We start from the raw sequence: 212160 nt of genomic DNA, 5'->3' as shown, positions 1-212160 counted from the left end.
GTTTCTCTCCCTTCATCTTGCAGCACATATGTGTTCACAACTACAACCCATATATTCACATGCATAAACATTACATTTTTGATTACCAATTTTAATATGTCCATCTTCCTGAAATAGCTTCAGCAGGTGATAGCTCAGGCTGACCTTCTTTGGGCCTGGAAATTAAACAGGTTCAGGCCTGGGTAAAACTTGGGTGAGAAACTACCAAGAAATACTAGGCTGTCCTTTTGCCAGGAAAATGGCATAGACATGTCAGTGGAGTCACCAGCAGCTGGGCTCAATGCAACAGATTTTACCTTTATCTTCCCTTGTTTCCAGTCAAATGTCTCAATTCCTCTGAGATTTGGTTTCTACCATGAAATACCTCATGGATCCAGACTGCTCTCTTCACAAAGTGGTTTGGGAATTGTAGCCAATCTGAAGATGTATTGATCCAAGAATTAAATATTGACCCAGACAAATTTACAATCAATTCTCATTACAGTAGTCAAGTTAAGGATGAGATTTTCAAAGGCAAAAGGACAAAAAGAAACCGAATCACAGAAAAATTGGATAAAATCTATAGCTTGATTGAATTGCAAGATTAGTTGAAGCTGTCCTCAGAGGAAGGTTGCCAAATTTAACTTTGACTGGATTGATGCCATAGGAACAGCTTCAGTTGGCAAACTCAGAATGTTTTATAATCATGAACTGAGGCAAATGTTAAATTTAGATTTTCAAGCCTGCATGCTTAAAGCTGAGCTAAATTGCAATTTTGAAATTTGCACTTTTCATAAAACTTGCATTTCAATAGGGAAGGAAAGAACACTGTTTGTATACATTTGCAACGTTGTATCCCTTTAAGAATAAACCATATAATCTGGTATTATTTAATGTGAGAAACTGTCAACAGATTTTAAATCTTTACCAGAGACATCTATTAGGACCCGATTTATATTTGTTATAAGTCCTTGTTTAATCTAAGCTTTCTCCCAAATGAGAGTGGCTGATCAGGAAAAAGCCCTCTCATAGGCAATATCCCAAGGATGAATTGCCTTCCACAGAGAAGCTGCCTTGTTGTAAATATCTGGACCTTCACAGGCTGAATCCAGATTTAGGCAAAACTGGAGTTGCCCAGCTGAAATCAATTAGACTTCAGTTAGCCTGGAAGGCTTTTTACTTCCAGTGACCTTATTTGTTTAAATTCATACTCCATCCTTCTACTTAAATGAATTCTCAAGATGACTAATAATAATTTAAATAATAGATTACAAAATGGCATAGAATATACATTAAAATTAATAGTGAACTAATGAACAGCTGAGAGCCTAGCAAACAAGATGTATCTCTCCAGATTTCCTAAAACAGAGAGAGTGGCAGACAAAGTCTGAGAAGGTCCCATCCCATGTCACCAGATCAGTTGGTGGCAGCCAAAGACAGAACCTTAAGGAGTGATGGGGTTCATGCAAAGAAAGACGTTCTGTCAAGTAGACTAGCCACAGCTACGGGGCTTTAATAACAGCACTTTGCATTTCACTCAGAAGCCTTTGGGCAGCCAATATTTAAGAGCAGGCCCTTTCAAAATAGCCTTTTCAAGGATCTACATCAACCAAACCAGTGGCTACATTCTTAACGCACAGTCTGAACATAAAGACAGTCCTTAATTAAAAAAAATAAAGGAGATTATCTTGTGAGTTTTCAGCATTTTAAAAAATTGTATGTTGGTACCCATCCCATACACTACCTGCAGTCCTCTCATGGGCCATCAGTAGCCTTTGGGCCAAAGGTTGGAAATGACTGGTTTAGATTTTATGCCATTTGGCAGTTATAGTCCTAGTTCTAATTATGCCAAGATCCTATCTTGATCATCTGACCAAATAATAATATCACTTGTACAATAAGTACTAATGGTCTTCCCTTAGAAAGGCAGACAGAATCTTTCTCCCTAATGTTCTTCAGTGGATGACAGAAAAACATTTTGCAGAGCTGTTTTTCTTTATCCGTCCTTCCACATTTTTTTATGCATGATGTCCTGTGCCTTAGACAAAAAAGAGGGTTTAATTTCTATTTTGTGTACCTTTAAAATATTTGAAAATGACTGCTTCACTTTTCTATTTTTTTTCATGCACACTAGACTATTTCTTTCAATCTTTCCTTGTATGTCATTTACTCTAAATCCTTTGATCATATTCACAACTCATATTGAAAGCTTTCTGTTCTTTTGTTCTTATTAGAACTAAATTCTGGGTATTCAGCAGTTCAAATAAGATTGGTCTCTTGATACTGCACAGAACATACCTGTAAAAATGCATATGACTGGCTTTACACATTTCAATAAGCTATGTTTTACTTTTGACTTAGCGTATTGAGTGAACCCATACATTAGGGTGGTAAGCTATGATTTACAGTTTAGTATATTGTATGAATTCAGTCTGTAATGCAACAGATCAGTTAAGCAAACTATGGTTAATATGTGTGAACCCAATAGCAGAATATATCTAGTTTGAAACAATGTCCTTACCCATATACACAAACCAAGGCATCATTTAGGAATGAAGATTATATGCACATCCTGGTTAATGTGCATGTGATCTTTGAGAGTTTGTATTCACAAAACACATTCTTTTAAACTGCTTTTGATACTGGAGGAGGCTTGAATTAAAAATGAAAGAACAAAACTAATAGTATCACAGAATCTAAGATGATGGCTATACAGAATCTACTGTGATCAGAGGCAGTATTCCATTAAGTACAACTTGCTTGAAAAGACCTACTAGCTTTGGGTCCTAACTATGAGCTTCCCAGAGGGATCTGTTTAGCTACTCTGGAAAACAGGATGTTGGATTAAAAAAAGCTTTTGGCCTATCCTTATACATTTAAGGGAAACTATCCAAAGGAACCATTTACCATTAATACAATTCAGAAATTTATTTGCTGAAGCCTAGGACTGAATAATTGGTAGTTATCCATATAATCGTAAAAATATCCATGCACAATAAATTAAGCTAAGGCATAGTAAGTTGCCTAAGGCCAGCAAGGGATTGCAGGGTTGAGCAATTATTTCAATCAAGATGTGCTTGATAACCTTAATCCAACTCTTTCTGTTACGTCATGCTGAATCTCAATTTACAAAATAATTTTGAAGGGCTTCACCAGTTTGATCCAATGCTGCTCATTTTAATCAATGATCGTACATTTGGGGGATTGTGGAAACAAAGGATATATTTAGTCGAAACCTTGGACATTCAAAGAAATGGAAGTAAAATGTATACTTTTAAAAAAATGATAGATAGGTCCATAGGTAGACCAACAGGAGCAGCAGCAATAGTGGCAAGAAAAAATAATCACAGTGATGTTTGCTAGAGGGTCTGTGGATGAATGGCAGACTTTGTGAACTTATGCGAAGCAGTTGCAAGTGCTCTGAGGAAAGACTGGTCAGATTCAGATCCTGACATATCCAGGTAGGGCTAAGAAAATTCCTTCTTGGTATCACAGATAGCGCTCTAGTCAATATTGACAACACTGAGCTATTATAAGGCACTCCTTATTAAGCAACTTCCTATGATCCTATAGTGGCTGTCTTTAAACTAGTCTCTTCCAGATAAGTTGGGATTAAAATGGTCAGAATTCCTAGCCATCATGGTCAATTCCCATTTTGAGAGTGCAGTTTTACTGTATCTGGATGGTGAGGTGAAGCTATTTTAGAGTTCATAAACAAAACTGCATAATAGAAATTGGTAGGCATTTCCAACTACTGTAATATTGCTGAAAGGCTGCCATAAACAGAGGGCTCCCTATAACAAGGGAACATAGTTGCCTGGTCCATAATTTTGCATTTATTCACTCTCTGAGTTAATTACAAACCCCATGGGGAGCACTGCTCAGCATCAGAGCCCATGATGTTCAGTCTGATGCAGCATAAGCAGCATGTGTTTTGTACATAAGTTAATCATTCCACACTGATATTGTTGAAGACACTACACAGTAACAACATCCTGTCAGAACACTTTTTAATGAGAAAAAAAAAATCAAAACATTTTCACTGGTGCCTTTTATTAAGTAATGCAAAATACAGTACTAGTTATGACACTCCATGCAGTTGAGACGATATAAATGCAAGCTTACAGAAAAATAAGTGACCAAAGAACCCCTCAATTAATTTTGAGGTAGCGTACAGTGTGGGGAAATTGAAACACAATGGGACAGACAAACCAAAATATCTGTATCACTTTGTGCATTCATTATTCCCCAGGTTTTTTTTTTTACTCCTAAATACATTTGTATTAAATAACTTTGTGGGTTGTTTTGATTCCATTTCATCTAAAAAATAGATTTCTTTATAATATCACATTCTTGTATATCTTGCACTGCACACAATCCACATTTTAAAATAATCTTATAGGGTCTGATTTGTCCTTGCAAAAAGGTTTTTCCCTTCTCTTTCTTGCTCCTGCTTTCTCTTTTAACCTTTTCCTCCAAGAGTTTAGGCACGTGTGGCCTCATGCACAAAAAATAAATAAGAAACCTACTTGAAGGGGACAAAAAATGTCACTCAAAGTGCTTGAGAGTACTAAGGATAATCTAATAAATACCATTTTGTTTATAAAAATATATTAGGTTATAAAAGTGGGCAAAGGGTTAGTATCCAAGATGGAAAAGTCATTATGTGAAAAGTGTCTTGTAATATTTTTCTTTTCTTTTATCAGGCTTCTATTTTTTTCTGTTTAAAACAGTACCATTGTGACTGTGTGTATGTGTATCTCTCTCTTTCTCTGTGTGTGTGTGTATGTGTGTGTGTGTATACACACACACAGTATACACACACACACACACACACACACACACACAGAGTTTCTCAGAAACCTACAAGATGCTGGAAGTGTCAAATGTCATCGTAGTTGCTGTTGTTCTATCTCCTTATTGCAGCTTTGGAAGATGTTTCAATTAAGGAGGGTTCCATACAATTGTGCTTTTGTGAGGCTGTCCTTTCGACTCAAGCCTGTACTTCCAGTCCGTTGAAATTGCTGCTGCTTGCTATGGAGGCTTGAATGGCTTCCTTGCTCAATGGAAGACTGATGGATCTCTGAAGCCTCCATAGAACTCTGGTTGAGAGATTCAGCTGAGCTGTTTGGACTAACGTCAACATATTCTCTTTTCAACACAGGACTCCCATCAATGCTTTTGCTACTGCACACTTGGACTGTGATTCTTTCACCTTTTTTGTCCCTCAGTTCTTTCGTTTTATAAGAGGACAATTTGTCCTGCTTACAACTGGTACTTATGTCAATATTCAGACCACTGTCTGTCCTCAGGAAGCAAGAGTCCACAAGTCCACTTTGACAAATATCATCTCCCTCTGAGAAGCTATCACCTTTGTAACTAGCATAAATGGGACTTGACCGACTGTCTCCTTTTTTTATAGGACTTCTGTAATACTGCTCTGAAAAGCTGCAGGGTGAGAGCCTGCCACTGTTCCTGTAAGAATATGCACCAATATCTTCCACACTAAGTTGTCTCCACTGTCCAGGTAGGTCGTCTTCTGACAAATGGGTGTTCCTGCATTCACTGCGCATCTTCTGTGATGCTAAAGCTTGTTGAGTTGTTATGGCAGAGAAATGATAAGGCTCGCTTGCATAAGGTGACATAGTCCTAGTGAAAGTAGGGGAGTTCTCATTGTCATCTGCCAGCTCCATGTGCTGAATAGATTTAGCCTTGGCAAACCTTGGACTCCCCTGGTCATAACCTGAAGATGGCTTTCTTTCAAACATCTCATCACGGCTGCTCAGGTAAATGGCTTGCTGGGAGGCTGTCAAAGTGCTAGCTTGGGCATTCTCCTTCTCCTCAGAAGTTACACTAAAGCTGGAGTAGGAGCTAGAAGTAGGTAGAGAGGTAACATATTCTGGGAAAGCTTCATGAGAGAAGCTAGAATGGAAGCCATCTTCTTCAACTGTGCTGTCAGTGGAATTCTGGGACCTCAAGAACCCAACACCCTTTACTTGCATGTCTACACTCTGCCTTCTCTCCCGCCTTCTTTCCTCAGGGCAGTAAAGAGCTGTATCACTGCAATAAATGTCAGACTTGTACTGAGGTCTTTGGCCAAGTTTTCCAACAGATTCCTGAAAGGCAAGATCTCTGCTTGATGGTCTTGACATGTGGGGAGAAAGGCTATTTGGGTCAGGCTTTTCCAGAACTTTTGCAATGACGCAAGTTGGTATGTTATCAGCAAATGATGTATGACACAGGGGTACCGAGAGGCTGCATCCATGCTTTTCTAGATGGATGCTGACACGTTCCTGAAATTCAGCTGGCAGCTGTAATAAATGTGGGGAAGGAGAAGAAAAATATATGAAAGGGTTGTCAACAGTATAGCTTATGATCTAGAAATCCCAGTTATTGAAGCCTACAAATGTGACTCTTAAAGTGAAAGCAAGCAAATAATAAATAAAAAAGCTCCTATCATGAATGAAGTATTAACTCAGACGTGCAAACATGGCAGATTGCCCTAGCTGACTAAAAGAGTTAGCTATTTGTTATGTGCTGTCCTGCTTCATAGAGGTAGAATGTTCAACATTCAGATATTGAAATATATGAACATCCTCCCCTTCTTTGTCCTTTTTTGATTCATGTCCATTAACCAATATATTAACACATCAATTACTGTTAAATAAGGAAAACACATTTGCAAATTAACAATCAATATTAATCTTGAGGACTGCAGGTTGTATTTTCACTTACTTCCACTGTCAAAATAAGCTTGTAGCTCCCATGATATAAAGCTATTTCCCACTGACATGATTGTACACAGTAGTTTCAAGCCAGGCTGAAGTAGCTACTTAAGGGCAAAAACAGCCCTTCTTATTCCACTGGCAGAAGCTGACTGGGCTCACAACGGAACCTTGTTTTTAGTACCAGTGAAGTAGCAGACAAGCTCTGGGCACATAGGAAAGGCTGTGTGGTGGCCTGGGCAGTTCTGTCCTCAATTGGATACTTAAAAGAAGCAGCCAGGAGGCTCCTACTGCAACCTGAAGTGTCCCTTTCCCTAACAATGAGGCAAGCCCAGACTGTTGGACTCAGCAGTGGCTCTGAACACAAAGTCCAAGTGGCAAGAATAAGTCTTTGGTACAGCTGTACTACAATAAGGCCACATGTAACTTTCAAGAAAAAGTCTTCATTCCAGAACAACTATAAATCAACAGGGCAGAGGTCTATGGTAGCTGGATCTTCTTGTAAAGAAGCTTTTTGCGAGTGGGATGTGCTAATGGAATTGAGTTCTAGAGAAATGCATTCATCTTGATAATCAGTCACTGTCAACATAAAGACAAGTTACAACACTCAGCAAAGAAAGTAAATTTTAAAAAAAAATGTTGATATGGCCATGCTTTGTTATAAAATAACTCAATGTCCCTGATCTCCCCCAAAGCTCAATCTTGTGGTATACGAACATCTGCAACATAGCAGAATGCACTTCACATGCACTGCAACCATATCCTTCTTAGGCTATGAAGCCATGAAAGCAGCTGTTCTCATTTTCTCAGCTGTAATGAAGAAAGGGATAGTACCCAGGGACACAAATATGCAACCTGAAAGCTGATTTATGGCCCAGAAGGGCCCCCAAAGACTCCCATATTTATTTTTTGTGAGTCCACAAAACTAAGTCTGCAGTCCTACAAATAGTTTTGCTTGGAGAAAGCACCACTGGTCCCAGTGAGACTTCCTGCCTGGCACACAGACATAAAACGGTGTGGCTTTTGGATTGTTTTCAGGATTAATTTGTGCAGGAGGTCTATCCAGGGGATTATGCTAGCAGTTAGACAGCAAATAATATTGACTTGGGATGCATAGCTTTATTGATGTGAGTTTTTTTTTTCTTTGATTAGATTCCACGGCTGTACTAGATCTCACTAGTGATGCCCTGACTTCAGCAGTGGGGTAAAAAGCCTCCCTTGGGCAAGTTTAACTCCTGGCAGCTTCATGAATAGGTACATATAGTTTCCTTGGCAACAATAATGGGTGTGGTTTGCCACTGCCTTTCCCCTGGGATGATTTTTCCAATTCCCAGGTTGGCCCATAGCTTTGGGATTTTTCCTGTGGTGTGCCATCCAGGTACTAATCAAGTCTTTTTCTTTTTCTTTCTTTCTTTTTTGAGATCAGTCAAGATTGACATTTTTGTACCCATCCCCTCTTTTGTATTTGTGGAAACTATCAGTGCAAAACTGCCTGAAGCTTTAGATTTGGAAGGATTTTAGGATTATAAAAGAGTTGCAATAAGCCACAAAACTGAAATTTAAGATACTGATTTAGCAACTTAAAACTTCCCCTACCTACCCAAAAGGGTTGAAAACCTTGATTCTGTCTAATTAGAAGGTGCTTTGGGTGCCAGAAGAGGGCACGAAGTGGTCATATGTGGCCTGTGACCAAATGTGTGTCCTAGGCCATGACTTCACAAAACACTGGAGCTCTACAAAAATTGGTAGCTGTGCATATACATAGTTTCTTCTAGTACACAACATAGCAGTTATTAACATAATCCATAGGAACCTGTTATTACAGTCCTTTAACTAAAAATGGAAGGCATTAAAAAAGCACCATTATAGTTTTATATCAGTTCTATCTGGAACTTTAGTAGCCAGATTTCCTTTATATAAGAAAAGGAGAGGTGCTATTAGAAGGCCTTCCTCTTATTAAAAACAACTGATTTGTGATTTAATAGCTATTTAGAATCATTCACATCTTTGTTAAACTTCTTGCTATCTATACCCAGAGATAGTACATTGTGAAACAGCAGGAAGAGATCAGGCTGGCATCAAAGCAAGTCAATTTTCCAGTATTGCGGTGACATCAAATACTTAATACTTAACACATGCTCTTGTGTTATTTGCTATTTTCTATATTGAATCTTACATTAAAAATACACTTAGGGGCTGAGGCTGGTAGTGTAATAGGGGAGTACAGCTCTACTATTTTTTCAGAGTGAGAGAGTCAGGGTTACTGATGAATCTGCTTTGGTAGGTGAATAAGATGAAAATAAAGCTTTCAATATTTATTCATCTTTGCAGAGTAGAAGTCAGACTGAGGAAAAGATTGAAGCAGAGGCTGGATTCTTCTTTCTTTTTTTATGATGTTACCGTATCACTTTAACATTTGAAATAGAACTACTTCTTTGTAACATTGTTAGCTTTTCATTAGCTGAAGGATTTTTGGTGAAACTAAATATGTTTGTGACTCCTGATGAAGTGGACAGGGTCTTCCAGACTGTGAAGTTGGCCGCTCGTTTATTAGATCCAGGCCCCACCTGGGTGTTTAAAGCTGCTTGGGACAGTTGGGTCCATGCAATGGTATTGACTTCTTTGAAAGAGGAGGTGGTCCCTTTGGCTCTGAAGGAGGTGGTGGCATGCCCCCTCCTTAAGAAGCCATCACTGGACCCAACAATCCTGGAGAACTTTTGTCCCAACCCCAACCTTCCCATTTTAGGAAAGGCTGTTGGAAAAGTGATTGGGCAATGGCTCCAGAAATCCTGGAGGCAATGGATTATCTGGATCTGTTTCAGTCAGGTTTCAGGCTGGGATACAGTACTGAGACAACATTTGTCACGCTTCTTGATGACTTTTGACAGAGCTGGGATGTGGGTGATGCATCTTGCATTCTGCTCCATGATCTCTCAGCAGCTATCCTTCTGGACTGGCTGCAGGAACTGGGAGAGTTATGGTGGTTCTCTTCCTTTTTCTGTGGTCAGTTCCCATTAGTCTTGATGGAGGAGGGAGAGATCGAGTCTGTTGCCCCTCACTTGTGGGATGCTGCAGCGCTCAAAACTTTCCCACTACCATTCAACATCTACATTAAGCCATTGTGCATCTTCTCCCTGGACCATCCATGTTGCTGCTGTGTTCTGTCCCAGTATTTGGAGGCTGTCCAGATCTGGATGGGGAGGAACAGACTTAGGCTCAATTCTGACAAGACCAAGTGACTGTGGATATTCAGGCCCTCTGGTCCTGGGAAGCTTCCTCTCTCGTCTTGGATAGGGCAGCCTATCCCCATCTGAGAATGGTATACAATCTGGTGCTTTCACAACTTCTGGTCAAGGAGCAGGTGGCAGCTGTGCCAAGTGCGCCTTCACACAGATCCATTTAGTACACTGATTGCACCTGTCCTCAGTCAGGAGGCCCTTCAGATGATCACTCATGACCTTGTCATCTCATGACTGCACTATTGCAATACACTCGACATGGGACTGCCCTTGAAAACCATTTAGAAGTACAACTGATCCAGTATATGGCAGTGTGGGCAGTAATGGGCATGCCATGATATGCCCATGGGATACCACTGTTACATGAGCTGCACTGTTTGCCAGTTGGGTTTCAGGTACAATTCAAACTATTGGTTACCACCTATAAAGCCCTCCAGGGCATAGGGCCTGGTTATCTGAGAGACTGCTGATGGCTGATCACCAATTGTTTCTGCCTGTCCTGTAAAATATGGCAGAGTGGGTATGCTTCATGTTCCCTCAGTTAAATAATGTCATCCAGTGTGCTTTCTCTGTTGCAGTGCTGCCCTGAGGAACAGCATACTCCCAGAGATCCATACAGCTCCCACCCTGATGAAGTTCTATAAGGCATTGAAAACATGGCTATTTTCTCTGGCTTTGCGACAAGGTGGTGAGTGAGCCCCTGTAAGTGTTTATTTGGTATGATTTTGTTTTGTTGTATTTAGTCTTTCCAGATACATATCATCTTTCTTTCTTTCTTTCTTTCTTTCTCTTTCTTTCTTTCTTTCTTTCTTTCTTTCTTTCTTTCTTTCTTTCTTTCTTTCTTTCTTTCTTTCTTTCTTTCTTTCTTTCTTTCTTTCCTTCCTTCCTTCCTTCCTTCCTTCCTTCCTTCCTTCCTTCCTTCCTTCCTTCCTTCCTTCCTTCCTTCCTTCCTTCCTTCCTTCCTCTTCCTTTCTTTCCTTTCTTTCTATTTCTCTTTTAATTATGTAAAATGCCCAGGGTAATCTGGAGTCGGGCATTCTTTAAATTGATGCAAATAAATAAATAAATAAATAAATAAATAAATTCTATGATTTTGGAACTAAACATGAAATAAACATGACTGAGTCCAATAGTAATAATGCATAGTGTTTTTATCATACCATGAAAGCTTAATTGTGAGGTTTTTATTCATTATTTATTTATTTTTCTTTTCAACTTTAATTAGAATTTTTAAAATTGAGATTTAAATTTAAAGTTAGCACACTGTGCAAATGTAATTGCTAGGTCTTTAACTGACCTGGTTAAGTGGGTTAGGCAAGCACAGCAATGAGATGTCTGCAGGACCCTCAAAAGGCATCCTGGTTGCTCCATAGCAAAACAAAAGAAAACAAAACAAAACACTGAAATCTCATGAGGTTGCAAGATCTTGCACAAGAATGCCAAAATCAGAATTATATATAAGTATATGTATATGCATATGCCTATGCCTATGCCTATGCAGATACACACATACAGACATGCCTAGGCATTTCATAAGATACTTTGATAGCTCTCATTCAAAGACAATTGCTAATCCCTAGGAACTGCTTAACTATACTGGACTGATGCCGTCCAGATATGGTAGGGCTCCAACTTCCAGAATCCAAAGTTGCCATAATCATCTGGAGGGGTACAGTTGGGCAAAGCTGGATTAAAGCTTCATTTAGGTAAGTACTTCATGTCTCCAAAAGTTGTGAATTAGATACCTTTGGGAAGCTTACAAGAATAGCAAGATGGATATGCCAATATATGTCAGAACACTGGGTAGAATGTCCTTAAATATTTTGTCGCTGCAGACAAAATACTGAATTTCCCATCCATTACACTGATACAGCTTGGCACTTGAGGCTGGAATAGTCCCTACTCCATTAATACTCAGGATATGCTTTTCTGCAGAGCTTGTGGTGAGAAAAACCCCATTTAGCCATATAACACTATTACGGGGGTCAGCTGAATGATTGGATTGTTTTTATGATTTTAAGCAGCCTAGAATCCATGGAAGTTTGTTTATGCTGTCTTACCAATGACAATATAAACAAACAAACAAACAAAAATAATGCACCAAGTACAAGAGATATGGGGCTTGTTGGGCTTCTTGAACCTTCTTTACCTTTCCAGCTTGGCCTTGCAGCTACTGGGCTCAAACATGGTTTCATTAATCTTCACCCCCATCCCCATTATTTTGTCATCCAGTTGTCTCCATTTATGATCCCACCCAGACTTTCTCCATTCCAATAAGTGAATGCTATCTCATATCTTAGTGACCTTCTTATGATAGTTACTGACCATGGTCTTGCCCTTGGGCTCCTTGATTACTTTTCCCTCTGCTACCTATTTCTTGCCTAGGCACAGCATCGGAGCCTCCATCCTGCCCTCTCCCTCTCATGGTTCTTGCAAAGAAGAATCAGGCCTCGATAGCAAGCACATTGATGAATTTCAGTGATATATTTATGTTACCTCAGAAAGCTTATGCGCTCTGTCATAATTCTTGCTACACTGGAGCAGCTGAGCAGCTAAATTGCAATCCTTTCTATACAGCTCCTGCAAAATAACATAAAATGACATTTAAAAGTCTTAGTTCTACAACCAACAACCAAAAAGCTGCCATCAGTGATCTGAGAAAGTACAGAATATATTTAAGGTTTAATCCCAATGATGATGTGGTAACAAAAAGTTTATTGTATTATAATCCAGACTCCAGATGCTCTCACATGCGATTATAGTCTGGGAGGCTATATTGGACAATGTATATGCTTTTAAATGTCTCATTTTAAATGGATAAGTGATCTCAATGAATTTATTGTCATTATCCCAAATATAACAATGATAGATAAAAGACTGAAGTAAGCCATTGACCATGGCAATCATGGCTATATTACATATAGTTATGCAGTGCAATAAAACACACAGTTGAATGTCATCATAAGCTTGTTATTATTCTATCCAGCAACTTCAATTTTCAAAATGAGTATAACAAACAAGTTCCCACAAATCCAATTTCATTCTTTTTCTTTTTAAAGTTTAGGATTTTTGCTGTCTCTATAAATACTAATTTTGGAAAACTGAAAGAAACACTGATTAAAGGCCATTTGGATACATGATTGCATCACAGAAAATATGGGCAAACTTTAATTCAAAGTGTTTCCCCCCCCCCCTACTTATGTATGGTACTCATAAAACTGAATGGGCAACAATCTGGAAAGAAATGGGAATACATAATATTGACTCCCAAAGGTATAAGAAGTATAATATTTCTGCCCTGCCCTGCATCTTCAATCATGCATTTAACATCTATATAGCTCTAATACCTATGAACTTTCTACCTCTAATTTCACCTAAAATTAAGAAAATTGCCTAAAGACAACTGGAATACTAATTCAACTGAATGGCACATTCCAGACATTGCATCCAGACCTTCAAAAATGTCTTATGCACTATTGGTATAAGTTAAGATTATCATGCTTGAAGATATATTCACTCACATGAGTTCCTAGTTAAGCCTGCTCCAGAACAGGCTATTACCCATGCGGCCAGCTCATTTATAGTAATAGGAATAAAAACATATTGAAACACTCAAAATTTGACCAATCTGGACTTAAATGGATACATGCTATGCAAAATATTCTACATTTACTTTTTGACACTATGGGGGAAAATCAGTTTAGCCTGATCAAGAATAATAGCTACGTTAGTGGCTTTAGTGCCTGGTATATTATCTGGTGTAGGAGAACTACTTCAACCATGATAGATTCAGCCATTGTTTGTCAGAATTGGCAGGTATGTTTATTAGAGTAATTACCATTCATTTCACCCCTGAAGACTAGTTCCATGAAAATGAGATTTTTTTTATCTTGACAATTTGGTTAAAGGGGTGATAATAACACCCTAGTTCCTTAATTGCAACATATTTTCAATTTAATCTGCTCAGCTATTGATCTATTCAAATGCCATTTATATGGTTCTTTTTCATATGAAAACTGAATTGGTTGAAAAATAACCATGCACATGCAGTAAACACATTTATGTTTTTTTCCCCTTCCTTTAGATACAATCTAAAATGCCCATATTTACTTAGAAGATCTCAGCTTGGTCCAAGAACGCAGTGGCTTGGAGCCTAAATTAAATTAAGGAAATACACAAAAGGAACATTTCTGCAGGGAGTTGTACTGAATGGCTGAAAAGGCTCCTTCCAACTCTATGACTTCCAGATCCTTCCTTCTATAGTCACTTGTGGCTCCTGAAAAGTTTTTCTGAAAAGTCAGTAACTCTCCTGAGCAGCACGGGATCATAGGTCCAGGGGAAGAAATGGACAAGAAAATCCCTTCTGTGAATGTATGAATTTATCAACATCCCAGCTTGATATTGAGCAAATCTCCCTCTCTCCAGCAGTTCTCCCATGTTCCTCCTGCTTGGTTTAAAGTGGAGTCTGAGAAGGTTCTTTAGGAGTACAGGTGACCGTAGGGAGATGGTAGGATGAAAAATGTTTCTTTTGTGAACTTCCTGATAGCAACTATTATGCATTTACTGCATAGTAAACCTCATCCAATTCAATGGGTTTTACTGACCAGATAGGTACAATTGTGCTGTTCAAATGATCTTACCTAATGTGCACCAAGTATGACAAGCAAAAATACAAAGAAATCTTGAGCTAAGTTTTGAACCAAAAGCCAAATTTCTGTGTTCCCCTCAAAGGACAGATTGATGCTGTTTTGTTTAATCAGCACGGTTCCCAGAAATCTTTCCATTCAAAACCATTCAAAAGACTTGTTTTTGCTCTGATTTATCATTATCACCAAAAATGCTTTCAAGGGTTGGTTTACACATACAATGGGCTGGATGATAACTCCATGAAAATGAAACCTGGAGACAATTTACCTGATTTTTTGATAAAATCCATATCTTGTAGAATGATTAATATAGCTATAAATAGTACTCTATCATTTAAACGTCATTTTTTGCTTGTTCTGTATAGCTATGGATGCAGCTAATAACTGTAATGTGAATTCCTGACATGATGACACTGATGCTTGTAGCAGGATCATGTAGATGTCCCAGCTGGGTAAATATCAATAGCACCAAAAACAGTTATTGGGTAGAGGACACATTTGAATCATCTTCTCTGAAGCATATTCTTTCAATTCTGATAGAACTAGCACAATTATAGGAAGTTTGGCAGTTTTTGGCAGAATGTTAGGAAGAATGTCCTAAAGATAAGAGCATTTTGACGATGGAAACAATTACATAAGTGGTTGGTCTCTCCTTTGCTGGATATTTTCAAACAGGCTGGACAACCATACATAAAAATGGTTTCATTTGGACTCCTTCAATAAGTAGGGGGTTGGGCGCAATCATGTAAATTACTCCTTGCAACTCAGCAGGTTTATGTTTACAGATACCCTCTTATTTCAATTTTACAGGTTAGGTTTAGATTGTCATTTGTTTATGAAAATGGCTTTCCCTCAAGGAAACAAAGTGGTTTGGAAGCAAGGAATAATGAGCTACCTGAGTATATGAAGAGTTTCTGCTTGCCTCCAGCTATGTATACCTATGTCCATAGAATATCTACACAAATAACTTTGTGTGGATATCTAAATGAGTTCTGCATGAAGGCTATATAAATAGCTCTTGTGGTTTTTGCCAAAGCATCCCACTCTACAAATAAATGGATTCATGATAATGTACAGAAGTCTAAACCTGGCACCTTTTATTGGGTTTATTGAGACTACAGTTCCTGGAAGTTGCACCTATCATGACATTTGGAAGATATTATGAGAAATAAATTGAGAGCCAGCAGCTCTCTGCACAGAGATATCAGTTATGTCAACAGCCAGCAATTGCTGGGCTCCAAGAAGCATAGGGCAAAGTCTCCACTGAAATGTGGGGGAGATATGGAGAAAAAGCAATGGATTTTAATTGCCATGATTATAAGAGGGGAACTACAACTTCACATTGACTAAGGGCAAACAATTGTTCAATACGGAAATGGTTGAAGCTGGTGAAACAAGGACTCCTGATTCTCATGCCAAGGAAAGACATTGGTAAACAAGGGACGGATGACATGGCAGAGAACTTCAAGACTGAGAAAGAGCAGCCAAAAGATAGGAAGAAGAAGTTCAGAATTTAAATCTAGGGACTCCTTCTCTTTCTCTCTCACATACACTTGGCACATCTAAGAGATTTCAGGCAAGTCTTAGCTTAGTGGCCAAGCTAAGCCATGTGAAGTTGGGAAACTCAGATTTACTGATGAATTTTGGTCCAAGGAGCTTGAGAAGTGCAATCCACACTCACCTGGGGTTGTCAGGCTAGGGAGCCATTTCACATAAAATTCTTACTATACAGAATGGTGTCTGCATGTCTGTATCTACTGTTTGATTATTGATCAAATTGTTAATCAGATCTTTGTGATTTTGTTATTAATCTCTTGGTGGACTATTTTCTTTAAGCAGAAAAGGACTTTGAGGAAAAGTCTCTATAAATATAATTCTCCAAGGATGAAAAGCTTCTTCTGGCATGATTTGTTTTTTCAGAGAAAGGATGAAGAAAAGATTACAGTATTCGATGTGAGTATAATGAGTTGGTGGGGATGCACCATGCAAAGAGTTGAACTATATATTACACTAAAAAATGTAATGGGTCATTGGAACTAAAGAAATAGGTCTGAGTCTTGAAGGGAAGAAAGGGATATTGCTGACCAGGAAACAGGATGGTAGATCCCAGAAGAGCAGAGGTGACTCACAATTATGAGAAACTAAAATAAATGTGTATTGCCTAGACCTTTTGATTTCTTTGGAGCAAGAGCATGGATCAGGATATAACAGAATAACTTCCATGGCTTAACAAATCTGCTAACATTATCACTTCCTCCTAATCAACATGGAGACAAATGAGCTTGCTAAAAGCTGCTACAATCCATATCATCATGGGCTTTGAACAGGAAGGAAGGTGGTCAGATGATCTCATCCATTCTTTCATTTCATGGAAAAGGACTGATGGACAGGAAGGAAGGTGGTCAGATGATCTCATCCATTCTTTCATTTCATGGAAAAGATTATGTTGATGGGAGATACCTGATTTCTTAGATCATAACCTCAGTTATCAGGATTAGATTCTTGGGACAAGATGAGTTATACCTTGCAAGGCCTGAAAAAACTGTGTTTGCCTAAAACTTGATGAGCTTGATCAGGAGGGCTTAAATTGAATCCTGTAGGAACCAGAGAAGAAAAATATAAAGTATGGATATCAGATAATGACTTGAAGGCTATAAAAATAAGGAAGAATGTTGAAACATGTCCTATTGAACCATTACAAAAATCAGAAAGATTGGCTCATAATATTCATGCATTTCATTATCTAAACTTTTATGTCAAGATTGTGGGAAATAAACATGATAAGCTTGAACTGTTAATACAGGAAGGCAAATATTACTTAATATGTATAGCAGAGAGATGATGGGATGACTCCCATGACTGGAATATAGCAATGAAGGATGCAATTTGTTCAAAGCAACAAAAGCAGTAGAAAAGGGAAGAAGTTGCATGGTAAATTAAGTGCATCCATGCCTATATAGAAACCCAAGTGCATGAATTAATTTGGTGATACTGTAAAGAGCATCTGGGTTAAAATAAGTGGAGGAATGAATAAAAGCAGTATATTACTACTGGCCTAATCAAGGAGAAGATGGAGATGATGCTTTCCAAGAGCAAACTGCTTATCTTTCAAGGACACAGGGAATGGTAGTGATGGGGACTTTAATTTTCCTAGCATTTGTTGGATAACAAACCCTGCCAAGCATTGTCTTCCCAAGAAATTACTGATTTGTCTTGTTAATGACTTTTTCCTTCAGAGGGTAGAGGAAGGCACAAATCATTGACTTGATACTAACCAATAGGGAAGACTTCATTGATAAAGTGAAAATCATAATAACGCTGGGGAAAACATTTAATTAAATTAATGATCACCAATTAAAATTGTCTATAAAATAAGATAGCTGATTGGTACAATTAATTGATCCCTTAAAATGATTTTAAGGGAAAGTAAAGCTGATTATAGTCAAACAGAGGCTATGGTAGTTGTGAATTGGAGGCTGGAGGCTGTGAGCTGCTGGAAGCTGCTTCTACAGTCAAAGAGGGTCTAATAAACTGAGAATGAATTCTTACAAGATGAAGAGTTTATGGATGGCTCATTCCTGGTGACTGGAATGGCAAGTTTTGTTCTCAGTAAGGCTGCATACCCTCAGACATAACAGTTTGGAGATGGTCCTCCAATCATAATTGCCATGATACCTCTGTAGCCAGAAGGGCCAGTTGTCAGGTTTTGTTGGGTGCCAACTATGTCTTCTTCTAGACAGAAAAAGTAATGCTTGGAATAGTAAACCAGCATATAACATATAATTAGAACTTAATGATGTTGTCTGTAGTTGCTGGCTCCATTTGAGATTTAGATGATTCTCCCATTTGTTTTAAAAAAAAATAAGCCTGTTTTGATAAATCTTTAGCAAGTGAAATTACTGTTCTGTACATTCTTACTAAGTGGAATATAAGTAGTCCTCTTTAGTGACCACTTAGTTGTTAAGCAAAGCAGTCATTAAGTGAAACTACAACTGTGCTTATTTATTTCAGCTTATTGCAGCTTTCCTTTGCTTTATAGACCTGCAAAGGCCATAAATGCAAGCCTTGGTTGTAAAGTTGTTTTTTCATCACTGTCATAACTGCAAATGGCCACTAAAAGAAGCAGTCGCTAAAAGACGACTACCTGTAGTTAAAAGCTGAGTAATTAATACAAAAGAGTACTGAAATTACTTGTAACATAATATTTCTATTCTATAATTCATAATTTTTACCTTTATCTTTCCATATATCATAGCAGAAAAAATACTCACATTATCTTCCGATAATTTATCGATTGTCACCTTGGCTTCTATCAAATGGTTATTGAGGGCTATTATTTCATGGCTTAATGCTCTTTTTTCTTCTTCATAGTGTTGACCCTGGGTACAAAACAGTTCAATCAATATTTTTGCCTTCCAAAACAAGCTACAGAGCTGCTGTTTCACCAGCCAAAGAGTAATTGTATGAAACATCTTTTCTCCAATATTTCTTTTTTTCTGTTACATTTCTTCCCAAGAATTATATAGTAGAGAGTTGAAAGCTGACATTTCAAAACATTCAACTTTCATATGAAATATTTTCACAGATTGTTTTTGTGTTCCAGTGTCAGGCATGTACAATTGGACTGTAATATTTATAGTCAGAAAAATATAGTGTGCTTTTCCTTATTGCATTATCCGATCTTAGCATTGATTCATGGCCCATATATAGCAAGCCATGTTTAAGCCTCTAATCTGACAGCACTTTTACATTCTTATGGTCAATGGATCTGCTTTGCAAAACAGAGATGTAATTTAAGGGTAATTGGTTATGTTTGTGATGGATCTATAAAAAGCAGTAAGCCCAGTAGTATTATCATTACAAAGATAGGTCTGCCCCATTTTGCTGAAGCTATGCTGTTACTGCAACTTAATCAACCATGTCTGCTAAATAGCATATCGATATTACAAATATATAAATATTATTGATTTGGAAGTATAATTAATTTTGGCCATGAAATACCATTGGAACAGGAGCTTCATTTTATCCTATCTATTTTTAACTCCCTGCTTGATCTCAAAATCTGGCCCTGAAGGTCTCCCAATCCTCTACAGCAGATTTTGAAAAAATGTATAGGAGTTGCAGGACGGAAAAAAATTAGGAGAAATCCCAATAGAAGAATGGATGTTTGTAGCATAATGCTGATTTCTACCTTCCTTCCTCAGAAACCTCTGCTGTGCCACATTTTGGCCAGTTCTTCTCAGTGTCCTGAACTGTTTCTTTATTTCTAAGGTTCAAATGCTGTCATTTAGGGCAATGTCTTTCCAAAAATGTTTCTATTTGAAGAACACCAAATATTCTCTCAACAATCATTTAAAACCCACAGTTCTTGAACTGTGCATTGCCGCTTCCAGGGCACCATAGGATATTTTAAATTTTTGAGGAAAATACAGTGGTAGTTCAGTTTTGGCCTACAGGTGCCATGAAAAAATTACTGAAACCCTAATGGTGCTAAGAACTGAGAAAGTTTGGGAACCTCTGATTTAAACTTTTTTTTTTTAAACCCTATAAAATTCAAGCTGCAGTAGGTAATGTGATATCTTCATATATCTCCTTTGGTTCCAAACTCACTTGTCTAATCAACAATCTAAGAAATAAATGAGAAGCAAGCAGGCTGCAAAACAGTGCTGGCCTCCAGCATCATCTTTACTGAGAAAGGATGTCCTGAACTATAAATAGGTAGGCCTCATAAACTTCCTTAGAAAGTCAAAATGGTCAGTAGCTGCAGCCCAGTGTTTTGTGACTATGCCCCCAAAAGGACAAAGTTAAACCAGGATAGACAGGAGAATCTTGGGGAACTAGAAGGGCTAGTGGGGAATAACTTCACTTCTTTATTGTCTTGTAAATGGATTCTTTTGTGGTTGACCATAGCACCACGGCACCCATTACGTGAAGCGACAAACTTCCATGATAATCATTTTGTGAGAATCCATACATTATGTCCTTAACATTCCATATATGCTCACTGGCCTTAAAAGTCCATCTAAGCCTCTATTAAATTAAAACACTGCAAGACATAATATATCAAAACTGACTGAAATAACTTCTATAAGCATGAGGCAGAAAGATTTTGTGTCTCATGCCTATCAGTTATTGGGGGGCCCATAGCCAGCCCTATTTTCTTTAAATTCAAGTCAACATGCAATTATTTGCTGGCAGAAGAACTTCTTCAATGAGGACATCTGTACTATTTCATCTGCCAATCAATTGGGGTAGTGCCTTAAGGCATTTTTCTTTCAGTACAGCTGGAGAAACAGATGGGAGCACCAGATGCATCCTAAGGGTTCTGACAAAAGTGTCCACAAATTGCATCAAGACACAATAGTGTTAGAATAATTTTGTATTTATTCCATAATTTGTAAAGTGTACCTAAGGATACCACTCAGTGTAACCTGAATATTGCAAATGTGTATCATAGAAGGGTTGCAAACAAGACTCTTTGGATTGTTTGCTCTACTCCAGCAAACAACCTACCTTACCTTTTATCTGCTTTTCCTTGCAGGTTTGCACCTGCTTAAAGGTGTAAACAAGCCAGGAGTAAACTATGCATGTCTATTGGCATATCATGCTATGTCACCCTTATAATCAATTACCTAACAATAAATCATGGTTTCAAATTATGCTTTATTCATAGAACAGGTATCCCTACTTCCACATTAAATTAAGTCAAAAGTAAACCAACCATTTATGGTTTAGCATAATGTGGGAACCTAGTTGCTTATTTCCAAAATCATCACCACCATCACCACCCCCACCACCCCCATAATAATGGCTGCTATCATTGTTTCCTCTCCTTTTTTTTTATGTATGTCATTTCTGCAGCCTTTTATTTCCCTTTAAGAAGGAAGGAGAGAAGATAGGAAGAAACAATTCCACACACATTGGCTGGTGTGGGTCTCCCGGGCTGCGTGGCCGTGTTCTGGAAGTTTTGTTTCCTAACGTTTTGCCAGCATCTGTGACCGGCATCTTCAGAGAGCAGGAGCACAGACAGGAGCAGTTCTCTCTCCTGCTCCTGCTCTCTGAAGATGCCTGTCACAGATGCTGGCGAAACGTTAGGAAACAAAACTTCCAGAACAGGGCCACACAGCCTGGAAGACCCACACCAGCCATCGTATTCCGGCTGTGAAAGCCTTCGACAATACATCCACACACATTCCTTTTAAGAACTTCCCTCTCTGCAGAAAAGGGCTCCCCAAACTTACACTTATCTTTCCTTTTTATTGTAGCACACGCACTTCTCCACTGCATTTGATCCCCAGGGAACAAGACTGCCCACCCCATTAATCAAGCTCCATGGTGAGGTCTCCTCTGATACCCTAAGCGCTGCCCCACATTTACTCTCATTTACATGAAATAGCACAGGAAGCAATTTCTTATTTATCTATTTATCATATTTTATATTGTCTCTTAATACAAAAATACTACAGCATTTTATAAAATCCTAAAAACATTTCAGAGTAACAACCAAGCAAAAACTAAGGAAAACACCAGAAGAAAAACTAGAAGAAAAACAAAGTAAAAGACAATCTTTTAAAAGACAACTGTTATGGGGAGGTAATAAGCTGGACAGGATCCGTCCAACCATCATTACTTTTATAACTTGCCCTTCTAATTTAGGCATTTATGGTTTCTTACCTCCCACTTTATTGTATCTTGAAAGAAGAGAGGGACACTGCTTTTTGGGGAGGGTGGAGGAGAAAACCACATGCTTACAGAGATGCTGTAATGTTTGTCCATTCCATGTCTTTTTCTTTTTTTTGGAGAAAGGCTTCTTGCTTTGAGAAGTTCTTTGTATGCTATTCCTTATTTTGATGTTTATCATAAGTAGCTGAGTAGGAAGAGTTTATTTGTATCTTTGGAACACAAGGCAAAGGTAAAAAGAATTATAGAAATCAAAATATGACAAACTGCTTACATGAAGCAACACTTAATGTGATTTCAAGACTTTACTTTTGGGTGGGTGGGAAATTATGCACCCCCAAATTTAATTGGTGGCAAAGAAACAATTATTATTATCTCAGGGCAGGTCTCTACTGTTTCCAAATGAACTGTGCAATGTCTAAGTTGAAAATGGCAGGAAATTTAGTTGGCTAACTTATTTCAAGTAAGATAATTCCAATGGAAAAAGAAAAAAGAATGGGAAACTAATGGGCAAATAATCACATGTCCAAACTCTCTCAGAACATATTTTGTCTATAAAGAAGTAAGTACATCTAACAGGTCAAGCCCAGGACAATAGATCGGCATGAGTGAACAGTGTCTCTAATATCCTCTGGAAATTATTTTGAAATGTTTGAAGAAACTGATGCCACAAGTGAATCTCGTTAACAGGCACAAAATGGAAATGAGTATGTTAATAAATGCAAAGCAATAGACCCAGATAACAACAATAGCTGGGTTTTGTGGCTTGACCTTAAAACAGGGTTTGCTTGGATGGACTTCAAAGATGTAGATGGGGAGTAAATTTAATAATACACAGTTTCCTTATGTGGTCTACATACAATGTTTCTTATGTACTCTTTTGAATACTATTCTAAAATATACATTTTTCTATACAATTTACCTTAGTTTGCTGAGGATGAAATTCTATATTCAATTCCTGCACTTGGAGCTCTCATTGAATGTGGATTGGAAAAGCATTAACTGATCCAGTTTCTTTCTGATGTATAGATTTCTATCTTCACATTGTTTTTTCTTCTATATGCCATCTTTCTACTTCCATTTATACATAGCACAAATATTATGTTTAAAGATGGAGGACGGTTTCATTTGTCCCTCTTTTAAGGAAACTAAGATAATTTGCATTTGTGGACTGATTTACAGAGAATCTTGTGGACTGTGTACTTCCGCAACATTTTGTACCATCTCAAAAATTGCATAGAAAAATCTATGGTTGCAAATGCCTCCACTGATTTTCCCATGGGAGGTCAGGAGTTTTTTGTTTTAATTTTAATGCTAATTTTTTGTGTATTTCTTCCTTCAAAATGACAGGCAATTGTACTATCAATTTTCAGCAACTTCAGTCAAGGCAATGCAAAAAGGAGGCTCAAAGGCCACCTGTGGCATTGGGACCACTGTTGTCACCAAAAGGGGACTGAAAAAGAGCCAAAGTTCAGATACAATTTCTTAAATAAGCTGTTTGCTTAGAGATCCATACCCAAAGAACTGGCTATGGAAAGTTCTTATTCAAGAGCTTCACTGAGTGTCTTCTAATTATTTTTAATAAGTAGACCTTAAATGGTATATCATCTGCCATTTGAAGCTTGTGTAATTGTAGTTCTCAAACCATCTAAATCTCTTCCATGCTATTACGATGAAAGGAGTCATGTGGCACAGGCCTTTTTTTAGTTAAATCTATTAGCAAGTCTTCGTGAAAAACATGGGAATGGTTGCAAATTGAAATATTTAAAAATACTTAAGAAAAAACTTCCAATTCAGCTATCTTATTGGAGACAGCTCTACTGTGACCTCTAGAAGTTTGAAGAGTATTGCATTGCATTGCATTTTGTTATGTTATTAATATTAATCTAAGCAATCATGATAGAGGGAGATCTGAGGGCTTAAAAAGGTATTCATCACTGAATGTGACTCAGGATCTCCAGGTTGCACATCTCTGCTCTATAGGAAGTGAGAAACAAGATTAGGAACTGTCACATTCCTAAGTTAGTACTCCAAATATGTATGAAAATACACATATTCTACTGCTCTTAAACCTAGTAGGGGATAGCAGCTATTAGTGGTGAGTGAATCACTCAAGTTCTGATTCAATGCATCAATTCTTTTTTAAGAGTCAGGTCAACTGAATCATATTTGAAATGTCAGATTGATTTGATAGAAAAGTAGGGGATGCATCAAACTGCCAAATCAATTCAAGGGCATCCAATTTGTTATGAAGGAGTCATTTGATCATACCACCACTAGATCAGATCTTTGAATTAAAGCTTCACAAAGTCTTAAACTAAGCAAAACTTCTGTGATTCCATCTACATTGTTAGATTGGCAACACCATGAATGGTGTGCCCTTGCCATCTTCTGGAATTTCAGAATGGTCTTGTCCAAATACTACCTAGGGCCAACTTTATTTAACTTGTGAGATCAGCCAAAAGTAACTAGATGCTACAATCTATTGAGGCTTATGTAGCTAATAATTTCTGGATATTTCAGGGTGGAACTTATCCCAGAGATAAAGCTAGAACAACCAGTCACCCAGGATATATGGCATCCTTCATAATGCTTGGCATGTAAAGACAAATATAAGAATTCTGAGAACCTAGGGCCAGCATAATGCCTTACTTAAAGCTCTTTGACATCTTCAGGTAAAACCAAGTCAAACCTGGGGCTATATCATTCCAGAATGCAGAAGTATGGAATCATATGTTTCTTTAACATTTTTTTTCATTAAAAATCCTCTCCCTATGTATAGAAAACTAGATAATCGGGGAACATTCATTGATCTATTCCCTATTGACATGCTGAAGTGGTACAGTCCTAAAATGCTTTATTGAAAATTTATATTTTGAATGGTAGTGATTATTTCTTAATATATTATTCATTCACTGCAACACTTAAAACTATTTGCAGCCCAAATTTATGCATGTTTGCTTAAAAGGAATTCTTACTGGAATAAATAGGACTTCTATACCTTAACTAGGGAATTATGAAGTCCCCCTATGCAAGATCAAGCACCACATAACTTGCAAATTAACTCTTATACATACATCAAAAGCAGCAGTGCTTTTACATTTGAATCCTTTGAGCTTCCTCTCCAATCTTTTGTAGTCTACTTGATTACAGCAGCTAAAATAACCTCTTCTGTAAATGGTGACTATTTTTGTATTTGTAATTCTATAGAAAGAACTCTATTTTCAGTTAGACAAAATGGAGAATGCTATATTTGCTTCATGGCTGTCTTGCCTATTGCGACAACATTTGTAGGTTTTAGCAATCTCAGCTTTAATGGTAATGGATTAATAGAAATCTGAAGGTTCACAGGAATACTGTAACAGCAAAGTAAAAACAATTTGATATAATAGAAAAAAAAATGTTTTTTTCCATCATCCCAAAGCAAAGATGTTGATTTTCCAATTTAAAAACCACCCTTGATTTCAGAACTTTACACATGTCCCACAATTCTTTTAATTTACTTTTACTTTCATCTCCATCAAACATATTCCTAGCCTTTCATTAGCATCCTCTGACAATGTGAACAGTCTCAAGCGTATATATCTCTGAAGCAAGGAAAAGAGAGCAGTGGCTCTCCAGAAATTAGAAAATGACAAGTACTAGCAGCCTCAAATAGGTGAAGGATAAAAGACATTATTGTTCAGTAAGATCTGGTGAGCCACATGTTTCTGCCGTTGTTTTAAAGTCCATGACCCAATAGTTACACTAAGCAGTACAGATGCCATAGCAACCTGTTCATTGCACAACAATCTTTCACAGCCAATGTAATCATGACTTAGTAATGTGGTTGACTGGTTCTAACTGCTGAAGAATGTATGCCAAGCTGGCCAGAGACAAGATGCCACCCTTCCCCATTCTCTTTTCAAAAGCTGACTGAGCTGTCAGTTGACTCCTAGGTCAACACCAATGATGGGCTCTCCTTGATGACCAAAATTGTGGGGAAGATTTTGATTACACATTAGGAGAAACTTCCTAGTAGTAAGAGCTATTTGGTAATGGAACAAATTATCTGGGGAGGTGATGGGCTTTCTTTTGCAGGACAGTTAAGCAGAGGCTGGATATTTATTTATCAGGTATGATGTTGGTCACATCCTGCACTGCAGATCCTGCATTTAGCAGAGGGTTTGATTAGATGATTTCCAAAGCATTTCCAGCTATATGATTCTGTACAGACAATACTGTGTTAAATGGGCCGATGATATGGCTAAGTAACAGGCAGCTTCCAGTGCTTTTAATCACAGCATGATCATCAGCCAGAAACTTCAAAATGACAGACCTTTCAAGCTAAACATTATTTCTTGAGACAGAAAAAATAAATAAATAATCACATTCACTTTCACAATAGGAAAAAGACCAAAGGTCAGCTGAAGATTCCAGCTAATTTGTGTCTGTCTTTGCAAATACTGATCTTAGGTGATTGGCAGATATCAGCATCCCTATACTTTGTATTTTTTTAGCATAAGGAAGCCCACTTTTAAAATATGACATTGGTGCCCAGATCCCACAATAAAACTTTACAATGATATGCATTTCTTCTGATTTTTAAAATGGCTTTATCTTCTGATGTAATAATATTTCTAAGCCTAAGGAAGCTCTGACATTATTTTTACAGATGGGAATCAGACTCACATAGAATTATTGGGTCAGAAGGATTCTAAAGGCAATTTGACATGGATTCCCTTAGGAGACAGCTTAAGAGATTTTGGACTTTCCTTGACCCAGAATGGTAAAAAAGAACAATAACGCTAAATACTAGATGAATTTAGTTGGCTGCTCTTTGATAGTCCTATTAAAAAAACTGGCCTGATAGGCAGGTATTTTCCCTTTGGATTCAATCTATGAAAACCAGAGAATCATCAGTCTAGAAGGGGCTTGGAGGTCAGCTAATACAGCCCCTACTCAGTGCAGGAAATACAGAGCAAGGCTATTCTCAACTGATGGCTATCTTGTCTCTGCTTGAAGGTCTTCAGTAAGAAAGTCCCCAGTCAACCATTCCAAACTGCTTCCATGGTAAATTGTTTTTCCTGGTAGAAAGTTTGTCCTAATACTCCTCATGCCTAAGACTTTCAGGAATTATCAAGTCTCCCTCTGCCTTCTCCTCACCAAGCTAAGTATACCTACTGTAGTTTTCTTCAACCACAGGATGCCTAACCAGCTTCACTTCTCTCTTTTTCACTTGCCCCAATTTGTCTACACCTTCTAAATGTGCATGGCCTGGACCTAATTCAGTATCCCATGCTGTGCTAACTAGGCACACACAAATTATCGACTATATATCACCATTCCTCAGATTAGCATGTGTAATATAGTGCATCCTTTTAGATTAACTATTCTTAATTTGGGGAGTAGTTACCTGAAGTTGCTGGGAAGTTTCATTTGCAATTTAGAGCTAACTGTTCGCAATATTCTGATGATACACAAACAAACTGAATTCAGACAAATGGAATTGTTACTGTACTTCCAAGATTTGGAGATTTATCTTTTGAGAATGGTGGTGTACTTTCCCTTAAAGTTCAGGTTTGCACTACTGGATCCAATAGTGATGCTGGATGCTAATAACATCAGTGGCATGGAGGGCTTCTTATCAGCTTCAGTTATTAATTCAAGTAGGTGCACCCCTATCTGGAAGAAAGTGATCTGGTTTTAGGGACTTATGCTCGAGTAACATCAAGGCAGGACTACTGCAATGTGCTCTTTGTCAAGTGGACTGGGAAGACAATTCAGAATTGTAGCTGGCCCAGAATGAGGTCCTAAGAATGGTCAGCAGGACCTTCTGGAGTTCCCACATTGTCTACATGTTGAAACAGCTTCACTGGCCCAACCTACTTTCAGGGCTACCTGAAGTCAGCATTGATTCCTGGCGACTGCTGGACTAATCCCTGCAGTTTTCTTGGCAAAGATTTTCAGAAGTGGTTTGCCATTGCTTCCTTCCTAGGGCTGAGAGTGTGTGTGACTGGCCCAAGGTCACCCAGCTGGCTTTGTGCCTAAGGCGGGACTGGAACTCATGGTCTCTTGGTTTCTAGCCTGATTACACTAGACTGGCTTTTCAGGGCTGCCTACTCTTATACAATCCATACTGTACTCTTAGGTCATCAGAGGAACACTTTTTAGAGGTCCTGCCATGAATGAGTTCCCATCAATGACTCATTTAGCCTTCTTTGTGGCTTCATGGCCAATGAGACATGTCTTTCTTATATCAGCAAAGGACAAATACTGTAGAAGAATCATTTGCTTTAGATCCTGAGAAGCCACCCAAGGGATATAACGTGACCCTGGCAATCCAAATTCCAGTATTCAGGACTCAGACCACTGAGTCCCTGAGAACATCAGTGCCTGAGAATGCCAGACTGAGGCTTTGCAAAATAAGGCCTTTGTAATCAAGGCCAGCTAATATCAGCTATGTTTGAGTGGAAGCTGAAAGAATCTGAATTTAAAACCTGACTGGACACACTAAGATGCTGGAACAATTTATCAGTGATTGCCTCCTATAAATGTGTTATGCTGTGGCTGTGGTTGTTATATGGATTCTGCCTCCCATTTATCTTGATATGTGACTTGGTATTCTATCCCCTGTATGAATTTGGGCTGGATGTGTTTATATTTTACTGTGTATTTCCTAACAAAAGCTAGTACAGTATTGCTTATGCACAATGGATCAAGCTGAGTATGGCTGGACAATAGTATGGCCTTTTTAATGAAACAGATTGCAATTAGAATTAAAGCAAGGCACTTTGTTATTACAGTTTAGTATTATATTTGTTTTCCTAGACTTTTTTATGTCATTGTTTTAGTTTCTCTCTGTTTCTTGTATATTATTATAATTATTATCTATTCATGCAACAATACCAGTTTTGCCATGGCGTTCCTGAAAAAGAGAATATGCGCAACATTCTTTTAGATATTTTCAGTGAATTACTTTCCCCACAGAAAATCCAATAAACAATCTCCCTGGTCCCAATTGGATGTCAATGAATAAGGGAAAAGCTGAATTCTTCTAGTGAGAATTCTTTATGTGTTTAACACTGAAATATAGAGGAGCTATATAACAGCATTTAGAGGAAAGTATTAAATAAAATAAAAGCAGTATAAAACTTAAAAGAATAAAAATGGGAAATAAAACATATAAAACAAATAATACCTAGAATGTCAGACATAAATATTTAATGTAAGGGAAAAAAAAGAGGATTAAATATCTTCTGAAACGATCTCAAGACATACAGTGTCCATGGTAGGTAGGCCTCCCTGAGATGGAAATTTCACAAAACTTCCATCACTTTGAAAAGGCTCCGCTCCTGATAGACGCCTTCTCAACGACATCATACCTCAGGTTGATAAGCAGAGCATCTAAAAAACTTGTAATAGTAGTGGGAATGACTGGGAGATATGACGAAGACCTGCAGACTAAACCATGGTCTGATAAGAGGCAGATGTAATGGGGCAAGTGGCCCAGAAGGGACTCTAATTTTGTACTTTCAAACTTGCAAGTTTGATGTCAACCTTGCGAGGCAGACCAGACAGGAAACGGGCAGATGAGCCAATTCTACTTTATTGTAAGGTTACATTAACAGTCTGATAGTACACTTCTTCCCCCGGTCCCCTTTACAGCCCAAGAAACTAGGGAGGGTCCCATTTGAGCCCTTGCCCTGCCCACATTCCTGCTGTGGACTAAGTTGCCTTTTATCTGACTGTTCCCTTGGCTGCGTTTCTTTGTTCTGTCTCCCAAGGTCATTCCCACATACCGTTACAGAACCATACCCAGGAGAGGACAGTCTCTCAAGTGCCCACGATCTCCCAGTATAGGACTTTATAGATAAGAACCAGCACCTTGAATTAAACCTGGAAACAGATATACCAAAGAACATAGGAAGGCTCCTGTTGGATCAGACTGAAGGCCCTTTAGTTCTAGCATTTTGTGCCACTCTAGCATTCTTATTATTGTTCCTAGGAAATTGATATTACAAGATTGATTCTCTTTTTATATATAACATGTTATTTTATAATTTTGTGTTATTCCTCAAGATCTACTTCCTCCTCCTCCATTGTCTGAGACTTGTGGTCAACTTCTAAGGCCCTAAATTCAGAAACTCCCATCCAAAGTATTTTCAGCTAGAACCATTCCTCCAGCTGACACTTTGGCAGAACATGCAGTTTCCACTAAACCACAGCTAAGATGGTACAGATTTGTTCAGTAAATGAATGTGAGAGCTACCGAGAATCCATGTAGGCTTTCTTGCATTCAGTGATAGGAGAAAGGTGAGATATACATCAACAACATTTACTTACTTACTTATTTATTAAATTAATATGCCTCTGATCTCCCCCAGAGGATGACTCTGGGTGGCTCACAATTAAAATCAAACATCAAAACCAGTTAAAAATATAAATATCCACATTAAATTAGGTAAAAAAATCATGCTATATAAAAAGACTATATATATAAAAAGACTATAAAATTCAAGATGATGGGCGGGTGGAATCAAATACCCGAGTCAATTCCAACGATGCGAGCTCCCATCAGGCCCCCAGGCCATCTCGCATAGCCAAGATTTCGCACTCTTCCTGAAGGCCATGAGAGCAGGGGGCGCACCACATCTCAGATGGTAAGTTGTTCCACAGAGTGGGGGCCATGGCAGAAAAGGCCCTCTTCCTAGAGCCTGCTAGTCGAAATTCCTTGACTGGTATGGTCTGCAACATGCCCCTTCTGCTGGACTGAGTGGGGTAGGCTGATATAATTCTAATACAGTTAGAATTGAATTATGATGGTCTACCAGATTTTAAAGCTGCAGGTCTATATTGCCTGGAAGGTAATCAGATTTGAAAGTGATTATAAAGGGGGAAGTGAATCAGAACCCACCCCCAGCCTATACACATCCTGATAGCTTTTGAGTTTGGCTGTTTCAGACATTAGGAAAGTCCAACTTTGGAAATAAGCAAAAAGTGATAGGTGACTAGGATTATTATATCTGAGCTTTTGAAAAAAGAGGATACTGTACAGAGGACTTGTTTTCACTAATATGTCATAATCAGTATAGCATGCAACAAATTAATTCTCTCCCCCCTCCATCCCCCAAGTACAACATTAATAACTGGAGCTAAAACAGCCTTTGGCACTGTGGGAGGAGAATGGTACATTGAGCTAATACATATATTGCCATGGCAAATGAAAATGCTATAGATTTATAGTCTCATGGGATACTGATAAGCACATACACACAAAATAGTTTAAAGAGAATACTCATCAGCCGAATTGATGGATTATTTTGTAACACTAGACAGAAGGTTTTTTGTACTTCACACTGTTAAGTACCACAACAATTTCAAATCTTCTTGAAGAAAATATTCTAATTCTGATATAGCCTGAACATTTTCAAATGCTTGAACCAAAACAGAAATGATTCTTAATGCTATATTTGCATCAAATAATAATAATGATAATGATAATGATGATGATGATCAAAATCAAAATCAAAATCACCATCAGTCAACTGCAAAAGGCAGCTTTACTTGAAACAGCTTATATCCTGCGATGATACCTTTAACACCATCAAACCATCAAGCAACAACATCTGCCTATCCTAGGTCCTTGGGAAGGACTTGATATGTGGATAAAAATGCCAAACAGAGTCTAAACATCTGGCTGACTGTGTGACCAACCATAATAATTATAATTATTATTCACCTTCACTCTCAAGAAATATGGGGCATAAATTAAATCAATAAATAATAATCTTTCCTGGACTTCCAGGGAAGAAATGGTGAACTGAAGACAGCTCCACAAAAAGCAGATCTGACAACTACGGCAAAATGAAGAGCCGGCGAGAAGATTGGATCTTTGTAATTCCTCTCCAGACAAGAAGAGGACTTGACATCATGAGGAGACTGCAAGACAGCAGTCTCCAGTGGGTTTAGAGCTCTGGGAGACAACGGAATAGCCACCTTTGCTCATACCATGATCGATGCCTTTAAGGATGCTGGGTTCACATATTTCCTTTTCTAATCACTTTTGGAAATTGCTTGTTAACTGCTTTTCAGATTTTGGAACCTTTGGATCGACAAGTTTTATAGTACCGGATGAGTTTTCTTCAATCCTTAGCAAAAGTAGTTTTAAATACAAATTTAAGGAATTAAAAAAAAAATCCCCTCTCACCCCTATGGGTGGTGTGTGTCTTCCTCAATCTCGGGTCCTCTACCAGAGGCCTGGGAGTTTGAGGGTTCTGCGCAGTATCTTAGCTGTCCCTAGCACTGTATTCTTCTGGACAGAGAACTCTGATGTTGTTCCTGGGATCTCTTGGAGCCACTCTCCCAGCTTAGGAGTCACAACCCCAAGCGCTCCTACCACCACTGGAACCACATTGGCCACATTGGAACATACTTTGCACATCCTCTCTAGTTCTTCCTTCAGGCCCAGGTACTTCTCCAGCTTCTCATATTCCTTCTTCCTGATATTGCTGTCACTTGGCACTGATACAACTATCACCACTGCTGTCTTCTGGTCTTTGTCTACTACCACAATGTCTGGTTGATTGGCCAGTACCTGCCTGTCTGGATCTGGAAGTCCCACAGGATCTTAGCCCTGTTATTCTCCATCACCTTCTGTGGAATCTCCCATCTGGACATGGGAGGGTCTAGCCCATACACTGTTCAGATGTTCCTGTACACAATGTCAGCTACTTGGTTGTGCTGTTCAGTATATGCTGTTCCTGCCTGCATCTTACACCCTGCCACTATGTGTTGGACTGTCTCTGAGGCCTCTTTGCACAATCTGCACCTTGGGTCCTGTCTAGTGTGGTAGGCCCCTGCTTCTATGGATCTGGTGCTTAGTGCCGGTTCTTGTGCAGCTATGATCAGTGTCTCAGTGCTGCCTTTTAGTTCAGCCTTTTCCAGCCACTGATAGGATTTCCTAATGTCAGCCACCTCAGCTATCTGTCGATGGTACATCCCATGCAGGGGCTTGTCTTGCCATGGTACTTCCTCCATTTGAACTTCGTCCCATGTCTGCTGCTGCCTCAGGCATTCTCTCAGCAGCTCATCTTTGGGTGGCATCTTACTGATGTACTCTTGGATGCTCCAGCTTTCATCGAGGAACAGTGGCTTGACGCTCACCAGACCCCACCCGCCCTCTTTGTGGCTGGTGTACAATCTCTGGGTGTTGGACTTGGGGTGGAAACCTTCATACATTGTGAGGAGCTTCCGGGTCTTCACATTGGCAGCCTCCATATCGTCCTTTGGCCAGCTCACTATACCGGCAGGGTATCTGATGACTGGCAGGGCGTATGTGTTGATGGTGTGGATCTTGTTCTTCCCATTGAGCTGGCTCTTCAGGACCTGTCCTATCCTTTGGTGGTACCTGGATGTTGCTGTCTTCCTTGCCTCCTCATTGTGGTTCCCATGTGACTGTGGGATACCAAGGTATTTGTAGCTGGTCTCTATGTCTGCTATGTGGCCCACTGGTAGTTCCAACCCATCGGTCTTAACTACCTTCCCTCTCTTTACTTTCATCCTGCCATACTTCTCCAGTCCGAATGACATCCCTAAGTTGTCACTGTAGATCTGTGTAAGGTGGATCAGTGAGTCGATGTTTCGTTCACTCTTAGCATACAGCTTGATGTCATCCATGTAGAGGAGGTGGCTGATGGTGGTTCCACTCTTGAACTTGTACCTGTATTCAGTCCTTGTGATTATCTGGCTGAAGGGGTTCAAGCCTATGCAGAACAGCAGTGGGGACAGTGCATCATCTTGATATATGCCTCACTTGATGGCCACTTGTGCGAGCTGTCTTGAGTTGACTCCCAGTGTTGTCTTCCACAGTCCCACTGAGTTCTTGAGGAAGGTCCTTAGTGTCCTGTTGACTTTGTATAGCGCCAAGCATTCACAGATCCATGTGTGTGGCATTGAGTCGTAGGCTTTCCTGTAGTCAATCCAGGCTGTGCTCACCTTGAGTCTTTGGCGACTGCTCTATCTATGAGCAAGTGGTGTTTTGAGCCTCTGGCGGTGTTCCCAATGCCCTTCTGAGCTGTGCTATGTACTGGCCCATAATACAAATCAAGTTCTAGGGCATTATTTGAAAAGATTAAAGATCAAGATTATTAAAAGTAAAAGGAAGGAATATAAAGATTTATTTGATCAAGGTTAAAATAGATATGTTATTATCTCTGGTAACTCTTAATGGACTTTTGCTGATCAGGGCTGAATGACAAAGCTTTAAAGATTTTATAGATAAGAGATGGGTTATGGGAAGAACAGATCATTTGTTGTATTTTAAGAGATGGTAATAAGTTACTAAAATGGTTTATACTTGTGGTGAAGGGGGAAATCATTTCTTTGTAAATTTCTTTTCTTTTTCTTTACTATATTATTTTTTTCTTTTCTATTTTTTTTTGCACTTTCTATTTTTTATTTTTTTATTTTGTATTAGTTTTTATCTTTTTAATTGTAATGTTTAATAAAAATTACTATAAAAATAATAAACTTTCCTTTATGAATCATGAGTGTTTACCTTAAAGCAAAGCAAAGCAAAGCAAAGCAAAAATGAAATCTCTACAGTATAGTGATAGTGATCACTCGAACCACAGAGTGTGACTTTGGGAGCCTAGTGGCCCACAGCATCTATTGCCATTCCCTCTCTCTGTAATTTACCAATCAGGAAGCAGAAGGGCAAGGCAACTTCCTTAGGGTGACTTTAATGGAGAAGCCCTCCTCCTGATTGCTGTAACATACCCACATTTTTCCTGGCTATTGCAACTTATGCAGCAGCCCTTTAAAACCCAGATGTTTTGCCAGGTTTTGGACTCCCAGCCAGAATGAGCATTCAAGATTTAAAAAGAAGAGTATGTCTGGGAAAAATTAGACATATGCAAATGCTGCTCCTGATACAGTCCTAAACATGAAACCTACAGCAGCTTTGAGTTGGTGTAGAATTACATTCTCCACTTGCCTTAAGAGAAAGCCTTAAAATTAAAAAAAGAAGAAGAAGAAAGGAGAGAGGGCACAGATGCTTCCCTCCTTCTCTTTCTCCTTGTCCATCAGTTCTGGAGGGCTTTGAAAATATTGGAACTGCTAATGTTGGAATGCTGTTACTTTAAAGTGCAATTAACCTGTCTATGAATGACTGATGTATAAATAATAAATCTTAGTGGATTTTTAAATCTTACTATATGATTCCTTACCACTAATATCAACCTCCTCCTATTGGGTAAAAAAAAAATCAATGGATTGCACAACTCTAGAGCAATCATACTAAGAGGAGGACAATTATGGAGAACTACTATGGAGAAATCCAGTTCAGATTTTGTCATATTGAAATCATTCCTAAATTCTGAAGGAGGGCGGAGCTGGCGTCGCGGCGATACGGCGGGCGATCCTGGGCTCCCAGGATGGCAGCCGATATCTCCTCTCCCGGACGGTCCCAATGGACCTAAGCCGTCCCGTAGAGATGGCGAATGCAAAGGGCGCATCCCGCGGATCTCAGGGACGCCGCAAGTCCCAGATCGATCCGGGGAGAAGCTCTTGAAGCCGGCGGAGGAGAGGCAGCCAAAAATGGCTGCGAAAGCCGGGACAGCTCCAAAGGAAGATGGAAGAGAAGGGTGTCAACTGGGTGAGATGGACTTTTACTATTCAACTATTCTTAGAGAACACCTTAAGTAACTTAAAGAGATTTTTAAAAGTGAAGAAAAGTGGATTAAGCGGCGAGATTGAACCCTATTAAAAAAAAGAAGGGGGAGAAAATTTTTCTTTTCAACTTTCCCTTTTTAGTGGAATTGACAAGATGTTTTTCTTTTAAAAAAAATATATTTTTAACTGGATTGGCTTTCTCTTTTTAATACTCAATAACTCTTTATTTTAAGCCTTTTTTTTTTTTACTAAGATTTCTTTATTGTTATAAGAAATTTATATCTTTTTGACTTTGAAATGGGGAAAGTGGAGTTAAGAGAAAGTAAATGAAAGAAAGTTGCACTGCCATTTAGAGGCGCGACTTAGTGCTTTTTTTTTTTTCATTGTGACGCACGCTCAAAGACCCTGTGCTTTCTAAAAAGATAGTGGGATGTGCATGTTTATACAGGTGCCATCCGTAACTATAAACAAGAAAGTGGAGTTGAAAGCGACTTTGAAAACATTAAGATGGAAAGTTTGAGCCAGTCACAAGAGCCTTGATTAGTGGCAGTAGCTCTTTTTTCTGCTAGAAGCTCTGCTTTGCTCTCTATTCCCCCCCCCAGATGGATTTTTTTTTTTTAAGAGGCTTAGCCTTTCCCTTCTTTTCCTTTTCTTTTTATTTTTCCTTCTTTTTTTTTTCTCTCCTTTTGCTTCTTTTTTTCTCTTATTTTTGGCAAGAACAAAGATAAAGAATCCTTTGACTCAATGAAGGTTTACCAAGATAATAGACTATACGAGAAACACAATGCAGAAAAAGATCTTTAAACTATTGAGGATGACTATAAAAAATTGGAAGAAGAGCTGCAGAAATTCTCAAAAAAAAAAAAAAAAGATATTAAAGCTAAAATGGACTTAATTAAACATAAAACGGGATCATTGGAAAAGGAAGAAATAGTACAAGAAATCAGAAACATTAAATGGAATTATTGTGAGGCCTATAAACTGAGAATTAAAAGGGTTAATCAACTGATAAATGAAGAGAGACAGATTTGTTCTTGGCACTGAGGGTGAGAAAAAGATTATACAAGATTATAATGGAAAATCGTACTAAGAGAATGTACAAAAAGAAGAAGTAAAACAATATTGAAAGAAACTATTGCAGATGTTTAAAGAGAAAATCAGGGGAATACAACAATGATGGAACTGACAGAAGCTTCCAAAAGCAGAATGTTCAAAAGGACACTTATTATTGCTTTCTCTTATCCAATAATATAGAAAAAAGGAATGAACAGCCAGATATTTTGGGATATTGAATGAAAAGGGTGAACTCAAAATTATGCAAGCGCTGGAATAAAGTATAAATCTGAGATATATAGTTAAAAATTGTATAACATGTAGTGAAATCTGGTTAGAACTGTAACTTGGTTAGAATTGTAATTGATACTGTAACTGATATTGGTTAGAATTGTAACTCTTAAGAATTGGAAAAATTAAAAAGTACTTATGCAGGAGGAAGTTATTCAAAATTATGGAATGTGCAGAGATGAGTTAAATTGAGATTTGAAATTAGAGTAAGAAGATAAGCAATTTTATATGACACGGGATTTGTTTTTATTAATGATTAGATGAGAAAATATAGTAATGTAATAGATTAGGAAATTTTATAATAGAAATTTGATATTAATTATTATATATATACACATATAATAGATAGATGGAGATGTATTACTAATCCTATTGAAAGTTAAAATTTTTTGTAATATATGATTTTATAGATTAGCTATGAATGATTAATAATTGTTAATTGATAAGTATACAAGTATATTTTTGAATAGATGATATGAGAAGTTAAGATTATGAAAGGGGCACCAACGAGTTTAACTGGTTGACACACGGTATAAAATGGAAGATGCTTTTTTATGCCTTTTTATGTTTTTGTTTGTTCATGTTTGTTTTGTGTTTGTTGTAAAAATAAAAAAAACATTAAAAAAAAAAAAAGAAATAATTCCTAAATTCCACTGATTTCAGTGAATCTATACAGATCAAATTAAACCTGAATTTTGATTTATTTCTTTGCTATTGCCATTCCCATCCTCTACGAGATATTGAAGAGTTCAGGACCCAGAGTTCAAGATTCTGCCCTATTCCACTTGACATTTATTTATTTATCATAGTTATATAACACCCATCTCACAGAAACATGACTCTGAGTGGTGTACAATAAATGTGTTCCACTATGATGAAGAACTGTTGACGAGAACTCTGAGTATTGATTTCAAGCAATCTAGGGATCCAATTAACAGAGATGACATCCAGGCCATACTTAATAAGTCTACTAATCAGAATATGATAGGTTACTTTGTCAAAATGTAGAATCAATTCTGGTTATGCTACCACATAAAGAGTATTGCACCATCCTGTTAGGGTTTTTCTTAATATGGTACTGAACAGACACAAAACATGTATTTGTTTTTCCCACACAGAACTGTTCTATTGTACAAAATTAAACTATTTTATTCTACTATCTTCCTATTACTATAAGTTTACAACTATTTCTATTCTTATTTAATCTAATAATTTCTATATTCTATCTCTATGTTCCTGTTCCTATGTTTGTAGCACTGTTTTCTTATCTTACTGTTTCTTAGCTCCTTAAATCTCCTTTTCTCCCAGGTCTTCAGCTCTTGTAGCCAATCTCAGTCCATTTGCATGCAAAAACCCTTTCCACTCCTTTATAGACTTGCCAATGGGCTTTTCTCCCCCCCACCAGCACTCACAATCCTCTCTTGCTGGGGCTGGTTTCTAGAGCTCTGCACCCGAGCTGCTGCACACAGTGGGCTTAGTTTGGTTTGCAGACTCTGGTCAGGCAATTTTCCTCCCTTGTTTCCCAGCGCTGCCTCTAAGCCATCATTCACTTCCAAGAACTGAAATTTTCTTTTGCTGTCCTGACGACTGCTGCTGAGATACTTGCCTTTGGGTTGGAGGTTTTTCTTTCCTGAGACTCTGCTGTCTTCCTGGCGTAACTCCTTTCTTGACACACCTGCACACATGCTTGCTTTCAGTTCCCTTTTTATAAAACAAACTCTCCAATTAAGGACGGGGTGGGGATGTTTTCACCCTACTTCCCAGGTAGCATCAAAACTCTGCATCCCAGGAGGGAAAAAATGCCTGCTCACCCCGGGTGGTGAGTTCACTCTTCCACAATCCATTTTTATATCCACCACCACAATCTTTAAAATTTACAGGAGTTGGGGGAGGGGTGTCTTCAACACAACCAATGCTCTGGACCAATTTTTCACATTAGAATCTTCTCTGTTGTGGCACCTTTGCTATGGATTTCAGACCTCTGAAGGTGCCTCCTACATCCTGTAAGAGTACTGTAATTTCTTCAATATGCAACTCTTCACCCAGGCCTTGATTCTCTTATATACAGTATGTCAGCCAATCTAATTATACATTTTATTGTATCTGCTTTATTTATTATACATTTATCTTAACTGTAAGCCACCTTGCTATTTCTCCATGAAGGATAATGTTAGAAGGATAAGACTCCTTCCTTTTCTCTGTTCATTCCCAAGCTGGGAATTTAATAGAAATCACCAGACAATCAGCAAAGATTAAAAATTCATTTATTCGCCCAAAGTTGTCAAGTTGCTTTGAGTGGACAGCTGTGCCCACTTTTCTGTGTTTCCCTTTTTCTAGGGGTCTGAAGTTTAGAAATTTAGCCAATCATTGTCAATCGAATGGAATGGAATGCGTTAGCTTATTACAAACGATCTTAGAGATAGAGCAGATGCCTCCTTATTTATGGTTAAACAAGTGTCTCTTTATCTAGAGCTAAAGTAGAAATGTTTTAAATGGGCATTTCATCTAGACTTGTGCTTTTCTACACATAAGATATATGTCTTCTTTTACATAGGTATGCGTGGATTTTGCTTTGTGATGTCTCTGTTGTTTCTAATGGAGAAGCCAGCTTTTATACAATGGCATTACTACTGCCTATTTATTACTGTCTATACAATCTTTAAACATATTAGAAAAAATATTCTAACAATAGTATATAAATCATCATCATCATTATCAAAATTCTTAGAATGTTCCAGGATCTGGACAACATGGATAGCAAGATTTGCCCCCTGCCTTATAATATCAGCATAAACTCATCTGCTGAAATTGATTGATTTGGCACAAATAAAAGAAAGTACTTCTTTACACAACACAAATTAATTTATGGACTTCACTGTTGGGAGAAGTGGTGATAGCCATTTGCTCACACAGCCTTAAAAGATGAGACTGATCTGTGGAAGATTAGGCTTCTCTGAATTAAAGGAAGGATGAAAATATTTAGAGAAGCCTTTCTCAATCTTCTGTATTCTAGATGTTTGGGATTACAATTCCTACTATCCCTAGTCAATGACTATAAATAAGAGAATATTAGGAACTGAAATCTCACAACAGTTTTGGGAAGGCTGATTTAATTTAAATGCACAAACAAGTAAACAAATGGCATAATTATAAATGTATAACTCTTTTAATGCTTTCTAGAGAGCAAAAAAGGAATGGTATTGGAGAGTTGAATGAATGGAGAGTTCCGTTTTAAGATATCAATATGATCATCTTATGATGGAGGCAATTCTAAAACTATTTTCTTGATATATCAGTTTATTACACACACAAAGTGTTCAAATTTTGATTAATGTGGTGGAATATTGACAAGAAACCCTCCTGGAGGGCTGGGGGTAAGAGATAAGTCCTCTGCGTAGATCCAAAACACATGATGTTATCTCCATCTCAAGTTTTGTTTCTTTAGAGTTTTAAAAAATGAACTACTGTATCTTCTTTCATGCCTATTACCATCCCAAGTGGCTTTTATTTTAAGCAATAGCCAGAGTTCCTCTATGTCCCCTTCATATGTAAATTAACCTTGGTAGCCTTCTAAAATAACAACAAGAAATCTTCATTTCTGTTTTTTGAAGATCTTCAATATGGATAACATTATTTAAGATTCCCCATTCCCCATCATCTGAAGCTCCCTAAGGAAATGAGCAAAACAAAAAAACCCTACAAGCATTCTGTCCCAACTGAGTTAGAAAGAAATTCATTAATATAAATTGTTCTGTTTCAGCTTCCCCTTCTTAATTCAAATAGCCTTTTAAATGTGTCAGTTTAAAAATCTACAGTCACATAACTATATTAGCTAACTTATAGAGCAAGCAGACATATTTAAAAAAAGGGAATGGGCCATTGTGCAAATTACTGGCCAAAGTATGTATCTGTGGGGAGATTTGGCTTCCAAGTGTACTTAATATGCTTCTCAAATCTATTCTGGTTCTATTTCCCCAGAACAACCAATAATTCAAATTGCCTTTTATATTTTTTATATTGAAGGTTAGTTAATAAATGGGGGTGGGGGGACCCAGATGCATGACTTAAGTTTGATCCTTATGCATCTTAGATATAGATGTGGTGATCTGTATTATAGGAGCTATTCCCTTGGCCCTGGAAGGCTGTCTTAGGATGGTGTCTGATCTACACAGTACATGCAGTATATAGAACCTCTAGCCCAGTGTTTCTCAACCTTGGCAGCTTGAAGATGTATGGACTTCAAGCTGCCAAGGTTGAGAAACGCTGCTCTAGCCCATGGGTTTAATCACAAGGCTAACTGGGCTTCAAACAGAGCTTTCTCACCAATGTTATGATCTACCCCTATAAATGACAGAAATGCATTGCTACTAAATTAAATCTCTCCTTTGGGACATCATGTGACCAACTTAGGCATGACTTAAAATACTGTCATACACATATCCCATCTTTTTCAAATTATGGCGAGGAATTCTAAAATGAGCTCTGTAAAATAGTACATCTTTTATTTGTCCTCTATTAAATGCCAAACAATTTCATCAGCATAACCTTGAGGTCAATCTTAACCCTTTCAAACCTTCTACATGTACATCAGTCGTACAGATTGAGCAGGGAGTGAAAATGTGCTCTGGTAGCTACCAACTTGGTCTTCATAAATGCTCATCCTGCAGGTTCCTCAACATTTTAGGTGATATAGATGGCAACTATACAAATGGTAGCACCCTGCTGGTGGGGCAACCTCCCTTAAAAAGCTTACCTGGAACTTACTTTATTATCATTCCAAGCATTTTAATGATCTGTGCACTATTTCACTGCTGATTATGATTTTTTTCTCTGTTACTGTGCTGTATTTATTTTTAGTTTTTATCATTAGTTGATTTAACTGATTGGTTCAACCCCAGAGAACTATGGTTATTGAGCACTTTAGAAATATAATAAATAACTAGACCTTTTTGTATGCTCATAAGCAAGACACATAGGTAGCAGCCATCACTTCCTGCTCATCCCTAGCAGCTCTTATTCAGAGATGCATTGTCCCTTAATATGGTGGTATTGATCTATGTACTTTATCTCCTTATTCCCCAAATGGATGTTTGGTATCCTCCTCCTCTTCCATCACAGCTAAGTGACAGGCACATGGAAACAGTGAAATGGGTATTATGAATTGCTCTCACTAATGAGTCGCAAACATGACCCGCTGTTGAGTAGTATCGAAACAAAGATGAAAACCGAAAAGCTCGTTTCCTTCAGCTTTTGAGCAAAAGGTCCTTTGTTCTTTCAGAAACAAACCCAAGCGACTACCTTCATGCCAGCTTACAAATAAACACAAACAATTCTACTTTGCAGGGCCTGAGGCAGACTGAAGAACACATGTGGCTTATTAATTATTCTGTATCTCAATTGTGGGTGAACACAGCGATGAAGAGTGAAACTATTAAGAGCACTTGGGAAGAGACAAGGTAGAACCCATGATCCCAGCCAGGGATAAATTATATATAGCATAGGATTTCTTTGGGTAGTACAGAGTGGAGAGCTACCAAAGTGGGCAAACATTCTTTGGCATTTTGTTTGTTTGTTTGTTTTGTATTTTTTTTTTTGAACCAATAAGGACTACAAGGTTAAAAACAGTCATGCAATGGCATCATTGGTGGCATTTCCCCAGAATTGCTTTGTATGACTTTGAGATTTACTCCAAACCTGACAGATCTTATGACAATGTCTGTTTCTGGGAGCTGCTGATTTATTTTGGATTCTGCCTTAAGCTCTTGCAAAGTATTTTCTTGAACATGGATGAGACTTCGCAAACATTGTGAGAGTCTGCTTTCTTATTGGTGGGAACTCATGCCTTGCCCTGCCTCTTGGCCTCAAACCAGCCATTACTCACTCAGTTTCTTCATCCCTATCAAGATTCAGTGTCCTGTTCCTGGAGCTTGTCTCTTCTTGTGTGCAATGTTTAGAACCTCTTTTCTTCCAGCCACCATAGCAACATGTAGTTTTAGTCACAGATTTGGGAAAATCACCTCTCTACAAAATCACCACCATACTAACATTTACCTTCAGATTTAGAGAGGTTTTAAATGCAATGGGTGAATAATGGTCACTTGACAGGAAAACTTTGAGAGATTTCAAGGTTTCTGTTTACATTTACATTTTTATATAATAGAGTTTTCTTCATGTCCCTTTCCATCACAGCAACCTCTCACTTTTTTTTATAGCCACTAAACAAGGGCACACAAAATATATGCATGAAAAAGATGGTTGTGAGAAAGGCACTAGCAATTTACTTTTCTGATTGGATTCCAATCTTCGCATTCTTCATTTTTCAGCCAAGAAAGAGTGACTGAGAATGGACTGGGTAGTAGTTTTCTCTACAGTTGTGGATCAGCTGTTCTGTGAAGGTCTGGAGCATGGAAACACTGGTGGTATGGAAGTGCCCTCGAACTGATGGGGTATGAATAATTGCCCCTTCTACTTTCTAAGGTTTTTTAAAAAAATTCTTTAAAACCAATTTTACTCTTTTGTTTTATTCAGACAAGTACGCTACCCAATTCTGGTGTTTTGCTGCTGCATTTCAATGACCCAATTTTGAGAAATTCCAGGTAGAGATGCAAAAAAAAAAAAAAAAAGAGGTTGGGGGCCACAGGCAGTCTATGTACTAGTGTTAATTCTTTTTGGGGGTGGGTGGGACAGGGCTTTTTGAATATCACAGATATGGGAGAAATAGATGGAAGAAATATTAGAGAAGTAAGAAATTTACAGACTGAAACAATACCATCTAGAATTAAATTTGAATCTAAAATGGTTCCAGGCTGTACTATATTAATTTCACTCTTGGGGATCTTCTGCTTTGTGGAAAAGCCACTTCACTTTCACTTAAGTTCTGAATTTATTCTAAGAGTACAGCAACTTAGCAGTTATACCTAAAAGTAATGCATATTGCTTCTATGCTGACTTCTGCCTCTTCTCTTCCTTTTAAATGAAGTGATAAGCATAGAACATGGAACAACTCTCTTGTACTCTATACAGCACTACTGTATGCATATTGATAGCACATACAGAAGATAACTAAAAACAATAATGATACAATCTTATGAATATTAACTGAATACAATGGGGTTAGTTCTCAGACAAGAATGCTAATGCTTATACCTTAAGAATGCTATAAATATCTGCTCAGCCCATTTGAGATCAGTGATCTTAATCTCAAGTAGAACAGGGGAAAATGTTGAATTCTCATATCCAGTTTTTGGTTAAGAGTTTTCCTAAATTTCAAACTCAGCTTGAATTTTTTTTTAAAAAGAACAAAAGATTGTATGCATTTATCTTTATTTCTTCTAATATATACATTTTTGTTCACTGAAGAGGTAGTCCTTGACTTACGACCACAGTTGGACCAGAACATGCATCGCTAAGCGATGTGGTCATTAAGTGAGTCACGCCCAATTTTACGACCCTTTTTTGCCGTGGTCATTAAGCGAATCTGGCTTCCTCCACTGACTTTGCTTGTCAGAAGTCCCGTGGGAAGGTGGCAAATAGTGATCACATGACCCCAGGAAGCTGCAACCATCATAAATACATGCTGGTTGCCAAGCACCTGAATTTTGATCACATAACCATGGGGACGCTGTGACGATTGTAAGTGCGAGGACTGGTTGCAAGTCACTTTTTTCAGTGCCTTCATAAATGAATGGCCGTAAGTTGAGGACTACCTGTATAACATACTAATACATGTTATACACATGTTTATAAGTATAATATATTGCATTGAATTGATTAAAATAGATAATTTTATATGTAATATTAGTTACAGAAATTTTTCCCAAATGCATTTTAACAATAGAAAACACAACATTTAGAAAAGTGTGAATCTGAATAATATCTACATTTTAGATTGTATACAGGAGAAAAGTACTTCATCCTTTTTTTGCCCATCTCTATTTTCACATAAATATGCATAGGACAGAAATTTAAATGTTACTAAAATACCCTAGAATTTCTCACAGCACAGGGAAGCAGTAAGCATATAACTATGTTATCTATCCCTTATGAGTATTTGCTGAAAATGTCTCCTCTTTTCTAACCCTTCATTCCAAAGCTCTTTGCCTTCCTTTTAGATGTGCTGGGCCATATCACTTTATTATTAACACTTCAGCATGTATACAATGACATCAAAACGCTGAGTACCATAGTATCCAAATTGTGAGCAGTGTGCTATTATTTTCTTGATCTAAGATTAGCGATTTCCATTACCACACAAAAATAAAAATAATGACAATAACTTAGATAAACATTTTCCCCCAACTGTCATGTTATCATGTTAACAAGGCCACATTGTTAACAATAACCATATCAGGGTCTGCTCCAAAATCAAGAGAGCAATTGTAATACAATATAGCTTGAAAATGCAGGTTAAAGTGGAAAAGAGCTTGTCCAGTGACTTGATGTTTTATTGAAATAAAAATTTTGGACTAGTCTTAAGGGACTTTGAAGAAAACTTTAATATACTCTTCCCCAACCTGGCATCCTTTAAATTTGATCACCAACATCAGTGATATATGAAACTCTAATTGGCTTGGAGTCAAGTTACATGAAGGAGGATCTTCTCACATCAGGACACTAAAATGATCACCTGCAGCTCTTCTTCCAATCTTGAATAATTGCTCCAAAGGGCACATTTACCCATCAATGCCTGAAAAATGCTGACCTTTTTAATCCAAGTCTGTTAACCATAGCAATGAGCTACTCTCAAGCAGAGAGATTTATACTAGAAGCTGTATCTACCCCACTTTCTCATCAAGGCATACTGTAGTGGCAGCTTAACTCAGCTGATTGTCATTAGGCCTGATCTATGTACAAGATCATCCAGGAACACTTTCCCTTGTATGCAGTCTTCTGATATTAAAACAGTGTGAGTACTGATCATGTGGGCTGGGTGGTTGCAATGGTGAGTCCAGGTGAAAATCCTCAGCAGAAAGTCCCAGGCTGGTGGGACTAATTCTGACCTGCAGTAAAGCTTGCTTCATCTATTGCAGATACTCAGTGAAATTTATTGACTTAGTACCAGACCTGGACTGCAAACATTCAGAAGACCAGTAGATGGCAGTAAAGATGGCCACCCAGATATGATAGCCCTAGCCTGACCTATCCTCATTCTCCAAGGAATCTTCCTCAGATGAGCTCAGGACAGCTGAGGATAGATACAATTGGCCTAGCATATTTATAGATAAAAGGATCTAGGGCTCCAAGGGCTTGATGATCAAATTGGAACAAAGATGTCAGTGATATAGTGGCTAATGTGTTGAACTTAGACCTGGGAGACTCAGGTTTAAGTCTACCGTCAGCCATGGAAGCTCACTGAGTAACTTCAGGCCAGACATTCTCTCTTAGCCCAATCTACCCCAGAGAGCTGTTGTTGTAGCAGACAGAAGAACAGCACGTTACCTTGAATTCCTGGAGAAAAGTAGAAATTGTATACATATATTCAAAGATAGTGGTGACAATCTCTAAAGAGGAAATGCTTACAAATACTTTCCACTGTTGTTTGCTTTTTTGTTTTACATAAGTTCATAAGTTTTAAAATACAGTTGTTCTCTCCTCCCTTTAGAGTGAAAAAGAAAGACTCTGTATAACTGTGCAATAATTAATCACTAATACCGATATCATTCAGAACATAATTCAGGTGATCAGTTCTGCCTCAAATTCCTATTTGCTTTTTGTATTTTGTGCAAATACAAATGCAAGATTTTTTTTAAAACACAAAGCTTCTTGGCACTCACCCAGAGAGGATAAGGTGGGTTTATAGCAGGTGGCTTATTGATAATTATATACTGAATCTCAGAACAAATGTGCATATTTAACCCTTCTTAATGAGAAGCGCTGATTATTTCTTTTTGCTCTTCATGAACTTCTGCATGTGCGTTTCCTTTGTGTGTGCATAAGATCCTCACCCTATTTGTGGACTGCTACGTTAAAATGATAACCTGAGGGGGCCAAGTTGAAAAGAACATTTATGTTAATGAGCATAAGCAAAGACAAACCACTTACTGACATGTTCTCTGTTTCCGTTTGATATAATTTCCTCATAGAAACCTGATTTATATAAGGTCAAACTATTTATTCATCAACCCCATACTTGGCTTGGGAGCAGTTTGCCAAATTCACAGGCATGGAAAAGTATCTTCTGATGGATTCTTTTAGGTAGTGATGTCAAGGATGGAACCTGGGCCCTTTAGCACACAAAGTATACACTACCTCAAGAAAAACTACCTGATCCCCACCAGGTTCAGTGCTTGTCATGGCTTTATTATTCTTTAAACAGTACGAGCTGAGTCATAAATATACCTAATGCAACAAAACAAAAAGGGCAAGGCTCTACCATCATTTTAAAGACCAAAAATTTTATTTATTTTATTTTTATTTATTTTCAAATTTGTATGCCACCCATCTCCCCCAATGGGTGACTCTGGGTGGCTCACAATAATTCTCCAGACATGGACATAATCTATAAATAGTTAAAAAACATATATTAAAAATGGCCTAAAAACCTCCTATAATTTGGCCCTAAAAAACCTGTAAGATGCTGGGGGGGGGGGGGGGACAACACCTCACCCCACCAGCCATCTCCACAGGTGCGGGCCCCCCTCTGGCCCAAAATGCCTCTAAACCCAACAGTCCTAGAAAATCAAGTAATGGCAGCAGCCACCCAATACTTTGGAAGGATTTCCACCTGCCCAGAAAGTAAGAGAAGGAACTGGGGGATGAGAGGAAGTGTCCTTGATGGCTCAAGGTGATAGCTGGCAGCATCTTCACCAGTTTGACTCCTGGAAAAGGCCACTCCTATAGCAACCATTTCATAAATGTGCAAGCACCATGGTATTCATGTTGCGAAAGTGTCCATGCTATTCTTAAAATGCCAAATCTTCCAACTATCCAAAGTAGGTTACTTATTCCTTTTCTATATTGCTGAGCTATGGCTTCTGCAAGATTTTCTACGTTAAAAATGCAAGAATATGAAGACTTAAAAATAGATGGTATTTCTGGTCCATGGCAGTTCCACACATAATTATTATTAAGTCTTTTTCCATCTTCTTTTTTTTGTAGCAATAAGTATACACCTAATGCAATTATTGTGCATTGTAGCATATCCATCCATCCACCCATCCTTGATGAGAGCCAGCGTGGTACAGAAGTAGGGGAGACCCACAGAATCCAGCTGGATGACTTTGGGCCAGTCATTCCCCCACAGCACAAATCAGTATCAAGCTCTGCCACAAGCCAGCTGAAAAACAAATGCCCTTGTGGCATCATCCATTGATAACTTTGCTATGTGAACTGAAGTGAGCACAGTGTAAAACAAGTGGCCCCTCCAAACAAACAGGGCAAAAGCTTGGGAAAATAGCATGTATTTAGACCTTGGTGTGCTCTCGTTGATGTCCTGCTGCATTTCCAACAAAACCAGCATTCTATCTTGCCATCATTAATCTAACAGTTTCAATCAGCCCAGCAACTATTATGAATGAATGGGAAATTAAAAGAGGCCTAATTCCAAAGCAGAATCGTCAGATCTGTATCTTCCATACCAATGCGTGTATTGGACAAGTGGTCATTCCTCCAAAGGTGGCCCAAAGGCTGATTATTATTATATAGATACAAGGCCAAATGTACAACGCTCCTGAGGCTGACTGGAAATCTTATCTCTTTGCTCCTAGTAGGTTTTGAACACCTCCAATTTCTACTCAAGTGGGAACAATATAGTGAAGAAATATAGTACCAGAATTCCTATATTTAAGACTGACAGTGGCTTCCTAATGGATTTAAACTAAATGGCCTAGTAAGCAAGCCAGTATTGGAAGCAATCTTTCTAGCTATGCTGTTAAAAATGTCAAAGCAAGTAAGTTTACAGTAAAACAAGAAACAGAAATGGAGAGTGAGTCTCTCTCATCAGAAATGAAGACAAGAAAAGGTAAACTGGCTTGTGGAACACCCAAAGGCCACATTGTACTTCTGTTTGTAATGCAAGGCAGAAAACTGCTGCTACCACTGAGCTCAGACTATTTTTAGCTAAGTCCATCTTTTACCAGGGGGAATGGCAAGGGAAACAAAAAGAGTAGCTACTTGGCATGCTCGCAGTTCTGGCCTGATAACTTGTGTTTATTCCCTCTCCTGAATATCTCTTGCAATGATGGACCATAACTCCAAGAGCCTGTTTAAGGGTTATAGGGTGATAAACTAGTGGGGTTGAGGCAGAACAGTCTTTCTTAACCAAGCGTCCTAGATATGCTGGAATTATAATCCCCAGCCAATAAGACCAATAACCATTTCAGCAGGAGACTCAAAGGTGGCAAACTGGGACTGTGGGGTTGTATGCTGGGAGTATCGGGAGAGCCAAACTGCTTTCCAAGCTACAATTTGAATGGAAAACATAATCCAAGTGAGGCCAATAGTTCAGGCAACCCAAGCAATTAAAGTCTGAAATCCAGCTGTAACAGCAAAGCCAATCACAAACTGAGCAAGAGTCCAACGATTTAGAACAGGGTTTCAGATATTTGGCCCAAGAACACACAAGCAAAAACAATGTTTCTAGGACTGCTGCTTTGTAGTGCCTCTTTCAATCCAATGCAAATTCCTCGAATCCTTAATCATAACCATGACAACCTACAGTGTTGCTCTTTCACAAGGTCTCCAACATGGTACCTCTGAATGCCAATACCTGCCAGTGTCCTTGGATCCTCTCCCTTCCTGGTTTTGTAATTGATTTTATTATTTTAAATTTCTTAAAAAAAAAGAAAAGCAATCTGTTGGGTTGTGTAAGCAAAGTGTCAACCTCAGGCACAATATTTTCAAGAATGCTTTTGTGCCTTGTGTATGCCTCGGAGGCATTCTTAAAAAAAAATAGTGAGGCTAGAAAGTGTATAACCTCAATAGAAAGAGTAATCTCAACAGCTACAAAATGAAATTTTCAATGAACTTTTCCCAACTTAAGCTAAATTCCCACCAACAGCTTTTACACTGAAGTAGCAGAATATAATGGACTAAATAAAATTAATGACCTGGAGTATAGGGAATGTAGAATTTTGAAGCTTAGACTCAACTGCTTTTCAAAACTTAACAAATTTGGAAGACCTGTTGAAATGATCTTTCTGTGAGGCAGACAAGCCTAAATAGATCCTTGCAATCTCCCCAGCCCATAGCCCAGCCAGAACTTTGACAAAAACAACAGTTTAAATCAGGGACTTTCCACCTAACATGACCAACCATTACCTATAGAAACTTCACAAATAAGAACTAAGACAAAACTAACATCCTGGTGTCTGTGACGGTTAATAATCAAAAGTTTCTTCTTTTTCACTTCCTAAATATTGTTCAACTCCAAATCTCATCATTCCCTGCCAATATGGCCAGTGATTAGGAAAGATGGGAAATAACTATTCAATAAAAACTGTTCAATAAAACCTAGCATTCAGTTTTGGGAAAGGATACTTACACTGCTTCTGATCATGGCTGTTTGAATTAGCACTCAGATCTCATAGTCATTGATAGGTCTATCTCCTTGTAGCAGGGGCTGGTAACCCATGCAATTCCTAGACTACATATATTATCATTCCAAGTACTTAATATGGAATCAAAGATTATTCTCCACCCTGTTGAAGGCTGAACTGCTACCATGTTGTTGTTGTTCAGTCATTAAGTCGTGTCCAACTCTTCGTGACCCCATGAACCATATTGCGCCAGGCCTTCCTGTCCTTCATTGCCTCCATGAGTTGGCTCAGTTTCATGCTCAAAACTGCTACCATGGGATAATCTAAATTTATGGACGAGGAGAGGGAAAATCCAGAGCTGCGTTTCCCAAGCCCAAGATTGTTTTTTTTTTGTTATGTAGAAAACCTTTGCATAACAATGAGCCACAGCTTGGGGAAAAACTGTGAAAAGAATCAGGCTGTTATCATTGAACATCATTATGATTCTGCATAGACTCAAACATAATTTATACAACTGTGCCTTCTATATAAAAAACATCCTTTCTTCTTAGTTTGGATAACAAGCTAATACTTTTCATTTAACCAAGTAAACTACATCTATTGACATAGGGCTTGGGATTTATCTCAAATCGTTTATTTCTTGTTTGTTTGTTTTCTTCCTTTCACAAACAGATCCTTCTGCCCTTTTCACAATCCTACAAGCTGAGATTGTTAAGAATTTGAATGAAAAATCTTTGCATTTGCAAGGCATTTTGGAGAGCACTCTGCTCTCAGATCAAAGAAACATGCTGACTCAATGTGCAGCATTAGGATGCATATTTGCTTGAACATCTGGAAGATCATAAAGCTGAGAACCCTGAAATATTTATTTATTGATTTAAACAAATATGTTGTGCTGCCGCCATCACAGGACTCTCGGCAGCTAACAAGATACAAAAATACAGTAAAGTAAAAGAGGATAAATGACTTATAATGCTGGACACGTGACAGCTTAGAATGAGGTGCATTTTTAATCTGCCAAGACAAGCCAAAGATACACTTCCTTGTACTACAGGACCAACAATAATGTTCTCCTGAGGCTAGCAATGTTATTGCAGCATTGGGTCAGACCCCATATTGCCCAAAGCATGAAGCCAAGACAAGTTCCAAGATCCAACTGGTGGAGGAAGAAACCTAACAAAAACAATCCTATAAATTGAGTGTGATATTTCCCAGTGATGGAAAGGGGTCAGGCCCTTCCATTTCAGCCAAACCTTTTGAACAGAACCAATAATTATGTTAGTTGCTGTTTTCAGCGAGGTATTATTTAAATTCAGCTATATTAGGACAAGGAGGTGGGTTCTATTTGCCTTGCACATCCTTGGGATGGAAAAATGGAGAATAAATCAAATTGATCACAATAATAAAGACACTTAAAGAGTCCTAGTTTCTGAAGTGAGCTGAACACTCAATTCCAGAGTGTCAAATTAATTTCAGGAGCTTCATACTAGAATTTTTCCTTGAAATGTTTTTGGTTGGAATATCACAGAATCATAAAATTGGAGGAGTTGGAAAAGACCAACTTGACAAAGCTCATATGCAGTGCAGGAATCCATTACTATAATATCCTTGAGAGATGACCATCCAGCCTCTATTTAAACACTTCCATTGAAAGGAAGTCCACCATTTCCTGTGGCAATCTATTCTATTGTTGAACAGCTCTTGAAAACCATTATGATTTTTTTCTGATCTTCAGCTAAGATCTAGTTCTTTTTAACTGAAACCCATTATTTCTTGTCCTGTCTTCTGGAACAACTCTGAACAATTCTGCCTCATCCTCTACACAACAATCCTCAAAGTTTCCAGCTTACCCAAAAAAGTCCCTCTGGAAATTCTGAGGCTTTCTTCATTTAAAGCTGGTGTTCAGCCTATAACCTACTGTAGGACTTCCTCTTATAGAAGCAAATAGTATGAAACAATCACTACTTTTCCCATTTATTTATTTTCTGATAATGCCAATCACACCTTCCCCTCCACTGTATGGTACCTCTGAAATCCTACTCTTACAACAAATACAGGAAAAGACAGAAGGGAGACTGGATAAACTATAAATTAATAATAAAAATATGCTTTTATTTTCGCTTGAGTTTCCAGGATTTCTAATTCAGGTGGCAGAAAGGTCTTTGCATGGGCTTATGTTAGTAAAAATTAGCACAGGAAAGAATATGCTCAATGTGCAATGTGCAATGGAGTCAAGAAAGTAATACCTAATGTATACCTAATCACAACCCAAAGGCTTTTTGCATGTTCCAGGATACAAGCAGGAAACTCCAGCTACTTGTGGCACCATCTCCCTCCCCAGTGTGAAATCTATATTTCTACAACATGCATATTTAGATCTAGTCTGCTTTTCACATTTCCTTTTTTCTCAACTTACCTTATTGTTCATACTATATAAAAAGCCAATTAGCTTTTTAGGAATTATTTAATTTAAAATACTTCTAGCAAGTACCACTAGTAGTACATTTTTATAGATAATTCTGTCAAATAAAGTTTCCTTTTGTCCTATTGGCAAGAAGAAAATGTTTCTACTATGGTGATTTCACACATCTCTTAATTAGGCTGCCCAGTTAGAAAGCATTTGATTTGAACATATTTCCTTATTGGAATCTATGGGGGATTCATTGGGATAAGATTAAACCTACAGAAATCCAGCCGTGTTTACTCTAAGGCTCATAAAAGAGAATTATCTTTTCAAAACAAAGACTTATCTGGAAAATACACTTGGATTTACTGTCTTGCAACTAGGCCAGACTGCATATTTCAGGTCTATTTAAGTCTAACACTTTCTTTTCCAAAAATGGAATGAATATTTATATATATACACACACAGATATCTATATCTATGTGTGTGTGTGTGTGTATAGATATATATATATATACACACCTAGTCTTTTCTACCCTTCCACTTCTGGCCACTGATTCTACAGGAGCCAGTGGAGGGGCAGAGAAATGTAATGATGCTCCTTAGTACATGCATGGGGAAGGAAATAGGGTACACACAATCTAGATATAGACACACACACACATTCTTTAAGTTATTTTTACTGTATGTTTTCAGGATGGAACTATATGTTTCTGAATACAGTAGAGGCAGTGCTACCAAAATATTCTACCCTATTTCCTTCCCCATGCATGTACTAAGGAGCATCATTACATTTCTCTGCCTTCCACTGGCTCCTGTAGAATCAGTGGCCAGAAGTGGAAGGGTAGAAAGGACTAGGTGATGGTAAGACAGCCATACATTTCAACTATGACATATCTGAGGGGAGAGGCACTAAGAAAACATGAGACTGTCATTGTGAGGTAATATCTATGCAACATTTCCCAAGCCATCATCTGAGGCACAATATAACTTGCAAAATTAAGCCACCATCTTGGATGCATTTATAAATCCATGTGTATCAAAGCATGAGTGCTCTGAGAAGCCTTGATTCTCTTCTGTGGAGTAAGGGTAGGCTATGCATCATCTCTCTCTCTTAATCTTTTAAAGGGGGTTGTGGGGATAATGGTAGGTTACAGTGAAATAATAATGTGAACAAGTTCATTCATCATCCTAATACCTTTACAGCTTGTCTCATAAAGAAAGACACACTTTTTATTGCTCACTAGATAATCCTTGCTACTCTTAATGAAAAACATTTTAGCTATTTTTCTAACAACTTCTAAAGAAAATAAACCCTTGTCTTTGATTTATCACCTTCATGGCAAGTAGTGGTTGCATTATTTAAGACTGATCATCTTCATAACTCATACTGGAGACATCTCATTGAGTAAGTAAACCAACTAATGAATATAGACTGCTGCGTTCCACCAAGTGAAAAATCAAGGAATAGTCTTATAATTTAAGATGGAGCCTTAAGAACAGCATCCTGCTCTTATGGTAGCCAAACAAAGGCTACTGGACATACTCTATGGCAGTGTTGTCCAAACTTGGCCACTTTAAGATGAGTGGACTTCAACTTCCAGAATTTGGAGTTTGTCCAGAGTTTGGACAACACTGCTCTATGGGAAGTCCAGAAGCAAGACAGACTGTATTAGTTCTCTTCCACAGCAACTGTGCATGAGAGACCTCTGATACTGGAAATTATATACATACGTACATACTTACATACATATACTGAACATCTTGTTTTTCATGACTTGGCTTAATGCTATGCCAGAATCTGCATCAAATTTCTCAGAACTTTTCTTCTCTTGAGAAACAGATAACTGTTTTTCTACCTTTCTGCATGCTTGAGAATTTATTCTGAATTTCTTTGGGTGGTGTTTTGAGTGTACTTTATGATTGGAGGTGGTGGCGAGTGCAACTGAGGATGCTGCTGTTTTTATTACACAATTTTCCATCATGTGGAAGCTTCCCTGTTTGCCTGCATTTCCCAACCTGAAGAAAGCCCAAATGGGAAGAGGAATTCTCCCTTAATGTTCATTGGGATTTAACTGGGCAAGTCTGGAATGCTGCAAACTTCAGGAGAGATGATTGCACAATGAAAGAGAGGATTTTCACACACAACCCTTGGTCACCTTGTAACTAATGAATCAACACCATAGTCCACGCATTTTTCAAATCAAAGTGCAGTTGAAAGAAAAAATACAGGATAATTTTTCTGGATAGCATTAGACATTAATCCCCTATTAAAGAGGTGTGCTGTATGAAGTGGCATTTATTTTGATCCTTCCTGAAACTCTCATTCAGAATAATTTGATGATGCAGAGTTTTCTATACTAAGTGTCATGTTATCGATGTCTCTCCTATGTCCATTTGCTTACCTTTCTCAAAACAAAAAGGACCCAAATGTCATTCCATGTTAGAAATTAGTAGATCGGGGAAAAGACTAAATCATGAAAGAAAAGATGTGCATAGCAATTATTCATCTCAATGGAATACAACATTCATATTATAATATTATGCATATTATGGAGAATGTGGATGCAGAGAAATATTCTCCTCCTCTCTCTCCTAATTCTAGAATCCAGAGTCATTCAATGAAACTAAAGGAGGGGACAGGCAAAAAGAAAATATTATTTATTAGTACACTATTTCCCTGTTGAATTTGCTTCCCCAAGATGTGGTGATGGCCAACCAATTCATGTGGCTTCTAAAAGGAATGAAACAAAGTCATGAAAGACTATTAAGGACTCCTAACAATTACATTTTGGGAATCAGAGGGAGCATAAGTTGGAGAACGCTATTACGTTCACGTCCTGCATTTGGGTGTCCGAGAGAGAGTGGGAAGAAAGTGCATAACTAGATCATTCTTGGTTTGATCCAATACAGCTCTTCTTGGGTTTTCTTGCTTTTAAAGCAAGTATGCCTTGGAATACAAGTTACTAGGAAGCAAGCAATAGTGGGAGGGTTATTGGTAGACTTCCCAGAAAACAAGATGAAATGGTCTGTTAAGGAACAAGAATGAAAATGAGAGAAAGAATTCTGAAATAACACCCAAATTATATTTATCCTCATTGTATGTCAGGAACTCCCCCCCCCCCCCAAAAAAAACCCTTTGTCCAAGGACTAATAAATCCTGAGAGTTCAGACTTAAGTATTGGCCTGTTGACACTGAGACCTCCTGAGATAGATTTAGAGTTCAGCTCAGTCTTCCACTCTCCAAGAAAAGCAAAACAGGAACAGCAAAGCTTCATGGACACCTTTCCAGCAGTTCCCATGGAGAACAGTGTTAAATTCAGCTTTCACCGTCCAAAGTCATAAAGCCATTTGAGGAAGGCTGCATTAGATAGGTCTTTGACCTGATCTGTAAGGTTTGCATTACTCATGAACAAGGCATTTGTTACGTTCTACTTAAGAAGCAAGTTCTTTCATGCCATTTCAAAAGATATGCTTTGTCCCAATCTTTGTTAGGTGTGTGGACAATGTGTGTGGACAATGAAGGAAAAACTTTGAGGTGTATTTTAGGACCTCTCCTTCCATTTGGGGGCAACTTTACATTAAGATTGTTCAAGATAATGTGAGACAATGCAATTCAACACAGCAAAAATAAGACTGCCCAAGCTGTAGTCTCAGGAAATATAATCTTTTTCAACTCCTCAATCTAGCCTAAAGCCCTGGATTTCCTAGGGCTTCCCATCTAAATACTGAACAAGTCAAACCCAATTTAACTTTTTGAGATCAACTAAAGTTGGCTAGGTTCTATCCCCTATACACGGGGTGTTCTGCTGGTTCAAGGGGAAAATCATTTCCCCTGATCTGTCATCCTGGTTACAGCAAAATTAATGCAGTGGTTACTTTGCCAGTGGATATCTCCTCCTCAGTACAAAATTCAAGGCATAAAATATCAGGCCTCTATAAATACAAGATATAAAACATAAATCTTTGGTTAGTATGGTAGGTTTCTTAAGGCCTGCAGAAAAACTCTCTTATTTTAATGTAAAGAATGAAATAAAATTAAATGAGCTCCCAGTGTACTCTGAAATAAGCAGGTGTTTGACCTAAGTAAATCACAGGGGAATATCTCAATACTATTATGCAAGTTTCATGTTTTCCCCCTCTGCACGTTAAAAGGGTCAGTACATTGATGCACTTAGACACTGCTGTGTTGCAGTGAATTCTACCTATTAATCTTCTAGTCACCTACATAAAATTTCCCTTTGGAACACCATCCCAGAACATAATCTGAAAACTATCATACTCAAATTAACTGAAATAAGTTTAATTAGGATCATTGCTTTATTGAAAAATCTCCCAGGGTGAACTTGACTAATGAGAAGGGATGCTGGTTGACCACTAGAAGAAAGTTAGCATGTGCTCAGCATAATGAGGGTGGACTGGTCAGCAAATCAGTTCAAATGTGTGTCTCACTAATTACTGAAACTGATTCTTGTTTAGCAATCTTGTCACACATTGTCACAGCTTAGCAGAAAATAAGCAGATTTCAGGCTTGCAAGATTGACTTATTTTCAACAGGACTCTGAAATTTACACCAGAACCTGGTGCAGATAATATAAGCTGGCTAGATTCACCAATCATGTTAACCCAGTTTGTTTAGCTATGGTTTATTGAATAAATCACAATTAGCTGAGTTCATACACTCTAAGCAATAACCATGGTTTATAAACCATAATGGCTGGATTCTCACATCATGTCAACCCCCTCCCATTGTAGCTTAGCACAATGGATAAACCTAACTATACTTCAGAAGTAAAAGATATTTGCTTGATTCAAATATTGATCTTAGTCATAATGGATTTATTTGATTTTGGTTTACATATTGTTTGAATCCAAAACCCAGACTTATTATACAAGCCATTTTCACTTACTTAACAAGCATAATTAAAATCTGGCTTAACACAATGCGTGTAACTACATATTATGCCTAAGAACATTTTTTTCTAGAATGGAAGAGTTCATTGTTCTTCTGCAATGAATTCCAGTCTTGGAACTTCCAGGTAGAAACATGACAGACTAGCATGTCTTAGTGAAACAGCGGGGATGATGCAAAGGCAAAGACCGACAGCTGGGTGGTATGCCTGGGCTAACGGAGCTTCTCCAGACAAGGAGAAGCCATGAGATCATCCATATGAGCTCCGAGGGGAGGGGAGGGGAGGGGGAAAGGGCAGCTCCTCACAAGGAAGCCTGCAGGTGACCTGTGAGTAGAGCAGCACCAGGAGCTGCAGAAGAAGACACCATGCTCACAGCATCGTGGGAAGCCTATTTAAAGGACACTGGGTCTGCCTGATCCACTTTCTAAAGCACATTTAAATGGAGCAAATTTAGAGTGTATAGAGATCTTCAGAGCGGCAGAGCACTTAAAGCTACCTGGGTGAATGTATCTTCAATCCAGGAAAGATTAAAGTGAAAAGGAAGGAACCAGTTACAAAGATTTAAGAGAATTAAATGTAAAAAGCTTACCAGGATTTTGGAATGAAAAGGTTAAAAAACAGATTAAAGGTACAGTTAAATGGGGAATTTTGCCTCATTTATTTCTGAAATAAATAAGCAGGTAATATGTATTTCTGTGGAAAAGAAGAATGTTTAAATTTGTTAAGGAAGCTTAAGAGACTGGCCGACTATGTTAAACAAAGAGATAAGTAGAGAAAGAAGAGAAACATGAAGTTCTGAGAAGATCACGTGATCACAGAAGTATGGAGTGCTGAAAGGGACTAAAGTTTATGGACATGGGGAAAAAAAGCCTCTCTTTTATTTTTTACTTCCCTTTTATGGATTACAAATCTGAAATAAAGAAAAACGGTTATCACTAAAGGGAGTGAAAGTTATAGAAGGGAGGAAGGATTACTACTGGATCACTCCAGAAGAATATATTTGTTTACGACATAAATTTATAGAAAAAGATACTATTTTGTTGGCTAGTAAGATTATTATACATACGAAATGGAGATATATTGAAATAAACACAAGGGAAGATAAAATAACAAGTACTTTTGCAGAATACTGAACCTTTTTGGATTTTTGGCTGAAAATGGAAAGAGCTAAAATGATGATTTTTAGACTGGATGATTGAAAAAGTGGGATGAAGGGATTATGGTTATGTTAAAGAGGGAGGAGGTATAATAATTTTGACTGTAATTGCTGTAATGAAGGTCAGAAGTCAGTTCTTTAATTAACTTTTCTTTCTTTTCCTTTTAACTGTATTGTTTCTAGCACTTTTTCTTTTTTTCTTCTTTACTTCTTTTCTTCTTATATATTTCTTTTATTTTATTCAAGTAAAAATTCTCAATAAAAATTATTAAAAAATACAATGAATTCCAGTCTTGAATATCCCAACTTTCATTTATTTCTGTATCAATTTATTGTTACCGTATCAATAACTGAAAGTCAGAACTCGTCTACAGAAAATCAACCGGAAGTCTATGATTATCTCAAATCTGTTTTCCTGGCACCCCCCTCTAAGCTCTAGCAGACATGCAAACCATGTGATAGAAGTCAGGAAAGATGTGATTCAGTACAAGTATGGCACGTGAGAGGATAATATTGCTTCCAATTATAGGTTTGGAGTGCCATTTTTGAATAGTCACGTGTACAAAAATATTTATTTATTTTATAAGATTTACAGCCTGCCCCAATCCTGGCAAACTCTGAGCAGGGTCCAACAAGGTCAATGACAAAAATATACAACCCAGTACAAACATGTGAAAAATAGTATCATTAATAAACAATCAAGAATTCTCTATAAACAAGCAACAACAAACAAAAACACAAAGAAAAACGCTGATCGAGTTTTCTTCTTGCTGTTCTCTGCTAACTTTCCAGTGAGGCTGTCCAAAATCTGATTCCCTCTCTCCTTCCTCCATCTGGTGTAGAATGAGCTAAGCAGCATTCCAGCACTCATGACTCAGTACAGAATACCCTCTTGGTAGTGTGGAAGAAATCTGGATTATGCATTTCATACATAAAATGAAGTACACCTTAGCGCTGTCTTATTTCTGTCTTGTCATAACAGTATCCCTCAAAACAGCGTTCTTCAAGCTGGTTCCCTCCAGATATGAAACCTCAACACATCTGGAGGATATTTCAGCTTTTTAAAGGCAGTCCCAGAATTTCCCATGACCTTGGCTTTAGAAGTCCTTACATATAAATCAGATTTCTGAAAAGGTTAATTAATGAGGTAGATATAATAAGATCATTATAGGTTTAGTATATTTCTCACCTCAACTATGAAGTCAAGTCACAACATTGCTTCTATTTAAATCCTCTCTTTTCAATTGTGCTCCTATTTAATGGTCAGGGGTACTGAATTGCATACGCAACTGACAATCCCTTGTGTGACAGCATAATAACAGCATAATGTGAATGGGGAATGTGCACGTTAAACAACTGTCAAATGTTACTGTTTGAAATTTCAAATAACATTCCCTATAAAAGGTGTCTGACATGTCTGTCTATGATCAATCCATATTTGGATACTGCAATTATATACTGAAAGGACTGACTATGACAGCCTTCCTTAAATTGGTCCAATCAAGTTGTTTTTGAACTGAAGCTCCCAGAATCCCCATCCCACATTGCCAAAACATTCCCAACGCAACTGGAGGATGCCAGTTTGTACAAACAGTGAATTATGGTTATGAAATAAACATCACTGCCTTGCTTTTGGGCACAGAGCATTGAGACCCTTTGCTGGACCCCTTTTGATATCTGTGGCAATCTAGCAAACATTACTGTTATCTCTAAGAGCCACCCTCCATTGCACTTCAACAATATCCTGATAAAATATCCTTTCAGTGCACTGTAGGCAGTTTATAATGATAGCTTCCTGACTACTTGATACTGATGCTCAGTATAACTAAACTCTGGATAGGGGGCAAGTGTTTGCACCTGTAGCAGTGATGATCTCAACTGTTGAACCTGAGTTTGCCTGTAGTCCAGTTTCATTATTTCCAAAGTTCCTTTGGAATCCTACAGCAGTCATGGACATTAATTCCCATGATTGCTAGAGAGTAGTAGCCCTAATACATTTAGAAGCCCACAGGTTGGGAAAGAACACGTTAGAAAATTATTTAAGCAAGAACTGGTTTGAGTATTGCATTTATAAAAATAAGCCAGTATGAATTTGACCAGTAAATGGCATTAAAATGAAATATTGGCATACATTATTAGGAGGGGATAGATTTCCAATAATCCCTGTGTCTATGGCATAGCTAAGAACAGATTTTCCTTGCAGTACTCTGTTCAGTAGCATTGATCAGAGCTTTTCATTACTGCAATGTCAAAAGAATATTTTCCATCCAGTCTGATAGAAAACAATTCAATTTTTCAAGGAACACTCATACTTGAACTTACTTAGGTACAAATTGACTGTTGTTTTGTGTAGGTGTTCTATCCTTCACTATACAATAATCTCTCTAGCCATCTGCAGCCAGCATGCCTGCTCAGATTTCAATTAAATCCCACAGGAAGACATCATGCAGGAACTCTTTCCATGGGCTTTTTTCAGATAGTAAGACAAAAAAATCATAGAAATGAGATAGAAATAAGGGGCTATTTAAGCCATTAGCATCTCTGATAGACTGCTGTTGAACTTCCAGCCAAACACATCCAGTGAAGGAGACTTCACAATTATCTCTGGGCACCAAGTTCCACTGTCAAAGTGAACTTACTTTTAGGAGGCTTTTCCTATCATTAAATCAGAATCTTCCTTCTTGTAACTTAAATTCATTATTTATGTCCTGCAGTCTGAAATGTTACAGAGCAGATCTTGACTTTATTCTAGTGTGACATCCTATCAAGTATTTGAAGACTATTTTATTCCCCTTTGTCTTCTCTTCTCATTCCTAGTTCCTTCAGTCTGTCTTCATCGAACATAAAACCTAGTCCCCTGATCACTTTTGTTGCCCTTCATTGAATCTGATTTAGTTTCTTTGAATCCTTGTTAAAGTGTGGTAACCATAAACTGGCCATTATATTCCAAGCAGGTCCACTCAAGACCAAATAAAGTGGAATGATTATTTCTTGTGACTTGGAAATAAGAAGCAAGACCAACCTGAAGGCTGCAGCAGCATGATGGACTCATACATACCAAACCAACAGCACCCCCACTGTCACCTTGCAGCAATAAATTTGGTTTTAAAACAGTTAAAAGAGATTTCAAATTGATGAGGTAGAAAACAGAAGATATTTTCTTCAGAGAGAAAAATTTTGGGGGGGGAAGATAGATTTTAGCATATTGTTACTTCCAATAATACAGACCTGTTCCAATGAGCCTTCCCTGGCATATTAAAAATGGTCCATGGAGCTCCAGGATTTAACTATTGTTCTAACAATAGTATTCCAGTAAGAGATTAAATATTTTATCTTACCAAAGGTTAGAGCCACATACATATATCCAACTAAACCAGTGTTTTTCAAACTTGGCAACAGTAAGATGGGTGGACTTCAACTCCAAAAATTCCCCAGCCAGCATGCTGGGGAATTCTGGGAGTTGAAGTCCACACATTTTAACGTTGCCAAGTTTGAAAACACTGAACTATGTCATGCTTTATTTATCAATTGTCTACGGAATGAACCATAAGTGGCTGGGTTCACACAACACACTAAACCATAAATCAGACTATAATGACTGAGTGTCCATATCTCACTAAGTTCAATTTAAACAAACAGCATTCTTGCTTTGTTATTGTGGCTACTAGAGCTGGTGGTTTGTGGCAGAAACCTCTATATAAGCAGGAAATGAGCATTTGTGGAGGAGGGGGGAAAATGACAAAATGGGCCCCATGACATTATGGCACAAGTACAAAAGGCAGAACTCACATCATGATGAAAGGATGCATCATTACACTTTTTGTCATTTTGATGTCATCCCAGCTAGCTGTCTATGAAGCAGGACTAAGCCATAATTAGTTTAATCACTAAGCCATAATCCTATATGTAGAAATTATAGAAATGCATGTAAAAAGATTTTGTCAAATAAACAGATGGACAGATCATGATAATCTCGCATTTACAATGCCACAACTATGCAAACATAAGGATAGTAGTATCCTATCCAGATAGTTTCACCATAAAATTGGAACTTCAAAACTATTGGGATGTAAGAGTTTGGGGCAGGATGCCATTTATTTCAATCCATCATCTCAGGGTTCATGCGACATATGGATTCAGCTCTGCTAGAAATATTGATTCCTATTTGAAATGATCATCCTAAAGTTCTATCAAAGCTTTATGCAGCTGCAGTTACAGCTATTCCACATAAAGCAATCTTTCTATTATATCACAGCCAGCTAAAGGACAGTTTTAATAAACATTCCAGATATTATCTGAAAATGTTAAAATTGGAGGTGGGGTGGGAGAGAGGCACATACAGGATTTTGTAGCATGCTGTGCTTAAAAACCACTTTGATTTCTGTCACATTTTACAACATGGGGTATTATATTCCCGCAATGGCTACAACTTCTTATTACTGAATTGTACTAAGTACAGTTATTTATTACTGAAGAGCCAAGGTTGCAGCACATAAGGATAACTTAGGAACACAGCAAAGTCAGAAGCTGGTGGTGACATTCTGGCCTATACCCACAACATAGTATGTTGATGTGGGCAACGTTTACCTACTTGAATTGACATGAGCATTATATTTAGCTCCAAACCAACCCAGTCTTGCACTCAATTTTGATCCAGTTACTCTAGGTGCTGCCAGAACTACACATAAGGAGATTTGAGACTGCTGGAACAATCCCTAGGACAGGGATAGCAAATTTGTGGCCCCAGCCAACAGTCGATAATGATGGGAAGTGTTGTCTTAACAGTCTTTAGATCAGACTGTTGGCAGTTTTAAGATAAGTGGACTTCAACTCAGTTAGCCACGTCATGGGGACACTGAAACCCAGCTGGTTAATCTGTTTTGCTTAATTAGTCTTCCAAGAAGAAGAGCAAGGGAAAAAATGCTGAAAAAGCAAAGCTTTCCACAGGAGAACTTCCTGCCCAAGTCATGGCAGCACAAAAGACACTTTGCAAAGACGGATTGCCTGCCATGAGCTAAGCCATGCCCATTACTGCCTAAGAAAAGGGCTAACAAAGCCTTGTCAACACATCCCTGCTACAAGAGCACCAAAGAAGCGTGGAGGGACTTTATATTCCCCAAATGGCAATGATTTATTTAACAAATTTATATAGTCATTTGGGAGCATAGTCAAACTACAGAAATCCAATGCAAAAGAAAACTGAGTTGAGACCCCTACAAATCACAATTATCAACTTTGGATCCAGTTACTCTAGGTGCTGCCAGAACTACTCATAAGGAGATTTGTGACCACTGGAACAATCCCTAGGACAGGGATGGTAAATCTGTAGCCCCAGCCAACAGTCGATAATGATGGGAAGTGTAGTCTTAGCTGTCTCTAGATCAGTGTTTCTCAACCTTGGCAACTTTAGGATATGTGGACTTCAATTCAGAATTCCCCAGCCAGCCATGCTGGCTGCGCAGTTCTGGTAATTGAAGTCCACATATCTTAAAGTTGCCAAGGTTGAGAAACACTGATCTAGAGATCCACATTTTCCCCTCCTTCCTTCAGAGCATGCTTCTGTCTTGCTAACATCTGGGTTTATAGCATACCAGCTGAGCTTAAAGAGTGGAAGGTTGAAGGCTCAAACGTCCTTTCTCAGAAACCTGTGGACCTTCATGCCCAGGCCCCAATCCTATTTTCTGGTAGTGGCTTGGTATTTTGCCCTGCCACCATCTATCTTCCATCTACCCCCTAACCCTGGTGTGTGTGTGAGACAGGACTCTCACATGCAGTGCTGTCTTAAAATATAAAAATGCAAAAAGCAAAATAATTTCAACATTGCAGCCTTCTGGCTGTGTAAAGATAGAGATGAGTGATTTGATGATTCAACCCTTCCTTCCATTCTTGGGAGAAAATGAAGGTTTAGCACTGAAAACCAAAAATCAACCAATCTAGTACATATTCCTGACTAGAATGTTCTTATCTATTTCTCTAGAAAACAGAAGACTCATTGAAGCATATCTGCTTCCCTTTGCTTCAATTTTCTGAGCTTTCCCTTATTTTTTGGGTATTCCAACTTTTTATCAGAGTCTTCAGGGACCCCACTCCTTTCTGTTAAGCTATTTCTGGTTTTGTATTAAATGGAAAAATACCCCCTTTTTCTCTCTCAGCAGAGGGAGGGACTGGGGTATCTTACTCTCTGTGTATGTAACAAAGAGCATTTCTCCCTCATGGGGATGTATATTGCTTGTCTGGGCAGCAACAATAGGCACAACCCAACAGAGGGTCCAGATTAAGCCCTCCCCCGCCCCCCAACAAGATGCTTGATAGATTGAGGATAGTTACATGCAAAAGTTTAGGCTGTTATTTCTGCCAAAGTACAGAATGAAAGAGTATCCAAACTTCTGTTCCTGCCATACAGATGTCATGTTTAAGTTAGTACTATGTAGAGATCATGTCAGCTTCTGTTCACTTAGAGATTAATTGAAATGTCCAATTTGACCAGGGGTGCCTAATGGTTTGCATTCATATGCACAGCTCTTGCAGCTGAATTGCCTATTCAGAGCTTCCTGTAGGGAGAACACCTGGAACTCGTGCTCCATTCATTAATATTACGTCTGGTTTGTATCCAGCTCCCCTTCCATAGACTTGCAGTTGTCAATGGAGCTTAACCAGAAGAACCAGAATCATTGGTTTCAGAGTTCTGAATATACAGGGACATGAGTTTGTGCAACCTTATTGATAAAGAAGTTTAAAGATCATGATTTCCCCTTTTCTTTTTTGGAGACATTAAAGCCGTGAGTAATCTAGCTTGAGACACTTCACTGAAGAGGTTGGCAATGGATCAAATACTCTTTGTTTCTGTTATAATGGTACTAAATCAGCACTAAACAGAGTTAATTATAGAAAATGTCTATGAGGATAAATGTCACCAGCGGAAACAGCTGGTAGATCTACCTCCCATTCCAGTTTCCCTTCTAATAAAACTCCACAGCAATTCTCTTCCTTTCTTTTTTATGTCATTCATTTTCTCAATTTTTGTTCTTCATCAATGGTTTATGGTTCAGTGGTTTATGGCGACATAGGAAAAGCTTTCTTCCTTTTGGAAAGAAATTCAGGAGCGTAGACAAGTTGAAGAAGATGTACCAAGATTTTTGTGAAAATGTAATTCAAAGAGAGTTTTTCTCATTGTACAATAAAAAGGTCTCTGTAATATTCATTTTCTTAAAATTTAACTGACAGGACTGGAAAGAATAATATGTTTAAAAGTAAATTATCTAGTACCAAGTAGATGGAAATTGAAATAACAAGCAAATAAAATAAAATCTTACAAATACTCTTTCCCCTTGTTAAACCCTTAAGCAACATTAAATATAGTAACAAATTAAAATGTCTAGGAAAACAAAAACGTTTTTATATAGCTCTCAAGCATTCCATAATGAAAAGCAAAACATGCAAGAAAGAACTAGACATTATTTTAATTTTGAAAAGCTACTGCCGTTCAGAATCATGAGAATTAAGAGCACTTGATATTTGCTGAAATGGCAGGTTGATTGGCTTTTAAACACATGTAAGTATGCAAATCAAGAGAAACAGCATGGATATATTTCAAAATGTAATAGAATATTTAGATGCCATTAATGATCCTAATCAGTCAGAATTTTGTATCTGCTGTTAAGCAGATGAGGAGATCGTGTACTTCATTTGTGAGTGGGGGAAGAGAGTAGAGCCATGGGTCAAAGAGGAGGAAAAAAGAAGAAGAAAGAAAAGAAAAGAATTAAGCCAAGGTGCCCCACAGAATAATAATAAAAAATCAGAATCATTAGCCAGGGTCACATATAAGGCTAAATCATAATTTGTTTATCCATAGATTGTGGAGGAAAACACACAACTGTCAGTTCTTCTAATAGGAAGTGGAAATTATAGGGCAAGTGGAAACACTGACCATTCATGGGAAAAAGAAGGAAGAACCAAATTCCAAGAGTGTGGAAGTTACTTAGGCCTCACAACTATAGCACAGGAAGAAGAAACTAATGCCATCGCACACTTTCCCATTATATACTAATTAATTAATTAATTAATTAATTAAATTCCAATTTCCTATAACTGGAAGCCCTGAAGAAACAGGAAGTTTCTCCCAAAGACTCCCATACTGAAATGGTGCTTGATGGGAGTTGTGGGGATCATGTGGGCCAGTTCTGTTCCCCTACCACCATCACAGCCATACCCTAGCTGTGTCACCCATGGCAAAAACACTTTTTTGCCATTTTTGCATTCAGAAGCCACAAGAAAGGACTTCACATAATTGCTAATGAATATGTGCAGCTGCATTCCTCTATGAGTAGGCAGATTTTGCTCAATCAGTGTCACTTCTTGGCTGTCAGGGGAAGAAACATAGTATGATATATTATGCATGTATATATCATGTCCCCATGGGAGCAAGTCCTTGTCTGAAGTCCAGTCTTACCCATTAGACATGGAGCTGGCTCCTCATAGCTTGGAATTAGAGTTTAGAATCTGTGAAGAAGGGAAGCCAACTTCAGGTTACAGTGAGACACAAAACTCTGCATCTGACCTAGGGGGTGTGGGGAAGGCTCAAGCTCTCTGAAAGCCCAGAGAGGACAGAGGCTAATCAATAGATGTAGCAGGCAATTAAGGAACAGGTAACTTGGGAGTAAAGGCTTCCTCAGAATGCCCAGTCCCACAGACAACAATACTTAAGGTATTGTACCTTCTGAAGGTTACAATGTTGGACAAGGATTGAGGAGATCCATGTTCATTACTCTAAGCTATGGGAGCTCATAGGATTTAGTCTAGCTATTATCTCTCAGCACAATCTGCATCACAGGTGAGAAAGAACTGAGGACAGACTATTATGTACAGATGATATGATAGGGGCAGGCATCTAATGATCTTCTACATATTCTTGAATTACAACTCCCATAATGCTTCCCCATTGCCCATAATGGTTGGGGCTGTTATAAAATTATGAATGATTTTGAGATCTGCAATATATCCTCAGCCATATTCCCTCCATGCACTCTTTTTCCTAATGACTGAATGGGATAAGGGTGAAGTGTCTTTCTGAAAGTTCTTAACATGAAGGCAGGCTTATAAATGAGAAGCAATTCTATCAGGTAATGTCACTCTCAGCCATTTAGAACTTCATGCATCCTAACTGCTGAATTCTGCTCTGAAATACACTGGCAGCTACAATAGTCTTTGCCCATGTTCTCTATAGCAGGTTTCCAATCAACAGCCTGACTTCCCCATCCTGAATCAGCTGAAGTTTCTAAACAAAAGGTAATCCCAGATACAATGGATTGCAGTTATCAGCAGGAAATATAACAAAGTCATATTAAATATAGACTAGACATACAGTATTTCCCACTTCTAAGAATGGGCAATGGCATTTGATAAGGCACTATGAGCTGAAATCTTCCTTTATTGAGAAAAACACTTTAAGTATGAGCATGAGCTCATAAGAATAATATACATCTACTCTAGGAAGGTAGGATCCTGCCATAAAATTATACATAAAAAATATTTCAGAGATTTGTCATTGCAATAAATTTGTCACACCCCTGGACAAGGTAATTCAAAAAGCTGTGATTATGTGTCAAATATAGATACTGTAAATTATATAAAATTGCTGATGGCAGGTGGCATGTTCAGCATTAATCTACAGGAGAGACCAATCCAGTAAGAAATGAAATCAGAAACTAAGAATGTAACTAACCAAGAAATTAAAAATACCAAAGCAACATTATAGTATTTTAAAATTGTAATAAAACTGGCTCAGAAATACCTTTTCAAATCATAATAATCACTGTATGCATAATACATGTCAAATGTCTAAAAATACGCACTTTCATAAAAGCTACACCTGCAGTATTCATTCACTTTTAGATTAATAGTTTTAAAAGGCAGTCTTTCATGCTTATTAGTAGTAATGTAGGTCTCTTTACAATTCCGCAAACCATTTAATAATAGATATTCTCTCAATGGGGTGATTGTAATTGCCTCCCTGGTTTCTCCCACACAATTCAGAGAATATCTAAAAGAACTTCCTACCTTGAATTACTGTTAGTTGTGGTTAGCAACCCATGGATGATTTCTCTGGCAAGGGACAAATCATCTCTACAAGTTCCTGGAAGTATTCCATGTCAGTGAAAGACTTGAGACATCTACTAATAACTACAGAAGCAACTGGCTTCCTCAACCCCAGTGCAAGAACACCTAAAAATGTAGAAATTACACCAATTTCTGCATAATACAGTTGTTATATACAACTAAATCTGACACATTTTCTGACTTATTTTATGTTGCCAAAGTAAGCTATGGGGCACAGATAGTGATTTGTGTTACATTGCTGGGGGAGAAGAATTTAATTGTTTTCCTTTAGATGATTCCATACAGCAAATTACTAAGATCTGCTATTAATAATGGAGAGAGAAACATATAGATGCAATATAAGTCCTTCATGTTTTCTCTGAATATATTAATAATAATAAAGTTCTTAATAATCAGCAAGGAGAAGGGGAAGGTTGAGTCTTTCCCTGCCAGTATCACATCTCTAATCAATATTCCCAAAGCTAATGTGCATGCCTGCAGTATTGGAAGCATACCTTATTGAATTCAGTGGACTAGGCTCTAAACCTTCATAGGGCTGCTCCATTAGTTATGAAAAGCATGAGACGACCAACTTTATACAGAGCTATAGGTCTTCCATATCAAATCAACAGAACAAGGCAGAAACATTGCACTACGCAAGGAAGCCAGCCAAAAATGTGTGAACCTTTCTTAGGTGGTCTAGTGGCAAGTTACATTTAACACCCATTGCAGTATAAACATTTTCCTACTATTCAGGAAATGCATATGTAAGCATGCACTCATGCACATACATGTCTATAGACCTCATTTCTAAAGTATGATCAATTTCAGAATTTTAAATATAGCAGCCTCCCTAACCTGATGCTGTCTAGGCATTTTGGAGCTGCACTCTGATGGGATGTCATGTTGGAGAGGCTTATTACTTGCCCAAGTTGGGGATACAGTTGTCAAGCAATATAATCCAATATAATAAGATACAGTTATAGATGATATAGATAGATATAGATATAGTTATAAATATATTCACCTCCTGGCTGATGACACACGCAATGAATGAGTCTCTGTACCACTTCCAATTAATTAGTCCTATCATATTTGGACTGCAGAAATTGAGGGGATTTTTAGAGAAAATTCTAATAGCCATCTGGTGGTCATCCAGGTTTTTGCAGGCCAGGTATGATACACCTAACTTAATATCAAAAAGTTGCACGATAGGAACCTTAGAGGGTACTAATTAGATTTACTCCATTAAAAATGATAGGGTTTCTCCTCCTCACCAACTGGAGACTCTGAAGAAGGGTCTCCAATTTTGAATGATCTTTTTTAATGGAGCAAGGCTGCATGATACATCTACTTTTCCTAGCACCTTATGCTAAATAAAAGAGAATAAATTTTAGGAGAAATAGTTTGTAGCAAAGAACCCCTTTCTTTCTAGTCTTCTGAACTCCTTGAAAAGTATATGGTGATTTGTAATATTCATTTGTTTTTTAATGCACCAAAACAATAGAGAAGATCACTGTCACATCTATTTCATAGATAGGGAACTATGAGAGAAAAATAGCTGGTCGCTCACTTAAGAATATGAGAGAACTTTATGACTAAATTAGGCATTGGGAGCTTGACTTCCAAGGGATGCATTCTATATTCTAATTCAGCTTTTGCCAACCTGGCACTCTCAAGATATTTTTGGATGCAACTCCTAGAATTGCCTGTTCAGCTGGGAATCCTGGCAGTTGTAATTCTAACACACTATGAATGTGGCACTCTGGAAAAGGCAACTCTATAAAGCCTTATATAAGTGCAATAGGAATAATCACATATCCTCTCCCCATTTAGCCCTTGCTTTGGTTTGCTTTCATCTTTTAGCTTTGTGTAAGATTTTAGACAGTGAGATCCTTGGGTCACAGTATCCTCTTGTATTCTGTAAAGCATCAGAAAATAAATATTTGCATTGTCCACTACTCTGTGCTTTGAGAAGCAGCCTCCTTCAAGATCATTAAAAGGAAGTATTTCCCCAATCCTGCTGATCAAAATTGTTTCACAAGAGACTTGCAAGGACTAAAGATGGGATTATCTGATTGTAAAATAAGCGACAGCCTGAGCACGCAAAATTCTATGTAATGTAGCTAAGACACATCTTCATGAGATTTAATCTACAGCTTCCCTGCCCTGAAGCAGCAAGAGTTTACTCTTGTATATGAATTCCTTTCTATCCACCTCCCTACTGAAACATTAATTCTGTAATTGGAACAAATAAATATGGACTTTATTTGTAAATATGGAACAAAACACTGCGGTGAATAGTAATCCCATTTAGTGTGGCCAGCTGGACGTGCCTATTCCCAGAAAACTCCATTCCATTTCAAACTTGAATTTCTATTTATTTTTCTCTCTTTCTCTCTCTCCCCACAACAGTCACTATATTCTGTGATTGCTCCATGCTCAGTTATCATTGGACTGTTTGGGGATATTGAGTTCTAATTTTCTCCTGTTCGGATTTCCCCCTGCAAAAAGGTTCTAAACAGCTGCAGCAGTTCCCTTGTAGGATGATGCCAGATGAGTTCATTATTAGAGGGCAAACAATTAGGACATCAAATGACTATATTAAAACATTCCTAAATTCATCCTGTTGCAGTGGATGAATTTTCATTATACAAGAAAATTTTATTTGTGCAGAATAGCAGAAAATTTTACCCAGTTAAGAAATCAGACCTTTAGACTGCAACTGTAAGCACACTTATTAGAGAAGATGTCATAATGCAGTACTGTAAGGCTTACTTCTGAGTTGCTTTGTCATAGTGTAAATATAAGATTCCTCAGTGTCATTTTACTCCAGCAACTTAGATGACTGAAGAATCGTACAGGTCTACTTAATAATCATATAACAGCCTCCTGTACTTACCATCCTGTATAATTTATCTTCTAGGTCTTGATTAATTCTTTGTAAGGCTAGGTAATTGTTTTGTATCCTAAAATAAAGAGGAAATTATGTAATTAACATATCTTTGCACTTTCAGTACTTTAGTTTTTAACTTCATTTTGCACCAGCAGTTGCAACTTAGTTCCTTTGTATGTGAGATAGGTACTTTATCTGTCATAAATTTGAAAAGTAGGATGATGTAATGGCCTAACTAACACCAGGAAGATACAGGAACAAATCTCCACTCAATTACAGAGCTTTCATTGTCCAATCTTGGGCTGAACAGTATCTCTGAGCTTAGCCCTTCTTCACAGGATAGCTGTGAGAGTAAAAGAGAAGGGAGGAGAGAAACATGTATATTATTCTTTATTATTGTTATATCCTGGGAGCAAAGTTAGGAAAAAAACTGGAAACAATAATAAGAACCTGTCAGAACGATTGGATTACTTATGCTTCCTTATTCCTCACTGTGTTGCAAATTCAAAGGCTGTTGTGAAACATCACACAGTCAATCTAAAAGAAGTTGAATTAGACGAACAATAGTGCCCTAGTGTATGGGCACTTTTCACATTCTTTAGCTTCATGGAAATAAAAGGGGGAGACAGTGTTTATCATTACTTTTGATTCCCTACAAGTAAGAGGGACAAAGCATTCTGAGAATGGCTCCTCTCTGATAGATTGTCAAGGATGGGGGCATTTTCTATTCTTATTCTGAGTTCTTTGTCCATCTGATGTTATCAAAAACCAACAGGAGAGACATGCTCTGGGTCCTGTCTGCTAGAGGGTCCCAACTGGTGGACCCAGGTAGGAGAGCCTTTTCTGCCATGGCACCCACCCTCTGGAATATTATCCTGCCTGAGATTAGGTTTGCCCCAACCCTGCGGGCCTTTCACAAGGCATTTTCCATCTAGCCTGGGGCCTTGTCAGTATGGGTGAGCCTGTTTTATGATGTGACGCTGAATGTTCTCAGCAGCTATTCTATGCTATTTATGCTGTTTTTTAAAATTTTGGTTGCTTTATCCTGTTTTATTTTGTTTTTGTTAGCCACCCAGAGTCATGCATTATGAGATAGGTGGCCATCTAAATTTACTAAACAGACAAATAATAAATCTGATTGGCTAAATGGTTTCATGGTATCATTATATATATTATATAATCCCTGAGGTGTGGTAAAGACGACAAGTATAAATTGTGGGGCGGGGGGGGGGGAATGGCATGGTAGCAGAACAGTAAGAAACTTCTATAAACAACTGGAAAGGATAGAAACATATAACAAGACACAATGAATGGATCAAGAGCAACACTGGGAGAACAAAATTCTAACTTCTGTTGATAAATGATAATTCAGCATAATTGTTTTTTTTTTTAAAAAAAGGAAAGAAACTCTTGGTAATTCTTCTTGGTATTAAAAGGCAATAATTCTGGATGGTGATTGGGAGAGGAAAACCATGCAAATATATTCCACAGAAATTGTTCCAAGCAAACTAATTTGAATTAAAGATGAGATACTGGGGATCTTACGGGATGAGATCCAGAATCAAATATAAACTCCACATCCAATCTGAAAAAATATAATATATATAAAAAATCTGATTAGTTCCAATTGCTTAGTGCTGTGAAATTTCTTTTTTGGTAACAAGGAAAAATAATTTTTGTAGAATATGATGGGAGATTACAAAATTGTAGACCCCTGGCAGGCACATGAAAGGGATTTCAAACTAAAATGGTAGAACAAAAATATTGCTTATGTTATTGTTATTTTGAGGAATAGTTTTTTTTAGGTGATAATCCCTAAAAGTATGAATTGGGACAGATGGTGCTTGCTGTTTGCTCAGAACCAACGTTCATTTCCCTCCCCACTCTAAACCAGAGAGAAAACATACTTATTGTTAATAACAGAGTGGATGCAAGGTAAGAGAGAAAAGATCAGATTTCTACCAGCTTTTAGCCTAAGCTCCATTTAGTACTGCAAAGAAAGCCTCACTGATGGCCTTCTCATTTGGTATTTTAGAATGCAACGGTAGTTTAGTGTAAAACACACTTTGAATATAAATGTTTTCAGGTTTAAACCATGACTCTTTTAAATAGGGATGGAGAATTTTGGCTTGCAAGTATTGGTGAAGGATGGTGCAAAATGTTAATGAGTTTATTATGAGAATTGCCACCATCATATATAAAGCTTACAATATAGGTAATTTTCAGGCTGCAGGCAATTCCACAGCATCCTTTTTGAGGCATCCACTGTGGACAGGTAGGATCACTTTGGGCCTTCTTTTTCTGAGGGAAGTGTATTTGAAAGACTGAAGTGGGTGCCTTAAGTCTTGCAGAGGCTTAAAGCACCCTTTGCTTAATTAACCCTTTTGATTTCCGATAGGAAGAAAAATTGGTCCATATAAGAAGGTCAAAAGGAAGCTTCTGTGGATAGTTAGTACAGGCTCAGATTAATATGAAATAAACTACTAAGAATTCCTGTGAGGGTCTCCTTCCACAAGCCCTTGCCAAATGGGCTGAAAACATTAGATACTTCATTCCTTTCAGCCCTCATTGGATTTTAAGTGTGGCCTCTGCTCCCAAGGAAGCAAGAAGGACATGGATTTTAGTTAGGTCTCTTTAATACTAGTCTGAGGTTAATACAGAATCTTAAAAACCCTAACAGGAATTTCCCTGCCACAATTATAGGGAGTTAATTTGACAGAGTTTCTCTGAAACACTTTTCCCCACCTATTTCAGTAGCTGGACTGAGCTTCTTTTTCTGAAATAAACATTCAACGGCCTCTCCCGCATTTCCCACAATCTCTTACAGGAAGCTGCATACCTTGATTTAGAGATTCAATATATAACGATAGCCATTCTAATAATGTGCCACAGAGATTCCTACGTGTATCGGTAATTTGCCGTAGGGACAATTTTTTTTCACCCTTTCTTGGCATTTACAGGTGAAAGACAGAGAAATATAATACAAATGCTTATTAAGGAAACATGGTGTTTCTTGTAAGGAACCAGCAAAGTTGCAACTGTATATCTATTTCTCTGGAAGTAAATTCCATTGAATTCAGTGAGTCTTATTCTTTTACATACATACATACAACTATATTGTTAATCTGAAACAAATAATTGGGACGTTAAACTTATTTCCTACTTTTGACATTCATTCATTCATTTTGGCAAATGGTTAAAAAAAGGACCACATTTAAATATTTATTGAAGGAGTAAGAAGAACAGGATCAGGTGAAAGATCTATTTAGTCCTGCATTTGGTTCCATTACTGGTCAACTAGTAACCCACAAACTAGAAAAGAAAATACTTCCTTTTTGTCTGTGTAATCTCTCTTATTAGCTTCATGCAGTGGCCCTAAGATCCAGCATTATGAGAGAGAAGAGAGAGAAGAAAATCCCTATTTTATTTCTCCAGCTCATGAATAATTTTGCATAACTTGATCATATCCCACTTTATATGTCCCCCCTCCTCCCAACAAACACTGTAACTTTTCCTCATAGGAGAGATGCTCCAATCCTTTGACCATTTTGTTAGTTCAGCTCTGAGATTTACAAATTAATGTCAACATTTTTCAATGAACTTCCTTTCTAATTTTTAATGGATATCAACATTCCCCACATTTCTGATATTTCAATAAAATAAACTGTGCAATTTATTTTTCTGTAATGTCAATGAATTCAAAAACAAACCGTCTCAGCTTTTCTGTCACTTTTTCAAGTTCTTCCTGAGCACGTCTCAGTTCTACTTCAAGATATTGGCGTGTAGAATCAAATTCGGTTTCAAGCATTTCCAGTTTGTGAGTTGTGTAGGAAAGACGCTTACAGAGTTCCCCCTTCTGTTCCTGTAGCGTGCTAGAAGGACAAAGAGTGCAACAGATTAACAACTCTGTACAGAGCCTTGTGACAGATATGGTCACATAAATTGTACAGCTTTACATAATGTAACAAATATTAGAACTTCATGATTATTCTTCAATATTGAATTATAGTTGTCATCCTCTGGAGCACTATTTCAGAAAGTGAAAGCCACTATCAATGTTTGTATTTGGAATTTGCTGGTAAACACATGAACACCTTTACTCCAAGTTAGAATATTGGTCCATTTCACTCAGTTCAGTCTACTCTGACTACCTATAACTCTCCAGTGCGTGGCCATTAGTCTTCTAGTGAATTAGCCTTTTATTTGAGAGCTATTAATTGGAGATACAAATACATGGAACTAAGATCTTTTGCACAAATCAAACAAAAACCATGGGGCCAAGTAAAAGTTCCTGCTATGGATTGAAAGTTTAAGATTTCAGAGTAGATCTCACTAACTGGATACCTACTGGATGTTTAGGACTGAAATTCTTATAGTCCACTGTTAGTTTTGGTTATTCTGTTTTGTTGCTTGGTCACTATTTTTTATTTTGTATTCTATATTTATATATAGTAGATGTTAAATGTTATATGGTTTGGGGGAGTTCATTGGTTTATTGTTTGTTTTTATTCTGTATGCTGCCCAGAGTCACACTGTTTGAGTTGGGTGGCCTTATAAATCTTGTAAATAAATAAATAACTAGTAGTCCCAAACTAGCTGAAATCCCTGAAATCCATGTCTTCTCAGATATACATACATACATACATACATACATACATACATACATACTCATTCCCCTCTCTTCTGGGTGGTATGTGTCTTCCTCAATCTTGAGTCCTCTACCAGAGGCCTGGGAGATTGAGGGATCTGGGCAGTATCTTGGCTGTTCCTAGCACCACACTCTTCTGGACAGAGAGCTCTGATGTTGTTCCTGGGATCGTTGGAGCTACTCTCCCAGCTTAGGAGTCACAACCCTGAGTGCTCCTACCACCACTGGGACCACTTTGGCCTTGACTTTCCACATTTTCTTTAGTTCCTCCTTCAGGCCTTGATACTTCTCCAGGTTCTCGTACTCCTTCTTCCTGATGCTGCTGTCACTTGGCACCGCTACTTCTGTCACCACCACTGTCTTCTGGTCTTTGTCTACTACCACAATGTCTGGTTGATTGGCCAGTACCTGCCAGTCCATTTGGATCTGGAAGTCCCACAGGATCTTAGCCCTGTTATTCTCCACAACATTTTATGTAATCTCCCATCTGAACGTGGGAAGGTCTAGCCCATACACTCTGCAGATGTCCCTGTACACAATGCCACCTGCTTGGTTGTGTCGTTCAGTGTATGCTGTTCCTGCCTGCATCTTACACCCTGCCACTATGTGTTGGACTGTCTCTGAGGCCTCTCTGCATAGTCTGCATCTTGGATCCTGTCTAGCGTGGTAGACCCCTGCTTCTATGATCTGGTGCTTAGTGTCTGTTCTTGTGCTACTATGATCAGTGCCTCAGTGCTGTCTTTTAGTCCAGCCCTTTCCAGCCACTGGTAGGATTTCTGTGATGGACTGGAATGGTGGGAGGGGAGTAAAGAGTGTGCTCTCATCTCCAGAGGAGCGAGGAAGAGATAAGCGGAGGAGACTGGCACCTCCCTGAGAAATACCATTGGTATGAACTGGCTGAGCCTGGGAACTGGGCTCCAGTCTGGGAAGATTGATGTCGGGCCTAGCCCAAGGAAATCCAGGAGACCATACAGAAATTATCCAGCAAGGTTTATTAGCTACAAGCGATTTACAGGAATCTTCCCAGACTGGAGCCCAGTTCCCAGGCTTAGCCAGTTCATACCGATGGTATTTCTCAGGGAGGTGCCAATCTCCTCCGCTTATCTCTTCCTCGCTCCTCTGGAGATGAGAGCACATTCTTTACTCCCCTCCCACCATTCCAGTCCATCACAATTTCCCAATGTCCGCCACCTCAGATATCTGTTGATGGTATATCCTATGCAGGATTTTCCCATGCCACTTCCTCTGCTTGAACTTTTCTCCATGTCTGCTGCTGCCTCAGGCATTCTTTCAGCAGCTCATCTTTGGGTGCCATCTTACTGATCTTATTTATCTTACTGGATGGGTTTCATCCAGGACAGACGCTCATCAGACCCTGCCCATTCTTTTCCCGGCTGGTTTATAGTCTTTGGGTGTTAGACTTGGGGTGGAAACCTCTGTACATTGTGAGCAGCTTCCAGGTCTTCACACTGGCAGCCTCCATGTCCTCCTTTGGCCAGCTCACTATACCGGCAGGGTATCTGATGACTGGCAGGGCATACTTGTTGATGGCATGGATCTTGTTCTTCCCATTTAGCTGGCTCTTCAGGACCTTTCTTATCCTTTGGTGGTACTTGGATGTTGCTGTCTTCCTTGCCTCCTCCTCATGGTTCCCATGTGACTGTGGGATACCAAGGTACTTGTTGCTGGTCTCTATGTCTGCTATGTGGCCTGCTGGTAGTTCCATCCCATCGGCCTTAACTACCTTCCCTCTCTATACTACCATCGAGCTACACCTCTCCAGTCTGAATGACTGCCCAATGTCTTCACTGTAGATCCATGTCAGGTGGATCAGCGAGTTGATGTTTCGTTCACTGTTAGCCTACAGCTTGATGTCATCCATGTAGAGGAGGTGGCTGATGGTAGTTCCAGTCTTGAACCTGTATCTGTATCCAGTCCTTGTAATTATCTGGCTGAGGGGGTTCAAGCCTATGCAGAATGGCAGCTGGGACAATGCATCACCTTGGTATATGCCACACCTGATGGCCACTCCTGCGAGCTGTCTTAAGTTGACTCCCAGTGTTGTCTTCCACAGTCCCATTGAGTTCTTGAGGAAGGTCCTTAGTGTCCTGTTGACTTAGTATAGTGCCCAGCATTCACAGATCCATGTGTGTGGCATTGAGTCGTATCCATGTATATGGCATTGACATGGACAAGACAAGACAACCTTGATGCATGCAGGGAAAGGAAAGGAAAGGAAGGGATTGGATTGGATTGGATTGGATTGGATTTCATTTAAGGACAAATTTCTAAGAGAATATGGTAACTCTTGATAAATTTTTTGTAAAATGTCTTACAAAAACTGAATGAATTAGCTCAGCTAGAGCTATTTAAAATAATATAGTTTATAAGATATGTTTAAACTAGAAATTATTATTTTAATAAAAATAATTGATATTATAATTACAAGAGATTATTTTTGGGGGAGAAAACTATTCCAAAGAAGGAAAAATTATTTAGAAACAGGATCTCATCTATATATCCTTTTTGTGGATTGAACTGCATGCACTGAAGTATGCTATGTGAATGCTGAGTGAAGCCTGTAGCCTGAATCTATGAATGCCTAATAACACTTTTTGAGAAAGTACACAAACAACTTAGAAATGTTAGGTGGCAAATTATATGTCTGAAGGTGGCGGGTTTACATATTCTAGGTGCTTGTTCATATAGCATCCCATAAATGGGAACAGTATTACAGCTATAAAGTTCATTACTAGGCTGTTTTGTAATAATAGTCATCAAATACAAGAACACTGGTGGATTAGTTTAGTGTCCAGGTGAGTGCTGTCTTTTCAGCAGTGGCCAACCAGAAACCTAAAAGAAGCCCACTAAGGAGGACAACAGCACAGTAGTTCTTTCTCACTGCCACTCCTCAGTGACTGGAATTCAAAGACAAACTGACTAGTAGCCATTGAGAGCTGAAACTTCAATTAATATGTCTAATCCTCTTTTGAATTTTCTGAGTGGGTGGCCATTACTCTTTCTTCTACAATCTTAATATGTGCACTGGGTGAAGAATTACTTTGGTTTTGCCTAACCCAAAACTCCTGTCATTCAGCTTCATTGGAGGGCATCCTTCTATTTTTATTTATTAATTTTTTAAAACCACCCAATAGCTGAAGGTCTCTGGACAGTTTACAATAAAACACATTAAATGATACAAATTGAATAAAAACAAATACAATAAAATCAAATAACACACAAAATGAAAACTCCATATGAATTAGGCAGCAGCAAGGTAGTAATTGTATAACTCCCATATGATCTTACATGCCAAACAGCTACACAACATTATTTTTGTAACAGTAGGCTTTTTTAATTGCACAGAATTCTGTGTACCTGAGTAATATTCTGTGATATTCTAAAGCTTGGTCTTTTATCAATGTAACGAACATTAAAAAAAAACAAAAAAAGTACCATCCACTGAACAATGTAGAACTTGTGCTATGCCAGCCTTAGCTGTTTTATCATTTGGAAAGCCAAATTTCATAAGAAACACTTATCCCAGTTTCCCTTCTCCGCCCTTCCTACAGAGAGAATTTCAAAGCTGCAAACAGCACCATCTTTGGGAAACAGTGACTGTTTCACTTCATTTCATTATAAATCCAGTTCTCATCGTAAGCTTATATTGGCAGAATGGTAAACAAAACGGTTTCCTAGCCAAAATCACATAATTCCTTAAAAATTAGAATCCAGTTGATGACACTGAAAAAAATACTTTCCTGCCCTCCATATACAGCTTTGCCACAGTAGGAAGAAGCAAGATCGGGAACAATTGTTTCCTAAACTCTTAAACTAAGTTTATACATTGCAATAAATCATGACTTACTTAACCTCGATCTGTTGACCAAGCCACAATTGGATGAATTCACAGAACACTCTATGCCATTAACCATGCTCTAGTTATATTGATTCATCAAATAAACTTAATCAAAACTAAAACCAACATTATAGCCTTAGAAAACAATTGCTAGTTAAAATAGACAATGTAGCAAATGCCAATGAACTTAAGATTTCCTTCTCAGTAAACATGTATGGGATTGTAATGCATAAAGACTGATTTCCCAATATGGCAGTTGATTGCTTCATGTGTACAAATGGGATTTATAACAAAATACTTTACTGTGGATTGGCTCCAATTTAGGTTTCCAACCATTCTGTTCAATCTTCCCTCGAGTCAAGCAGCATTTGACAGCTACTAAGTATAATCAGTCCTCAATGGTGTGCATTTGGGGGTGGGGGGAGGAGGGAGAGAAGGACCTGTAACATTTTCAAAGAATTGTACTTTTGCAGACATTGTTATGACAGAATGTAGCTATTGATTAAAAAATGTTGTCCACCACTGCCTTAAACAATCAGTTGATGGTTTGGAGAAGCTAACTTGTCTAGACAAATCAGAGAGGGAAATAAATCCTCTGCAGTTTATCTATCTGCCCAACCACCCATTTCTGTCTGGTTGTATTTAGAAGACAGACTGAATGACAGATTAACTAACCCCATTTTAGCCTAATATGTTTTCCCGACCCAGCCCATGGTATATGTGCATAATGTGAACCCAGATAATTGTTTTAATTGAGTAAACCAGAGTTCAATTCACCATAGGCAAAAAGTATAGTTTCTGGAGTACCTTTCATATATCCCTAGAATTACTCACTGGTTAATGTGACTGGACTGGAAATGAGTTTTACCTGTGCTCATAAGTAGCTTCACAGAGAAACTTCTGATGCACCTATTTAAGGGTGTGAAAATGTTCCATTATGGAAAATTATGATCCTGAAATGGGCTGAATTAACTGTTGGATTGCATTCAGAACTTTTGGAATAGCTCACTTCAAGGTCAAAATAGCCTGTTTCAAAATCAATCCAATTTCTGAACACTGGAGCAGCCCTTTTTGAGGGGAATGCTCCATGGTGAAATATTATGCTCATGCTAACATCCATTATCTCCAGTTTATCTTATGAGATTTATTTCTTGCATCAAGTTGTTGTACCTAATACCTGGCACTGGGGCATTTGGTGGGAGCTAGTTAAGAAATACATGAGAGCTTGTTCTCTCAAAGGAAGGTCTACTTTATGTGGCTGAGGGGCATAATCATCCCATCTCAGGTTCTAAAAATATTGGCATATCATTAGGTTTAATCCCTAGATGGGAATAGCTGAAGCTGCTAGTGGCTGTTGTTTTTCTCTTTTCCAAAGTCTCTGCAGTAAGTGGAACAAGCCAAGCACATTTGACTTGTGGTGCAGTGGACAGGAAACACCAGGGAACATAATACAGAGCAGCAGGAATGAAGTCATCATCTGCCTATTAGGAGATCCTTTTTTGCTTTGGCAAGTAAATGAGATGATATTGCTGTGCATGGCAGATGAGCATTAAGAGAGCCAAAGAATGAGAATAATTATTCAACTTAATCAAGGTTTTTCTTTCCCCCTTGTTTTTTGGATGGAATTACTATTTCATGCTAGCAGTTTAAACAGTAACACTATTTGTGAGATTGCTTGCACTTTTAATTTAAAGTGAACAGTTCTCAACTTAGCAGCTGAGGTCTTTTCAAAATCACAGTGTATTTTCCCAGCTGAACCTATGCAATCGAAATATGCTTCACTGAATTCAGTAAGTTTACTCCCAGGTATTTAAGAACAAAGTTGCAGACATGCCCACTTTAGATTTGATTTTATGACAATGATTAAGTTCTCAACCAGAATCTTAAATCCTTTGAGTATGAATAAAATGTAACTTGGGGTGTAACAAACATTGTAGTTTATCTATATTTAATAGTGGCTAGAACAGCAAAAGGGCGTAAGAACATCAGATAAACCTTAATGGATCAGTGGCCACATATATGCATCCAGATAACACACAACCAGAACAGGAGAGTGATAGCTTTCCTCCACTATTGCACCCCAAATAACAGCATTTAAGGCATGCTGCCAGTGATTCTGGAGCTAGTAAACAATCATCAAGTGTATTGGCCATGATAGATCTTAGTTCTCTTTTAAAGCCATATAAATAGTTGATCATCACTGTTTCTGATTTAGATGGGTTATATGAAGTTTTGGTCTATATTTTGACCTAACTGAACCTAATATATTTAAAGGACAATCTCTAAATATTTCATTTGGAATGTGTACATGTTATTCATTTGGAATGTATACATGTTTGCATTTTATAAACATTTGCAGAACTGTTCATTGCTATATTTTCTAATGTATTTATTGATACTTTCATAATAAAACAATTGACTCTTTGGAATTTGGGTCTGGATATATCAAAAATAAGAAAAAGCCAAGGAAAACAACAAAGCTATGAATTATGTCAATGATATTTTCCAGCAAAAAGAAATTTAGAAATTCAGATTCCATATATGCTTTTGTGGAAGCTAGAAACTATCTACATTTAAAATACTTTAAATTAGGGTCTACAATGGCCCTCACTGTTGAGTGTCAAAGGAAAAATTGTATAACTCCAAAAAGAAACCCATTCTCAACAGTTACTTTCAAGCTCTCAAATGTCTTGATTTTAGAATTTGTCATGTGCATGCATTCTGTTCAGTACCAGGGACAGCTCCATGCAGAATAACCCTTACCCAAATACAACCTTTACCGCACAAAATGTAGAAATCTTTAAAAGCTACTGAGCTTGGTGTACAAGCTCAATACCCAATGTTCACAAGGAAATATTAGACATGAATGAATGGAACTATATTGGAAACAATTATTTTCAGTACTGAGTTTGCAAGTTTCTGGATCTAATATACATTTAAATTTCAGGAAAATGTCCATGCCCAATCAGTTGAGGCAACCCAGTGGTCAGTTCTTTGAAATTATAGTACCTTATATCTGCTAAAGAGACTGAACTAGAAATCACTCATGGGTTCCCATAATTCTGGAGATAAGTTAATGTTTTGATGGCCTTTATAAAGAAAAATTCAGAACATTTGTATTATGTGTTGACAGTCATGATTCACTTACCACTTATTAAATGCTGCCAAGTACAAAGAACAAACTGCTGCCATTAAATTGCATTCCAGGTTTGTGGATTGGTTTTGGAAATGAATGAAATCATCATGAGTGGAATCTGTTGTGAAACAATTTGCTGCATTACATTCAGCAGGCTATTCCACTCACTGGGTCCACTTTCATTCATGAAGACTTAAGGCCAGATTATCCTTGAGAGCAACAGAGCAAGAAGAATACTCATACATAAATGGATTATTGCCTCATTCTGGAAGCAAAGAAACAGGATTTATATAGCCTTGAGAAAACACAACTGGGTGGGAGTAGATACAATAGTACTTTTCAAGTACCTGACGAGATGTTACACAGAAGGTCAAGACCCATTCTCTTTTGTACCAGAGTTTAGGATATGGAATAATAATCTTAAATTAAAGGAAAGTGGATTTGGACTGAATGTCAGGGAAAAGCAATTCAGCAGTAGAACTACTTATTGAGGTGGGTGGTATCTTTCCTTATTTGGTTGTGTTATCCAACCAAAAGCTAGATAGTTGTTGGGGATGTTGGATTCCTGCACTGAAAAGAGCTTTGGACTTGATGGCTATATGACCCCATCCAACTCTATGATTCTATGTCTATTCCTAAGCCATCAATTTTGGGATTTTTGCAGGATTGGTCAATTTTTAATGAAATAACCACTTGTGCCAGAATTCCAAGGGCACTTATCACTGCTATATAAATATCTTGTAGAAAGAACACACCTACATTTGGAGCTGGCACACACAGACAACAAAGCATTTCATTGGCTGTTTATTATCCCCTGCATTTCATGCATTACCAGTGCTGTGGCAGAGGATAGATGTCAAAACCCTGAAAGGTGAGCCAACAATGACCTCATTGCCCATGATGGAAAATGAGGTTATTGATGTCAAACCACATATCACATTGCCTTCTGTACTTTCCTTTAGGGCCAGGTAGAAATGCATTAGAAGCAGTAGTTTCTAACCACCCTCCCCTGCATGTTGCCATCTCCTCAGCCCTAAATGAGAAAGTGTAACTGTTTCCAGGGGACACTAATCTTCTGATTTCTACTGACCACCCAGGGAGACAGGCAGATGATAGATCTGAATGTAGTAATAAATATCTCTTAATTGTTTCACAATAGCAGTGAAGCAACTTTTTTCTGGGAAGTAACCAGAAGATTTTTGTATGAATGTAATTCAGTTCTGGTCTCAAACTACCTTTACATTTATGTGTGTCTTCTGAACAGGCTCAGGATTTTTTTTTAATTATGATGCACAGGTTTTAGTTAAAAAAAGCTTATATTTAACATTTAAGACACAGTATTTTTACCAGTACTTAATAAGTTCTAATTCTGCTGTGCTTCACATAAAAATTAATCATGGGTGGGGTGGGAGTGTTAATTTGTGAAAGATAACAAGCAACAAAAACCTTGGCTCAAGCTTGGGACTTGGGTCTTGTCTTGAAACTGGTATCCTCCATTTATGCTTAGAATAAAGAATATCCAAAATCTTTGGCTTTTATAAAAGGTACAGTAGATAAAAATGATCATATAATAGGAGATCAAGGTAATTCTGAATTGATGGAAAGGATAGAACACATTGGCCTAAGGAGTAAGGATTGCTTGGTGTGTGTAGGTGACCCTGCCCTTCCACCTGGTATTGCACTGTACCCCAGTGAGAAAGTGATCAGATGATCACTGTGGCTGTCCAGTATACTGTGAGTGCCTGCTGATGATGAACAATGTCCCTACTCTACTTTCTTATAGTTTTCTGTCTCTAAAACAGATTTAGACTGGACCAGCCTTGAAATCTTCAAAGACTTCTTCAGGAAGAGTACTGTGCTTTGTAAAGCAGGAAGTATGGTTAATCTATAGCAGTAGCAGCAGCGGTAGAGTAAAGCATAATAGAAAACCTTTATTAAAAGGCCAGGGACAGCTAAAGGAATTTTCAGTTGTGTGTTAAAGACTAAGTGAGCCACTTGGCAGAAGACATTCTCAGTTTGGGGAAATGCCTGAAAATAACTGCTGTTGTGGTGGATGCAAATCTTGCATATGTAAATATGGATACTTCAATCTTATAGCAGTACATGGTATCAAAAAAGAAAAAGTGGTCATTTAGTAAATTGTAATGCTATATGTATTAATGAGCATTAGATATTCATACATGATATTCTACCATACTTGATCTTTGCTAGTTGATTATCATGTACAGAATATAAACAGGGAATGCAGAAAAAAGAAATTCAGAAATAGCAGGACTTGCTGCCCAGAGGGAATTAGCTGTAAACAGGACTGGCCCAAGACATTTGCTGCCTGAAGCAGAGATATTAGCTCCTCCATTTTTCTGCATAGAGGAATCACAATATGGACCTGCCTCTTCCAGTTCAAATAAACATGGCAAAGCAGCTTAGGGGGAATGTCATAGTTCATAGGATATACCCAGCTCTAACCCCTCCCATCAACTGTTTGGGAGGGAAGCTACTGTTTCATTCAACCTAATTGCCTGACCTTATTCTTTATTATGCTACCTATAAAGATGGAAAATGGTTAGAGATATTTGCCAGTCTTCTGTTCAAATTACATTAATCTGATATCTCTGGAAAAGCCCTTTTTCATGGAAGGAAATGAAAAGTGTTTATACTGTATCTTGGTCATGTTCTACTCTCGCAATAGTTCACCATCAGATAGCCTTGGAGTTTGTATTAGGAAAAAAAATAATTAGGTCACCTTCTGTTTCTAGGCAGAATTTGTCAATTTCCATTGCCTCCAGTGGCAACGGAATGCACAGCTTTAATTCAGCCCCTTGATTGGTGAGAGGGAAGAGGGAGCAAAAAGAGAAGTATGCATGGAAATTACTATGAAGGTACCAAGAGTACTAAGTACTAAGATGCTTTCAGATCTTAGCCTGAATAACACTACACAGACTTGTGCACAGGCAACTTTCAGCTTTAGGCAGATAAAGCCTTTGAAATCCCAGTTGAATCAGAAGGCACACACCCTAACCTAATAGCTTTGCCTCTAGTAATGAAATCCAGGAAGGGCATTTGGGTAAATTCCTATGTAAACAAAATTCCCCTCCCCTTACGGAGCTTAAATAACCAGAGAGATTTTGTTTGAGGCCTTTGTCCTAAGAAACTTCCCCAAGAAAGGAGAAAAGAAGACTAGACCTACTTCAGATTATATGGCATGAGAATGTTCTAGGACTCAAGAAAGGATTAATCATGTGATCTGCAGTATTCTAGGGTAACTAAAGAATCAGTAAGTCAGTGCTAGAAGTCTGATTTTATTTTGGATGTGTTCAGAGCTTTCTATGAGGCTAAATCTCCAATTTGGATGAGTTTCCTGATTGTTCCTTTGGTTATACTTACACTGAATCCAACTTGTTTTCTCTAAAACTTACAGCCATCCATATTTCTTTTTGCCGTAGTATGTTTCCTAATAAATATATATTATTTTCAAACAGATATTTCTCTTCCCAGTAGCATTCGAGGTTGCTGTACTCTTGTACCTTGCTACAGATAGCCTAAGTCTATGTAAATGTTTACTAGCTGCCGGGCTTAAACTGTATTTGTCTTTTTGTTTTTTTAATTAGCGGAAGTGACATTTTCCTCCTTTTGGCCTTGCTCCTAAATCTTTTTGCCGTAGTATGTTTCCTAATAAATATATATTATTTTCAAACAGATATTTCTCTTCCCAGTAGCATTTGAGGAGGAAATGTTTGAAAGCAGGAAAAGGTGGTGGCAGCAGCAATGCCAGTGGCCAGAATCCTTGCCTCATTCACCCAGGACCCCAGAATATGACCTTGAACTCAAGAAATCCTCCAGAAATGGGAAAAGTAAACAGAATGAACATTCTTTGTGTGTGTAACTGTGTCACAATGAACTATCCATGGACCTGCACTTTTAATTTTGACAGTCATTCCCTCTTGTCTGAACTGGGAATACATCGGGAAATAGCCAAAAGAATAAACTGGACTGAAGGTTCCAGTCCAAATTGCAATTCAGCCATCAAACAATTGGGTGACCTTAGACAAATCAGTAGGCTTTCAGTTTTGTCATTTTATAAGGAAAAAAAAATTATAAGGTGGCAGTTCAGAATGTGGTGAAAACAAATATAAGAACTTTGGGTAGTCAGAAAAGTGATGTTTTGCAGTAGAAATGCAGCCAGTCTAACATAAACCAGCCAGTCTGACATCAATACCTGGAAAGATTCAAGAGGGATGCTCTTTTAAGAACCTTGAAAACAATGCAGTGATTACTAGAAGTATTTGACAGAGTAGCTTCTCATGACATTCTGATTAGCAAGTCAGTTATTTATAGGATGAATAGTATGCCTATTACATGGATCCACAGCTGGCTTGAAAACCACTTGGTGAGAGCTCATCAAATGGGAGTGAAGTATCAAGTGAGGTGCTACAGTTTCATACTTGGCCAAGTATCCTTCAACATTTTCATAATTAATGACTTTGATGAAGAAGTGGAAGAAATGCTTAACAAATTTACAGATGATGCAGAACTGGGTGAAGAGCTAATATTCTAAAAGGCAGACACAAAGTTAAAAATAATATTGACAGTTTAGGATAGTGATTTGAAAAATAACACAATGAAATTAATAGAGACAAATTCAAAGCTAATCACTTAGGGAGAAAATCAATTTGAAAGATACAGCACAGAGGATGCCAGGCTAAGTAACAGTATATGAGAAAAATATATTGGCACTGAAAGTGAGTATGTATCACTAGCAAGACATTGTTGCTGAAAAGGCAAATGTAATTTTAGGTTGCATAAATCATCATACCTAGGCTGCAAAAAGCCAGATGACCAGTTCGGCAGCAAACAGTTGGAGCAGTGTTTCTCAACCTTGGCCACTTTAAGAGGTGTGGACTTCAACTCCCAGAATTCCCTAGCCCGCATGACTGGCTGGAGAATTCTGGGAGTTGAAGTCCACACCTCTTAAAGTGGCCAAGGTTGAGAAACACTGAGTTAGAGTGTTCTGTACTTCTTTGCTGTCAATTAATAGTCATCCAGATTTTTTACAACTTAGTTATGGTAGAAAAATGAATAGAAGAATAGTTTCCAAATCATGGAGATGAGTTTCACTTTATTCTACCTTGTTCAGTACCTTGCATGAGTACTGCATCCAGTACTGGGCTCTAGATTTTAAGAAAGAGTCAAAGAAACCTGTACATATGCCAAGAAGGACAGCAGTAATAAGCAGGGGATTAAAAACCAAGTTTTACTGAGAGCACTGGGTATGTTTAGAAAATACGACAAAACAGGAATACAATAACACTTTTCAAATAAGTGAAGGGATGTCCCCCCAAAGAAGTTCAAGGCTTGTTCTCTATTGTACCAGAATGAAGGGCACAAAATTATGGTTTTAACTGATAGGAAGGATGATTTCAGTCCAATACTAGAAAAAAGTACCAACGAGTAAGAATAATTTGATGGTGAAATCAACTCCAAGGCAGATGGTGAGCTCCACTTTACTGAATGTGTTCAAACGGAGGTTGGACAACTATATGTTGGGGATGCTTTCATTTGGATTCCTACTTTGGGATTGGAGTTGGACTCAGTGGCCTATATGGTCCTTTTCAACCTTATGAAGCCAACACAGGAAACCACTGACACTGACTGGTGTCAATTCTCCAGGATTTCAGGAAGGGCTTTTCTCATTTGTACCTGCGGATACTGGATATTGAAATCTGGACATTCTGCATGCAAAGTGTATGTTCTTCCATTCAGCTTTGGCCACTCTCCTGAGATTGTGCTGAGAGGAGATGATCCACAACGCTGACTTCTCTTATCTGTTTTGAGATTTCCAATAATACTTTAGTGGTGTGTAAATGTGTCACTTATAAATGACTCCCAAGGCAAGAGAATGAAGTCAGAAAAAGAGCTTGAAGTACCAAGGCAGGCCTTTAATCAGAGAAAATTTCATTGCTAAGTTGATCTGGAGTCTTTCAAACACTCTGCTAGTTTTTATTAACAAGATATCTGGTTTTGCTGAAGAGACTTTCTTGAGGGTTATATATCTGAGAGAGGTGAAGCTGTAGGCCTGAGGAAGATAAATGACTCTGCTCAGACTAGAAAATGCAGGCGGATAGCTGCCAAATTCAGTGATGACTTAGGGAATCTAAAGTAGGCTGGACATTTAAGGAAGACTTGAACTGTCATATTTTAGCCTCTTGAGGTTCTGTAGCATGCATTTCAATTCAAATTATGTTTGACAGGCTACATAATCCTGGTTGACAGGAAGGGGAGGAGGGGTAACTACTTTAATGGACAAAGCCTTGTTAGAGAAGAAGTCTTCTACATTGACTCTGGGAAGCAAGTTGGCTCTGGTACACTGACAATGCCCAATTAGACATCTGTATGCTGACCAAGTGATGCTGTCAAGGTGCTCTTGCTATGTCTGAAACCTGTAGGGGCCTGGATGGGGAGGATCAGAGTCAGGTTCAACCCGAACAAGACTGAGTGGCTGAGGTTTGGGGGACTTCCTGGGTCTGAGGACTTAATAACCTTGCTTCTGAATGGGTTTCCCAGACAGAGTTGATGGGCAATTTCAGAGTCTTTCTAGATTCTTGAGTCCTGCTTGAAGAGCTGGCAGCACTTGTAGCTAAGAGATCCACCTTGTACACCAACTGCACCTGTTCCTAGACTGGAAGGCCCTATTCATTGTCACTCATGCTTTGGTCACCTATTGTTATCATTACTGCAATGAACTTTACATGGGACTGCCCTTAAAGACTACTTGGAAAACCCCATAATTTACTGAGATACATGGTGGCAAGGATAAACTTTGCATCGGAAGAAAGATACAATACTAACGATATCAGATAGGGAACTTAAACTTGGAGAATATACAGCAACGGCAAAACTAACAGCATATATCCACAACAGAAGTTTAACCAAATTCAAGCAAGATTGGTTTCCATATACACAACGTATCACGCAGCAAAGCAAATACAAACATTTATAGTATAGTTTTTAAGGGGGTCTAAATGTTTATAAACCCTGTAATTGGTCCGAGTATAAAGACTGTTACTGAATTACTCCATGCTATGCCCAAATTGTCTTCTTCTATTCTAAATTATGCCTCCAAAGAGCTGCTAGAAGCCTTGCAATAAAAATAAGGGATAAATTTACAGCTTTCAATAATACTAATAACTATTATGAAGATAAATGGAGAAGTCATCTGGGAAGGATTCAGTGCACAAAAGGGAAAGGCATTCTAGAATCAGTGATTTTAGAATCAACTGTGATTCTTATTTTTTTTAACAGAAGCATAGCTATTGAGATCAGAGATTCACAGTAAATATAATTTAAAAGTTAAAACAAACAAACAAACAACAAACAAACAAAATCAACTAGCTTCACACTATAATGGCCAAATTCCAGTAACAATGATATTAAGAGATTCTTATTCAGTGTTACAAATGTTCTGTCCAACCTGCTTCTGGGCACTCAGTGACAGCTTTATCTGCAGAAATCAGTAGGCTCGGCTTTTCATAGAATGGAAATAAGCATCATAAACTATTAATATCTACAAGTTCAGACATAGGAGTTGAGGCTAGCAAAAAGTTGGCAACCCAGTTCAGAAGTCATTACAGATCCTTAAGAAAAAAACAAAAAGAACTGTTTTGATTGCCATCATTTAGTGGTATGAATAGTTAGAATATATGGCCATGGACCTGATGGCGCAGGTAAACAAATTGAGCTTATTTTCAAAATACTGTCTCTTTTATCAGAGCATCAAGGAAATGACTGGGAAGGGAGGTAGGGAATGAAAACAAGCAATAGCAGAAAGTTATAAAAGAAACATCAACTTGACAAAATATCACTCTTTAATTACCTGTCCCAGAGGCTAGGTGAAGATTTTGCGAGCCTGCCCTGGAGTATTCTAGGCTGCCATAGGCAGGTAGGCACCCAGGAATTTCGTACCCTGCAGCATGAATAGAGGATAAACCATGGCTAGGAATGCGTCAAAACAGACATCTCTGTGATAACCTAACAAAAATCCTGCAAACAAGCAGGTAATATATATGAACATATATGTTGAGGGGATCAGTTAAAATTAGGTTCCTGAAAAATATTCAATGTACGATGGACACTTTAACAAAACTCTTCAAACAACTACCATATCATAGATCATCAAGCAGAGAGTTGGAAAGAAATTAAACTAAGCAAAAAACTGAGAACTAGTGGATCATCACCCTCTACCTGAAGATCCTTCCATGAAGTAGATTCTACCATCAATCTACACAATTAATTCTATTGTCAAAAAATGCCTCTGATGTTTTTCTTAATGTTTATCTGAAATTAGGGGCATCTGCTACAAGCCACGATCTCATCAAATGAGTCCTCAACAATACTCTTGCTGCATGGAGTGTGCCAAGTTTTCTGTGTTGCTTATTTGATAATTGTTGCTGTTTTATCAATTTTTAATGCTGCCCAGAGTCATTCTGATTTGAGTGGCCTTACAAGTTGAATAAATTAAATGAAATTAAACATGCATTATGATGTCATGATGCAAGCTTTATTCCTTTTATACATTTGTAGCATTTGGCCTTCTTCAGATGCTCATGGCTGAAATTAACAGCACTGTACCTCTAGGTTTGCCCCCTAGGCCAACCAAGTATTCTTCTATGTGACAGTCCTTTATGAACATGAAAAGCACTGTTAGGTTTCTCTTTTAACCTTTTCTTCAACCCTCCCCCTCAGACATGTTTTCCAGACTGTATATGTCTACATCATCCTTCCCCAGCTTTGCACCCTCAGGAAGTATTTAATTAAAATGCCCAGAATCTATAACCTTCTCCACTGCATCTGGAAAGGACCAGATTGTGGAAGAGTGGTGCACATCCTAGAGTACTGAACACATGATATGTGACTTTAAACATCAGCGCAGAGAAGGATGGATAAACAGGTAAGAAATTTAATTGTATGAATCCACTCTTAAACATGTTGCATGTGAAATGAGAATGTATCAATACATCAGTAAGAATATATCAATATATCAATTTGCATGCTCCTTGATAAGAGTTTGTCATTAAGATGACCAGGGAGGTCTTAAGGAAGCAAGGATGATCTTAAAGCTGCAACTTGGAAATTCTAAAACTATTATCATTTTTACACCTAGTGTTTTATGTTTTTTTTTTCCAGGCCATCGAGTAACTTAATTTGGACTCTGTACATCAATAGGTAAATGGTGGAATGTGGGAAAGGGAATGATGGTTAGATTCTGTTTTCCTCTCTTCCCAACTGTAACAGTCTGTAAGGAGAGGTTCAAGTCAGTGGTATGGCTGGATCAAACCTACTGCTCCAAAGGAATGATGAGGGTATCTTAGTCCAAACTGGATCTGGACTTAGATTCTGCATCTCATAAACTGAGCACATCTGGCAGCAGAAGCAGAAAGACAGCTGTGAATCATTAGAAGTTTATTGGGGGAGGAAGCACAACTGGGATTAAACTTGAAGAAGCAAATATACAGGCCACGATTAACACACAGATAAAGCAGATTGAGTGCCCGACAAAAGAGCAACAGGTAAGCATGCTAAGCAACAGAAACTGCCACAGGATAAGGCACAGCTGTGCAGCGCAGGTCTGCAGTTATTTTAACTATCTATTTTGTGCAACTTCTTGTATTTCTGCTAAAATAAACAGATGGCTTTTTAAAGAAAGAATATCTGCACAGCAACAGGGAAATGGAGCCCAGCATTTTTTAATGATTAACGTATCCATATATATATTTGACTTTTATATCTTTCCTCATGGCTCTGCAACCCTTTCCCCCAATACATTGTGCATGACGCATACAACAAATACCATTCTGTTACCGCATGCCAGAATAAACCTGCCAGCATTGTCCTACAACAGAGGCAAAGCCACTGGAATAATTCCCAGTCAGAGCACAATAGGGTCTGAATAATTACAAACCACCACCACCAGATGTTTACTGAAATAAAATATTTCCTCATGTTCATAACAAAGTAGGCCTTGTTATGATATTCTATAATCAGGTACTAGGCTGGCCTAAGACATTTTGTTGCATGAAGGGAAGGTCAAGATAGTGTCTTCCCTCATTCCATGTACAAAAGCTGATCAAACTAAAAGTTGAATCTCAGTAAGAATGTGAGTTTAGCTCTAACAATTGAAGAAACAGGTTAGGTGACTTGGATATGGCTCTTAAACGTCACTGCTGCTCCCATATTGTAGCATCTGCTGCATCTGAGATGACTAGTTCATGCTGTCAAAGGGTAAGGCTAGCACTGGTTCCTGCCCTTTTGAGCCAATCAACCTTACTTCAGGCAAGTACTTCAACCTTACAACTTCAACCTTACTTCTATTGACAAGTAAAGGATTCTACTTTCAGTCCAAAGTAGAATGGCCTTCCATACCAGGAAAGGGAAATCCATCCCAATGTGAACGAATGAGAATGTGCATGCTCTAATTAATATACAGATAAGTAGATCTGGAAAAAAATATTTTATATAGAATGACAATACATTTCCTTATAGTGGGACCAGACCAAGTGACCTGTGTGCCTTGTTGTCCAGGTGCTATTGATGATGTACATTATAAAGGATTATTGTGTAAGTACATGCCCACTCAGGCATTCTCTCTTTATGTTTCTATATCTTCAAATAATGGACATAATCAGAGAACTGTCCTCCAATAGCCACTGAAGCAGAATTGTGCTACTTGAGATCAAAGGCCCATGTATTCTATCAAGCCAGATATCCCTTTTGCAAAACAGGAAGGTAGGATTTCTCTTCATGAACTGGCTCTCTAACAACTGCTATCTTAGGACTCTATCTCTGAACATGCAGACCCATATAGAGAGAACTACAGTAGGCCTAAGAAAGCATGGTTGAACAGCAGGCTCTAATTTTTATTTCATAACCAACCCTACCTATCACTTCCTCTACCACTTGTAATATATCAAATCGCCTTTGGTACGCTAATAGACCAGCATAAGACACGGGGAAATAATATAGTCCTTGAAATATAACTGATAGTTGTTTCTCTTATTTCTATGCCACACAGTTAATCAGTAGACAAAAATCTGCTAGTCCACAGGCATTCCCTGCTTCTTAAATGCACATCATGCATCCACATTTTGCCCTTTTTGCATTTGGGTGTATTGGAGGGTTTCAAAGGACAAAATGGTTGCCTGAAGTCTTGCAGAGAATTCAGACACCCAAGTTTTGCCCATTCACTTCCATGGGAAACACTGGCTTGATTCTTTGGGGGCATGGGGATTTTTAAGTCTGCAATAGAAGCCTAAAATTTCTGCAGCCTTAAGACACTCAATTTGGTCCTGATGCCTGACCCACATCCCCGCAAAAGGGGACAAAAGTTATACAAATCATTGAAGGGATGCCAACTGTGCTACAAGGGTGGGAAGAATCAAAATCTGCAAGATGGCTGATGGACCATCCTGATGCAAGCCTTGTCCCTTTTGCTTCACAATGTGCTGTCTACCATCTTGCCAATTTTGAAACACACCCGCACAGGATACTGCTGCTGGAGATTTTCCTGTGCCCTACAAGTTGCTTGTAATAATAGGTTAATAATAATGCATCATATACTGCTGTCAGACCCAATGAAGTTCTTTAAACTCTTCAAAATCCCCAATTAAATGCATAGCATTATTATAAGTCCAGATTTTGATTGATAACCAGTATTTTTTTCCTCTGTGTTACTTCCTCATGTGCTTTATGGCATGCATTGCTAGCAAGACTCATATAACTTCTCCTAACTGAAGAAATGTTGAGAAACGCATTGAGATGTAATAAATGTGGCAAAACTCAGCTTAGAAAAAAGATGTTTAAAAAATCTCCCCAAAGGGATTTAATAACTTCCTGTCAGAGATAATCAGTGTTCACTGTGGCTACATTAATCCAATTCAGAAATGTAAGGTTGAGAGATAATGAGCAATTATATGACTTATTTATTTGCCTCATATATTAGAAATATGAAAATGAAGCTAGTGACATTCCAAAATTACAGTGGAAATCTTTTTATCTCTGATAAAGGGAGGAAAGATTCTGACACAGTCCAATGTTAATTCTTATCTGGAGAAAGTGTTTTCATTGAAAAACCAACAGGAAATGTAGCTATACTTTGATGAGCCCCATCTTTTGCCTTTATAAATGTGGACCTTGATTCAATATATGCACCTATTCCTTTAAAAAGATTATTTTTATTACTTTGTCTGGTATGCTTTCCTGCCAGGAACAACAACAACAAAAATGGTTTATTTTTATAGCTAGCTCTGCCAAATGCTGAATATACCATACTGCAGGAAAGAAATAAGGAAGCTCTTTATTGCATTGTGGCTGATAATGTAATTGATCTTGCTTTTTATTTTCATATTTCATTACAGATTCAGTATAATTTATATATATATATACATATATACACACACACACACACACACACACACACACACTGTAGTGCAGAATTAGAATTTTCCCAATGCACCTGTGATGGGCTTGGTAAAACCAAGGGAGCTTTGAGTGCTGCATGAAACCTTGGCAGTCCCTCTGTTGTGCTTGGAGATACAGACCTGGCCTTAGGCCATAATAGTCGTCGTCATCATCATCATCATCATCATCATCATCATCATCATCATCATCATCCCTCGCTATGGTTTATTCTGCCCCCTTTTAGATCAGACACCCAAGGCAGCCAGTGTTTGAAAATAAAACAAACAGAAGCAGTTAACATTATGATTACTTAATTTAAAAGGCCTGATTGAAAAGGAATAGCTTAATTCTTTCTTCCAAAGTACAGAATGGAAACAAAGTTTGGTGAGCTATAATGATGGTGATGTAGGGGAGCCTCTTTTCTATCAAGGGTAATGGTAGTGAAACCTTTTGAGGTCAAGGGCCAGAGAGGGACATGAGGAGGTTGACAGCTAAGCTGGGGCCTGCAGTGGAAAGCGTTATATCCTCCTCCTAAATTAGAGTTGTTCTAGTGTTGGATGGCACCCAAATCAAATCAGTTAAATAAATCCCATAAAGGCTAAATCCACATGCTAGTGGGCTTAAATGAGTTATAATATTGAAAAGCATGAACTAAAACTGAAAGCACACTTGAACACCACCACTGAATTTCAGCAGAGGTAGCAGGATTCCAAGTACTGAAAAAATGGACACTGAGGGTTACTGGGGTTTACCAGCCTATCTTGCCATGGTGATGATATAGCTGGGGCTAACACTGGCCACACCCAGAGATAAAAATTAGGGGTTCCTTCCCCCAATTCCCACTCTCTTTCTCGTTCCTTTCTCTCCTTGTCTTCCTTCCTGCCCATGGGACTATCAGAGGAAGAACAAACTTCTCTTGCTAGAGGCCAAAATCATCATTTGCAGAAATTTGGCTAGGAAGTCTGCAAGAGCTTGCAGAACCAAGGCTTCTATCTGGGCTGAAGGGGCTCCTGTTGCCAGTCCCTAAATATTAAAAAGCCAGAAACCTAATATCTGAATAGGATTGGGAACATGGTCCAGCAGTAAGAAGTTGTAACCTAACAATAATAAGTTGGAACTAGGATGTGAAGGTCCAAGAATGGGGAACAGATATTTGGGGGGTAGGATAGAGACAGATTGGACAGATTTTGTCAGCTGGTGCTTGAGGGAAGCAAATGAACAGTGCTACCAGTTCACCTTCCAAGGATCTACTGGCTAAGAGCTTTAGCTAGCAGGAGAGGATGAGATTCTACTCCCACAACAGTGCCTCATCTTCCTCTTCTGCACCCACATGCCAAAGATCTTCCAGACTAGCTGTTTTTGGCAAATGCTGTGGGGTTTCCAAAATGGGCGTGCACCAAAGCTGGCCAGCTTAGACCCTCCTCAGCTAATGCTGAAATCCTTCTGAGCTGGGCACCTTTAGTGATTGCTACCAACAATCCAGCAGTGCTCACTGAAGCCAGCCAACCAGGAAGATCTTTAGTGTATGCCTAGTGGGTTCCAGATTATTTATTATTTATTTATTTATTTATTTGTTTATTTTTTATTAAATTTGTATGCCGCCCATCTCCCCCAACGGGTGAGTAGTTAGCATTGACAGGTACAGTGGGACTGCCTGCAGCATATGCATGACAAAACCTCCCACTCCAGGGCTTCTGTCTTGCCCTGAAGGTCTTCCAGACTGGGGAGACAAAAGCTTTCTCTATACCTCGGTCCCAAAGTGGTTCAGGTTCACCCAAATTGCTTTGTTAAGGTGAACGGGATGGCCTCTTAACTTCAGCAAAGCAAATCGAGTTGCGTCCATGGCCTAAATTACTTCAACAACAGCAACAACAACAACAAGATGTAGTGGTTAAGGCATCAGGATAGACTGTGAATTCTAGTCCCATCTTAGGTGTGAAGCCAGCTGGGCCAGTCACTCTCTCTCAGCTCTAAGAAGCAGTCAGTGGCAAACCACTTCTGAAAAACCTTGCCAAGAAAACTGCAGATACTAGTCCAGGCAGTTGCCAGGAGTCAACATTGACTCAAAGACACACAAATAATAATAACAACAACATCAGCAGCAGCAGCAGCAGCAGCAGCAGCAGCAGCAGCAGCAGCAGCAGCAGCAGCACATGAACAACAATCTTCCTGCAGATCTGGAAGATGAGAAGAAGTTGACACAATACAAGGCATCATTAAACATGCTTTAATCTGACTGAAAAAAAATCCTAATTCATCTAATGTTTTATTAGTTTAAAATATTATTTTTACAAATCCAAACGGAGGAAAATATTCATCAACAGAAAAAAAGCTCATCAGTAATTAATGACATCCAAGTTTTATCACTTATACTAATAAGAATTATAACAGTGAAAGCATCAACAATTAATTAATATTGGAATGCTGCTTGCCCTGTTCAAAAGCTTTCACGTGTATTATCTATCAACTGTATAATCTTGCAAGAAAATCAGTAATCTTTCATCCCATAATGAAGCTGGCAATAGGTGGTGGGCCAGAGACTGAGATAGAGCAGGTTGATAATGAGAATCCATGGAATACTTTGTCAAAAGCATTGTTAAAATCAAGATATAATACATCTATAATAGTTCCATAATTTAATAATTAGGCTAATTCAATTAAAAAATGAGATGGGTTAGCTGGCAAGGTTGATTTTTACAAATCCATCCTGTTGTCTGGTAAACTAACATATTGTTTTCAAGGCACTTACAAATAGATAGCTTTTCAACCTGTTCTAGAATCTTCCAGGGTATTAATGATACATTAACCAGATCTGCAGCTCCCTGAATCCTTCTTTTTCCTGTTTTTGGAGATGGGGACATTTGCCCTCTTCCAGTCATCTGGCCTTCATTCATTCTCCAGGATTTCTAGAAGATAATGGATTGAGATTTGGCCAATCCATCAGCAATATCTTTCAGTACCCTAGGAGGCAATCCATCTGGCCTGGAGATTCAAACTCATTCAATTTCAACAGGTATTCCTTAATTATAGAATCCTACTCCAGCTTGGTCCTCACAATTGCTCAGAAGTTTTAGTGAAGACTGAGTCAAATTAGGTATAGAGTAGATATGACTTTCCTTTGTTACCTTTTAGCATTTTGTCATATTCTCTGAGCAACTCGCATACAAATTCCTTTTCTGCCCTTTTATATCTGAAAAAGACCTTTTCATTCACTAATCCCAACTCATTCTAAGCTTTATGTTTTCTGACATCATCTTTGCAGTTATGGGCTACTTGTGTGTACTCTTCCTTGGTCTTTTTGTCTTCTATTTGCAGCCTTTATTACTTTAACTATGCAGTTTGTGCAATCACATTGGCCACTTCTAGCTTTCTTTGCTTTCCTCATTGGGGTTCTTTATGACGGTGCTTTTAATGTCTCCTTTTTTCTGGAACTTCCAACCACTATAAGCTCCTTTTCCTGCCTGCTTCTCCTGCCATGGAGTTCTATTTATCATTACTCTATGTTTATTAAAATCCATTTTTGAAAATCCGAGATATGAATACCACTACACTCAGCTCTAGTTTCCCATCAAACCAAGAATTCCAAAATTACATGTTCAGTTTTCCACAATGGTCCTTCTACATCCATTCCTGCAAGGTAAAAATGAATTCAACAGAGAGTCTGAGCCAAATTAATGTGTCATAGTATATATGTGTGAAATTTGTACTGGGCCCCAAAACAATATCTGGCCCTTCCAGGGTCTGGTGGCTGCTCTTATTTTATGGAGGAAAATTCGTATTGCTGCCAGTGAAAATATTCCTTGCTAACCTAATAGCAGTTATGAAGGTGGGATCCTCCCTGACATCCTAATGAGGGAAAAATTATTAACCTCATAAAATATGTTGGAATTTTTTTTTTTTTAAAATATCCTGCTCTTTGTTCTTAAGCAGTTACAAACCATTTATAGATACTTTGATCCTAAGTTCCAAACATAGGAAAATCAGTATTTGCCTATTAGAGGATCAGGGTTACATCATTTTCAAGCAATTAACATCTCTGCCATTGTTAAGAGTTTTTGAAGATACTCTAGTTGTAAGAAATCTCTATAATTAATAATATTAGGGCTACCAGATCTGGACTGCAAAAATGCAGATGCAAATACAGAAATATATCTGCTACCATGCAGTAGACATTTGGAATTTTGTTGCTCAAATCTACTAGCCTAAATAATATGGTTAACATGCAACCCTTTTGTTTTTCTGAGACAGGCTGAATTTTTAGGAAGCATTCCCACCCTGATCCCCATTGTCATGTAAACATAAGAGACTTCACCTGCTTCACATTACTTTTCTAACAGCATCGCTAAGCCAATAAGCATTTTACTTGCCAAAATTAGGATTTTAATACATATAGGAAAGCTAGTGCAGAACACAAAGCATAGGTGTCACAACTTTCTGGTATATTTCTTCAGCACCCTGAATAGTGTCATGTCCTTACCAGTTGGAAATTCTGTTGAAGACTAGTTATGATGCCATGTTAAGTACAACTTCTGTAATGTAATGGCTGTAATATATTGTCAAGGAAATACATGACATAACATCATATCATGCACTTCCCTTTCTGGTTCTGCACTACAGACTAACCTGTGATGGAATGAAGGTGAGGGTGATGTGATGGATTACAGTAGAGAGCAAGGCAATCAGGAAGGAGGGGGTACATTCCAGGAAGGGCAGGGAGACAAAAGACAACACAGTCTGGAGCTGGAGCATGGGAAGCGAAAGAGGTTCAGGATAGCCATTCCCTAGAATCTCCCAGGGTATATCCACTAGTTGCAGTGGTATAGATTTAGTCTGGCAAGATTCTGTCTATATAGTGTAAGGAATAAAAGAGCTGAATTTGGATGAACTGTTTCCTTGCTGTTCTTGGACTGAGCCTGACATAACTTGAGAAGTTGGCTGAGAAAACACATTATGTAAGGACTGACAACCAATGTCTTCTTAAGTACATGGTACATCAACAAGCAAGAAGTCTGGCTACAGACAAATCAGCTGTGAGGGCCTTATCTTGCCCATTAGACAAACAATCAAAAGTGGGTGGGATTAGGCTAACAGCACATCAAGCTAACAGGAAGGAGTACTTGATGGATTTTATAAGCAAGTGCAGTGCCCAGGTATTATTGCAGCTCAGCCTCCATAACTTGGTATATTCCAGGTACATTGGACTTCTATATAAATATCATATATCATCACATTTCAACAGACCTCAGTAATATTTTAAAGGCATTAAGCACACTCTTTCCTATGTCAAATGCTTAATTTTAAATGTTAATAGACAGCTTATTCTATAATATCCTCTCCCAAACACACATGAGCTGAAATTATATGCACTGATTACTAATTACTCCTTTTGCAATTACTACACATGCAGCATTTTATGGAATGCAGGAAGATGACAAAACAAAGTGGATGGTTAGGATCCAATGTAAGTAATTTAGGAGCTGCCAAACATTCCTGAGAAATAATTCCATTTAAGCAGAAACTTTGCTTTTAATTCTTTTTCAGGATTAATTTCATGGCAACCTTATTTAGAAGCAGAAGAGATAATGCAAAAAAGGAAAGAAAGAAATTTTAACTAAACTAATTGACTGTATATAGGTTATTCAAACTACTTAAATCCAGATCATTTACTAATCTGTTCTAATATATAATCAGCATTAGGTATGTGCAAATTCAGTGAAATCTTGGTACTGAATAGTTTTTTTGAATTCTGAATGGATTCAAAGCATTGACTCAGGTTGTACAATTCAGAAAGATATGCACATAATTCAGGGATTTGACCATTTTTTGTAGTAGAAGAGAACATATGTGCTCAGGATTGAGCAGTTGGGTTCTTGGTGCTATCTGAGCTTGGTGATTTTCTGACAGACCTTTCATTACCAGCCTAGGCAACATCTTCAGTGCAAGGGAGAGTGGAGTTGATGGCTGTTTATATACTTTAATTTGCCATCGTTTTCTCTGCTGATGAGGATATCCAGGAAGAGTAGTGTGTTCTTGTTTTCTTCCCTTGTAAATGTTATTCCTTTAAATATGTTGTTGATTGTCTCATGTCTCTTTTATAAGGAAGGAAATAGCCTAGAACACACCCCCTGCAGCAGCCAACACCCAGGTAAGCAGGAAATAGCACCAGATAAGCAATTGTGGAAGGAACAATATCCTAATCAAGGGACCATCAGGGACAAAGCCACACTCAAACTATGACTAGCGGGGCAAGCAACTATACAGTATGTAAACAGCCAGCAAACTTCACTCTCCTTTGCACTGATGATGTCACCTAGCCTCGCAATGAAATGTCTGTAAGAAAACAGTCAAACTCAGAGAGCACCAATGACCCAACAGTAGTTTGCACATGCACAAAAATACTTTTTCCAAACTAATTCAGATTTTTCATAACAAACTGTAAACCTGAATATGATCCAGACTGATTCAGACACCATGTTATGTTACCTTATATATAACCTAATATAATGAAAACAGTTGATTTGCTAACTTTGAGCGTGTGAATTGCGTAAATATATGGTTCTCCTTTCTCTCTGTAAAAGAGAAAAATACAATCCGGTAGGACAGGGATAGGTAACTTTTTCTTAGCTAGGGATTGCATTTCTTGTCTGGCAATGAAAATATACTGTAGCTGTACTGTCACTATGGTCAGAATTCTCACCACCTTCTTTTCAACTTTATATGGTTTAGTAGGGTTTTTTAAGAACTCAGCAGACATGGAGTTTCAAAATTTGAGGTAAACAGATTGGGTGAAAAGGTTACCTGAATGTCTTCAGCAGAAAGAAAAACTCTCCATCAATTTCTCAAGGGCAGAACTCCCTGAAATAGACCAAAGGGACGATCTGCCTCACCACTACTTTTCCTTGGGATTTGATCGCATTGTGTGAAGCCATAGGTCTGCAGGCCAATGGAGAGGACTGTACAAGGACTATCTGGATATTCTCTCTCTCTTTCACACATACACACACACAGCTTTGTGGTAATTAAGTGCAAGAACACCACATTCCACCTATGAATATTCCTCTGAAATTCTCCTATTTCTGAAAGTAAATTCTAAAGCAAACTCTCTTTCATCCAACTGAATGCAAACAGGTAGGGAAAAAACGCAGAAGAATGTCATTCATTAAGCAGAAAAGTCACACAATAATTTTGGAGTTTGCTGCTGAATTTTGATGATGTGATTGTGGGACAAGCGGCCACAGAAATGAATCTGAGGACTGCATGATCATGGACTATCCACTCTCCTCTAGATAATACATTGCAAGAGAAAAAAAAAAATCTGAATTGGTTATGTCAAGGAAATTCTGATCAATTGCACCCAACGATTGAATACCCAAGCAAATGAATTAATCCAATGGTCTCAAATGGAAAGATTTTTTTGGTCAGAATGTATCATTGTCTCATTCCTGATAGCAATAATAGTTTATAAGGAAATTAATCAAGTGGAATATATCAGAAGTCCTCAAAACATGTTTTGCGTATACCAGGAGATCTGGTGAAGGCTTTAAAATGTAAATATTACTAGCAAATGTTCAAAGTTACTTGTTTTAGTTAGTAAAAATACATAAAATATTTTTAAAAACCTACCAGGTGTGAGCAATCACTGTATAATTATTCCATTCTGAGCTGCCTGAATTACCTTTGCTCTTATTCTTTAAGCTAAGTATTGTCAAACATGTCTCAGTTTCACAATTTTAAAAAGATCTGTATACCCAGGTGAGACTTAATGCCACCTGGATGGTTCTCATCATGTGCTCGTTTATTCTTTCTTTCCAAGCTTATAGAAAGCTCTGCAGTAAGAGGAGAAGTATCAATGCATTTAAAATCTGTAGGGCAGGGAAGCTTTGCTCTGCATTTAAAAAACTTAAAATGACTGCCTTAGAGTGATACTTACTTCTAAATATATGTAAATGTGATGCAAGGATGGACCATCTTTTCTCATGTGCTAGGAAGCCTCTTTGAAAGGTAGGGACAATGAAGAGATGGTTTGTTTACTGCAATCTGGGGAAAAGTTGACAGTTCTGAAGTCAGGATTACATGAGAAGGAAACAATGGCTTATCCCATCTACTGAAGGCAAGATATTTCAAACTGGCTTCTGAATGGGCTATTATCGCACTGAGATTGCCTTGGCTGGCATGATGGATGACCTTTACTTGGGTTCAATACAAGGAATGTGACAGTTCCTTTTTGGCCCCTCAGCAGCTTTCTGTATCATCAACTGTGCTCTCCTTCTGGACTGCATGAATGATGCAGTCATTCCTATGTCAGGTTGATTTCTGATGGTGCCAGCTGGAGACAACTGCTCCGGGAATTGGGAGCTATTACATGGTGTTATATAACGCCCCCCAAAGCTCCATTCTATCTCCTAGTTCTCAATATCTAAATGAAATGCTAGGGGATATCACTGAGAAATTTAAACCTATATGCTATCAATAGACTAATGACTTCCAGATCTGTAATACCTTCAGGTAATGGTGTGCCTGCCCACAGTTGGTAATGAATAAATTAAAACTGAATTGAGACAAGATGGATGTACCCCATGTTCAGGGTACAATTCCAGAGAGTGATAGATTTCCTTGTTCTGAATGAGATGATATTTTCTTAGAAAGAGCAGACATTGTGAGAGGACAGCTGTGTTAGTCTATAGTAGCCAAATATAGGAAGGAGTATGGTAGCACCTTTTCCAAGTAATCTGATGAAATGAGCTGTCACTCACAAAAACTACGTGCTTAAACAAAAGTTGTAAGTTGGAAAATGTGCTCCCTGACTTGTTTTGATTTTTAGAAAAAGCAGGTATGCAATTTGGGGTACTGCTGGTCTCAAATATTTCTCTGGTTTCAAAGACGGAGGCAAGGGCCAGGAAACATCTTTTATTAGTTTTGGTTGATGTGCCAACTGCATCCCTTTTTAAAACAAAATGACCTTAAAAGTGGTGTATATGCCGGTAACCTCTAGGCTTGACTACTGTAATGCACTGTATTTGTGGCTCCTTTGTGATTTGTTTCAAAACTTAATACAGAACTTAGTAGCCTGACTGATAGTTATCTACATAATACATTTAATAAATAAATAAATAAGAAATTAAAATGAGAACTAAAGCTGGCTTCAGAGGTTGTTGGAAAGTAGGAAATGCCAGAGCCAATCCCAGTGAAGGGTTACACGAACCCCAAAGCAAAAACAAACAAACAAAAAACCCTACCAACCCCCCCCCCCAATAAAACCTTTGACTAAGAAGTGGGGGATACTTTATCCTCCAGATTTTGCTGACCTTGGGTTAATAAAACACAACTGTTGTACTGTATTCACTTTGACAAGATTTGCTCCAAGACATACACCATATTATGGCTTAATGTGATGGCCTCATTCACACATTAGAATAATGGCTTGGTTTCCACAAACCGCAAACCACAAGCTACCATTCTCATTTTAGCCTAATTTTACAGTATGAGCGCAAAACCATTCAGTGAGTTCCAATGGAAAAACAGGATCCAAATTTCACTAGTAATTGTGAGTAGCGATTCATCTTGCTTCTTCTCTCCAAGTTCTCACTAAATGAGGAAATACACACAAATACATATATATTTTGTGGTGAAAAAAAAAAATAGAATGCATTGTCCCCTGTAGATTAACAACAGTGATGATGATGATTTCTTTCCAAGAGAACACATGATAGAACAGTGTTGTCCAAACTTGGCCACTTTAAGATGAGTGGACTTCAACTCCCAGAATTCCCCAGCCAGCCATGGGGTTGGGGAATTCTGGGAGTTGAAGTCCACTCATCTTAAAGTGGCCAAGTTTGGACAACACTGGGATAGAGCCTACTTGTCTCTCTGCTCAGAATAAATTCTGTATCTCAGAATTTCACAACAGGAAGAATTGTTAAGAATTATTTAATATTTTCCAATCTGCTGCTCTGCCTACCAGATCCTGCTCCACCTGCAAGATTCTGGAGGGGTGAGGGATCTTAAGAATGTAAGAAAAGTCCCATTAGCCAATCCAACTTTCTGTTATCACACAAGGCAGCAGGATACTTCTGAGAAGCCTATGGATGCACACATATTCCTCAAAACTGCCATTCAGAGGCATGCTGCCTCCAATACTGGAAGCCATGTATAGTCACCAAATAATATACAATATTGGTAATGCTCTCTTCAAACCACCCTTGGCAACATTTTGCAGGAGCCTTTATGTAATACGCCCTTTTCTTTGTCCTAAATCTCCCATCATTCAGCTTTACTCTGAGATAGTCCTGCCCTCCACTGTTTAAGTTGTGGGAGGGAGTAAATCTGCTTTCTCCATGCATACTCATTCTGAATATCATGAGTAATCAGATCTTTATTATAGGTAATTGCTAAGGGGAAGGAAAAATTGACAAAAATGGGGCTACTCCTTACATGAAAGGAGTTTGTTCTTCTAAATTTCCTCTGCTTCTTTTTTGACCACTTCCACACCAACTCCACCAATACAGCCTACTCTGTTCAGGATATTCCCCTGAACTCCAGAATGGACTTCAGCATAGTGCAAAGATTTTTTGGGGGGTGGGGTGGGGTGGGGTAGGGGAAAAGGATGAGACACATGACAAGGATCTTTGCCTAATTTCTATCTCTATTAGAATTTCTATTAGAGTGGCCACTTGCGTTACACCCACAAAAGAACACAAAAGAAAATATAGATCTGCGTAAGATTTGTATGTGCTCATTGATATGGGAGAACTCAAATTTGGAAATAATTACAATAATAGAAATTCCATACAGCTCACTAGAATGAGGAAGACTGGGACTGAGTGGTCACATGTCTGCTGTTTTCCAACTGCTAACTGCCACCTGGCAATTTCAAGGTCCCTCTTCTCCGTTCTTACTATTCTGTAGAACAGAGAACTTTCAGACCCAGAACACCTTCAAAGAGACGACTGTCCTCTAAAGTAGGTTTCATAGTGCATCCTTTGGATTTGATCATCTTCAATTACTGCCAAAACCATCTTGACACACAAAGTGGAGAATAAAAATGATACAAAAAACTATTTATTTTTTTTAATCTCTTTTAATGTTGGTTTATGGTTCTTTCTTACATATATTTTTAAAAAGGCAGCAAGCGTGCTGCAAAATTCTCCCTGATGTCAAATCGCCTTCTGTAATTTAGCATATGTTTTCTTCTCAGACAGCTTGATGGAAATGAAAGAAGTAAACCCATAGGATTCAGAGCAGACTGATGTATTGTTTCCATTTTGTAAACACTAAGCAGATTATTTTACTTCTTTGGTGGAAAAGTATGCAATTAAATTGCCTATCCCCTGTTCATTCAGATCTGACAAATTAAATAGGTGAACATTCAATTCCTAAATATACAAAGAAAGTACAAACTTCCAGCATTGCAGAGTGATGCTGATAGAGGTGGAATAAGACTGACATAAGAGTGTTCATGGTTCCAGCCATTCCATTCCATTCCAATCCCAAGACGCTCCCATTCTATTGCCCCTCCCTCTGCAATTTTTGGTTCCCTAAATAGGCACATGTTTGACATGCAGAAAAACTATTCCTGTCATCTCTAAACAGGGCTGGGAAAACTCCAGGGGGAATCTTGGAGAACTACTTCCAGCCAATATGGCCAATGCTGGGCTAGATGGATCAGTGGATTGACTCACTATCTGATGTTTTTTAAAGTTCCTGAGGTAGAATGGAAACAGAAAAGACCTTGTTATCTGGGGGGCAGAGGCATGGAATTAATGTAAGCAGTTATAATTCCCTCCACCTTTTAAATGGGAAGCATCATTAAGAAGGGTGTATCAATCAAATAAAATTAAAACATCAATAAAACACAGAATAGCAGAGGAGAGTATTATCTCTGTACTTCAATGATTCAACCAGCAGTTCCTGATTTTTTTGAATGAAAAGGAACTCAATGAACAAAAGGCGACAGGTGGTTCTCTTTGTCCAATGTCTCCACTGCACAGACCTTATCAGAGGTGTTCCAATTTGACCAGGCTCAAATTATTATATTTTTGGGTGCATTATATGAAGACCTAGCTCTTTGGATAAGTCTATAATGCTGGAAAGGTGGAACAAAAGAGATGAACAGAAGAATCAGTAGCAAGGTGGAGTGACTCAATTACAATGTCCTGTTGGAAGGCCTGAAGGGCCAAGTTGGGACAGATCATTCTGGGGAAGGTTTATCTGTGTGGCCTCTAAGAGCAGACGCTTATTTGATCGCACATCATCCATCCATCCATCCATCCATCCATCCATCCATCCATCCATCCATCCATCCCTTGGCAAATTTATCCAGATTGTATGAATATACTATAGAAAAGTTAGTGCCTTTTCAATGAATAAGAAGTATACTTAAATGCAACATTCATCAGGAAGAAGAAAAAAGGAAAGGAACAAATTTGTAGACTTTATAATTGCAGGTCCAATAGCATTCATGCCTATGTAACATCCTTGTGAAACATCATCAATAATATTTTGTTAGTAGACCATGATAAAGCTACATGCTGCTGTGCTAAGCCAAGGATGTCTGGTGTTCAGCTGATGAGCTTTTAGCTTTTTCATTGCTTCCTAATAGCTGGCAGACATATGTAGCACTTGAGGGAAATTGTCCTCTGCCTCTGACAAGACAGATATAATACCTATGCTCATCTAATGTGCCCCTTAAGTGCATTAGAAACATGTAAAAGCTAAAGAAAGTAAATGATCCAAGCTCAAATACCTATTGCAGAGAACAGGCTATGAATGCAGATGAATAACAGACATTGTATCATCTGCCATAGTCTTAGGCTGATGCAACACAATGCTGCAGTTATAAAACTGCAAGCTTGGTTTCTGTTATCAAGCCTACATAGAAGTAATACCCCCTTCTTTAAAACTGAAAGCATATATTTATAAGACAATTAAGACAGGCTTAGACATCTTGGTAACCTCCTGATAATTTGAACAACAGTGCTCTGCGATGGACCATACTAGCCAGAGTAGATGAAAGTTGAAGTTCAAACCATCTGAAATGTACTAGGTTGTCTCTCCCTGATATCAGGGAACTGAAAGAGATTCTTGTGGCTCCCCACAATATATAGTTCGTGTTCATACAGTGTGTGTGACCAGATCGGTTAAAGGGTTGGCAACTGTATTTGCATAAGATGCTAAAGTTTGGTTAGTGTTAATATGCTGATGCATTTTGATGCTTGACTTGTTAAAAAAAAAATAGTCCTTTGGTTAATTTGTGGTTCAAAGTATTGTATGAACCCAGAAAATATTTTCATTCAGTCACCAGGTTAATCATGTTGGGCAAGTGCTAGCATATCCTTTTAGGGACAATGTATTCTATTAACAATATAGTAAGTTCATTAAACGGAATTCCTAATGTTCCACTTCTACATATCTTAGTTCATGTCAGATTACTAGTCCTACTAGTCCTACTAGTAATCTGAGTAACTACTAGTTACTTGCACATGGTGCAAGCACAATTGAAATTCTGCATACATTCTGGTTGCTGGTTGCCACAGCTCAAAAGGATATTATATGTTGGAGGAAGCATAGAAGAGGGTGAATCAAAACAATAAATGATTAGAACATTTCCTTATGAGGAAAAATACAGCTTTTAAAGTGGTTTATTTTAGACAAGAAAACAAGCAAAACATTCAGCAAGGGAGGCCATAATAAAAGCTTATGGAACTACACTTGGGGCATACAAACTAAATAAGGAGAAAAGAAGAACAAAGAAAAGTCCTGTTGGATCAGGCCACAGATGGAGTGGCCAAACAGATGGATCTAGGAAGTTCACAAACAGGACCTGAAGGTGACAATCTTTTCTATTGTTGTTCTACAGAAATTTGTCATTACTGCATGCTGTTGAATTCTGGGAGAATATATGGCAATTAAGACTAGTAATTTATTCTCTATGAATTTGTTTAATGTGCTTTAAACAACATAAAAAAATAGTGGCAGGGAATTCCATAATGGTACGTATAATATAAAAAGGTGCTTCCTTTTATTGTACCTGAAACTCTTAGCATTTACTTTCAATGAATGATTCCAAATATATAGAGAGGGAGAAATAATTTTACCTACCCACGATTTCTAACCCTTAACTGTACATCCCACAGTCTGTAGACTCATGCATTTCTTCTGTGCCTCTCAGAGCATGCTCTCAAATGAGTGAGGCCAAATATCAACTTTTTTTTTTGTTTTAGTAAGGTAGATGTTTGGGGATTTTAAAAGTGAAATGGATGCTTTAAGATCAACAGATGTTAAAGCATTCATTTTACTTATTCTATTTTTTTTAAACCTTGAACCCCTTAATATTTCCCATGTTGCAAGGTTTAAGGCATCCAATCTGTCCCTATAATGCCATCACAATCTCCCAAAGTTGAATCCAAAATGGACTTCTTACTCTGATGACATCATGTCATTAGATGTGTCATTTGGAGCCCTCCCATTTTTAAAAGGTTGCCCAAGGGCCCAAGAATGTTACATACTCAGTTCTACAGTATCATGTAGGTATTTATAATTCATGTCTCCCATTATCCATCTTAATTTTAAGCTAAAAAGCTCTAAATCCCTTGGACTTTCCTCATATGGGAGGTTCTCTAGCCTCCTAATCATATGGGCTGTTCTTCTATGCATCTTTTCAAGGTTCAAGAAATAAGTTGGCAATTTCCACATGGGCAGGGTCAAAGATAGTCACTCCAATTCATAACATATTTCAGCACCACCCAGAGAATGTTTATACAATGGCTGCCACTTCTGAGTCTTAAATGCCACTGGTGTTTTTGTTACTAGAAGTCTGCAGAATTTGTTCCTACTCTCTTATTACTATTGAATCTGGTTCTTATTTGTCATACACAATTCAATTAATTGACCCTTAGACTCATTGACCAGATTAATCTTGGACTTTCAGTGGCATGGGGAAAATATTCTTGACATTGCATATAGCTCATGGCAGTTTTAAAACAGTAATTGGCAGTAAAATTCCTAGACAATGAGAACCATTCCATTTTGTCCTTCAAGGTGCTGGGCACAAAATATTTTACGTTGCTCAAGTAATATGAATTTTCTCTGAGAAATTAAAGACTGGGAATGTGAACAATTTTCTTTTAGGCCTTTAAACTTCTGAACCATTGAATTTTAGATTTGTTGTATATTTTTAATGAAATATTTGATTGTATTATTTGATGAATACTGGAATTTGATTTTTTATTGTTTTGCCCTTACTATGTTATTGTTAATGTTTCATTGCTGCAAGCCACCTAAACAATACAAACTTAGTAATTTATTATATTACAATAATGTTCATTATTTATGCCAAAACTTAAGAAGACACATTTGATTTTTTTTTCAATAGTACATAGGCAATTTCTACAAGAATGTCATATTTGATAGTTCATGTATTACTTAAGGTCCTATTTCCATCACTTACAGACATGTGGACTTTTAAATGTATTCCTCTTTTCCTCTCTTAGAACTTTCCTTGTGTTAAAAAAAAAAAAAACAAAGATAAGCAACCCTTCTAAACCAGTTTTCCATGCTTAAGTGGTTTTCTATTCAAATCATTGCTTGGCTTGACAGTGCTTTTCATAAATTCCTGTTCAAAGAACTCACTGAGGCTCCATTGTACAGAGCAATGGCTGTTGCTCAACAGGCCAAGTTTAATTTGGCAACACTTCGTACAACAAGGCATTGCTTGCTTCCCACCTGCTTTTTCTGAGTGTTGGTGGTGAATAAGTGACAAATAATTGCTCAGTATACTTTGCAAAGCTTTATACACAATACTTCGGGCATACGACTAATTATTTCTATAAGCCTATGTGCAGAAAATTAATGAGTTAGATTTAGGTTGGTGTACATCTGAAATATACAGATATATTCTTTTGGGAGCTGAATTTGAGTACAGTTCCTCTTTGAACATATATGGAATGCCATATTTTCTGTATTTGTGCAGTTTTCACTTCAAACCCAAAATTCACAGATAATCAATTCATCCATGCTTAAGAGACTCTATATTCAGAATTTCCAGGTACACCTGCACTGCTGAATTCACGAAAGAGACTGGAGATTTATCCCATAACCCAGTTGTACTGAACATCAACACTGAACAACTGCTAAAACATAGGTGAGCAATCTATGGACTATGAGTTACATTAGTCCTCCAGCTCTATATTTGGGGTGTTCAGAGCCTTTCAAAATCATATCACTCAACCATTTATATCTTGCCTTTCCTCCGGGAGCTCAGGGCAAGGTTTGGATTAAGATCTCTCTCTCTCCCTTTCTCTCTTTGGCAAGGATCACTTGTCAGCTACCATAGACAATGCTTGACCAGATAGATCAATGCTCCAAATCAATGAAAAGCAATTTAATCTGACAACAGGGGCTTTAGCTTTATTAAAATCAAAAAGAAGAGATATAGACATAAATATATGGTGCTGTGAATGAAAATGCATGGTTGCAATAAAAGAAGCTAAAAGGAATGACCTCCTGTAACAAATTATAAATGATCACAAAGTTGATCCATGTCCAAGGAAATTAAAAAGAAAAACTTTATAAAACAATAAATTGACCTAAAGCATATATCTCAATACTCTCCCCACAAGAGCTGTGCAGGAGGACATGAACTTGTTGTACAAGTTTTTGGGAGAGAGGAAAAGGGAAAGTGAGTAGATTAACTGGATACAGTTAATGAAATGAAGTACAGTAGATTATAAAATGCTGGAAAGAAATATGTGGCTGACTTCTGAATCTTTCCAGTGGTTACACGGCACATGATTTGCAAAGCTATATGTAGTTTTAAAACAACAGCATCAGCTTCTTACAATGGAATAATTAGCAAAGTCATTTTACTCTAGACGCACATTGCCAGATCCTTGCTTGTGTTCTTGCCCCTAAACCATGGAGCTTTATTAAATGGGCTGTGTGTGTTAAAGATAGATGGAGTTGTGCTGAGGAAACAGTAGGGACAAGCTTAGATAGTGTCATAAGGTTTAGCACGCAAGAAAAGTCTCAAGCAGTGCCAATTTCATATAGAGATACTAGAGTGAAGAACACACTGAAGTAACTGAACAGAACTGCAGGAAAACTATTACAATTTGAGGAATAGGGAGAGAAATTACACTTTTCAGGGCTTAATCAGAATTTGTGTCTATCACTCATGGATGACTGTAGTATTTCTGCCTCTTTCTTCCTCCTCTTGCTATCTCTCTTGCAGTTCATTGTCTTCTTACCCTGATTGTATGCATCTTTGAAACAACTGGCTACCCCATGTTAGAAAGATGGTACTCAACTAAATGGGCCTTTGGTTTGAGGTTGTTACGTTCACATTCACACTTAGATCATGGGCGCAATCTTTATGGGTAAGAGCAAAGACCATATATTAATCTTAAGGAATGTGCAGGGCAAGGAAAAAAGTGTGTATGGTTAAAGCTAATGGTGGACACAGCCAGAGTGAGAACCATTTTCCTTAAATCCAATTCATTATTTCTGTTGATGCTCACACTATCCTTCTCTCTCTCCTTAAACCCAATCACTTTAACATAATCTGAGGAGCTGGACAGAGGCAGGGGAGTTAAACAAAAAGTTTTCAGGGTGCAGGATTAGATTTTAAGTTCCTTGAGGTTGTTCCTATAATGCTGTTTAAGGTGCCACACACGCTTATGATACTAGAATACCTTAAACAAATAAGATGGACAAAAGTGTTGTGGAGTACTCCTGTCCAAGATTCCAACTGGTCAGCTTGTCAGGATGTCACCACTGCATTCCTCATCACACACCCAGGTTTCAACGTTATTCAGTTCCAACCATCATATCATGTTCACTGAACTTCATTAAGTTCTTAACAAGTGGTTTCACCCTACTGGTCCCTTTCCAGGATGTTTCTACTTCTGTATACTGTGAGATTCATCACACCTGTTGCTAACTCCCTCTCGTGCATAAAGTGTGCTGTTTGGTAAATAAGGATATACAAATGGAGAATAGGTTTGCCTTTACCACAAGCCACGCTACATCCATACTGCAGTTTATATTTTCCTGCTGCGAAGCTGGATTCCTTACAAAAGAAATCCTTAGTACAAGTCTACTGCCAAGATTATTACTTCAGATTGCTTCTGGGTATTATAGGCATGCTTCAGCCGAATGAGAAAAACACCTACATCTGCTGTTTTTAACTAAGTTAATCATGCACTTAGTTCTTGCACATTGGAATCAATGGGATTGCAGTATGCTGCTCTTTGGCTGCCTTTGTTCACATTGCTGCATTGCAAGTTGCACCAATGACCAACCAATGAGAATAAATGGTAAGAATGGGCTAATCATATAGTCCCCGGATCATCATGCTGTTTACTGTCCAAACAATTGCTGCAATGCAGCAGCAAACAGCATTACATGAGCAGAGCAGTGCATGGACAGGGCAATGCCTGCTGCCTCTCTGCTTGTTTGCTAGGACTGCTTGTGATGTATTCGGAGAAGGCTAGCTATAAGCCCTTGAGTATGAGGCTGACGTGGTTTGTTCGTTTGTTTGTTTTTCTACTACGGTTTGGGTAAGTATGGACACCAACATAGTGTAACTGGATTCAGACAACATGCCACAATATTGTTTACAAAACTAGGGCCTATTGAATATAATTGGCTGGCATTAAATAGCCTTTAAGTAATAAACTAGGCTTTATAAACCACAATGGCTAGGTTCATACAATATGCAAAGCTAAAATAAGCAAGCTCCCATATGGCTTAGTGTGATGTGTGAATTCAGCCAATAACATGACAATCAGGAAAAGAACCCAGAGGAGAAAATGAAAAGGCATGAGAAATTTAAGAACACAAGGTTGCCATGTTGGATAGGTTCACTGAGACTTGTATTCCAAGTGGCCAGTCTCATATTAATGGAAAGAGAACAAGCAAGTTATGTGGGCAGTGGTATGTTACTGCCCATGTGACCAAGGAAACAGTGTTTTTAAAGTATTCCATAGATCATAGCTACTTTTATTACAATGAGTTTATGGGCATGTATTTGCAAGGTACAAGATGGAAGGATATGAGGGTCATGAACTAGGGATTCTACTGGAAAATGCCTGGTCGTGCATTGGAACTAAACTAGAAAAAATACCAGCAAACTGCTATTACTACTGCTGACAGAACAGTCAGCACTGTTGGGCAGCAAAACAACCTTTCTGGCAATCAGGTTCAATTATATCTTCAAATCAAGAATTTCTTGACTCAGATTTGACCTATGATAGACCAACATGCCATAGCTGTTGCTTCTGCCACCCAGTGATCTGTCTATTTATCTAACTAGTTTTTCCCATTTCAAGTTAGATAGCATGTGTGCATGCAGCCAGACATTTTTTTTTAGCTGATAAGTAAAAGCTGAGAAGAGATAAACATAACATAGGTTCTCATAACTTTCCCATAGGCAAAGGGTGCTACTGCTGAGCTGGCAAGAAAGAGGAAGAAGAAGGAGCTTAAGGAGAAGTCCAGGAACAAGAAAGGAAGGGAGATGGAGGTATAATGACAAGCAAGATGGATCTAGACAATATTGGCTGTTGAAGAGTTGTTGTTTCTGAAGAGCCCGTTGCAAGACTCCAGAAGTTTGTGATTGGGAGAAGTCTGAGGACCCACTGAAGGAAGAGGATTGCAATGGGACAAATCTACTCCATGCAGATAGCTTTCATGGAAAACTGAAGATAGAGGAGAAACTACATCCTGCTAGCCAGAGAAAAGCACTTCACCCTTGAGAGAGAGAATGGCAGCAATGTAATTACTCCCTATGTATCTCTAAGTAAAATGTAGGGACAGAATACAGGAGTCGTAATATTTGTATTTAGCTAACACATAGCAGGTAGAGTTTGCCAGGAACAGAAAGCTTTACTTTGCCAGTTCAGAAAGAGTTCACTTTAAAAGGTCTGAGTAGCTGCTTCTACTGTAACTGAAGCTGCTACTGATTGCTTTATTGCTGCTCTTATCTGTGCCAGGAGGAAGGGGCAAGCTGTACAGAAATGCTGCCTGGAATGGAAACTAAAGGCTTATGTTGCTGTGCTTGCTGAATAAAAAGAGAAAAAAAACCCCATAAGCTGTGCCTCAGATCAAAATCCCAAGAATCCCCAAAAGCCTGGGACAAACTGATTAAAATGACACACTGAAATGTGAAACAAATAATAATTAAACAATTGCACAGTTAAAACATTGACATATTGGGTTAATGTTTTATCAATCCATTGGGTCCCAGTTTGTTTCCGGGTCCAATTCAAGGTGTTGGTTATCACCTTTAAAGCCCTACATGGCATGGGACCAGGTTACCTGAGGGACTGTCTCAGCCCCATTATATCCACCCGTCCCACCCAGTCAAGCAGAGAGGGTATGCTGCGGACTCCGTCAATGAAAGAATGTCAACTGGTGGGGTCCAGAAAGACAGCCTTCTCTGCCATGGCCCCTGCCCTATAGAATACTCTCCCCCCAGAGGTGAGGCAGGCCCCAACTCTCTTGTCCTTCCGGAAAGCAGTCAAGACCTGGCTCTGCCAACTGGCATGGGGCGAAAAAAGGGGCAACCACCCCAGGGGGTGGTTAGCACCTTGAAGATGCTCCGATATGTTAACATCTGATTGATCATTAACATCCTGGAAGATATTATTATTATTTGTGGGTGTGTTTGGTTTTATTCTATTTTTACTGTATTTTTATACTGTTTTTATTGTATTTTAATTAATACTTATTGTTGCTTTATTGTGAACCACTCAGAGTCACTTGTTCGTGAGATGGGCAGTATCTAAATTTGATAAATAAATAAATGAATAAATGAATAAATGAATAAATAAATAAATAAATAAATAAATAAATAAATATTTAAAGACAAAACACAAAAAGCAGGCCTGTATAAAGGCAGACAGTTTTAACAAGCACCTAAATATGCTGCAGTTGGTGCCTTTTGAATTCTGAGGAAGGAGGAAGCATTTGCTGGGTTGGCATGTCACTCAGCAAACTTCCCTGTTTCCAGGTGTGGCTGATCTGCAAGGGTTGTCTGCTTCAGCACAAAGTTCACCAGGACAATGAAAGGTAGTAGATAGTTGTTCACAGTGCTTCAGGGGCATGCTCTTGTGGCATGGAAAAAGAACGTATCACAAGTTGCACTGACATCTTCCCTCATAAATAATCATGGAATTGGAGGCAAACCAGGACTATCATTATTGCTCCATCATGGCACCTCAGGAAGAAACCTGGAGCTATGGCTGCCTATCTCTCCTAATTGGTGGTAACAGCAAGAGCTGTATCCCTCTAAGCCTGAGCCAAGGTGATGAGATGACCTTAGTCCAAAATCACTGGATTTATCAGGTGAACAAACTAGATGATCAACAGACTAATAAAAATAAATCCTTTTTTTACTGGACAGAACCAGTCACAAGACTGAGATGGGTAGCTGTATCAATTTGATAACAAACAATGCCCTTGCCAATCCCTGTTCTTGTTGGTGTGAAGATATTGAAGTGGCAGATAGTTTTTGCTTTTTAGGATAAACCATTAACAATAAAGGAAGAAGCAGTCAAGAAATACACTGCAGACTAGAGCCTGGTAGAGTAAGCATGAAGGCCTTGGAAAAGATATTCAGATGCTGTGATATACCTACAAAGATCAGAATTGTGCAAGCTGTGGTATTCCCTGTGACAGTCTATGGAAGTGAAAGTAGGATTTTGAAGAATCAGGATAGAAAGATGCTTTTGAACTTTGGTGTCGGAGAAAACTCTGGAGAATACCATGGACAGCCAAGAAAACAAACCGATGGATCATCGAATAAATCAACCCAGAGTTCTCATAAATGACCAGGCTCAAATTATCTTACTTCAGACACATTATGCGAAGACCTATTTCTCTGGAGAAGACTCTGATGCTGGGAAAGGAAGAAGAAAGGAGAAGAAGAGGAAGATCACTAGCAAGATGGACCGACTCAGTTACAATGGCAATGGGTGCATTGTTGGAAGATCTGAAAGATCAGGTTAGGGCAGATCGTCATGAAGAAAATCTAGCTATGTGATCACTAGGAGTCAACACTGACCTGGTGACACATAATCAACCATAGAATCTCGAAAGCCTGATAGACCTCTGCTTCTTCTTATACCATACAGAATCAAGGTGGGTTATTTTGAATTTTTTTTTTCATGGTCCATTCTTTCCCAGAACTATGCTGTCATTTACTTTCTCTTTTGCTTTCTCTTAATGGTTCTACTAACAATTCTTGCATTCCTTGATTAACTTTATCTCTGCATTCCTCTACACAAGTTTTGTCTTAAAAACAAACCTGCCCGTGTGTTTACAATGCTTGCTGGACATGCAAAAGCAGGCATGCCTTCCTCCTAGTAATTATATTTGGAAAGGGCTCTTTGTGCGTGCGAGGATGAGGACGAAGAAATCAAAATGATGTTGTATATTCCATTCTTCTACCCCTGATGAACGCAATCTTATTCCAATTTCACACACTCAATGAATGTGTAATGGGAGGTCTTCTGGGTAACTTTAGAACTCTTTTCTTCCAGGATTCTGAATACCCTCTGGGTCTAATTCACATAAATTATGTTTAGTTACCAACAAATATAAGGCAACCTCTGACAACATAAAGAAATGTTGGAGGTAGCTGCAACTATTTGTATAATTGCAAAGGTTAGAAAGCATGCAGTTGTGATTGCAAAAATAGTTTCTGGCTAGATGTGAATGGATTCAAAGTCTGAACATTTTTCTGGAATCCAAACAAGTGCTTTGTGCAGTGAGATTTTCCATTTTTAAAATATTGAAGTCTTTTGATCACAGTTTTGAAAATATTGTTGCTCACCCAAAGGAACAATTCATACTCATTATACTTGAAGCAATTATTTGGAACTATAAATGAAACATTAGAATGGTGGAGCTATAGGCAGAGCTTCCATCTCTCTTCATGTCAGTTCAGACCTAACATTCAGTTAAAGTTAAAACAACTCCTGACATGGGGCTGCCACCCCCACCCTACCCTCCAAATTTGGTCATATTATTATATTCCCCTCTCTCTAATAATTACGTCCTATTTATTCTTTGCTCAGCTATCCACCTAATTTGTAAAGGGAATCATGGTGACCAGCTATGCTTTGTCCTTAGAGCGCACATGGTGGTTGGCCACACTTAAAGCTCTTCCATGTGATGGAAGCCCATCCAGATTCTACCATGTGTGGAGGAATGGTCCTTTTTTTCCCTGAGACTGACACTACAACTGTTAGGTGAGTTGGTGCAACCATGTGGTTTATGTGGCAGGGTCATGGGCTACAAAAAACTTCCCAGGTTATCTTCATTTCTTGTGTAAACATTTCTATTATGATTTTCATGTCACCACTTGTCTGATATACAGTATGTTAATGCTCTGATGATAGACACTTATGCCCTTGTCATCTATCAATTTGATTACTATAGTTTGCTCTATATGGGGCTGCTCTTCAAGACTGCCTGGAAACTTAAGCTGGTCCAGAATGCAATGGACTGCATGCTCACTGGCTAATCTTGGTACTACCATGTTACACTTCTGCTGCAGGAGCTGTATTAGCTGCCAGTGTATTTATAAGTACAATACAAAGTGCTGGTCACTGCCTTTAAAACCCTTTATGGTCTGGGGTCTGGGTATTTAAGAAGCTGCCTTTCAAAATAGTCTCCACCCATCCAATCTGAATGGCCAGAGAGCACCTACTATGGGACTCCACCTATAGGAGGTGTGGTGGGAAGCAGTTCAACAACTGGCATTGTCAGCGGCAATTCCCCTTCTATATACACACATACATACACCTATGCACACACTGTTTGATAATAATTGTTATAATTTTGTTATTCAAGTTTTATTATGATTTTTATTGCTATTTTAATATGTGTAAACCACCTAGAGTCTGTGAAGATCGAGATGGTAGATATATCACAGTAACTAATCTAATCTAATCTAATCTAATCTAATCTAATCTAATCTAATCTAATCTAATCTAATCTAATTATTGTTAGTAGCAATACAGAAACTCATCTAATAATGATACCAGGAAATGAAGTCAATTGGTTCATGCCTTTTAAAAGGATACACTGAGAAGTACAAATCATTCTTTCTCTGGACAATGATAGTTTGCATGTGTTCAGTCATAAGTCCCTCCCAATTTGTTTCTGTATCAGCCTATAATTTTTTAAAACTTATGGAATCTTTCTTGGGGACACATTTTTGCTAAAATGTCAACACTTCCATGCATTTTTCCCTACTAAACATCCAAAAGTTTTGCTCAACTTTTAACATACAATTTCACAATCTGAAAGATACTTGAATTGTGATCTATATGTTAGACTCCATATAAAATGGACTAAATAAAAGTATCCTGCATTCTTATTTTTAATATATAGTTCTCAGAATCTAAAGGTCATGAGAAAAATCAAGCACTTAACCTCTCCAGTGCCCTCAAAATATTTTTAGATTGCAACTCAACATTTCAAAAGTGTATGATCAATTGCTGAAAATTAAATAACACATCTAGAAAGGCCCAGTTTGGGGAAGACTGTATGAATAATTGTTTTAGAACAAGAAGATGCTAAATGTTCAAATCCATAAAATCAATTAGACAGTCCCAAGAAGTCACTGATTGTCTGTCAATAGTATCTTAATCTTTATAAAACAGATGGGCTGAGAGAAGAGTAATTAGGATCTACTTGCTCCTTATCCATTTCCAAATTTAATGGGAGATGCCTTCAAGAGTATTTAAAACATGGCAACTGTCTGCCTCTAGCAGTACATGCCAGTTCTCCAATGACTTTCTCACTATCTCACTCGCTATTATGCTACATAGAATATGCAATGCAATGACTTCCTCTTCACAGTTTTAAGGCTGGCTCAGGGCAATTAGCTGTCTAGTCCTTCCAATCTTTAGACAAATACTATTCTCCCTGTTGTGCTAGTATATAAATGAAGTCCACTGAATACCTAAACTGTTCTCCCTTTCCATTCTGCTTTGGTCTGTGATCATTCAGAAAGTTAATGAAGAGAAGAAAAGGCATGTCTTTTAGACCCAAACTAGGAGAGACATTCAGACAATATAACGCTGTTCCCCAAAGCTACTGTATTTCACCTGATTGATGTTAAGATTACCATTTCCTTGCTAAAGACTTGTTATTTAATTATTTTAAGACACTCAGGCCTTGTGGCTAAATCATTTCGTATCCTGCTTAGAATTGCCAGGATACAAGCTAGCAATTTGCCTCACACTTTTAAGTATGGTGAGACAAAGGCCCAAGAACAGGAGGAACCGGCAGAAAAATCAGTGATTGCTTCTCTTTATTTTTTAAAAATTGTATTTATTTATTTATTTGGTCATTCATTCATTCATTCATTCATTCATTCATTCATTCATTCATTCATTCTTCTTTCTGTGATTTTTATTTTTTAAAAGTGAAGTCTGCTCTGAGCTTCCTTAAGGATAGAAAAGCACAATGCAGACCTTATTGCAGACAGGCAAAAGATCTAAAGTAACACTATGGATCTCCAAATTACAGGTATATTCATGTGGCCCAGTCTTGGATAATCAGATTCACTGATGCAGCTTTTATGAAGGAGAGTTCATATACAGTTGCTCAACATCCAGTGTTGTGGTTTTAAGGTACAAGGTGACTTAAAATAAACATGGTCTATCATGTAATAGCTTTTTAAAACATGGTTTACTACTAAAACATAATGGCTGGTTACACACAACTTGTAAACCATAAACCATGGTTTATAAATCACTATGGTACGTTCAGATACCAGGTAAAGCCAAAAGCACTAGGAATGCGGCCATATTGGAGAACTCAATGGAGATGTCGACTCAGTGTACAGCAGCTGCAAAAAAGGCAAATTGCATGTTAAGGATCACTAGGAAAGGAATAGAAAATAAAACTACCAGTACTATAATACCCTTATCCAAATCTATGATATGTTCACCTCTGGAATATGGTTTTATTTGAAAGTTATACTATCTGGGGGGAAAAGTGATCAGGAGGTTCAAACATGTTTCTTAAGAAAAAATCTAAATCTTTCTTGTGCTCTTACTGCTCGTGGTTTTTAAGCCAGCAATACTTAACACAAAGAAGCTATTTGGTTGTGGTATACAACTTGAGAGAAGGGCTGAAAACTGTGCATGGTTGCTGAACTAGTATAAAGAAAAGAAAATTGTCAGGAACATGATGTCTCACCAGGGTGGAGAAACTGAGGCTCTCCACAACTTACTGAACCAAACCTCCCATCAGCCCTGGCTAGTATACCAATGGTGATGGATGCTTGAAGCTGCACTGCAGAGGAGCATAGATTCCCCACTCTTGCATGTACATACTGAACTATTATGCAACCATAGTTCATAATGTTTTACACAGTTCTGGTCACCTGGCCACAAAAATAATATTTTACAACTGGAAGATGCAGAAAAGGGAAAGCAAAATAACCAAGGGGCTGGAATGATCCCCAGTGATGAAATATTCCAATATTTGTGCCATTTTAAGTTTAGAAAAAGGCAAGTTGTGAGGTTCGTGGAAGAAATATATAGAATTATGTATGATGATTGTAGAAAATAGATAAGGAGGAACTTTGGAACATCCAAGATAGCTGAATATGGCGAGATTTTGGAGCACTTCACATAGCACATCATTCAACTATGGTATTTGCTACCATAAGATATAGTGAAGGTGACTACAGTGACTGAGGCTACACAGGGAAAGAGATGGGGCTTAAGATGATCAATAAAATATGCCAGCCTCACGCCACTGAGGGTATTATATATACAGTTGGTAGAGCTTTGAAGTATACCCTTCAGGCCACAGGCAGCCAATAAAGCTCCTGAAGCACAATGGTGAGAGAACAGAGTTTTGACAGTTCCTGAAGCAACTGTACTGCTTTGTTTTCCATTGCCTGAATTTGCTGAATTTGCTTCAAGGATGTCCCAAACAGAGCTGATCACAGTAGTCCAACATGGAAATTACCCAAGCATGCGCTGCCATAGTAAGATGAGTGCCTGAGAAAAAAAGCAGATCTGACAAAACTTCCTTAGTTGAGAAAAGCAGCTCCAATCTGAGATGACAGAATAAGAGATTGGCCTAAGATGATACTCAGGTCTTGAGCCTTTGACATGACTTTTGGCTGGATTCTTGAGAATCATATACCACCTCCTGCATCCATTCTCCCAGATCCTTTCCCCTGTCTAACATAACAGTAGTTCAGTCTTATCAGTGTAAAGCTTTAGGCAACTCAGTGTTATCCATGTACAAATATAAACCAGGCCTAAACCTAGCCCCACCCAATGTGAACCCATCAATCTGAACCCATTAAGATACACACCTAAGCACGATACCTATCAACTGCATGTATATGATACTGCAACCCATGACATTTAAACAGTTCTCCCAATGGCTGCATATACACATTGAACATGAAAGGAGAGAGAATGAGCTTTTGTGGAGCACCAGAAAGACAGGGTTCCAGAATTATGGAAACAGTATCCATTGTTACTAAGTGGTCTGATCCTCCAAATTGGACTGGGATCAGGCTAGAGACCACAGCCTCTACACCAACACCAATGATCAACAGTATCAAATCCTGTTGATAGATCTAACACCAGCAGCAGGATGGATGGAAAAGACCAGTACTTATCACCAAAAGGAGATAATCACAGTGATGAGCGCGGCCTCCATATTGTACTCAGGCATAAACTCAGCTTGATATTGATTTCCAAATCTGCTCAAGCACCACTTTCTCAATTAACTTCTCTAAAAATAGGAAATTAGAAATTGTCCAGTAATTAGAAGGAACAGAGGAATAAAGAGAGCTGCCCCTAGCAACTTTTAAATCAGTGAGGCCATGTTTGCCTTAAAAGAGTGAACTAATCATCTAGAGAGGTTCAAGTAGACAAGATCAGTTAACATACAAGAGGTTAATTTGAGACATCCAGAACCCCCTCCAGTTCTGCCAATGAAACTTATTTGAAACAACCCAAGGAAAGCTCTCCTCCAGGATAAATCTATAAACCAAATTGAAGGGTTCTGATCTGACTGATTTTAGCAGAAAATAGTCAGACTTTTCACAGCATTAAAGATAGTTCTGCTTGGGAAATCAGACAGTTTTGATTTATTAGACCATGCAAAACTTCAGACAGGTCTACTGGATGATTCTTAGCCACATCTATATGGGAGGAAGGAAAAAACAATATCCTCACCACAGCCCTATGATATTCCAAGAAAAATGCATTAAAACATTCATGATGAGCCGAGGAATGAATATGCCTCCAGTAGCACTCAAGTCTCTGTTTTTCCCATTGCAGCACACCTCAATATCAGAATAAGACATGAAGGATAGATCTTATTGCCTGAATACTCCTTGTGAGGGAACATAAGTAGAAGGGTGCAATTGCATCTAGCTGAATGCTAGGGGAAGACAATGCCATCCTAGATCAAGCTTGGTCTAACCAGAATGGCTCTTATGCTTTTTTGAGGATAAAAAATATCCTCACTGTCATCTTGGCAAGTGGGTCACAGAATTATAGAATGAAATTAGCTCTGGATTATTAACATCTTTTAAAATGACATATGGAGACCCTATTATTTTCAGCAGTTGATGTGTAATTTCCCTGTGATGTATTTGATGTTTTATCATAATGATTCAACATGTTGAGTGGCAATAGAAGTTAGATCACCCATCTGCCTAGGCCTTTTACCACTAGGATTTTGCCAAACATGCATTCTTTTCAAGTCAATACTGAATTAATTATCCTGTTAATATTTTTCCCTTGTTATCAACTCCATATTGACCTGAAAGCTAGCTAAATTAGACCTGAAACAGAAAGATCATCCAAGTAGAAACTGGCATATTTCTCATTCCTTTACTTGGGACTATTATATAATGTAATCAAAACAGCTTTGCTAGGATGAGATATCACCATTTACTGGAATAGTGTTTGTATGCCCCAGGATCAATCCCTGGCATGACATCAAGTACCAGTATGATAAAGTGATCAGCATCATGCAAGAGGAGGACTGGGTCCACCAGGATATGAGTTTGCCAGTAAGTGGTACTGAACCTTAAGGTGATTTATTGGAATTTGACTTAGTGAATTATGTGAACCCTGGCCACTGCCTTTGTAAACTATAATTTATGGCTAGGCATATTATGTAAAGCCAGTCAATTGTACTTTATTTAATAAACCAAGTCCCAGCAAACTATGGAGTATTGTGATTTGGAAAAGTAGCCAAGATACTTCAGCCTAAGTTACTTTGGGTAATTCATGTGCCGTGTATGTAAAAGTTGAATGTGGTCAACAGTCTGGGTACACTGTATAGTATACATAGTGTCAGGCCTAACCTAAGGAACTCCAAGAGACAATGCTAATTCATTTCAGCTATGTTTATTAGCTACAATGTCTAGCAAGAATCTTCCCAGACTAAAACCCCAGTTCCCAAAGTCCTCCAGCCACAACAGTGTGAATTCCTCAGGGAGGTGCCAGTGTCATCCTCCTGATCCTCCCACCCGGTTCTGGTGAGCTAAAAAAATGTTTGTCTCCCTGAGCTCGGCCTTCATAATTCCATTCCATCACACATAGGAAGATAACTTTGTATATCAAATAATTGTTTGGTGTGAAAATTAGATGCTATAAGCAACAGTATTTATGCATATGAACAGATGAAGCTGAGTTAGACACTTAGCCCATCCAACACAATATTGCCTACATTGACTGGCAGTAGCTCTTCAGGCAGAGACAGCCTGCAGTTTTCTTTTGGTAGAGACAGTAAGAATTGAATCAAACATGGTTTGCATGTTATCTGAGCCTGTGTCAGGTTCAGCCCAAAGAACTCCAAGAGACAATGCAAATACAGTTCTGTTCCGTTTATTAGCTACAACCTCCAGACAGAAAATCTCCCCAGACTGAACCCAAGTTCCCAAGCCAGCCAGCCCAACACCGTGAATTCCTTAGGCAGGTGCCAGCCTCATTTTCTTGAACTTCCTACGCTCCTGCTGGGGGCTAAGAACACGCTTATCTCCCTGAGCCTGACCTTCATAAGTCCATTCCATCACAGCCTGCACAGCATTTATCAAAAAATAAGATAAATTAATTTTAATAGAATAGTTTTTAAAATTTATAAATATATATGCCCTAGGGAGCTTATGAGACTATGTACAAAACACACAAATTATAACACAGCATCAAAAGTAAATGCTAAAACCTCTAAAATCCTAACAAGGCCTGGGTAAAACAAAAATAAGGGTTAAGCCCCCACCTAAAATGTAATAAGGAAGAGGGAAATTATTTTTATTTATCCAATGGCAATTTATTCCATGGCATAGGTCACTCCAGAGGAAAAAACATAATTTATTGTTGATACCAAATGGTATCCATGGTACAACTTGCAAATGTGTCCCTGTGAGGACCTAGGAGTGCTGAGCAAATTAATGGAAAGGAGAATGCAGGGAATTTGGGTCTAAGCTGCATCAGTCTTTATACATCAAAACAAATTGGGCTCATAAAGCAACTGGAAACTAATGCAGCTGTTTCAACATGAGCGTGATCTGGCACTCCTAGAAGTGCCACTTGCTGCCGATTGTGCTATATTCAGGGCCAGGAACAATTTCCAGACAATCTTCAAGATCTTGAGGAGATATTATACCACTAGGTCCAACCTCATTCTCCTTGCAGGAATCCAAATTCCAATTCTATACCCTATACTTTAAAACAACAAATAATAGGTTTTGATCTTCTTCTGCATGACATTCCTTCAGCTACTTGTGTTGTATATCCTTCCTTAGTCATTTTTTCTCAAAACTAAACCAGACTAGTTCCCTTGTCTCTCCTCATATAAGATATAAATTTCCGATTCCTGGTTATCCACTATTTCTCTGAATCTTACTTAAAACGTGTGGCTGGAACTGGACATAGTACAGTAGACAGGATATGATCAGTGTAGAATATAGTGGTATCATTTTTTCCTCATGATTTGAAAATTATATCTCTGTGCTGCCTAAAATTGCATTTGTCTTTTTGGGAGCCACATTGCCCTGCTGATTCATACTCAGCTTGGGAACAAGTACAATTCAAAGATCATTTTCACATGTGCTATTACCAAGTGAGCTCTCCTCATTCTATCCCTGGTGTTTGGTTTCATTTACCTGATACTTGGTTTTAAGCCAAAAGGTTGAGAAACAATTGATTTCATTTTGTATTTATCTTTATTAAATTTTATTCTGTTATTTTCAATCCATTTCCCCAACCTATCAAGAGCAGTTTGAATTTTATTTCTGACTTCTATAGTACTTTCTATCCCACTTAGTTTGGTGTCATCTGCATATCTGATAAGATTTTTTGAAAAAATAATCCTTAAAAGGTTCCTCTACATCTGAACCAGGACTCTCCATTTTGGTTTTAGAACTGGCATCTACCACAAAAGTCATCTTGAGATAATTCATTCAGCTATATAGTAAACAGCCAAATTACTTTTAAGTCCTTTACAATTTGGATGGACTTCCAGGGAACAAGAACCACACTGTCTTTATTCTAACATCAAATCAAGTTTGTGTGTATAAACTGAAGCTAATCACTCCTGAAAAAAGAAGAAAGAAGTCTCAGTCGTTGAAAGAAAGCTTCTGAAATCCTGCTTATCTCTCTCTTGTTCCTAAAGGACCAAGGCCCGTTGGTAGAAGAATGCCAATATTATTGCTATTATTCAAAGTCTTTCCTAATCAACTGCAAATCATGTGAAGATGGACCAATAATGACCAATAAATATAAATACAAGCCCAGGCCTGATTTAAAAGACAGGCATAATTAAATCCCATATTTCCTAATAAGTCCATTAACTTGATAAGTCTGTTTTTTCTAACTCTTCTCAAAAAATCTGGTTACAATTTTCATTCTATTTTCCATCTACAAGTTAGTGGTCCAGGGAGACAGTTGGCAAATCTATTGTTTCCATTTTTCTTCCCCAAAGACAAAGAATCGTTTATCCATTCCAGAATTTGAAGCCTGTAGCTCATTTAATGTTCCACCTTCAGAAATTCCTTTCTGAGCCTCTAAATCTCCTCCACTCTTTCACACCTTGATCTTGGCTTGCTAAGCACACTTTGCTGATTCATCACCCCATGGAAATTCCACTTTCCCCTTACCATTGCAATAAAGAGTGAAAAATCAATGTGTATGATTGAATAGGAATCCCATAAATGCTGATAGTCATTTAACATTGCCAAAATGTTTTTTCCCCCCAGTGAGGCAGGTATTTCAACTTGTCTTAATGAAAAATCTGCTTTAAAGCTTCTGTCTATAACAGAGGTGAGGAATCTGCTACCCAGGGTTACATGTGGCCCATAAACACTTTTTTTTTTTTGGCTACTCTTAAGTCTCTGGTTGTACCATTCAATTTAGCAACAAGTGCAATTTCCAGTCGTTTTGAGGCAGGAAACACCCATACTGTAGTATAAGCTGCAATACAGCACAGTTATGAAGAGTGAAAGGAAAACCACATCCGCCTCCCAGGCAAAATGGAAAAAAATGGAAAACACCTGCCCTGTGAAAGTAGGAGCCTTGCACCAAGACAGCAAGGGCTTATCATTGGCCTCTTCTCCACTGGCCTGGGAGGTAACTGTAGACACAGCTTGACCAGCGCATCCAATCAAGTTTAGGAGGGGTATTCTGATTATTATTATTAGGTGCCTTTGAGTCATTGTTGACTCCTGGTGATTTTCTTCTTTTTCTTTTCCCACATTCTTTCTTTCCAGCTGTTTTTCTTGGAGGAGGAGCTTTGAAAATAGGTCAGTTGACTGAGTTTTTAACAACAAAGCTGGGTGGAGTTGAACCTTATGTGTGATTAGATCTATTTTGGATTAAATTTGACCTCCTACAGGTTCGATAATTGATTTCTTTTTCAGGTTCATACAATAGACTAGCCCTGTCATTGACCTAGTTAAACCTGCTGTGGGAACAGGGCCCCTGTGTATTAAGACTGGGCATCTAGATGTTTGACTTCTGGGTCAACCACAATACTTGATAATTCTCTTCGCCCTTGGGGAACACCAAACAACCCATTGTGCATCTCACTAATCCAATTTCCTTAATAGCCAGCCCTTTTTGAACATTCTCCGTGGTGTCCAGTGAACATGAAAAATATTCTTGTCTTGAACTGGTCTCACCTTAAGGTCATTAGAAATATATTTAATATTCTTTAATAGCCTTGATCTGTTAATATAGAATATTCCAATTTTTATTCCAGACTTCTTGCACATAGTTGATCAACCTTAGTGATAATCTTTCACTGTTTATTAAAATGTACTGAAAATTTAGAATAATCTAAAGTATGTTCAAATACTGATAATAAATTGGGTGTTTTAAACACTGCTAATCTATCTTGGCCAAACTGTGAAATTAAGAAGGGTTGCACCAGCCATGTCAACTACCCAGGGCTGGGATGCAATTCCAGCTGCATGTGGGCTGCTGGCCTTTGAAAGCAACACTAGATGATGTATAAATCAGTCTACAGTATGACATAATCAGGGAACAAATATGCCTCTGGCAGGATCACCCCTAGAGCATACTAATTTGAGAATACTTCTGCATGGGTTTGCCTAAGTATATGTCTTGTTCATTTTAGATAAGCCAAAAGGATGGATGCTGTCATTTGAAGAAAATGTTGGCAAAGTCATCTGGGGACGAGGGACAGTGTGGTGACTCATCCAGAATATATCTTGTGTATGCAGCAGGAAAACATAAGGAGAAAGATGACACTGGGACAGCCTGTGAAATCACAAAGAACTGAATCAGGGACCCCCTTTCCCACTTTAGTTGTTATGATCTCACAAATGCAGGGCAACACACAACCTGAGAAATGCTGACAGCCCTCCAGCATTTCACTGTGCTTTGAAATTTCTTGCAGAAGAACTGGCAGTATCTGTTGAGAAGATGATAATGCCTTACAAAGCAGATTACAGTCCATGGACTAAACCTATTAAATGGTTCTTCTTCAAGAAACTGCAACCATATCTATGGAGTTAAATGAATAACTGGATTTTTTTTATTAGGACTTGCATTGGCCTTTAATTGAGGCTTGTCAGCACAATTTGCTAGCTTCAAGTAATTGCTGAGCTATTTTCTTCCCAAGAGATTGTTTTTATATGCATATGTTCTAATTCTGGTTTATGAATAAGATGTTCTAAGAATGGAAATACTCATCTTTCCCAAAAATGGGTGATTCAAAAAAAAAAATGGGGGAGGGGGACTGAATGAACATAGCTTAAAGGAATACAGGTCTACACCAGTCCACGTGGAGCCAGTTCATATTAAGAGGAGAGATATTCAGCTTCAATAATAGTTACAGATTGCAAGCTTAAGAAAGGTGGTGCAGGGAAGAAGATAGTGTGAATGTCCTATGTGGGTGTGTAATCTTACTACATTCAGAGGTGGGCTGCCTTTAATTTTCTTTTCAGAATTTGGTTGCTTGCATTTTTAGAAAGCAAGAATGTATACTTAGAATTTAAGAGTACAGAGAATATTCAGACACAGGTACTGTAAGAGCTCTTGTTTAAGAATATGAGAACTAGTAAGGTGTCAGGACATTTACAATAGCTTTTTGACTATTCGCTTTCAGTTTGGTAGAAAAGAAAGTGTTTTTCAAAAGAAAAGAATATTTCAGGAAAACTCTCATGGGTGAGATTCCTATATTAATTACTAGGTGGTTGAAGTAAGTGCAAATGTGCGCATGTCTTCTTTTCATTGTGCAATAATTACTCCAAGGTATGGTGGTCTCTTTGGCTTCCCAGGCTTCAATTAAATTCCAATGGAAGACATCCTCTAGATTTTTTTTTTCGGGGAGAGGGAGAGTGTTGGGAGGCATGGACAGCCAAAGAGGCTTCAGACTAATGGAAAGATATATAACAGAAAGCATTACCCATAATGCCTTTTGCCATTTTTGACAATACAAAAAGCTCTAAAGTTGTCTCCAGGAGAAATTCAAAATTCCAGCACCCTAGGAATAGCATGGAAACACAGAAGCATCGTGTTTGGAAAAATGAGTGAGATGGGCAGTTACAAATTTGAAATATAAATAAAATAAATAAATAAAATGTTTTGAGGAATTGAAAGATAAATTATTTTATATAACAGAATTAGGACCAGTAGCGGCCTCTTTTGGAATAGGGGTCAGGAGAAAAAAAAATGTTAGAGATTTTCTCCAAGACTATCTTCTGAGAAGTTTTGGCTCGGGTCCACTTCCCAATGGGTGTTGAGTGTTGTTTCTCCCATAAATTAGTATGAAGAGGTCCTGATGGCATTTTAGTGCAAAGTGTGAATGTAGCCTTAAAGATACCACTGTAAGATAGGTTGGGGTCACATTCTCCTAAAGTGTCAGGTTTGCAACCTTGCACTAATTGACCTGCCTTTATCTTGAGAAGTTCTATGACCTTGTGGTTGAAGCCCACTTTAGCAAATTTACTGGCATGGAAACAATCTGATTATGATTTTCCACGTTCTAAATGCCCATTTAGAAGATTGAAATGTTTTGCATAAGGCTGCCTTTAAAAACAGTTTAGAAATTAAAATTTGTCCAGTATCTGGCCTGCAAGATACTTTGAGTCTGGGCATTTTGATAGTACTTTGTCAGCTGTACTGTCTCCTAATCCATTTACACACCCAATTTAACTGCTCATTTTCTATTAAAGGTACCGACCAAGCCATATGAAAGGTCCTTTTTCTCATATGTATCTATCTAAACTGTAGGATCTTCTTTAATGGCCAAGTGTCACTTCCAATTGGAATCTTTTAGGCTAGTCCTCTTAATTTAAAACTAACATTTTCAATTGTGTATTAGCATTAATATTTTTTGTTGTTTTATACTGAGTTCTAAGGTTGCTGTTATGAGTAAAGGAGTCAGATAGCGAGTATTATGGGCCTGCTAAATATAGCAGAATGAATTTGCCAAACATGTAGAACTGCTTTTCATTAATACAGACCAAGGGAGCACATAATCTGACAAGACTGTCTTGAGATACTGCCTATTACTCTAAGATATAAAATGGTTTGTTTAAGGATTAGATAGATCTGCCAGTGGGGAAGGGGTCAAGAATTAACTGTGGTTTTTTTAAGGCAGTAAACCATAGCTTGAAACTGTGGTTTTGTGTGATGTACCAATAGGAGTATATGGTTTGTTTATGGTTTATTTTGGTTTGTTTTTAAGCTCTTTCCAAGTTCTTAAGCAACCTGCAAAGGGACAATGCACAAACACCTAAAAAGAAGGGAAAACATATGATGAACTAGCAACACAATCCATGGTCGTCTTGCTAATCTGCAACACTGACTTTCACTTCTTTCTGTTTTGTTTCGCATATAGTGCTTTGGCATGACGTTTTAGCACAACCAGTCTGAGCCCCTGAAGATGGCATCCTCCACATCCACTGCATTCATGCAAACCAACTGGACTAACAGATGAAATTTATTTCAGTGCTCATGATGGGGCAATAACTTCTACCACATCTGAAAATAGCAAGCTAACTTTGAAAGCATAGAGCAAGCTGACTGGAACTCATGGTTCCGTCCCCTCCACAGCTTATTTGTCAGTATCTGCCACCTAAAGTAGCTAGTTAACTTTGCTTGTTGATAGGGCTGGCTTTGCAGCTTGTAGTTTCTATTCTGATAGCTAATCTTCTCCCAAATCTTTAAGCAGTGATCTTGCCCATTGTCTCAAACATAAATCTTTGAACTGCAGCTGAAAGTGTGGTTTGAAATAGCCTGCACTTCAAATTTAAGATGAGAAGACTGGTATTATGAAGGTTAATGATTGGATGGCCCAACACTACTTGCTTAACTTAGCCTTTCCCAACCAATTACTACGTTGATGAAATGGCTACTTTCAAGTCCCTAACTTCATCAGCCAGGTATCAGTTGTCATAAAAACAGCGCTGAGAAAATCCTCATTTGTAGTCACTCCTCTCTCCCTCCCTCCCTCGTGTATATGCTGTTGACTCCCATAACTGCTCTGGGAGACTTAAAAAAATACTTGTGGAGTTCTTTCCACCAGGAAACTCATTTAGTTCTATGTCTGTTTTATTTTATCTGTTTTATCTGTCCATTTTTTCTCTTTGGGAATGTTACTGCATTTTATGATTAAGCTAATCATTTTATCTGCTCTGAATGGTATGTAAGCAGAAAAGCATATTACACACACATCCTAGATGCTGAGGATTTAAACTATACATGCAGTGCCTTTGTTCCTACTGAACTATGTAGCTTAATTAGTATTTTCCCAAATGACCCTAACAACGATGTTTAGTCTAGAATTAAACATTTAGTATTCTTTATATGGAAAGCAAAAGGGAGCCTCTGTCGAATCAGATATACCATCTACCTGGTATTGCTTTTTGCAAATGAAATTCTGAACTTAAGGAATGCAAAAAGCAATTGCATGTTAGTATCTTAATAAATGGTAACTACAGTATATGTTAATAGTGGGTTGGTTAAAATAATCCATTCAAGCAAAAAAGCCAAAGAAAAATATCAAAGCAAAGAGATATGTATCTGATATAAACATTGTATTTTGGCAGTTTAAATGGGAAAAGAGTGATTTCTGATTCTGAAATCCACAAAAAAGTAATTGGCTTTCCTTGCTAGTTATCAGAGCTTTGATGATAGATACTTGGCTGAAATAAATGGAAGTCATGCACATTAAATGGTTTATGGATTCTAGCCTCTGCGGCTCAAATACAGAGTAAGTTTAACAAGCTAACAGAGATAGGAGAAACAAACTATAATGAAAGAGTTATCGATTGGAGAAAAAAGAAAATTCTGTTCAAAATGTACTTGTTAACTAAAGTTGCTGCCAAAAATCCTGAATGGGAGATGGAGGAAGATCAGTCTGCAAGTCTGGACTTGACTAAGATCATAATGCTGAGCAATCACAGAATTTGTAGTGGATACAGACTATATACTTTATTTTACTGAACTATGCTTGACCTAGTCAGACACTTTGAGGGACTGGTGAACCTGGGTGACTATCTGGGTTTGGTGTCAGCATATAACACTCTTGTGAAGATACCAAGTACTAGGATCCTGTTAATAGGTCCTGTTGTTAACAGATGTCAACAAAGGACATATGAGATCAGCACTCTATTTCTTACAGTGTCCACCATGTAGACTTCCTACAATGTCACAATACTTTTCTCCTGGGATATTGTGGGATATTAAAATCGCCCCACTGAGAAGGTGCCTTTTACAATTTCCACAAGGCCCAAATGAATACTATATCAAGGGAATAATGAAAGATTTGTTGAGTTTAAAAGTTAAAATTGTTTAAAAGTAAGGTTTTCTTAGTTAAAGGTTTTCTTAGAAAAGGTTTTCTTAGTTAAGACTTTGATTTTTATGTATAAATCATGTTTCCTATGTCAGTAAAAAATTGCGTAGAACTAAGAAAATTGTTGTGATTCAGGATGCCCTTTGATACTGTAATTCAGTTTCAAATGGCCCGAGTAATGAGGCAGAAGGCAGATAATAAGGTGTAGACATGCATTTTGAGGAGAAATATGGAAAATGGTCACTTAATCATAAAAAAGAAAGGAATGTTGATCAGGATTAACAACCAGAGGCATGAGAGTCAAGGCTGGGTCAGGCTGACTATCTTATTGCCAGTATAAAATTGGGGGCTTTTCCTGACTAAGTAAATGCAATTATTCATGACATCTGATGCATCTTTTGTATCTCTTATATAATCCAAAACGATGCCTCTATAAATGGACATCACCAGATGGAGTATATAGAAATCAAATTGACTATATTATCGCTAAAAGGAGGTGGAGGAGCTCAATTATAGCATCAAAGACAGGGTCAGGTGTTGACTGTGGAACAGATCATGAACTGCTCATGGGCAAGTTCCAAGTTAAGCTAAAGAAGAAAAAGAAAGCCAGTCAGTTTCCACAGTATGATCTTGAGCACATACCCACCATTTTTAAGAAGAACATCAAGAATAGCTTTGAAGTCTTCAACCTTATTGATAGAGAACCAAAGGAATTATGGAATTAATCTAAAGGGTTTCTTAAGGATGAATGTGAAAAGAGACTGCCAAGAATGAAGAAACAGAAGAAAGCAAACTGAATGTCAGAACAAACCATGGAAATTGCCAAGAAGAGAAGAGAAGCCAAAGCCAAGAAAGACAGCTGCTGGAAGAGAAAAGAAGCAGTATTACAACATCTTCAAAGGTATTGAAGATGGAAACAGACAAGGAAAAACAAGGAAAGTCTTTCAAAAGATCTATGAACTCAGAAGGAAGTTCCAACCTTGAATTGGTATGCTAAGCAGATCAAACTAAGATGGAAGGAGTATACTGAAACACTGTACAGTAAAGATGTCAACATCCAAGATACCTGAGAAGATATTCCCTACTTACAAGAACATCCAGTACTAGAAGATGATGTTAGAACAGCATTACAAAGGTTGAAGGCCATAGGAACTGATGGAATATCCATAGAAATATGGCAAGCAACAGAAGAAGAATTAGTAAAGGTCCTAATCAAGCTATGCCAGCAAATCTGGAGAATGACACAATGGCCAACTGATTGGTAAAGGTCAATCTACATTCCAATACCAAAACAAAGAGTAATTTAACAGAATGTATAAACTATTGTACTATATCCTTAATTTCACATGCTAGCAAAATAATGCTTAGGATCATCCAACACAAATTAGAGCCCTACTTGGAAAAGGAGATGCCAGATGTTCAAGCTGGCTTTAGAAAAGGCTGAGGAACATGAGACATTATTGCCAATGCACACTGGATAACTAAGAAAGAAAGTATCTTATCTTTTATATTCCAATGAATATAAAAAATAAGTCACTATGTGTTAGGCCTAGCCAAAGGAACTCCAAGAGACAATGCCAATTCAGTCCAGCTATGTTTATTAGCTACAACCTCTAGCAAGAATCTTCCCAGACTAAAACCCCAGTTCCCAAAGTCCTCCAGCCACAACAGTGTAAATTCCTCAGGGAGGTGGCAGTCTCATCCTCTTGTTCCTTCTGCGTGGTTCTGGTGAGCTAAGGAAATGTTTATCTCCCTGAGCTTGGCCTTCATAATTCCATTCCATCACACTATGTGCTTTATTGATTATATAAAGGCCTTTGATTGTCAATCACATCAACCTGTGGAATGTGCTCAGAAAAATGGGAATCCCAGAATATATTGTTGTCCTCATGAGAAACCTATATACAGGTCGGGAAGCCACAGTACAGACAGAACATGGCAAAACAGACTGACTCCAGGTTTGCAAAGGAGTGCAACAAGGCTGTATACTCTCCCTTTATCCATCCATCCATCCATCCATCCATCCATCCATCCATCCATCCATCCATCCATCCTATATGCTGAATATATATTAAGGGAAGCTGGATTGGGAGAAGATGTGCGTGGTTTTAAAATTGGAGGAAGAAACATTAATAACCTGCACTATGTTGATGATACCCTGATAACCAAAAATGCAAAGGATCTGCAAGCTCTAGTAAAAAAGTCAAGGAGCACAGTGAAAAATGTGGACTAAAATTAAATATAAAGAAGACCAAACTAATGACAACAGGTAGAACAACCAGTCTTAGAACTGATAATGAAGATATCAAAGTGGTGGATAGCTTCTGCCTTTTAGGGTCAACCATCAACAGTAAAGGAACAAACAGTCAAGAAATATGCCATAGACTAGCATTTGGAAGAGCAGCCATGAAGGCCTTGGAAAATATATTGAAATGCCGTGATGTGTCTATCTACAAATATCAGAATCCTGCAAGCAATGGTATTCCCTGTGACACCTTATGAAAGTGAAAGTTCTACTTTGAAGAAGCAGGAGAGGAAGAGTATTGACGCTTTTGAACTTTGGTGTTGGAGAAGTCTCCTGAGAATATCATGGACAGCCAAGAAACAAACAAATGGATCATCAAACAAATCAACCCAGAGTTCTCACTTGGGGCACAAATGACCAGTCTCAAATTATTCTACTTCAGACACATTATTTAAAGACCTAGCTCTCTGGAGAAGCTTCTAATGCTGGGAAAGGTGGAAAAAAAGAGAAGAGGACAACTAGCAGCAAGGTGGATGGATTCAATTACAGTGGTGATGAATGCACTGTTAGAAGGCCTGAAAGACCAGGTTAGGGACAGATTGTCATGGAGCAAATCTATCTATATGGTCACTAATAGTCCACGCCAACTTGATGGCACATAATCAACCCTTTCTTAATCTTCTGTTGGGGCTTTCAGTCAGTTTAGCTTGGACCCCAGTGATCTCTGCTTTAGGGTCATTCATATTACAGTGGATTGGTCTTTTGTACCCATGACAGATTAAAATGGTAGTTGGCTAGCACTAAGAGGACTTCTATCACTATAATCCATAGCTATGACAAAGTTCTCCCATATGGCAGAGGTTCCCTACAAGTAATTTGCCAAGGCCCTCTGCGATATTCAGCCTATAAACAAGCCAGGATGCAGACCAAGCCTACTCCAATAATTCTGATTTTCCTGCAAAATAACTTACTTCAGAGAGTAAATCAGGTTCACAAGGCTTTGTGAGATGCCCCAAGCCTGCTGACCTTGCATGGCAATTTACCATGTTCCCCCCCAGCATACAATTCACCAGGTCTTCTTGCTCTCTGCAGGGCAGTCACAATAGTTCCTGAAGAAGCACATGCTCATTTTGTGAGCAATGGATACTTCTCAGATTGGTGGCCTTTGCCTATTTTATTACTTTGATCAAGAAACATTTCAATAAAAGATAGCCTTGAGTCAAACTTGACTCCTGATAACTACAGGGACACAACTATGCATTTGTTTTTGGAAACCATATAGAAGTGGTTCGGCATTCCCATCTGCCGGGATAGTTTTCAACTTTTCAATCTATCCTGCATCTCTGGTATTTGCTATTGGTCTTTTATCCATCCCAATTCTCACTACACTTGACAAGGTTGGCATTCCTGCATTTCCTGTGTGTCTCTAATGATATTATGCTGATCTACATTTTATGAGTACTGTATTTATATTAATATGCATAACAGATTGTTCTGCAGTAAAGCCTCTGATACCAACTCATTGTGCTGGTATGTTGGCTGAGAATGTTTGATTGCCTAAAGAACAAAGCAGTATTCCAGCTTCTGTGAAGGAAGAGAAAGCTGTCATGTGAAATAGAATTGGTGTAATATAGCTCTGTAGACTGAGAAAAAAGGTCCAAAAGAAAGGAAGGGAAAGTGGGGGTGCTACTTGAGAAAAACAACAGAGGGAACATGATCTGAGCAAATTATTTCTGAGAAAATGGAATGCTAGAATTGATAAAGTCCTGACATGCCTACTACATTCCTATACTATCATTCAAAGACTTTTCATTGCTATTGTTAGCATGAATGTCAACTTCCCAAAAGTCAAATTACAGGGGAAGAGTATCAAAGGAATCAAGAGAATGATTCTTACTGCAATGCTTACTTACTGCAATTTGCTTGCAGGCTGCACAGTTCATGTATAGGGGTGAGTTTAGATAGGCGGCTTTGTATTCCAGCAGGAAGTTGCATGAGCAACTTTTTTATCACTCCCAGCAGTATGTTTCTGTCATGACAGATGGGTACATGAAGACCATGCCACAGAATTAATATGAACAACCACAGTCTGTATATATAATGGAGAGTTTGGTTTCGGTTTGATTATTTAATAAACACATTTACCAAAATATTACAGACAATGAATCAGAGACGCTCCTTTGCTTACCAATATCTGAAATGCCATATTTCATAACTTTCAATGACATTTTGAGCATCTTCTGCACACCAGGCCTTCTTGAACACAGCTAGTTGTGTCTATTGCTTGTACAAATCTTTGCACGGGGACATCCAGAATTACAAAAGAAGTTCCTTTCCTCTTCATCTGCTTGCAAACCAGCATTATTTCTATGCTCTTACACGTGACTTTAAAAGGGTATTGCATTGATGAAGGTGCCAACTGTCCAACTGTGCTTTATAAATGTGCCTTAAACTGACATTTGACCTATAGACATTAGCAGTTGATAATTAATTTCACTTGCTAATTTCTGGAGATCAGACAGATGTTAAAAGCACAAAATCAGGCTAGGCTATGTGGTCTGTTCTTGGTTAGTTGGCACTTTAATCAAACTGCAACCTTGACCGGTCAACAGAATATGCTAGTTTTGCAGTGTCACCATATAGCACCATGTCAATATACCAAAATCTTAGCGACTGACCATTTCTTTCCATCCTCAAATGCAGCTTTGTTTTGTAGCAGAACCAGGTAATTTAATTGCAACTGGTTTTTATTATAATGCCTTGACTTGGCTAGGAAAGAAAACTGTCAGTGCCTTTGAATTATCTGTCTATGGAGCTGCATTCTGCATCCTAAAATGGTTTATTATTGCAGATCTTAGTATGAAATATTTAGACCTTTAGGAGTTGCTGCTTCTTTTATATTCTAGCTGGATTTGACCAAGTGGAACAGGTGTGGTCTCCAGGTCATATAAAACATGGTCTGTGAAGATAATTATGCACAGACAGAAAGATAAGAGAAATGGCATTCACTTGGATCCGTGGCCCCAATCCATGCATTTTTATAGTTAATATCAGCATTTTGAATGGGCCATGAAATGATCTGGGAGCCAATGAAATTGTTATAATATTGCAGTAATTGGTGCAAAATGGTCATAATTCCAGTCAGTACTGTTGCTGCCATATTATGCACTAACAGACATTTTGAAACAATCCTCAGGGACAGTTCCAAGTATAACACATTGTGGTAAACAAAGTGAAACTACCAGCACAGGGATTGCTGAAAGAAATTGCACAAATCTAAAATGATGAGCCACTTCACATTATGAAAGCTCACTGATGGTTCTAAAGCTGATCTGTTAACAACCGCATTCTTCTCCCTCTTTCTCCATCAGTTTGCAGTACAGTACAAGGTAGGAAGTTTTTCAGGTTTACTGTGGGCCACTTTTGGTTTGGTGCACAGTACATGTTTGATTTTAACCATGCAAGGATCAAAATTAGCAATTAGATCAAAATTAGCAATTACAACTCTGTGAATAAGAATACACAAGAAATAAGCCAGGAAAATCTGGCAATCTTGCTACTTTAACCCTAAGGATTTCATTGCAGTGTAACATACTTCAAAGAAAGACTTTCAAATGTACTTAAAAGAATTAGAGTTTTTCTGCCTTTGCTTGCAGGCACAATATGGGTTGTATGCTTTCAAGTCAATGGTAATTAGTGTTTCTTAAATGTCTGGGTAAATGTTCTCAACCAACCTACATAAATATAGATTGGAGAAATATATTTATGATTAAAAAGTTTAGTCTCGTTTCTGGGCTCAAGAATGTGTACTTGTAAACATAACTCTATGGTACAACTTGCTTCTAAGAATTTTTCAGTAGGATGGGTTTAACTCAACAGGTAGCTGAAACTGGAGATAAAAATTATATGCTTCCAGTTCAAGTGGGTGTTTCCCTATGCTTGAGATGAAATTCTGAGATCTTCCCAATTTTCCATCCTGTTTTCCCATACCAAGCTCTGAACGATCTTTTAGGCAGCAATTGTATCCTTCAGCATAAAAGAACAGAATAAAATTCAGCAGGTCACTTCACTTCTTCCAACAACAAACAGAATTATTGCATCAAGCTCTGAGTACACTGATTTTTTTTCTCTGTCTGCAGGCAAAATCTGTTTCTGAATTTCATCAACTTTCTATTTTTCTCTTTCCTTCCTCTTCTCCTAACATCTATAGACAAAAACAAAGTGTGAGAATATCTGACATTAAAATAATGTTCAGTACACACACTGCTGAAACCGTGTTGCTTGTCTTCTCTGAGCTCAGCTACCTGATCTCAATCTCTTTGTGCTCTACATGATTACTTGCATTTTTATGGTTGTGATAGCCACAGCTAGAATTGTGATTACACATATGATGGGAAACATTGAGGGTTGGAACCATAGCCTGAGAAATCTTGGAAGTATAAAATATCAATATGTTCAATATTCCTGTAAGATAATAGTTCCAGGAGCCAGTGTCTTCAGCTCTGGAAATAATAAAGAAATAAAAGATGTGCTCTTCTTGAGATACTCAAACCATGATGCTTGTCCTCTCTGGATATATTATCCAGTCTCTACACTGTTTGTTTCACAAAGCCCAAAGTCTTATAGTTTTCATAAGATTTGGATTTTAATGATCCAAATAATAGGGAAGGCTGGGATCATGTGTCATGTCCTGAGAGACCATTGCAAGTATAAATAGTTCTAGAGATTCCGGTAAAGGAGTCTCAGAGGACCTAGCAATGTCAACATCTTTTTCATATAAGATGGCAACCTTGGCCTCCTCTAATACCTTCTTGGAGTTCTCCTCAATAAAGGAGAGCATTCTGCTAATGCCAGTCATAAACCAGGTACATGGATGTTGTCCAGCCCCACCAGAATCAGCTCTTAAAAATCCCTTTAAAAACAACAGAATCCTTAAAGGGGAAGATTCTAGAAGCAACCCCTTGGCCTCAGGACTGATGAAGATTACAGTCAGAAATTGCTGGGGCAATTCCTCTTGTTCTGATGGTCTTGCAACCAGTCAGCGATGCTAATCCACATGGATCTGATCTCCCATCTGCTCTGCTGCTGAAGCTTATGAGAATTCCAACAAAGCCTCTAACTGGAAGCTGTGATAGACTGAGAATAGTCTTCACAAATTTCTTCCAGACCAGGTTTAGGACTTAACAGTTTACAAATATTTCCAAATGAGAATTGTCTAAAAAAGGTTCCCAAGCAAAGGGATCTAACAGGCACATCCTCATTCAGCAAACATAATTGGACTTCAAATATCTTCTACTCTAGCTGCTAATTTTATCTAATCTGGGAATTCTAATATGTTATTATCTTGGAAATTAAATAAATATATAATTGCAGGATTTAGCCTGTTTACAATACATCTGTTACATCTTTAATAGCAAAGTCAAGACCAGGTGCTAGTACAAAATCTGCACCAACTAAACTTTATAGCACTGAATAATTCAGGGACAGGTAAACTGAAGGGCTTCCAAACAACCATATGATCTTGCATTGGTTTTAAGACTGTCTTTGGACCCTGCTCTACAACTTACAACTAAAAACCAACTATTTATTGCTACTAATGTTCAATCTTTTGTGTTGCCAAGAATAACAAGTAGGAAACGCATGCAGAGCATGGGTTCTTAAATTCTGTTTAGCCAATTTATTATAGGAAGCATATGTGCTTTCTTTTGCATAATGAAACTTTGTGTGTATATTTCTTCTTTCCCTTATGTTCCATTAGTGTGTATATGTGTGCACTGGGAAGCACAGGGGAGACTGTACATGCTCCGCTGTGAGTCATATGACTAGGAGGGAGAAGAGAGTGGGGCTCAGAATGGAACAATCAGCAATATTCTGATCACTATCCAACTGCCTCTTTCATCGAGGGCATTTTTTTAATCTCCATTTTATCCTTTTTTTTTTTTTGAGTTATTGTGCTGATGGGCTGACAGATTAATAAATGGACAGATGGACCAAGGTCTGAAGGTCCTTAACATAATTTCTCTCAACCATTGTTTTTTGGTGGGGATTGTAAAGAATAAAAAAACAGAACTAAAAGCAAGTTTCATCCATCCCTACAAATATTCACCTCATTTCACAAACAATGCATTTTAAGTGAGCCAATCCAATCTGCAGAAAGCACTGCTCCTCGTACTCTCATTCTTGGGATTCACAGGATTAGATGTTCATTTTTGCAAAGTGAAACCTTTTTCAGTATCAGATACGCATGGCATGTATTACACGTGCTACCAGTTTGTCCTAACTTAACACAGTTTTAATGTTATTTATTCATTTAAAACATTAATGTGCCATTCATCCAATAGCTCCCAAGAAAGCCAGCAGAAAGTATAAACAATATATCATTATTGTTTTTAAAAAGAAACTAAAGTACACCATAATGTTAACAACATAACAAAAAAAGCAGCTAGAAATGTATGCCAGGTTAGAGCATTTCTAAAGCTAAAGTTTCTAAAAATTTAAAAACTGTAACAAAACTGAGCCTAGTGCTTGAATGGATTGTTACCTAGGCATGAGCAGTACTTCTTATGACTTGGTCATTACCTTCAAGAAAGCCCTTTATTTTGCTGTTACAAAGTATAAAAGAGATGCTTAGAGAAGAGCTTTAACGGAATAATACTGTCTTTGCAGGGATCATGGCCATCTGCAGTACGGGGAAAGAAAAGCAAGCAATAGAATGTCATCATTCTGTAAACATCATAATTTATATATTTGTGTCAGATGTCATGATGAACTTTAGCACGATGACATCACTGCGTATGTGCCATTATTTTGATGTCATTGTGATTTATTATGGATGCTGCTGCTTCAGATTGGAAGACTAGAATACATTTTGGAGCACACATGAACACTGATATATATAGCACCTGTCTTCCAACTGCTTAAAAGAGATGCATCTTTTCCCAGGATCACATGCTGCTGTCTGCTGTTGCAGTGTGATCCTTGGAAAAGATATATTTCAATTAAACGGTTACAGACAGCTGCTATGCACACACCCTCACAAACTCCAAAGGATCCTTTTTGAATCCAAAGTATTGTCTATCATGACTGTTCTTCAAAATTTAAGGCAATCTTAACCAACCTGATGCTTTCCAGATATGTTGGGCCAGTGTTTCTCAATCTTGGGAACTTTAAGATGTGTGGACTTCAATTCCCAGAAGTCCACACATCTTAAAGTTCCCAAGGTTGAGAAACACTGTGCTGCACTATAACTCTCATCTCTGCAACATGTTAAGGTCCCAATGTTGACACATTATAGATGTCTAAAAAGGCATCTTTTTATATGGACCTTCCCTGGCTTTTAACTCTCCTAACATATGTCTTTTAATGAATTGTTTTTACTTTGGCTTTCACTGTGAAATGTTTTTCAGATTTAGGGTTTTAAAAACCACAGAGAATGAGAATTGAGCAGTAGTTAGAAGTGGTATAAAATGCTTCAAATAAACACACTCTACTATAACCATGCTGTCTGGAGATTATTTATTCATTCAAAATATTTTTCAACTGCTTCTCTACGTACAAAGTATCCAACATGAAAAACAAGATAATTAAAAATACAACCAATATTTAAACCAACAACCATTCATAAGTTCAGGTGATAAAGAATTCCAGAAAACAAGAGCAGGGACCCCAAAGACCCATTCCTCTGCAGATACCAGCTGTGGAAAGCAGTGGAAACGTAGAAGGAAGCCTCTCTAGCTATTTTTACAGGCCAGGCAGATTCATACAGTACACTGGGAGTTGTATTCCCATTTAGAGCAGTGTATCTCAACCTTGGCCACTTGAATACGTGTGGACTTCAACTCCCATGGCTAGCTGGGAAATTTTGAGAGTTGAAGTCCACATATCTTCAAGTGGCCAAGGTTGAGACACATTGCTCTAGAGCAGTGTTGTCCAAACTTGGCCACTTTAAGATGAGTGGACTTCAACTCCCAGAATTCCCCAGCCAGCCATGCTGGGAGTTGAAGTCCACTCATCTTAAAGTGGCCAAGTTTGGACAACACTGTCCTATTACATAAACATTTCAAAAGCAAAAGAAAACAACAGCTAAGTGGTACATTTTATACAAAGATTTATCAGGTACAAAAGTCACTCAGACTTCAATAAATTTAGATGTAAAGTGTGTTTACTACTATGACTCTCATCTCACACGGACAGCTTAACTATATTTGTTTTAAGAAGAAGTTATGGGGGGGTGGTTTGCAAGTTTTGGGTGGAAGAAAAATGTAACAAATTTAAAAGTTAAACTACGCCTTTCATTTTTTTGCGCATTTCTAAAGGAAAGCTTGTATTGCCTAGCACAAAATGAATTTAATTAAATGAAATATAATACACTTTTTTTGGTTCTGTAGAATATATGAACTTTCTGATATGCTGACAGTGGACTATATAGCAACGATCTTCTAATGAAGAAGTGCTTATTCTGTGCTACTGATTCAAGTTTATCTGTCAAACCCAACATAGTTGGCATAGCTTTTGTTATTTATCTGTACCTTATGCAGTATGTACTTCCAGTCTTCTGAAAGGAAATGCATAAAACATGTGTGTATTGCCTAAGAAATGGTAGTCAACTTCTGATGAGATACTGTCATTCTTATTTTGTAACAAACATCTCAATTCTATTTTAGATGACAGATGGTTGTTTTTAATCATATGAAACCATGTTACCACCTGACTCTTAATTTTAAACAATCCTGTTTTCCATAAAAAGCATACTGCAATGGCTATTTGGTCTCACTTCAATCTTGCATAGCTCAGTAAGTATTTCTGTGCAGACACAAAGCACTTGCTTATGCAATCAAAAAGAGATTATCTTATCTCAGATAAAGAAAAGAATTTTGGTTCAAATGTAACATCTAACATCCTAACATCTTCTAATTTGAAGAAAGGGGCTCTTTTCCTCAATGCTTGGATTCTTGGACAACTTTTCTGAATGAATATTTCCAATATTCCTAAGTTTTGTAATAGGATTCAAACTTCTGGCTCAAATCCTCAACTTTTGAGATTCTTTTCTATTGAAAGGATATTGCTTAGGAGTCTGGGATGATAAAATTAAGAAATATCTTTCTTTGTGCTAAATGAGACATGTTTGTCTCCTATTCACAATAACCAGGTTTGCCAACTGAAATACTGTCACAGAAAAATGATAACGTGGCAGTACTTATTCTGAGAAAGACATCAGTGTAAAATCTTGTTAGTCTTGTATTACAAATTGGTGCATATATTAAAAGTCACCCTTAGTAACATAATTGGCTTTTTAAGGAATCACCCAAAAAGAGGGAAAACAAAGAGTAAATGGAAGGAGCAACTAACTAGGTTCCTATGCATTCCAATTTTTGATTTCCATTTTCATTCTTGTTCACCAACTACCCTGCCCCCCTTTTTTTTCAAATGGAAAAAGTGCACTGCCTTCTCCTCATATTGGTTTGGTGGAAGAAGAAGAAATAACTGCTGGGAAGAAGAGAGAGGTGAGCAGTGCAATATTACAAGGAAACAGCAGCAGTCCTTTTATCTTTCACATACATCACTAGGCAGAAACCAGGGGACTAAAGACCCAACTTCTTTCTCTGAAGGTCCTACAGCAACTTCTACTCCATTTGCATACCATAGCCCCAGGATTCAGAGGCATTGGTGGCCATCTCAGCTCTTGAGTTAGGAGGAAGTTATCATCTACTCCTACAGACCACAATTCAATTAAAACTTCTTGGGACCTCCATGAAGCAGAAGTGTAGCTAAGAGTAAGAGTGGTTAATATCTTTGCCAAAATACTCCCATTTTTTTCTTTTCTCCACCTTCTTTCAGAACTGCCTATTTATCCAATACTGGTCAAGATGATGCAGTCATTAAAGTACAGCAGTGTTTCTCAACCCTGGGAACTTTAAGATATGTGGACTTCAACTCCCAGACTTCCCCAGCCAGCCAACTGGAGTAGAGTGTAGGGTTGCCCGTGGCCTGCCAAAATTCTTCTTTTTTGGCCCCCAAAGAGTGAGTGGGAACAAAACCCTTTTTAGCACTGGGAGGTGGATGAGCTCTTTAAAAAGAAGACAGATAATTAAACCTTGCATATATTTAAAGCACCATTTTGCTTGTTAAAACTCCTGAACTCCCCTCCTAAAATAGGCCCTGGTTTTTGGAGTGCAGGTTTCAGTTTACCATACCCTTGAGCCTATCAAAGCTATGCATTCCTGTCTTGGAGAGCTGAATGAGGATTAGGACATGGAAAACAGGTTATATTTCTCACTCTGCTATTCCTTGATGATCCTGGGTTCTTGAGGTCTTGCTCAGCCTAACCTACCTATGCAGGCTACTGTGGGGATAAAATAGGGAAGAGAGTACCTATCCTGCTTTGAGGTTCTTGAAGGATGAGAACAAATATAATAAATTATAATTTGGTCTTGATAGTATCTTTTTTTGTTGTGGCAGGGAAAACTCACATGAATCATCATCAAGGGTTTATGTGTGTTAGGAGAAACAGACTATGACACAGACGGGCAACTTTCACCCTAAAGCTGCATGCATCCAATATTTGGCCTTTGGAGCTGAAAACAAATGACCATTAGGAGCCGACTGACAAGAAGTAGATTTCTGGTAGCTTCCTATCATTTATCAAGAAACAAAGTAATCTGATTTTCCAATCCTAATGGCAAAATTGGGCTCTGGGAGGAAAGAGAATGAAGGAGGAAGAGAAATGGCATGTATATATATAGGTATATGAAGTATGTGTATGCGTGTGTGTTGTTGTGAAGGTATGCATGCAGCATGAATATTCCATCAGACAACTTGCAAGCTCCTTGGTACCAAAAGATTGCTAAACTATGAGCTATGGCAATAAATTACATGAGCAATATGAAATAATTAAGTTGGAAAAGAGAAGAATAAATCTATTAGTTCATTTTCTCTATCATTCATTTTTTAAAATTTTCCCTCTTTTATAATCAACTGAAATCCTCACCCATGCCTTTTTGGGGGGGCGGGGGGTTAGTCCAATTCAAAGATGGTCTACTGAAATCAGTAATGTTTAAATCAGACATGATTAACTGAAGTCAGAGTAATTTCAATGGAGCTACATAAAGGCTAAATTGACTCAGACATTACATCACAATTTATTGAATAAATCAAAAATGGCTGGGTTCCCACAATATGATAAGCCATAAGCCATGATTTAAAAATTACAAAGAATGGATTCACATACTGTGTTAGAAAAAAAACCTAACTAACCAACCAACCAACCAACCAACCAACAGGCCTTATTACAATGTCTGAACTACGTCTACATTTAAAACTGGCTTCAGCCCAGTAATTTGTGAATGAAGAAAAATTCAGGTCTTCTAAAAAACTAATAGTAATTAATGGTTACTATATTCTCATATTAAGACAGCAGAGCAGTATAAGTATAATATTTGGAAGGCAAATATCTGCCTGAAGAAAATAGAATAATGATATAATCCTTCATTCTATTTTACATATTTCATTATTTTATCCCAGTCAGTATTACCCAAGGCCGGTTTCTCCCATCTAATCAAGCAATACAAAACAGAATGGCCACACAAGATTTAAAAATAGATTGAGGGTGTAATGCCACCCACAGACAATAAAATCTGGGTGAGGGTACAGACACTTAGGGAGCTCCCCCTACATTGGAAGGCTAGAAGCAGAGGGGCAGCAGTTTATAATTTGTATTTCCATTTTAGGAGCACCAGTGCCAAGCCTCTTTTGCACTATTACTCTCCATGCAGTTTACACTGGAAAATATATAAAATATATAAAAGACAGATCCTTTCCTAGGAAGCTTACAGTCTAACCTGAAAGAGAACGGAAATTGAAGAGTGACTACAGTCAAGGGCTCATGATTTTTGTTTTCCCTAGTCGGTATGTGAGTTTGCTGATTGAATAATCAAGATTAAAAAGTAGATAACTTTTTTCTGCTAAATGAATAGATGTAATATCCAGGAGTGTACAAAATAAACAAATAGGTGGCATGAAAAAGCTGAAAGTTGAGCACTTTCATTCAGGTATTATTTTGCCAATACTAATCTATTCTGGCCTACCATTATGTTCTGAAGGTTTTTTCCTCCCCAGTAAAAAGTTTGTTTTACAGGAGTATATTATGGACTCAAAGGACTGCTCCTGGCTAAGAAGGATTGTTATACAGAACGTATGCTAAGATATCAGAATTTGGGCACAAAGATTGTTCCTGCTCCCATGAAACTTGAGAATCGATGCCTTCCCTGACATTTTATGGAGAAGTGCACACTCTCTGATAGAATGGAGCCTGAATATCTCAGATTGCAATCCCATAAGTATTTATCTATCTTACTCGGTTCAACATGACTTACTTTTGAGTTGATATGCCTAGGAGAATGCTGTTACAGACAGTGTTTACTTCTGAAGTGATTATTCCTTGGGAAAAATATCACTTCCATTGCCCTCTCTTGTTTTCTAATTGCCTTTATTCACAATGACATTAAACACTAAATCGAGAAATCCTCATGCTCAATGGATGATTTGTGGTCGGGTAAGATAAATATTTAACTAATTTAGAAAAAAAGTAGTAACAGTTTGTGATGCTGAATAAGAATAATAATAATAAAAAAAGGGACAGCTTAATGTAAGGGTTGAGGTAGGATTCTGCAAATCCTTCAAAGAGGAGCTTCAGAATGCCCCAGAGTATATATGAAACTGTTTTTTTTTTTTTAAGAGCAGATGCATCATTTTCTAGGCTCGTGCAGCTACTTCAGAAAATGTTCCCATTAGTCTCTGCACATGCGGGGAAGAAAAATCAAGTGTCTATGCATACATGTGCAAATGAAGACAACCAGGAGCAGCTTCTGAAGCAGCCTCACCAACCTGCTAAAAGATGAGACTGCTTTAATGATTCAAAAGGAGGTGCTCCCACCAGACCAAAGAGAAAAATCTTTACAAAAACCTTTTGGGGTTATACTGATAATGAACCTTATCAATCAGCGTAGGAAAAGAGGCCACTGCTGGGGCTGGACTCCTATTATTGAATGTTTAAATATATATTAGTGCAAGGCAAAGAAACTTATCCTGCCCTTTTTTTTTTTTTTTTACAATTCTCATTCAGTTGGATGAAAGAGAAGTTGCTTTAGACATTTTTTTTGAGAAGATAAATTTGAGATAAATTTTCATGAATGGCGTGTGGTATTCTTGCACTGATTTAATTACAAGGTAGCCAAGGGAAGAGTGTGACTATCCTGTCTTCACTGGACGATCCTCTCTCCAGCCACTGGAACCTGTCTGGCTTCCCATTTCAGTTAAATCCCAAGGGAAGATATTGGACAGGCCTCTTTGCATTCAGCTTTCTCAGGAGGAGCGTTACGGGCACTGCTAGGGAGACCTCCAGCCTTTGGGAAAGGGTTGGAGAATTCCTCTTTCCCCGGGAGAAATCATCTACCCAATTTCCCTAACCACTTGTTTGGCAGAAAATTCTAAGATAGATAGAGAGATATCTTGTTATCCTATGGGGGAAAAATCAGGCTTGCATGAGAGAGATCTGAGGCAAAACTTACATAGCTATAACCTTCTTTTTCTGATGTTTTCCAAAAGCAAAGGACACAGGTAGAGGGAAAATCAGAGATTACCTGTTGAGGGAAAAATAAGAAAGGGGAGGATGCCTACACGATTCCTACTGAAGCAGCTGTCACATTTTCTTTTAAGTGCCCTGTTCAGACTTCTTTCATCTTCATGTGGTGCTCTCCAACAGACAAAAAAGCCATATGTGTGAAGTTAGAAAACAGCACTTCTCATTTTTAACACCAGCACACTTTTGCTGATAACCTTGCTGGAAATGAGAGAGTGCTACGGCTTTGTAAATGGAAGCACATTGCTAAAACAAACAAATGCTAACCCAAACATAATCATAAGCCTAGGATGGGTCTATGCCCTCTCTGTTTGGTGAGAGAGTGCCAAAGGCAAAGTTTTCTCAGCAGGAATTTGGAAAGTTATCTGGAAAGCCAAGAGTGAGGGGAATGTCTTTGTATATCCAGAAGCAGACGGCCAGCTCATGTTTGAGGGGAACAATTCCCAGTAGAACTTACATCCAATCAAGATAACACCCCAAAAAAGAAGTGTAGGGTTTTAAGGGCATGTACTACATTGATTTTCACATTTCATAATAACTACAGCAAGATTATATTAACACAGGATATAAGAAAGGAAAGGGATCTGTGCCTTTGTCATGCACCCCTGTGTAAAGGTCCATTTTCTTTGCAGAATAACAGAGTTGACCCCCCAAAAAGTGTTTTTGAAGAATAATTAAGGGCAACAAATTCAAAGGAATGTTGTCTCACCTTTTCTCCTTAAATCTGTCTTGCATCAAGCAAAGCTCTGTCATAGCGTTAGCACACTGTTAAAACCTGTTTTCTTTTCAGCCCCTTCTATTCATACAAAGATCACATTTATGTTCTCATCATAAATTACTGGGGTAGGAGAAAACATACAACTCCTGAAGACCTAGGCCTTCCTATAATTTATAGTTTTATATACTTTTTAAAAAAATTGCCTACAAAAACTCATGGCTGTGGGGACAAGAATCTACTCACTTCAGTAACATTTCTAGCTTAGCAATTATGATTTAAATCCTTTGTATTGACATACTCTTTTTGTTGGCTTGAAAAGTATCTATCATCTCATTCCTTTCGAATCCTTTCCTATTTCATAATTCAGTGGTATACCACATACAATAATTTACTCAAAAATATTGACAAAGTTGTCCTTGGTATAAGTAATTAACACTTAAAACAAATCATACTGCAATATATTTGCTGATTCCCTCAAAGTGCCCTGGACATTTTCCATCAACCTGAGAAATTCCAATCTTCAATTCCCATGACTCCAACGAATAATGAATGAACTTCAAATAAAACTATGCTAAAACACTTTGAATGTTCCATTATGGTATTTTCCTACCATAAAAATAAACCAAACTATGTTTTTTCAAGCTAAATTCTCAAAAACAGAATCATTCACATTTCTTCAAGAATTCAGCTCTTACTTGATTTTTCCTGTCTTTTGTTTAGAGGGTATACCAACTTAATGGAAAGCCTTTTAATATCCAGAAATTCAAAAACCATTGGATATGCTGCCTACAGTGCTAAGAATTGAAAGAAATAAAGCTAGTAAACCAGAAATCTTGGAAAGTAACCCGGAATGTTAAAATAAATATTGCTTAAACGCAAGAAATTATTTTCAGGTTCCAAATCTGTTGCTCACATTGCAAAACTAGTTTACTCCAATATAAGTCCTGTTGTGTTCAGTGGGGCTTCCTCTCTAGTAAGCATAAATAGGATTGCATACACACACACACACACTTTGCTAGAGCTGACAACAATTAATTTAACAAGGTATTATGGCCTTTGTCTAAGGTGAATTACTTATTGCAAGACGTACTGTACAAGAAACCAATTTCCAAAGCAGACTTAGCAGTCAAGACATGAACTGGAAAACTTGTCCTCTTCCAATTGCCATCTCCTTGACTTAAAGGAGGGAGTGACACTCAGAAGAAACTTCCATAGACAGACAGCATTTTGAACACAGAGAAAACAATGTAAAAAAAAAAAAAGATTGCCATTACTCAAGGAACATAAAACATAAAATCAAATATTAATGCTGCAACATTTACACTGAAATGAAAATTAGCAGTCAGATGGTCAGATTTTTTTAAAAAAATGAATATTACTGGTAGCTTCTCCCTTGGCGCCCCCCCCCCCCTTCCTGGGAATTATTGATCTGGCTTTCCTCACTGAACAGGGAAAGCAGGCTCTTGCAGTCAAACTGACAAGTGGTGGTGGTGGCTACTGCATTTATTCAAGCAACTATCCCTCACACCTTGGAAAAGAAACATGTCAGCAGAGAGGCAGAGATGCTCCTTTGGAATTAACATGTTTGCAGAAATAGTGAAATAAAGAATGAAGTAGCACCTCACTCATCCCCTGCATGCCATTTGCCCCTCTGGCATATCAAAGCCGGAGATCTGAGGACAGAGAGCATCAGTGCTGATTGACAGAGAAGGGCTCTCTCACACACCCAGAGACTGCTTGCCTGAAAAGAAAGAAATAAGGGTGTATGGGGGGGCGGGGGGGGGTATTTGGCTTACCTTATTTTCTCCATCTCTGCCGCAGAGGCCTACAAGAAATCAGACAAGGAGCAAGTGAATGGAAAGGCAGGGAAGCCTTCTCTGGGCAGATTAATGCATAGTTCAGGCTATATACCCCAAAGACTGCTGCCGGCCAAGGACTCCCAAGCCCACTGCCAACGGAGGCCACGTCTTGGGGTGAGCATTAACACGAACACACACACACGCACGCACGCACGGGCTGAGAGGCTGAAACTCCAGCAGAACGCAGCAGGCTGCAGAAAGGACGCCGGCGACCCAGGAGGCCCGGGCAGGCATGGAAGGACTCGATTTGAAGCGCCGAGGAGAGGCTGGCAGAGGGAGAACCAGCCGGCAGTAACAGGTTTCTGTGCCGCTCGGATGCCAGGAGAGAGAAACTTGAAATCGCAGGGGCAGACCCGAGCAGCAGCAGCGGGAGGAGGAGGAGGAGAAAGAGAAAGGGAAGGACAGAGGGAGGGACACGGCAGAGCGGTTGAGGCTGCCGGCTGTAACCATCCAACGACTTAGCTTCGCTAGAAACCGGAGAGGTTTGGCAGGGGCTCTGCGTGTCTGGGGTGTGTGTGTGTGTGTGCGTGCGTGTGTTAATCGTCACGTTTCCCAGAGATATCGACAGATGGAGTGCGCATAAGCCCTGAAGCTCGGGTGGAGAGTTTCAATGATCAGCGGTTCTCCCTCCCCCCCCAAGACGCCAAGCCGCCCGCCCCCGTAATTCAGTGCCTTTAAAATTAACAGCTCTCTGCATCTCTCTCTCTCTCTCCCCCCCCCCGCTTTTCTCCCCTTCCCCCCCGCTTTCCTTCCCTCTTGCAGAACTGCTACGGCGCTGCGCCAGCCTCCTCCCTGCCCTGGCTCGGATCACACACCTCAGGGAAAGTTTCAGGGCGAGCCGTTAACCGGAGCCTCCCCCGCTCCTTCTTCCTCTTCTCCGGCTTGCAGCCCACGGACACGGCCAGGAGGAAGCCTCTCTTCACCCGGCGGTTCCGCCCGTTCCCCGCAGAGCCGGGGAGGAGAGAGAGCGCGAGGCACACGCAACCCTTTCGCTTCATGTTTCGCGTCCCGCAGCCGCCGGTCTCTGCCTCCCGCAGCCTTCTCCTAACCTACCGCCTTCCAGGTGTGCTGGACCAGAACTCCCAACAGCCCCGACCAGCGCAGGCCACGCTCGGCCGGGGATGATGGGAGATGTAGTCCGGGACGCCGGGAAGGCGCCGGGTTGTGGCGGTGCGCGGAATCGGGACATCTGATTAACCCGTTGCTTCCCGATGAAGCCGTAGAGTGGGGCTCTGGTCTCCAGCGAGGTGAAGCGCCACTGTCCATCTGTATCTTTCTGTCAGCAGATTCTCAGTTCAGTTAAATCCAGAACCTTTCATCCCAATTTTGTGAATTAGAGAGTAACATCACAAACTAAACTTATCATCACACATTTTCCAAAAGTACCCCTGCCCCCCCCTCAAGTTTAGTCCCAGAAAGTAAGAAGATCCCTCATTTTAGATGCTCTGATTTTATATACTCTGTGCAATGTAAGATGCTTAGATAAAAAAGGTAAGATGAATTAAACTAGGAAATGAACTTTCATATGGCAGCATTTTGTTTCTTTCTTTGAGAATAAATCCCCAAATCTCCCTGTATCACTCCTGTTTTCCCACAATCCATTCACTTACGGTTTCCATATTAAGTGAAGTTATTCCCCTGAACCATTGTTGCCTTGGCAGTTCCAGGAAAATGCACTATTGATTCACCTCCCCCATTCTCTCATATTGTTTGGTGTGCAAGAATAAACATCCTATCCAAATGTCACGCCAATAGGTGTGCCTGATTGCCCTAAATCTCAAGCGTAACAGTTGGCATATGTTCTATATAACTGGATGCTGCCCGTCCATATGTCCTATATATGAATATAACCTTGTGTTTCCCAAGCAACTCGCATATGTCAATGCAACCTCCTGAATCAGCCCACCTTCACTGATTTTACACAAACATATGAGATTGAATTCAGGTTCCCATCTGTATCCGTGCACATTCCTATGTCTGGGCATAGTACGTACAGCTGCTAGGAAAGAACGAAGAGGAGGTAACAGGTGTGTTGGGAAATAGAAACATTTTACAGTTATGGCCAACCTTTCTGGCAGTATTTTATCAGTTATGTTCAGGGAATGAGACGTTACTACTACAATGCACACTGTGGTGGACCCCCTGTTGAAGAACAGGCCTTACTAGAAGCAGAACAATCTTCAAAGGAAATCTGACATAGTAATCTAGCTACATGTCTAACTAAAAGGTCTGTGCAGGTTGGCAGAGGTTTGCCTCATCCATGTGCATCAATGACATGATTTGCCCTATCACATTCTTGTAGCTGAAAGAGACCTCTGCAAATGTGCTGACCATACACAAATTCCTCCCTACTGGAAGGGAGGCGTCAGAAGCACATGAATTAATTCGGCAGCTTTGCTTTGCTTTTCAGAAGCAGCTTCAAAGGGTTGCTTTGTGTGAAGCGTTAGTGATGCAAAGTATCCTTTCTAACTTTGTATTGTCTTAATAATTAGTATAATACCTCCCTGCCTTACCCAACATCTCTTGTGATTTGCTTCTAGACTACTGAACTAGTGAGCATGCAATAATGCAACTGGAGCTGGCCACAAATGGCTTTTTTTTTTAATTCTTCACCAAATTTGTGGGCAGAAAATTTTCCAAATTTTACCAAGAAGAAAGTGTCTGTTTCTTAAGGTCAGCATTCCTTCTTAATAGCACCAGTAGCACTGCTATTGAAAAAGCCCAATGAGAGGAATGACATCTATTCTTCGGATCAAATGGAAGTGTATGTAGATAGGGAGGATGAAGAGCACTGAAGAGATGACTATGCAGTGAAAAACATTTACACACATCCCTTGGTTATCTATGAACGTTTCACTGAAATGCCCTTCTCCCTGGAAGAAATTTCTAAAGCAAATTCTTTTTCATCCCAGTAAATAAGAATTGGCTGGGGGAAAAAAGGCAGGAGTAATTCTCTGCCCAGCACTAGGCAATCCAGGAGAAATAGACAGAAGAATAGAATTGACACTAAAGTGTAACTAAACACTGTTCAAACTGATCATCTACAAAACAGTACAGTACAATACAATAAGGCTAGGATTTATTTATTTATTTATTTATTTATTTATTTATTTATTTATTTATACATAGGCTTATCCCTACCCATCTCCCCGCAATGGGGGACTCTGGGCAGTTTACATCAAGTTAAAACAAAAAATACATGATTAAAATTTATAAAAAGACAAACACATCTACACAGATGGAAAGAAGAGGGAAAAACAATCCAAGAGGCTGATGGAAGCCACGCTAGGCCTCTAGGGGGCTAGCCAACCCCATTGCTGACAACCTCCCTCCCTGCACCAGGCCAGCTTGCCAACTTAGCACCTCCAAAAGTGTTGGCTACACCTCCCAATATCCAATACCTTTTCAGCAATCAGGTTTAGAAGGGCCACAAAAAAACAATATAAGGCTGCCCACTTCTGGAATACCTAACTTCTGCATAAGGTGAAACGTAGTATTGGACTTCTTCAGGAAGTATAGTATAGTATAATTTCCAAATGGGGATACTTTTACACACAAGGAATATCCCATGAGCTAGTCAAATCCAGAATCTGTAAGTGCCATACAGCCCTTGACCACCCCTATTCACATTGGCAATTTTTTCCTGTTAGTGTGTGTGTAAAAAAAGGGTGGAAATCAATGTTCAACTTCCAAGAAGCTCTTATGTTTCCTTTGGTTTTAGCTTTTGCAGAGACATCTGCATCAATTTTTATTGTGCTCTAACATGTTCCATAAGGACGCGTAGCTAATAGCATAGGAGGTTAGAAGTAAAGGTCTTTGTGAACAAAAGTTATCAGGGGACAAGCTTTAACATGACAGTATTGGATGTATAGCTCTTAAGTGGCTCAGGCAATAGTTTTGAGTGACCAGATATATTGATGGAGGAGGGCACTGAGCTTTGATATTATGTAATAGCTCATAACGGTACATTTAACTACTGTTTATGGGAGTCTGAAAGGTTTTGAGATCATTAACTTATTTCCCTTACAGAAAGAGGTGATATGATGGAATTTAATCCTACCTTGGATGACTCATCTGTAAACAAAACCCTCTCTAAAAACTCACAGCTTATTTCTACACATCAAAGAAGTCTATTTTCAGTTTGTTTTTCTTTTGTAGGATAGGATGATACCTGGTAAGCTGTGTGTAGAAATTATTAATTGCAATTAGGAAACTTATGTTTCAAAATTCAGTGAACAATAGTGTTCAGTAGAAGACCTTTGGCCAGTTGAATTCTCTCAACCTCACATGGTCATTGGGAGAATAAATAAGGTAATGAGAGCATAACTTCTGGAATTTATATAGGATCTCCTAGTGGTCAGAAGTGAATATAATACCATAATAGAAAGTTGAATAACCCTCCCTCTGGGAGCAGATCTTGAGGTTTCTAGTATGGGGCCCAGAAAAATTAACACCTAAAGCTCTCTAGTTTGAGAATGCAAAGAAATAAGAAAGGAAGGTGTACCATTCATAGCATCCATTCTGGAATTCTTTGCAACCCCTTAATAGCAGCTCTATTCTAGGTCAGGTGACCAGGAGAGAGGAAGCAGGCCATTGTACAATGGCCTCTTCCATAAGGATGCATCCAGAGAACTTTTTTTCTGGAATGTTTCTTACCACAGTCCCAAGGTGGAACCAGCCCAATCTTCCTTTTGCTGGCTTCTCCAGGCATACCAAACTTTATCCAATCTCCAATTTTTGGAGAGTTTTATGCTGATGGACAGACAGATGAAGTTTTGATACCCTCTATATAATTTCTAACTTTCCATTGGGTTGGAAAAATTTTTGTAAAGGGGAGGAGCGTGTATCCTTCCTTCCTTCCTTCCTTCCTTCCTTCCTTCCTTCCTTCCTTCCTTCCTTCCTTCCTTCCTTCCTTCCTTCCTTCCTTCCTTCCTTCCTTCCTCATATTTATATAGCCGCCCATCTCACACAAGGTTCGACGTTTGAAGAAGAAAGGGATGTAAATTGGTATGTGTGACTGTGACAGCTGGAGTTGGATTAATGCAACTAAAACTTGAGTACTTTAGATATAATGAACAGCATTTTAGAAATTGTTGCCTAAGTAGTTCAGTTGTAAACTGGTTCACACATGTTTATTCATCACTTGATGCTAGTAGTGGAGTCTGAAAGCCTGCAAAAATAGTAAATGAGATTTTTGTATCCATTCAAATGCTTTTTTCAATTTCATCATTTTACACATTAACCAGTAAGTATTTGAGTACTCCAGTAAAGTGAGTGCACCAACTTCAAGTTTAGCACTATTGTATCTCCATGGAAGGTTTGGCATAAACACCTGTACATAAAGCAGGAAAATTTGAAGCTGAAGCAACATATATATTCAGTTACTGAAACTGGTTTAGGAAAAGAAGATATTTTAAATTATTTATTTAAAAATCATCTTCTAAACCATTTGTGTTTCTGGGTTTCAGGCAGTGAAGCCTTCAGGAAAACCAAGGTTAGATGCATCTAGAGGCACCTGGAAGCCAAGGACTATTTCTAGATGAACTTTTTACAGTGCTTCAAATACATGTTGTCCTCAGAACCAGTTCCACATTTGCATTTGCATCACTTGGTTACTTAAACATTTAGACTTAACAGAAGGCTGGATGGATGGAGGGATGAGCTGGCTTCATTAAAAAGCATGTTACAGAAATATTGTGATGATTCATTTACAGATGAAAGTCTATCATGAATGTGCAAATCAGCCTTGATTTTCACAGAAACAGAAAATAAGCTCTAATATATAAGAATCTGATTTTTACAGATTTGGTCATTCTAATTTCTTGACTATATAGTATTCCTAGGTAATTTTGCATTTAGGCACTGAGTAGATACTGATTTGCTTAGCTTCAGCAAAGTATGTCTTCAGACCATCCCCTGGGAACTATTTGAGAGCACATTTTTTTTTTTTGCACAATGTAGCTGTAGTATATATCATGTCTGCATAATATGAAGAAATCCATATTTTAATATTTCAAGCCCTGGAGCCATACAGCAGGTCTGCACAACATGATGTGATTTACTATACCAAATACAGGCCACAAGGGTCATCATATTCCTAGCTTTGCTGCTGGCCTGGGACAGAAAAAGCAGATAGGCACAGTAATGCCATCAAAGCAACGTTTTAGGGCTCAGAAGAGACTTTCCCTAGTTTCTTGGGCTGTAAAGGAGAAGGGGGGTGGAGAAATGTACCTTCAGACTTGCAAGATTCTGTCCATGCAGCTTTACAATAAAGTAGAATTAGCTCATCTGGTTGTGTTTCCTATCTGGTCTGCCCCGCAAGGCCAACATCAATCTTGCAAGTCTGAAAGTACATTTCTCTCCCCCCCACTGCTGTCTTATTTATAGCCCGAGAAACTAGGGAGGGTCTCTTCTGAGCCTCTTGCCCCACCCACTACCTAGCTGCAGGCTATGCTATCTCTTATCTGACCATTCCCTTGGTCCCTGTCTGCCAAGGTCATTCCCACATACCATTACACTACCCTGTAAAAAAGTGGGGGTTGTAAAATAATTAAACTCAAAATTTTAAATTATTTGTCTGATGAATTAATTTTGCTACCTTTTGTCAGCCTTCAGTACAAGGGTGATGGGCTATGACTGGTTTCTTAATTCATAAATGTTGTAAGCATGATATACAATAGCATCATCAGAGAAAACAAGGGCTAAGGTTAATTTGTGTGAGATGGGCAGCCATATAAATCAAATAAATAAATAAATAAATAAATACCCCACTTATGTTTTTAAAATATGAATCTATGGAGACCTTTGATTATTTTAGTTTGTGGAATGCTCACTGGCTTCATCAGTATACAGTATATTGGATCAAATAAAGGGAAACAATACAATGCCACTCTTTTTGAAATAATTCATTTGGAGTAAACTCAGCTGAGTTTGACCCCAGAAGGTACAAAGTATTTAAGAATAACACTGACTGATAAAGTAGCAGAAAATCAGAGGAGTATGCAGTCAAAGAACTAGTACATAGTTCTACTTAATATTAAGCTTAAATTGTAAATAACTTCTGCAGGTGTGAAACATAAAGTAGAGATATTACATTTGTATTGTGGATATGGATTACTTATAATTGCATTATGCAATTTAGGCATAAAGGTTGCTATTCAAACATTTGGTGCATTTTTTTCATGAATAGCAAAATCTGGGCATTTTGAATTCATCCTTTTATAGTCTCCTAGATCCTTGAGATCTGACCTTTCATCCTGTTGATGTCATCCTGATTTATCAAAGTGTCACTTGGTTTTAAGAGATAGGAAGATTAGCAGGCACTATGCAAATAGGACTTTGCAAAACTGACAAGAGGACAGAGTTGGTATATATTAAGCAAGGCTACAAATGTGGCATGTCCCTTGCACAGAGAGATGCTCTGAAGGTTTGCTTCTAAGGATGCCAAACTGAAGAGCTACAGTTATATCTGTGACTAAGTTATAATGGCTAAACAGAGAAAGTGATATTAAAATGTCTGCCATTATAAAAAAGAAAGGATAATAGATTTTTGTGAAAAAGCTGGAGAAATCGGTCCCAGAAGTTGCTGCCTCAGCCCTAACTATACGTAGTAGGGTTACTTTAAAAATAAAGCTAGGAATGAAATATTACTACATGTAGCAGCACCTGCCCTTTGGAATGAGGTTCTTTCCACCCAAGATCAGGGTGGCTCCCACCCTACTTGTGTTTTGGAGGGCACTGAAGACCAGGCTGTTCACGCAGGCTTTTGGCTTGGGTGGTCAAAGCCCCTTCTGAGTAGCGTTGTTTATGTTTTCATTGTTGTCTGTTTTGCCACCTTTTTATTCCTTTGCCTTTATTGTTAAACTGCTTTGTTCTTATTTTTTCTGTGTTTTTACTCTGTGAACCATCCAGAGTCTCTGGGAGTTGGGCATATCATAAAATAATACAGGTTCTTCACTTCATCTGCATGGTGAGAAGTCTGTAGGGCAGCATTAACCATTGTAGTTTCTTTGGATGAGAGAATACTGGAACCGTCAGGTATGTTTGTGACATATTTTTGCAAATATTTCCCTTTCTGTGGGTTTACGTTACTCTAGTCAATGAAACTGAACTGTAGTTTAACCTTAACATTTGAGGTGATACCCAGGCTGTTACATCCATCATGAGCTCATGATGACAAAAACTTTCATTTTGAGCAAATATCTTGTTTGCCACAACATGGAACATTTTGAACCATCCCTCACACGTCTTGGGGATGCATCTGGGGATATTTATGGCTGAGTTCCTTAAACAATTTCTAGGGAGTAAGCCCCATTCCCCCTGGGTAATAACTGGAATAGGATTGTGCTGCAGGCTGTAAATGATGAATACGTCCAGTAATACCCTTACTTTAACAGTCTCTATATTCTGCTTTTTGTTTAAGAGCAAATGAGGTTTTGAACCATCAAGGACTGTCTGTGTTATACAGTAAAATAACTTTAAAAAAACAGTCAATAAAGCATTAATAATAAGAAATGATTTATCAGATGCAAAGCACCACCTCATTTTATGTTCTTTGCATCCCAAAGTTTGATGTCACTCCTAATCAAAATATTGGATGAAATGAATTGATATCAATATTTCAGTATGATGTTGCCATCATACATCAAGGATTCCACTAGAAGTTCAGTTTCTTTTTTTCTCATATTTACTTCCCTTTGCTTCATTTCTTTAAAAAAATGTGTTTTTTAATTTTTTTTTTCAAAACTGTGAAGCTGTGCTGAGTACAGTATCATGACAAATGTAGCTCAAGTTGAAGACTACATTGGACCTGAATTATATTTTTGTCATCAAAGGGTTATAGAAGAAATCTCTTTATACCTCCACTCATCCCCTATCCCTGATTCAGTCTGTTCTGTGCCTTAGTATTCTTTCTCCAGGTCATTCTCTGTAAATTTAAGAGTCAGTTCTAACTCCCACACAAAATGTGGAGCTGTTAAGATTGCAAAGGAGACATTGAAATATGACTCCAGAAATTCCTTTGTCAAAAGCAACCCATGTCTATTAAAATGATCATTGGCTCCTTCTTACATGTGTCATATTTTCCACTCCTTCCTGTTTCTTTCCCTCCTTCCTGCACACACTTCCATAAAGGAAAGGGGGGAGGCAAACCCAAAGGAACACTCAGTGAATATGTGATGCTATTTTTAGAGAGGGGTTTCATCCAATTGCAGTTCAGTAGACTAGTTGTCAAGGCGAGCACGAGAAGGTGGTTAAGGTTGAAGTTGTCAATGATTCAGCAGCACCGGCTGTTGCCAGTGCTGCTTGCATCTCTGAAGATTATGTGCATTCCTACAAACCGTGTGATGTAATGGCAAGAAAAATAGGCTTTGGAAAAAATACATGCTCACTAGGAAACTGGGAGAATATTGGTCCTGGGGAAAATGAGAACCTGTAGTTTGGCAGCAGGATATGAGGAGAGGGGATGCAGGGTAGCACAAAACTTTCTTCAGAGCAGGGGTGACCATGACTTCATCTGTAGGAGCACTAGAATAAATGTCAAATGACTGCAGTAATAACAATAACAATTGGGGTTTTACTACTGTTTTTGATAGGTTAGTACAATGGAAGGCAGGGAATGAGCAGAATAAATCAAGCTGAGGCTACAGACTCCTTTTAAAAAAGAAAATGCAATTTCTACTTCATGCTGCTACTTTCAAGTGGTGACACTCTGCAGTATGGTTTGCATTTCTAATCACAAGCTAACATTTCAGTTGGCAAAAGATCATTGGCTAAAGTTCAGTGAATCAATGCACATACTCAGTAGTAAGCACCACTGAGTTCAGTGGAGGCAACTCCAAGTAATTCTACATAAGATTGCCGTGACATCCCCTAACCTAATTAAAACTTAATCATTGTTTCTGTTGCTTCTTCCTTTTTAACTTCAGAGTTAGCCTGAATATAAATAATGGGGGGAAATCCAAATATAGCCATTTTTCAATGCAGAATGGCATTGAACTGCCAGAGATTTAAGTAACAGGTAAAACTTTTATAATCACTTAACCCCAAACCAGCATGTGACTCCACTCATATATTCAGCAGCCAAATGTTGTATAATCTAGTAATAAGACATCGAGTGATATGGGAATGTATTTGAACCATATGAGTGACTCCATGAGAAAAGTCGTCATTCTTTAGTAGAAACGTACTTTGGAGATGTTCAGCCTGGGTAAGGCTCCCTGAAAGTCTCTGCCACCAACCTGCTACCAGTCAGTGTCAGCTTCGGCCACAACCTCTGCCACCAGTCAATGTAAATCAGTGTTGTCCAAACTTGGCCACTTTAAGATGAGTGGACTTCAACTCCCAGAATTCTCCAGCCAGCCATGCTGGCTGGGGAATTCTGGGAGTTGAAGTCCACTCATCTTAAAGTGGTCAAGTTTGGACAACACTGATGTAAATAATGAGCTACATGGACATTCTTCTAGTATATGGTTCTCTTATGTTCCATTGTAGGGTAGAAACATTGTAAAAATATAATGTTATAGTGGCACCCTTATTTTGGCAGATGAGGTCAAGGGACTCATGCTCCACCATTGTCCAGTTTTTCTGTAGAACCTTAAAACAATTTTATTATGCCATACAGGAAAACTAGCTCAGAAGCATTCTCCATAACTATGTGATTTTAGGGTGTATTTAGAAGGTATTTAAACTTAAATACAAATAGAAAAGTCAGCATCTAATCTAATCTAATCTAAATCTAAATCTAATCTAATCTAATCTAATCTAATCTAATCTAATCTAATCTAATCTAATCTATCTCTTTTTATTTAAAAATCCCTCAAAGCAGTTATTTGGAGCAAAAACACACTCTTGGGATTTAAGAAATTTCAAAAAGAAGCCCACACCAATCTTGGAACATCAAAGCTGGAAGTAATTACTAGCTTTCAGATGTAAAAAATATATATAATTTATATGCCAAGAAAAAAAAAAAGCATTAAGTGACTGTCCCTCTTCCCCATCCCTAAATGGCTTGTGAAAACATGGCTACCAGTAAGGAATAGGAACAGTAGATTATTATCAGTTTTAACTCCTGGCAATTGCCTGGAAAAGTCCCTGCAGTTTTCCTGACCAGATTTTGGAAGTGTACTTATAGCCAGCAGTCAGGACACCTGGCTATAAAGACAGGAGCCCAGCCAGTCCCTGCTCAGTTGCCTGTAGCACCTTGTCTCTGCAGTTGCCAGTGAAACATCAGGATATCTGTTGTCTAGGCCACAGTCACTAAACCCTGAAGCCTGACACTGCCCATTTTGGAAGTGGTTTGCCATCGGCTGCTTCCTAGGGCTGAGAGAGATTGGCCTGAGGTTACCCAGCTGGCTTTGTGCCGAAGGTGGGACTAGAACTCACGGTTTCTCTGTTTCAAGCCTGGTGTTTTAACCACTATGCCAAACTGACTCTCTTAAGAACAGATTAGAACTGGCAAATAAGGATGTCATTCACAAAGAACCTTGTTAAATGCATAGAATCATTTGCTTTATCTCTCCCTACTACCCTTGCCTCCACAAAGACCATAAGTAGAAAGCAAACATTGCTAGAAAATGTTCCAATCACTCAAATATTTTGGGAAAGCACAAGAATTATGAATAAAATATTTGTAATGAATAAAAGAAAGATACTTTTTACACTTGTAGCACTATATAATTAGGCTAGTCTTTATGGAGTTGTTTTTGTGTCCTGATTCTTGTTTTTATCTTCTCCTGTGAAAACATCTGAGTGAGATTTTGCAAACTTTCCACTTAAGCTTTAGCAATAAGCAACATTTGTTTGCTTAGAGATTACTGAGGGTCCCTGAAGAACAAAGTTGACCAATATTGAATTTGTTAATGCGGATAAAACAACTTACAAGATGCTAGCTTCTGATAATACTAAGATGTTGCTTTAAAGATTAATTAAACTAAAACATATTGAGCTGGCAAAGTAGACTCATGAATAATTTTCCATGACATACTGGGAAGATTGAGGTTTATTTGCTCCCAAGGTTAGTTGAAACTTGATGCATAGCAGAAAAAGCAAGTATCTGCTGACTTTACCCCTGCCTGTTTGCTACAGCTCTTACTTTCTAAAGTAATTGTTGCAGCCCAATATACTTTGATTCAGTAAGTTTAATTACAAAGTTGAAAAAAATGTTTTATATGCATGGACCACATTGGAACGTACTTAATATCCATCTAAATGAGTATTTGGCCAGGGCAATGAACATCTGGGAAAATGAACACACACACACACACACACACACACACACACGGATGTACTGTATATTTCAGGGTATGCAACATTATGCAATGTGAAGAAAAGAAGAAAAAAGTAGTAGTCAAAAGAAAATACAGGCAGGAGATAAGAAAAAATGAAAAAGAAATGTAACTAAATTGAGTGTATGTGAACATCATTCACTTTACACCTCTGTACCATTCTATCTTTGCAAGTTATCCTTGTTTGTGTCATGTTAATATACCAATTTACACATTGCCTTTTGTTCTTTAAGCTTCTCACTCTCTCTTTGAAGATCTCATTAATTCCATCCAACCCCCAATCTTTCCATCTTGCCCTTCCCCTCAACTCATTCATTGTTTGTTCCTTTGTACAGTCATTCAGCAATTTCTTCCCTCCTTCTCTCCTGGTGACCAAAGCACCTCAAGGCGCCTCTTTCATGCAGTCACCCTCCCATATGCATCAACACCCCTTTTTGGAACTGAATCCCAAGTGCTGCACAGCTCTAAATTATCCCCATCTCACTGGTCCTTTTTCTCCAGCCCCACTATCTATTTGCCCAGTTTCCCCTTCCCCGTCTATTTTTGCTCCTTGGATCTCATCACTTTACAGCTTTGAAGCTGAACTGTATTAGTTTGGGATTATAAGATTGTGACACTAGATTTGCATAATGATGACATTCAGACATTTCTACTGTAAATAATCTGTATTGTTAAATCCATCCAACATTGCCCTTGAAAAATATAAAAAAGGATAGAATTTCCCCAAACCTCTGTTTCCTAAGGCTGCCAAGCCACAATAAAATCTGATGCAGAATAATATGCGCAGTGTAGAATATCTGCACAACTGAGGCAACAGTTTCCTAGCAACCATAGATCCTCCAAGAATCTTTCCCTCATAGCTATTAAAATACACATTAAATAGAATTGGGCATTAAAAAGAGAATAAGATAAAATATAACAATGAAATTCATGCCTAAAAAGATTGTGAGTAAAATCATCAATGCTTGAAATTTGAGCCACAAAATATATCCATGACTATATAGACAAGGGTGTTCCTATTTAAATAGTATTACTTATTATATATTGTGTTAATATGTAGGACCGGGTAAAGTCTGGTGCATCTTAAAAATCCAAGGGTGTCTGCACTGTTCCACTCTCTGGGCACTGTTTGCAAGCAGTACTAGAGCAGATGGCAGAAATGCATGTATATACTAGAGAAGTCAGCAAAGTTCTTGTACCAAACTAAGAGGAGAACACTGCATGCTTCTCAGACTATCCTCCCTCAAAACGTTGAGATTTACAAGTCCTAAAATTCTTAAATATGGTTTCTTTAACCATGGCTTATTGAATAAGTCCTAATTGGCTGAGCTCGCATACCATATTGTCCTAAACCATTGTTTACAAACCATGCAGTTAGATTTACTGATCACTCAAACCAAATCAAAACCAGCTACCTCATAGGTTAGTGTGTTGCACAAACTGGGCCATAGAATCATAGAAATGGAAAATACCTCAATGGGATCAGACATGGGTTGATCTACCTTTCTAAAATGTACAAGGTAAGTTTCATTTTTCTTTAATGGTGCTGCTACAACATTTGTTGAATACAGATTGGATGTCATATGGTAACTTGGCTATTCGAGGAGGTTCAGGAGAAGCCTTTAGTCTCCAAAGAATGTGGTGTACTTGCAGCAAGATTATGGCATTTTTTAAAGTTAAAGATGGAGGAGACCACTTAGCTACCTCATACATTTTTAGAAAGCAATTGTATCCCCTATTTTTCCATTGGGTTCAATCTGACAATTTCTTCTGTAGGTTAAAAAAAATTCCTCACAGTCAGATTGAAAATCTGCACCCTCCCCCCCCCCCTCCACATGCTAATCAGGACATCATGGAGGAGGAAGAAGTTAGTTTTGGATGCTGCTTGGGTATTATCAGGCCTATCAGTTGAAAACGTTCAGAAGAGAAGGAAGTAGGTTAGGTTGATAGGATGGAAATTAGAAGGGAAGAATGGGGTAGGAGTGGATACTTTTTCTAAGCTCTTTGGATTCTTTTTAGGGGAAAAGAAATTAATCAGTAAGCTTGAGTCAAATTGTGAGCTCTGCCTCTATTTTGAATTATATAACTAGGAGCTGATGGAGGCACTCCCTTGTCTGGGAAACAGTTTCACATAATTGTGAGCGGCTATGGTACCCAGTTCCCTCACCAAGGATTTTTGAACTGAGAGGCACTAGCATTCTTTTCTGTAACAGGGACTTCTAGCCACATATGCCTCTAGAGGTCCCTCTTACATCAGAACACATACATTCAATTGACCGCAACCTAATATCTTTATGCCTGGTAAGGAAACCTTGGGGACACATTAGGTTAAATTCCTGTGTAAGAGGAATGACCCCCACCCCCATCCCCACCCCCCATGAAGTTAACTAGCCAGGAGAGAGCTTGCTAAGGGCTTTTATCTTGGAGTCTTCCCAGGAACAGGACTGGCTAATGAGAAAGAAGATGGAACACGCTCCAGGTTGATGAATTAGAATTTTCCTAGACTGAAGAAAAATCACATGCAGTCTTCCAGGAGCAATAAGTAAGCAGCATGTGTAATTTTCTTTTGTGTTAGATGTGCTCCAAACCCTGCCTGATTCATTGCATAGCTATTTTTCCCTGAGGCTCACTTTTTATTCTGGATGGAGTCTACCTATAGTTCCTTTGTTTAAACTTATTCTTTGAATCCAGTTCTTGTTCTAGTAATCCCAACAGCTACCTATGCTTCTCATTGCTATTGTGTGTTTTCTCATAAAGTAAATACTATAAAAACAGACTGGGTTGTGTGTGTGTACCAGTTTGTGTCTTGGGTATTGTAGTCTGGTAACATGTCTTGGTGGCCTAGGACTCTGCAGTTTGACTAACCACTGTTGAGCTTAAACTGCCCTTAAGTGTTTTTTTCTTTCATTAGCAGGAAAGGCAAGGCATTTTCCTTGTTTTAGCCTTTCTCTAATATACCTGAGTGAAGGAAGGAAGAAAAAAAAAAAAGATGCTGGCAGGAATACCAGTGAAAACAGCCAAGGCTGCCTGGTTCAGTGGAGGGAGTCAGTGGGGGTGGGGTGGCACCCCTTATATTCTCTCTTTCTCTTTCGCCTGAATATCTAACCCAGTTTTAGCATGAGAATCAGATGGGAGTTTCAGGTGTTTTGAATAATACATTAAAGCTCCGTTCACATTGTTTTTTGTTTCAGTGACATCTAAACCACTGTCAATATGTTACATTCCAGGGCTGAAAGATATTATTTTTCCAGATGCTATATGGCAACAAATGATAATATGAAATTCAGGTAGCATGGTTCAATGAAGTCTCTGGATACTAACATATTAGAACTTTTCATATTATGAGAGCATGCAGCAGAATATGCTTTTAAGTGGGTTCAGAAAGACTTAATTAGACTATTAGTTTTTTTCCTTTTTTTTAAGGACTGGGAGAGAGGTTGGAAATCACCTCTGAGATTAGAGTTAAGGTCAAAATTCTGGCACTAGGGATGGGTTTTCTTTTATTTCTCCACATAGTGTTGTCCCAATAATAACTGTTGATCTCCTGATGTTATTTGCTATGTAAACATGCATATGGCTGTTCATCCTAATGGAGTAAATAACAGTTTCTCAGGATATGGGGGAAATCATCAGGAAGACAATAGAGGGGAAAGAAATGAAACTTTATTTCATTACAGTCCAGATCAGAATTGTTTGTTGCCTCCATCACTGCTTTTTAGCAACAGGTAAGATGATGCAGTATCTCATTACTGATCTCCATCAACTCATCTTGCTTGGCCTTGCAATGGAGTTCATGCTGCATATGGAACGAAGATAAAAACCTGACTTCCACCTTCCTGTACCTCCTGTTATCAACACTCTACAATACCATTCTAGGGTGGAATTACATAGGACTACCAAAAACAATATTGTGGCAACTTCTGCCCTTATCTCTAAATTACCTTGTTTCCTGGTTGTATAACAAAGAGCATTTCTCTGTCCTTTTTTTTTTAATGAACAGCAGATATAAAGAAACATACAAAGTAAAAATATGATGATACTGCAGTAGCCCATCCCATTGTCACTGACATGAAAAGTGAGTGTGCAGCTGAGGCAGTGGAAAAGATGTTAGAAGGGCCAAGATCATTCGAAAATGACCCAGAACATCAGGAAAGGTTAAGCTCAGGTTATAATTATCCTGGAAGTCTCAATATTTCTTCTGTGTTGCAGCACCTGTCCTCTGCAACACTATCCCCCCCCCCCCCCCAAGATATGCCTACGCCCCATCCTGGCTTTATTCAAAGGAGCTCTAAAAATCTGGATCTTTACTCAGGTCTTGGGTTGGAGTGGGTGAGAGATCCTGCATGTTGGGTTGTCTTTTAATGGTTGCTTTTCTTCTGGTGTTTGGGCAGGTTTTTTATTGTGTTAATTGTATTGTATGATTGTTTTTACTATACACTGCCCAGAGTCATTTTAAAGTTGGGTAGACTTATACATTTCTAAAATAATGAATAAATAAAATGGGGAAAGTTGTTGCTCTTGAATTAAACAATTACATTGATTTAAACTGGAGCTTCCTGGATTCCAGCTAACATTTAGGTATTAAACTGCAGTTGGTAATAGTTTTCAGAGAGTGGATCTTACCAACTGAAACTGTGCTTCCTTATTATCTTGGAGCAGCAACAAAAATTCTGAATGTGTTTGAGAGATTATCATGGGTCAGAAGGAAAAATAAATCCCATCACCATTCCTTTTCTTCAGATGTTATTTCAAAAATAACAACCAAATATATCAGAATGTATCTTTTAATTTACAATTGATTGATGTTAGCATTTATTTCCCCTGATACCCTGTAACATGAAGGAATAGATAACACAGTTTTCCAGAAGGCCAAAAAGTGAAAACCAGTGAGGTACATTATCTTCCCCAAATGGTTATGCTGTCTGACAAGGGAGAAAGGTTAGCATAGAAAATAAATATGCTGCTATCTATTTCTTACTGTGCTTTTTTGGTCAAGCAAGAATACATTGCAATTGAATTAGACCTGGGGTACCACATCTCAGTTGCAAGAATTCAGACAACCACTAGAGGGAATCAAAGAGATATATGTAACTCTAACTTCTTGCTCGCATCCAGATTTATGCAGTCCAGGTATAGAAATCCTCAATTAACTATCTTCAGTGATTGATTATGTACCATGAAGTCAGTGTCACCTCTTAACGACCACATAGATAGACCTTTTCTTGGATGTATCTACTTTAACTATTATTATAATTCTGGTTATGGGGAGGTGTTTGCTGGGGTTAGAATTTAACTGTAGAGGAATCTCAACTCCTTGTAGAACTATGTCTACATCTCTGGGACCTACGCCACATGTGTGGGTATTAAATCATGTGTGCATTGCATCTTCAATGCAATTGACTATTGAGGTAAAATGCTAAGTAGTTTTAGTCATAATCATGAAATATTCCAGCACAGCTTCTATCCATTCAATCTCCTCCAGAATTGTTAGATTATAGTTCCAAGCATCTGTTGAATGTGGCCAATAGCCATGCTAGTTGGGCTTGACAAAGAGTTTGGGTCTAGCATCTCTGGAGGGAAAGATAATTTAACTCTGAGTCTCATAAGTACTCAGAACACATGATGCAGGTGCCACTGGAATAAATATATAAAGAGATGGAAGGGCCATTTCAGCTGGATTTCACTAAAATAGTTCATAGTCATTCTAGCTTGGGCATCCAGGCATAGCTGCTCTCCTGTGAGATGCTGCCTTTTACTATAAAGCAATATGGTAGATCTGTACTTTCCTCTACTTGCACAAATCATTATTTAGGAAACTGTGAAGGGCTGACAGAAACCAACAGATTCTCTTCTTGTGCTTCTAGATTTTTACCTTCTACTTCATTGCTTTCCACCTACCTCCCTTTTATTTCTCACAGAACTAACTCTAGCAGCACATCATTCTTCCAATTTACCTGCCCATTGTTAGCCTCAACTCTTGACAATGGGATGCTTCTGAATTAGGTGCATTTTCTCTATTATTGTGAAGATGAAATGGAGACAGGAAATTATGTATGCTACCTTGAGTGTCTTGGACAAAGTGTGGGGGAAAAAGATAACTCAGTCTTCTGCAATTGGCAGTCCCCAGATATGTTGAGCTACAACTCCACTCAGCCAGGAAAGGCTGTTGGGCATAACCACTAAGCATTTTGGAAGAGTTGCATTTCAACACATTCAGAGGGCTTCTGGTTGGAGCTGTGTATTAATGCTGTAAAGATAAACAAATCAGAGCCATTATTCCAAGAGAAAATGAAGAACAAATGGTTCTTTGAAAGCTAAAACCAATGCTGAATTAATTCTAAATAGTAACTTGGAATTTTGAGGAAGGGGGATGTTCTGAAGATGTTATAGCCTGAATACAAAGAAGCTGGATTAAATAAGTTATTGACTGAAAAACTGGGGTAGAGGAGAAACTCTAAAAATACACAGCAAATTAGGCAAGCATGTTCTATTAAAAAGCTAGTGTCCTCTGAAGTTAGGTAGTTTCTTAAAGACTTGTATTGGGAATTGCTATTGTAAAATCTATATAATATTAAAATCTGTTATATTTTTATATAGTAAAAAGATTCAGCTCCCATCCTCTTTTTCTGCAGTAAACTTCAAAGGGAAAAGGGCCTATGGCAGCCTCACCCAATCCCCTTCAGATATGTTGAGCTGCAAATTGTTTACTCGGGATGAAACAGCAAAGTTAGCTGGAGATGATAAGAGTTGTAATCCATACATTTGGAGGCAACTGAATTCCCCAGAATTATGCCTGCTAAATTACTGACACAATGGAAGTTTTGCAACAACCTATCCTAACTAAAAATGAACAAGTAAGACAAGTACTTTCATACATTTCAGTAAATTTCATTTATTTTATACAAGATTTTAGATTTCATCAAATATATTTTTGTGACTGCCACTTCTATCTTTATTACAGTTACTATAATAAAGTAATTTATGTAATTTTATTGCATTTTGTCCTTTTTCAAGTTTTATTAATTAGCCTGGTAGCCAGTGCTGTGAGCCTTTGTTTAGCAGTCTTTAGGGCTTCAGATGAAGTCAGGCCCTTGTATTTTTTCAGTAGCTGAGTCTTATCTTTAATCTCCACACCCTTCTGTAGTTCCACCAGCTCACCTCTCTCTGAGTTGCCTTGATCTTAGCCTCCAACCTCATTTTCTGCAGGGGGTGGGGCATGTACTGCTCTTCTTCTTGATCATGTAGCCAAGCATCTCCAGGATTATGGTGGCAGTAGTGTGTACCAGTTCATTGGCTTGAGTGCTGGTGGGGGTGGTAGGGATTGTTGTGAGGGCTCTATTGGCATCTTCTAGCATACTCTCTCCACTGAGTCTTGGTAATCAGTCTCGAGGATTGACTGTAGCTAGTTTATCCATGATCTTATACCTCATATCAGCTGCTGTGCTCTGTAATGGAGGGGGTAGCAGTGATGTTCCATCTTCAGGTGTTGGCTGCACATCCAGTTGTTCTTCTGGGTCTTCTTGAGTCCAGGATGTAATGTGTAGTTGGTATATCTCAAGTTGTGAGAGCAGCTCCCTCTTCACTATGTTGAAGCGTTGGGTAACTAGTTGTTTCTCAGTTAGTATGGATGTAGGATTTCTGTCCATCCATAGTTCCCTCATATGTTTCATATATCCCCTCTCATTAGATCTACCATTATAGTAGCATTCCATCAATTCCAGGTTCTCTTGTCCCATCCATGTATGGTTTGTTCCAGTAGCCCACCTATCAACATATTGTCCTGCTTCCCCAACATCTATGTCTTCCATTACACAGAGACATGGAACAACAGGGAGCATGAGATTTCCTGTATATTATTATTTGTGTTACCTTAAAGATTTTCAGTCCTTCAGATCTGGTCCTTCAATTCTTATAATTAATAAATGCCACTCATGTGCCTTGTTTCTCCTCATAATAAGATCTAGTAATTACGGGAGATCAAGGAATGTGTTGTCAACATGCTCCATATTTCATACCTCCATCGTAATAGCTTATGGTGGATTCCCCATGAGAACATGAGGAAGCAGTAAGGGAATCCTCTCTAAATATAGCCCAGCAAAGATCTATCAAGAGGACAAAGTGTTCCCCACCCCCAAAAAACCAAAACACATCCTGCAGTATTTTGAGGCATGTCACAAAGCAGTGATGAGGAAGGGAATTGAAAAGGAATCTAAGTGTCAAAAAAGCTTCATTCCATTTCCCTGAAATCCAGTAACCCAATATAATTATCCTGCCTACTGCTGTTGCATTGAACAGGTGAAGCAGAAGGCCAAGGAGAATTGGCTTCCCACTTCAGCTGCTAAGCAAGGAGAAGTGGGGAGGATGCTTCAGGTCATATATAATCCCTTCTCTGAGGAACATGGTTGGAATAACAAAATTTCTATCTAGAGCTCCAATGGGTTTTTCAAATTTCTTTCAGAAGATATTAACAGAGAGAGAAGGGGGTGATGAAATACACAGAGACTACTGTTAGTGTGGGGAGTCATGGAGATGACCTTGGAAAAGCCATCCAAAAGCTGTTAAGACAAGAATAGGTGCAGAAGCATGCATGAGACTAGGGAGGAGGGAAACTATTAGAAAAAGACTCAGATTGGCTCCCCCCCGAATCTCTGGGATTCTTTCACCTTCCCACACATAGATGGATTTTCTTCTGACCCAATGTACAGTCCAAAGAAATAGTTATATAATTAGGGCTTAGCCATTTGATCCTTAAATTTCTCCCTGCATCTAATGATTGTTGATGTAATACAGATGGTGGCAAATCCGGGTCTTAAGAGCATTTTGTTATAAATAATGATGTCCCAAGTTCAATGATCAGTTCTACTGAGTCCTGTTTTAAAGATACCTTCTGCTGAGATGGCTATGTCAGCAAAAACATTAAAAAAGAGGAAATGGATCACCAAAAAGAGAAGATGGAGTTGAGTAAATTTTTTTACACATAGAGATACAAATTTGGTGCTATAATTTAAATAGGAATGCAGCAAGTGTTACCCAATGGAGTAGACTATGTGTCTACAATGTAGTATCTGATGGTAACTATAGAAAGTCATTGTCAAGACCCCTTATTCTCTCTTTCTATACTTCAAGGAAGGCAAAGGCTGGACAGTTTTTCAAGGAGAGTAAACCATGGCCACTGACCATCCACAGAGCTAAATACGTAAAGATATGAGACTGTGTCTTCCAGCCCTGCCATCTTGTCTCTTTGATGTTCATGGATTCAGCTGCATTTCTGCCTGTTGCATACAATGGATCTGAGCAACATTCTGCTCATACAAATCTCACATGGATTTGGTAGTGCAATGGGCTGCATCTAAATGTGAATAGACACAGATCTCTCTCTCTTTCTTTCTCTCTCTCTCTCTCTCATTCAGCCCTCTTTACCATACATTTTTCCCATCCACACAACTTCTCCTTTCCCTTCCCCCTTCATTGCAAAGAAAGAGGGAAAGAATGAGAAACCATTGCACCCCCATTTTTAGCTATCTTAGACTACTATTCCCCTTCATGGATCACTGCCTTGTCATGGTGAAGGGGCTTGCATAACTCAGTGAAGCCATGAGCTATACCATGCAGGGCCACCCAAGATGGACAGGTCATGACAGAGAGTTCTGACAAAATGTGGTCCACTGGAGAAGGAAATGGCAACCCACTCCAGTATCCTTGCCAAGAAAACCCCATGGACAATGTTAAAAGGCTAAAAGATATGACGCCGGAAGATGAGCCCCTCAGGTCGGAAGGTGTCCAATATGCTACGGGGGAAGAGCGGAGGGCAATTCCAAGTAGCTCCAGAAAGAGTGAAGTGGCTGGGCCAACACCGAAAGGACATTCAGCTGTGGATGTATCTGGAAGCGAAAAGAAGGTCCGATGCTGTAAAGAACAATATTGTATAGGTACCTGGAATGTAAGATCTATGAACCAAGGCAAGCTGGATGTGGTCAAACATGAGATGACAAGATTGAACATCGACATCTTGGGAATCAGCGAACTGAAATGGACAGGAATGGGTGAATTTAATTCGGGTGACCATTATATCTACTACTGTGGGCAAGAAACCCTTAGAAGAAATGGAGTTGCACTCATAGTCAATAAGAGAGTGGGAAAGGCAGTAATGGGGTACAACCTCAAAAATGACAGAATGATCTCAGTGTGTATCCAAGGCAAACCATTCAATATCACAGTCATCCAAGTCTATGCCCCAACCACTGATGCTGAAGAAGCTGAAGTTGACCGCTTCTATGAAGACCTACAACACCTTCTAGAACTAGCACCAAAAAGATGTCCTTTTCATCATAGGGGATTGGAATGCTAAAGTAGGAAGTCAAGGAGTAATCGGAATAACAGGCAAGTTTGGCCTTGGAGTACAAAATGAAGCAGGGCAAAGGCTAATAGAGTTCTGTCAAGAGAACAAGCTAGTCATAGCAAACACGCTTTTCCAACAACACAAGAGACGACTCTACACATGGACATCACCAGATGGTCAATACTGAAACCAGATTGATTATATACTTTGCAGCCAAAGATGGAGAAGCTCTATACAGACAGCAAAAACAAGACCAGGAGCTGACTGTGGCTCAGATCATGAGCTTCTTACTGCAAAATCTAGGCTTAAATTGAAGAATGTAGGGAAAACCACTAGACCACTCAGGTATGACTTAGATCATATTCCTTGTGAGTACACAGTGAAGGTGATGAATAGATTTAGAGGATTAGATGTGGTAGACAGAGTGCCTGAAGAACTACGGACGGAGGTCCGTAACATTGTATAGGAGGCAGCAACTAAAACCATCCCAAAGAAAAAGAAATGCAAGAAAGCAAAATGGCTGTCTGATGAGGCTTTACAAATAGCTGTGGAAAGAAGGAATGCGAAAAGCAAGGGTGAAAGGGGAAGATATAAACAACTGAATGCAGATTTCCAGAGAATAGCAAGGGGAGATAAGAAGGCCTTCTTAAATGAACAATGCAAAGAAATTGAGGAAAACAATAGAATGAGGAAGACTAGAGATCTCTACAAGAAAATTGGAGATATGAAAGGAACGTTTAGTGCAAAGATGGGCATGATAAAGGACAAAAGAGGCAGGGACCTAACAGAAGCAGAAGAGATTAAGAAGAGGTGGCAAGAATACACAGAAGAACTATACAAGAAAGATCTTAATGTCCCTGATGTCCACGCTGGTGTGATCACTGACCTTGAGCCAGACATCCTAGGGAGTGAAGTCAAGTGGGCCTTAGGAAGCATTGCTAACAACAAAGCTAGTGGAGATGACAGTATTCCAGCTGAGTTATTTAAAATACTAAAAGACGATGGTGTTAAAGTGCTGCACTCAATATGCCAGCAAGTTTGGAAAACGCAACAGTGGCCACGGGATTGGAAAAGGTCAGTTTATGTTCCAATTCCAAAGAAGGGCAATGCCAAAGAATGCTCAAACTATTGCACAATTGCACTCATTTCACATGCTAGCAAGGTTATGCTCAAAATCCTACAAGCTAGGCTTCAGCAGTATGTGAACCAAGAACTACCAGATGTACAAGCTGGGTTTCGAAGAGGCAGAGGAACTAGAGATCAAGTTGCCAACATTCGCTGGATCATGGAGAAAGCACGAGAGTTCCAGAAAAATATCTACTTCTGCTTCATTGACTGTGCAAAAGCCTTGGATTGTGTGGATCACAACAAACTGTGGCAAATTCTTAAAGAGATGGGAGTACCAGACCACCTTACTTGTCTCCTGAGAAATCTGTATGCGGGCCAAGAAGCAACAGTTAGAACCGGTCATGGAACAACCGATTGGTTCAAAATAGGGAAAGGTGTACGACAAGGCTGTATACTGTCACCCTGCTTATTTACTATATGCAGAGTAAATCATGAGAAATGCCAGGCTGGAAGAATCACAAGCCGGAATTAAGTTTGCAGGGAGAATCATCAACAACCTCAGATATGCAGACGATACCACCCTAATGGCAGAAAGTGAAGAAGAACTAAAGAGCCTCTTGATGAGGGTGAAAGAGGAGAGTGCAAAAGCTGGCTTGAAACTCAACATTAAAAAAACTAAGATCATGGCATCTGGACCCATCAATTCCTGGCAAATAGAAGGGGTAGAAATGGAAGCAGTAACAGACTTCATGTATTTGGGCTCCAAGATCACCGTAGATGGAGATTGCAGCCATGAAATTAAAAGACGCTTGCTCCTTGGGAGGAAAGCTATGGCAAGCCTAGATAGCATATTAAAAAGCAGAGATGTCACCTTGCCGACAAAGATCCGCATAGTCAAAGCTATGGTTTTTCCAGTAGTAATGTATGGCTGTGAGAGCTGGACCATAAAGAAGGCTGAGCGCCGAAGAATTGATGCCTTTGAACTGTGGTGCTGGAGAAGACTCTTGAGAGTCCCCTGGACTGCTAAGAGGTCAAACCAGTCAGTCTTAAAGGAAATCAACCCTGATTGCTCATTGGAAGGATTGATAATGAAGCTCAAGCTCAGATACTTTGGTCACCTAATGTGAAGAGAGATCTCTTTGGAGAAGACCCTGATGCTGGGAAAGATTGAAGGCAAAAGGAGAAGAGGACGGCAGAGGATGAGATGGTTAGATAGCATCACTGAAGCAATGAGCATGAAACTGAGCAAACTCAGGGAGGCAGTGAAGGACAGGAAGGCCTGGCGCAATATGGTTCATGGGGTCACGAAGAGTCGGACACGACTTAACGACTAAACAACAACAACAGACTACTATTTCAATCTCTTTACTGGCAAGAAAGAGCCACCTAAAACTAGGGAGGTAAAAGAATCCCACAAAAATCCCATTGGGAACACATAAAGGCATGGTACCGCCTTCAGTTTTTGTCATAGGATGAAAACTAATTCTAGTTCTCACCTAGTTCTCATCTTCCCATGAGCAAGTCTAAAAAAGAGAATGTTCTTCAAAAACATACTGTGCTGAAAGCGCTGAAAATCACAGTGAGTGATTTTGGGAATTGCATAAAAATACATGCCACTCTATGAAAAGTGCTAATATTCTAAGGGGAGAAAATGGAATTCTTCAATATTTGAAGGACCTGGGAATATTCAGATGAAACTTCATAGAAATTTCTTTGGTGAACCCGTTTTGCCTAAGTCAGGGTTCCTCAACCTTGGCAACTTTAAGATGGGTGGACTTCAACTCCCAGAATTCCCCAGCCAGGTGGCTGGGAAAGGTGGCTGGGGAATTCTGGGAGTTGAAGTCCACCGATCTTAAAGTTGCCAAGGTTGAGGAACTGTGGCCTAAGTGATAAGAATGAAACAGCAATATTGCAAATTCAAACCAAGGAACAAAAGAGCCTTAGGAGACAAAACATGGCAGGAGCAGGAACCCAGATTATGGCTTCCTTCAATAATTAAAAGTTTAATAATTTCCCCCCAAACTGTATTCTTTATTTTAGAAGATTACAAAATATAAACAGATTGCACAACAATAATAATATTAAAACTAAACAATTCAAGAAATAAAAAAGAAGAAAAAAGGAAAATAGACACCCCCCAACCCTTAAAGACCCAATTTAAATGTAACTGATTACAATACTAAAAAGTTAGGATTAAAACTGAAAACCTAGTGTTACAGTCACTGGTTTAAAAAATACCTTATTTTATATAGTATATATTTTAATCAGATACAGAAGAATTAAAACATTACCTAATGATATCACTATATTATTGTAAAGTATCATAAAATCTATGCCAAAGAAGAACATATTGCTTTATTCTTAAATAGTTGAAAATATTGCCTTTTCTAGAATGGATAAGTTATACATTTCCAAAGTGAATCCTTAATGTTTGGAAAAATATTACTTTTCCAATTCCTTAGTATAATTCTTGTGGCTACTTCCATGCCTGGTACAACCATAATTCCTCATAGACTGTCAGATTTCAGAGTTTTGGTATATAATTCAACATCACATTAACATCATTAACACTGAGGCATTTCTCCATGAATCTGTTTATACCCATTAAAATACTATTCCAGAAAAGTGCCAAAAGTTCATAAGATCCTATCTATGGGTCAATGAACCCTCAAAGTTTTTAATCTCCAATAGAGATCTAAATACTTTTGAGTACATCCTTTTGAGTACATCCTACTAAAACTACCACAGCTTCTTTCACAATTCTGCATTTTGTATGAGGGAGAAAGATCACAAAATATATCCTGAAGGAATTCTGCTAAAATTTATCAGAAAATTACTTACAAACGTAAATAACAGCTTACCTGCGAGTTCCATCTATATAAAAAATGCAGCATAGGTGGGAGTGGGGGATTATCTCATTTTTCAAGAGTTGCAAGGTCTGATATATATATTTTTTTCACTTTACAATGCACTGGCACTACAATGGCTGTTGTTATATCAAAGAATAAATATGATGGAACTCTTGGGTTGCTTGGGGTTATAGTACAGCAATATTTGTCAGGCTGAATGTGAGCAATAGACAGGAACTAAACTGCTCTGTTTTCTTGTTTTCTTCAAAGGAACAGAGGATAAGATGCCTGATGAACAAGACGTGCCTTGGAATCAGGTTTGGGGTATATTAAATGGGAGGCCTACTCCAATTCCTGCTTTAGGAAGAGATGGTAGGCAGTAATCCACTGCAGTTCTTGGGTGGAGCAGTTATCTGGATTATTTATGATTTTTATGAAAGGTCAGTGTAACATCAGTTAGTGTAACATCAGTTAGAAATAACACAGAGTATTTCTAAAGAACTAGAATTAGGCCTATGCAGACACAGTAGTGCAGGTTATAACACTACATACTAAGGTGCAAGAAAGTCAAAAGGTGCCTTATGTTGCATGGCATTACGGATGGTGTAGCTGAGATATTTTGCTCCTAGGGGTAGAGGATACTCCCACATCTGTTCCATGTCCAAAACTGACTGTTGAATTGTCTTTCAAGCCTATTGACAGAACACCACTTGGGTGAAGGCCAGGCTGTACAGCCTATGCTCAGACCAGCATTTCAAGACTTTACAGCAACACTTATCACCTCAGGCAATGTCCTAGCTTGCCTACTTGTAGGATCAGCTCTGTCACTTTATATTACTTTTTACATGATTTGAAGCATGGAAGAAGTTAATAATTTTGAATAGAAGGTCATGAAGCCCTTGACCAAAAAAAGAGAGACTTGGATGATAATTGAATTCATGGTAGGGTTCATTCCCCAGGTAGAGGAAAATGCTGTTTGTAAATGTTTTCTCCCCATGCATCACTCACTTTGGTTAGTGTTTATGACCATGGTCTCATGCTGTGCAGGCCTAGCTGACAATCATGGTACTTTTGCGCCACTGTATACTTTATGGGTTTTCTCCAGTTTCATTGCATTCTGTGATGGTGATTCAAAATGCTAGTTTTCTGAAACAGGATTTACCTTTTGTGTTGTGTGAGTTTATTAATAAGCACCTCTTCTTTGCAGTGAGAGTTGCAATGATCACGTGAATAAGAAAACATAATAATGTCCATTCAACCAATTTTTGCTGGACAGGTTTCCACACCTTTTAGATTATTTGGGGAGATAAAACAGTCACTTGGATTGAGATGGGTGGCTATAGAAATTGCATAAACAAATAAAATAAAATAAAATAAAATAAAATAAAATAAAATAAAATAAAATAAAATAAAATAAAATAAAATAAAATAAAATAAATAATAGAAAGTAACGGGCTGGATTTACACAATCTGCTTAACTCAATCATAAACATATCTGGGCTGCAAAAATCTGAATGACCACTAGATGTCAGCAAAGAAGTACAGAAAAATCTAACTCTTTGTTTGCAGCCCAGATAAAATACCTTTAACTGGACTGAGCTTAGCCACTTCTGAGTTGATTGGATGTTTCAACTTACACAACATGTCTGAGCAGGAGGTAGCAGTTTGATTCACAGCTGGTCAGTGTTGTAGCAAAAGAATAGACAATCCTAGTCCCAAATCATTTTCACAAAAACCAAATCATTCTCACATAATTCAGAAATATTCTGAATTATATTCATAATTCATCTCCTGCTCAGACATGTTGTAAAAGTCACAAGGCCTGATATAGTCATAAGGAGACCTGATGAAACAAAGTTTCATGTAGTCATAGACTGCTCATCTTGAACACTCAAGGTAGGCCTGGTAAAGTGACAAGCCCCAACAGCAAAAAGATGGAGATAGAAATGTAGGGCTTCTGTTCCAACCACATAACTGCAGAAAACAAGACCACAGTTAATGAAGCTATGAAAAAAATAATAGTTTATACATTGCAAAAACCCATCCACCATTTTGTGTGTGAATAAAATACACAAAAAACACTCTAGAATGATAGATATATGAAATCTTTTACTGCAGATCATGAGGTCTGATCTCTATTTCCACATGTGGAAATGTGAACGTGAATAACCGGATAATGATGGCCATCTGTATACAGTCCCCCTGAACTTTCTGCAATCAGGAATGATGGGCAGAATCAGGGCCTTATCAATCCCATACTTTTCTGCCGCCTTCTAATTTTCCATAAGACTTCTGGGGGAAGGAGTTGTAATCTAAAAAGCAATGAACAGACAATCTACAGAGATCTTATTTTTGCAAAGCTTCTTTAGGCTTTCATCTCTACTTCAGAAAGGGAAGAGAAAGATAACCCCTCAGGAAGATATGGAGATGACTGGAGGAGTTACATTAGTTGCAAACAGCCCTGGGGTGGTTTTACACTAAAAGTAACTCTCTCAGGTTTAGTTGACTGAGTCTGTAGTCTTGATCAGAGTGCTTAAGCAACATGTTCTTTCCTATAACCTAGTTAAGAAGGAACACTCATATTCCTTTGCAATACAAGTTCCAGTGCTGAGCAACTTTCTAAGGATTCTATTGACTACCTCAGGTATAGGATTATAGGAAAATGTAGATAGATTGAGCAAGAGAAGCATTTTATGTAGCCAGATAGAATATTATAAAAACATTTCATCTCTGGGAATGAAGTCAGTGTTCTGCAAAGTGAGGCTATTACATTTGCTACATCAGATTACACATTATAAAATCTGATAGATCAATTTCATAAAACAAACGAGTGGCAAAGTTCAGTAATATGTGGGTGCCATATCCTCTAGTTTCTTGTAATGAAATTCATTCTAAATCATAACCATTGCACCCTAAATGTAACTAAATAAATGAGCCTATAACTGTATTAACTATGCTAAACTCTCACCAAAGACAAAATCCATCACTGGCTTTTAGCAATATAACATTTGGGCCTGTTTTATCTTTCACATATTTCAGGGAAATGGAAACCTTGATATTCAAATATGCTTAAAATATGCCCTGTGTCAAATCCTATAGTTTGCTATGGCTCAACAGTGCCCCCTGGAGCATCTGGTAAATTGGCACCATGCTGGAAAGTGGGAATAGAGCAGACCTTTTTTTTCCTTCACCACCATAAATTTCAAAGTATCGGCTTGTTCAGATGTTGCTTGGTAAGATGACTAGGTACGATCAGTTAGGACACAAGCATGTACTTACAAGAGCTCAAAGAAGCAGTTACTGACAGAGAATCCTGGCAAAATGAGGTCCATCAGATCATAAGTAATTGGAACTACAACAGCTGCTTTCAGGGGAAGGAGTTGCTGCAGAGATAGACAGCCAGCCAGCAGAAATCAGAGTGGCAATTTTTGGGGGGTAAATTGAGCCTTGGATATAAATGTTCACATGAGGCAAATAAGGAAACACACACAATCACACAAAAGCTGCAACTTGCATCCTTGTGTCAGACATTAGGATGGAAGTACATAATTGCAGTATTTATGTGATGATGTAACTGCACACCACCACACACATGCCATTGTTCTGGAATCATTACAATTTGCTCTGAATGGCACTCCCTTCCCTTTCCACGTCCATTGGTGTCTGCCTGACTGATGGGAAAGGGAGTGATGATGTCATGAAGCCTTGACAGTATCCCTGTGATGTACAGGCTCGTGGGCTATCAGGCACTTCATAAAGAAAGTGAGTGGGAATTTTGTATACCTAAAATGATGGTGGTGGTGGTGATGATGATGATTGAAATTTATTATGGCTGCCCAGTCCAGAAGGCTCTGTTGCCCCACTTAGTGTGATGGTGAGTTGTGGAACCAATGGTAAAGATTTGACTATGTCAGTAGCTGAATTAAATATGTTAAAAGGACAAGGCCCTTGCATTTTCAAGATTTTCACAAGATTTATATTGTATTGGGCAAGAAAGTCCAAAACAGTCTTCTTTTTATTCTTCCCTCCCTCCCCCCAAAATACTCTGGCATGACGGGTTTGTGATTCCCCAGGTAGGCAAATTAAACTATCTCAGGAGGTTAAATGAGCCTTTCCTATTCCTTCTTCTCTGGGGAACCTAGTAAGAAAAGGACCCACTATTTGGGCAGCATCATCCCCTCTCCTAGATCCATCAAACATTTTAAACCCCTCTCATTTTAAGTTAATTGAAAAATGCCCTTTTATACCATGAGTTGGTTCAGATATTTTGGTGACATCAGCTGCTGTGAAATTGAATATATTTGAAAGTTAATTTGTATGACTGTGTGTGACAGTTGCCTTATCATTAACATCAACATGCTTCATTGAGGCTTGAAAATTAAAAGCTGATTATCCATGGATCTGCTGTGGGATGGTGGTACCCAACAGAAGTTTAAATAGCCTCTTACTTATTTTGAGGTAAGAAATTCTTGGACAATTTCTAATAGAAGTAGAATCAATAAACCTTTGGACAACAGTTAAATTTGCTTTTAAAGCTATTTTGAAAAGGTACAATGGCAGATGGGAATAACCTGTTGATGTGTCATTTTGGCTCTGTCTCTTCTGGTTCAAAACTTTAATTTCCGAGCTGAGAATTACTAGATCCAGTCAAATCCTTCAGGAAACCATATTTCTCTCAAGAGAAACTAATTGTTTTGTATAGCAAAACGTACATCTGTGCATAATCCAGGTAAGATATTGTCATATATCTTTTCTATGAAAGAGTTGCTTAATAACTAGGCTAGTATGGCCTCCTCAGGTAAGTCTGTTCCAGGTTTTCTAAAAGTTAAAATATGAAGATTACATTTTGGCTGTTGAAGCTAAAGGAACATAAAATGGCAACCTGTGGTTGCCATAGTACAGCAGCCATGTGATACAAAACGTCCAGAAGAAGCTGGGATGCAAAAGTAATTAGAGAACTGTTCTAGGAGAGAATATACAAGCCCAAAATTTTGTTACTGATATTGTTTTCATATTTTTAAATCCAAAGATATGCCTTTCATGAAAGAACATGAGGCAAAGAAAGAGAATAAGCTAATGCAAACTAACCCTGTATGCTTACTTACCTTTTCCTGTAATTAACTGCTTTGTTTCATTTGCAAGAGATTTTTTTTGATTAATCTAAATGTCACAAATGCTTTATATGGGTTTATTTTATACTGGTTGAAACCAACCAATAATGTTACTTTCATTGACCTGGCCACAAGGTTGCACTCTGCATAATATTTGAAGAGCACCGGGCTGGGTGATTCATGAGGATGAATGAATTGTTTCAGGTGTACTGAATAGGATGTGGGAGAACTTACAAAATGTAAGAATCTACAAAATGTACATTTTATAATATCTCAAAGAATGTACAACATGTAAATTCTTCAGTTGTATCAGAATAATTCTAGTACAGCTTTGTAGCAAGAAAAATAGCAGTCTGGCAGAAGAAAACACTCCTACCAAATTATACACATCCTGATTTCATATCCTAATTAGTAATCAACATTAAACCACTGCCCCCCCCTTTAGATATAATGATTTTGTTTACAACACATGTAAAACATAGTCTGATTTCAATCTGGCACAGCTTGATCTATAAACCCAGCCATTATGTTTCATAGACCATGGTTTATGGCTTAACCTTCCTGTGAACCAATGAGTGACAGCCTCTTGCCCAACCATGGTTTAAAAATGTTTGGTTTAGTACAAACTCTATCAGTGGGATCTGTAAGTCTGAACCTGGTCTATGGCTGAACTTTTCAGTCCCTTTAAACAATTTGCTGTTGATCTCCAAGTAGCTGTAACTCCATTAGAAAGCCATTGAATCATAGGCATCTGGGGGGCTGGGGGGCAGGGGGGAAGTCAAATAATGATATCAGGATACAAACCCTGTGACTTACATTTTTGCATCAGATATTGGAATGCAAATAGATAAGGATAAGTTTTGTGCAGTGAGTGTTACCATTTTTTCTGTTATTGTTTTAGCTTCAGATATCTATGTGCTGAATTCAATTATTTGCAAATTAAGGTTATGAGATTGAAGCTAATTGAAGTTATAAGATATTATGAAGTCACAGTATCTTATAACTACTGGCTGGTTTCTTATAACTCATGAATAATTCACTGTATTTATATCCTGTATACATTCGGGCTGAGTAGAGCAACATGACATAGTTGCTGCTTACTCTTACATTTCTTTACCTTTGTAACTTACTTTTCATAAATATTTATGAAATATTCTCTCTCTCACACATACACACACTCATCTCCCAACCAAGGTAATTGTTCCCTAGCAGACATTATAGGATAACAGTACTTTTTGGGCATTATGTATTTTGATCTATACAAAATATATGTTAAAAATGATAAATTATATGACAATGAGGGTATAAATTAACTATTGAAATTGAGCTACTGGATGGTACATGAATTATATAATATACAGTATGTCATGTACTGAAGCCGTTTATTTTAATTTTACTAAATAGAAGGATTTTTCAATTAGCTAAAATATGTACTTTTTACAGACTATCTTGTATTAGATACATTAGAAAAAAAATCACTTGGCACTTCTTCTGAAACAGTTGAATTGCTTTAGCTTGTTCTTGGTTTTAATGTATGATACTGTTTTTGTTCATCTGAATGTTTTAATAGTGATTATTTCTTGAAGCTGCAATGTGCATATTTATAAAGAAAAGCATGGTATTAATTTAAAAATATTTTAGCTACTCCCATGGTAGTTAAAGAAAAGGGACGGGAATCCCAAATCAGACCCATATTAATATAGACATAAAATACTATCTTGGATTAAAATATAATGCCTGAGGAAAGAGTCACCTAATAGGCCACCCATCTCAGTTGATTAATCTAGTCATCAGAGTTGAAAATATTCCTACTAGATCCATCTCTTGGGAATATCTGTAACAGACTAAAAGGGAAATGATCAGAGAGGAAATGTAGGTCTGACTGAGCGTCAGAAACATTGTATGAGTGTACTGATCTGTTAGCGAGTGTACAAGCTAGTGGGGCATAACCTTAGCTTTGTTTAAAAGTGAGCAGGAGTTAAAGTTGATTATGTGGTAAATGACTGACTACATTGTTGGATTGTTGCATATTCTGTACTAGACAGAATAATAATTAAACATTCTAATGGCAGCCTTTTGTATTGTGGTCATTACCATTATTTTCTTTATGCAGTATCTTTCATTTGTAATTCAGGGTTATGATTTGAGATGGAGCATACTGCTCTTGAATTGTTATTGTCTTCTACCAAGAGTTTTGCTCAGAGGTCCTCTCTGACCTACAGCAAACAGTTAAAAACATTTTATAAAATAGATGTCTGATGCTTATAATACTATCTGGATTTAGTGGATGAATGAGGAAACTATACATTGAAACAGGAAGTATTTTCTACCCTTTTATATTGTAGTTATCAGTATGAGGCCTTTTTCTCTGGATGTTTTCTCTTAACATTAAAACTCAGCTCAGCTTAAAATCAGGTTTGTGAATGGTCTGGATTTATACACTCTCAAGGCCAGCTTGCTTGTACCTCCTGTGAGGAAGTGAGGTAGGTTCTTCAAGGAGATGAGGAGGATGTTGACAATCCCATGCATTATTTTACAAATAAATACAATAAGATTTAGGCTTAAAAACAAGGACTGGGGAAAAGCTCTGATCATGTTAATTGGTAGCCAATATCTACAGATCATAGAAACTGCCTGTACTAGGAAGTGGCCTACATGGGGTCTCCTATGAATATGTGAAGGCATACTGAGCAATCATTAAAATCAGTGGTGACCCTGCAAACCAGCCTTCCTCAACATGTCTTTATTTCTGTTTAACTTACAATGTTCAGAGAGTGGGCCTCTGATATTGTGCATGCATGTGTTCTTCTAATTTGCTATATTACATCCCAAGGTGTAGGTCCTTGCTGGCTGTCAGCATGGATAAAGTTAGGGACTTGAACCCATGGTATCACAGCTCATTTATTTTGCTAGGCTGAAATTGTGCAAGACAAAAATTTCTGATCATGTTTGACAACTTTTTGTTTATCTCACCTGCCATTTCCCCAAGACAGTGATTCTGAAACATATTTTCTGATACTTCATGGATGTATATTATTTATTTAAATATGTTTATAATTATTTATTTGGAGTAGCTAACATTTTTCACTTATACTGAGGGTATTGTGGAGGATCAGAAAGGTGGACTGGTTGATAAAATCTTTTGGAAATAAATTGTTGGAGATTTTCTCATCACCTTCAAGTACATTTCCCCTAAGTTTGCAACCCATAAAGAGAGTGAAGGGGCTATATTTTGTTTAACAGAATACCAAATCAAATTAATATGCTTATTATGCAATGCTTTCAAACCATTCAAGTACCTTGAAGCAAAGAGGCAGATTTTCTAGCAGGCATTTCACTGCTGTGCAAAATGAGGCTTTCCCAAGGGACAGTAGCTTTTACTTGGCATGAGATTTCATTTCCATATTGTCCATAATGTCCAAAGGCAGCACGTGTACCCATAGACAAAGATTTTTTTCCCCTTGGATGTCCATACTTCAGGGACAAAATCATCACTTGTCAAGCTTTCCAGGTCCATCTTTCCATTTGATTTTGGGGCTTTATGCAAACCATCCAATCTTCTTCCACCTGACTCAAGACTACTGTTTGGCTTGACAGCTCTGAAAGCCCTCAAGCTCATGGGGTCAAGCACTCTGAATCTAACTTCATTAAGGAGTGGTGAGAACTTGAGTTTGCCTTCAATCTTTTCTTCCACAACCGAGAAGGAGCTTGAGGATCCTTGGCTACTTTTGTTCTGTATCTTCTTTTGTCTTGGGGGCTTTTGGCTAAGATTCTCTGTTTGGGTCAGGTACGGCCAGGATTGCTTCAGATGATGGATCTTTTCACTCCGTTTCTGGTTATGATTTAATTTTTGAATTTGATAATCTATATCTTTATCTTTGCCTTCAGCAAAGTTTTCAGCTGTTGACCTTGCACTACTTTGCAGCTCAAAACTGTTTACACTGGAACTATAGGGTTTTGAATAGCTGTCCATGGTCAGTATGCCCAAAATCCTACTTTCCATATTGCTTCCTGCTTCAGAAGCTCACAGATGGGCAGCAGCACTGCACCATAGCTTTTCAACCATCCTCCTAGATCCTTGCTTTTGGGGTCTGCCATGTGGCCTTAACATGACAACAGTGCAATGTATTTGCATGCATTAGTATATAACCTATCACTAGTAAAGCAGCGTTCCCACTCTTCTTTTGTCCATGCTAAACAGCAGAATGGTTGTTTGATTCTTCTCCTTTTTTGCTTGCAAAACATACCCCTAGTCTAGCTGTTCCACCCAAGCCCATAGTTTACAGTATCCACCAGATTAGATCAATTGTGAATCTGCATAATATTAATTAGATATATAATGACATGGTTTCATATACATACATTTTTCCCCCAGGATGCTGAGAAATGTGGGTTTGCATTGATCCAGACAAGCATATGATATATTCCTGCCTCTTGAACTGTGAGCTTACCTGCAGTGATGTGAATCAATTCAACTAATTTCTGGGGCCATTACCTTGCAGTGCTCTTTTTTTAAAAAATCAGATAACAGAGAAGGTCATCTGATGGTTTGACATATGCATCTCTTGCTAAGCTCTCAGTTCTATTAGAAAGAAGCATACAAATCTAGCAGGATCCATCAAATCAAATAAAATGATGCTTAGCAAATAATCCAGTTCCATCACTGTAGCAGAGGATTCCTTATTGGTATACTTTTACAGGCACATGGAAAGACCACACAGTGAAATATTCAGGAGAATAGAAGTTGTATGTGCACCTGCCATTGTTCTCTGCCCAATGTTCACGTGCCCTGGGCAGATTTAATTTGCACTATGTGGAGAAGGAAGGGCTGGCATAGATCTTCTGTTGTCTCCCGATATCCAGTTGTGTTGGGTTTACATCAGGTTCTATCAACCCTCTGAAACATCTCTACATGATCAATATTGTACCCACAATGACTGTGCTGTTAATTTCTACATATTGTTAAGTGTCAGTGCATTGCTAGCATTTATATTATCAACATAGTAGGTAAAGCATGAAGAGCACAGCTTCTGGAATTCTTCCAAAGGCTCAATAATAGTTCTGCTCTGGACCATGAGACTGGGCCACTGTGCAACTGCATCTCCCAAGGGCTGCAGTGGGGAATTTTTGGGGAATGTTTTTCTCTGCAGCCCAAAACTGGATCAAGCCCATTTTCAACACCCCCCCCCCACACCAAATGTGGTCCCATTCTGTTCAGTTTTTCAGAAAATTATCCTCCGTTGGACAGACAGACAGACAGACAGACACCTAAACTTTACATAATTCCTTTCCAACCTTACATTGGGTTGGAAAAAATGAGAAGGATACCTGTACTGGAGAAAATATATGATTTTTTAAACACTTTTTTGAAGAAAAACACCATATCCATTTCTTATGTTATATTGAATAATATTGCTACTAGGATGTTCCATTTACCAAGCCTTGTATATTGTACAGAATGTCACATTTGTCCCCCTTTGGGGTCTGATATGTGCATTGCTGGATGCTTTAAGAAAGGGAGCTGCATACCTTGAAATCTGCATCTCTCTTGCGTACAGTAGTTCACATCCTGTTCAGCATCCATTTAGTTCAAAAGGGCAGGGATTTTCAAGGCTACACAGAGTAGATTCCATACTCCAGAGTCCTTGGGATTCTCTGAGATTGGTTGCTTTCTTGCAAATGTTTTGTTACCCAGCTAGGTAATAAAACATTTGCAAGAAAACCACCAAGCTCAGAGAACCAAAGGACTCCACAGTTCAATCCTGAGCTACACATATTCACTTCTATTGATTCCATACTCTGTTCTTTTCTGTTGCTATGATTCCATAATTTTTTAAGAGAATGTTTACTACATTTGTCTACCTCAAAAATTATTGAAAAGGAAAGAAAAAGATTGCTTCTTTTCAACTGTGAAGAACCTTAATATGGCATTCACACAGGAATCAGGGTTTGCCATCTTATATGTGGGTAGAAAATGCTTTGGTGAATAGATACAGAAAATGTCTATCTGGTGGCATTTCTTGCATCCTTTAGGTTTCTTACCAGGTTGGATATAAGAAATAAATAAATATGGGATAATATTACAGAAGATGCATTATGCAAGACTGGGAAGGAGAATTTGAGAGTTAGTTCTTGGTTGCTTGTAGCTCTCCCCCACCATTGCTTGCTGTCTGACAATTATTGAAAGGCGTCTGCAATTATGGAAGTGGTTTGCCATTGGGATGTTCTTCAATTTCCCAATCTACTGTAGACTAGAATCTTAGTATTTCTTGATAATCTCCCACCAAGAGCTACTGTCAGGCCCAGTCCAAGAACAATGGTGAAACAGTCCAGTCAAATAAAGTTCCTTTATTTGCTTATATCTTAAAGGCAGAATCTTGCCAGACTAAATCTATACTACAGCAACTAGTGGATATACCCTGGAAGATTCTAGGGAGTGGCTATCCTGAAACTCTTTTGCTTCCCACACTCCCCCCGAGGACTGTATTGTCTCTTGTCTCCTTTCCCCTCCTGGAATGCACCCCCTCCCTCCTGATAGCCTTGATCTCCCACATCACTCTCCTCCTCATAGATACATTCCATCACATCTAATTAGGTGCAAGCCTGCTTACGTTTGAGATATGCATTTTAAATGGCAGAATCAAATCTATAGAATTAGTGGATATCTACTAAACATCAGTATAATACAGATATATGCTCCCACTACAGATGCCATGGAGGGAAGATATTGAGGAATTCAATAGCAAATTTAGAAGAAGAGCTAAAGGCTACATTGAATAAGAATTTGGCAGTACTAGTGAGCAATCTCCCCCCACCCCCCAAGTTCTGCTGTGCTGCCTCATTGTGGTTGGGGTGGTGGGGAGTTCCTGGGAGGGATGAACAAAATGCTAGGAATGTATGCAAAGAGTGTATGCTTCCAGCAGGGTCACGCATGCTGTGAAGGGCATCCCAACTACCTAGCTAAACAAGCAGGCACCTATTCTCAGACAGCAGTGACACAGGGAGATGCTGGAGGCACATGATCATTTTAATGACAGCAGGAGAAAACAATGGTAAACTACTCCTGTATTTTACCATGAAAACCACATGGATAGAAAATATAAAATGATTGATGATATAGTGCTGGATGATGGGCCTCTCAGGCTGGATGACCCTCAACATGGTACTGAGGAAGAGCTGATGATCATTCAGAGTATTAATGTTTATGGATATGGCTTGATTAAAGCCTTCAGGATGTCTAGTTGCTGATGTTTCTGTGCAAGAAAAGAAAATCTGAAACTGTAAAAAAAAAAAAAAATTACATTGGGAGCATGGAATGTAAAAAGCATGAACACGGGAAAGCTCAACACTATGAAAAAGGGAATGAATCGACTACACATTGACATCTTAGGCACCAGCAAATTGAAATGGACTGGGATTGGGCACTTTCAGTCAGAAGATCACACTGTTTATTATTCAGGACATGAAAAACAAAGGAAGAATGGTGTTGTTTTCATTGTTAGGAAGGGTATAGCAAGAACACTACTTGGCTACAATGCAATCAATGACCAAGTAATATCAATTTCAGTTTGTGGACAACCCTTTAATATGATGATTATCCAAGTTTTTGCTCCAACCGCTGATGCAGAAGAAGAAGAAATTGATGAGTTTTATGAACAAGTTCAGTTTGAAATAGAACATATAAGCAAGATGTGCTGTTTATGTTTGGAGACCCAAATGCCAAAGTTGGAAATATTAAGGGGAAAATGTAGTGGGAGTGTATGGGCTAGAAAACCAAAATGAAGCAGGAGAATATTACCAATTTCTGCCAGTCCAATGATTTCTTCATTCCTAACATTGTGTTCAAACAACCAAAATGATGCCTATATATATGGATGTCACCAGATGGAATACACAGAAATCAAATTGACTATATTATTGGTAGAAGGTGATGGAAGAGCTCAGTTATAACAGGAAAGATGTGGCCACGGGCCAACTGTGGAACAGATCACAAACAGCTACTCATGTGCAAGTTCCAAATTAAGTTAAAGATGAGGAAGAAAGCCAACCAGTTTTCACAATATCATCCTGAGTATATACCCATCATTTTCAAGGAGAACATTAGGGATTGCTTTGAAGTCCTGAACATCCTTGATAAAGAACCAGAGTAAGGGTGGAGTGAAATGAAAGACATTTTAAGAATGAATGTGAAAAGAAACTGCTAAAGATCAAGAAACAGAAAAAAGCAAACTGGATGTCAGAACAAACAGTGGAAATTGCCCAGAAGAGAAGAGAAGCCAAATCCAAGTAAGCCAAAGATCTCAGAAAGAAACTTAACAAAGGATTTAAGAAAGCTGTTAGAAGAGGCAAAAAGCAGTATTACAACAATATCTGTAAAAACATTGAAGAAGGAAACAGAAAGGAAAAAAAAAGCCTTCCAAGAGATCTCTGAACTTAGAAGGTGGTTCCAACTTTGCAATGGTATGCTAAAGGACACCAATGGACAGATAATAATTGATTCAAAGATGATCAAAGATGGAAGGAGCATACTATACATTACAGATGCCAAGGTCTAAGATACCTTGCTTAGAAGATATTCCCTACTTACAAGACTGAGAAGATGAAGTTAGATCAGCACCTTGGTCATTACCAAGTCAGGCTACAGTAACTAATGGAATACCCATAGAAATATGGCAAGCAACAGAAAAAGAATCAGTAAAAGTTCTAACCAAGGTATGCCAGCAAATCTGAAGAATGACACAGTGGCAAACAGATTGGAAGAGGTCAATCTACATCCTAATACCAAAAAAGAGAGATTTAACAGAATGTATAAACTTTTGTACTATAGCCTTAATTTCACATGCTAACAAAATAATGCTTAGGATCATCCAACAGAGATTAGAGCTCTACATGGAAAAAAGAGATGCCAGATGTTCAAGCTGGCTTTAGAAAAAGCCAAGGGACATGAGATGTTATTGTTGATGCAAGCTGGACAGTTGAGAAAGCCAAATAGTACCAAAAAGAAGTCAGTATGTACTTTATTGATTATAGAAATGCTTGCTTTGATTGTGTCAGGCTTGGAATTTGCTTAGAAAAATGAGAATTCCAGAACATCTTATTCTCCTCATGCAAAGCCTGTGATCAGGAAAGCCACAGTATGAACAGAACATGGTGAAACAGACTGGCTCCAGATCAGCAAAAGAATGAGACAAGGCTGTATATTTATATTTATTTATTCAACCTATATGCAGAATATATATTGAGGGAAGCTGAATTGGAAGAAGATGAGCATGGTTTAAAACTGAAGGAAGAAACCTCTATAACCCACACTGTGCTGATAAGACTACTTTGATAGTTGAAAATGCAAAAAATGCAAAAAATCTGCTAGCCCTAGTTATGAAAGTCAAGGACCACAATGAAAAAATAGGTCAAAAATCTGAAGACCAAACAAGTGACAGCAGGTATGGCAACCAGACTTAGAATTGACAATGAAGGCACTGAAATAGTGTATATCTTCTGCTTTTAGTATCAACCATCAACAGTAAAGGAACCAGCAGTCAAGACAAACTAGTGCTTGGTAGAATAACAATGAAGGCCTTTGAAAAGATACTCAGATGCTGTGATGCATTTATATCTACAAAACTTACAGAATCATGCAGGCAATGGTTTTCCCTGTGACACTCTATGGAGGTAAAAGTTGGAAACATGTAGAGAGTAGAGAGGATGGCCTTGAAGGACAGAGGGAAGATCTGTTACTAAGGCAACAATCAGATAAGCAATTGTTTGAAATCGCTTCCATGAAAGAGATTTATGAAAATGCCTCAGACAGCTACCTGCCCCCAATTTACATGAAGATAAAAGAGGGAGGAGGGGAAACACATTCAGACTTGCAAAATTCTGTTACTATAGCTGTTCTAATAAAAGTAGATTTAGGCCCACACAGTGTCTGTTTCTTAGTCTGGTCTACCTTATAGAGCTGACAAAACAAAATATAAAGAGTATTGGTGTTCTTGCACTTTGGTGGAGGAGATGCCTGAGAATACTATAGCTAGCCAAGAAAGGAAACAAAAATTGACCCAGAGTTCATACTTAAAGGATCAAATTATCAGATACATATCGGACACATTGTGCAAAGACCTAGCTCTCTAGATAAATCTATAATGCTGGGAAAGGTAAAAGGAAAGAGAAGAGGGTAATCAGCAGCAAGGTAGATGGAGAATATATTATCAGCTAGCTGTGGTTGGGAACATATAAAGATGTGGGGTTGTGTGTATTAATGAAGGCTTATTTAAATGCTACATGACATTTTAGAGAGCTTTTGTTGTTTTTGAACACCTAACAATCTTAGTAAAGACAGTAGAGAATGAGCTCTATCTCCCATTCATTGATTGAATGAGATGACTCTCAAGGCCATACTGTAGACTCAAGGTTTAAAAATAAATGTGTGTCTCAATATACTTTGAAATGAAAAGAATCCTCTTTGTGCTTGTGAGTTATGTGTGGGGTCAAGGTTCTCATTTTTCCCTTGAACCAGGCTTATGTTTAATTTTTCAAAAGGCCTTTGTTTTCCTGGGAAGTGTCACAAGTAAATGAAATCTCCTGTAGTGATAGGAGAGGAGCTGCAACTGAGGTTGTTATGACAACTGGAAGTTTCCAATAGAATTGCTCAGAAAGATGTTTTCATTTTGTGCCCAGGGCTGTTAAATATTCTCTGCAGTTATTCTGTATACAGTAATACAAATAACTGCAGAGAATATCCTCAGCACACCCATGTAGTGACACTGGGTGAGTTGGTGGTTGAAAGTGATCAAATTAGTGTGTGCTCCTGGGAGTGTAAAAAAAATGGTGGGTTCACTACCTATATGATATGGCCATGTGATCCTCTGGTTGATTTTTGGAATGGTATTTAATGTAAATGAGTAGATTTATGCAAAAAAATTAAAATGTTAAAGTTGACTTCCCTCTTCATAACAGGTTTAGTAACTTATCCGTTTATCTTATCTAAAGATCTCTTCTTCCCATATCTTATCTCTTATCTATAAACAAATATTTAAAGCCTTGTCGTTTAGTCCTGGTCAGCAAAAGTCCATTAAAGATTACCAGAGATAACAACATATTTATTTTAATCTTGATCAGATAAGCCAACTTTATATTCCTTCTCTTTACTTTTAACAATCTTGATCCTTAATCCTCTCAAATAAAATCCTGGAACTTGATTTCTTCTCATTTTTTCTTTGTTCCTTCTCACAAACTTCTTCACAACTTTAGCAGGTCTCTTTTGTAGATCCAGTATAAGAAAATTATCCAGGTCACTCTTTTGGTTTGGTAAAACATCAACCAATTTCATTTGTATATCCAGTGTAGCATCTCCTTCCACATCATTTCCATAGCCCATCATTTTTAGATCCACTTTCTAATCAGATGCAGTCATATCTGGTAAAGCTTGCTCCTTTTCCATATCATCATTCAAACACAATCTGTCTATAATGGCAGACATTTTTAAAATTAAGTTCTGAGTCCATTTTCACAAATATTCTTCAGTATGTCCAATGTTAAAATATTTTGTTCCATTCTGTATTAGTAAGTCAAACCTAAGTACTCTTCTCCTTTAACTATAATCTTTAATTCCTTCTGGTCCAACCTTCAAAATCCCATCTTATCATATATATTTTTAAAATGTTCAAAACAACAGCATTTTCCTATGGGAAGGATTCTTATAATTAGTTTCAAAATCTTATTTCAAATCCACCTGGACCCTTAGTCCATTTATAAATTTCCAAAATCAGTGCTCTAATCACCTTTTGCTGTTTATATATATATATATATATACAGTCAGGTCCAGAAATATTGGGACATCAACACAATTCTAACATCTTTGGCTCTATACACCACCACAATGGATTTGGAATGAAACAAACACAATGTGCGTTAACTGCAGACTGTCAGCTTTAATTTGAGGGTATGTACATCCAACTCAGGTGAACGGTGTAGGAATTACAACAGTTTGCATATGTGCCTCCCACTTGTTAAGGGACCAAAAGTAATGGGACAGAATAATAATCATACATCAAACTTTCCCTTTTTAATACTTGGTTGCAAATCCGTTGCAGTCAATCACAGCCTGAAGTCTGGAACGCATAGACATCACCAGATGCTGGGTTTCATCCCTGGTGATGCTCTGCCAGGCCTCTACTGCAACTGTCTTCAGTTCCTGCTTGTTCTTGGGGCATTTTCCCTTCAGTTTTGTCTTCAGCAAGTGAAATGCATGCTCAATGGGATTCAGGTCAGGTGATTGACTTGGCCATTGCATAACATTCCACTTCTGTCCCTTCAAACACTCTTTGGTTGCTTTTGCAGTATGCTTTGGGTCATTGTCCATCTGTACTGTGAAGCGCCGTCCAATGGGTTCTGCAGCATTTGGCTGAATGTGAGCAGATAATATTGCCCGAAACACTGCAGAATTCATCCTGCTGCTTTTGTCAGCAGTCACATCATCAATAAATACAAGAGAACCAGTTCCATTGGCAGCCATACATGCCCACGCCATGACACTACCACCACCATGCTTCACTGATGAGGTGGTATGCTTAGGATCATGAGCAGTTCCTTTCTTTCTCCATACTCTTCTCTTCCCATCACTCTGGTACAAGTTGATCTTGGTCTCATCTGTCCATAGGATGTTGTTCCAGAACTGTGAAGGCTTTTAGATGTCGTTTGGCAAACTCTAATCTGGCCTTCCTGTTTTTGAGGCTCACCAATGGTTTGCATCTTGTGGTGAACCCTCTGTATTCACTCTGGTGAAGTCTTCTTTTGATTGTTGACTTTGACACACATACACCTACCTCCTGGAGAGTGTTCTTGATCTGGCCAACTGTTGTGAAGGGTGTTTTCTTCACCAGGGAACGAATTCTTCGGTCATCCACCACAGTTGTTTTCCATTGTCTCCCGGGTCTTTTGGTGTTGCTGAGCTCACCGGTGCATTCCTTCTTTTTGAGAATGTTCCAAACAGTTGTTTTGGCCACGCCTAATGTTCTTGCTATCTCTCTGATGGGTTTGTTTTGTTTCTTCAACCTAATGATGGCTTGCTTCCCTGATAGTGACAGCTCTTTGGATCTCATCTTGAGAGTTGACAGCAAGAGATTCCAAATGCAAATAGCACACTTGAAATGAACTCTGGGCCTTTTATCTGCACATTGTAATTGGGGTACTGAGGGAATATCACACACCTGGCCATAGAACAGCTGAGAAGCCAATTGTCCCATTACTTTTGGTCCCTTAACAAGTGGGAGGCACATATGCAAACTGTTGTAATTCCTACACCGTTCACCTGAGTTGGATGTACATACCCTCAAATTAAAGCTGACAGTCTGCAGTTAACGCACAATGTGTTTGTTTCATTCCAAATCCATTGTGGTGGTGTATAGAGCCAAAGATGTTAGAATTGTGTCGATGTCCCAATATTTCTGGACCTGACTGTATGTATGTATGTATGTATGTATGTATGTGTGTGTATATATATATATATATATATATATATATATATATATATAAATTAAGTCCTTAAACTTGTATAAAACTTCTTTTGCTAAGGATTGAAGGAAACTCATGCAGTGTAGTAAAACTTGCCATTATGAAGGTTCCTAATATCCAAAAAGCAGTTAGCAAACAATTTTCAAAGGTGATTAAAAAAGGAAGTATGTGAATCCTGTGTCCTTTTTAAAGCTATCAAACTGCAGTTTGGGCTACAGTGGCATTCCCTTTTCTCCCAGCACTCTAAACCCGCTGGAGATCACTATTTTGTGGTCTTTTTGTAAGGAACAGCTGTCTGGAGCACTTGTGGGTGATCCCTGTCCTCTCCTTGTCCGGAGAGGAATTGTGAAAGGTCGGCTTTTCACTCTGGCTTTTCATTCCACCGCGATCGTTGGCTCCGCTCTCAATGGAGCTGCCTTCAGTTCGCCATTGCTTCCCCAGAAGTCTGGTGCAAGTTGGCTTTTGATTGTTCTCCTGAATGGGCTACATTTCAGATCTCACCATGTGGGCAAAAATAGTAATTGTGTGGGGGGAAAAAGGGTAAAAATGACTTTCGATGACTATTTTTCTAACATGAAAAAAGAGAAATAAATGAAAGGAAAATAGCATTTGGTGGCTCCTTTAGCAAAGGAGGTATGGCATTTATTTTGAGGCTCCCTGTAGCACTGCAGACATTAGTGAGAAATGCCGAGGAGTCACAGCATAAGGCAATAGGACTTTGATATAGCTGGTACTCATCTTTGGAACCTGAGTAATTTCAGGTGCTGTGCAATGCCATTATTGATGCTCACATGGCACCTATTAACAATGAACTAAAAATAGCAGAGGCATATATCCAATTGCTACAGATATTGCCTCCTACATTCTGACAGCAGAAGCAATTTCATCTGAATGCCCCACTTCCTCAGTGAAAATGAACTCTGAAAGAAAATTTTAAACATGTCTTCATTTGCCCTTTTCACTAAGCTTTATGGGGAATTAAGAAGAAAATGATTTCCTTTCAGACTGGACAAGAAGGTAAAACTAGTTCTCTGCCAATAAATATGTATTGCCTTTTTTTTCTTTGCTTTGCAATGAATTTTTACAACTTAACTATAAGCAGTTACTGAACTGTAATTTTTTGCACCGGAATGATGAAACTATGACTTACCTGCCAGTTTTAACCTGAACATCCATAAATCAGTTAAACATATTAAATACTACTAAAAAGGTGAAACTCAACATTTTGAGGCTCAGGGGCCAGGCTTTGCAGTCTTTTGTCATGAAATCAGAAGCAAGTATATGATTGAATGCCTAAAATGTTATTTCTGATTTTTAGGCTCTTAGATCATTTAAATTTTGCTTTATATTGTTTTATTTTCATGCAGTCCCATTCACACCCCATATAGCTTACATACTAAAAGAGTATAATTTTATAAATAAAACTTGAGTTGTGATTCAATCTGTTGTCAGTACACTTGAGCACTTTTAAATAGTTTTGTAGTTGGTCATTCTCATGAAAGAGTCTCAGAGAAAACACTCTGTGTATGTTAACCTGCAAATAGATCTTTCTTCTGAATTTAAATAGAGGAGCAGTGGATATTCACAGAGCTAGAGGCAGCAGCATTCATCTCCTGACAGAATGAATCTGTCAAGCTGCTGGATCCTGCCTTCCATGGTCCATCCTGAAGCCAGCTGTTATTCCATTGCACAGGGCAGGGGAAAGAGATGGATACTTATCTCTACTTAGCATAGTTGTTTTTACGCTGCATTGCATTGTGTGTGTGTGAGAGTGTTTTCCCTTCTCCTAGGCTGATTGTGCATTAAATATGGTTGCTGTGTTGCTGGCATAGCAGAAGCACCTGTTTAATACCATAAAGTGAGTACAGCATGGCTGAAATTGCGCTGTATCTGTATTTCAGGACAACATGGCTTGAGAGGATTTGAGTACAGCATCTCCATTCTTTCTTTGTCAAGCCCTTTTCATCCCTCTGTACTTACATCCTGCCCAAGACTGCTTACCTTGTTGTTGACAAAACTTCTAGGAGAAGACAATAGAAAAGGGATTTCTGCCAGCAGAAGCCACTTGTGCCACATCCATGTGTGAGGACTGTGCTGATAAATTCACCATTTTAAAAAACTTTACCATATTTCATTTCGTAATCCAATCCTGGATGACATAGAACGAAAACTATGATTACATTTGTGCTGACGTGACCAAATTGTAACATCTGGGAAATCTCCCAAAAATGCACTAATAATATATCAAGCACCTGAATGTAATGCACCTAGGAAAGATGGCTATTAGGAGAAACGTTTAAAAGTCCTTAACATTCTTTATCTCCAGTAATATCATGTGAACTAAGATATCTCAATGCTTAGGCAGGATTTGAATAAGGGTTGTTGGGGGGGAGGGGAGGGGAGGGGAGGGAGAGGAAAGGCAAGGCGAGGCACACCTGGCTACCAACATGAAATGGGTGATGATTAGATTTGCCTGAAACTTTCAGTGGTATCATGTTCAATAAGTTCTTAAATTACGTTGGAAAACCATTTCTAGAAATGTCCTTCAACATTTATTTAAAGGGTTTCTAGGCTGTTCTTTAGTAATAAACATGATTAGAATGACCCAGTATAAAATAATAAAATTACAAGTTATCATATCAATGAGGGTTGGCCCAGAATTACAGTGATTATTGCAAACCATTACATTCTTATTGAAACGAGGTGTTTCAATTCATCATTTTTTTCAGCAAAAAAGGAAAAAATAAATAAGACCAAAGAGGTGTTAAAGGATGTGTCTTGATCTGGGGATGGGATGGGAAAGGGAGAATTGGGAATGAACAGTTCTGTGCATGCATAAACAGAAGCCCCAGTGAGTTCAAGGGATCTCATTCTGAAGGGTCAAAGGAATTAATCAGTGACTCAAATTCTGGACAAAACAGCTATTTCATGAGCTATTTCTCTTTGAAGGACAGAGTCAATTAGACATTTTTATTGAAATGCTGTTTCTTGCCAGATCTAATTAAAACATAGGTACCATAAAATTGCAATAGCAATACAGTGCCAGAAAACTGATAAAAACCACTTTTGAATCTGTTCATACAACATTGCCAGAGTGTCAGAAGAAATAAAAGAGTCTTTCAGAGAAGTCCGTGGGAGATGAGATAGAGATTTTAAAAAGTCAAGATGTTGGTGGCGATCATCATTTTGACTTTTTTGACATACACACATACACACCCTCCTGCGGATGCTGCTTGAGTCTTTGCAGTGACTCACCATTGGTACTAAACTTTCTTGTGGAGGGCATTACATAAACCACATTTGAAAAACAAAGGTGCTCTCCTTGGTCATACTCCAAAAATTAAATTTAAAAAGTGTAATGTAAACACACACATACATACACACACACACAAAGTAATAAACATCTGGACAGCTCTCATGAAATAGAGTTTTCAAGTCTTCTTCAGGTGTGGAAATAGATTGGTCGCCTGTTCAGTTGTTTGAAAACTCTTAGGAATATGTTACCAGCTTATTGTCTTTTTTTTCCTCCTGGCACAGACCTTTTATGCTCCAAAGCACTTTAGAGATAATTTTAAACCTGCGGACTACTTTGTGGTGTTTTTCCTATCTCATGACCTTTTAGTTTATTATGTTTTGCTATTTGTACTTATGCTTTAATTTTAATCATTCTTGTAAACTGCCTTGGGAATTTGATTGAAGGGTGGTATAAAAATACCTGTAATGATGTAAGTAAATAAGAATGCTGTTAACATCTTACTAGTTCAAGTCAGAAACAGAAAATCTCCTCTGAACCTGAAGTTTTAAACACTGGAAGTTTAAGATTCCAAATTACATGGGTCACCTGTACAAACAGAGGGAAGTCTTTGCTACTTACAATTGTCTTTTGCATGGAGACCAACTAGAACAGGGTAGGAGATGGGAGGAGAGACTGTGGGCTTCTTCCTCCTCCTCTTCCTCATACGTAGAGCTTCTCCCATATAGATATCTGAAGAAACATCAAGACTACTATAAAGGCCAGTGGAGTGGGGTGTGATTCAGTTCAGATAAAAGGAACTGCTTTTCCATACAAATAGTCAGCTCAGTCACAGTGATGGCTGCCAACTTGAGTGATTTTAGCAAAGGATTAGATATGTTCATGCAGGATACGGCTATCACTTTCTACTAGTCACTGTGGCTATACATCAACATCTGTATCGAGGCAATAAGAACATAAGTTAGAGGCTGCTACTGCCTTCACATCTTGGGGGTGGACATCCCAGGAAGTGGTCATGTAGAACAGAATGGCTTTTCTTTTATATATGTAGATCCCAGAGTACATGTTTGTGAAGCATCCTTCTTTTTTAGAACTTTTATAATGTGATGGCACAAGCTTAGTGTACAGAAGGTATCAGGCTCAATCACTGCAAGTGCCATCTTCAGGTAGGGCTGGAAAAATTCCTGCCCGATAGCTGGTACCTACCAGGCTGTCAGTACTGACAGGTCTGGGAGAGATGGACTAATATTCCAAGTTACTTGCACTTAAATCAGATCAAAGTTGGGATTAGTGTATTACGTAAACATGAAAACTTAGTCATTGCAGGGGCAGGAAAGAATTTGTTTTAAATAAAAAGAACCCTGATTTGTTCTAAGTTTTATGGTTTGAAAAATGAAGAGATGGTTAACTTAGGGATAACCTTCTCTTCCTCTTGATGTGTGCAGAGGTGGGAACATGGAGTAGCCCTTCAGAAATGAGTTTCTCTGAGAAGTATTAGAATCATAGAAATGGAAGGGGCCATTTAGGTGTTTGAGTCCAACCTTCTGCTCAGTGCTAGAATCCAAATTACAGCATCCCAGACAGGTGGCTGTCTCATCTCTGTTTGAACAGATCCAGTGGAAAGTAATTGGTTCTCCTGTCAAGCTGCTTTTAGGGTTAGGCCACTTTTCTTAACATTCAGCTGAAATCTACCTTCCTTTAATTTTAAACCATTATTCTGTGTCATTCACTCTGGGATTGTAGAGAACAGATCTTGATCTTCTGAGTGACTTTCTTTCAGGTATCGTATCTTCACACTCAGTCATCTTTTCTCAAGGCTGAACACACTCAGTTCCTCCAATATCTCATCATATGTCTTCTATTGTTTTACTTTTAAAAAAAATATGTTTATTTCTTCTTTCAAAGAGGAATGTGCATTGCAACATCAACTCTACCCCTTTCATACTTGTGTCTTGATATTGCGTGCAATTACATAAGGGTGGAACTTGCTTTGTGAGGTCACAGTTTTGTTATTTTGGTGTCATTATAGCTATTTGCAGATGCCTCTGGTCATATAAGACAGTTCAACTAGAACTCTTGCCAGAACAAGGATGGGCAACTCAATATGGTCAAAGCTCATACTGGTTTTGGCCTTTTCAGCATGTAACAAACCATGGATGGAGACATGATTATGTTGCATTACATGCATCTGGATTTTCATTTTATTTTTGGGGAGGATGGAGGCAGATTAAATAGAGATATTTTAGAGACTAAAAAATGGAGAGTTAGGCAGTATGATATCAGGGTGCTCTTGGGAGTGCAAATACGGACCATGAGAGCTAACATAAGGCCTGCGAGACAAACGTTGCCTACTCTTGTGCTGGATCATGTCCTAGAACACGTGTGATCCCTGATGCTAAAGGAATGGCCTTTATATGGATGCAGTAGAAAAAGGTGATAGCATGACAATGCAAAAGCAAAGTGTGGCTTAAGTAATATCTTGAAACAAAATTAAATTTAAAACAGCAGCTATTCTGCAAATGCCCAGGTAAACAAGCATGTCTTAAATTATTAATCAAAATTAAGTAGTGTGAGGTCCAATAGTCATTTTCTATTCATTCCCCTGGATCCATAATGCGGGCATCGTCACTCAGAAGTCCCTAGAGTCATAAAGTCACCCCTCTATGAGTCAGACCTAGTAGCAAGAACCATTAGAAGGGCATTGTCAGCAGATATTATGCACTGGCTGCATGGTTTTGGGGGGAGCATTTTTTATTATTTTGGTCCTAAGCACTATCTGGTTTTACAGACCAAGGCCAACACCTTGAATTGGCTGAATACTTAATAGGTGGCCAGTATCACATTTTTACTAGTGAGATTAAAACAAAGGTAATTAGCCTAAGGACTTAAATACAAAATACTTAAGTTCTGAAACAGAAACCATTCTTTTGAATGTAAAGTTTTTTTCACTCTACTATCCATTTCCCAGATAATTTGACTAAAAAATACATACATACATACATACATACATACATGGGAGAAGTCCAAAATACAGCCCATTTTACCGAATGGAAATTGTGTTATACTGAGAAATGTAACAATGAAAAATGCATACACACAACCAGACACAACATGTATACACTGCAGCCAAACCATCCAGATGAAACACATGTGCACGTGCACATACCTAGATAAAACACATACAGCAGCACAATAAAACAATTCACCTGGCATATGTGTTTAAGAACATAACATACGAATCTTCAGTACTACTTTACCAGCTCCTAAATATGCTGTTCTCCACCAGTCTTAATGGTCAGGACATCACTTCTGGTTATGGCCCATTTCTTATGGCCCAAATAAGAGGTGTACCTACCCCCAAGGATGTATCTGGAGCCATTTAGAGCCAATATGTGATAGGAATTGAGGATGATGTGGATGGGGGGAACTTAGGTTGAGGGTTCATAAGCCAGATAGGAAGGCCTGGTAAGCTGCATTTGGCCCAAGGGCAGCACATTTCCTATCACTCTCAGGATTTGGCAATGGGTTATTTAAACCCAAATCCTAAGAGAGCGATAGGAAATGTCTTGCCCTTGGACCAAATGCAGTGTACCAGGAGTTGTTTAAAGGAAGGCTTTTTCCATGCATACTTTTCTAACCTGTGAACTGGAGACTTTTATTTAGTTGTCCCCAGCAAGTCGTCATGCATCACACAAAAAAAGGCCTCCCACGTGGTGGTGGTGAAGGTGATGGAAAATAGCGGGAGAAGAGGGAGGGAGGGAGAATTCACTTGCAAATTAAATTTATTGATATATTTATTTAAAATACTTGCATGGCTGCCCATCTTAAAACCAGAACTCTGGGTGACTCACATTCATCGTGCATGCATCTCTCTGTTAATGCATGATGCGTTTTGGACTGAATTAATCCTTCTGCAGGAGAACCAGGCCTGCAGTACAAATTCAGACTTAAAGAGAATCGAGTTATTCCCTTTTTTTTTTAAACAACAACAGCAACAACAATAACAACAATTGTATGCATATACATTCAGAAATAAGTCTCATTCTGTTAGCTGGGAAGTCAAGCGAAGTAAATAAAGGCTTGAAGCCCAAACCTTTAAAAATGTTATACTACTGTTATTGTTGCATGAAAATGTTTCTGCTATTCTCTGTTGCTGATTTTTTAAAAATGTGAAAATATATCTCTTTGTTTTTATGATTTACAACTGTATTATTATATTCTTGTAAATCAACCAGACTCTTGTTTACAAAGGTAATTGCAATGTCAACTGTTAGGTTGCTGTCTGGGGCTGAAAAATAGGTATGGGGGATGGAAGACATTTTGCTTGCTACTATACATCATTCTTAAGCTGTGTTTGACTGAGTGTATCATAAATTAAGCTACACGCATTTAAAAAAACAAAGCAGCAAGGTGATCAACACTGAAAACAGATTTCCAGCCTTGGAATACAGAATGCATTGAATGATACTTTCAGTTTTCTGCTGGAACTATATTTCTTCATCATAAAATGATGATTAAAAAATCCTCAGTTTTTAAAATCTCTATTCAAGATATTTCTATATAGCTAATTTAACTGTTAGACTAGCTTTCACTGCTCTGACGCCTTCTTAACCCATTAGAACTGGAGCTCCCAGAATTCTGATATTCCAGATGGGAATTATTTATTTTATTTATTGGATTTCTCCCCCACCCATCTCCCCCACAACAGGGGACTCTGGGCGACTTACAAAAAACATTAAAACTATAAATACATCTAAAACATCTAAAACATCCAAAATTGCACCTAGAAGATACCAGGTTGGGAAAGCTGAAATTATATTTATATCCATTTTAAATCTTATTCTAAATAAATGCTTTATTGCCTTCATAGCCAAGTTTTTGTTAAATGGTCTTTTTTGTTCGTTCTCTCTCTCTTTTTCTTGCCCTTTTGGAACAATAGGCTGTGATCTTTAGCTTAAAGTGGGCTCTCTCAGTCTAGGTTTCCTCCTTCTTTCCATAGCTCATGGTTGATCACCCTTAATTTCAGTGAAATTCAATTAATATTTCAGCCACTGAGCCATTTTTGCAATCAAAAATATATATATTTACTTATTTTAAAACGTCCTGGCTTCACATACTAATTTGAGTTCTCTTAACACATCTCTCAAGTATAACCATTGATCCAGTAAAAGTTGTGCGCATCTAGTATGTGGGGCTAGAGGGAGATAATTGCATAAGATACTGATACAATGTCACCTTTTGCACACATATTCACTCACCATAATGCTCGAATTGGAACATTTTCTCCATTATACAATTTGTGCAAAGATTAAAGCATGATGCTTTTCAAGCAAGTTATCATTTTTAAAATATTCACAAAAATGTGAAGGGATTGATGATAATAATTAAGTATTATTGTGATATTTGGCTAAATACCATTACATGATGACTCTCTGATTACTGTGAAGGAGCTGAATTTGGATAGAAAATGCTTCAGAGAGCCAGGTAGATTGCTTAATGTTTCCTAATGGGTTCTGGTTAGAGAGTTCCAACCATACCTTTGCTAAGGTAACACAAGAAACAGTATTCTTGTTTAAGAGTAAGAATGAAGTATTTGTCTTGTTCCCTGACTGCTGTCTTGTCAAAGCCTTTCATGACAAGCTGAAAGCAACTGGGGTGACTCTCTGATGATCTGATGTGGAACATAGATTGCCTGCTTAATCAAGATGCTATGTTGTGTGCCTTTCACCTATGTTCCATATATGAATCTGTAATTAAGCCCTTTTTTTAAAAAATGGCTTCAATCTCCAATGATCTCTTCTGTTAAAAGAAATCAAACGTGGGTAAATCTAGTCCTGGAACTCCTTGGGGAGATGGGATGCCCACCGTTCTCATTCTAATCATTTTCAGTTTCACTGAAGATTAGTATCATGAATGATTGGATAAATGAAGCCAAAGGAAACCTGCTTCCTTTTAACTTTTGCAGTAGCCATCTTCACTAATAGTTTTTAAAGGTTGTGATAGGTGTGTATGGGTACAATTGGTGAGGTGTTGTCAAGTTCGAGTATTATTAAAGGTATTGTCCTTTTTTCTCCATGCTGAAGGGGAAAATAGTTCAGTATGACTTGAAATATATGCTTTTTGAATGTATTAAAAAAAGTTTAATGTACTTGTTCCCTCCCTACATAAAATTCCAATAAGGGATATGCTTTTTCATTTCCCAACATTCATCATTGTAGCTTAAGGGAAGCTGGCATTACATTATCTTGCACCAGATCTGAAATCCTCAAAGCAATTTGACTGCTCTCCTTTAGCTCAGTGATTAAAGCACCTGTATTTTGGGACAGGGGTGGGGAATGACCTTATGAATAAAGCTATTTTAATATATAATAATGTTTTATTTTTATGGAAATATCTGGCATGGATTCACAGCATAGTGTGATAAAGCGCTTCCAAACAATATACAAGCCATGTGATATAGCTTCTCAGGGAGCAATGATGGAAGAAGATTTCAACTGGTGGAACTGAACCCCAGGAGACCACCAATTTGGGGGGAGGGTGGGTGTTTTTTCTCTCTGAAGTGATAGGAAGGAGGAGGTAGGTGTTTTTTTGATGTGGATAGAATATAAGGCGTCTTTAACAGTTTCTTTTAAGAACATAGGCCTGTAAGATACTTGTAGTGGTTTCAAGAACTCATTTTCCATATTACTTTGGTATGAAAAATGTCAATGTATTATTTGATAAAGCATGCAAACACTGTTTACCCACATCTGATCGCAACATAGTATGACCAATTCATCACCTGGCCTAATGGTATGGAGTGAATGAATCTGTGTAGATCCTACTATATAGGTGGGCATGAAGTTAAATTCACTTCACTCTGCCATCATGATCATAACTTGAAATGTAAGCCACTTTTTGACTACACCATCACAAAATAATGAAAATAAATTATTAACTATGGATTGATTGAAAGTTGTTGCCTTCAGAAAAGCCACCAAGCTGATTTCTCACATTCCAAGTTCTTAATAGTATACTCCACCCACAGTCTCAACATACCAGTTAGTTGTATGACTGTAGGGCTTTTTTCTGTGGCTAACAGCTTTTTGAGTTTCACATATCACTCCTTCAAGTTCTGTTTCAGACAACAAAATCACCTTCCATTAGAATTCCTTACAAACACATACAGTTCGAGATTTGGATTTAAGACTGTATAGAATCATAGTTTAGAAGGGGTCATTTAGACCCCTGACTCCAATTGCCAGTCCAGAGCAGGAATCCAAATTAAAGCATGCTCAGAAGATGACTGTCTAGCCTTTGCTTGAACATGTCTACTAAAGGGGAGACCTCCCTGAATAATTGGTTCCACTGCCAAACTGTCCTTACTGTTGACACTTTTCTCTTAACATTTAGTTGAAATTTGCCTTCCCATAACTTTAAATCATTATTCTGTGTCCTGCATTCCACGATAATAGAGAACAGTTCTTGAGTTTATGTCTGACATCCTTTCAAGTATCACATTTTCCTTCAGTCTTCTCAAAGCTAAACATTCCCACTAACCAATATGGTCACTGTATAATGGACTAAATATTGTTTCTGGTAGAGAAATCTGCAAATCAACTGCTTGCCAAGTAACAAAAATCCAGCATGATTCATGAACAAGTTAGCCATGAGAAAAAAAGAGAGGAGGAAAGTTAAACTTGGAAGAAGCAATTTATTCCATTATTTACCTGAGGGATTATGACACTTGGATATTACCGAACTGCAACCCCCAGAGATTCAGCAACAGTTTGAGTGCCACATGTTACCTATCGCTATTTAAATGATTCATGAAATAACAAAAAGAAATACGTTATGGTTGTTTTCTAATTCCTTTCACACACAGTTGATTCACTCAAACAGATCAGCTTGTATCCAAGAGATGTGTGGAAGTTTCTACAGTATTATCAGCCAGTACTTATTCACTAGGTAGCTAAAATTCTGTTCTAACTATTAGTCATGTCTGATCACCATATTTGTCTTCATATAAGCAAGGATGTTGACTGGATCCCAAACTATGTCTATTCCAGGGGCTTTTTACATCCTTTATTACCTAGCGTATTTTCAAGAATCTAAAATTGTTCTTCTAATAAATCAATCAAACCAATGAATACATGAAATGTACGTAGTCCAAGAAAATATTGATTAGACAGAAATGAAATGTACATATGATTGCTGAATAAAATTGATGGCACACTGATAAATTGAAGATGCCTGCAGCTGAAACACAAGCACCACTCGGTGTTGTAGCCCCAGATTAGTATACACTTCAGCACCTACAGAATATACATACTTGCAGAAGCAGCAAATTATGTACGTTACAGAAAATAGCCCAGCTGTTGCCTACATATAGAAGCAAATCTGATTTTTTAATCATTTTACTTCTTTTTGTGAGACACATAAACCTGGAAAGATACTATAAAAATAGTGTTTCTAAAAGGGATCTCTACTCTCTGATCCATTGTCATGCCCTTGAAACAGCTGTGAGAATATCCTCTGGTACAAAAATGTTGGCAACTTGCCAAAACAAATCAAGTCACACTTAACATTTTTTCACACAAACAATTATTTCATCTATGTATCGCACCAAATGTTGCAAATGTTGGTGGCTTTCAGCAGCAAGGGACAAATGCCTGGCATAATTAAGCAAACAATCCACTATTAAATAATATTCCTGAAATGTTTAATTTAAACAGCTGAAGTATGTTTTTATCATCTGAATGCCAGCTTTCTAATTAATAAATTGGGGAGGAATGCTGAGCTGCGATTCCCACCTCGCACCTCCTGCTCATCAAAAATGACATGGCTGATTTTGTACTTGACAGCCAATCACATATATGCAATACACACTCCATTTACAATGAGATGAAATTGATTTGCTCCATGACATGCATTATGCAAATGAAAGAAGCAGAACTCCATCTCCCCCCCCCCCATTTGCCTTCCCAAATCTTACTTTGATACTCCATTATAAAGCATTACACCACTTAGTTTTCTCTTGCTGTAGCTATAGGAAACCATAATTTGCTATCACTGTACTATGGTGCATTAAAATACTCTCTTGCTAAAAGGTAGCATCGTCTCTGGAAAACTAGAATCAGGCATGTTAAATCACATTAAAATAGACAATTCAGATGTTGTATTGCAGCACCATGGTTCCCATACCGAAGCTTATGTCTCCCCTATGGTACAGTTCTAAATCCGAATGCGTGCTGTGCAATGAAGAGGGGGGAAAGCCACAATATTCACTTAAAAGGAGTGCTTAGGTTATGCTCTTCTTTTCTATAGCCTGCAACTGTAAAGCCAGAAATACAAGTAGATTATTAGGTACATTCAGCTTCAGTGGTTCCTGATATATATTTTCACATTGGGTAGTCTGATGTTCAAATGGCATCTCTATTTTTGGCCACTTGCAGAAAAAACCATTATTAAAGGTCGCTCACTCTTTTAATGAAGTGAAAAGAAAAGTTGGTCAATGCTTTCTCGTGATATTGCAAATTTTAACAGTATTGAGGACAGGGCACTTCAGTTAGGGTTTCCCTTATTTTGGTTCTTACATCTGACATGAATGACAATGACATGGGTGGTAGGCCAAGGTAAACGAAGTCTCTGTGTAGCATGCCCAAATCCATCATTCCTTCCATGCAAAGCCCTGCTAATGGTCACAAGGGAAAGTCTGGTTAAGGAAGGGTCAAGTTGTGATTGTCATTGATTTGGACTAGTACATTATTCCAGGAGTGAGCCCCAATGACAATAATAGAATGACACCTTGCTCCGAAGCAGTATAAAGAAAATCACTCTAAGATGTTGGAATATTTTTGTATGTGGCAGCCATTCATGCCTGTAGCAAATAATTCATGCCCATAGATTCCCCAGAGGGTGCTTTATACCAGGGTTCCTCAACCTTGGCAACTTTAAGATGGGTGGACTTCAACTCCCAGAATTCCCCAGCCAGCAAGGCTGGCTGGGGAATTCCGGGAGTTGAAGTCCACCCATCTTAAAGTTGCCAAGGTTGAGGAACCCTGCTTTATACCAACAAATGTCAACGTTTATGGAAATGGAAACACAGATGTAGGCACTGGGGAGAGCCATAGCTCAGTGGCAGAGCACATGCTCTGTATGTAAAAGGTCCAGAATTCGGTCCCTGCTATTACCACCTTAGAAATTCACATAGCAAGTGATGGGGAAAAGGCTTTGCTTGAGATCTCAGAAAGCTACAATCCTTCACCAGGACAAATAATACTGATTTACATAAACAAATAATTGCCATGAGTCAAAACAACTTGATAAACCTGACTTCTACTTTAATTCTATCAACTTAAAATTGCATACAGTAGGCATTCCTATATACCATGCTGAATAAAAAATTAATTCTTCCATTATAATGAACAGATTCTGCTTCATCAAAGGACATGTTTGTCTGTGGCTTCTCAAAAACATAGAGCCATTATCAGAAAGAGGATGCTAGAGAGCCAGCGTGGCATCAGGTTAGAATCACCCTTGTATGGACATTGGATTAGAAATAGGTGGATTCTATCATCCATCTTGAAGCTTGGGAGTCCTAATCCTCTCCAAGTAACCTGCCACTTACCACCTCATACAGGAGAAGAAGAACCAGATACATTTTCCGCTGCTTCTCAGGAGAAGGAGGGAT

At 38.3% G+C, this 212160-nt stretch overlaps 1 protein-coding gene and 1 long non-coding RNA gene across 9 annotated transcripts; one reads left to right on the top strand and one right to left on the bottom strand.

Annotated features, from left to right (window-relative positions):
• Positions 1-3960: 3960 nt before the first annotated feature.
• BEGAIN (brain enriched guanylate kinase associated) lies at positions 3961-154600 on the bottom strand. 8 transcript variants are annotated; one of them, XM_088149834.1, is made up of 8 exons: positions 153891-154600; positions 153013-153041; positions 91719-91808; positions 75916-76077; positions 72212-72278; positions 18861-18968; positions 12440-12523; positions 3961-6290 (listed from the first exon to the last, which is right to left on the bottom strand). In XM_088149834.1, exons 1-8 carry the CDS (start codon positions 154071-154073, stop codon positions 4920-4922), a joined length of 2094 nt encoding a protein of 697 aa, XP_088005960.1. In that variant the 5' UTR covers positions 154074-154600; the 3' UTR covers positions 3961-4919. The 8 variants fall into 8 exon arrangements, with proteins under 8 accessions (XP_088005960.1, XP_088005958.1, XP_088005963.1 ...); XM_088149832.1 differs by lacking the exon at positions 153891-154600 and adding an exon at positions 153226-153745; XM_088149837.1 differs by lacking the exon at positions 153891-154600 and adding an exon at positions 153230-153361.
• On the top strand, positions 5385-11228 carry LOC148214703 (uncharacterized). The gene is made up of 3 exons (XR_015797688.1): positions 5385-5506; positions 7857-7958; positions 10522-11228. It is a non-coding gene; the product is annotated as an uncharacterized LOC148214703 (long non-coding RNA).
• Positions 154601-212160: the final 57560 nt, after the last annotated feature.

The sequence above is a fragment of the Python bivittatus genome, unplaced genomic scaffold (genome assembly GCF_059951505.1).
Source record: "Python bivittatus isolate LINGU-HERP-01145 unplaced genomic scaffold, Pbiv_v1 ctg000580_np1212, whole genome shotgun sequence".
In the NCBI taxonomy this organism is placed as follows: Eukaryota; Metazoa; Chordata; class Lepidosauria; order Squamata; family Pythonidae; genus Python; species Python bivittatus.
Note: the sequence above shows the minus strand (reverse complement) of the source record. Positions and strands in the feature narration are given on the sequence as shown.

Bases quoted from the DNA above. Each gene is read 5' to 3' on its own strand.
- BEGAIN (XM_088149832.1), bottom strand. From the start codon at position 153,525: ATGGTTACAGCCGGCAGCCTCAACCGCTCTGCCGTGTCCCTCCCTCTG. The intron at 72,279-75,915 runs GTTTGTTTTTGA...TCTTTATTTTAG, and splicing joins GTGACAGAAAAGCTGAGACG to GATACAAAACAATTACCTAG. The intron at 18,969-72,211 runs GTAAGTACAGGA...TTTTGTACCCAG, and splicing joins AAGATAAATTATACAGGATG to GGTCAACACTATGAAGAAGA.